Raw genomic sequence first — 288,358 nt, 5'->3', positions numbered from 1 at the left:
TTCTTCCGGTTGAAATATTAACTTAGTTGACTAACTATCAGGTGAACTGCTGAATAAAAGTATATTTGACAGACAGAGAGATACTACTTAAACTTAGCCAAATGGTTCAAGCCGGTAGAACGGAGACGAATGCGGAAAAACTGAGGAGAGGCTTTGGAGTTTCACTCAGAACTCTCTGCATTGAACTTGACTTCGAATCCTAAACAAATAAAATAAGCTTTCTTTTTTTTTTTTCTTTTTTTTTTTTGTGTGGCCGGTCAACTTGAGCAATGTAGACGTATAATGCTGCTGGCTTCGACAGGGGTTATAATACAAATATTGGAGGCGCGATAGATCCTAATGACGTGACAGCTTCTAACTTTGCGAAACGCGTACCCCACCTTTTGAAAGCAGATGATTTCCCTCATTAATCATATGCAGCGAGCAAGTTTAGGGGACAAAAGACCTAAGGGCCCCGGGTGCCAGATGGTCTAGCTACGCCACTGAGCCCAACTCCTTCAGTGTGGTCTTTTTCGCCGAAAAGCAGCCAAGATGAATAGCAAACGCACCGGCCGGCGTTAGTGGCTTAAATTAACTTGAAGCTAATCGAGCACAACCAAACTCAAGGAAAGCAGTTATCGAACCTTCCCATTCACTTGACTGCAAAATTGGTGTTCCCTCCAGTGAAACACTTCGTCTGTCGACCTCAGTCCACTGTTCTACATCCTTATAAAGAAACAACTTATCAGTTACCAAGCAGTCGTCACTTTGAATGTGATTAGAGACAGACAAGAAATCAAAACGTTTTTCCGTGATTCCTCCCCTCCAAAAAATTTAAAGCACGCGCCCGTGTGTTATGGAGTAAACGGGCTTTCAAACACGTGATGGAAAGAAACAATCTACTGAGGCTTCACCACACTCATGAACACTCAGGCAAACTTAAGAAATTTTCGGATCTTCATCAAATTACATTGCTCGCCCCGCGCCGACAGCACGTGTCCGTCAAAGCCACCAGAGACGCGGCGGGGCGCGGAGCGACCTGGACCGACTGGTTCCCGGTTTTCCCGCTTGGCGGCGTCCGTTTTGCTGGAGTCGCGAATAAAGGGGCGGTCAATTAGGTTCCAGATGAAAGTCCCTGCAATCAGTTTCTGCGAGCGAAATTAGGCTTTTGTGCTTGAAGCGATCCGGATCACTCCGCCATTAGGCAGGGACGCTAGGTACTTCCTTGTCCCCATGGAGCTGGTCACGTGACGTAAAAATCCCTCTTGGCCGCGGCCGCAGCCGCAGCCGCAAGATGAGCAAACCGGCCCAGGGAGCGGAATGTTCTTTTGTTTATTCTTTCTACTTGGCATTCTACCGGATTCGAGAACTTTCTCGTCTGATAGGGTTACGAATGTTCTACGGGCCGAACGTTTTACAGGCCGAATGTTTCAGAAACCCACGCGGTTAGAAAAAGGTGCTCCGCGTGGCAAGCCGGAACACTCCCATTCTCGCCCCATGCGTTCGATCCTGCTGTTACGCCACCATCGTCGCCCCCCTCAATTGTCATTCGTGACAATATGACAAAGTATGCTTCTATGCGCATTGTATGCTTAAACGTTTATGTTGTCTTGACCTACGTGTAACGGTTTTTTGTTTCACTTGAGCTTAACACTTTTCCTATGAAGTCCAGCTCATACGCGCATAAATTCCACCTCACGATCTGGGCATCCCAGCTTTATCACATAGATTACTGATTCTCGAAGGAGGGTCCGCGCAGGCATTCTAGGGATCCACAAAGCCCCGCCTCATCACTCAAGTCCGGTATTAAAAGATGTCATTTTTTTTTTTTCGGATTAGAAGAAACGTTTTAAAGTTTCGAGAGAGTTGTGTGCCAATAAGAGAAGTCTACTTCCCACTAGCCCTCACACTTTAAAAAAATTCCTGCGCGTCTATACTTACCCGCAAAACACTCGAAGAGTCAATCTCTGCGATCTATAGGAAATCAGGTCAACGAATGATGAGGCGTAACATCTGTTTAGACCTCAAAATGAAGTCTGTGTTGAGGCATTACGCAATGCAAGCACGGCGCTTTTTGCATTGCGCAATGCCACAGCCCAGACTTCGTCTTTAGGTTTAAACGGATGTTCCGCCTCATCGTACGCTGAGCTGATTTCGTAGATAACAGAGATTGGCTCTCTGAGTGTTTTGCGGGTAACTAAACGCGTGGGCATTTCTTAGAGATTAGTTACATGCATCTATTAAATCGTTATCATAATTAATCTATACCTTTCCCTTCAACTCACCGCGAGCGGGGTCCTCCATCGTTTCCGGCGATCCACAAGGGGTCCGCCGAACGTCAGTGGTTGAGAACGAATGACATAGATCAGGAATTGTCGCTTCCTCTTCTATTAATGGCATTAGGGAAGTTAAGGCAACTCATGCTTCTGTTATGCTGACATCCCAAGGCCGCTGCTATTTGTCACCGTCTTTACAACGCAGCGTGACACCGGAAACATCATTTATAAACAAGAGAATTCGCTCATGGAGAACTTTGAAACAATTGAATTTCCCGAATTTTATTTTTTTAATGTTTTGTTTTTACGAAGTATAAGTGGGCGTGGCGGGTATAAGCACGGGTGTCTGATACCCAATGAGCTCAGATCGGTTGCATTACGTTCTCTAACTCATTTTATCTTGCTTTTTCTTTTTGTGTGTGTGGTTGCTTTTATATTTGGCGAGCACCATTTTTCCGGGTTTGTTTCCGAGATATAAAAAAAAATGTCGCCCTCTGTACGAGTTCTGTTGCACACGACAACGCAATGTCGGTCAAAAATGATACGACGTGGGGCCACCTTTCGTAATTTTACGGTATTCAAAGAGATAGCGTTCGTTTGATTACCGCGTACCACATTTTCGAGAGAATCATAAACACGTTCTACCCCTTCGCAAAGCCCCAATAGACCGTTTTGAAGAGCCGGGCGCGCATTCCAGTAGCTGTTCCGATGCCGCCATATTTGGGCACTCACTTTGAGCATTCATTGGACACGACTACTACGTCAACGTTCGGTCTGAAGTCGGAGCCAATCACAGGCTTCAAGCGGGAATCGATGCGCAAAATATGGCGGCCGCCAGTGTTGCTTGGTGAAACTTTAAAATGAATGCGAGGCAAAAAAAAAAAAGAGAAAAGATAACCCTGAAGTAATTAGTTGGAGGGTAGTTTCATTTGAAATCGAACTTGCGTGTCGGGGTGGGTATTTTGATTTTCCAAATATATATGTGTTTCATGAAAGGTTGGCAAATTGGATTATGCGAAAACTACACAGCGCACCAAAAAGAAGGCTTGTGTAGTTTTGGTCCAAGGCCAGATGCCTATTTAGGAAAATTATTAAACTTCGGGATAATTAAGTTGTTAATTATTTTCGCGTAATTAATTTGTTTAGATATTGAGTTTAAGGGCAGGATTTTATTTCGAAACTTGCTGAGCATCATCGAAGAACTCTAAATAAAAAAAAATTGGAGAGCGATAGAAGGCACGCGCTGCACTTGAAAGCTTACTGAAAAATAGCACAACTTGAACACGATTTTAAGTTTCGGTTTTTGTTTCGAAGCGCATTTTTTGCTGGAAACGGTTCCACTCCTCGCGTCGAACGACCGCAACTGGACGACGGCAACTTGACCACCTCTCCTTTCTCTTGAAGCGGCAAAAATAAACACTGCGCGCCGTTTGAATGACAGTGACTTGCAGGAATTAGCTTTGATTCTTGCCGCCATGTCCACCGGGCGAAGGATGAATCGACCCAAAAACTGCTGTGTCACTTAGCTCCAGCTGCGTAGCACTTTCCGACTCAAATGTTTCTTGGTGTTTTTGTTTTGATTGTCTTAGAGGGGCGAAAAAGACGAGCGTTAGATGTCCACTCGCAATCGCATTCACGGAAGATTTTGAACTCATGCCGTTTACTTTTAGAGCGCAGCTCTTAGGCGCCCGTTTCCGGCTTGAGCGGCGTCGACGTCGCCGTCGGTGTAACCGCGCGTTGCATTATGGGGCGTTTCTCATAATGACGTCACACGTGACGTGACGTGTGACGCCACTCCTGACGTCATTGCGCGTTGCATGATGGGTAAATTTCCCCGCTGAATATAGCGGAAAAACTTCCCCGCTAAATTTAGCGGGAAATTTAGCGAAAATTTACTGCTAAATGGCAGGGAAGAAGGAGAGGAGCAGGGGAGGGTACGGATGAGGAGGAGGGTCATACCCTGCCTTCCGTATCTTCCCCTCCTCCTCCTCAAGAGCTGCGCTCTAATTCGGCGTTACATGGGATTGTAAACGTCTTTCATTTTTTGTTAAGCTTCCAATTATGCGTGAGTCCTCATAAGGCGATATTTCATTTAGGTGTGGCTCAACACCTTGGGAGGCTCCTTAATATCCATGAAAGGGCAGATATGGTGTATGCTTTTAAGGAGTGCAAGCGGAAATAGGACAAGAGCCGCAACTCTCTTCTCGACGTGGTACCCAGGCCGAAATCAATGCGGTAAAACTATTGTCCGAAACTATTGGACACTGCGAGACCACGGAACTTTTCGCAGATCGCAAAGTGGTGTTGCAACTTCATGCACAGACTCCCAATTGGATATTCTACAAAAATACTCCAAAAGCCGGGAGACGTCATAATTAAAATAAGAGCACCGATTTGACACAACAGAAAAAACAAAACCATTAGACGTTTCGCCTCCCTTGTGAAAGGCGAAACGGCGACACATCCGTGTTACACGCGTGTAACATGGACACATTCGTGTGTCCGTGTGCCTGCAGATGTGTCCGCAGGGACACATCCGTGTGTAACGAAAACCGCGGCCCTCTCCACGAAGCTTATACGGACATTCCTTATAAAAATAGCGTTCACTTGAGGTTGACCCTTGCATTTGCTTTGTAGCTACTGAAGATGCTTCCCGCATGGGAGGCGAAACGGCTAATGAACTTGTTTTTTTTGTGTGTTTTTTTGTGTCAAGTCGGTACTCTAATTTCAATTATGTGGATAATCTGGCCTATGTGTCCCACAACGCTCATGCCAGTGTGCAACAAATCAGTGGCGAGGCTGAACTTTCAGCGTCAAGAATGGGGAGGACTCTAAACCGAGATGGTCAGCAGCATCCTTACCACGCACAGCACCCTTACCACGCACAGCTCTGAAGCCGCAAGACATCCAAAACCGCCTGGATTGCTCTAATTGGATTTTAAATCAGGTGGAGGAGCAACCAGACTTTATCAAAAACATTCTGTGGACATACGAAGCTCACTTCTCAAGAGACGCGCAAGTAATTCTCCACAATACGCATTACTGAAGCAGTGAAATCCACGCTGGGTACAGAGGACAAAAAAGAAAACAGTATAAGTGGTCTTTCAACGTGTCGTGTGTCATAACTGGAGGAGTCCTCATTGAACCTGTCTTGAATGGGCAGATCCAGTGAGGCCTGCCCATCCGGACAGGCCTCATTGGACGTGTCCGGATTGGCAGACGTAAGCTCATTCGTACACTTCTAAGTAAACTCCCACCGTCATCCCGCCGTTTTTTTTTTTTTTTTTTTTTTTTTTTTTAAACTTGGGCTTGACTGTCGCATTGTATAAATACCACCCGCGTTCGTCTGTAAAAGTTGTTCCCGACAAGGGCCAGACACCGGCAAAACCTTTGCGGCGAAGCCAACTTGCGAAACAACCCTTTTGCCGATTCAGGTGCACGTATGTACGTTTAAGCACTTCTACAGAAAATACAACAAAGAAAGAGCGAAATTTTGATTACCCTCAGAGAAATATAACGTTATTGTGAACAATAAAATAAATAAAAATAAAATTAAAAAGTTTTTTAAGCGGGTTCAAATTATGGCAAAAGTAAGTTTTTTTCACAAAATTTAAAAGTTTATGTAAATAATTTCGTTGAAATAAATTCAACTGAAATGACACCAGTCGATAGGACATGTATAGGCCTACGTGCATATACCGTGCACTAAGCAAGATGTATAAAGAATCCTAAGATACAAGGTTCGAAATATTTCACGAAAACGTCAAAGATGCAATGTTCCGTGCACTGTTTTATTTTTGGTATAAAATATGCCATACGGCATACATTTACGTGAAAAATTACGATAAGTGTTTTCGCTTTTTACTATTTATAACAACCGACAGAACTGGGTACAAAAATAAAGCATCCTAAATGTAAAATTTCACGTTGTTTCACTTAAAGTTGGCGCAGAGACAAATCATCTTTCAAACTAAATTTTTAAAAGTGGTTTGGTTCATTGCGGAATCGGGGCTACAATATATAATTCTTTGAGGCCATTCATAATACCCACCCCGACACGCGTGTCCAATTTCAAACGAAGCCACCCTGGAGAGACATGAACGATGATTCTAACTGTGACCGTGTTTGACATTTTGTGACGGTTTTCTTGCTTTTTATGCTTTATTTTTTCTTTGCTTATCTTCGCCTACCCGTCGCGGGAAGAAGCGAGTCATTTAGAACTGTCAAATCGCACTTGGCAGAGACTTGCACTGCGAAGTAAAACGAAGCATTGTTCGATAAATAACGTGTACTACATCATGTGGGAGCTACCAGGCCTCCGACTTTTTGCGCACACTGCGTAGGGAGAACGAATAACCAGAGAAGAATGGTTTTTGTTTCGGAAACAAGCGATGTTGCCAGCTCAAAAATAAAGGAAAACGCAGAAGGAACCCGCAAAGACTGCTAAGAGCCGTTAAATTCCAGGCGTAGGGCAAAGTTGACCGTTGAATACGATATGTGTACTGCTACAACGCGCCTTGCAAGTGGGCGCATTTCGGTCTTTTGCGCATGGGAAAGGAGGTGTGAAGGCGGGAGAGGAGGTTATACTAAGCTCCGCCTCCTCGGGGGGGGGGGGGGGGGGGGCGGTCGCGGATGTAAACATTTTGGCGTCGGCAATGGCGGACGTGCTGTAGCAGCTGTGGCTGTAGTCGTGAATCCGCGTGGTTCCTGGTAAAAAAAACAAATTTTCCGCTTTTGTCTTGTGTGATTTAGAGGTTGGCTCCGATCAGGCGCTGTTCAAGGGGCAGTGTTACCTGGGGAAATGAAAACATGCTACGTCTTCCGATGTGGTGGGCGAATTCACGACGGTGTGTCGCATTTTAAATTTCTGGGAGGATTGACAGATTGAGAGCTCTTTTTGATTCAGTGGATGGTGGTGCATGGCCGTTCTTAGTTGGTGGAGCGATTTGTGTGGTTAATTCCGATAACGAACGAGACTCTAGCCTATTAAATAGGTGCGCGGTTTACTGCACCTTGCACCCTTCTTAGAGGGACAAGTGGATTCTAGCCGCACGGAACAGAGCTATAACAGGTCTGTGATGCCCTTAGATGTCCGGTGCCGCACGCGCGCTACACTGAAGAAAGCAGCGTGTTTTTTTATCCCTGTCTGTTAAGACAATAAGCTTAGAAAAAAGTGGCTTGAGCAAATACAGAGGGCTAATTGAAGTCCATCGCGGATTCCCCCCAAGCAAGTGTTCGTCTGTTTAAATAACAGGGCATAGAAAAATAAGTTTCCATGAAATTTCGCCAAAAAAATACTACAATAGTTACTTTTTGGTGTCAACGAGTCTACGACATAACTTCCGCGATACGTTCGACGCCGTCGACGCCACTCGGGTAGCTCGATCGATCTTGCTCGGACTCTCTTCCACTGATTAGCACAGCTTTTCAGACTTTTACCACTTAGGTTTATGCGAAACATACATACCCGAATACGCTAATTGACAATAGCCTTTTAGTTGCGCGAGAAACATATTACAACAAGCAGCGATCGAGCACTTTTGGGTGATGTGCTCACAGTAGCGATCGCAGAGCCGCATTTGTTCATTTGCACTCACTACATCGGCTGTCATCTGTATTTGGCTGGTTATGTTTGAGCAACTTTTTAAGTGCGAGCTACCATTCACGAAGCAACTGAACGTTTTAACATAGCTATGAACTATGGTCTTTGCTTACCTGAGCGAGCGACCTGCCGTGGCGTGCTGCTTTGGGGGCGTTGCAGCCACTGCTGTGGAAGGTCCGTCTAAAGACAGTCAATTTATAGCCGCGTAATGTGCGGTAGCCAGCACGTGGCTGCACTTTGCGGCCCCGCAAGGGGCTGCGAAGTGCAGCCACGTGCTGGCTAAAATGTCACCTATATCCGAGAGCGTTATTTTTACCGCGTAGCTACAATTCTTAAACGACGCGTGTACATTCGCTTCTATAGTAGGTTACAAGTCAAGAAGGTAGCGGTAAATGCCCCTCAAAGGGAACCATATATACCTCCGCCACCTCCGCAACCAATAGGGTCAATCGTTTCCGTGACGTCGCGGCCAACGCGCGAGGAGGGTCTTGCCTTTCTGTACGTAATTATTTGCTTTATCTTTTGACTTTGACTTAGCATTGTGGAAGCCACCAGAGGGAGATTAGAGTTTTCCCCCTCCGATGGAAACAAATACGACTTTCGGGAATCAGGTTCCCCCTCCGATGAATACAAAGATCGCTTTCTTAAAAAGTGGGATCGGATACAAGTTGACATCACTCTGTAGCCAATATCTATCCATTGAAATGGAACAAGGAGCGTTACCAGTGGACTCTTCTTTCGACTGCGGAGGGATTTGAAACCGGCATATCACACTTGTGGGAGGAGCCTCAATCCTTCACCTCAAAAGAAAGGACGGATCCTGCAAGGTGTTTTCCTTCGCCTCTTTTGAAGGCCGCGTTCTTGCCCGTGAAGAAGCAATGAATCTCCGACAGACGCAGAAAGGGTAAAACAGTCATCGCTTTGACTAGCAGACGTAAAGCAGACGATGTAAACTACGCCAACCGCGCCAACCCGCCGACGCCATTAAAGGAGCTGTGCAACAATTGTAACGTTGAAAGAATCGGCATCTCCTACTTTCGACATTGTTAATCTCGTCACAAAGGCTGTAGGAGTATTCGTCAAAAGACAATTCCCAATTCGTAGCAGGGCAACTCATAGCAGGGCAATTCGGCGTATAGGGTAATTCGTCATACGGCAATTCGTCCAAAAGCTTTTTATGTGTTTCATTTTCACAGTTTATCGAGTATATTGCTTCAAAATTATTATTTACGAACGAAGGTTCCCTTTATTTGGTATTTTGATTTGTAGCATATTTGGCTTAAATGATATACTTTCGCAGTAGACGCTGTCTATTTGTGTGGGTTCACGCCAAAACCGAGTTATAAATATGTTTCAGTAATTTTGATAGGACAACCACACAGGTGTCAGTTCACGAAAAGGGTTTTATTTGCATCGGAAACTCTGCACATACATCTTTGTTTACAAGGTTGTGCTTCTGGCGCAAGCGTTGAGAATGTTCCTGTTGTCTGTGGTTATCTGTGACTTTAACAACGCGAAGCTTAGAGACGTCAGTCATGATCTTCGCTTTGCAGGTATCTCTTCCTCGACATACCCAGTAGATGCTTTGATCAGACCTTCGGTTAACAGTACATAAAGATATTTCGCAAGCGAGCATCTCGCTGCCTCTCTCAGTCTGATAACTTCCATAGCGACTGCCAAAATAAAAGCTTATAAGGGCATATCTCGGTGGCACAAGCTCTCGTGCATTAAAGGGATACTTCAACGAAATTTGAAATATTCCCGTCGTGTTCAAAAATAGGTTGAATATGATCCACAATATCCGTAAATGATAATCGCACATTTGTATTTTGAGCCTAGTGGTTGTATTTTTCGTTATAAACGGCCCACTTTGGCAAGCGCTCGGAGAAGGCCCAGCGGAGACCACGTGGCATCCAACGCAATCGTGACGTAGGTCGTCTCGGGACGAGCAAAGCTACGGCGAGGCTGACGTCGAGAGGATGGCCTAGTCGTTGCAGCCACCGAGGCGGCTGCTTTTGTACGAATTTTGAGTGACGGGTTTATCTTCTGTAATCTTGTAGGGGGACAATAGCGACTTCTGCGACATACAAAACGCATTCTCGGGAAGAGGGGAGTTCCTCCTGCCCCTTTTCTCTCGTCGTGGCCGGAGGCGAGACAACCTCCGTCACTAGCTGTCAAGGTTCCTAGACGGGCATTACAAGCGAGGCGTTAGCGACATCCACCAGGTGCTCTTTGCTATTCGTTTAATTCGTTTTAAAATTCCTTTTCGTGACTTTTTTAACAATATTTTGGTATGTTCGATGTGATGGTGCTCCTTTGAACACATATAGACCAAAAAATGAGCGCCGAAATTTCGTTGTAGTATCCCTTTAAGAGGGGGCGCACCTCAGAGCCCCATAGAGAATACATGAGGTTTTTCACCAAATTAAAAAAATTCTCAGATAATAACGGCTGCGCGGATCTTCTTGAAAATTTCGGCTTTAAAGACATTGAGTCATTATCGAGGTACTAAGCGCAACAAATGTTTCATCATAAATTTAATTATATTCTTTAAAAAATCATGAAAATGGTCAAAATCGGCTAATTCGGCACTCTTGCGTTCGGAGCGAATTTACAAAATTATCTAAATTCAAACATACGAAGTATTGCGCTTAATATCTTCTAAATTTATTACGGAATCGAATAATATTCAAATTATTCATGTAAGTCGATTTGTTCTGTAACTACAGCAAATATAAAGAACCAAGGTGTCGGTGCTTGTTTTCGTCGTTTTTAAGGTACCTCTCTCTCCCGTGCGGTGGCGCTCGCTGTCCACGAAATGCGAAATCGTCCGTTCGGAGATCGGCCGGATCGGCACTGTGCGAGTTGTTCTTCCGCGGCCGTATTCCGCGCCCGTATCCTGTTTCATTCTGCACGCCGAGGCGTCAGTGTGCGTGTCTTGCTTTCCTGGTTCTCGCAGGGTAGGTCTCCGTGTTTTCGCAAGTGGCAAATTCACCTTGGAGCTATGGGTCGAAGACAACCGTCCTGTGGCAAGCGGACCGCGAGGTGTTCCACAACCTCGCGGTCCGTCAACGCGTTGTGCTTGTTTCTACTTTTTTTTTTCTTTTAAAAACAGGCTTTTTTTTTTTTTTTGGCGCAAAGTTTTATTTTATCGTTATCCTTCACACAAACGTCCTTCGGCCTTGGGGTCGTGGAAACCGGGGATGAAGCGTGCACAGAGTAGATCGTTGTTTTCCTCCTTTTTATTTTTCACGGACGTCCTGTGACCTCCGTACGAATCGTGGTCACCGCAATCTAACGCGGGGAAAAACGGGTCGCCTGCTCTGTAGTCACGGTATTCCTAGGGGAGGGTGATAACTCGCTGTTCTTCTGGAAATTCACATATCACCCAAAAAGGTGACATGGGTAATGATTACGGTATGTTTTTTCCGGTGTTTACTTTTGAGCGAAAATCGGTGCATGTTTTTCGGTGCTTATTTTTTAATCACCAGTGTATTATCGGTGATGACGCTAAAATGTGATGACGCTAAAAAGCGTTGATAACCAAAGAAAAATGCGATTGGACAAGAACATTTCAAATTTCCAATTCTATTCACATATCCATTACGCTCTTCTCGTGGGAGCATCTATCCTGACGAAAAATGCCTAAGTCATTGAGCTGTGAACGCATACTCAGTGTACAATCTTTCGGCCTAGAGAGGTATTGCGCACGCTCGAACGGGCTTCACAGCCCAGTAGACGAAATTGGTGGCACCCAGAAGGCGAGTTTTTGAATGGTCTGTAGTAGGCAAAAGAAACAAATAACGATCAACGCATATCAGCTCTTCAAGCGAAGAGGCGCGTTTCTAAGGTCAATGGTTCCGGACGGCACTAATGTTGTTGGCGTTGTCGTAAGATGACGTCAGTTCGTACGAACTGACGTGATCACGTGACACAAACACGTCATCTTACATGATCTCGTTACACGAAATGACGTCATCTTACGTGATCACGCTGCACGAAATGACGCCATCTTACGTGACCACGTAACACGTCATCGTGTGAGTCAACCTCTCCCCACAGCAGCGCGCTCCGCGCTTTCCGGGCCCGTGCAGTGCTGTAGTCGAAATCAAGCTCCCTATGGCAAGCGAAAGCTTCTGAAGTCTCACATTGAGAATACTCGCAAGCGACCGTCTGTGGAAGCTTCGCACGTTGAGGTTTTTGTTGAGATCGAGCCATCGTGTTCCATTAACTATAGTTGAAGTTATCGTTCAATAAAGCCCTAAAAAATATGAATGTAGTTGGTGTAGACATCAAGATCTAATCAAAAATGCGGTTTGACGTCGTTTAATTAACGTGTATATACAAGTGTAGAAAAAAATGAGTTATTTGTGCATAGATGTTTCAAAAAGTGTTTATTATTCGACATAGGACTTTGGGAGAAGGATGTGTTCAGATCTTTCTTCATGAGCGCAAATATACCTGACGCAATAAATAGTGACGATTTCATCGTCCCAGTGGTGAGCAGGTGATTTCTTGCTCGAAACAATGATGCCATTTCATAAACCAAGTTCTGTGACATATGCTTTTCCAATGTCTGGTCACTATTGTGTAAACCTTTCAGTCCAAACGAGTATACTTCTGTTTGTTTTTGTTAGCTTAGGAGGGGGGTCACAGAGCCTATCTTTTTGTCTTCCTCTAGGACAGACGTACAGAGTTATACCGCAACACGCATCTGTGGAGCACACAGAGCTATCGCTCTCCGGTTGGCGGTACAGTAGCAGGCGACACAACGCAGCTCCGTAGTCTATCGAGGGCACGGCTAGCCGTGGCCCGTAGCGCGACCGTTCAGACTAGGGAAATGGTTTTGAAGAACCGAGAAATGGTATCTTGTATACAATAATCACATGTCGTAAGTATATTCTACTTGCTAAGCCAAATAAATATTTGCAGCTTGTGAGAATATGTTTGCGTGACGATTTACCGTTCACACTCCTGACGGATGTTAGCGAATCCTTCATGTTCGTGACTCGCAGTTATCGGTACCCCCTCGGAGTGACTTCACCATATATATTTTTTTCTTGCTTGCAGGACATCATAAAAATCACAAACACGCGAGAAAAAAAAAAATCTTATGAGTACGCGTGATTTTGAGCTTCGCAGCTCTAAAGATGCCCGGTAAATGTCGTCCAGCTTGGGAAGAAACTAATCCTTTTTGTTGGAGTTTGACTATCGTATGCTGGCAGCTCGTTTCCGGTCTGTTTTGTCTATACTCTGTTTCACCGTAATTTGGCAACCCTCAGTCAGAGCTGCTGTGAGGGAATCACAGTCGCGGAGCAAAGCACGTGACAGCTACTTTTAGGAGCAGTACTATGGCACCTGCAGCGCCTCTCCGACCGGTGTGTTTAGCGTCTTATGCTGGCCATAGATCAAAAGTGGTCCCGAAGTGCAAAAAATGACGTCACAGAAGACGGAGTGTCACGCTGCTGCATCTCGCGATCCTGGCAATTCATCGTAGAAATGCTGGCGAAAACCACGAGGGAACACGAGTGTCGCTGTCGTCATGGCGTCCCAACGAAAAGCAATTATACAATTTCGACGTTTTTGTAATTCGGTAATTTAAATTACTGTATACAATTTTTAAGAAAATAAAGACATCATAACCAAATAGGAACTTCCGTGCTAAAACATGCAGTGCGAAGTGAAGACTATCTTTTTTTTTTTTTCTTGATGTCCACAAAAAAAAAGGCTATGCAGCATCGATCCTACCGGGTTTTTTTTTGTTTTTTTTTTTGCACATTATGTGATGTCCTTTAACACGAAAGTACCGACGTAAAAGCGCTGTAGAGACGATATAAAAACAAAAATTTAAGCGAATCGAGCTTTGTAGTGGAACGGAAAAAAATAAATAATTAACGACTTTTTACGGTAAACACTTCACCTCTAAGTAGAACTTCAAAAAAGTGACGGTTACGCGCTTTCATGCCCATTTCAAGAAAGTTAGGAGAACGATGTTTTGCATCTTGTGAATAGACATGTGGAACAGCATGTTTATGTTAGAGGCATTGTGTGGAATCGCTGCGCAGTACCTGCCAAAAGAAGATATTATTTGGGCACAGTCTCAACCCTTTCCGTCTGTGTGTGCTACGAATACAGCAACTCTTTTCGTAGAAGAAGTGATTAGGAAATGGCGTGCCCTTGATGATACGATTGTGATTATGAAATAAAATTTTTAATCAGCCAATAACTGCGACCTGTCCGGTCGCCTGGAACCCCGACAACAACTATCGTTCTCTGGAAAGTTCATTCTAATATTTACACGTTTTGTGGAGTTCATCGAGCGAATAAGAATGTTCCAACAATGAGCTAAACCTACACGAGTTCCCGAATCCAACACGGCGCTTTTGAATTTTAGCGCCGTAGATAGTTGTGCGAACAGTGTATACTTCTGTGCAAATATTCGTCTAAGAGTTTTGCAACGTTGGAAAGCATCAGAATGATTCAGAATCACTGCGGAGTTGATACTCGGGAAGATAAGACGGGCACTTGGGAGAAACGGACCGTGGCATTTTAGACAGGGGCACAACCGGGGGACAAACGTGCTACAATCGGGATACGGCCCATTCGTCACATGTCGATTCGTCATAGGGTAACTGGTAACAGGCCCGTTCGTCACAGCGGAACATTGGTCATAGGGTGATTCGTCACGCTGGCAGTTCGTCACACAATGACTTCAAGATTGTTAAACGTTTTTTTTTTTTTCTATCTTGTTCTTTTAGGAAAGTTACCGAAACGGGGCCACTTAATTAAATCCGTACAAGGAAAGTGAGGTTGACTACGGAAACAAAAGCATGTCCCAATGACCCCAAGTTAATGCAGCATGCAGCCTTTAGCCTGCATGTTGTCTTATCGGGGTCACCTTTCTTACAAAAGAACTTAGAGAACATAAAGTTCACAATAGAAAAAAGCCCACCGAACGCGATTCTTTTTTTTTTTTTTTTTTTGTGCCCCGTTTCAGGGTTTCTGCCGGTTGCCCTCCGATTATAAAAATATCACTCTCGATTTCAAAATGGAGGTAGTTACTACTAAGAGAGGTGGCGATATGCTTCTTCACGAAGGACATTTCTAGACTTGCATTAAGGTTTACGAAACTACATTGTATTGGGCCTGCCGGCGAAGAGGAGTTTATAAAACTAAAATAGTCACCAATCACGCCAAGACTCGTGTTCTCTTATTCAGGAGACCATACGCATGCATTTGACAACACCAAGATAAACGTGCTTGGGTTCGTCATGAGATGAAGGAAAAAGCAGGTATGTACCAAAATCTGTTCCTGGTCTTATATTCCCAAAACAAGATCACTAATGTCCTTCATTCCAGTGGAAGGCCGTCTAACACCACACCAAATACTTCTAGCTGCGGTTGCCTGTGTCAGTGACGACACTGCTTTGCAGATTCCCGCACCGCCAACACTTCGGCGCACCATCCGCAATCAAAGGCAGCGGGCGAATTTCGAGTACACGTAGTCGCCTAAGCCAGACACTTGAGCTGTCTGGCTCAGGCGACTACGTGGTTCGCGGACGGGACCTTTAAAGTGACCCCGGCACAGTTCTACTAACTGTACACGGAGCATGTCAGAGTCAACGGTATGGTAAAGCCAATGGTTTACGGCTTGCTGCCCAACAAATCTGAAGTTACCTACAAAAGGTGATCATTCAAGAGCTCTGATAAACGTATAAAACGAAACGCTCGGTGGTCCTATTTTTGGATATGTGTTCAAACACTTCAAGATATGTTCGCTCGTTTTAAGGTTTTTCGACATCGTTCTGAGTCACATGGGGGGCCAACTGCCTTGAGGTGGCTTACACGGACTTCAAGATAGCGACCATCAACGATACAGGGATGCTTTTTTCACTTATCCCAGTCGGTGTATAGGAAGGTGTGCTCCAGTGGTCACCAGAGTCGCTACAATTCAGATGAAGAGTTTGCTGTTCTGGTACGCGGCATTCTATTTATGTCTTATTGTTGTCCTCAGGTAAGCCAATTTGTTACTCTATTTCTTGTTGATTTTCAAATGGGAATGCATCCAGCATTGGCCTTCTTGCCAATCGCCGACATTTCCGAGGCCTTCAAAGAACTTCTCGAGGTTTTCCCTACCGATGCCTCACTCGTGGCGGACTACTTCGAGGACGTGTATATCGGGAGACCCCGTCGAAACGGCTTGTCGTCGGCCACCTTCCCTCCTCTGGATTGGTCAGTCAGAGAATCAACACTAGAAGATAGGCCAACAAGGACGAACAACAGCATCGAAGCGTGGCTCCGGGGACTGCACGTAAGAACTGACCTAATCCTCCGAGAACTTCGACGTTTTCTGTAGCACATTTTTGCATTTGTGGCTCAAAATTTCAGTGCGGTGCCCACTCAAAAAGCTTTCTCCACGAGTGTGTGTGTTCTGTTTTTTTTTTTAATCCTTAACAGAGATGAAGCTGGCTCAAGCAGAGAGCGGCACGACATCTTCGAGGGTGTCCAAGAAGCACGACGACAGCAACCGGCGTCTTCAAATCATTGTGAGCCGCTACAATGGTCGCAATCGTTTAGAAACCCTAGGGGTGGCCAGCTCGGAATATTGCTTTTTAATTTTTTTTTTTTATTTCGCTCAATAAATTTGTTGTTTTCTGAGTACAACGATGACTTGTTTGGATGTTCCCTCTCTTTAGTAAAATTAAATATACCGTACTAATCTTTCTTGCATGCACAGCCAGGTGAATATATGTTGGGCAAATTCAAATATCCGGTTCGCACACTGACAAACGTTCCTAGGGACAAATTCCCCTATGACGAATATTCCGCTGTGACGAACGGGCCTATTACCAGTTGGCCTATGACGAATGCGCACATGACAAACGGGCCTACACCCGCTACAATCGCATACCCTTCCAAGGTCATCGCTTGGGCGACCGCGCGCGCGCCCAAGAAACCTTTCTTTTCTTCTTTTTAGGGGTGGTGGTGGGGGGGGGGGGGGGGGGGGGGGGGGAGGGGAGTGGTGTAGGCGCTGATTGTCTTCCTCCTTTGTGGCTTTTGACAGACGCACAACGAGACTGGCAGAACAAGCGCATGATTCATTTCTTTCGATGGAGGCGTTCTGTCTGTGTATGCGAACATGATTTTTTTCCCCTTTTAGTAGTTAGTTGTTCTTGCCTCGACTCGGGTCCCAGTGGGTGCGTTGTCGTTGTATGCCCACTATTTTTTTTTTTTTTAGTTTATGGTAGTTTTTGCGCTGATGGGGTATCAAGGTAGATAAAAAGAAAAAAAAAATGAAATAACGCCTCGACAAAAAAAAAAAAAAAGTTGCTGCGATCAGGAACGTTTTTAAAGCGATTTTAGGTGCCTACAGTGTTACCATAGGTGCAGGATTGAGAGCGTAACCCACGCACTTGAAGAGAAGGGGAAGCTCTCGTCTTATTGGAACTCTCTTTTATGGGTTTCCACGTCGCGATTGTCCTTCAAAATCAACTGTCGTTTATTTCTCGCTCGTGGCTTCCAAGTACTGGAAGCCACGACTCGAGCCACAATAGTTTTACGAAATCAAGGTTTCGCTGAAATGGATAACTCTCACGTACAGTTCGACGCGTAATACCGTTGCCGTATGGACTCGCGAGAGATGCCCCCAACACGGTTGAGTATGGCGGTGCTCCAGACCTACCATCTAAATTGTGTTGCCTTACCTGTTACTATTTCGCGCCCGTTTTGAGCCATATCAAAATGAAAGCGCATGATGAAATAACAATGACACTCGTTTTCCGCTAGATGGAAATTTCACGCCAGCTCGCTGTCTTTGCTGGTACCTTGAGCGTTTCCCAACAATGCGGAGAGTTAAAAAAAAAAAAAAAAAAACACGTACGATGGCATTCTTTGCACACTCATTACTTCTACAACACCGAGCCACCTCGTATCCTTTTGTTTTTCTTTCGTGGTACTAATTTCTTTCTGCGCATTACGGCTGTTACGACGCTAAGTCTGTCTGCCCTTCGAATTTGAACTTAGGCTCAGATCAGGGACGAACCAGTTTAAATCAGGAAAATATAATTAACACTGTAGCAAAGTAAATCTATCATATCGATCGGAAATACGATTTGGCACATTCCATCTGAACACATATTGTGCACAGCGAATGCAATAGCGAGTCAGCGTGCAAAACGCCGCCACACTGAGCTACCATAACATCTCAGCGATTTTTGCATAGCACCGAGCACGGAAAAGAGAAAACAGTTATTCATTTACATAAACGAAGCAAATTTATTTAAAGCCCGGACACTCCGTACGTCCAATCTAGCTAAGGTTATCAATAGACTCGACCATGTCATTTGTCGAAACAGATAAAAGACGTTGGCAAAAATGATTAGACTGAATAAGTGAATCTAACGCACGTATTTTACCAACCGACGGTCGCGCGCCTTCAATACCCTTTCCAATTGTCACTGCGCACCTTGGACACACTTTGGGGAGCAATGCATATTTACATCGCCGCCCGAGGTCTCCATTGAACGTGTAGTGCTGACCCAAATAAAATGCTAACCTGACTCTCAATCGCTCACCGCAAAGGACGATTTCGAACAGGCGGTACTGTAGGTCACTTGAGATTAAAAAAAAAGAAAAAAAAAAAAAAACAAGCTATAGAAACGAGCGTCGTAAAAAAGGGGACCGGCATTTTTATTCCTACCTCCGAACAGAAACGAGCGCCACCCACCGCATCACACATCGCAGAGGCCGGACTTGGCCACCGCGCGTACATACCAAGCGCGCGCGAGGGAGGGAGAAACTTCCTCCGCCGGGAGAACACGGCACATTTCGGGATCTATTTCACTCAGCGGATAACGCGGGCCTTTTCACACCTCGATACTGGCGCCATCTAGAAGTTACGCGTTCAACCACGTTTCGAGCCGCGCGCCATCTGGTGGCTGAAACGGACGAATAAATAGAGGTACCGCGCCCTCTTAAGGGCAACTGCCAACGCTATGATCTCGCGCTTCTAGCTTTCGCCACGGTACAACATAAGGTGAAACGGAGTATAGATGCCCTAGCGACGAATGGCCCTATGACGAATTGCCCTACGCGACCAATTGCCCTGCTACGAATTGCCCTGTTACTAATTGCCCCGTTTCGAATTGTTCTTCGACGAACGGCCCGTAGCCCCGTCACAAAGGACAGAAAACACACCTTCTTTGAAATGTTGCGATTCCGCCGCGGAATCGCGAGGCAAAAATTAGAATATTCAATGACCTGCAGCCGCGAGCGGCGGCCATAAAAACCACGCGGTATGACGTCAATGGGGGTCTTGTAGAAAGATAGCAAGTTGTGTGAATACCTGCTCGATAAAGGTAACTTTTTTTATAAATCTTGTCGTTCCAACATAAATATAAATGCGTTAAAAACCTGGTATCACCGGCAAAACTTTTTTTATACGGAGTTTTAGTGGCGCCATCTATCCTAGGTCCACAAAACCGTCAGCTCTATCTGCTACCGCGAACAGCCGCCAGAAGCCGGAGGGGAGAGGGGACAGAGTCGGACGGGGATGGCCGGACCAACACCTCCTAGAGATAAGGCCGTAGCGCTCCGAGTGGTTACGTCACAATGCCGGAGAAGGAGGGCCATGGCGCAACGTGAAAAAATATGTGGTATCGGCGTGAAAAAAATGTGTCTTTTCAAGTGGCGCGGTGGTGTTCGTGCGCTTTATACGACATTAATATACGTTTTAAAAGCGCATTATTGTACAATTTATTATATATAAATATATTATATATATTTATACATATATATACATATAATATATATTACGTTATATATATACTTACGTTTATATTATATTATATTATATTATATATAAACGTAATATACAACACGTTACCAAGGTTGAAAGTACCAAATTTATATTTATGAGTATCCCCGTAACCGCGGGACTATGTGCAGTCCCGCAGCTCCCCTCACTTTTCGAATGAACCGGCTCCGATGCGACATCTTCCCTCATACGGGCTCCGATTCTGGTAAATTTACGTTGTGTGTGAGCTGCTGACTGTCTGAAAAGGAACGCTGAGACATTTCAGAAGGGAAGGGAACCGAAAAAAAAAAATCCAGTCATAACCGCAGGGAGCGCACACGAGCAAGAGAAGGTCGACAACGTTAAGCCTTACGTCCTACTGCCAATGCTCTCGTGGGTGGTTCTTTCAAGACTTGTTTCCTTCCCGTTGTTTTTCTGTCGTCACCGCAGTCTCGGGTAGTTCTTTTTTAGGGGCGAAGCTCCTTAGGGGCTAGCCATGTCCGTACGTCCGTCCGCCGTCGGGTGCACGTGCTCCCGTGCTCGTGTAGGGGAAAAAAAAAACGCATCTCCACGTGGTGAATGATGTTGATGGGGGCGAAGCTCTGGTGGTGCTTGTCTGCGTAGACGCTGAGCCGCAGCATGCCGAGCCTTTCGTTCGTTTTCATCCATGTCAGAAAGAGAATGTGTGGTGTGGAACGTGGTCATATACGCATTTGAGCATTTGACCGCAGCGTGACATGGGTGAAAACGGACGCAAGGCTCGGCATGCTGCGGCTCAGCGTCTACGCAGACAAGCACCACCAGAGCTTCGCCCCAATCAACATCATTCACCACGTGGAGATGCGTTTGTGTGTTTTCTTTTGATGTTACGGCATTTACGTGGATTCGCGGAACAAGTGCTGCTACGGTTTGAGTGACGTGTGTGGCAGCTAGTCAACGATGACACTGGTCGATGACCTCTCTCTCGACAGAGAGAGACTTCTTGAAGTTTGTGTTCAAATGTTTCCGTGATGGATCGTGTGGGACGTATGGATACGATCGACAGGTGAGGAACAACTTATTTACGGACTTTCTTGGTCACGTAAGACGCAAGTAAAATGCTGCGGTCGATTTTTGTTTTAAATCTCGTGATAGAATGGAATTTTGTTCTTCGTCGTTATCCTTGCACTATTGCGTCGACATTTGTAAATATGCTTGGGAGAAGGTGTTGGTTTGTAAATATGCGTGGTAATATTCTAGTTTTCACTGGAAGCTGAATAACAAGTTTGTGTGATTATACCAAGTGCGTTGTTTGTGCTTATTTGTTTATTTATACGAATGTTATTTTATTGCCTTTACCGCGTTTATACTAGAACCTTAACTGTATTAAAGGGATGCTGAACCGAAATCTGGATTCCACATACAGAGCGGCAAAAGCGTGCAACGGGATGCTACAAATACCACAACATCACTCATACAGCGATATCGCGAACGGATGACCGTATTTTTCAAAAAAAAGGAAGCGCATTTGACAGATATGTAAACGTCATGTTTCTCCGAGAAGGAGAGGGAACGGCCTCTCGTCTTCTCCGCCTTGAGAGAGCGAATCGGAGAGAGGAGGAAACGAGATATCTTGACGTCACGCGCCTCGTCGGCCTCGTTCAATCTCGACCTTTTTCTTCCAAAACTACGGCCGTCGATTCGAGATATCGCCTTCCGAGTAGTTTTGTAGGGATTGTAGCGTCCCGCCTACATCTCCTGCATTGTTTTTTCTGTTGTTGTTTTTGTTGTTTTGTTTGTTTTTTGAATATCAAATTTTGGTTTGCCATCTCTTTAAGGTGGTAGTATTATTGTATACAAAATGGGTTATATTTTGCTCTTAGGCAGCTCGAGCCCATAAAGAGAAGTAAATTAGTTCACTATAAAAAGTAAGTTTAGTACCCTTGCCACACGAAAAAGTTAATATATTTTGATTAAATAACGCGGAATTTAATCAGCTCGCCATTTTGAGTGATTACACGAGCGTCGAAAGCTGATTTGCTGACCCCATATTGTCATTCGATCGAAATTACATTAATTTTAATTCAGTGACCGCACGCGATAACATCGCTTACATGATCGTAAGTGACACTTGTCGAGCCGTGTCCGCATTCACTACGTCTACCTGATTTTTAACGGTAATCTGTTTTGCTGTGTCTAATCACTGCGTGTTTCGCCATTTTGTCGAAGTATTTCTGCATAAAAGGTGCATTCCTGCAGCAATAATTGCGTGACTCAATGTTTTCGACTCTAGAGAGAGAGCTTCACCGGAACGCCGCGCAACCCCCATTGACGTCACAGCGCACGTGACTCGGAAGATGGTGAAGGAGTTGAGAGGTGCCGAAAACCTCAATCTGACTATTTTTAAAATAAAAAACCAAGACACGCAGGCAAAAGCGGTTTTTTGTTCTTTACTTCAGAAAGGTCGAGACACCAACTCCCAAATTATTTAAGCAAAGCACTGAAATTGTTGCACAGCTCCTTTAAAGAGTATACGGAGTCTCGTCGCACACGAAAGGCGGGAACTTGCGGACGCTAACTACCATCGTTCTTGGTTGTTAGCAAACAAACCTCGGCGCGTCGGGTACCTCGCCCGTGAGTCCTTTGGCTTCGCTCCTTGATACGTGTCTGCTAGTTTTAACCGCTCGAGTTATTTGTCTGCCCTCTCTGAAAGGCGAAGTCGAGCTCGCGCGTAAAGGTAAGCCAGCTGTTGAATAGCAGACGATGTTGCAAAGGAGCAGACGACGCTCAGATAGTGGGTCGCGGCGACCCCCTATCTTTCCAATCCAGCCAATCAGAGCTCGGCTTTCTGACGTCTCCGCAAGAAGCAGACAAACTTGCCCTCCGCATTAGTCTAGAAACAGTACAGCATGCATGCACGTAGCATGGAGCTTGACCCTCCCCCCCGAAATCTCCCATTTTGCTGGGGCCTCCTCTCCCCCCTCCCCCTTATACAGCATTTTGTCATGGGCAGGGCATTTTCATGTCATGGTCATTTTCATTCATTGGCCCGGTGAAATGCTCGGGATCGACATCAAATCTCGCCTCTTTCCTTTTATCTCGCTGGCTCTGGCGAGAAAGGTGTAGAGTTATTCCTCGGTGGCGTTAGAAAGCTAACGAATGAAGTTTTCTCGACATTTGACCGTAAACTTTTATGCGGGCGAAATAGAAGTCGGGCCGGAGCGGACGAAGCCTCAACAGTGCTTTGCGTAGAAAACGTGTTGAGTCAACATGGCGGTCGTTTCCCCTTTGCTCCCTACTTCCTTTCTCGCTCCTTCGGCGCTCTCCCCCTTGCCTTCACTTTTCTCCTCTCCAGGGCCTTCGTCGCCACAGCTACTGGCTGCGGACTTTCCTCATGTAAGACTCTCCCAATATGCGGCTATGGCACAGGCGGAAAAAAAAAAAGAAGTATCCTTCCTCCCTTCGCCTTCCCCTTTTCAATTTTGTAGCTATCACCAGGTGGCGTGGGATATCATCAGGATGACCTTTGGGTGATTGGCCGAAAAGAAGAAAAAAAACTTTCAGCCTTTCCACTCTGGTGAAGAAGGAAGAGCAGCGGAGCTGTAGCTGGCTTTCCAGGCGAGCGATCTGCTCTTCTTTCGCAAGGGAATCTGAAGCGCTCGGCGCAGGGGAACTTTAGGCGATAGCGGCTTCGCGGCGGTTGCGGAACCATTCGCGCTGCTGCGCACATCGCCGCTCGTTTCGTTCTCGCTCTCCTTCCTCCGAAGAAATGTTGCCGCCATCTATGGGCGACGGCAGTAACCAGTTGTCTGGTTGCCGAAGCTGGAAAGGTTGCCGCGATCGATGAACGATGGCGGCAGGCAGACAACCGGCAAACACAACGGATGGATGGATGGATGAATACGGCTGACCTCTTTGGATCGGGCGGTAGCTTGCGCCACAACACTCTGGACAGCTACCGCCATCTATGAGCAACGGCGGCTACCAGTGTTGTATCGACATTTGTTTGGTACCGGACACGATCCTGGGGAAACTAGCCCTTAACAGCTCCGCTGTAAAACTAAAAGCATCAGCCCCCGCCTCTTCCCCGCGGCGAGGGAGTCGTAAATTTTCCTCCGGTCAAACCTAGTCGGCGTTACCCGAACATCGGGTCCACTGGGGGACAGGGTTGAGACTTCGGACCACAGCCACGCGGGAGAGAGCACCATTTTTTTCTTTGTCCCGCCAGACCAATCTAAGAAGTCCTATCAGGCAACAGCCGCGTTGGCTACTGGCACCTTCGCCGAGTTCATGCAGTCCCTCTCGCGTCCGAAAAGTCGGAATGAGGCTACCTTCACGTGTATTCGCGACTCTAGGGAAATCGACGCCGCGTAGCGGCAGCGCCGAGAGGCTCAGGAGAGGAGGCCGTTTCGACTCTGTCGTCTGCTATCGCCGCTTGGATCTCGTAACAAAGAAACATCGTTTCCGGTAATTATTTTTATGATTCCGACGTGTCATTCCTACGCTCTGACTAGAAGAAGGTTTCTCAGCCGTCGAAAAATCGCTTTACTTTCAAATGTAACACTGATTTTACGCTGATGTGCAGGAATTTGTGGTGGTCCTCATACTGAACGACGAAAACGACCTGCTTTCGTCTGCCATTTTGCCTGAGCCGCGCGCCCTCTATAGTTCGCTGGAGTCGCGAATAGAAGGCATCGCTGCATCGCGATGAATGATTGCAATATATCGGCCGACATCTACGGGTGAACTTCGAAGATAACGGTCACTCACAGTGCAACGCGCTCCGGTGCTCAAGGTGTTCCCATAGGTGGCGTAGCAGTCTAGAAGCAGCACGGCGGCCTTGTCCTGTCGTCACCGCGGCACATATATTCGACTTCATCGCAGAAACTGCGAGGAACAGAACGAAGAGAACTTTAAAAGCTGCAGGATTTGAAGCTGCATGTCACACTGCACATACATCATAGAAAAATACGCGGTGTTCGCCGCATACATGATGCCAGAATTACCTGCGGACATGTTTCAGACATGTTGCGAGCATGTTTCCTTCATCTTTGAACACGTCTAAGTACATGCTTTGCATGACCAATGCGTAGCGCAACTTCGTCTGCTTCTTTCTGCAGGGGTTGTGGGGAAGGATTAGTGGGTAGACATCAAGGCAAGCTCCTTTATTCAGGACCAATCAGAACTCACCGTCTTTCTGACGTCACCACCACCCCTGCAAAAAGAAGCAGACGAACTTGGGCTCCGTATATGACAGCACCGTCATATGAGGAAGACCCAAATGGGTACAGATTCGTCTGGCGTCGCACCAGACTCGAGCAGGAGGAGGAAAGAAGGAGGGAGAGGGGGAATAGAGAGAGAGGAGGGGGTGAGGAGGAAACTGGGAAAAGCTCCCGGGAAGTTCGTTGTGAAAAAAAAAAAAAAAGAAGGGACATACGGTTGGGGACATCTCCCGTCGATTTGTTGTGGGTACTTTGTTGTGGAAAGCAGACGATTTGAAATGCAATATCTTCTTTTCACGTGCTTCGGGCCTTCTAGCAGATTTAGAAACTCTGTTTCTGGATGTTTGACTAAACGCTGGTCGCTTACTGTTACAGGTAATTAAGGAAGGTTAATATTTAAAAAAAACATTATTCTAGCAGGTTCTTGAAAACCCGAGAAATAGGCCCAATGTGAAGAGCTCACGCTTAGTGCTCCTGTGCTTCTGAGAGTAATAATAAGTTCAGAGTTCGATCACTCAAGAAATCAACACAAAATGTTTTTGTTAGTTAAATCTTAAACGTTTATGGTTGCAGTCAAGAAACAGTTACCTGTAACAGTAAGCGACCAGCGTTTAGTCAAACATCCAGAAACAGGTTTAAATCGGGACTTAAAACAGACCAGATTTACTATGATGACTGAAACCAAACCTTTTCCCTCAAAAACAGTCTCGAAAATATATATTTTTTATTCACCGAATACAATTAGTCTGTACAATCATCGCTCTCGGCAGCGTATTTAACTGGTAAGGTGTCCAACAACAAAAAAAAGTCTTTTTTTATTTTTTTTATTTTATAAATAAATTACGCATCGCCGAACGCTTATTCTCAGCCCAGAGGTAGCGATGAGTGTCCGAACCAGGTGCCAAAGTTTCAGCCCGAACCGGTATCTTTTTTCAAAAGTTATGTGATTTTCTGAATATTTCTACTGCAAAATGGCGGCCGACGGAGCTTTCGAAGCTTTATGGCGCCAGCAGTGGCGTGCCAACTTGTTTCTGTGTGTGTGTGTGTCTTGGGGGGGGGGGGGGGGGGGCAAACCAGACCCCCCCCCCCTTCCCCGGACGAGGGGGCGGTGCCCTTGGTATCCCTTGGGCGCAGCCTTGGGTAGTAACGCGTTACTGTAACTTCGTTACTTATTTGGTAACTTGTAACTGTAGCGAGATACTTTTTTTTAAAATGTGACTTGTAACTGTAGTTCGATTCCTTTTTCTGAGGTAACGATGAAAGTAATGACGTTATTTTTGTCGCTACTTTCCATATTGTAGGAAATAGCGCAAAGGTAAACTCAGTCACACTTAAAAAACACACACACCAGAAAAAAGGTCACTCACGCCGCGCTGACTTACAACTTAGTTTGTATTTTCGTCTTCCTTCTTTTTCTTTTACCCGAAAATACAAACTGAGTTGTAAGTCAGCGCGACGCGAGTGTCCTTCTTTTTGGTGTGCGTCTTTTTTCAGTGCGAGTGAGTTTACCTTAGCGCTATTACAGCGAAGCTGTATACCTCTACCAGCCAAGGAAATTTTCGTGTCGTTGGTGTTGTAAGCAAAAAAACTCCCGCCGAACAATTGAACGCAAAACAGCATATCCCCTTCGAAACCAGGGCATACAGCTCAGTATCCGTTTCAATAAAGAAAACCACAAAACAAGCATCAAAACCACATGACGGATGATAAGGCGCGTGTGAACAATAGGGACACCCTCCCACGCGTTCCGGAAAAGATTAGGTTTGCAGCTGCTTCGAAAGGGGTTGACGTCTTTCGAAGCCCTCCTGTGAAGTGCAAACCACAGAATGAATGATAAGGAGCTCCTGAAAACAATGCGAAGCACGTGGCGCTCACTGCACACGTTCCCGGCGAAGATTAATGTTACCCAAGCTGCCGCGGCGACGGCATGCAGCTTGCGACGTGGGGAGTGACGTCACTAGCCTTTCATATATAAAAGAAGAACCTGTTTCACCTTACATCCGGACGCAGCGGATACTACGAGCTGTCTTAGCCAATCCCGTTCTGTGGACGTGGCCCGTGATACGCTTTCAGCACGTCGCTGCCCCCCCCCCCCCCCCCCCTTCTAAGGTCACGTGATACTCACACGGCCTCCGATCGGCTCCGATGGCTCGTAACATCTGCTGCGTTTAAGCGTAAGATGAAACTGAGTATAGCAACTGATTTCATTGTTGCTGCAGCACCGTGATGAATAGGCCATGCATAGTTAGGACTCCCGAGGAGCAGCGTGAATACTTTAGGAGTGGCAAAGGGAAAAGAAACGGCAGTATACGACCAGCGGCGGCGTGCTGCGACCGGCAGCGGCATTTCGCATCGTGCAGTAGGCAATTGTTGCAGGTGATACCACAGCTTCGTTGACCTTCACAGCGTGGATTGAAGCCCCAATTTTGGTTCCTACAATAGGAATATCCAACTCGCCCAAGCATCCCCATTCTAAGACGTTACTTTCCAGTTTTCTTATGAATAATATATCATTGAACGAGTGCAATCTAGCTATTCCTTGCACTTTACAAATTGTCTTTTCCGACATTTCGAGTGTCAAGTTGGCTTTGTACAAACTTGGGAATACGTTCTTTTTCGCGAGTCAAGACGAGAATATAGCCACGTGTAGATTTGATGGAAAAAGAAAAAAATCTAGTTGTATTTACGCACGCGCTTGTACTTTGTGACTGAACACTTCTTGAAGGACTATCTATGTTGCGGTTTTTCTTCTGCGCCAACCTTTTTTAATCGGGTGAATCAACTGTGAATCAGCAATACACGCGGAGGGCACTGCGCATGTTTCGTATTTTGATTAGCGCCAGTACTACGCAATGTGCATGTTTCGTATTTTGATTTGCGCCACTACTCCTGCGTGGTGTCAACAGTCGAGGCAAAATTTACTGCTGTTTTCGCGGGGTTTGTTACGTACTGTTTCAGTTCGTAGGGTACGAACTTAAATATGTCCAGCGGCTCTATGAACCCAGCGCAACCGTCAACGAGCCAGAAATGTGTTAGTGCTACCAAGGATAGGGCATGCATTTTTATTGGGTCCGCGTTCGCCCACGTGCAATTCTTTCAAGCGCGCCAGCTGGGCGCCTGTTCAGCAAGGGCAGGGACGTGTTCGCCACCAAACGAGGGAAACTTTCAGACAATACTTTCCAAAAACACCTGCTGCTAAGTTACAATACGAACTAAAAAGCGCACCTTTTAATTTTATGCAATAAAACATGGTGGAGGGGCGTTTTCTACTTTTTCCTAATTTTTGTGTTATAAAGAAGTAACAGAAAAACTTCGTTACTTTTTAAAAGTAACTGTAACTGTAACGAGTTACTCTTTTGTTGCGGTAACTGTAACGGTAACTTTACTACTTTTTTCTGAAAGTAACTGTAATTGTAACGAATTACTTTTTAAAAGTAACTTACCCAAGACTGCTTGGGCGCCACCGGCCAGTGTTTGCCCTGCCCAGTTGCGGCTGTTTTAGAAAGGGGGGGGGGGGGGGGGGGGCAAAACACATGCTTTGCACCCCCCCACTCTGAGGACTGAGGGGCAAGCACCCCCCTTGACCCCCCCCCCCCCCCCCCGGGTTGGTACGCCCATGGGCGCCAGAATAATAATAATAATAATAATAATAATAATAATAATCAATCAGTTTTATTGGGTGTCCAGGAACAACCATTTGGTCTTGGTACTGGCACACCGGACATTCAAACACTTAAAAACGAGGAGCACACTCACATTACAAGATAATAAATGAAAATTATAACCTGACAAAAAACACACAAACGTCAGAATCAGCGACACATAAAATTAGAAAGTAAATATTTATGTTGGAAGTTCATACGCTGGTGCGCCGTGAAGATGATGTGTATAATCGGGAGAGTACGTTACGCAGAAAGAAGAAAAAAGTGTTAACTGGGGACGTTTCTTGCAAATATTAATGTTCATGTAGCCCTCTTATCATTTGTAATCATCATAAAGTAATTCGAAAGTGTCGGTAAAATGTCGTTGCATGAGCTTCAAAAGTAAAACAACGTGTCGACAAATAATAATAATGATAATAATAATTTATTTACTGAAAAGAAAAAAAAACACACACAAGATAGCGTACTGGCCCACGAGAGCAGAAATGTGTCCAGGCAGTCAACAAAACACTGCATACATCATTATACAAAGTTTAAGGAAAAAACTGTGCACTAAGCAAACAATACCAACGTTTTATCCGCAGGGAATACCAGCGAGCATTTCACACCTTCTCCAACGTTTAGTTTTACCGCGCGAATGGTTGTTAAATTACATAAAGTTTCAGGCAACGCGTTAAATAATGCAGGGATGTAATATACATATTTTTTTTACCATAATTGGTTAGAACTTTCGGCAAGATAAATCTCTCTGCACGCCCTAGACTCCTTTTTTTAACTTCGTGTTTGAAATCGTTTTTGAAGTAATTACTTGTTATTGCTACATATTTATAAAATTGGTGGAAAGAGAGTATGTCTATTGCTTTCCATTTTTCTTTCAGTTCTAAGCCAATATAAACTGAACCGTATGAAACGTTATTCGCAATATGCTTTATGACCCGGCTATCAATTCCCTTTCTAAGTTTTGTACCCTGAACAATTCCCGTATATCGTCATTCCGTACCGTAAGATGGACTCTCCTATAGAGCTCTGAAAATAGACTGCTGTAATTTTACACAGCATGCACATTTTAGGTCGTATATATATACACGCAGATACTAAACGGAGCGAGTCTAGTAATATGTTCTTACTGGTGGTTCCGAAATACGTGCTCGTCAAAAAATAACCTTTGACTGAAGACTCATGTGGTCATGGTTTAGGTCTGCAGATGGACTGATCTTGCTCATGGAGGTGGAGATATATGTCTGGTTTAAATTCAATGCGTTTACGGGGGTTACGGAAACATACTAGATTAGTTTTATTGGTATTTAGAAACATTTTGTTACTCGAACCAATATATTAACAAGAAAAAAAAAAGAAAAAAAAAAAGAACTTTTGAATAAGATATTTGTTCGGGCTGAAACTTTGGCATGTGCTTCGGACCTCTAGCGCTAACCTTTGGGCTCAAAAGAAGCGTTTTCTTTCTTTTTTTGGTGGGGCAACACTCTGTGTTTTGCAGTTACCAAATGCAATTAGCGATACAATACCACCCTTGTATTATGATCACAGTAACATGCTAACAATAGCATCCCCGACAAATGGCCAACTGCCAGTCAAAGCGGGCGATTTCTTCCTCAAACGGATTAGAAATGGAACGATGGAGAAAAAAAAGCTTGTGTCTGACCCATAACCGCCCATTTCAAGAACAAAAAACGATGCCTCTGGTCTGGGACACAGATAATGTTCAGTTTCTCAGTGTCGCAAGTGATAACGACATAAAGCAAAAGAAGTTATCGAAAAAAGTATGAGTCACTTTTTCAAGTAACGTTAAATTATTTTTCCTCTCCACTAATCAAGTAATCTTAATAAACACTTATATAAATTAGATTTACGGATCCTATCTATCTATCTTTCTATCTATCTATCTATCTATCTATCTATCTATATCTATTTATATCTATCTATATCTATATCTATCTATCTATATCTATCTATATCTATCAATCTATATGTATCTAACTAAAGTATTTAATTACAAAATCCAATAAACTTCTACACCAAAGTTAACTGTGTGCGATGTTTTTTATAGTAATGTGTGCAAGACTACGCAGAAAGCAGGAAGTCGTGTATCACGGTGACAACTGACTGAAGCGAGAGTACACCCTGATTAATTAAACTAACTGTTGCAGCTGTTTCCCCTGTCTCGATTGATTGTCGTTTAATAAATGGGACATCTCTTCACGCACATGTTTTCTTTTCTTTCTTTATTAAAATGACGTTTCGCGCATACGACGTTGATGTATCGGCGCATGCAGCTTTCCAAAGTAGCCGGTCTCAAAACGAATAATTGATGGATGAGAGATCACTGAGTCGTTCAAATACAAGTCAAGAAGGTAGGAGAAGCTCCTCCCATAAGCGTGATGCGCCCGTTTCAAATCCATCCGCAGTCGAAAGAATAGTTCCCTGGAAACGCTCCTTGTTCCGCTTCAATGGATAGATAATGGCTACAGAGTGATGCCAACTTGTCTCCGAACCCCACTTTTTAAGAAAGCGACTTTTGTATTCATCGGAGGGGGAACCGAGCCCCTGAAAGTGGCCTTTGTATCCATCGGAGGGGGAACCTAACCCCACAAAGTCGTATTTGTTTACATCGGAGGGGGAAAATTCTAATCTCCCTCTCGTGGCTTCCACAACGCTAAGTCAAAGTCGAATGATAAATCATATACTCACAGGAAGACAAAACCCTCTCCCGCGTTGGCCACGACGTCACGGAGACGATGGGGCGCTATGGGATGCGGAAATGGCGGAGGGATATATGAATTCCTTTGAAGGGCATTTGTGTGTGTGCGTGTGTGTTTGCGTGCGCGCGCGCTTCTTGGAGATTAGTACCACACCATGTCGTTGCCTGATTGACTCAAAAATATATTGTGAAGTACAACACTGTTTGTGTTCATGGCTAAAGAGATTCGGAAACTCTTACTGGCGAATTTCTAACAGGTTCATTTACACGCAATTGACGAGGGCATCCATGAGCAAGCAGTATATACAGTTGCCTCTTTTAGCTAAAAAAGATAGGTACACAAACTGCATCTTGTTTCTCAAAACTAGTGAGAAAAATCTCAGGTTCAGTGACACAACAACAACAACTGAACACGAAAAAACGGCTCAAGGCACCCAGGACGATTTTCTGTAACCCACAACATATCCAAGCACCCAAAAATGCATGGCCGACTCTGGCCAAGGCATGAATCTCGGAAGACGCACGTATTTCCAAAGGACCGGAGATTGAGGTAGTCTCCAAAATCAGAGGCACAGCGTGTTACAAGGAGCTTTCATAAATATCGTGTTATTACGGCGGAAAAAGAGCTGCGGTCACGACCGTCGGTGGTGACGGTCCATCACCACGTACACATCAGATAAGCCACCAGACTTCTACCAATCGATGTGCTGGCGGACATGCCTTGGTTGTAAAAGTCCTCGTGTTGGCTCTCTGGGGAAGTGTTCCATCTCGACAATCACCTTGTCATCATCCTCGAAACACTTGCCACGCAGTGGGTTTCTCACGAGGGAAAGAAGGCAGAAATCACTGGGTGCCAGGGCTGGTCAACGCGTACGGGAGAAGAGGCAGAATTTCATAGCCTAAAAAAGCTGCGCGCGCGTCGTCGGTGCACTGGTCAGCTTCCCGCGACGCTTGAAGGCCTCCCCAACGTGTCCCGGTAACGTCTCTCAGCGGCAGTTTGACCCCCAAAAGCCACGGCCACACAGCTAATACGTCCTACAAAAGACAGTCTGCAGATACCGTCTGAGCCGTGTTCTTTCGTTGTTTGACGATCCAGCCACATTGTTGGTCACAGAAAAATTACGGACGTTTACGCACCTCAGTAACGCGAAATCGGAGCGCAGCTCCTGAGGTATTTCGATTTTGCGATTTAACGCGGTAAAGAATTTGAAAGAGCAATATACGTATTTATATCAGTCAAAGCTCGATCTACCGGGTGATTCAAGGAGACGGCAGGCTCTTTAAATCGACCGGAAAATTTGGTTTCCTAACCTATCGCGCTACGACTTTCTGCGGCAATGCCCACAGATGGTGCATTTTTTTTTTTTTTTTTGTAAAATTTGCAAAGAGCGAACTTACCTGAGGAAAAAGTAAAGAAAGAAAAAGGCTTAGCTCCTATGGAAACGCAGCGACGCCACCGGTCTGCAAACAACACGGCGCCGTTTCGCACGGGAGACAAGAGATGGCGCAAGCGGTCGCGAAGCCAACTGCCGCCAACGAACGAGCAGACGACGCCGAGAACCGGCCCTTTTGCAGGCAAGGAACTGCAGTTCCTTGCTGTTACCGCGCCTGTCTTTTTTGTTTCTGCGACTGTCGCCGCCTGCGGAACGCGCGCCGCTTTTGAGTCGAAAAGATCCTCTGCTAAAAAGGCCTGCTCTCGACGCCGTATGCTCGTTCGTTGGCGGCGTTTGTTGCGCCATCTCTTGTCTCCCGTGCGAAATGGCGCCGTGTTGTTTGCAGACCGGTGGCGTCGCTGCGTTTCCATAGGAGCAAAGCCTTTTTCTTTCTTTACTTTTTCCTCAGGTAAGTTCACTCTTTGCAAATTTTACAAAAAAAAAAAAATGCACCATCTGTGGGCAACGCTGCACAAAGTCGTAGCGCGATAGGTTAAGAAACCGAATTTTCCGGTCGATTTAAAAAGCCTGCCGTCTCCTTGAATCACCCGGTGCAATACAGAAACATTTGTAAGTATAACTCGACGTAACAAGACGTTTTCTTGAACTCTTCAGCCCAAGGAGGACAGAAGGGTAGGAGAAGGCATGACGCCAGCCGCGTAGCCTCCACAAGCCATGCTCCCTCCCTTGACGCCGCGCCTCTTTCTCATTTTCCTCCTTACTCTCCTCACTTATCCAGCCCAACGTGACCACATCATGTGACCGTAACTCGCCTTCGTCTAGGTATGGGGTACTAGTAGAATACACCCCAGTCTAGCCTCCGATCTGATAAATCCTACCGGACGGAGCGCGCGCAAGAATCCTCCTACAATCAGCCATCCATCTCGCACCTGACATGTCACGCGCACCAATCGCCAGAGAGATCTGCGGTCACGCTGGGCACAAAATCGTTTAAACTTTTTATTACTAAGCTTCACCAATATTGCAAGGTGCCCCCTCCTAGTACTTCTAACCTTCCTGGTTCAGCCTCACGCCATGCTGTCGATGACGTTGCGGTGACTTAGAGTTCCTGTATGTAGCTACCTACGGTACATAGAGTTATTATAATGTACGCTAGAGGTTCAACTGGCGCTAGTGTCTATGCGACTTCCGGGAGGCAAATTGAAGCCGACAGCAACCAGTCAACTTTTGAGGTGCTCCTGTGCATTCCTATGGAAAAACGCGCGTGAATTTTGTCTCTTCGCCGGAAAATAACATAAATAACTTTTATTATTTCGGTTGTACCGGATAGTATGTACCTTTATTAATATTGTAAAAGTGTAATTGCTTTAATTACAGCATTTTTCTTTACCATTGAACGATGTTACGCTTCGCTATATTTCAGGCCCAAACCTCTGTTCCATGGCAGGTATGTAAAAACGACCGACGATTCTGAGCTAACTAGCGATCGAAAGGAATGTAGAGTGTGTTCAAGGTTCGCTAGCATTCCGGTGCCGTTTATATATTGCTAATATGCCCGTCCTGTCACTCTATGAATATGACTCCGTCGTGGCATCTTCACGATCGGTTAAAGAACATTGGAATGTAAAAAAAGAAAGCACGTGGGCTACGAAAGGTGTGTATTTTTATTATTTCCTATGTCAGGCAGTTTTTATCGGGCACCTGTTCTTCCTATTTGTAAAGATTTGGAGCGTGTTGTTGATGATTTGAACCCAGAACATGCATCTTAATTCGCACATATTCACGGGCAGAAAAAATAAAACAGTACTTATTTATTGCAAATCGGACTATATTACGCGACTTTCAATTTATTTTGATCGCCTGCATGCGCAAGGAGTTACTTATTTAGTGTTACTGCGTAGTTTTTGCCGTCTCTCTTGGTTTTTCGCATGTCCTTCGTTCGTTTGACTCGTATATTCCCCATGGCGGAAAGCGCCGACGCCGTATTCGCGCTAACAGTGTCCGGCAGTGCACACAAATACATGTACGAAGCGGTTTTAGCACCGTTTTTTTATGCCACGAATTTCAAATAAAAACGCCGTAACTGACCACTTATTTCGTCTGCGTGACTGAGAAATGTTCCAATGTGCCTAGTACGTACGAAATATTTGTGATATTTGCTTTTGTAATCGAGCGCAGAGAGAAAATGCACTCGCTTTTTCCCATAGAAAAGCATTACCGGAACTCAATTTCCGACGGGTTGTTGACTGCTTCAATTTGCAGCAGCACACTAGCGCCAGTTGAACCTCTAGCGTACATTGTAATAACTCTATGCTACGGTAGCAGAGTTGCGCATTCAGCCTCGGCGAGTGGCCGTAGCGCCGGCTTTCTTGCAGGCCCTGGATGCTTTCCTCATCACGTGACTAAATTTGGTGAATAGCGGCGCCGCGCGCGCCGCCGCGCATGGAAAACAGGAGAGGAGGAAAACGAGGCGGAAAGCAGGGGAACATACGCTGGAGCGCGAGAAACGTCGGCGGGGCCAACGGTGGGCGGAGCGACCGTAAAGGTGGCTTTCTTGCACGGCGCCGGATGCTTTGCTCCTCATGTGATGGATCTCGGCGAATAGCGGCGTAGAGGCGCGGGGAAAACAAATGCGCAACTCTGCTCCCCCTTCGGGGGAGCATATCGAGGAACTCTACGGTGACCATATGCTCTGTTTCATACTTAAGGGAGGAGGTGGGGTATAAATATGAAATTTCTTATTTCTAAAGATATCTGAATGAAATTTACAGAATGTGTTTATAGCACAGACATAAGAGTAACTGCAAAGTTTCATGGAGCTGTGCATATTATTTCTCAAGTTACAAATATTTATCAAAATCGTCCATATGCATTCCTTATCCCAGGTCTGGAGAATTTGAAAAAGGTAGTAGCGGCGTAAAATTTGTTATGATGACCCCTGGATACATTCCCCAGGGCATAACAGAGCCCTTTTTTTAAATTTCTTTCTTGAACAATTTTAACGCAACTTTGAATTTTGTGTAGTCAATGAAACCCACATTCACCAAATTTCATTTTTTATTATAAATTTTTAGTACAGTTTTCTAAAAAAAAGGGCTCTGTTATGCCCTCACAAAGTTATTAGAGAACAGAATAAAAAAGACAGCACAAAAATCCATTCATCAGTTCCTGCGATATCGCTGGGACGAGCAGCCACGACAGTGAAAAAATCCATTCTGAGAAAACAGCACTTGAAAGTTGTACGCAGATTTTCAGCTTTAGAATGACCCTGCAGAATAGTCAGAAGTGTTCTTGCGCACTTTCTTCTTGTTCCGCCTTTCCAAATTCTCTTGATGTCGTTTGCTGGCCTTATGCAGACGTAGGGCATCTTTCTCGGAAGCTCGTTGGAGGGCTAGATGGGTCGGCTGAAGTCCCACTGCAACCGATATTTCTGCAGTTGGCTTGTAGCAGCCGGCGTTGAACCTCAACACCGCTTCATGCAGTGCAGCTTGCTGGCATAGCTCCAAGTTCGGCTTGAGCAATATCACAATGTCTAGCTTCTGCTTCGATCTCCTCACGTGTCAGGAAATGCGCCCGCAGATGGGTGCTAGAAGACGCGCTCCTACTTGTCGCGGCAGGCGGAAGACGGGCGCTGGGACCCGCGATCTCGGGAGGAACCACAACGGTCGGCATGCTCGGTACTCCAGGCGTGAGCGGGACGATGCGTTCTTCCTCGACGACAGCCGATGGCACAGAAAATCCAACACTGGAAGTGTTGACGCGATCATCATTGACGGCACGCCGTGCAGAAACTTCCAACTTCGCCATCCGCACTAACTTCATGGACCGCTTCCGCGCCCAACCAAGTGCACCGTCTTGTACTTCGAACCCCGCATCGTGTGCGACCACGAAACAGGCGGGCACGCTACACGAAACTACTCAAAGAAAGTTCGGAAAACGATCGTAAAGATGGCGAAAAACAAAGTGGAGCTGACAAAGCAAGAGCGCGTGCAGGCAGACCACTACCAAAAGCAGACGACGCAAGCGGCAACAGCAGGAGAAACGGAGGGGAGCGCTCCGCGCGCGGAGAAATCGCGTCCCAGCCAATAGCAGTCGCGCGCTCCCCCGCGCGCTCTGTCCAATCGCGTTCTTGCGATTGCGACATGGAAGAACGGCGACCACGCCGTAACCACGCGGCCGACACCATTTTGGGAGCTGTCAAAAAAAAGAGAAAGAATTCACGTTCAAAACAAGACTAAGATGGCGGCCGTCGGCCCAACGCGTCGAAAATGGCGAGCGCGCGAAGTTGGGGTTGATTTTGACGTTTGACCGTCACTTGGATGCTATTCAGGCCTCGTAAATAATTGTTTTTAAATATTTCCCCGTTGTATTTGGTGCTGATAATTACAGAGAAGGTAGTTTATGAGATATACAACCGAACAAAAAGGTTTTCTAAAAATCGACTTTTTCGCAATTTTCCGGTTTTCAAAGCCCGCGTCCCCCCTTAAGGCCTGTTCACACATGCAGCGGAGCGCTACAGGCATAGCGCTAACCTCGCGCTTAGCGCGCGCTGACGGCAGCGTTCACCAGCTTCGTATCGCACCGTAAGAACTGTTGCTCATGGCAGACGATAAGTAGCTGACGACACGTGAGGAGCGCTACATCAGCGCTTCGCTGCATGTGAGAACCGTCCTTTAGTGTGCAACGCTGTCAAAGCTTTTGGCGCGAGCATGGGGCTTGATCTCGTTGATCATTTGCACGCGCTCTCGCGCAAACAAAAGCATAGATGAAGCCACGCGCTCGTGCCAGTAGCTTTGACAGCGTTGCACAGTAAGTATGAAACGGAGCGCCTCCCCGCGGAAAGACGCCGCCTCCTCTTTTTCCGATTACGTCCTCTCCGCACGAATGGGACGGCCGGAGAAGCGTTCGCGCGCTTCGGGGAGGCCATGACAAAGCTATAGTTATTTTAATACACAGGTACCAGGTGGCACGAGCCAGCGCCTAATACGAAGTGCTGTGTGCGCCGCCGCCGCCGCCTGTTTTGCTCTCGCCGCCCTGCGCCGCCGCCGGAATCCCCAGTGCCAGCACGCCGCCGCCGCTGCCGCACAATAAACCCGGCGCGCCGCCGGTGCCGCCATCATTTTTTTTTTTTTTTTTTTGGGGGGGGGGGGGGGGGGGGGTTGGTGGTTTTTTTTTTTTTTTTTTGCTTCTGTATAAGTTTTACCTACTATATTATGCATAAGAAATGAATAGATTGTTTGGCACTCATGTTTACTCCTGTAAATATATCAATAAATGTAGAAGTTCCATAAAAAACGGAGACACGGAACGATAAAAAAAACGGACAAAACAACATGTCTCAAACACCGTTTGTAGTTTATTTGAACAACGAACGTTGTTACAGATACCTCAAAACCCTCACCACCGAAAAAGAAACACCTGCTCTTCACTAGGTCACCGAGAGCCGGACACTCAGACAAAACCCATATGATTCATGATTCAGACATATCTAATGGCCAATTCGTCTGGACCCGCACCGCACCCGTGCAGTGCAGTGTGCTCTTTCCACTTTAGCACACGAAAGACTGGCGGGGAGAGAAGGAAGCTCCCCTCTCCCCTCTAGCCTTCCGTGTACCACGAACCGCACTGCGGGCCCAGACAAATTGGCCATTAATGATTCACACCAACCAGCCACCCTGATGACCTCGCTTGGGGGCTGACCAGCCACATATGCGATAACAGGCAACTCCAGCTCTAGCACAGCCCTTACAATTCTTAGAAAACCCACAAAACAAGACCTTATAGAGACACAAAAAACTCTTCATATCACTGTTCAATGCCAAGGACGGTGTGCTTACACTATTACCAGAGGTCACAATACGCATGGTCTCCCTCAGAACTCTCCTACCATTGCTGATTGTTGGGCGAGTTGGTATTGTGCGTGAGAAAACATGATTGCGCTTTAAGACATAGACAGAGGAAGAACACCACAGAGCGCTTATTTTGAACTGATTTAGTTCAAGAGCCTCAGCGTAGATACACACTGCGTCACCGCACCACATCTCAACCAATCCGTGGCCCTGCCGCGGACCGCAGATACACTATCTCTTTTTCTGCAAAGTCAATTGAAACCAGGCATGACTGCAGGTGCAAACCATCATTTGCTTCTTCCACTGTTCTCGCTAGGCACAAAGATAAGACTGTTAGAAAGATAATTGAGGCGGACGCCATCAATAGTTTCGGCACGTGTTGTGCACGTGTTTTTTTCTGGCACCCTTGAGGACCACTCGAAAAGGAGGTTAACCTTTCTAATTTGTGCTGAGCTTTGAAAACTAAATTTACACCGGACCTCTCTGCCACTGATATAAAGTTATGAGATTCCAAGGTAGTAAGGCACACACACAACATTCTTTACAACCGGTTTTTTTCACAGGAGCCGCATTAAACGTACGTTCCTTACACCTTGAGCACAACTGTAACAATCTCATCCTGGTGTAATTGTTAAAATGGTTGTGAACGAAAATTGAGCTTGGCAGGAGGTGTTGTCGGTTTTTATCTAGAAATGCCTGACAGGAGTGGAGCAACAGCCCATTGTCAATCAAAACCTCTGAGCAGTTGATTGAAATATTGAATCCGCATCATGGGAGAAGGTGCGATGTGACAACTGTAGACATCAAGGACTTATGTTACTCTATGGATAAGTGGGAGCTGTTAATAAGGGTCAGGAGGTGGTGTGATGATAATCTAGTGAAGTTGCAGTCTGCCACTGGGATTGATGTAGATAGTTTTATTAGCATTCTGAAGGTTCATTTAGAGTCCACTGCCGTAAACTTTGATGGTTCTCTTTTTATTCAAAAACAGGGTGCGTGTATCGGGTCGTGAATTGCTCCAGTGTTGTCCGAGATTTTTTTTTTAAACGAGACTTATGTGCACGCTGGCACGGTTGTGCGGTCCTTGTTGATTGGACCGCACGACCCTGCCATCGCAACAGTCGAATTAAGTACTTATAGACCTACTGTTGCACACGGAAATGGGCATGTGCTGGAGGTACGGCAAGGAATCAGCCAAGCCTCTGTTGGCAGCTGACGGCTGTCACTTGAAAATAGTTAAGAGTGGTGTAATAGAGAATCCCGTATGTTTTGGGTTGGTGAGGCAGTTGAGTTGCAAAAAATGCGTCGTTTGGAAGCGGGCCATCACCACGATGTAATTGTTAGAGTTGTTTTCAAGGTGCTGAAGATTTAATCCGGCTCCTGTGGAAAAACCGGTTGTGAAGAATGTTGTGTGTGTGCCTTACTACCATGGAATCTCTCATAACTTTATATCAGTGGCAAATATGTTCAAAGTAAATTTAGTTTTCAAAGCTCAGCACAAATTATAAAGGTCAACCCCCTTCCCGGTGGACTTCAGGGGCGCCAGAAAAAAAACATAAGAACCCAGATGTAACTTTTCAGGTAGGAGTGGTGTACGGGACCCTCTCATTTAGTCGAAACTCGTTTCGTGGAATTTCGTATCGCAGACAACTTTTCATGGGCACACGTTTCACGGACACACGTTTTGTCGACAAGATCGTTTCATCGTGTAGGGACATCCCGTCACGCGTGTATCATATTAGTAAGGGTTGTGATGGAGTTGCCTGTTATCGCATGTGGCTGGTCAGTCATCAAGCGGGGTCGTCTGGGTGGCACGTTCATGTGACCATGAATCATTTGGATCTGTCTGAATGTCCGGGTTTCAGTGACCTACACTATAAAAAAAAAGGGTGTATTCTTACACCCTTCGTCCCATATAAGACACCCCAGAACTTTAGACGTCGACCTGACAGTACTAAGTTCCACGAGAGGCTTGATAGCCGTGTGGTACAACATATTAAAATAGCTAATGTACAACATATAAAATAGCGCAACAGAAACAAGGACAAGAAGTAAACAGGACAGGCGCTGCCGCATGCGCCGCATGAAGAAATGTACCGCTCTGTCATCGGGTGTATCGAAGCAAGTGGCGTGGTGGCTTTCCAGAATGCTTCTGGTATTCCTCTGGACAGCTTCATGGCATTACTGGAATTTTATCTGAGTAGCACGTTTGTGTCGTTCGATGACAAACTGTTTATCCAGCGCAAAGGCATTTGTATTGGGTCATGCGTCGCTCCGGTGATTTGTAACATTTTTTTGTCCGCTGTTGATCGTGAATTGAATCGTATTTTAGACGCCGACAATGTTCTTAAGGTTTTTAGATACGTGGACGATTTTCTTGTACTTTTAAAAACTAACACCCCTGTGACGCACTGTGATACAGTACAAAGTATTCTGTCAGCTTTTGAACAACATGGGAAAGGTTTAATTTTTACTCATGAGCTTCCTGACAACAATCATTTGCAGTTTTTAGATATTAACATCACCATCAACGAACGACGTGTGTGCTGGATGTATCGACCTCGCGCGCGGAAAGAGTTACTTCCTTTTGATTCAGCGCATTCAAAGACTGTTAAGAGAGCGATTGCAACTTCGTGCCTGGAGTCTGCACTGCTGAAGTCTTGTGATCATCAGGCGGATGCTAGTTTTAAATACCAAATTTCTAGACTGGAATTAGCTGGCTTCCCGTGTTCGGTCTTGGTTTCTGTGGCGGAGACCGCCTTACAAAAAATGAAGGGGTTGAAAAGAAAGGTCCCGACGAGGCAGAGAACAAAAAGACCAGAGGTCATTCCGTACATACACAAGGTTGCCCACAATTTGAAGAAAGTTGCAACCAAGTACGATGTTCCAGTTGTATTCTCTGCCCCAAAGAAGTTGGCTGGGTTGTGCGCCCGCATCTCTGATGAGGAGGCAAAAGCACCGTGTGACAAAAAACACGTCACCCCTTACGTGGACTGCACAGTGGGTGTGGTCTACGAAATCCCCCTGACTTGTGGAAAGGTATACATTGGCCAGACGGGGCGGTGCATCAATGACCGAGCACGGGAGCACGCTTTATCAGTAAAAAATAAATATGGCTCGCATTTGCCTATACATTGCAACACGTGTGGCTGTGTTCCGCGACTTCGGCAGATGCGGATACTAGGAAGAAGCCGAGAGACGGTCGCTCGAGAGCTATTGGAAGCTTTCTTTATCAAAAAAAGTGGGACGGCATGTGTCAGCGACACTTCTATTATTCTTCATTGTAATGAATTTCAGTTTTTGAATGATCGGGAGAAAATTTAATCAACTTTTACGTGGTGCTGCTTTGCTTGTCGTGTGTATATATGTGTTCGATTTTCCAGAATAAAACTAGTTGAAAGATAGCGCCTGTCCTGTTTACTTCTTGTCCTTGTTTCTGTTGCGCTATTTTATATGTTTTACTAAGATGAACCAACTAGCCCAACAACGTACCTTACTAAGCTAATGTACGTTTTGCTGACTACAAAAAATAATAATAATAATAATAAGCGGGATTTTCCTGGCCCTGCTGCGAAACCAGTGTTTTCTTTCTGTGGTCTTTGATACGTACTTTAGCTATTTAATCAGTTATATCGCTCCGTTTTCAAGCCCCTTGTAAAATGTGTGGACGTCTGTGCGCTGTGCGTCAAACTAAAGTTTTGGGGTGCGTTATATGGGACAAAAGAGTGGATGGTGATACCCTTTTTTTTAAAGAGTTCTTTTTTGGTGGTGAGGGTCTTGACGTATACATATAAGAGCGTTCCTTGTTCAAATAAACTATACCCGTTTTTTCAAGAAAAAAAGAAAGTTTTGAGCATTTTTTTATTTATTAAAGTACCCTCAGGGCCCGAAGACATTACAGAGGGGGAGAGCACATACATGAAACAAAGATGTTCGCTTACGCGACGCAAAGTCTTACGAGATTTGGTTGTCGAAGAAAAAAGCGATGATTTTGGCGCTGGAACATGTACGTCTTGATAATATACATAGTAGAATCCAGCTACATATATCTTAATTCTCCACATAAAAGTAGAAATTAGTAATGGTTCGCAAGGTGTCGGACTCTTTTTACTAGAGTTCCTGACGTGAAAATGGGTATAAAAGCTGTGTTTGAGACTTGTTGTCTTGTGCGTTATTTTTATCGTTTCGTGTCTCCCGTTACAATGGAAGTTCTTCACCAGCTCGCCTGTGTTTTTAAAGTGTTATAACGGAATGAACGGTTTTGTAGACCGCAAAACGATTTAATGAAGCCATTGTGAAATAATTTGATACAAGAGGGCTATATTCGCGTCCGTTTTCAGGCTTCTTTCATACGTATTTTATTTTGATCCACACGCCTGGCTTGTTCCTGTCACGTCGTGTTTCTAGGGGTCCTCCTTTCTCGTTTCCACGCCGGGATCCAGCATCGGGGGTCGAAGTCGAGCCCCCATCTTGTCGAGTCGGGGAGGTACTCCTTACGGGTCTTTGCCGCCAGCATATTTGCTTACACTCCCGAGCTCAAAATCCTTGCGCCCTCGCACACTTTGTTAATGTTGTCATGATCCTATATGCGTCTAGCCATCGTGGAGGGCGGCGTCGGCGTGATGCGCTTGTAATCGGAGGATCTGCCGCTGTGCAGGGCGAGTTGGTTGAAATCGACGTCAATCGCTGCAGGTTGTTCGTGAAAAAAAGAAAAAAAAAAAAAAAGAGAGCTATCGTGCGGCAGTTTGGCGGCAATGTGGTGTGCCTTGCGAGGCAAACCCGGAAATGGTGTAGGTTTGATTGTTGACGTTGGTGTTACCTGTCCGTGGAAAAGCAGGCCAAGTTTCGAGGTATAGGAAGGCCGTTCGTGTACCATACCCTGTCCCTGACGCTGTATGGAGCTGGTCGATGTTTTGCATCGTAGGAACGCTTCATGCCGTGAAGTTAAGCGGGGTTCGCGTTCGCAGCGTCGCAGTTCGCGCGGACGTCGCCGACCTTGTCGGGAAGCGGGAAAAATTCCATTGGTAGACGTGGGACAAAGTTGAACAGAAGTTCGAACGGTGATGTCTGGAGTCCGGCGTACGGCTGCTGGTTCACTTGAAAGCTGGTTGCCTGGAGAGAATCGCTCCACTGGTCGATGTCGCCGTTGACGTTCTTTCGCGCAGACATGGAAGGATTTTTCCGTTGGCGCGTTCGACAAAGCCGTTAGCTTCGGGAGCGTAAAGTACTGTTAGGGATGCTCTGAATGTGCTTGTCGGCGAAGTACCGCGAAGCCGAACGAGAGGTTTTTTTTTAGAACCCTGTCGTGTGATGACGGCTTGCGGCGTACCGAATGAGAGTACGAGTTCTATAAATCGAAGGACGTGCTCAGTCGACGTGTTAGGCACGGGGCGTGCGACAAGCGCGTGATGAGGTGGAACGCGGTGATAAAATACCTGTTGTCGTCGGTCCTCGTCTTGCGGAGGATCTTGCGCCGCGGCTGCCAGTCGGCGACATATTCTTTTACAAACGAGAGTAAACAAGACGCCGAAGTACCTGATTCTTCTAACGGACGCAATCTTCACCAGCGAAGGCAATGCATACCTCTCCAGAAAAAAAAAAATAAAATAAAAAAGTCTGTTTCTATTTATGGTATTTGCATCTTGTTTTCCAAATTCAAACGACTACTTTCTCTCTCCCCCTCACTCTCTAATTTACCCCCCTCCACCCCCCCTCCCCTCCCTCCCCTCCCTCCCCTCTTACGCGCCACGCCGCCGCCGATCCGTTGATCCCCGCGCCGTCAACGCCGTCAACACGCCGTCAACACGCCGCCAACAGGCGCTTGAGGCACTTGAGGCACTTGAGGCGTGCGCAGCGCAGCGCAGCGTGTGTGGTGTGCGCGAGGCTGGCGTGTTGGTGGTTTTTGAGAGTTGTTCAAAACAGTTTATTCTTTTTTTTGTACGAAAACTGCGTTTAAAACTCGAAATGTCCGTATCAAACGGTGACCTGGCAGCAAAGATAGAAGATCTGTAAGTAGCTGTACGCTGCTCGCGGCACAACCAACTCAAGTTGCCCGCCTTTATTCGGCACAGGAGCAGTCTTGTGCCCAACAGACTCTGTGCCGCCGACAGCTGCCGAGAACGCCGCACGAAAAGGGATAATTATCTGCCGTGGCAGGACTACTTCATGTCTTCGGCCTACCTGGCCGCTATGAGGAGCAAGGACCCCAACACGCAGGTAGGTGGTCGCTCTCGCTATGTGATGCTGCCCTTCGAAGTCCGTTGCCGCTGTACCCTTGCCGATCCCGCTTTAAAGGTGCGTAGGGTCAACTTTCCCAGCAATTTCAGTGTTGCTGGCCAGTTGATTCTTAGCTTTCCCTAGTGCGACACGAATTGCTCGAATCGCGTCTGGCTCGAGACAGGCGAGCAACTCGGTCAACTCAAAAGAAGACATTCAAAGCGGCAGCAGCCAATCAGGGACGTGATATTTTCACGTGTCACCCCGTGCCGGTGATGATAACAACTAAAAACTTTGCTCTGGTTTGAAATTGAAATTGATGTGCATTTGATTTCGCTAATACCGCAAGACCTTTGCTCTAGTCACGGTGTAGGAAGGCTCTTTAGGTGTAGAGACTCCGCTCTCCGCCGCGACCAGATAATGACACCCCGCGCGCTTGGCTTCACGGAGCCACCCCCAGATGGCGCTGTAAGTTTTAGGCCATCCTGAAAGCCATCCAGGGAAGCGGTGAGCATGGTAGAATTTGAGGATAGGTTGAGGCAAATGGACGGGGAGCAATGGGCACGAAAGGTTTTCAGCTATTTATACATGAGTAGTGTAGACACAAAATGGAGACAGCGCACTAGGAAATTAAGAGGAAAGTTTTTGGGCTATAGCGAAGATACGGAAGAGCAAGTCTCGGTTAAGAAGAAAGTTAAGGCCACAGAAAGCGATCGGTGGCTAGAGGGAATGCAGACAAAGACGGCTCTGGAAAGCTATAGATTAAACAAAAGAGTTATTGCCAAAGAAAGCATTTATGACAATTCTAGGGGAAGCTCATTGCTGTTTGAGGCAAGAACGGGTGTTCTGCGAACCAGAACATACAGAGTGAAGTACCAGGAAATTGATACAGTGTGCACTGCTTGTGGAGAGGAGGACGAGACGGCTGAGCACTTGATACTCTACTGTAAAGGGCTTCACCCTATGCCTACCGAAGACAACCTAGATTTAATAAAGTCATTGGGTTTTAGAGACAGCGAAGGGAGAGTGGATTTCAAGACTGTAGAGATTACCAAGCAAAGATTAAAGGAGCGGTGCAACAATATTCAATTGGAATGTTCTTCACTCGACACGAGCTTACTGGCACACCTGGGACTCAAGGATACTCACACGCAACGCCACTGGCCAAGAAACTCCTTTGTTGCGATGTAATTTCAAGGACAAACGCGATCATTTTCATTCAATCTCTCCTTTGCAAAATTTGATGACGTAACTCGGGGATCGCAGTACACCCAAGTGACGATATTTGAATGCGGTTCATAGATTGGACCCGAGCATTGCGTGGGCACTCGACTTGGGCTCGTGACAATTGCTAGCTCGAGAAGCATTCGGGTTGTGACCCGTGTCCAATCGCTGCAACGACGACAACAGCCGAGCCATAACAATGTCTGGAACTCAGCGCGTGTCCTGCGCTTTGCCAACCCCAGCGCGTGGCGATGATCAACATTGGCGACATATAATCGGCTCCAGATCACGTGGCCGCTTGTTCTGGCTGCGAGTTGAGGGGGTGAACGCTGCTCGTTTTTCTTAAATTTTTTTCTGGGACTTCTATTGCGTGGGGTGAAAAACGAACGCGTGTTTCATAGGTCATTAACGTTAGGGATCCGTTTTAAACGGTATTTGCGCAAAGTACAAAAATTGTTGCATCGCTCCTTTAAGTGAATGGTGGCAGAAATCGAGAGAAAACTAGGTATTTCCTTATTCACTGATGGCAAGGGGGTTTCATAGCCTCACTTTCTTTGCACTGCGGAGTGAATATAGATTTCACATTTAAATATTCTCAGCTTAAATGGTAAAACAAAATGGCTAGGTGGCGTAAGCTACCGCCCGATCCAAAGGGCTCAGCCGTATTCATCAGAGCCGTATATGTAGAGAGTTTGGCCATTCGTTGGGAAGTATAGGAGACAAATGAAGCGGCGCCATTGGCCGAAAGCGGGCTGGGCGTGTTCCAGGGCGTCTTCAGAAATTCGAATGTGACCAACCAGAAGCCGGAAATAATACCCTGGCGGTGGTCGCAAGAAACAAACCTGATAACTGCATTAAAGTAACTCTCTATGGCTGAAAATATGGTACACGTGATGTTTCAATCACACTCATTTGAAATGATGGTGGAAGAGTGCGACTATAGCGGAAAGATCGACATAATCCTTACGCCAAACGCCGAGCGCCGGGAATCTGCCGTCAGAGCGGTCACACTCTGTCCGCGCAAAACAGAGTTGAGCGGCGCATTCGTTTCTTACATCTTTCTGCATGATCATGATGAAACAACACGTGCACCCTATTTTCAACCACAGAGAGTTACTACACTTCACTCTTACGCACTTATTAAAACCATATACGAACATAGACCTTCGATGATCGATCGGCTCAGAATTGTTTCTCGCTACCACCGCTAGGGGATTCTTTTCGGCTTCTGGTTGGTCAAGAGAGCATGCCAAGCCCACTGATCTCAATGACAATTGCTGGATCGCGCTTGCCGCTCCCGCAAGTGAAGCCACCGGGCGTCACTCGCTTGGGATACGATTTGCCGTTTTTGCTAGCCTTTGCTGCGGTTTTCCAGCGTGCTGACGACACGTTTTCTACTCGTTCGTCGTCATTCGCCGAAGAAGTTTTTTGAAGACTCTGTGTATTGCTGAGACTTTCCGTTGTGAACACGTGGAAAATTTTACGAAAGTGCAGTGTCGCAGGAAAAAGGCACAACGCGTCGAAAGGAAGGGCTGGCGGCGTGTTCAAAGCATCCTTGGCACGCCGAAGTGCCGTGCCTCTGTGCCTTCGCGCGCTTGGATACCAACCAAGAACCGACGCCGTGTGAATGTGTTTAGCGAGTGCAATGTGCGTGAAGCCGTATCAAAAGGTACAACTCGTCGAAAACGTGTCGCCGGTGTCGCGGCGTGATCAAAGCTTCCTTGGCACGCCGAGTGATGCATCTTTGTGCCTTCGCACGCTTGGATACCGGTCAAGAATTGACTCCGCGCCAAAGTTCTGAACGTGTGTCGCGCGTAGATGCCTTTAGATCATTTATATATATCGGCCACGGAGTTCTGGATTGTCCAGCTGTTCCGGTGAGTTGCTATCAATAAAAGGGGGAGATCTGTACGTATTCTTATGTACTATATTAACCATGGCTATGTCCCAAATCTACTCTAATAGATTCCGTGGGAGCACGAATAGGGCAACGTTGTACGTGGAGCCAGGGGGGTTTTCGAAAGCAAAAGTACAAGACGGCGAGAATGAAAATCTTCGAAGCGCGGCCGATATGGTCGTGTGCAATCTGTTGACCAATTACAATTAGGCGAGCCGCGCTCAAACGTCAAATGCAATTAAGTATGTTGATAATAAGCCAGCACTGATCAGTGATGAGGAGCTGTTGTGCACGGTATTGTGTAAATCGTCTAAGGACGAAAAAAAGACGTACCTTCTCCCCATCTTCCGTCGCTAGTGGACGCTGGATTAAGCTCGTTCCTAAACCGCGAGGGGAAAAGACGCTGATCCAGAGGCACGAACAGCTTCACGCACATTGCACTCGCTGAACACATACACACGGCGTCGGTTCTTGGTCGGTATCCAAGCGTGCGAAGGCACAGAGACACGGCACTTCGGCGTGCCAAGGAATCTTTGAACACGCCGCCAGCCCTTCCTTTCGACGCGTTGTGCCTTTTTCCTGCGACACTGCACTTTCGTAAAATTTTCCACGTGTTCACAACGGCAAGTCTCAACATACACAGAGTCTTCAAAAAACTTCTTCGGCGAATGACGACGAACGAGTAGAAAACGTGTCGTCAGCACGCTGGAAAACCGCAGCAAAGGCTAGCAAAAACGGCAAATCGTATCCCAAGCGAGTGAAGCCCGGTGGCTTCACTTGCGCTGCAGCGAACAAGCGGGGAAGCGCGATCCAGCAGTTGTCATAGAGATCAGTGGCCAAGCCCTCTTTCCGAGTCTGCCGCACGCCTTGGCTCTGCCCGCACCTCCCATTGACCAAACTCTCTACATATACGGCTCTGGTATTCATCCATCCATCCATCCATCCGGCAGCGCACCGGGCCGCCTGTGCTAGCTGCCTGCTCGGCGTGCAGCTTGCTTTCCGGTGGCTACCTGTTCGCGTACGATATGGTATGTAGGTGCGGCCATTCAACTATCACCTCTCTCAGCACACTGAAGTTTTCATGACCCAAAAAATGGCAGACGGACAAACAAGAGTAACTCCCTAATACGAGCCGACGCGGCGGTCTACGAGTGAAAAAGAAATATCCCTCTCCTGTAGATAATTTCTAGCCCAGCTTACATTCCGTCGTTTGTTTCCTCAGTAGCGCAATAGTAACGTCGGGAAGCGTTTGTAAAATGAATAAACTCTGATTGTAGCGCAGGTAAACAATAACTTGAGTGCGAGTGAAAGAAACAAAAATGCACAAAAATAAAGAATGATTAACACAAACCTTGTTAACGGATAACAAGGAACTGAATTGCTTTAAGCACCGTTCACACGACTTTTCTATATATATATATATATATATATATATCGGGTTCGCAAATTACCGTTGATTCGACTGGACTATTAAAAAAACAAAATTTTTTTTTCAACGTGTGAGGCAGCTAGTGCGATTATTCTTTTACATTTTAAGGCAGCCTTTGAGTCCTGCTAAATTGAACTGCTGGCCGAATCGGCACGAAGTTACACATTTTGCACGCAGACATTAAAGGGATACTGAAGCGAAACTTGAAATACACCTATTATGGTCAGAAATAGGTTTAATATGATCAATGATATCCGTAAATGATAATCGCGCGTTTGTATTTGGAACGGATGGCTATATTTTTTACCCTGAGGGGCCCGATCGGGCGCGCGCTCAAAAATCGGCCATCGGAGAGCGCGATGCGTCTTGGGATATTGGGCGCATTCGTGACGTCACTTGTGCCAGACGGGAAAGGATACGGCGTGGATGTTGTGGTTACGAGCGTTGCCACTTGGTGGCGCGTTGACGATTTACGACCTGTGACAACGCGGCCGTTTGAGATGTGCAAGGGCTGCACGCACGCTGCGCCACGGCAAGTCGGCAACCACGGCATCACTGACAAAACCAGCTGTGATGAGGCCGGATTCTCAAAGCGAACTTACGTCGAAAAAGTGCGTACGACAAATTTGAGAGAAAACCCGTATTCTCGAAACGAAGTTGTCGTAACTTTTGCGCATTTTACGACAGAATCGTACGACAGCTCCGAAGTTGTCTTACGCACTTTTTACGATTAAATCAACATGGCCGACAGCGTCGCTCAGTTACTTGGTAGTTGGTAGCGACGACCAACGGACAATTATTTTTCTACATGCTCTTCTCGTGAGTCCCGACTTCAACCAGCAAGAAAAAAGGAAGGAGTACTTGAAACAGACCACGACGATCAAGAACGCAGAATCCACAAACACCGGAGAAGAGCTACAACGGCCAGGATTCTACCGACCAAGCGAGCTCGGCAGAATATAGTAGGCCTAGCAGCAACACCGACTCGGCGCACCGTTGCGCCGACGGTCCTTGGCCAAGACCCATGACCGGCTGGCCTGCTGAATGGAATATACCCGTGCGACCTTTGTGGACCCTTCCCGGATAAATAGTTTGGTCCCTGAACTAAATTTCAGAGGTCAATCTTTTCCCCTTGTCATCTCGATCTCCTTGTTTTCCGAGACAGCGGTGACGAAGGCTGTCGTCGAAAAGGGACTCTCATTGATTCTATCTCCTTGTTTGGTGTGATATAGAGCTCAAATAAACGCCATACGGATTACCTTCGCAACACGGTATGTACATTTTGTTATTAGTTTGCCATTTTCATTCTGACACGACGCTACGTCACTGTCAAGCTATAGCAGTTCGTGGGAGCTACGAGATGTCGGTCCAACCTGTCTTTGCCGAGTGTCATGTCAGTATCGAGTTGCAATCGTAAAAGATCGGTCCAGAGGCGCGCACCGAAACGTGGTCTAACAGAGCGAATCCAGCACTTCGATCAATCGCGCGTGTCCGCTCCGTCTGTGAACAGGTATTTGCGTGGCTCTTGCTGACACCCTCGTAGTTCAAACATATCTTTTTTAACGTCGGCTCGGCGCTCGCGACTCGCAGCAACTAATACCGGCCGTGCCAGAAGCTTGCTCGGGTCGTGCCGTGCAAAGAGCCGCAACGAGAACGAGCTCACTGTGGCCAACTACGCTTTGGCTTTCTCCGCCAAAGCTTTGCAAATGCGTTCAGGCCTAGGCTAATTCTGCCGGCACGCCGTACTGCCGCAGAACGGCGCTGCTCCTATGCCACAAGTGATGTCACGAGAACTTTCCCACCATCCACCAGATGTGAATTTGAAATCGTTTAATTAGATTTAAAATTAGTTCTCCTGTGTTTTACAGCGCGATATTGATATTTCCGAGGTGGTGCCTGTCCCTAGCCCATATTTATGCAGAAAGATCGGCGCTGAAATTTCGTTTCACTACCCCTTTAATGAAAGCAGCATTCTTTGAATGGTTCACTTTGTTAGTACACTTACATTTGCATGTAGCAGATTGCAGCAAAAGATTATAGTAACCACACTTGTCAAGTAAAGCAAGCCGGTTTTATTAATGGCACTTCTGATATAAGTATAATAATAATATCATCACAAACTTCAAAAGAAATCGCTGTAAAAAAACTGTAAAAAAACCGCTGTTAAAACATTGTTTAATGTATGGCACACTCTATAGCTGCTTTTGGAGTTCTTTTCCACATTACGAGTCGCATTCTCATGCGATCCGAACCCTTTTGCACGTTCGACCGAAACCGGAGAAGCGACTGCCTTCCACGAGAACGCCAGACAGAATCCGACCCTGAACTGCCTTCCACGAGAACGCCAGACAGAATCCGACCCTGAACAGATGGCCAGTCTGTTGTGGCTGCGTCTACCGCAATCCTGATCGTCTCTTTTACTAACATTTTCATGTCGTTTTTTTCCCTCTCTAAAATGTTTACGTTTCCCCAGGCTGGAGAGCAGTCGGCGCATTCATTCAAATATTTGGCTATTTCCGAATTCGGATCCTTGGTTTTTACATTTCCTTTATGTTCGGTTCACCATTGAAAAAAAAAAAATGTTGGAAACAATGGACCTTTTCCACATACCGACGGCACCAGGCGGTGGCTGCACGAACTAAAAATGGTGGAAGTGACCTACCTGCGCTACCAATCGATAATGGGAGCTACGCTACCAGTTTCTTCGCACTCTGAGCAGCGGCGCCTGCCCAATGCGACTTGAAAGAGGGGCATCCGTGGCGTCCACCCAAATGTCGTGTTTTCCTTTCCGTCGACGTTCTTTTTTTGTGTAACACAATTATATATATGCTGCAGTTACGTGTTCTACTCGCTGATATACAGCCTCCTTCAGAATTTCCTCGATGTTTCGTTTCGACTTCCGCCGCTCGGCATCGGGCGCTCGCGCGTGCGCGGAACGCTTCTCGGAAAAGGTCCATTAGAGGCGGCGTAAGCAATGGGTGATTTAGCCCACGTCCGGTAGAAGGCCGGCGACCGAACGGCCTAACCTTTTGGCGCCCTCTGGGGGCAGGCGGAGAAAACATAGGAAAGGAGGGGACGTGATGTGTTCGCCTTTCCTACGGGGCGAGGAGAGGAGTCTCCATACCTAAAGAGCCTTCCTACACCGTGGCTCTAGCGAAGCCCAGTTCCTAGGTCACCTCATAGATGGCGCCGGCATGCCAGTGCATTCTCTTGCCATAAGAGATCACAAGAACTCGGTCCTAAGCAAACGCGATATTGTACATGCCTCCAGGCGCAAGAAATTTGAAGGCTTAATCGCAGTTTGAGCAAGCTGGATCCGTGATCCAAGCGTGCTTTACCAATCTCCGTAAAGCGTGCCTTCCGTGTTGGTGCCATCCCCAGTGTTTTTTAACGCAAGAACCATTTTTTTAGCCGAATTACGCACACCACGCAACAATGTAAGTTCAAGCACAACTTTGGTGCTTTTTAACTTTTTTTTTTGTCAAAAGCTTATTGGCATATCAAAAGTTATCACTTGGGTTAGTACGTCGACTGAGTACTTTCCACCACAGGTGACAGGAGTAGTTCTGATAATAATCTTAAACGCTCAGAGAAAAAAAAAACATAAAACCGGCAATGGTTTGTGACAGGACTTTATCCGGGCGAGCATGAATGGAATCTGGGTCCTGTATAAAACTTTAGTAATTCAATCCAAGATCCTCGGTTTTAGCCAGGGAATAGCTAAAAAAACCTTAAGAAAGGTCACTGTATAAAGAAGAGACCATACTACAAAAACAGAAAAACTAAAGCACTAAAACTTGTCTTGAACACTAGGTACGAATTTCTTCTCACAAAGCCGGTCAAATTACTCCGAAAGCTCTCTTGCGGCTATTAGAACCACCAGGAGAGATAACCCGCGTTGGCCGGCAAACCGGCCCAGGTGGACTGCGTGAATGACCGGCAAACTGGCCCGAGTGGGCGGCCCGACTAACCGGGAGAACAGGATCGTGGGGACCGGCTACAACGGCATGCCCAACGGCATCAGCGACGACGTAATGCCCTGGGGAAAGACGAGCGACTCACCTGTCGACACAAAGTATCCTTTTGGTTAGTGCGGAAAATGCGGGCAGGCCCTTGCCTCAAAGTGGGGCGCTGTCGACTAGAACGAATGATGCCAGTATGGGAGCAGTCCGTACAGCTGCACGCTGGTTGAAAAGTCGTCGGGTTCTGGGAAAGCCCCTGGGGTCGACCCACGTGCGGTTGCACCGGAGTCGTTGTCACACGCGGTGCGGGAAGGGGTGGGCGGTGAAGGGCTGCGCGTAATTCGAGGAAGTGCTAATTGCATCCGGCTGATTTGTGAAAGTGTGGTGTGGTACACGCTGGAGGCGTGGAGGCATGTGTGTGGACTAATACGAAACATAATTTCATGTTTGGAGGCACGTGTGTAGAGGCTGTTTTGCGATTATGTTGTGGAGCAACCCCAGGAATCCGGGACACGCCGCTGCTCACAACTTGCGCCATCTCTTGGCAGTCACATCAGCGCCCCAGCTTAACTCAATGGGCAAAAAAAATTATATTTTTGTAACTCAGTAAAGAACCCACCGATTTTTTTGCACTCGGAGGATTATAATATTGACCTAATAGCCCGCCTATTTTAAAAAATTCAATGCCACACGACCATTATATTTTCTTCCTGAATCAATGAACCGGTTCCCATAGACCCCCATTAAAAAAAGAGACCATGACATTCACTTACCAGGAAGAAAATCTTGGCGCCACAGACACTTGAGGTGAAATACGATTATTTTATTAATCTTAGCTTTAATTTATTCCAGGAGAGCATTTTGAAATTCACGTTCAATTTTGAGTTATCGAGGTCTAAACTTCCGTGATAATCGAGAGCCTGCAATAGCGTGAAAACATGGATCGGCCAGCACGAAGTTCCCGCTCAAAACTTTTTGCCAATATTTACTATTTCAATAGATTAGATATGTATTAATGCGAAAGCATTCCCATGGAGTGAACCCGGGGAAAGACGTCACCTAAAATCCCATTGGGTGCGACGCGTCATGTGGCTCCATAGCAACGGGGTCATCTTTGCCGAGGAGCCAGCCAAACTGCTGGCGGCGCAGTGGTAAGGGGGAGGGGGTGGGGCGGGTATGCGCTGGACCGACGTCAGGCCTAATGTTAGGTACAACGTCACGCTTTGAGGTCTAACGTCGTCAACCGGTACGCGCAGATGTTTGACGTGAGGGTGGGACGCGGGTATGCACTGGCCTGACGTTAGGTCTAACATTACGCTTTGAAGTCTAACGTCGTCAACCGGTACTTTGAGGTCGTCCTAGACGTCGTCCTCAAGGCATCGTCCTTGAAGTTGTCCTTGAGGTCGTCCCAGACGTCGTCCTCTAGGCGTCGTTCTCGACGTCGTCCTAGACGTCGTCATCTAGGCGTCGTTCTCGACGTCATCCTAGACGTCGTCGTTGAGGTCGTCCTCCGCGTCCTTCTAGATGACGTCCTTGAGGTCGTCCTAGACGTCGTCCTCTAGGCGTCGTTCTCGACGTCATCCTAGACGTCGTCATCTAGGCGTCGTTCTCGACGTCATCCTAGACGTCGTCATCTAGGCGTCGTTCTCAACATCATCCTAGACGTCGTCGTTGAGGTCGTCCTCCGCGTCCTCCTAGATGACGTCCTTGAGGTCGTCCTAGACGTCGTCCTAGATGTCACCCTCGACGTCGTCCTAGAGGTCGTCCCATACGTCGTCCTGAACTTTAATACGTGTAGAAGCATTGCTATACATACCGAGCTGTGCATTTTCATGCACAGCTCGGTATGTATAGCATCACATTCCAGGAGACAATTTTTCTGTGACTTTTTTAATCGCGTCCCTTGTACAATAAGTCGGCTCTCTTCGCTGTGGCGGCTAAGTCCGAACGAGTTTTTCGGGCAGTTGCGCCTCGCTCAGGAAGCCACACAAATCGTCTGACAAGATTAATTTTTCCTCTATCACGTACCTCTGTATGCCTATTTCTATATTCCGGGAGAGCATTTTGATATCACCTATATTTATTTTTCTATAATTTTTTCAATCTGGTCTCTCGAAACAAACGTCGGCACTGTTCGCTGTGGCGACTAAGTCCGAACGAGTTTTTCGGGCAGTTGCGCCTCGCTCAGGAAGCCACACAAATCGTCTGACAAGATTAATTTTTCCTCTATCACGTACCTCTGTATGCCTATTTCTATATTCCGGGAGAGCATTTTGATATCACCTATATTTATTTTTCTATAAATTTTTCAATCTGGTCTCTCGAAACAAACGTCGGCACTGTTCGCTGTGGCGACTAAGTCCGAACGAGTTTTTCGGGCAGTTGCGCCTCGCTCAGGAAGCCACACAAATCGTCTGACAAGATTAATTATTCCCCTATCACGTACCTCTGTATGCCTATTTCTATATTCCGGGAGAGCATTTTGATATCACCTATATTTATTTTTCTATAAATTTTTCAATCTGGTCTCTCGAAACAAACGTCGGCACTGTTCGCTGTGGCGACTAAGTCCGAACGAGTTTTTCGGGCAGTTGCGCCTCGCTCAGGAAGCCACACAAATCGTCTGACAAGATTAATTTTTCCTCTATCACGTACCTCTGTATGCCTATTTCTATATTCCGGGAGAGCATTTTGATATCACCTATATTTATTTTTCTATAATTTTTTCAATCTGGTCTCTCGAAACAAACGTCGGCACTGTTCGCTGTGGCGACTAAGTCCGAACGAGTTTTTCGGGCAGTTGCGCCTCGCTCAGGAAGCCACACAAATCGTCTGACAAGATTAATTTTTCCTCTATCACGTACCTCTGTATGCCTATTTCTATATTCCGGGAGAGCATTTTGATATCACCTATATTTATTTTTCTATAAATTTTTCAATCTGGTCTCTCGAAACAAACGTCGGCACTGTTCGCTGTGGCGACTAAGTCCGAACGAGTTTTTCGGGCAGTTGCGCCTCGCTCAGGAAGCCACACAAATCGTCTGACAAGATTAATTATTCCCCTATCACGTACCTCTGTATGCCTATTTCTATATTCCGGGAGAGCATTTTGATATCACCTATATTTATTTTTCTATAAATTTTTCAATCTGGTCTCTCGAAACAAACGTCGGCACTGTTCGCTGTGGCGACTAAGTCCGAACGAGTTTTTCGGGCAGTTGCGCCTCGCTCAGGAAGCCACACAAATCGTCTGACAAGATTAATTTTTCCTCTATCACGTACCTCTGTATGCCTATTTCTATATTCCGGGAGAGCATTTTGATATCACCTATATTTATTTTTCTATAAATTTTTCAATCTGGTCTCTCGAAACAAACGTCGGCACTGTTCGCTGTGGCGACTAAGTCCGAACGAGTTTTTCGGGCAGTTGCGCCTCGCTCAGGAAGCCACACAAATCGTCTGACAAGATTAATTTTTCCTCTATCACGTACCTCTGTATGCCTATTTCTATATTCCGGGAGAGCATTTTGATATCACCTATATTTATTTTTCTATAAATTTTTCAATCTGGTCTCTCGAAACAAACGTCGGCACTGTTCGCTGTGGCGACTAAGTCCGAACGAGTTTTTCGGGCAGTTGCGCCTCGCTCAGGAAGCCACACAAATCGTCTGACAAGATTAATTATTCCCCTATCACGTACCTCTGTATGCCTATTTCTATATTCCGGGAGAGCATTTTGATATCACCTATATTTATTTTTCTATAATTTTTTCAATCTGGTCTCTCGAAACAAACGTCGGCACTGTTCGCTGTGGCGACTAAGTCCGAACGAGTTTTTCGGGCAGTTGCGCCTCGCTCAGGAAGCCACACAAATCGTCTGACAAGATTAATTTTTCCTCTATCACGTACCTCTGTATGCCTGTTTCTATATTCCGGGAGAGCATTTTGATATCACCTATATTTATTTTTCTATAAATTTTTCAATCTGGTCTCTCGAAACAAACGTCGGCACTGTTCGCTGTGGCGACTAAGTCCGAACGAGTTTTTCGGGCAGTTGCGCCTCGCTCAGGAAGCCACACAAATCGTCTGACAAGATTAATTATTCCCCTATCACGTACCTCTGTATGCCTATTTCTATATTCCGGGAGAGCATTTTGATATCACCTATATTTATTTTTCTATAAATTTTTCAATCTGGTCTCTCGAAACAAACGTCGGCACTGTTCGCTGTGGCGACTAAGTCCGAACGAGTTTTTCGGGCAGTTGCGCCTCGCTCAGGAAGCCACACAAATCGTCTGACAAGATTAATTTTTCCTCTATCACGTACCTCTGTATGCCTATTTCTATATTCCGGGAGAGCATTTTGATATCACCTATATTTATTTTTCTATAAATTTTTCAATCTGGTCTCTCGAAACAAACGTCGGCACTGTTCGCTGTGGCGACTAAGTCCGAACGAGTTTTTCGGGCAGTTGCGCCTCGCTCAGGAAGCCACACAAATCGTCTGACAAGATTAATTTTTCCTCTATCACGTACCTCTGTATGCCTATTTCTATATTCCGGGAGAGCATTTTGATATCACCTATATTTATTTTTCTATAAATTTTTCAATCTGGTCTCTCGAAACAAACGTCGGCACTGTTCGCTGTGGCGACTAAGTCCGAACGAGTTTTTCGGGCAGTTGCGCCTCGCTCAGGAAGCCACACAAATCGTCTGACAAGATTAATTATTCCCCTATCACGTACCTCTGTATGCCTATTTCTATATTCCGGGAGAGCATTTTGATATCACCTATATTTATTTTTCTATAATTTTTTCAATCTGGTCTCTCGAAACAAACGTCGGCACTGTTCGCTGTGGCGACTAAGTCCGAACGAGTTTTTCGGGCAGTTGCGCCTCGCTCAGGAAGCCACACAAATCGTCTGACAAGATTAATTTTTCCTCTATCACGTACCTCTGTATGCCTATTTCTATATTCCGGGAGAGCATTTTGATATCACCTATATTTATTTTTCTATAAATTTTTCAATCTGGTCTCTCGAAACAAACGTCGGCACTGTTCGCTGTGGCGACTAAGTCCGAACGAGTTTTTCGGGCAGTTGCGCCTCGCTCAGGAAGCCACACAAATCGTCTGACAAGATTAATTATTCCCCTATCACGTACCTCTGTATGCCTATTTCTATATTCCGGGAGAGCATTTTGATATCACCTATATTTATTTTTCTATAAATTTTTCAATCTGGTCTCTCGAAACAAACGTCGGCACTGTTCGCTGTGGCGACTAAGTCCGAACGAGTTTTTCGGGCAGTTGCGCCTCGCTCAGGAAGCCACACAAATCGTCTGACAAGATTAATTTTTCCCCTATCACGTACCTCTGTATGCCTATTTCTATATTCCGGGAGAGCATTTTGATATCACCTATATTTATTTTTCTATAATTTTTTCAATCTGGTCTCTCGAAACAAACGTCGGCACTGTTCGCTGTGGCGACTAAGTCCGAACGAGTTTTTCGGGCAGTTGCGCCTCGCTCAGGAAGCCACACAAATCGTCTGACAAGATTAATTATTCCCCTATCACGTACCTCTGTATGCCTATTTCTATATTCCGGGAGAGCATTTTGATATCACCTATATTTATTTTTCTATAAATTTTTCAATCTGGTTTCTCGCAACAAACGTCGGCACTGTTCGCTGTGGCGACTAAGTCCGAACGAGTTTTTCGGGCAGTTGCGCCTCGCTCAGGAAGCCACACAAATCGTCTGACAAGAATAATTTTTCCCCTATCACGTACCTCTGTATGCATATTTCTATATTCCGGGAGAGCATTTTGATATCACCTATATTTATTTTTCTATAATTTTTTCAATCTGGTCTCTCGAAACAAACGTCGGCACTGTTCGCTGTGGCGACTAAGTCCGAACGAGTTTTTCGGGCAGTTGCGCCTCGCTCAGGAAGCCACACAAATCGTCTGACAAGATTAATTATTCCCCTATCACGTACCTCTGTATGCCTATTTCTATATTCCGGGAGAGCATTTTGATATCACCTATATTTATTTTTCTATAAATTTTTCAATCTGGTCTCTCGAAACAAACGTCGGCACTGTTCGCTGTGGCGACTAAGTCCGAACGAGTTTTTCGGGCAGTTGCGCCTCGCTCAGGAAGCCACACAAATCGTCTGACAAGATTAATTATTCCCCTATCACGTACCTCTGTATGCATATTTCTATATTCCGGGAGAGCATTTTGATATCACCTATATTTATTTTTCTATAATTTTTTCAATCTGGTCTCTCGAAACAAACGTCGGCACTGTTCGCTGTGGCGACTAAGTCCGAACGAGTTTTTCGGGCAGTTGCGCCTCGCTCAGGAAGCCACACAAATCGTCTGACAAGATTAATTATTCCCCTATCACGTACCTCTGTATGCCTATTTCTATATTCCGGGAGAGCATTTTGATATCACCTATATTTATTTTTCTATAATTTTTTCAATCTGGTCTCTCGAAACAAACGTCGGCACTGTTCGCTGTGGCGACTAAGTCCGAACGAGTTTTTCGGGCAGTTGCGCCTCGCTCAGGAAGCCACACAAATCGTCTGACAAGATTAATTATTCCCCTATCACGTACCTCTGTATGCCTATTTCTATATTCCGGGAGAGCATTTTGATATCACCTATATTTATTTTGCTATAATTTTTTCAATCTGGTCTCTCGAAACAAACGTCGGCACTGTTCGCTGTGGCGACTAAGTCCGAACGAGTTTTTCGGGCAGTTGCGCCTCGCTCAGGAAGCCACACAAATCGTCTGACAAGATTAATTTTTCCCCTATCACGTACCTCTGTATGCCTATTTCTATATTCCGGGAGAACATTTTGATATCACCTATATTTATTTTTCTATAATTTTTTCAATCTGGTCTCTCGAAACAAACGTCGGCACTGTTCGCTGTGGCGACTAAGTCCGAACGAGTTTTTCGGGCAGTTGCGCCTCGCTCAGGAAGCCACACAAATCGTCTGACAAGATTAATTATTCCCCTATCACGTACCTCTGTATGCCTATTTCTATATTCCGGGAGAGCATTTTGATATCACCTATATTTATTTTTCTATAATTTTTTCAATCTGGTCTCTCGAAACAAACGTCGGCACTGTTCGCTGTGGCGACTAAGTCCGAACGAGTTTTTCGGGCAGTTGCGCCTCGCTCAGGAAGCCACACAAATCGTCTGACAAGATTAATTTTTCCCCTATCACGTACCTCTGTATGCCTATTTCTATATTCCGGGAGAACATTTTGATATCACCTATATTTATTTTTCTATAATTTTTTCAATCTGGTCTCTCGCAACAAACGTCGGCACTGTTCGCTGTGGCGACTAAGTCCGAACGAGTTTTTTGGTGCGCCTCGCTCAGGAAGCCACACAAATCCGCATGAGCTAGATCTGCCGTTTGAGAGGTGGTGATACTGGCTCACGCTGTACCTGAGAAATTCAGCCTGTGCAACTCAAACACGTGCCGGTACGATGCTCATTCTCATTGGTGGGGACGAACCCAGGATCCCCGGGTTTTTGTAGCCTGATCTTTCTGCTCTCCACATGCCCCGAGCTAGCATGCGCTAGCACACTCGGTTAGGGACTCTCAGAAAACCAGGACTCAAACAGGAAATGTTGCGGGTCCCTCGCCTTCGCTGAAGGTATAAAATATATGGGCGAACTAGCATATAATTATTTATTTATTTGCACCATATAGTATCTCTCTTTCTCTCCCTTGCACAATATTACCAACTGCAGAGCTTACAGATGTTTCTGTGACTATCAGACAACTTAGTCAAATTTCGACACGGGCTTAAAATCATGTGGGTTACCACAATTTCAAGGCTACTTGCAGAGTTTTTGCTGAACCTGGAAACACGACTTGCAAAAACTTGCATATTATACAGTTTGTTACAATATATGGTCAGCAGGGGAAGCTCCTACTCCGGCTCGAGCTCTCAAGTTTGGTAACGCTTCAACTTACGAAGAATGACAAGCGCGAGGTGGAGACGGAGCTTCTCCTGCTGACCTTCTCGGTGTGGTCCAACCATTCGTTGGTACCGTCTCTATCTGTACCACCTAACGACGGCTATTCATCGCGCTCGGCGTGAGTTGATATCACAAGGGCGCCAGGGTGTTTCGCGCCCCAGTAGACTTCTGGTAATGCGCTTATTTGTCCATCTCTAATGCAAAGCGTGCTTTGTGTTCCGAGTTATACCTTTATATGAACGTGCGTACAAGGGTCGTTTGATGAGTTTGGTAAAAAAGCTGGTTAAACGCTTTGTTAGAACAAAAGGTTGATGTCTTTTCTCAACATAGTCCCCATTGAGGACTATCCACTTGACCCAGCGAGTTTCTAAATTTTCTTTCTCTCAGAAAAAGAGGTTTTCTTAAAGGCTAGAAAATATGAACTGACGGAAGTAATGACATTCTCATTCGAGGAGAAGTTTTTTCGACAGAGTCAGATTTCTCAAGTTCGGGAACACGAATAAAACACACGACGCCATATCAGAAGAATGGGATGGATGAAGAATCAACTCGAAGCCCAAGTCTTCCAATTTTGCCATTGTCACAGTCAATTCGTAGGAGAGCGCGTTGTCTTGGTGAATGAACGGTCTGGTGCCAACACCTCCTAGATCACAAGGCCGTAGTGCTGATAATTTTTCGTCACAGAAGAAGGCCGATCGCGGGCGGTGATTGGATACGAGCGCTGCGTCCGTCTCTGTGATTAGACACGAGACGCTGACGCAGCCCTCGCGTCCAATCACGGCCCACGATCGGCCTTTTTCTGTGGAGAAAAATTATCAGCACTACGGCCTTCTTATCTAGGAGGTGGTGCTGGTACCCATCGCGCACACAGCTTTTTGTAAAGGGTTTTGTGCACACGTTATTTTGAGATGCCTATGGTCTCAGCAGTCTTGTGCACATTCACTCGACTGTCCTCCAATTATTATATTATGAATTTATTCAACAATATCCGTCGTGGTGACCTCAACTCGGCGTCCGGAGCGCGCTTCATCTTCAGTGAACGTTCTGCCACGTTTACTCCAATGAACCCAGAACTAAACACCCTTCAACGTTGAATAAGGGTCCCCATGAACTTCATGCAACTCGGTTTTGATACGTGGACGTTAACATTTTTAAAACAAACGTGCTTAATCATTGCACAGGGTTGTTTTTTTTTTTTTTTTCCATTGTGGCGAGCGCTACAGTGTTCGCTTCAACCGTCTGTCAAACATGAACAGCGCTTCGCTCCCGTCTGGAAGCTAGCCTGGGTTAGTTTGAAGAATGGCACTTGCCAGCCATGGTGTCATCCATTGAATAGTTCATCGTATAAATTTACCAAACTTATCAAACGACCCTTGTACTTGCGAGCTGTACAGAAAGCAAAATGACGTGGAACAAAACGGAAAAACGTTCGAATCCGGAAGCGCGCAGGGGTTCGCCATTAGTGGACTCCATAGTCTGTGACAGCTCAAGAGTGCAGTGGAAGCTCCGCTTACAGCACGAGCTTTGTGGCCTTGATAGCACAAGTGTGCACGCGCAGCCAAAGCGCGGCGGAAGGCAAGGAGCGCGCGCTGAAGGCGGAGCTTCCACTGCACTCTTGAGCTGTCACCCACCATAGTGAGCTTGTTTACAAACAGACAAATAAATAGCTGACGTGCATATTCCACCGTATCACGGCCAAAGCTATAATTGTGTCTTTTTAGCAACCACGCGCAATAAAAGCCTGGGGTAATCGCTTTGGATGACGCCTCGGCAGCTGCGCGAGCACTCGTACTGCGAGGATGCCAATCTACGCAGTCAGGGCTGCCGTCTCACGCTAGCGCAGCCTCCGTGGTTAGTCCATGTTAACGTGAGACTGCGAAGTACTACTGAAAAGGTTGTGCAAGCGCGAGCGGCTAGCCTTGACAAACTCGACTGAAGTATTCTCTGCCCGAGCGCTCGCGCAGCCACCGAGGAGTGATTCAAAGGAAACGGCTCGCGCCTTTAGCATGCATGGCTAACAATAGTCCATGCTGAGGTGAGACAAAGTTTAGCCTGAGCCAAGGTGCCCTAAGCCAGAAGACCCTCTCTAACAGGCCCCAGTGATAAGAGAAAGCCGAGCCTGAAACAGAGCACTTTTAGCATCGTTTTACCTTATGTCCGATGCACTACCGCCGGTGCGGTACAGTGTACTAGAATATTCTAGTACACTGTAGGTGCGAGGTAGGAAAACGCAGAGGATTCGGCTCGCGCTTCAATACTTCGTCTAACCTTAGCATGGGCTATTGTTGGTCGCGTGCTTCGACGACGCCTCGGCGGCTGCACGAGGACTCGTGTGGCGCGAATGCCAATCAAGGCTACCGTCTCGCGCTAGAGCAGCCTTTGGGGCCAGTCCATGCTAAGGTGAGACGAAGTATAGCTTTAACTTTGCTCGGTTTAAATTTGGCTTTTAGCGATGGAGCAATAGTCTTGAGCGTTAGCTTATCACTTTAGAATGCACATTGACTGCGGGAGAAGCAATTCCACATTGTACGTCTGCGCTAGGCGCGCCCAGAGCTGTGACCTTGAGAGGTTCCGAGGTTCGGAGCTGTCTTGAGCGTGTTATCAGTGCTATGCCCTTACTGCATTACGATGTCTCCTCTCCGGATTCGAAGATAAGATTGGCGGTGCGGGCTGAAACAGAGGGCACATTGGAAATTGGAAAAGTGATTTCGCTCGGGTCTTAGGCGCCACATGTCGTCGCGGAATGGAACTAAACCGAATGTCTCGGATTCTTGGCCATGAACGTGCGGAAGGCACGCGAAGTCGGTATCCGAGCGTAAAGGGCAGCTCCGCCGTCAATTTGAGCGTTTTTATCGAAACATATTTTCGGAAAGGGTACTAAAAATTTAGCCTATAGCAGCAGTTAAATCATTAAAAAACTGTTTACATAATTTATAATCGTTAAAATACGCTGAAACCGAAACCGAAACTAACTTGCCACTCGACTGGTCCGCCATTTTGATGTGATGTCATATATGGTATAAACACTCGCACGTGTGCAGTTTGAGCCTGGCCAGCCTGGCAGCGGGTCACTGTTTTGTGTTCGTGCCGCGGATGAAAATGGACTCATCAAGCTCGTCTGAATCGAGCAACGATGAGGATATGCGGCTAGATTTTGAGGACGATGACGATAACCCGTTTTCATACGATCCGCCGGCATCGCCTGTGGTGTGGGGAGATTGCCAAAATGCCCCCTCTACTGGTGTGAGGAGATTGCGAGAATGTCCCCACTACTACAGGACGGGTGCATCACGAGGAACGCCTTCTTTCTGCGCCCGTCCCCGCTCAACCCGAAAGATTCCCTCAGTCGCACGCTAGCGGCATAGCAATCCGGTGAGAAGTGGTCGGAGCAGATTCGGCTGTTTTTACTTGGGAGCCAGCGTTCACGTCGGACTGCCAGGACCCATCTCTTTCGTGTCGACTTGTCGGTCGGAAAACTGTGAAATGTCACATTGCTGCGTTTCTTTGTGGTGTTATTACACCCTACGGCACAACACCAATTCCCTCCAGTCGCCATTACGCGCTCTCACATAACTGTATAAACCGATAAAATAAGCAAAAACCAGACAGTCCCATCACCAACAAGCTCCAAAGCAAGCACCCTGACCAACATGTGACGTCACAGCAACGTCAGTGCCATCATGGCAGCCTCCGTGTGCCGCTCTTCCTCAGTGTTGCCAGTAGGGCGGCAGCAAGTGATTTGGGTGTGGAGGTGTAAATTTCAAAATTCATTTTCTTCTAAGAAAATTAATATTTTTCCGAGATATTTCGTTCACATGCTCAGGAAGGGCATCCAAATATGCATGGTGAAAATTTTATAGAAATCGGCGACTATAAAAATTACGGCGGAGATGCCCTGTAAGCAAAGATGAAACATAGCTCTATTTGTGCTGGCACACATGTGTGCAAGCTGCTTTTTGATTGTTACTTCGAATACGCTGCAGGCTTGCAAAAACTGTGTGCGAGCAACAGCAGATGGAGGCAGATACAGGGTGTTTGTGTAAATGCTAAAAAAATAGAAACTTCCATTGGAAATTTTTTTTTTTTTTTTAGCCCCTTGGTTGTGTTTGCAGTTTGGAGGGCCATTAACAAAAGAGATGAAATCGGTTCATTAGATAGCTATTTACCATACTATCTCGAGAGATAGACCACCTGAATTTCATAGCAAATTGAGTGAAAATAAGGGGTAAGCTAACTTTCGGTGTGCTATAAAAAAAGTTTTAGGTTTTGTCACCCTTTGAAAGTTGTGATTGCAGGAAGGGTGCGATGAAGCAAAGACAACTCTCCTTTACAGTCAGCAATGTTCGCTCATCTCCCGCTGTGGTTTAAGCAACACAGTTCTTTTTCGGGTCACTATTGGCCAGGGCCCTGCAATTACTAGAAGTGGGCTATCTTTCGGTGTTTCAGAAAAAATAGCAAATCGCGTCAAAAGTAGGGGTGGGCTATCTTTCGGGTGTGGGGCGTCTCGGGACATTACGGTAACTGAAAAGATTCAATAAACTTTTCGAATTGTTCAGTTTCTGAGAAATAACGCGGTTGGAGGATTGCTGCTCAACCTCATTATAATCCAACTGTGAGGAAATCAATGCCTGTGACGCCGGTTATTGTAATTTCTTTCTTTAGGCACAAGTAGGCCTCGTTAAATGCCTTTAATTGTAATTGAAAGAAGAAAAAAGAAGAAGAAAATACAGAAGGCCGACGTCAATGTCGGCTTGCGTATGCCAGCTCTGCTTTTATATACTCACTGGGATGTCAGGAGCATTCTTGATAAGAATGCACGATAAGCGTCAATCTTGTTTTAAACGTTTTCTATATACAAAATTATGTTAAAAAAAAAATTTACATTTTTTTTTTTTTTTTTGCGGAAAAAAAGTTGTGCAATGTTGCAAGCTCAGTTTCTGCCCAACTGTAGTGCTAGCAGTCCAGGCCGAATGCCAAAGTTTCAAATGTGTCGACCATTTTCTTATTGAAAAGTTCTGAAAATCGCCGATTAATTTTGAAATGGGAAAAACGGCAAGCTTTGAAACTTTGACATTGGGTCCTGACCGCTAGCTCTAGGTTTGGGCGGAGACCAAACATTTAAACATGTGCAGCTTCTTTTTTTTTTTATTGGTAAAAAAAAAAATCATTTTGATCATTGACGCATGGTACCTACGTCAAGTGGTGCCGGCAAGGCAATACGTGCAGCCATACACCAACACCTGTTGGATTTCCGAAACGTTTATTGCGTTACAAAGCGGCGACAGCTTTACGTCACAGCAAGTGTTCCCAGCCTTTGTATAAGGGTGCCGGATTACCCGCATTTCTGACAAAGCCTGCAGCGTTCCTGCATATTTTTTTTTCCGCACGTAAATGATTTGTTACCGAGATATATCTAACCTGCAGAGGTGGGAACTGATCAAAAAAACGCAGAATTTCCATTCAAAAGTGTAGCAGTTTAAAATGTCTTGAATTGGGTCAAATCGGTATCCACGGCCTACCATGTTTCGTTGCTGTGCACCTTTACTGAAATTCCCCTTCCCACACTTCACCCCCCCCCCCCCCCCAAAAAAAAAAAAAAAAAAAAAAAAAAAATTGGTCAAAGTATTTGGATGGGGCACGTACGTTACGAAATCATGAATGTTAATAAAAAAACAGGAAAAAAAACTATTTCAGTGCATTTCTGAATTTTTTTTTTTCATTTTGGGGTCAACGTCTGAAATAGACTCACGTTTGCTAGTCTCCCGATGTAAACCTTGCCCTCGGCAATTTCCTTTTTTTTTCCGAAAAAAAATTGTTTTGTGAAGCATGTCACATAAGTGCTCAACCTGTAGGAGCCACACATTTAAAAATATATTCAACGTCAACGAAATAAGACTCATCTCCAAAGCTTTGCGTGGGAATAGTGACGCACGTCTGTCGCATAGTTGCACCATCGTTCGAAAACTTGTCACTTCTCCCGTCTTTTCTTTCTTTTCTGTTCTGTGCTTTGTCCCTTTTCCTTATTCTTTCGCGTGTGAATTAAATTTCTCCCGTTGTTTTTGCAGTGTGTCATGCCGAAATGAACGCCCTGTTCAACCGCAACTGCTTTGACGTGCGCGGCTGCACGCTGTACACGACGCACTTCCCGTGCAACGAGTGTGCCAAGATGGTGGTGCAGTCGGGCATCGGCCAAGTTGTCTACCTGCAAGATAAGCACCCCAAAGACGCCCCTTACGTTGCATCTAGGCTCCTCTTCACCAAGGCGAAAATCCCCTTCCGGTGCGTCTATTGTGAGCGAGAGTTTTAAGGGTGTGCTACACCACATTCATGGTCATAGCCCAAGGCTCTAAGCATCCTAAAATACCAAACATTACATTCCCATGTGGCCGATTTCTCTATAAAAATCGGCGTCAAATATCAATGCGGAGACCAAGACGTCTGCTTCAGAGATTCTTGTGCGGCAGCTGCGGTGACATCAAAATGATCTAGAGATCTGATTGGCTTTAATTGAAAAGGATAGTGGGTAGACCTCAATGCTAGGTTCCTTAAAGGGCCCATGAAACGAATTTCGGGTTGGGATAAATCATTTTAGATTGGGATTTTACTAATAGCACTTCGTTCAGTGGGCCAAAGAAGAAAGTCAAAAGCCTGATTTTCTGTGCGAAAATTTGAAAACACAGCGGACTATTTCGTACCTCCTCCCCCTTCGTAAGCTCTCTGCCTTTTCACAGTGATTCATCCGCGGTCCCAAAACCGCGTCATCGGGTCCAAACGCACGTCACACGAAACTGGACCTGACTTAGTCCATTCACCCCTAAGCTGACATTGTGGTGGAAGCTACGCGCTTGCCCGACCAATCAGCCGCCTCCCTTTCATCACCTGACCTCATTCTCTGCACGTGGGTATGCGCGAAGGGGCGTGATCACGTGGCAAAAGTGTGGCTGGCCCAACGAGCACGTAGCTTCCACAGCACTGTCAGCTTCTGGGTGAACGGGTTGGGGAAAGCAACTTTTGTCTGAATTTCGAGCGACGGGCTAATCTTCTAGGGGGACAATGGCTCTGTCCGGGTACACAAACCAGATTCCGAGCAAGAGGGCCGTCCCCTCTTTTCGTCTTCCTGAACTGTTTGGTGGAATGCGGGATTTATGAGTTGAGGAGGAAAGCTAAACAGGAAAAAGTTGGAAAAGCGTTTCATGACCCCTTTAAAGGGATACTTCAACAATATTTGAAATATTCCCATTGTGTTCATAAATAGGTTGAATGTGATCCACAATATCCGTAAATGACAATCACACGTTTGTATTTTGAGCCTGGTGGCTGTATTTTTCGTTGTAAACGGCCCACTCTGGCAAGCGCTCGGAGAAGGCCCAGCGGAGACCACGTGACATCCAACGCAATCTTGACGTAGGTCGTCTCAAGACCAGCAAAGCTACGGCGAGGCTGACGTCGAGAGGATGGCCTAGAGTGCCTTCATGCTAGCGGGACTAGGGAGCCTTCATGTGCGCTTTGAAGGCACTTTAAGCGGGACATGAAGGCACCCTAGGATGGCCTAGTCGTTCCAGCCACCGAAGCGGCTGCTTTTGTACGAATTTTGAGGGACGGGTTAATCTTGTATAATCTTGTAGGGAGACAATAGCGACTTCTGCGACACACAAAAGACATTCTCGGGAAGAGGGGAGTTCCTCTTTCCCCTCTTCTTTCGTCGTGGCCGGAGACGAGACAACCTCCGTCACTAGCTGTCAAGGTTCCTTGACGAGCATTACTAACAACTTACAAGGCGTTAGCGACATCCACCAGGTGCTCTTTGCTAATCGTTTAATTCGTTTTAAAATTCCTTTTCGAGACTTTTTTAACAAGATATTGGTATGTTCGATGTGATACTGCTCCTTTGAACACATATAGACCAAAAAATGAGCGCCGAAATTTTGTTGTAGTATCCCTTTAAGTCTATTTACTATTTTTTTTTTCAATAAGACGAAATTGCAGACACCAGAAGGCGCCATAAGATGAGGACGGGGATCTGCAATGATGCGAATATTGGGGAGCGACCACCAAGCGGAAAGAAGAAGTTGGTGTACTTAAAATGAACTAACAAGATCCGCGAATTGAAGGTACGGAGGCAGGCAGAGGGTGGAACGACACCAGCGCATCGGCCAGCCTCCGGACAGGAGTGATGGTCTGTGGGGACGGCGCCCAGGCAGGTTCAGGTCGCTGCCGCAGGACACTGCCAAAAGCAAGGGCGCGATGGCTGCGCCCTGAGGGACACTAAATGTTCGTATACTGTTCTTCTCACGAGCCATGCTCATCTTGTTTCACAGTTTGCGGAATTCCGTGTCCTCATCATTTTACATCATCACCTTCACAGTTGCAATTTAATGGCAGACGCCTCCTGCACGGATTGGTCGCAAGTGCGCATGCGTCGCGCTTTCTCGTGGCGAGTTGAAAGGCGGAGAGAAGTTTTGCAGACGATCTAAGCTTTCGGCACCTCCTTACAGCTCTTATTGCAAATGTCTCTGCCTTTCAACTAGCCATGCCAATCGTCCAGGTATGAATGTAATGTCTGGTTGTATGAGGATGCTAAGAGCCCGTGCACTGAGTCGTGGTCGTAAATGGACTATTGCAGAAAGCGGTCTAGAGCCCCTTACGGCCTGTTCACCCTTGCGTTTGCTCAGGACCGAGCTCTTGTGAACTCTTACGACCCGCTTACAACGAGAGCGCACGCTGCCGCCATTGGTGAGGCGACCCCGGAACTGCATTTCGCTAGAGCTAAGGTTTTGCGGTATTTGCGAGATAAAATATAGATGCAATCTGAGAGGAACGGTCGATTATGACGTTGTTGGAAGTTTTTCTGATTAAAGAAAGAGTGATGCACTAAACAAAATGAAATGCTTTTGAACGGAACCGAAAATTTTGTCCGCCTGTCCATCAACTAGTTTCTGCAATTCCCCGCTGAATTTGGTGGGGAAGTTGACGTCATGTGACACATACGCCAGTTTAGCTTTCCCGCTAAATTTAGCTGGAAAATGGATGTCACGTGACCTACAGGCTAATTGAATATCCCGGTTAAATTTGACGGGGAAACATTTTCTCCGCTAAACTTGGCGGGAAAATTGACGTCATGTGACCTACACCCCGATCGAATTTCCCATTTAAATTTCTCGCTTAAACAGTTTCTCCGACGAATATGGCGGGAAAATTGATGCCACGTGACACGTCGCATGACGTATTACACCAATTAATTAGTTTCCCACGAAATTTAGCGGGAAAATTGGGGCTGTCACATGTCCTTAGTCCTGTTAAATTTAGAAAAATTCCTAAAAGTGGGTCTTTCACTCTCTGAAACGACTGTTTAGCGTCTTCTAAACAAATTCAAACGGTTGCTCCTCAAATACCGCGTTTCACGCATTATAGGACATTAAAAATAAAGGTTGCTGTCCATCTCTTTAAAACACCGCTAAAATGATAAACCTTTACATTTTCTATTGTTTCAAACAGGCAAGTGTCGATTGCTCTCCGAGGCGCGTCTTCAACAATGTTAGTGTTGGTCGAAGCTTGCCCACCAATATTTTGTAGAAACTTCCCATCACAGATGAATTGTGAAGAAGGTTACTATCAAGATAGGAACCTTCTTCACATTTGATTTGATCTTGATTTGATCTTGACCCAGGTAGCATAGTCACCTACAAGAAAAGAATAGCTGGGTGCCTCTTTTGCGACTAAACTCAACATTTCTTTTTTACAGGCAGCACATTCCGGAGGTGAAGAAAATAGTAATAGACTTCGAAAACTTGGCTGCCATTAGATTTCAAATGGTCCGCTACCCACTATCTTTCGAATCAGAGCCAATCAGAGCTCGGCTTTTTGATGACGTCACCACAAACCCTGCAAAAAAGAAGCAGACGGACTTGCGCTCCGCATAGCCTCCCAACGCAGGCAGCGCCATCTCACGCCGCACATGGGTGTTAGAAAAGGAGGAGGAAACACAACGGCCCCGAGGAGCGCTTCCGACAAGGTGTTGTCATTACAAGTAATCATAGTAGACTTGTAATGCATTCCTTTTTTTTTTTTTTTTATAGTCGCCGTCATTACTTTTGGAAGTAATAAAATGATTTGTGGCCGTTAGTATTTTTTTACAAGCCCCACCCTCCTCGGCTTCCGTATTTACGATTACTTATTAGTCACCATGTTTCCAGCTAAAAATACTGCGATATATTCACTTAATAAAAATCTTGAATAAAATAACTTTTACCGGGCTGTACAAAAGATGGACAGTTTATGTAGGGGTTTGTTGAGTCTCGAGTTGGGACAGTGAAGTTCCAGCTATCTACAAAAGCCTCTTATCATTGGTGCCTACAAGATAACAAAGCTCAAATAATCTCGAGTTTCTCAGTGTCGCAAGTGATAACGGCATAAAGCATACGAAGTAATCGGGAAAGTAAGAGTCTCTTTTTCAAGTAACGTTAAATTACTTTTTCTCTCCACTAATCAAGTAATCTTATTGAACACATATAAAGATTAGATATACAGATCCTATCTATCTAAAATATTTATTTACGAAATCCAATAAACTTCTCACACCAAAGTTAATTATAAGTGAATTTTTTAATATTTTTTTAGTAATGTGGTGCAAGACTACACAGAAAGCAGGAAGTCGTGTCGCGCGGTGACAACTGACTGAAACAATAGTACTCTGATTAATTAAACTAACTGTTGGAGCTGTTTCCCCTGTCTCGATTGATTGTCGTTTAATAAATGGGACATCTCTTCACGCGCATGTTTTCTTTTTTTTTTTAATGACGTTTAGCGCATACGACGTTGATGTATCGGAGCATGCAGCTTTCCAAAGTAGCCGGTCTCTTGTGTGTGTGTGTGTGTGTGTGTGTGTGTGTGTGTGTGTGTGTGTGTGTGTGTGTGTGTGTGTGTGTGCGCGTGCGTGCGTGCGTGCGTGCGTGCGTGCGTGCGTGCGTGCGCGTGTGCGTGTGCGTGTGTGTGTGTGTGTGTGTGTGTGTGTGTGTGTGCGCGTGCGCGCGCGCGCGCTTCTTGGACATTAGTACCACATTATGTCGTTGCCTGATTGACTCAAAAATATATTGTGAAGTACAACACTATGTTTGTGTTCATCGCTAAAGAGATCCGGAAACTCTTACTGGCGAATTTCTAACAGGTTCATTTACACGAAATTGATGAGGGCACCCATGATCAAGCAGCATGTACAATTGCCTCTTTTATTTATAAAAGATTGGTGCACAAACTGCATTTTGTTTCTCACAACTATAATGAGAACAACCTCAGGTTCAGTGACACAACAACAACTGAACACGAGAAAACGCTCAAGGCACCCAGAACGATTTTTTGTAACCCACAACATATCCAAGCACCCCAAAATGCATGGCGGACTCTGGCCAAGGTATGAATCTCGGAAGACGCACATATTTCCAAGAGACCGGAGCTTGTGGTCGTCTCCAAAATCAGAGGCAGAGCGTGTTACAAGGAGCTTTCATAAATATCGTGATATTACGGCTTAAAAAGAGCCGTGGTCACGAGCGTCGGTGGTGAGGGCCAATCACCGCGTACGCATCAGAGAAGCCAACAGACTTCTACCAATCGATGTGCTGGCGGATGTCCTGGTTGTAAACGTCCTTGTGTTGGCTCTGGGGAAGTGTTCCACCTCGACAATCACCTCGTCATCGTCCTCGAAACACTTGCCATGCAGTGGGTCGTTTTTCACGAGGGAAAGAATTGGCAGGAATCACTGGGTGCCAGGGCTGGTGAACACATACGGGGGAAAGGACAGTACTTCAGAGCCTAAAAAAATCCTCGAACGCGTCGTGGGTGCACTGTGGTGGTGGAGCAAACGCGCTCCATTGGTCAGCTTCCCGAGACGCTTGATGGCCTCCCCAACCTGTCCCGGTAACGTTTCCAGCAGGATATCAAAACTCGATCTAACGAAGTCGAGGGGAGCCGTGAATTACGTACTTCGTTAAATCGGGAACTTCGTAAAATTGAGAAAGTCGTTTTTCGGACATTTCGTTGGGTAAATACGAAGTCCTAACGCAGCGGCATCATGAGGACTACCATGGTATTGATTTTACGTGTCGACGCACTGAAATTTTTAACAATACACGGAAAAGTTCGCGAAGGGGTCACACTGGCGTCCTTCGATTTCAAGATTGTCGAAAGCGTGCTAGCTGGGATGTAGCGATGGGCCGAACTTTTGCCGAATCGAGCGCCGAACCTTGAATGGTAAGATAAATGACCATTTACCTCACGTGGTGATGGGTTATGTACTAGGCGCGGCTGCCAACACTTTGCTGAATAACTTGTGTAAGCGAGAGAACACCATGCTTGCTGAAGCCAAAGCAGCAAAGCGGAAACGGAAGACGTTCAGGAATTGGCGCATAACGTCTGCTATCATTTCGACTGCTGCCTAGAAATTATTGTCACAAACACTAACGGTGGCAAGTGTTTTTCTTTTCTTTTTATTGTGTGTGTGTGTGTGTGTATTTTGACCTATTTCTGTTTTTTTGTTCTCTTCAATTTGTGCCAACAGTGTATTTGGAGACATTGCTGTATATTGTTTAAAACTTCGTGTATATTGCAGGATTTTTTTTTTTTTTTTGCTTTGTTTTGGAGATGTTGATGTATTATATTTTTGTTTGAAACTTTGTTTATGAATGTGCTATCGGTTGATTTGTGGAAGCTATTCCTGAGAAATTTTATTTTTGCCACAAACCCAAGTTTTTATGTGTGTTTCAAGCCTATTTTATAGACTTGTCAAGCTTATTCCTGCAAAATAAAGGGTGAAAATTTGTACCCCCGAAAAGCAGCTGTGGTGTTTTAATAATAGATGGGAAAATCGGGGCGTCAGGGCTCTTGCTTTTAATTTTGTTATTTAATATGTTCGCAAATCGTGCGCGAGTCCTGGACTCGTTAAATGTTTGTAGACATAGGCGACGTGGAAGTGAGAATTTAAAGAATAAATACAACACACGACTTGAAACGTGCCCTACGAGCGCCAGTCTGTTTCGTGTGCGTTTCTTCAGCGTCCTTGTCTTGTTTTGCGCTTTTAACCTTTTAAATAATCATGAACCAACCAACTCAAACCAAAGTCTTAATTCTTGCGAGCTCTTCTGAGGTAAAACGTACTGTCAGTGTTCCATTATCGATAAAATCAGCGCCGAGGACGAAGAGACTATACGCATTACAAAGCCTGGCCCAGCGGGTGAAGCCAGCTTCCAGGCCGATCTCACTTCGATGACGTCACGGCCGCATCCGGAGGTTTTGAAATAGACTCGGTGGTGTTTGCCTGACCCGCTCTAAAACTCTCTACAGACAATTTTTTTTACAAGAAAACGTACGATGCATGAAGTAAACATTCCTCGAAAAGAAAGAAGGCATGTCCGCAAATAGGTTGGTCATTATGTCTGTAGCAAACGCCGCGTCTTCTGCATGATATATGGGTTTAGCCGCTGCTTTATGGACCTAACCTGTCAGGAGTACGCCATTGCAGTCCCAAGTGCTCTAATCATCACATGGCCCAATGGCGAAACCACCTTCCCCCTTTTTTTCTTTTGTTTTTTTGCGGTTTTAACGGTGTTTTTATTTTTCGAATTGCTTCTTTGCCTTGAGACGTAATAAGGCACTCAACACTCATCCGTGGTGATCAGGCAGTCAAAGAAGTCGTCAGGGTCGCTTGGGCAAGGCTGCAACGTTTCCGTTGCAAACTTTTTAGGCGCTGTATTTGCGGGCGTGAGCAGTCGCGGAACCCCGGGTGCAGGGAGCTCTATCAGGTAACCGGACAAAAGCTCACCGGATAGAAGCTCACCGGACAAAAGCTCACCCGTTTTTTTCAAAGACTCCGGACAAAAGCTCACCTTATTTTATTTATTTATTTTTTGCTATACGGGCGAAACACGGGTTGGGATAAAGTGCGGACGCGATGGGCATTGCACCATTTTGAGGAGAACTACTACGCCATCCCATGCAAAGGTGTCGACAGATAAGCCATAACAGGCAAAGAAGCAACGATTTATGACCAAAATTTAGGTCACCGAAACTGAGTGGAGCTGATAAGATCAAGCTTGCTGGACTCAAGGTATGACCCTTGTGCCTCTCCCAAGAAACTTCGTGAACCAAAGTTTTTGAACCTGAAGAGTGACCGAAGAAGCGAATTCACCCTTCGGTGCCCTCACTTTTTCATTGTGCTTATGTCGCGCTCAACGCGCACATAAAGGTTAGGCACAATGTCTCTTCATTACTAATGCGTGGGTTTTCTTGGGGTTCAGGGCAATATTTGAAGTGAATGGCTAGGAAAATCAAGTTCTTTCCGTCATTGTGCGTCGTAAATATATTTGAAATCAAGGATTATCTCAGGGTGACGTGATAGGGAAACTGAAGCAAAACTGTATTATACAAATTATTGAGTTGCGAATTTTTAAAAATATTTTGAAGGAACGGGAGTTGGGCCTTTTGGACAAGTGTAAGACAGATGACCAATTTAGAAAACTGTGCGGGATTTTGGATAAGCTGGCGTTCCCTCCACCACAGCTTGTGCCCGAAGGACTCACCTACATCAGGGAAAAGTCTACCGGTGACATCGGCGACCTGCTGGACTACTTTGATTGCACGTACGTCAACGGCCCCTTCCGTTATGCTTCTGCTCCTTCTGCGGCGGCACCCAGAGCGAAGTCTTTCCTTGGCCCGACTGTGCGCCGACGACGACCGGAGTTTCCCCCAGAACGGTGGAATATGCACGACGCCACTCTTCAGGATAAAGACTGGACGACCAACACCTGCGAAGGATGGAATACAGGGTTCCAGAAGCTTGTCGGCCATGCCCATCCAAGCGTCTGGAGGCCGATTGAATGCTTACAGCAAAATCAGGCGCTCGTTGCCACGGTATTGACACAAGCCAAGGTGAACCCCCAGAGAAGCGTTTATTGGAAGAAACATTCGAACGGTCGCCGTAAGCGTGGTTGGAGGAGAGAACAGGTTCTGAGGAAGTTTTTGACGTGAAGGAACGGCCGTGCTCAGAACGTCGATAACGTCGACTCCAGGCCCGTGTTCTCCAAGTACAGGAGTGTTCGCGCGCTTTGGGGAGGCATACACAGATACCAGGTGGCACGAGCAAGCGCCTAATACGAAGTGTTGTTTTTTCCATCTGTTTTTTCCACTGGTTTTTTCCATCACTTGCAATCAGTGTTGCCAATTTAGCGGTTTCCCCGCTAAACTTTGCGGTTTTTGGTTCTGTTTAGTGGGATAAATTATTGTTTTGCGGGAGGCGGGATTTTTAGCCGGTTTTATGAAACCTTGGCGGTTTTTTAGCGATATACAAGTTATATCGATTTAGTGCCAACTATGCACCTTTCGTATCCATAAAGACAAGGATAATAAGCCACAGTCGTCTTCGCTTACTCTCAGTAATGTTCTGGCAGGGGGGTAAAGGTGGGTGAGGAGGAGTGGCAAATCCCGTGCGCCGACACCCGGGGTCTCGAGTGAACGATCGCAAAAGAGAGCGACAGAACACGAGAGAAAGAAAGCAACGTTGCCATGGTAAACGCGAAGAGTGAAAACTCTCAGCAATATAAACAGTGATAATTTAACGTTGTAAACTAAATTCTGAGCTATTCTAACGCTTATAAAAAGCAATAAAGTCATTACGCTGCATTAACTTCCCTTCTGTCGAAATTTCAGAAATCTGGTGGTTGCGCAGTTTCGTATTCCTCAACCGCACCCAGCCGCGCCCCACCGTTAGCGTTAACGCGAGGCCGTACATCTGCGCGCTATACAAAAAGAAAGCTTCGAAAGGAACGCGAATATCTTTCCACCGGTAAATTCGTGGATTGTTGAAGTTCACGAAACTGCTCTGATGATGTAACTAGAGCACTATATAGCTCCTACGGAGCAGAGTAGCGCAATCCTTTGAACCCCATGTTTTGCCGACAACATGGCCGACAGAGCAGCTCGGCGCGAGTCACGTGGTACTCAGGGTTCCAAGATGCGGCCCGCCCTATGGGAGAATACACGGAGATCGACATAACACGGCTGATTAAAAAAATAACGGCGAGTTCACACTTTTCAAAACTAGCCTGTCGTGAAGTTAGTAAAGCGCTGAACACTCTATCAAAGTTTGAATAATATCGGATGCGTGTGCAAATTTTGAGAAGGCAATTTCCAGGGCAATGGCGTTTGAAGCAGACGATGTTTGCTCGCAGCGGAGATGGGCTTTTCGGGTTGGCCGGAGTGGGTCACGTGAATGGTGTGACGTCGCCGTGTCGTCTGCTGCATGATGCCGCTCAGGCAATTTTTTAAAAAAAGTTACGTCCTTGCATGGCACAAAACTTATCGCAAATTATTCTAAAATGTTTCATTATTATGTCAAAAATGATTGCCATTCCGTACATCCCCACAAAACTGAAGGAACAACGATTTTCTCACGTTCTCCATGCATTTCTGACCGCAGTTGGAACCTCCGGGCGTTCGCCGCTAGTCGCCGAGAGACGGCGTTCTAGATTGCGCTACCTCCGAAGGAGCTATATAGTGCTCTAGATGTAACCATGTTTGGGACCCCGAGGGTCTGCCTGCATGATCCGCCGCTTGCGGCAGCCAGAATGTATGGGAAAATGGCGGACCTTTTCCTCTAGAGTTAGTATGTATGATCTCTATGTGTTCTGGTTTGTGAGAGTAACGCCTGTGACGTCATGAAAACATTAAGGCGACGAATGTCGGAACATGCCTCCCTGTTTTGTGCGCGCACGTTTGAACAGCATGAATATTCCAATTTTCCTTTGACGTTTTTGTCACTGTTTCGTGAGATGGGCGTGGTGAAGTACGCTCAAAATTTTGAAGACTGGCTATAAACCCTATACCTAAAGACTGGCTACTGGAGGTTCCTGGTGATAGCAGACGAGCCAGGTGCCGCTATTTCAAAACAGAACTATGCGAAGAATGTGGATTTGGTCGCGCACGCTGCAACGAAGAAGCATGTTTCGGCCGCTGCACCTTTCTCCTCTGGTAGCAGACGACTCTACGAGTTGAATGGGTCTGACTAGTCACACACTGCTGAAGGATCCCTTGCCATATTCGTATGCGCTCACCGCGCTCACTCTGCAATTTCGACTTCGGATCACCCGGGTGAACTGTGGCGTGGCGTGACAGATTTCTAGTCAAAACAAAAGGAAAGCTTCCATTCAGATGGCATTGATATGATCTATACTGTTATTATACCTTTGTCAAGAATTAAAACCAAAAAAAAAATTGTCTATAAAGTCGTTTTGCGCAGTGTTTTGGATTTAGCGTGTTTTTAGGGGTTTTCGAGATTCCGACTGCGGGTTTTAAAGTTTTGAGTTGGCAACACTGCTTCCAATTCGAAACAAACTTGAGGCGTGCGCAGCGTGTGTGGCGGGTGAGGCGTGCGCGAGGCTGGCGTGTTGGTGGTTTTTGAGAGTTGTTCAAAACAATTTAATCTTTTTTTGTACGAAAACTGCGTTTAAAACTCGAAATGTCGGTATCAAACGGTGACCTGGCAGCAAAGATAGAAGATCTGTAAGTAGCTGTACGCTGCTCGCGGCAGAACCAACTCAAGTTGCCTTCTTTATTCGGCACAGGAGCAGTCTTGTGCCCAACAGACTCTGTGTCGCCGACAGCTGCCGAGAACGCCGCACGAAAAGGGACGATTATCTGCCGTGGCAGGACTACTTCATGTCTTCGGCCTACCTGGCCGCTATGAGGAGCAAGGACCCCAACACGCAGGTAGGTGGTCGTTTTCGCGATGTGATGCTTCCCTTCGAAGTCCGTTGCCGCTGTACCCTTGCTGATCCCGCTTCAAAGGGATACTACAACAAAATTTCGACGCTTATTTTATGGTCTATATGTGTTTAAAGGAGGAGTATCACATCGAACACACCAATATCTTGTTAAAAAAAGTCACGAAAAGGAATTTTAAAACGAATTAAACGATTAGCAAAGAGCACCTGGTGGATTTCGCTAACGCCTCGTTTGTAATGCCCGTCTAGAAACCTTGACAGCTAGTGACGGTGAGTGTCTCGCCTCCGGCCACGACGAGAGAAAGGGGAAGGAGGAAGTCCCCTCTTCCCGAGAATGCCTTTTGGCTGTCGCAGAAGTCGCTATTGTCCCCCTACAAGATCATAGATTAATCTTTCACTCCAAATTCGTACAAAAGCAGCCGCTTTGGTGGCTGGAACGACTAGGCCATCCTCTCGACGTCAACCTCGCCCTAGCTTTGCTCGTCCCGAGACGACCTATACGTCACGATTGCGTTGATTAAAATATCAATAACTCGTGTAACTGTGTGTCTATATATCTTAAACGCTCGGAGAGAAAAAAAGCCAAAAGAAACGGCAATGGCTCGTGACGGGACTTTATCCGGGAGAGCATAAATGAAATTTGGGTCCCGTATAAAACTTTAGTAATTCAATCCAAGATCCAAGAAAAGTCATTGTATAAAGGAGACACCATACTACAAAAATTTAAAAACTAACGCACTAAAACTTGTCTTGAACTCTAGGTACAAATTCCTTCCCACAAAGCCGGTCAAATTGCTCCGAAACCTCTCTTACGGCTATTTTAACCACCAGGAAAGATACCCGCGTTGGCCGGCGAACCGGCCCAGGTTGACTGCGTGAATGACCGGCAAACCGGCCTGAGTGGGTGGCCCGACTAACTGGCAAACTGGTCCAGGTGGGCTGCGTGATTGTCAACCAGGAGAACAGGATCGTGGGGACCGGCTACAACGGCATGCCCAACGGCATCAGCGACGACGAAATGCCCTGGGGAAAGACGAGCAACTCACCCGTCGACACGAAGTATCCCTTTGGTGAGTGTGGAAAATGCGGGCAGGCCCTTGCCTCAAAGTGGGACGCTGCCGACTAGAACGAATGATGCCAGTATGGGAGCAGTCCGAACAGCTGCACGCTGGTTGAAAAGTCGTCGGGTTCTGGGAAACCCCTGTGGGTCGATTCAGGTGCGGTTGCACCGGAGTCCTTGTCACACGTGGTGCGGGATGCAGGGGTAAAAGGTTGCGCGTAATTCGGGGAAGTTCTAATTGCATCCGGCTTGTTTGTGAACGTGTTGTGTGGTACTTGCTGGAGGCATGGAGTAATGTGTGTGAACTAATACGATACATTGTTTTATGCTTGGAGACACGTGTCTACAGGCTGTTTTGTGATTATGTTGTGGAGGACGTGCGGAAGGCACGCGAAGTCGGTATCCGAGCGTAAGCAAAGATGAAACATTGTTCTATGTGTGCTGGCACACATGTGTACAAGCTGCTTTTTGATTATGTTATTTAAAACACGCTGCAGGCTTGCAAAAACTGTGTGCGCGCAACAGCAGATGGAGGCAGATACAGGGTGTTCGTGTTAATTCTAAAAAAAAAAAAGAAACTTGCATTGGAAATTTTTTTTTTTAGCCCCTTGGTTGTGTTTGCAGTTCGGGGCCACCAAAAAAGAGATGAAATTGGTTCATTAGGTAGCTATTTACCGTAATACCTCGAGAGATAGCCCACCTCAATTCCATAGCAAATCCATTGAAAATAAGGGGTAAGCTAACTTTTGGTTTGCCATAAAAAAAGTTTGAATAACTTCTAGTTTCAGGTTTTGTGACCCTCAAATTAGTTGTGATTGCAGGAAGGGTGCGATGAAGCAAAGACAACTCTCCTTTGCAGTCAGCAATGTTCGCTCATCTCCCGCTGTGGTTTAAGGAACACAGTTTTTTTCCTGGTCACTATTGGCCAGGGCCCTGCAATTACTAGAAGTGGGCTATCTTTCGGTGTTTCAGAAAAAATAGCAAATCGCGCCAAAAGTAGGGGTGGGCTATCTTTCAAGTGTGGGGCGTCTCGGGACATTACGGTAACCGAAAAGATGCAATTAACTTTTCGAATTTTTCAGTTTGTGAGAACTAATGCAGTTGGAGAATTGCTGCTCAACCTCATTATAATCCAACTGTGAGGACATCAATGCCTGTGACGCCGGTTATTGTAATTTCTTTCTTTAGGCACAAGTAGGCCTCCTTAAACGCCTTTAATTGTAATTGAAAAAAAAAAAAAAGATAATACAGAAGGCTGACTTCAGTGTCGGCTTGCGTATGCCAGCTCTGCTTTTATATACTCACTGGGATGTCGGGAGCATTCTTGATAAGAATGCACGATAAGCGTCGATTTTGCTCTGGAACGTTCCGGAGAGGCAAAGAAAGGTAAAATTAGAAAGACCGGTTTCCCATATACAAAATGTATGTTTAAAAAAAAAAAGCTGTGCATTGTTGATAGCTCGGTTTCTTCCCAAATGTAGTGCTAGCAGTCCAGGCCAAATGCCAAAGTTTCAAATGCGTCGACCATTTTTTTGTTGAAAAGTTCTGAAAATCGCCGATAAATTTTGAAATGGGAAAAACGGCAAGCTTCGAAACTTTGACATTAGGTTTTGACCGCTAGCTCTAGGTTTGGGCGGAGACCAAACGTTTAGACATGTACAGCTTTTTTTTTTTTATTGTTCAAAAAAACATTCATTTTGATCACCGACACATGGCACCTACATACTTCAGGTGGTGCCGGCAAGGCGACACGTCCGGCCATACAACAACTCCTGTTGGATTGCCGAAACGTTTATCGCGTTACAAAGCGGCGACAGATTTACGTCACAGCAAGTGTTCCCAACCTCTGTATAAGGGTGCCGGATTACCCGCGTTTCTGACAAAGCCTGCCGCGTTCCTGCATATTTTTTTTTTTCCGCACGTAAATGGGGTGACTACACGTCCCGCGACTTGCGGGACTGTCCTGCATTGAGGGCTCGTGTCCCGTGTCCCGCAGAAAATTCCCAAATCTTCAAAATGTCCCGCATTTCATACTGTAGTAAAATTCACTCTGCAACTCACGGTGCTTTCGAACAGCGGGCACGGGGAAGCGCGGAAGTCGCTGGTAATCGTGTAAATCGCAATGGTACGCCATTTTCTATCCAAGCATTGTGGGAAGCGACCGTCGTTCTTGCAGGAGAACCGACGCGCATGCTCCGTTGTGCCTCTCCCCTTAGTAGCAAAATATTGTAAAGCAAAAAAGAAATTGCTCGCTAAAAGTATTAGTATAAAATATGGTAATTATTTAAAAATCACTGTGTCAATGCGAAAGGGTTACTGTGGATTTTTTTTAGTGAAGATAGCAACACAAGGCAAAAAGCCTGCAACTCACGACAGTCGAAAAAGAGCATAATGTTAAAAATTTGTGTAGGACCATGACTATAAAAGTAAGCGCTGACAGAAAACAATACCCCAAAAAAGATTGACTATTATTTCCATTTGATGCATTGAGTTGTGCTAGAGTCGATTTTTATGTTTTCAACTTCGACACATTCAATAACACATTTGGCAGGCATAAAAATGCATATCACTGGGAGTGAAAATTGTGACCTCATTGCTGCAAGATGTACAACAGCAGGTGTATAAACAGCACAGGTTTTTAAATCCGTTCACATAGCCTCGGTTTGTGGTGTGCATGTTAAAAAAGTTCCTCTACCACAACATCTTGGAACCCGAACAGATAGAACTGTGTTAATAAATTTCCTTACAGAGGTTGGGGGGGGGGGGGGGGTGGAGGCCTTCTGTCTTGCATTTTGCTAGCAGGAAGGTGGTCATCCTACACGTAAATGATTTAATAACGAGATTCGTCTAACCTGCAGAGGTGGGAACTGATTGGAAAAACACAGATTTTTCATTCAAAAGTTGAGCAGTTTAAAGTGTCTTGAATTGGGCCAAGTCGGTATCCACGTGCCTACCACGTTTCGTTGCTGTGCACCTTTACTAAAATCCCCCTTCCCATTCCCTCCCCCCCAAAATTTGTTTAAAGCATTTGGATGGGGCACGTACGTTACGAAATGAGTGTTAATAAAAAAAAACGGGGAAAAAAAAAAGTATTTTAGTGCATTTCTGAAAAATGCTTTGTTTTGGGGGTCAACGTCTCGAAATAGACTCACGTTTGCAAGTCTCGCGATGTAAACATTGCACTCGGCAATTTCCTTTTTTTCCGAAAAAGTTTTTGTGAAGCATGTCATAGAAGTTCTTAACCCGTAGGAGCCACACACTTAAAAAAAGTATTGAGCCTTTTTAGTTTTATGTTTATTGATTACATAAGTCAGTCTTTGTTTCTTTTTTTACCATAACATTTTATGTGGTTTGTCAGAACATGTGCGAAATAAGGCTTGTCTCCGAAGCTCTGCGTGTGACTAATGGTGCACGTCTGTCGCATAGTTGCACCATCGTTCCAAAACTTGTCACTTCTCCCGTCTTTTCTTTCTTTTGTGTTCTGTGCTTTGTCCCATTTGCTTATTATTTCGCGGGTGAATTAAATTTCTCCCGTCGTTTTTGCAGTGTGTCATGCCGAGATGAACGCCCTGTTCAACCGCAACTGCTTTGACGTGCGCGGCTGCACGCTGTACACGACGCACTTCCCGTGCAACGAGTGTGCCAAGATGGTGGTGCAGTCGGGCATCGGCCAAGTTGTCTACCTGCAAGATAAGCACCCCAAAGACGCCCCTTACGTTGCGTCTAGGCTCCTCCTCACCAAGGCGAAAATCCCCTTCCGGTGTGTCTATTGTGAGCGAAAGTTTTAAGGGGGTGCTACACCACAGTCATGGTCATAGCCCAAGGCTCTAAGCATCCTAAAATACCAAACATTACATTCACGTGTGGCCGATCTCTATAAAAATATCAAGGCGGAGAGCAAGTCGTCTTCTTCTTGTGTGGCAGCTGCGGTGACATCAAAATGATGTAGAGATCCGATTGGCTTTGATTGAAAGGATAGTGGGTAGACCTCAATGCTAGCTGCCGTAAGGTCTGCTTACTATATTTTTTTCCATTCAGACGAAATTGCAGACACCAGAAGGCGCCGTAAGATGAGGACAGGGATCTGCAATGATGCGAATATTGGGGAGTGACCGCCAAGCGGAAAGAACAAGTTTGTGTACTTAAAATGAATGAACAAGAAGATTCGCGAATAGAAGGTAAGGAGACGGGTGGAGGATGGATCGACACCAGCACGTCGGCCAGCCGAGGCACGATTCCGGACAGGCGTGGAGGTCTGTAAGGACGGCACCCAGGCAGGTTCAGGTCACTGCCGCCAGGACACTGCCAAAAGCATCGGCGCGATGGCTGCGCCCGGAAGGACACTAAATATTTGTATACTGTTCTTCTTGCGAGCCTTGCTCGTGTTGTTTCACAGTTAGCGGAATTTTGTGTCCTCATCATTTAACATCATCACCTTCACAGTTGCAATTTAATGGCAGACGCCTCCTGGGCGGATTGGTTGCAAGTGCGCATGCACCACATCTTCGCGTGGCGAGTTGAAAGGCGGAGAGAAGTTTTGCAGACGATATATGCTTTCGGCACCTCCTCACAGCTCTTATTGCAAATGTCTCTGCCTTTCAACTCGCCGTGCGAATCGTCCACGTATGAATGTAATGTCTGGTTTTTTGGGATGCGAAGAGTCCCTGCACTGAGTTGTGATCGTAAATGGACTATTGCCGAAAGCGGTCTAGAGCCCCTTACGGCCTGTTCACACTTGCGTTTGCTCAGGACCGAGCTCTTGTGAACTCTTACGACCCGCTTACAGCGAGAGTGCACGCTACCGCTATTGGTGAGGCGACCCCGGAACTGCATTTCGCCAGAGCTAAGGTTTCACGGTATTTGCGAGGTCAAATGTAGATGCTATCTGAGAGTAACAGACATTTATGACATTGTTGGAAGTTTTTCTGAGTCAAGAAAGAGTGATGCACTAAACAAAATGAAATGTTTTTGAACGGAATCGAAAATTTTGACCGCCTGTCCATCAACTAGTTTCCGCAATTCTTCGCTTAATTTGGTGGGGAAGTTGACGTCATGTGACACATGCGCCAGTTTAGTTTCCCCGCTATATTTAGCTGGAAAATGGACATCCAGTGACCTACAGACTAATGGAATTTCCCATTTAAATTTGGTGGGTAAACAGTTTCTTCGCTAAACATAGCGGGAAAATTGACATCATGTGACCTACAGACCAGTCGAATTTCCCATTTAAATTTGGCAGGTAAACAGTTTCTCAGTCAAATATGGCGGGAAAATTGATGTCACATGCCACGTTGTGTGACCTATTACACCAATTTAGTTTGCCACGAAATTTAGCGGGAAAATGGGGGCTGTCACGTGTCCTTTGTACTAAGTCCTGTTAAATTTAGAAAAAATTCCTAAAAGTGGGTTTTTTGCTCTCTGAATTGACTATTTCACGTCTTATAAACAAATACCACATTTCACGCATTATAGGACATTAAAATTAAAGGTTGCTGGCCATCTCTTTAAAACACCGCTAAAATGATAAACCTTTACATTTTCTATTGTTTCAAACAGGCAAGTGTCGATTGCTCTCCGAGGCGCGTCTTCAACAATGTTAGTATTGGTCGAAGCTTGCCCACCAATATTTCTTAGAAACTTGCCATCACAGATGAATTGTGAAGAAAGTTACTACCAAGATATATTAAGTCATTTGACCTTGATCCAGGTAGCATAGTCACCTACTAGAAAAGAATAGCTGGGTGCCTCTTTTGCGACTAAACTCAACATTTCTTTCTTACAGGCAGCACATTCCGGAGGTGAAGAAAATAGTAATAGACTTCGAAAACTTGACTGCCTACAAAGTATGACCGAAGGGGAACCCTTTCCATCACATATACAAGACAACGTGCAGTAGTTGCAAGGTTTTTATCTAACATGCGCAGGAAATCCGAATAGATTTCATCATTGCGTTTCTTTTAAAAGTATCAACAGCTTCACGTGTTCATTGCCATTTTTTACCCCATACGTTGCATGTGGTTTGTGCTAGTCCTGCCCGCGTATCACACATAGTATCTTGTGGGAATTGACGTCCAAGCTCCACGGTGTTCCAGCTCGAACTGTTTGTTTTATTTCTCGTGCAGTGAGCTCGGAAAAAGAAGAAAAATAATTTTTTATCCCTTAGAGCCGACTACTACGGGATTCCCCCCTGGCAGCACATAGATCACGAAAAAAAAAAAAAAAAAAAACAATTGCAGTTGATTCAATGGCAGCAATATAAAAAAAACAATGTGGCAAGTTATGTAACCCATGTGCGGGTTTGCAAAGTACCTAGGTACATGTAACCGGAAATCAGTTGTAGGTACTTTTGTTGTACCTAAGGTACAAACGTAGGTACTTTAATTTCTCGGTACCTGCATCTGTATCTTAGGTACATTTTCCAGTAACTCTTAACTACAAGTGAAGTTACTTTTCACAGGTACTTTGCTATTTACTTTATCAAAATGGTAGAAACTAAATCTTGAAGTATTAACACACTACCATGTGCCATGATTAATGTTGAGTTGGGTGCGACCCTGGGAGGCACTGACTTGATCGAACAGCGTTTTAGCGAACAATGCCCTTGCCGTGATGTTTCATTGAACATCATTTTAGCAAATGGCAGTGTTCATTTGAGTGAACGGTGGATTAGTGATGCCGTTCTAGCGACACCAATTTATCAAATCGCTTCGGAACCTCGTTTAGGGAAAATAGCGGCCTTTTTCCTTCATCTCAAACCGAAATCGACTTCATTGCGTGTTTGAAGCTCCTCTGACAGCTATACAAGGGAGGAGATAACTTGAAAGATGTGCGCAGTTTCTGTTGCCTGTATCCCGTCCTAGTGGTGGCTCTCTTCTGCCATAAATACAAAATATAATTGAAAAATAATTATAATTACAACTGTAAACCAATGTAACATTGTGTATATAATACAGTTTCCACTCAATAAATCTGACTCAAGTTTTGCAGTTATCAAAACTGAAAAAATTCAGGAAGAAAAAAAAAAGCTTATTTTTCTTCCAACTAACGAAAAAAAAAAAAAAGAAATATGGAGGAAGCCTAAGCTTCCTTGTTTGTGGTCGCGAAGGTTAGGTGCACATGCACTCGACTCGTGCGTTTCTTGATGCGGCCGTTGTCTTCTGGGCCCGTCGACTTCAGCACCGGCTCTGAGGGCGAGAACGTCCACGACCAACTCCTAATATTTCCGATCACATCACCCGGAGCGTGCCTACGGCTGAGCTCTCCGTGCGGCCGCAAATTGTTGATAAACGACTTACTTTCACCTCAATCTTTCGATAAAAATTTCCTCAACTGAGAGTGTTTCTATCAGAGACCCCTAAAAGAGGCAACACAAAGATTAATATACATTTTTTTTTCAGCGTGGGCAGAAAATATAGCCACAGATCTATTCGAGTTCGCTTGAAATTTCCTAAAAACTCGAGGGTTTATGGCACTGAGCGGTTGATGAATTTTTAGCATAAATTTTGTGAAGCAAGGTTAGTTCTAAGCGTTGTTTTATGTGAACTTGATTGGAAGATATGTTTTGTGACCCCCCCCCCCCCCCCCCCCCCCCTTTTTTTTACCCATTTCTGGTAGATTTCTCACACAGCTTGGTTGCATTTTTATACCTTTTATAAAAATAGGTACTGCGAGGTCATACTTTTCAAGGAATTTTATTTCTTGCATATAGCCCTTTCGTTGAAATCACTTTCACTTTGTCACAGAGGCACTTACACCTTGAGCACCTTCCTTGATTCTGGTTTGACCTTGAGGTTCTCTTTCTTCCACTTCCTTTCTGATACATTCCTTGTATGGTTGACCAAGAAGGACCTCGTGAATTTTCTTACTATCACGGTAGCAAGGGCCCTTCTGTGATCTTCGGAAGAGTCATGCTCGCATTGTAGCAGAGGGTTCCTTCACACAGCTGGGAGCGCAGCCCCCAGAAACTGCTGCACTGGCCGCCTACTCTTGAGGAGCGCGGTGACTGAAGTGCTTGCAGCTCTCTCCAGGTTTATGACAAATCCGACGAAGGACAGGCATGGGTAGGACAGACCACCACGGTCTATGTTGATGATCAGTGCCGTTGTGGGAGAGGAGGATGGCGCTGGCGCTTTCACGGTGTCAAGGCAGCCCAGGCAGGAAATTTTGTACAGCACGGCCCGGACCAGGAAGCCGGCGACAAGGCTTAGTGTGCTGGCTTGCAGTCCTGGTTGAGGTGTCCCTGAAACAGACAAAACAAAGAAAACATTGCATCACAGTAACTCTGAGAAAATGTAAAAAAAAAAAACATGGCATTTTTTTCAAGCTCTAGCGATTAGAACCACAAGCAGACGGTTACCTGGGAGCATCTCCAGAGCATGAGTGTGTGGTTGCAAAATGTCAACGAAGCCAACAGCACTTGATACCGTTGAGGAGGCTGTTAACGCAAGTTTCTTTCGGTCCCCCTGGGTCCCAATTGTATGGGTCGTGTTCCACCTTTTGGATGAATGCAGAAGCATAGTCACAAGGATCTTCTGGAGTGAAGACAAGGTGGCACGGGCATCTGTCTGGTCATTTTGACCGTTCAGTTGCTGCACGGTGGAGAACAAAGCCTTTACATCGTCGCTGGAATATTGTGACGTCGGGACGAAATGAAATCCCCTGTCTAGCAGGTGCCTTGTGCAAGCGACCATGGAAGCAGTAGTGATGCACAGTGCCTCGTAGGTTTCCTCCTAGAGAAATGCGGCCTTTGCAGGGGAGTTGTCCTTCCAAACCAAGAAGTAATCCAGAAGATCATTCTCCAGCCAGGACAGCCTGCAATGAAATAAATATATGAAATCTTAACTGTTAAAAAGAAACCACAAGTAAAATGAGTAAAAGTGCAGCATTCACCTCTCATAGTTAGAATCATAAAATGGCATCCTCATGAGGTCCTTGCTGAAGATGTGAAAGGTGCTGCTGCAGATGGTTGTGAAGGCTAAACCACTTGTAAACAAGCTCCATAAATTTGATGGTAGGAAGACAGTCCTCGAAGCCGAAGATACCAAACTGTGTTCCATACCTCTGGAGGTACCTCAGCACCGAGGTCACCTACAAAAGGATGTGCATTGTAACAAAAATAACAACCCAATTTCAAAATGATATACTGCTAAATACCTAGGTTCTGCGTACATGAGGGGACACAATGTCCAGGTCCCTTTTCACATTCATTTTTTCAGAATTGGAAGGGAAGACATGTTTTCGGGACAGTCCTCTCACCAGAGTGAAGGTGCCTGTAAAACTTTTTTTCTATATCTCATGGTGTGCACTTCCTCAGAGAAAGTTTAAAGGGCCATCTGTTAACTTGATGGTCCAAGAAGTCACCGTTTTTAAAGAAACGAATAAAAGAAAGACTATTACGGTTAGATAAGGTTAAAACAATGACAAAGAGTACATTGAAAGGTTTCCGACGCGAACGTCTTCCATCGGTGCCTGGAAGGTAAGTGTCCTCTTCCACCCTCCCGGGCAACGCCCAGAGCTCGCGGGGGTGGTCGAAGCCCCGAGGAAGCAGACACTCAGCAAACGATCGTCCTCTTCTCCTCTCTGAGCACCCTTCCTTGCCAGAGGTATAAACACAGCTGGCCCCCGTCGGAGTTGCGGTCCCCCCCTCCATGTCCACGGGGTCGGAACACATTCACAAAGAAAAATAAGGCGCACTGTTGTAGGTTATTTTAACTCGGCCATACTGGGTTTTAACTGTCCTCGGTTTCTAAAGGCCAAACTAAAAGACTACATTACACCGTATAGATTGCACACATCACATCACTTCACTTGATACAGACGTATAGTCCTTCAGGTAAGCAGGCGGCTTGCGAGACCTCCCACTTTTTTGTGGCGGTGGTTCATTGGGGTCGTCTTCTTGTTCTTCACCAGAAAAGTCGCTCGACGTTTCGCCACCTGGCCTCCACAACTTCAGCTGAGTGATGTGGGCCGTGGTCGCATAGACCCCCTTTTTTGTGCCTTTCACTTCCGACACTCTATACGTGTCGCTTGGAAGGACTTCGGTCACGAAAAGGAGACCCCTGAATCTAGCTTGTGTTTTTGTTGGGTCTCCTGTGCGCTCTGGAGGACAACGCATCACGACCAGATCTCGCAACTATTAACATTTGAGCTTTGAAATGGCTCTTGTTAAAGTATTCGCTTGACTTCTCTTGCTTGTCCGTTCTTCTTTTTCACCAGGAGAACAGGACTAGCATATGGTTAGGACGTCTCCGTTACTAACCCGCAGTCCTTCCACTCCGTAACAATTTCTCGAATTGCGTTTCGCTCTTCCAAGTTAGTGCGATAGGGCTTGCAAAGCACAGGGACACTGCCAGGTTTTTCAATGACAGTCATTTCAGTCAAATGGGTACATCCAAGCTTCTCATGAGAGAGGGCAAAACAGTCTCTGTAATTATTGAGCACTACCATCAGCGCTGACACCTCGACTTCTGCAGTGTCCTGATCAAAGTTCACTTGACTCTCTAAGATCGGTTCCTTTCGATCAGTATCGATGCGTGCCACATGCAGCTCGTCCTCGTCATCCAAGATTTTGGCATGCATAAACATCTGACCTTTCCGAAGATGTCTGTCAGTGTATGAGTCATTGACGATCGGGACGTTCACCTTTCCATCTGTCAAGTGGTGCAGACTCTCTCCTCCAAGCTTGTCACGAAGAATGATATTGGAGTCTCGTTTTCCTTTGGACTGCAGGGTGACCCAGCACACACTTTTGTTGAGAAGTGTGATCGTCTCACTCACTGTTAAGCTGTCCTTTGTTGGTAGTAGGGGCAGCTCGTTGTTGCAAAAGGGCAGGTCATCCCTATATCCAATTCGCAGCTCGTTGCCAATTCATAGATGTGCGATATGTGGGGCTGCTCCATCCACGTCCGCCCAACTAGGATGTCTACAGGTTGTACGCTGTCCGGCACGATGAGGACCTCCACCCGCTTACACACAATGTCGTCGATGGAGATGTCGATGAAAGCAGATCCAATCGACTTCACTGCATACTCGTCGGTGCTTCCGGAGCCGTACAGTCTCTTTGATGAGCAGGTAATCTGCAGCTTGCTCTTGACCGCTGCAGCGTGTCCCATGATAGATTCTGAGCTTCCTGGGTCGATCATGGCAGACACCTGTTGAACACTGCTGATGGTGGCTGTCTTCAGAAACTTTGCTGGATCATTGTTATTTGGGTTCACTACAAAGTTTCCGGTGGGTTTGGCATTTGTCCGGACATTCCTTAGCTAAATGGCCGTATTTTCCACAGCCATAGCATCTTACTGTGGCAAGGTTTCGTTCCGTGGCGTCACGCTTGGGAGACGTGGCTCCTGCTCTCCTGTCAGTGGGTGCAGCACTGGTCTTATCCACCTGGGTCGTAGCCGAATTAGGTTGGACTCCCTGCCGTGCACTAGCCCATGGTCTGGACGAGGGAGGCTTTACAAGTTGAGCTGAACTCGAAGTAACTCCTTGCGCCCTGTCAGCAGAAGACCTCTGAATTCTCGAACCGCTGACTCTTTCTAATCTTCTTAAATCCGCCAGAAGCTCATCTTCATCCTTGTGCTCTTTTGCTGTTAGTGAGATGCAAGCATCTCTTGATCTCAGTCCAATTAAGACCTGTTCTTCAGCATCTTCAAGGCTGAGATTTAATTCTTTGCACAGTAGCATTTTCTCAAGGAAATGTGCGGTGGCGGATTCACTCTTCTGTTGCGCCCGCTCCTGCATTTTTCGCCACTTTTCCACGGTACTTGTCTGGCCAACAAATGTCTTGTTGAAAGCTAACTTAAAGTCTTCCCAGCCTGTGAGTTCTTCAGTCCAAGCTTGTAACCGAAAACGAGCTGGCCCTTTCAGGTGTAACTTGGCCGTTTCTTGCTTGAAATGATCCGGCCAGCCATGCAACACGGCCATCGTGTCAACAGTCTTCAGCCAGCCGCGGGCTTCGTGACTAGACCCCTTGCCATCGAAGTAGGCAATGGCTTTTTTGAGATCGGGCATTACGTGAAATGTTTCAGGTTTTATGTCCATGAGTTCCACCAGCTTTTTGTTTTGATCTAATAAAGCTGCAATGAGTTCTTGGTTCATGTTGCCCTCAGCCATCCTCGACTTTCAGTTGTTTTTTTTCCGCGATGAACACACAATTGATCGCTATAGATGTTGAGGCAAGTAGATTTCACGAAGAAATGTCTAGACGCATTGCTAAGACTTGACCTCGACTGTACTGCTCCTCACAAAGATGGTAGCAGCGGCGTCAGTTGAAAGTCATGCGTTGCTCACCATGCCTCCCATGCCTCATTGTCGACGTCCTCCGATGTGTCGACGCTCTCCAATGACATCAGCTTCCAAAAGCACGGTTCCGATGTGAATCCCACTTCTGATTTGTTAACTTGATGGTCCAAGAAGTCACCATTTTTAAAGTAACGGATAAAAGAAAGACTTTATTATGGTTAGATAAGGCTAAAACAATGACAAAGAGTACATTGAAAGGTTTCCGACGCGAACGTCTTCCATCGGTGCGTGGAAGCTGAGTGTCTTCTTTCACCCTCCCGGGCAACGCCCAGAGCCCGCGGGGGTGGTCGAAGCTCCGAGGCAGCAGACGCTCGGCAAACGATCGTCCTCCTCTCCTGTCTGAGCACCCCTCCTTGCTTGAGGTATAAACACAGCTGGCCCCTTGTCGGAGTTGCGGTCTCTCCCTCCATGTCCACGGGGTCGGAACACATTCACAAAGAAAAATAAGGCGCACTGTTGTAGGTTATTTTAACACATCGCACATAATTTTTCTAACCTTTTTTAGCAAGGGTTAATTCGACTTCAATGTGATCCACTAAGATGCCACTTTACCTTGCTTTTGTTGGAGGTCGTAGATGCCCCTCACATACTTTGGATTGATGTGCTTCCCATTGTTATACAGAAACCTGTTTGATGCTGCGACTTGATGTTCTTCAAAATGTGACAGGGTCAAACGCAAAAAACAGCTTCCGTTCCTTGTCCAGTGGATGGCTGTGATGGTACAAACATAAACAAGAGTTTAGCGCAGTACTTAATTGACATCACTCGTGTTCCCGTTTTACGACATACCTTACAACAGGAGTGATTTTTCCTCTACTCAAAAGTCGAGAAGAACTTGCAGTTCGACGCATGATTGTCCCCTACAAGCCTCAAAACTGCAAATCCTGCATCTTCAACTGAGTGCATGATTTCCAGCCCCAGTTGATGCAGCTGTTGTCCAGTTAGAGCCTTCGTGAAGTGATACCCAACAGGGAGCCTGACAAAAAAAAAAGAAATATTTGTGTTTCCGCTGCACTGTTGGTAAAAACGTAATTATAATTAAATCTAAAACATCACAATGTCTGTATACCTCTAGTGGCTTGAAAGCTTCATGAAAAAGCATAGCAAGTGCGTGGCAACTTCGTCTTGCTGCTCATACTGGGTCTCCAGTCCCCCCAGTTGTACTAGGCCGTGGACCGAGTCTGCCTCCCTTTGGTATTCCACGCCCTGCTTAATGGACATTTCATCCATGACGAGAGAACAATGCCGTGCCTGCAGGATATGAAAGAGTTTGTAGAGGTAGCTCGAGCTAGCAGTCACTTCAGGGAGCTGAGATATTTTTACCAGCTCTGAATGAAGTTTAGCCTCTTGGTGCAGCCTTTTCTTCATCAAAGATGACACCATTTCTCCAGTACATGGTCCAACCTACCGTTTCAATGTGGACCAACTAGGCAGGCTGAGAGCTTCAGATGCTCGAACGAGTTCATAGGCACAAGGCGATTTTGAGTGCCACTGTATGCACAGTCTCCTCGGACCAATGATTTTTTTTCAACTTTAGACACCGAAGCTGCTTTTGAAGGAACAATGCCTTTGGCCTTCCTTGCTCTGCCTGGTCCTGAAATATTTGAGAAATATCGTCAAAACTTATTACTTATTCTATCTCTATAATGCCCTTGCGATAACGCACATCATGGTGGTAACTTACCAAAATGTAGTCTTTACAGTTTGTTTGGCTTTCTGTAGTCGTTGTGTCAATGCCTTCATCTCTTTCTTCATCACACGCTTTGCACTTTGAAGCTTGATGCACTTCCTCTTGAGTGTCTTCAGCTGCTTCTGTAGGGACACAAGCTTTTTGATGTGAGCACTGTTTGGCATGAAACATTGGGCATGTGTCTTGCTTCCTGGATGTTGACAGGAATGGGTGGAACTGTGAAGACCTGTGTGTTACAGTCTTGAACCTGTCGTAAAATCTGTGACGATTCACTCTCTTGTGGCTGCACTTCGCCAACAGCACTGGCAGAGAAGTCATCAAGAGGGCAATTCATTCTGAAAATGCATTAAAACTGCGCGAAAGTGCAAAACCTATGCATGCTTACTACACAAAAACTTTGAATAGATAGCATCTATAATAGATGCTATCTAAAAATAGATAGCATCTATAAAACAAGGGAGTTCCAAACGGGCGTTAGCACCAACCTTTTTCATCTTCTGTGCGCAGCGTTCTGGTTGTCATCCGATGTACACGCTTTAGAACACGTCGCATTTTTTTCTTTGTGGGATACCCTGGGAACGTTGAGGGAACCGCGTCTGTCTTTAGTCGTTTCTGCTTCAGTCCTGAACAATAGTCTTCATCCTTGAAATGAAGACCGTAGCGGTCACTTGGGAACCAGACCTCCGCTGCAGCGCCTGAAATCAAATACAACCGAAACGCCAGATACCTTACATGTTGTCTAGTGAACTACTCAAACTGAATACTGTTTACTTTTGCGACTGACAGTCTTTATCCACTCGTCTTGAATCCTTGTGGTGGGAAATTCATGGAAGCCGACTCCCACTGCCTTGCCCCGTTCTGACTTGCAGAACGGTGCTCAGCAGTAGACCATTCTGACTCTTCCCCTGTGAGCCCGTCTTACATTCTTCAATATCTGACCACCGACATGCAATTTCAACTGCCGCAAGCGTAGAAAATAACTTAGCCCAAAAGCAAGGACGAGACAAACCATGTGTAACAAGCTCGGAAAGAAGCAAGAAAGAATGCTTCCCGACAGTCTTGGGCAGTAACTAGTAACGCTTTACCGGTGACTAGTTACTTTTTTCAGTAACTTATAATTGCAACTCGTTACTATGCTTAGTGAGAAGAAGCAACGTCGTTTACAGTTACTTCTCAGATTTATGTAGACACGACCACCATTTCGCCTCGCAACTCATGAGAGAGTCCCAAGCCCTGGCGCAGGAAGGGCACAGCAAAAACTGCTGCAGAAAACGTCTGGAGCAGGGGGGAAAAAATAAAAAATATAAAGAAACTGAATTTTGGGTGACCCTGCACGGCCAAGTTAGGCCCGCCAACTGGAAGGAACGGGGACATTCGTCTCCGTACCACCCATATATGCCCACAGCGCACAGAGATGTAATAAAGTGCAGCGTCTTTAAAGCGTTTTTCTTTTCTTCGTCCCATGGAGGGAGCGAGTGCTTTTTGCAGAGGACAGTTTTCGGCGATTGTCGCCCCAAACGCCTGCAGGCTTACGGGCGTCTTCTTGCCGCCAAGCATACGTTTCCTTTTCCTCTAATTTGAATCGTCCAACTCCCAGATGCACTCTTGCGGAGTCTTGACTTCAGGCCCGATTTCTCTCCCTTCCTTTTTTTTTTTTACAACCCCATTTCCAGCCTTGCTTCCCGTCACCCACTTGTCCCTTCTCGAGTCCCGTCCCTTGAGAAAGAGTATTTGCTCGAAACATCTGTGTCAGTCTGCTTGTTTGTATGTGTTTTTTTTTAATTGAAAGACTATTTTTAGCTGGGACCAGGGGCACTTGGCATCAGTTGACTTGTGGGCTTTCCAGGTGGTCTCTCTATTTTGGGTAGTGAGATGGAGGAGCACGTTTGATCTGGTTAGGTAGTGACTGAGGAAAGGCAACAGCCGTCTGGAATTTCACACGCAGTCGTCGTTTGTACCTCGATCGGTGCTTATTTTGATGGAGGAATCTTGCCGCAACATTGCTCTCAAAGTTTTTAAGGGAAGCTTCGTGTTTCATGAAAGATTGTGCGCACACAGTAGAAAACGATTTGACCGACAAGTGGATTGGAATGGCACAAGAAAACATATACAAAGCTGATTGCAAGGTATGACATATTATTATTGACTTCACATTTGCACGATTTATATTGCTTCAGTCTAGTTTTGCCTCACAAAAAAAATTCGAAATTAGAATTGACCGATTGTAAACTGGCACCATGATTGGATATACACGAGATCTGAACGCGTGCCGTTGAGTTCATGTATAGCTTATGGTACGTGGTCGCTCTTATTTTAAAGTTCTTCGTAGACCAGCTATCTGCTATGCTAAAATTTTGAAAACTAAAGTCGCCAGTATTTTTGCCAGAGAAGAGAAATTCTTTATCATGTGGATTTAGTCGGATACTGCCTAAAATTATGATCTGAGCTATTCATGGTACAAATTGAAATAGGAAGAACCAAGTACAGTATAGACCCCTTACAACGTAACCGCTTATAGTGCAGGACCGGGTATAACGCGGCTTTTTTAAACCACCGGTTCGCCTCCCATAGAACTCCATGTAATTACATACCACTTAAAATGCAGGCGCGCAAAGGGAAATACCGGTTATAGTGCGGTTTTCGGAACAACCCGGCGACCGCGCCGACTGACCGCCGCAGAGAGCACGCTTCCCTGTGTGACACTAGATAACGGCGCGAGCCGCAAGCGGCACTCGCGGGGCAAGGAGGTTGCTTGAAGAAGCGGAGAGAGGCTTCAGTTGCCATAGCGACGGAGGGATGCACGCACGTGTCGTTCACGTGCGTGCGTCCCTTCGCTGCGTTGGAAACAACCGCAACGACAGACCAATCGCAGGTCGAGGAGAAGTGTTCGCGCGCGTTGCATGCCGGTCGCGGGCCGGCCGGCCGGCCAGCTGCTTCTATCCGCAAACATGGCGTCGGTTTTTATAGTCGATGTAGACGGCGTGGTAGAAGCTCATCGTTCCGCGTAAAAGCGCTATCCTTGACTGTGAATTTTCGTTGTGTGTACTAGAAGGGAAGATCCACCTACTTGTGCGGCGATGTTGTGGCGGCCCTCTCAAGACTGCAGAAACGCCCGTGTCGTCGTGTTTGTTTACTTCGAGACTGCAGTGGTGCTTTCTAAGCATTTGTGTTTTCGAACATCGCTTGGATTTCTTATTTGGAACATTTCACGCCTGTGCTAAAGTTGAAGGTATTACTGGCGCATACCGTATAAAGGATGTGAATTTTCACACGTTTTCATCGCCGGAGAAAAGTGATTAGGGTTAGGAATCCTCAACGCTCGCAACGTCCGTCCGCAACCCGCGACGCTGTTAAAAGGCTGCGCCAGGCAAAAGTCGCTAATTTCTTTCAAAATGTGTGACACACTTGAGAGAGAAGTGTACTAGTCTGGTGAAATAAAGACTTTCCTCAAACTAAGCTTTATTTTTCATCTAACATAAAATAAATTCTTTTCCAAATGTAAGTTGTCTGATGGCATGCATTTTGGCCTGAAAAATTGATGTTTTGGTTATAGCGCGGTACCGCTTACAGTGCGGATTTTCGCGACTCCCGCGACAAACGTTATATGCGGTCTACACTGTATGTTAATATTGATTATTAAGAAAATCTTAGTTTCTCAAAATAATCAGATTCACTACCGTGAACAACACAATGTCTTATAAGAAATCTGTACTAATTTAAAGGCATATAGAGGAACATTCCTTTTGAATGTTTTCTCATGCTTCTTTGTAAAGTAGCGACGAAGTAATGGCAATACTTTAGTGAAGTAACTGTAACGAGTTACTCTTTCAATTTTGTAACTAACTGTAACAGGGTTACATTTTTTGCCTGAGTAACACTGTTACATTTTAGCAGTAGCGTGCCCATGACTGCTCCCCGAGGCTCCGAGCAATGCTCCGAGGCGCTCCAAGGACAGCTGAGACGGATCGCCATCTCTCGGCAGGTGCGCGTTGTGGCCTTCACGGGTGGAGTGGTCGGAAGTAATAGAGTTGGTCGTGAGGACGTCAACAAGCGAGTTTCAACGGTTTTGGCGTGACATGGTAAACGGTGGAAGCTGTGGCCTCAGTGTACCAATTGGAGCGTGGGGATAAGGCACGCGAGGACTGAACTCCCATGTTGACATTGCATCGACACCAATAAAGCCCATTTATCGAACTCGTTTTTGTGTGTATCCTTAGTATAAAAAGCTTTACTTCCAATATATTCTGACAAATTTGGGGAAAATAAAGTATCTTTGAAGTAACTGTACCTGGTACCTAGGTACATGTTTTAAGTGAGTACCTAGGTACCTTTTCGTATGGTATCTTACGTGTATTTTCGAAGTAACTTTTGCAACCCTGCCCATGAGACAATTTGTTCAGGTGGCTTCTTGGTTTCCTGGAGTGCTGAACGTTGCTCTCTGTACGAAGGACGAGAAGTTGAGTCCTGAAATGCAGGCAGCGCATTCGATGTTGGGGACGGAAGAGGTGGTGCGACCGACTCCGAGCTTAGGTGAAAACGTTATATATATTCTCGTGCCGACGGGCTTGTGCCGCCAACTAACTTTGTTGTCTCCGTCGGCACCAATGTTGGACCGCCACAGTGGTCCCGCCCCCCAAAAGCCGTCGCCTGTAGGTCTACAGGCTGCAGAGGATGGAGCGATAAACAATTGTGGATCCAGAGCCTGACGGTGCTGCCGTCGTCTCGTGTTGAGAGCAGACCAGCGTAGCACAGAGCAGTGAAGGCCAAAGCCAGTGTGAGGGAGCCGCGCAGAGAGGTCGAGCATTGAGGCTGCGGACAGTGGAGAAATTCACCCAATCATGCTGAGGGTCCGGTTCAATAAGCTCGGAGGGTGCAGCCCCAGGCATGAAGGGAGATGCCGGCCGGCTGCAGGGTTGATGCAATGTCATCTCCGCAGATGAGGAACCGAGCCGAGAGCGGATGCCATGAAGAGGCCCTGGTCAGCTAGCGATGTGCTTTGTCGTGAACAGTGTGGTCGCTGTGACTTGTCACGCTCCAGTGTGGCGTGGTGTGGCACGCCCCACAGATTGTGGCAGTGCGCGACCGTGCCAGGCCAATGCCACCCCACACAGATGGACACGGCTGCCGGGGCGACACCAGGGACTGCAGCGGAAGTAGAAGCCGGCAGCAGACACAACGGGGTAAAAAAGCAGCGGCGCAGGCGCTGCTTTTTTACCCCGTTGTGTCCCCCCCCCCGTGCCCGGGCCATGAAAAAGAAACATGTTCCCCAGGATGGCAGGTGCCTGGGAGTCTATCATCATGTCCGGGTCACCAGTTTCTGGGAATTGACATCCGAGCTCCACGGTGTTGTGGCTCGAACTGCTCGTTTCATTTCTCGCACGTCACAGAGCTCGCTCAATGAGCTCAGAAAAAGAATAGTTTTTCATCCCTCAGAGCTGACTTCGACATCCCCCACCCTGTCAGTATGTAGAGTAAATTTTCCCCGGATGCAAAATAAGACTTGCTATCCTACACAGTTGTGACTGGAGGCGTAACTGTTCCTCACACACCTAATCTCTCTCAGCAGTTGCTCTCTGACTGACTGCACCGCATAGCTGAGTTGGTATGATATCCAGGTAACAATCACTTTGTTACGGGTTCGGTTCCCGTGAGGGGGTGCCCTTATGTTGGTTTTAAACGTGCCCGTGGGTCTACGTAATCTTTCTGTAACATCTGCATATAACGCTGGAGCGTGTAGAGTTTTGCACGGACTTGGGCTGATGAAACACATTGTGTTAAAAAATAAATGCGTCGAGGGAAGCTCACTTCACTGGGAACATCACCATAATCATTCCACCTCCTTTCCTTGAATTGCACCGTCCTTTTATTATCAAGGCTACACCTGCAGGTACTGTTAACCACTGATCTAAATTGGCAAAGCTGACAAGTTGGTTTATGACTTATTAAATTGAAATCCCCCACTCTGTCAGTATGTCAACACTCGCCCTGTTTGCCTTGTCTATTGTTAGCACTTTTAGTTTTATACCCACCTGTCTTTTTGATAGGGGGGTTGGACAATGCATAGCTGCTCTCCGAGCCTGGCACAAGTGAGACCACCGGAAGTTTGATGCTTGTTCCCGAAGTTGGGCGTCCGCTGGGCTGCTTCTTGCATCGAGTATGTTTGGTCTGTGCTTTCTTGTGTACGAGTGGGTTCTAGTAACCTATTTTGAATTAAATCCCAAGAATAAGCATTTGAAGGTGGGTCATATGCACACTTGATCGATAGAACCTCAATTTCCACGACGAATGGCCCAGCGTGCAGATGAACATCCAGCATGAGGCATTGGAAATGGACGGCCACCGTTATTGCTCAGTTTTTTCATATTTTACCACCTCCGACTTGAGCTCCGGAAAGGATAATTCACAAAAACTTTCAAAACTATGTTTGCATGCCCAATGTCATGTATGCAGTATTCGCGACTCCAGCGTACAGGGGGCACACTCGCTAGACAAAATGGCGGAGAACGTTGTTTTCATCGTACAGCACGCAGACCACCATAAATTTCTTGCACTGCACCACAAAACCGGTGTTACATATGAAAGCAGAGATTTCTCGACGGTAGAAACCTTCTAGTCAGTGCGTAAAAATGACTCATCGGAAGCATAAAAATAATTACTGGGAACGATGTTTGTTTCTCTGCTGCCTACGAGAACCAAGCAGTGATAACTGACAGAGTTGAAACGACCTCCACTGCGTTGCCTCTACCCTGCGTCGATGTCGCCAATAGGGTTCGAACAAAACGCGAACAATGACTGAACTTCCAGTGTAGCGTCGAAGCTTAGGTGGTGCTGGGCGAGGTTCAAAGGACAAGGACGGACACCCTCGCAGCGCTCTACCCTTCTCCCCGCAGTTTTGTTTCCAGATGCACCTCCAGGAGGCGGTCTGTCGACGGCCACGGGCTCCAGTATACGCATTTAATTTGAATCTGATGGTACGCTTAAATTCGAATTTTGCAAGGCATGCCAAATGTGTTAGTCCTTACAGTCCCACCCCATACATTGACCTGCACCTTTCTGCATTGGCGCAGGCGAATTGACCTTGCCAAACGTAGCGAAGCGACAGCGCAAGCGCAAGGAAACTGGTCAGCAGTCTGTTCTTGAGGCCCTTTTATTGCTTCCGTCCTCACTGGGGCGGCCTCTCCATGGTGCGGGCCGTGCCCACGGGGCGGTGGGCGTGCATCAGGTAGTCTGTGAACTCCTGGTAGGGGGACTTGATCAGCTCCCGCTCCCGCCACAGGTCCGGAGTCAGGTAGCTGTATGTCTGCTGGATGGCCAGGTAGGTCGCCTTGGCAAAGTTGCCCAGGGTGGCCGTCGAGCCGCGGGCCGAGGTGTAGCAGTCCTCGATGCCCGCCATGTGGAGCAGCTTCTTGGGCACTGGAGCGGACACGATGCCCGTGCCGCGAGGCGCCGGGATCAGCCGCACCAGCACGCTGCCACACTTGCCGGTCACCTGCGACCGCGTCCCTCTCTTAGAACCGCCGCTACGTCGGGTGTGCCGACACTGGTCTACTCCCACTGAGCAATAAAGTCTGGTTCGACGGGTAATGCCATCTTGCGCGGAAATTTCGAAACGACCGGACTCTTGCCCAATCGTCCGCTCAGACATCCACTTGTCCAATCGTTTGGTGGCATGACCTCCCCAATACCGCCCTCCTTGTCCACCAATCACATTGAATAACGACCAATTGAGGCACCCCCCCCCCCCCTTTTCACTAAAGTTACTGGATCCTCGGAAAGTGACACCACCCTCTCCCCTGCCACCCAGCCGGGCAGAAACGTGTATACAGACAACCAAAACCTCGCAAGGTGATTGGCTGACTGGTTTGTTGCCATGGCAATCGCCATTTTGGTCCTTTTAAATTTTCAAGAGGCGCCCTCAACCAGTCGCACAAAGATTGTGTTGTTCTACTAAAAGCGTTCCTCGCCACCTTTGGCACTGTGTATGGAATGAACATATCAGTTACACTCACCTCAACAGATCTCTTACATGCAGTGTTCCAAAATTTACTTGATCTTACTCCAGGGTAAGGGTTTTGTACCTTGGCAGTCCAAAACCTGCCCATGTCCAGCGTTTTTCAATGTGTGGTGCACGTGACAACCCGCTGGAGCAACTCTGATCAATTTGGGTAAGATTTGGACCAATCTCTTACATATTTTGGGACGAGAAAATCATTTTTCAAAGCCACCGACGCTGCGTGTGGCGGCGCTGCAAAGATGTGCTCGTTTTGTCTGGGTGTTTATAACAAAATCTCTAAGAAAAAGTACAACGTAGGCTCTAAGCAATTTCTTCAATGTGCCCGACGTTTCGAAGCCAGCTCGGCACCTTGTTCACGGGTGACTGTATATGGGCCCAAGGGTAGCAACCTGTCGTCGTTTTCTTCTCTTCTCTCTTAGCTTTGTTTTCTTCTGTTTCTGTGTGTGGCGCATTTTAGCCCGTGTATATAGCTGCTTGGAAGCGTTCCGGTGGATCGGTTCAGGTTGTTGCTTGTATTTTGTATGTGCCAAGATTCTATTAAGAGCCGCTCTCTCCAGTTTCTTTCTGTGTCGAGGATGGAGCTGCTGTCAAAGCCAATGACGTGGCCGGTCTTCTGAGCATGTTCCGCCAGCGCGCTGCCTTGGATGTCATTCTTCTTTACGTCATACTTATGTCTACGCAGACGTTCGGGAAAGTTCTTCGTTTCCCCCACATAAGAGGCGTCGCATTCGGCACAAGGAATTTGGTAAATCAGGCCTTGAGCTTTTTCTTTTGGTGGACGCCACACACAGAAACAGAAGAAGAAAACAAAGCTAAGAGAGAAGAGAAGAAAACGACGACAGGTTGCTACCTTTGGGCCCATATACAGTCACTTGTAAACAAGGAGCCGAGCTGGCTTCGAAACGTCGGGCACATTGAAGAAATTGGTTAGAGTCTACGTTGTACTTTTTCTTATTACTTACCTAACCAGGCGGAGTTCCGCCGAAATGTTTACATTTAAAACAAAATCTCTGTACACAAGAAATGTTTATACAGTATAGACCACTTACAACGTAACCGCTTATAGTGCAGGACTGGGTATAACGCGGTTTTTTTAAACCACCGGTTCGCCTCCAATAGAACTCTATGTAATTGTATACCGCTTAAAATGCAGGCGCGCGAAGGGAAATATTGGTTATAGTGCGGTTTCTGGCAGAGCCCGCAGACAACCGGAGCAGCGAGCACGCTTCCCTGTGCGACACTAGATAACGGCGCTGACGGCGCAAGCGGCACTCGCTGGGCAAGGAGGTTGCTCGAAGGAGCGGGCAGAAGCGAAGAGAGAGGTTTCCGTTGCCATAGCGACGGAGGGACGCACGTATGTGTCGTTCACGTGCGTGCGTCCCTCCGCTGCGTTGGAAACAAACCGCAGCGAAACGACAGACCAATCGCAGGTCGAGGAGAAGTGTTCGCGCGCGTTGCGTGCCGGTCGCGGGCCGGCTGCTTCTATCCGCAAACATGGCATCGGTTGTGATCGTCGTCGTAGACGGCGTTCATCTCATCGTTCCGCGTAAAAGCGCTATCCTTGACTGCGAATTTTCGTTGTGTGTCGCTATGATAACCCAGCACATACTAGAAGGGAAGATCCACCTACTCGTGCAGCGATGTCGTGGCGGCGCTCTCAAGACAGCAGAAACGCCCGTGTCGTTGTGTTTGTTTACTTCGACTACAGTGGTGATTTCTAAGCATTTGTGTCCTCGAACATCGCCCAGATTTCTTATTTGGAGCATTTCATGCGTGTGCTCAAGTTCAAGGTATTACTGGCGGGTACCGTTTGAAGGATGCAAATTTTCACGCGTTTTCATATCCGGAGAAAAGTGATTAGGGTTACCAATACTGAACGCTCGCAACGTCCGTCCGCAACCCGCGACGCTGTTAAAAGGCTGCGCCAGGCAAAAGCCGCTCATTTCTTTCAAAATGTGTGACACACGAGACAGAACTGTACTAGTCTGGTGAAATAAAGATAAAGACTTTCCTCAAACTAAGCTTTCTTTTTCATCTAACATAAAATAAATTCTTTTACAAAGGTAAGTTGTCTCATGGCATGTATTTTGGCCGGAAAAATTTATGTTTTCGTTATAGTGCGGTACCGCTTATAGTGCGGATTTTCGCGACTCCCGCGACATACATTATATGCGGTCTACACGGTATAAGTATCCTGTCACTGGGAATTTGGGCAGGCTCACCAGGAATGGGGAGTTCAAGGAGGAACAGCGTATACCATAGACCAAACTGGCGATCATACGGGGAACTTGGCACCACCTTCCGACAACCCAGTAACTATTGTTCACTACCCCGGAGCTACAGAGCAATGCGCTGTTTATAAACGAGTTAGTGTTTGTCCACACCAAGCATGAGCGAGGTGAATCATCTGCACATGCACCGACATGAATGAAACCGCTCGCCAGTGTAACCAACCAACCATCACTCGCTAGGTGGCACAAGCCGCCACCCGGTTCAGAGTTGAGCCGTATGCACAAATTCAACCGTTCGACCAGGCACCCACCTTGCAGGGGACGGTGTGGGGCTTTCCGATCTTGTTCCCCCAGTAGCCCCTGCGAACGGGGATGACGGACAGCTTAGCCAGGATGATGGCTCCACGGATGGCTGTGGCCACCTCTTTGGAGCACTTGACGCCCAGGCCCACGTGGCCGTTGAAGTCCCCAATGGCCACAAAGGCCTTAAAGCGGGTGCGCTGACCGGCACGCGTCTGCTTCTGCACCGGCATGATCTTCAGCACCTCATCCTTCAGCGAGCTGCCCAGGAAGTGGTCAATAATCTCAAACTCCTGCGGGAAAGAAGACGCAGAAGCCGCAAAGAAGTAAGCGCTGCAGAAAATTAACGGAGAAATGCAAGAAGCAAAAGTATACGGGCGAACTGGTTGGGAAACAACATGAAGTAAACTCCGAGACACGGACAAATAGAAGAACGGACAGGATGCTTTTCTCGGGGCTTAGATTTATGAAGAGAAAAACTGATCATATACTGTAAACAGTTTATAATCACTTTACCATGTTATAATTGCATACCAACTAGTACAACTTAATTCTTGCTGCAGCTTACAATGTGCCATTTCGGCAGGTGAGAGCTCCCCAGTTCTAAAAGTCGTGTCTTTGCCACCGAGTGGCGTTAACGCCTCCATAGATACGAATATCGCAGCCGAGTTTAGTCGTCTGAAAATTTCTTTAGTGGCTTGGGGAGTTTTTTCTAGTGACTTAGGGAGTGCATTATAGACTAGGTTACTATAACTACCATGTTTCAATTTTTTTTTTTTTTTTTTTTCAATTCATGAAGGGTTTTTGGTCTGAAGACCTTCAGATCGAAGAACCGCTAATGGTCCACAGACAGACGGTCGTTTCCAGCCCACTTATCGCACCCGGCTTCCAGCGAACGTCAGCATTCCATTCACAGAAGAGCTGGCCGTAGACTACGCCACACACGGTCAAATAAATGCGTGCGTGTACACTTGCACAGAAGTTAGTCGGCCCCAATGCGCGTCGGTACCTCCAGTGTGAATGAGGAATTTAGCCAGTCTAGTACCACTGCTAGCCTTGCACTCGCAATGCACCACGCGGTAGCCGTACCATTACCGCACGCCGGTACGACGCTCATACAGATAAAAAAGGGGCAGCGGTGGATATTGAATCCAGGATGCCTGGGTTTTGCCAGTGCGAGTTTTCACTCCACATGCTCCGAGCTGCGGTGCGCCAACATACAGGGAAAACAAACTCCTCACCTTGATTGGGTAGGAGAATGGGTAGATGTCTTCGAGTGACTTGATCTTGCCGTCTTTGACCAGGCGCCCCAGCTTCGTGACGGGCACCCACTCCTTCTCGCCCTCCTTGCCGCGTCCACGACCGCGTCCGCGGCCGCGACCACGACCACGGCCCCGACCACGGCCGAAACCGCCACGGAATCCGCCTCGACCACCGGCTGGAGCTGCGTCCGCCATGCTGCAAAACGCCAGGAGCACAATACGCGGTCAGATACCACCGAAATTCTACTATGTTTTCTCGATTACGAAAGGAAATATTACGTTAGACCGGTTTAAAAAGAGTTGCTTTATCGTTATTTCAAATTTATTCGAAAGGATGTACGCTATTTTGAACTTTTTAGAACGGATAAATATTAACACGTCCTCACACTTACATGATTTCAGTAGAAAGAAAGTTTCGCGCAAACTCGCGCGAGATATCGCGAGACGAAAACGGAAAAGGGCCGTTCACGCAAACTTCCGGTCACTTGGTTTCGCTTTCCAGACGCGAATCTCCCATCAGCTCTTCGCATAGAGATCCGTTTTAGAGCTAAAAGAAAGTGAATGTATTTGATTGAACAACAAGATAATAACTTGGACAACTAAAAATGCGTATTTTATAACAAAATATTATTCAACAAAGCACAAACAATATAAACATTTTCAACGTTCTACAATACGTCGGTGGTCGGTGGTTAGGTTGTGTGTATATAAGACATTGTGGAAATAAACGCAGTAGCTGAATATGAGACGTTATGTTCCCCTGTCGTTTTTCTTCGACCAAGTTTCCTTGCTTTTACCACAGTCTCGGATTTTCTACATCATGATCAGCATCCACCAGCTCGCCTGCGCACTCACTATTTTTTCTACAATACACCTGTTTGAGCTACATTGTAATATCCCTGTTACACGGGCACACTTAACCGCGGTTAACTCAGCTTTAAGTGCGGTTACGTGGCAGCACAGACGCCGCACTATACCTTCGAACAGCTATTTCAAAAGAAGTGAAGAGAGCGCGTGCACTGCTTTGATGGGTGCTCAAGATGCTCAAGCGCGCGTTCGCCAGCTCTGACTGCATCGCCGCAGAATGTTGTCGGCAAGTATTGTGCGCAAATTGTGGTTTAGCGTAACTGCAGTTAAGTGTGCAGGGTATAAGAGTAGCTGTTATTAAGGTATTAATGTAGGGCGTCAGATGAGTCTGCACAATAATATAAATTCCACCCTCAACGACTCTCGAACCGAAACTCGACAAACGAGTACTCAGTACCCACAATGCACCTCTAAATGCGTTCATTTTACGGTACAAAATGTGCACATGTGACGTCGAGGGTTCATCTTTAATTCATAAAGGTCACCTAGGGTAACCTTGATGACGTCATATTAACGGTAGATTTGCAACCCTAGACCAAACGAACAGACGTTCGGACTATTTCATGGATTTCATGCATTTCACGGGTCCGACACCGAGCGGTCCCCTTTTCGCCCTGAAACGAGGAATATCGTAAAGCCATGACTACCGCGCATGTTTCCATTCTCCCGCTCAAACGCTGGTAAGTCTCCCGTTCGCTCCCAACGCATGAGCACGGTTAGAAACGCGAGCACAACATCGTCGGACGCGTCGTCCGCCGTCAACTCCCCATCACGAAAACACCGTCTAAAATTCTCAGCATTCTACTCATCTTTAACACCCTCTGTTCGCTGGTTTGTTGGCGATCAACGCACCGATTCACCGGATCGAAGCGGCGAAACGCTGGGTTTCGATTCCGCTGGCCCCAGTTTGTTTAAAGAGCCCAGCGAGGATGCCCGTGTCATGTAAACAACCGAGAGCTTTCTCGGCGCGTCTGTTTATTTTTTTTTCCGGGCCGCCGCCAGCTACTCGCCACACTAGCTGCAGTGCACACTTTGGGCAAGACTCCGTTCTTTCGGGAACCGCGTCGCTCGCTCATCAAGCACGCTTTCTATCGAATTGCTCGATTAACTCGCGTGATCACCTCACTGTATTCACGCTGGACTTGACACCTCCACGGGTGTCACATGAGTTTCCAGGGTCGGCGTCGGTTTCAACCTATGAGCTGGGCGTGCGTGCGTTTCAAAACCGAGTGAGCGTGTAAGGCAACTATGCTCCCTTTGAATGTACCTGCTAAGCTGAAAAGGGTGTCAAACAGGGGAACGAGACGGATTGAGACTGCGACGGACATACTTTTTTTGTGACGTGCTTTCTATAATGTGCGCGTTCCAGGTTAGAATGAACTGGGCTGAGGAGGGCTCTGAAGAAACTTCATGGATCTTGTGGAGCCTGAGGTGAGAACAGAGGTTGCTTTTTCTTTGTTTTTCGCAACCGTTTCCGTGACTTCATTAGCAACTGTTGATTTGCATCAAGATGCCATCGAAGTTTTGCTCTTGCGAACTAAGGAATTTGGGCTGTTGCGGCCTTCTGTCAAATGCAGAGATAATATATTGGCATGTGGTTAGTGAAGAGCATTTGAAATTGGGTGCAAAGTGTCCTGCCTCGCAGCTCTGCTGTTGCTGTCATAGATGTATAATGTACATTGACATCATGGCTCATTGTGTTGTCAATTTAAGCACCATCATCACCGCAGCTTCTGCAAACACCGCGACCTCTTTCCTTCTTTCTATCATTCTTCCGTCATCACCGCCGTCTCGGGTAATTCTACGATTATGATTGCTGTTCTCACGTACACTGGAAAAGAAAGGAATCGTGTCGCAAATATTGTAGACAGAGTCTTGTTAGTTTCAACTTGTGCGCTATTACACCGATTCCACTGTTTACCCTGCGGTGAGAGAGACAGATATGGCAGGTGATAATGTCACGGATAGCCTTGAGAGTTGCATAAGCTGCCTAGAGTTTCCACAGAACATGTTCCCACAAAACAAACACATAGAAAAAAAAAGTGACGGAATTACGAGTTTTTAATATTTTTCGTTCACTCCGGTAAAGTGCCTGTACGCTTGCTCTTGTTGGTTCTCATGCAATCCCTGGCTCGGAAACCAACCAGAAAGAGCACCTGGAGTTTCACATTGATCCGGGACAAGTCCCTGCCGAACTTTCCAGCACCGTCCAAGCCATAAAACAGGTGAGAGGAGAGAAAGAAGCAGAGGCACAAACGACGACGAACCCTCGCAAGATCTCTAGTTCGGCCGACTTGACTCTTACATATATCATAGTCGTCGTCCTTGCAAGTCTAGAAATTTTGGGGAGTATTTTTGTTGCTATGTGTTCGTCATTGCCGAGCAAAAGGTGCAGATGAGCAATTTTGCGCATTAAACTACAGTGGAATCTCGTTAATTTGAATCCAAGGGGTACCAAAACATTCTTGGAATAATGCAAAGTTTGAATCACCAGGAGTTTCCTCGCTAGAAACACATAGCGCAGGACCCACATGTTAGTTTGAATTATCAGTGAGTTTAAATTAAGAGAGTCTGAATAAACGAGATTTCACTGCAGCTATGGTTACCGATAAGGTGAGGATGGGAGGGAGCAGCTCCAATTGTCCCACTTCCGGCACAAGCTCCCGACTTTCGATGATGCTTCGACATCTCATGCTCCTCGAGCGCGCGCATGTAGCCAAAATACAGCGGAAGGCAGGGAGAGCGTTCTGGAGGCCGACCATTCGAAAAACGTACGCTGCCATTCTCGCTCCCTAGATGACCGTAGCTGCACACGTGACGTATCGCGTCGTTCCCGACGTGCGTCTCCGGTTTGGGGGTGGCCACTGACGCAAACAAACTACGAAATTGTCGTCGCGTAATTTGCAGTTCCTCGAAGTTCGCGGTGGCCTCACGCTGCCATTTCCGCTCTCTTTCAGGCGGCGGAGAAGGTTCTTTTCCGTTGGAAGAAGTTCCCGCTGCGCCTGCCCCCTCCCGTGTTCCATCTGCCACCGGCTCTCCTGCGGGCCGAGGGTGAAGCGCGGAAGGTGAGTTCATTTCCGCATTTTTCGTTAGAAGTATGGTGCCCGGGACGTGGCCCGGACCGGCGCGTTTGGCGTCCTCTTCCGCGTACGCATCGAAAGGGGTCCCAAAGCGGCAGCAGATGGCGTAGCAGAAGCACGAGTGTCGGGCTGTCGGATGTCGCGGTCCTGGCAGTAGCTGGGCCCAGAAGTTTTGGAGAAAATTGGTAGTGAGCTTTACCTCCAAAGTCCTGTAATCCTTGGAATGCAGTATTTAAAAAGCAGTCGTTTTAATTTTTTTAGAGGACAATATACGGTCTAGTACAGTGTACGCTGCACGTTGCGTCAACATATATAAAAGCATGACTCGCGTGTTGTCGCTTCACGTGACGTCAAGTTTTCCACTCAATTTAGCGGGGAAACTGGATTTGTGTGTGCTGGTCACGTCACATAAATTTCCCTGCCAAATTTAGCGGAAAATGGAATTGACGTAGAGGTTGCGTGGCATCAATTAGCGCATAGGTCACGCTACTTCGGGTCACGTTACATCAATTTCCCCGCCAAATTTAGTGGGGAAACTGATTTGGTATATAAGTCTCATGAGCAAGTCACGTGACATCGATTTCCTTGCCAAATTTAGCGGGGAAGTGACGTGACCTAAACAGCAATTCACTTTGCCCACTAAATTTAGAGGGGAAAATGAATTGGTGAATAGGTCAAGCAACGTCGGGTTATGTGACATCAATATCCCCTGCCAAATTTTGCGGAGATACTGAATTAGTGTATAGGTCACATGATGTCAATTGGGGTCATGTGATTTGTCATCACATGACCTGCACACCAGTTCAGTTTCCCTGCTAAATTTAGCGGGAAATGCATGGACGGACGAACAGGCAAGATTATGATATTGGGGGTAGCGTTAAAAAGCATTTCACGCTTTAAGAAGCACGAGAGAATGCGAATGTCGCCGTTGTAGCGGCGGTTCAACTCCTGGCTGCCAACACCTCCACGGACTTTTAAGCCGGAAAGCGATCTGCGGCAGAACAGACGCGTGCCACATCCACCACTGCTGCTGTGATGTCGCCCGGATTGCAGCCCGCGACAATGTGACACTTCTGTGTCGTCATCGGGTGGGAATCGAGAGACCGTTTCTTAGGATGCGGTAACCACACCAGTTGGAGACACGTTCCAGGCACCACGATTATAAAACACCATGTGTCATAACAGTAAATTGTCTTGGGGCTACACTAAAGGGTGCAGGCGGCCATCCTAGCATCAGTAGCAGTGCAAACCTTCCGAAGCTTTGCATCCTAGCGTTGCTAGAGGTGTAAAGTTTCAGAAGCAAGGTGGGTGGCTCCGCGAATGACCAAGCTCGAAGACTACGATTGGGGACGTATTTGAGATGCATCAACTCTCGCCCACTTTCTTGCCTGTCAGTGTCGCCCCGGTTCATTCGAGCACCATCTCATCCCGGCTTCTTGTATTCGCCGGTATTTGCGAAAATGAAATATACCTCCCATTTCTCCCTTCAGTCGCTGACTACTGTGGCTGGTGCAGCAGATCTCTGAGTGACACAACTAGAACTTAGCTGAAAAACACAATCTCTGTAGCAAACATATGCGATAGTCAACCAGTACAAACCCTCACACTAGCAAATGGGAGTTCGAACCGAACGCCTGTCGCGTGAAGCGCTCCTATAACCTTCTATAAGCTCACAAAAAATTAAAAAGTCATATATTGTCGCGGATGAAAAAAGAAAGAATACTATATGAACATAGAACTAGAAACAAAGAGTTTAATCGGCGAACTCGTGTCGGAAACAAAACAATGAACGTCGAGAAAGCAGCGCGAGCATTGAGGTGTCGGTGTGACAGCCAGCTAGGTCGAGAGTGTCTCGGCAAGGCCACGCTGGGCTCCTTATCTGTTACACTCGTGTCTTGAACATTCAGCCTAGAATGTTTGAGTGTTGAGCATTCAGGGTAAGAGTAAACACAAATCTTCTAGAAGTATGAAGAACAAATTAATAAAAGTAATGTCCTGCACCGGGCATCGAACTCCGGACGCTTGCGTGAGAGCCACGTGCATACCATCTCGGCCATGCACGCGGCAATATGTGAACTAAAAAAGATTTCATACTTTTCTCCCGACAGACGCGCACAACTAGCCTGCGAGATGTCTTCACGATGCCGAACTTCGAGGAGGCAGACGCCGTGGCGAGAGATGCCAAGGGGAGAGCTCCGCGGCTGGACCAGACGCAGCTGCGATCCATCCGGGAGTGCGGGTGAGGGGCCATCTTAGAACACCCTGTCACTATACATTCGCATGGCAGCCGACAACCACATTCTATAGCTGCCATCTGAACTGGTGAAGTACCTAAGGTACTTATTGCCTGATGTCAGCCGTGTTGGTGCTAGGGGGAAAGAAAAAAAAAAGGTTAAATGCATCCTCATATGAGCTCTCAAAAACCGGTGAATTACAACTGGTTGGAGTCGGATGTTAGTTGGCTTTTGCTAGAGCTTCGTTTATATCACATAACCCGTAATCTAGTGTGCAAAAAGGAAGTCTAGCTTGTTTGCTTGCTGGCAAGGGGAGTGTCTGCCACGTTGGCCCGCCTGATATATTTGCCCAGTGCCACCATTTTGTAGCCATTAGGTCCGTTCGATTCACTTGAACTGGCTGTAGCAGTGCAGGAACTGGCACATTCGATTGGAGAGGTAGTTGTATGGCCGCTGCACTTGCGCATTTGATTCATACCAGTTCTAAACAAGTTCACACCCAGTTCCTCAAAACCTTGCACCGGCTGTGAAGTCAGTTCAGCGTCTGTGCGGAAGCAGCTGACGGGAACAGGCGACACCCTTGGTCCGTCTCTACTCATGGTGCCATTTCTCAGAGCTTTTGCTCAAATCATAGAGTTAATTATAATGTATGCTAGAGGTTCAGCTAGTGTGCTGTTGCAAATTGAAGCAGACAACAACCAGTCAAAAATTTACTTCCGGTAATGCATTTCTATGGAGAAAAGTGGGTGCGTTTTTTCTCTGCGCTTGATTATAAGAGAAAATATTACATATAATTATAAGGTAGTAAATAGCTTGGAAAATTTCTTAATCATGTAAGTAAAATTATTGGTCAGTTACAGTGCTTCTATCAAAAACAGCTTCATACATGTATTTATGTGCACTGTCGGACATTATTGTAAAAAGACGGCGTCGGCGCTTTTCTGCATAAACGGTTTACGTACGAAGCGATTGAAAAACATGTGGTAAACCAAAAGGGACGGCAAAAACTATGCAGGAACACTGGATCAGTAGTTCCTTGTGCATGTAGGCAATCAAAATAAAGTGAAGGCCAAGTTAATAGAGCCCTATTTGCAGTGATGTGATTGCTGCGCCCGTTGCGGCAAACTGCGCCAAAGTGCTTACCCTGCTACATTTGACCAAAATGTGAGGAATTTGCTCTAACATTGCCCATAAATTTAATTTCACTTCAATAATACTGAAAATATAATAGTTCAGGCCTAGCTACTAGGCCAGATCGTTACGATACGCTTAAGCGAGTCTTCAGAACTTTCAATTGTTGCATCAAATAACAAACTATTTGATCGCATTTCTTATGAAAAACTGACAGTACTCGGGAGTTTCACAATAGTTGTCATGTTTGTCATCTGTTCTGCTGGGGGGTTAGTTTCTCTCATTTAGTGCGCTTCTCACCGTGCACTGGTTGTACTGCAGAGAAGCGAAAACCGCAAAGTAAGCATCGCAATTTTGCGTGTTTCGCTTCGCCGCAGCGCACCTCCGAGCTAAGGGGGAAGCACCCCTCCAGAGCGAGACGCGTCACAATTCCAGAATACCAACTTTGGCTTGTATATATGATAGACTGCGAAATCCATGCGGTATCTTTTCCAGTTCGAGATTTGGCAAGGATACTTCGGTATTGCAAGAAGATTTATATGAAATCTTCTCCAGGTTTATTTTTTATGCCAACTCTTTCATTTAGTTATCCCTTTTATATAGGTATGAGTAAGTTAGAACCAAATTGTCAGGAGCAGAGGATGGAAGCTGGGAAGAACCTAATTGAGTTGGACAAGATTGTTTTTAAGTTTCATTCACACGCCATTTTTGTTACGAAGTTCTACACATAAAATGTAAGCAACGTTCATAATAAAATGACCAGTGCTTTGTTTTTTATCTGAATTATAAATTGCTGTTTTATTACAACCTCTAGAACTTGAAGGAAACATACATTTATGTGCTCAATATTATTGTACTTTTCCAGTGAAAGTCAGTACCTGAAAAAACCTTTCACAGCAGTTCATGCTGCTGTCCTTCATCACTCACCTTCTTGTCACCCTGTCTGGTGCTTCTGCACACAAACACAGCAATTGATGCTAACAAAGAGTTGCACATAAGTGAGAAGGCAATGTAGACATTGCCTTGTAGTTGGACAGGTCGACACAGTAAAGGCCCGTTCACACTCTTGCGACCGAGTACGACTGAGAGAGACGAGATCTCTTACAACTTCTTAAATGTTTCTAGAATGAGGGAACACAAGTGACATTGTGGCGCCATCTATGCGGTGACTCTGGAACTGCATTTCACAAGAGCGAAGGTTTTGCGGGATTTTCGAGGTCAAATGTGCGTAATACCCATAGAAAGGCTCGTTTATAACATTGTCAAAAGTTTTTCGAGCCAAGAAAGAAAGGATAATGTTTGAGAAATAAAAAAAAAATATGCCGGACCGCCGAGTTTACACTGCTTTCCAATAGATGGCGCCAGTGGGTTTTCTGGTTTAAGAAGTTCTAAGGAACCCAGGTTTAAGAGGTCGCAAGAGTGTGAACGGGCCTTAATCTTAACATGATGTTTGCATTGGTATGAATAAAAATTAATGTGCACTCATGCTACAAACATTTTTTTTGCTGCTCCAAAAGGTGCTTCAAAATGACTCGGACCAATCGCGTCGCTCTATTTGCAATAAATAAGTATCGCTTTATTATCTCTGCTCATGCAAATGTGCGAAGATGCTTCTTCTACATTCAAAACATCACCTGCATGCTAGAAATCTTCGAAAATAAAGAAAAGCCAGAAAACAGGTGCTCGATAAAAGCCGCCCAGCTTAGGAAATAACAAACAGAGATGATTTTCATAGCCCACATACTTTATTCTTTAAGTTTTGTATGTTTTTAATCGCTCGTAAAGATGCACGACGACATTGTTTTGATATATGTGGCAGGAGTGGCATATTAGCAATATGTAAGCGTCATTGGAATGCTGGTGAGCCTTGAACTTGCTTTACGTACCTTTCGATTGTTATCTTGCTTTGATTCGTCGCTCTTGTTTACGCACCTTCTGTGGAACGAATGTTTGGGCGTGAAATATAGCAAAGTTTAACATTGTTCACTGATGAAGAAAAATGCTGTGACTAAAGCAACTACACTTCTAAAATGAAAATAACAGGAACGATCCATGTTATTTTCTGGCGAAGAGAGAAACTGCACGCGCGTTTTCCCGTAGGAATGCACAGGAGCACCCCAAAAGTAGGCTGGTTGCTGTCTGCTTCATCTCCATCCCGGCAGTCACATAGACGCTGGCGTCAGTTGAACCTCTAGCATACATTACACTAACTCTATGGCTCAAATGTCTGCAATGTTTAACAGTAACACCGAGACGGAGGTAACATTTACTCTCAAACTAATGTACCCATGGTGGACATGGAAGCGAGATCCTAACGGAGGGTGGGAATTGGCTTCGATAGTACATTTTGAAAACGTCTTGCACACCTGGTCGTGCAGGTTACGCTTCTTGTGGTGAGTGTTGGCAGATTGCCTCACATACATTCTCCTTTCCAATGCTACGTGGTATTTGAAGAAGGCTCGAGCGCGCAAGGATCAGGCGCGAGCGGCCGGGGCGGCCGAGAGTGAGTGGACCCGCCAGCCACGTAAATCGGTTGAGAAAAAAGCCCCTGGTTTATTCCGCACATTGTTTAAATACACCATTCCAAAACCCGAAGGTGGCGCCACGATTCATAGTTGTTCTGTCGCTACACTAGCGTCCTCTACATCCCCCCTTCGGGAGCCCTATGCTTACGAAACTTAGAAGCTTAAAGGAAAGCCTTACGATGAAACCTTTGGCAGACTTTACGCACCCCAGTCCGTAAAGAGAAGCAATGCCTAAATACACAAGAGCAACGAAAATATGCTCAGTCTAGTCCTGCCCTATGCGCAGCAGAACAAAAAGAACATGCCCTACAAGTTCAGTCTTTTAGGGGTAATCACACGCCGTCCATAACGGGAGTAGCGCGGTCGTGAAGTCCCTGGAGAAGCTGGAGGTGCTCGCAGAGATGCAAGAGGTGCTCCGCCGCTGTCGCTGTCCTCTGAAGCCTGCTGCAGAGCTGCCGATTCGTCAGTTGTTTGAGGAGTTGCAGAAGATGGAGGACTGCTGCAGGGAACGAGGTGTCTGCGGTTTCGCACGAGAACACCGCTGGGCGTCTGGACGACATACGACCGTGGCCTCTGAGCAGGACTCAGAACCGTTGCCGTGGACTGGGCGTCTTGTACCCACACTTCCTCCCCGTCTTGGAGAGGGCGAAGATCCCGCGTACAGTGGCGAGAATTGAAGTCTTTCTGCTGTCTACGACGCTGGGCAGCGTCGCGCTCGTTAAAGTCCTTGACTTGAGGCCAATCCGGAACCAGGCTTGCGGCGGTGACGGGTAGGCGTGTTCGTAGAGAACGTCCCATCAGGAGCTGGGCAGGGCTGTATCCCGACACACCGGGAGTGTTCCGGTAGGCTAGCAGTGCCAGAAAGAGGTCCTCCGCTTTCCGGAACAGTTCTTTGATTGTGCGGACCATCCTCTCAGCCTCACCATTCGATTGAGGGTAGCGAGGACTACTCGTGAGGTGTGTGAATCCGTAGGATTTCGCGAAGTCCTGGAACGCTTTGCAGGCAAACTGCGGCCCGTTGTCACTGAAGAAGGTCTGTGGAATGCCGTGCCGCGCGAAAATGCTCTTGATGGCACAGATGACTGCATCCGCAGACGTCGACCGCAGCGTAATGACCTCGGGGTACCTCGAACGGTAGTCCACAACGAGAAGGAAGTCCTGGCCATCTAAGTAGAACAAGTCAGCAGCAACCCGCTCCCATGGCACTGAAGGGGTTTCCGTGGCAAGCATGGGTTCGCAACGCTGAACTCGGGTGCTTGCACACGCAGTACAGTTCTCAACGGCAGTCTTGACCTGGTTCTTGAGGTCCGGCCACCACACGGAGTCTTTGGCCAGGGCCAGACACCGGTTCACACCTTGGTGTCCGTCGTGGAGCAGGCCCACAATGTCCTTGCGCAGCAGCGAAGGCACGACGAGCCGTCCACCCATGAGCAGCAGGTCTTCGCAAATGGAGAAGTCGCCCCGGTGGTCCCAGTAACGGGTCATATTCAAGGGGAGTCTATCTCGTCTTGGCCAACCTCTAGTGCAGTAGACCCTCAGCGCGGAGCACTCGGCATCTGACGCTTGATGCCTTCTGAAGTCGTCGAGGCGCACCGCCAGAGTCGAAGGAAGGGCTGTCACGACTTGCGACACAAAGAGCTCGACACTGTCGGTGGAAGAGGCAGCTAGAGAGGGGCCTTCGGGATCCCGTGACAGCGTGTCAGCAGTGGCCAGGTACTTCCCCGGAACGTACCGTACTGAAAACTGGTACCGCAGAAGTCTGATGCGGAAACGCTGGATGCGGGGAGGCATAAGGTCGAGGTCGGCAGTGCCTAACAACCTGACGAGTGGCTGGTGATCAGTCTCCACAGTGAAGCTGAGGCCACGCAAAAACTCTTCAAAGCGCTGCACTGCCCACGAGACTCCGAGCGCTTCTTTTTCTATCTGACTGTACCGTTCTTCAGCGGCTGTCAAGGCACGCGATGCAAACGCAACCGCTCGGCGTTCCCCTGACGGTTGCTCCTGTAGGAGTACGGCGCCCAGGCCGTACGAGCTGGCATCAGCAGATACAGTCGTGGGGTACTCGGGGTTGTAGCGGGCGACGCAAGAGCTGGAGGCCACCATCTTCTTCAGCGACTCGAAGGCGGAAGCTTGGGCTGATCCCCAGGTCCATACTGTATCCTTGTTGAGGAGGAGTCTGATCGGAGCAGTCGTGGCCGACACATTCGGCAAGAATCGTCCAACGTGGTTCAGAAGGCCCAGGAGGCGTCGCACCCCATGTACATCCGTCGGAGGTCGCATATTCGTGATGGCGGAAACCTTGTCTGGGTCAGGTGCGATGCCTTTGGCACTGACGATCACCCCCAGGAACTTGACGGACGACACACCAAACTGACACTTGGAGGCGTTAAAGGTGACGCCAGACTGCTGGAGTCTCTTGAGGACGGCGTCGAGTCTAGCATCATGCTCCGGTCTGTCCCTGCCGAAAACGAGGATATCATCCACCATGTTGACGCACCCGTCGAGACCCTCGAGAATGCGCGACATCTGGCGTTGGAACACCTCTGGGGCCGAGGTGATGCCGAAGGGAAGGCGCCTGTAGCAGTAACGCCCAAAGGGCGTGATGAATGTTGTGTATTCCTGGCTGCTTTCGGAGAGACGAACTTGATGAAACCCTGACGACGCATCGAGTTTCGAGAAAACGACAGCGTTTCCCAGTAGTCCCAGGACCTGGTCGATGGTCGGCATCAGGTGTCTCTCCCGTAGAACGACCTGATTAAGCTTGGTCAGGTCCAGGGTGTAAGATAGACAGGTGGTGAAACGAGAGCCAAATGAGCGACCGAATTGTGTCCCCCTCGGTTTTCTCTCTTTTTGTGGCGCCATCTATGTGGAGTACCGCGAACTTTCACTCCGAGTGGGCGAACGCTGGCGACCGGCTAAACTGACGGAGAAGGTTTCTCGTGGATTTTCAATGGAGGACTTTCGTGCTCTCAGTTTATTTTGCGCACTCTCCCATAAAGTGCCATGCAAATTCGATTCCAATTTTTTTCTTCTCGCCGCAGCGCCATCTGTCGTAAATCGGGGGTACCCGCAAGCCACCCGCAAGCAGACGAGTACACAATCGGGTCACGGCGCTGCGGTAGGTTTCTATGGGCCGTTTCCCCACCTGTCTATCTTACACCCTGGTCAGGTCAACGCAGAGGCGATAGCCACCAGCAGCCTTGGGTACCACAACAAGTCCGGCGCACCACGCCGTAGGCGTCTCAACACGTCGGATGACGCCTTCTCTCTCCATTCTGTCGAGTTCATCTTTCACCACCCCGCGGAGAGGAATGGGGATCCTTCTGGGTACGCTTAGCGAGAAGGGCACAGCTCCGGGCTTGATGCGAATATGGTACACATCAGGCATTGTACCCAGTCCCGTGAAGAGCGGAGCCGCAGCTGCAAGCGGCGTCGGGGCAGGCGACGACGGGGCGGGCGGCGACGGTGTCGTCTTCGGCAGGTCGGCGTCGGTTATTGAATCGACAAAATTGACGACCCCTAGAGCGACGATTGCAGCGTAGCCTAGCAGAGGAGTGTCTACGCCGCCGACAACGTACAGCTTCTGGTGCACTGTCCGACCTCGCCATGCCAGGGTAGCCGGGAACGTACCGAGAAGATTGAGACGGCAGCGTCCCGGACCGACGAGTTGCTCGCCCGTGGGTTGGTCCAACGAGGCAGGACATCCCGGAAAAGAGCGGGGGACAACAGAAACGTCCGCGCCGGAATCCACCTTGAACTGTAGGGGGAGGCCGTTGACGCGTACAACGACGTACCGGCCGGACGCTTGCGACGACTCAACGGAGTGCAGCTGGATAAGGCTGAGGCGCTTCGTTCTGGAGCGGCAAACTGCTGCGAAATGTCCCTTTTTTCGGCAGTGGTTGCATGTAGCCCTCCTGGCTGGACACTCAGAACGTGAATGCGGTGCGTTGCCACAGTAGTCGCACGACGTTTTCGACCCACGAGGGTAGCTGTCCCGGCCCTGGTCCCGGCTTCGAGAAGGTTCTCGAACTTTGGAGGCAGGCGCCATCTTGGTTGACTTTCGCGACGCAGCGTCAATGTTGAGGGGACTCGGCTGCGAAGTCGTTGCTTGACGTTTCTTCTCGTTTTCAGCGTCCTCATGTTGTCGAGCCAGCAGGAGCGCTTCTTGGAGCGTCAATTTCGGGTTCCGGCAAAGTTGGTCGGACAGACGCGAGTCGTGCAGCCCGACGACGAACCGGTCTCGTACGATGCGGTCTTCCACCTCCGGTGCCGGGTAGTTGCACTTTTTGACGAGGCTACGCAACGCCGTGAAGAACGCGTCGACGGTCTCGCCCGCCAACTGCGTGCGCTTGTGGAAGCGACTTGACGCATACACCTCGTTGACGGGGTGCACGAAGTAGCCCGTGAGCTTGGCTGCGACGTCGGCGTAGGAGCGGTAGGCCTCGTCGTCCGGCATGATGGACGAAAGGACCACGCGAGCTTGGGGACCCATGCAGTATAGGAGGGTGCGCACTTTGGTTTCCTCCGAAGCGACGGACAGGCCCGATGCGAAGGAGTAATCTTCAAATTGCTGGAGCCAGGCAGGCCACAGGCTGGCTTCGTCGAACGTGAACGGCGGCGGGGCCCGTAGCGAGAAGGCAGCAGCTGACGGCAGGAGCGGCGAGACAGCGGAAGTTTCCTGGGTGTCGGGCATCTTGGCACTTCTGACACCATGAAGAAGGCTCGAGCGCGCAAGGATCAGGCGCGAGCGGCCGGGGCGGCCGAGAGTGAGTGGACCGCCAGCCACGTAAATCGGTTGAGAAAAAAGCCCCTGGTTTATTCCGCACATTGTTTAAATACACCATTCCAAAACCCGAAGGTGGCGCCACGATTCATAGTTGTTCTGTCGCTACACTAGCGTCCTCTACAGTATTCACCACGTTGATATCCTTAAAAGACACAGGAAAAGTATTGCACTCGTGATAGCCTCGCCGTCAGCAGCTCTTGGATGCAGAACGACGACTCCGATGTGTTGTGGAGGTCTGCAATTTCGTACGGCGCTTGCATGCCCTTCTAGCCGAGCAGATTACTGCATGCTTTCTCTGCTGGTGTCTGGCTGCCCACTAACGGGCCTGGTAAAAACGCAGAGAATTGGCATTGGCTCGGTAGTTCCACGTGGATCTTTCCCGAGAGTCAGAATGAAGGCTTCAGCTTTTATTTCAAAGCGACGGTCGATCACTGTTTTGGCCAAGGCGACGCTCTCGTCAGGCCTTCATCTTCGACGAAGTGTTCGCTACCGTTCACTGCCGCCTGTAACTCCAGACGCGAAATCATCCTGATGCCGTTAACTTATTGTCAAAATGCAAAACTCAAGAAACGTGAAATGAATCTACTTTTGCCAAATAAATGTAAATTCTATCGTGGCGTATGCAGTCGAAGGACATGTACGCTTATGGAGACAATAAAAGGTGGACTGTAATCGTTAGAAATGCAGATAGGAATGCATTTCATGCTGAAAATGGTTTTAGCGCACTCAAATAAAGAAACTTTTATTGAAAAGATTTTGTTTCCATACTTTAAAACTGATGAAACACGAATAATATCCTCATATTGCAAAGAAACAAATGTAGCATACCACATGGCGTGGAGAAACAAGAGCCAACAGATGCAGACGACATCCTGTGCTTCTGTTTCGGAAGCCGATCACAGTGCCAGTCCTAACACAATGGCCACACTGGTTCTGCGCCGCCGCTGCACGACTCCTGCACTTCTCTAAACTCGGGGCAGAACTAGAGTTCATACTTTTCTGGTCGAAGCAAACGGACTCATTGATTCCAGAGACACAACATAATTCTGGACCGAAGTTTTGGGAACGCTGGAAGGGAGGAAACCTTGGCAACATTTTTGCTGCAATAGGCAAAACCAGTCGCTCGACAGGGGCACTGGCATACATATTTATTGTAAACAATACAGCCTATCGATATTTAATACAAGTAGAACGATAATACTTGCATAGGCAACAAATCCCGTCTCTCAATAATGCAGTGGTTCTCACCTGTCAGGTGGACTCAATCATCTTGACCTTGACCCAATCATCTTGACCTTGATCCAATCATCTTGACCTTGACCCCCCAGGGAGTTTGAGGTTGCCAGCCGTGCATTCCCCGGCCGCCAGTACCGCTGGCGCCTCAGCCGCCTGGTGCAGAGCGGCCGCCAGTGCGCCCGGCGCCACTGGCTGCACGACGTGGCGCTCGCGCTCCGCCTGCTCGTGGTGACCGCCCGGAACCGGCTGGACTCGCACTTCCTCAGCCTTCGGGCGTCCTGGGTTGCCCTCACCCGGGCGCTCCTGCTCCTCATGGGTGAGCAGTCTCGCACCTCTCGTACGACGTCCGCCACGTCGTGGACGTTTTGCGCCGCGGTACCAAGAACACATCTCCGACCGGTACGTTTGCCGCGTCCTAAAGAAAAAGGTGCCTCGATTTCCACCCGACAACATCACGGAAGTGTCGTGCTGTTGCCGGTAGTGATCCCGGCGGCGGCGTGGCGACGGGGGTAGTACGGCAGACGCCTGTTCTGCTGCAGGTCGCTCCACAGTCCGGCGGGCCACGGAAGCTTCGGTGGCCAGGGGTTGGCGCGCGGGAGCAACGGCAACACTTGCACTCGCTTGTGCTTTTCGTCAAAACTTTTAGCACTGACCGCCGGGATTGCGACTTCTGACAACGTGACACGCCGACGTCTACGACATCGTTCGTTGCTGCTTCGAGACAGATTGCTCTCGGTGATTGGGCGGTATAGGCCGCTGGACGCGCCGGTCCAGGACGTGTTCTAGGTACCACGGTATACACTTCCCTCCGGGTGAGCCTTGGGCATAGAAGTTGTATAACGAATCTAGAGGGAAAGGTTCGCCATTTTTCTTACGCGTCCTGGCCGTCTGCAGACGGCAGGGCATAGAAGCAGGCGTCGGCGGTCCTGGCTGTTCGGATTGTCAGCGAGCCTTTGATAAACGCGAAGAAGCACCGAAGTATCGCTTCTAGTGTGGGTGCTTAGCTTTTTGTAGCTTTGGTTCCCGAGAAAATCCCCCGCATACTGTGTGCCATCAAGTCTGAAGTCGACACGTAAGTAAACAACTTTAATGCGTCGTGTCAAAACGAATACGGTTAACCTTTTGTCTGCTTTCTTTTATTGGTCTGACGATGCCTCTCTCTTTTTCATTTGTACCTTTGGAACCATTGATGTCAGCTTTTTCGATTTGCCACGCCCCGCTGCCCTTTTTAGCCTGTACGACGTGGTTACTGCAGTAATGTGATTGCTGTGCCATTTGTGCCGAATTGCTTACTCTGCTGCATTTTAGCAAAATGTGAGGAATTTGTGCCAACATTGCATTTCAGTATAATAATACTGGAAATATAATAGCTTGGGCATTGCTACACGACCGGATGTTACGATAGGCTTATGCGAGTTTTCAGAACTTTTGATTATTGTATCGAATAACATACTAGCATGGGCGTACCAACCGGGGGGCAAGGGGCGCTCGCCCCACCAGTTCTCAGAGTGGGGGGGCAAGGCATGTGTTTTGCCCCCCCCCCTAAAACAGCCGCCACAGGGCAGGGCAAACACTGGCTGGCGGCGCCCAGGGGATACCAAGGGCGCAGCCCTCCGGCTCAGAGGGGGAAGGGGGAGGGGAGGAGAGGAGAGGAGGGTCTGGTTTTCCCCCCCTCACTCAAAAACAAGTTGGTACGCCACTGCATACTAGGCATTTGACTGCATTTTGTATCAGAAATTGACAGCACTCGGAAGTTTTGCAATAATTCTCATGTTCGTGGTCTGTTCTGGCAGGTTTGTTTTATTTAGTGTGCCTTTCACCACGCACTGGTGCACTGCAGAGAAGTGACAATTGCAGAGTAGGCATTGTGATTTTGCATGTCTTGCTTCACCGCACCTCACCTGCGTGCTAAAGGGTAAAACTAAAACTCGTCCAGAGTGAGATGCGACATAATTTCTGAATGCAACTTCGGCTCGTATATACAATAGACTGCGATACCCTGGCAGTACTTTTCCAATTCGAGATTTAGCAAGGAGACTTCGGTACTGCAAGAAAATTTATATGCATTCTTCTGTAGGTTCTTTTTTATGCTAACTCTTTCGTTTAGTTATCACGTTTATATAGGGGGGTAAATTAGAACTAAATTGGCAGGAGCTGTGGATGGAAGCTTGGGAAGAACCTTAACGAGTTTGGCAGTAGTATCTTTAAGAAGGCATATTAATCGTTCACCTGTCAACTTTTGTTATGAAGTTCTACATAAAAAGAACTTTCAGCCTTTCCACTCTGGTGAAGAAGGAAGACCAGCAAAGCTGTACTATGGTGGGAAGACCTCAAGGACGACTTCTTTGGCGACCTCAAGGACGACGCCTAGAGGACGACGTCTAGGACGACTTCTAGGACGACTTCTAGGACGACCTCAAGGACAACCATAGGGACAACCATAGGGACAACGTCTAGGATGACCTTAAGGACAACCTCAGGGACGACGTCTAGAACAACCTCAAGGATGACGTTTAGGACGGCTTCTAGAACAGCCTCGAGGAGAACGTCTTGGTGACCTCAGGGACGACTTCTAGGACGACCTCGAGGACAACCTCTTGAACAACCTCAAGGACGACGTCTAAGATGATTTCAAGGACGACTTCTAGGACGACCTTGAGGACGATATCTAGGACGACGTCTAGAGAAATTCAGCCTTTCCACTCTGGTGAAAACCAAAATGCAAGGCTGGAAAGGTTGCCGCCATTTATGAGCGAGGCCGGCAAACCGGTTGTCTGGTTGCCGCCGTCGCTCATAGATGGCGGTAGCTGTCCAGAGTTTTGTGTCGACATTTGTTTGGTACCGGACACAATCCTGGGGAACCTAGCCCTTAACAGCTCCGCTGTAAAATGTAATTGATGTTCATATTCAAATGACTATTGCTTTGTTTCGTTTCTGAATTATAAATTGCAGCTTTATTACAACCTCTGAATGAAAGAGACATTAATCTAGGTGCTGAAAATGATTGTATATTTTAACATTATTTCAGTGGGATTCGGTGCCTAAAATAACAATTCACAGCAGTTCATGCCATCTTTCACCAGACCTCTTCTCGTAAATTTGTCTGTTGCTCCTCCACTCAATGAAATGCTAGTTCTGTATTTGAGGGAATCCGCCCCTGCTGCGCAATCGACGCTAACAAAGGGTAGCACGCGAGCGAGAAGGCAGTATGCATTGCCCTTTAGCTGGGCAGGCCCACACATTAACTTTAACATGATATTTGCAGCGGTACAAATGAAAACAAAGTCTGCGCTCACGCTTCGAAGGTTGTTTTTTCTGCTCCAAAATATTTGGACCAACCACATCGCTGTTACCGTCAGAATCCATTCTTTTCCCTCGTCGCAGACGCCCTGGTGGGCATGCCCTCCGTCTCGGCGAGCCTGCTGGCCTCTCGGCTCCAGGAGGAGAGGGTCAAGCACCTGGTGGCCGAGCTCACCATCGAGGCAGGTCTTCTCTCCCCTCCTGCCTTGCGTACAGTCAACACCCCCTAGCTGACAAGAAGGCAGTGATGGACTTTCTGCACCACCTGCCGGAGGCCAAGGCGGGGCATGGACCGGTCACAAGCGGGGCATCAATATTCAGCTGGCATTCGGGCTGAATCAGTCCCAGCTGAATGCTGACGCTGAACTCGCGCTCAACCTGCACCCCTTGTCGGCTTCCAGCAGAACATCCGGCACTAGGAATGCACATAAGCCTCGTCTGCTTGAAGTGTAGAGAGCCCAACGACCTTCTTCCGCTGACATTAACATTTAGTCAAACCTCTTGACTCTATGCTAAGTATAGCGAGACTGTTGCTGATTTCTTTCACAACCGTTTCAGCACTAAAGCATTGTTCCGTAAAAGGCTGTAGTTCTCGGCTCCTCAGTTGTGCAATGTGTGAGAATCGAAAATCGAGAGCCTTGGTTTCATTGGAGCCCTAAAGTATGGCGATCGCTGGCGTCGCTCCTGCTTTGCGTTGTTGCAGGCGGACACGGAGAGCCAGCTGGAGCAGTTGTGCCTGTTTGTGCGCTACCAGATCAAGAGGCAGACCTTTGAGAAGTGCCATATGGTGAGGGAGTGCCAGCCCTTCTATTTATTTTTTTTTTTATTTAAAAAATATGACCTTACAGAAGGTCATTGCAGGAGTGGAGAAGACGACGAGCGTTTCGTGCAATGAGAACTCATCTTACGGTGAAGACAGTAGTGATTGCTTGAAAATGCTCGCTACAGACGCAAAAATTGTCAAAAAGTGCAGGATCAATCGTCTTCGACGTTTTAGGAGTCGCCAAAAAGTATGCTCGTATGTGCGAATGTGCTTCATTGGTTAATTAAGTGCAAACTGGGTTGTGGCGTATAGGATGCATCCAGCACACGTTTCAAACGCACAGATTTTCTTTGCTGCAATAAGGGGGCGACATCGTGCAGGGCGCACACATTTATGTATTCCTGTATTTTTTGTCCGTAACTGCATTGAGCCTGGGTTTCTAGGGAGAAGAGAGGCTTCCTGCTGTGCCCTACGTGTACAAGACTCCCAAGGGGCAGGTCATCGACCTCCGACTCTACAACACAGGTGGGCTCTTCAGTTACTGGCCTAGCCTCGCCCGACAATAATTTCTGGCTTGCCGGTTACACGCACTGGGGCACTTCACCACAGGTTTGACTAAGAAACGGGGATTCCACAGAGGCGACTGCAGGTGTTTCCGGTGCGCTTTTTCCGAGACACTTGTGTGCATTTGCTTGCTTGCTTGACTTTCGATTCCCTGCATTGCATCGATGCAGTGTGGTTCTACCAGCACTGTAGTAAACCTTGGCATGGGTCCAAGGTGTTTTTGAGAAGTGCTGATAAGATTTTTCCCGTCCTATAAATAAACATTATTTAGTGAAAAAATCGACCCCCTCCCAAATGTTCTGCTGGTAAATGTGATAACATTAAAAAAGTGTAGCTAACAACGGCACATCATCTAAACCTGGGCTCTCCAAACGTGTTGGCTAAGAGGCTGGATTGGGGACCTGTCGCGGTCTCAAGGGCTGGAAAATAGACAAGACAAAATAAATGAAATTTAATAAATAAATATGCCGGAATAAGCATATAAATACAAAATTTTAAACTAAAGCAAAAATTTAAAGAAATGTAAGGTGGGTGAACAGATATGTATACTTTGTTTTTAAATGCAGTATGTTGCTAATTATGGCATTACAAAATACTTGTGATGCAGAGAAGTCGCCAGGCATCGATCAAAGCGCATATAAACTTTGGCGTATTAACATAGGACTAAAGAAGACTATTGAGAATGATAGACCTGGCGATGACAATATGCAAAGGTTCTGAAGGCCCTTACGCACACTTGCGTTTGACCGCAGTTTGTTTCGTAGTGTCAAGCGGACACGTTGCGTTGAGAAGAGCACTTGCTCCAAGCTTGTACACAGAGCTGCGCTGACACGCATTTGAAAGCATTCAAGCGCCAGTAACGCGCTATCGTCGCTAGCAGCTCACCAATAGTAAGCGAAATGCACGGCAACATGGCGGCGCACGGCGACAGCGTAGAAGTATTCGATCTTGAGACAGTCCCACTGGCTTCCCCGACATTCTGTCAAGCTTGTACCATCGCAGCCTCGGAAAAAGCAGTCCCCACCGCTCCCCAAAACGAAAAAGCAAGTTCTGCAAGTGGAGAACCGAATAAGCTTTACCGAATGGCGCCAGCAAACACGTGACCCATCCTCTTTTTTCTCGGCATCTGATTAGTCGAACACACCGCATCGCTTCGGAAAGTTGAGCGGGTCTCTGCTCGCTTGCGTCGTGCTACCGAGCGTCGCGAGACGGTGTGCATCGTACAGCGAGCGACTGCTCCTGGGCGCAAGGACTCCGCAACGCACTCAGATGCGTTCAAACGCGTATGTGCGTATGGGCCTTTACACAGATCATACTAGTTACACAAACATAAAACAGGGAACTATGAATAGTAATGCTGGTGATGACAATGTACAACAAATATGGAGAGAGAACCCGTGTTTTGATGCAGATTTTATCTCATTCTTTCTGACATCTTCGCTTGCGCTTTTGAAGCATGTTGCGGCGCCACTTTTTTTTTATGCACTTATATTTTTGCGTTTGTAGCAGTGGGCCGTGGTTCGGATGGAGTGCCTCTGTAGGTTGGATCTGACCCAGGGTGCGAGGTTTTGGAGACCCCTGATCTAAATGTTTCCAAGGCAGAATAGATGTTACTCATCTCTACGTGTGCAGTTAAGTCGACTTCCATTAATTCGACCTTGATGGGACATGTGAAATTAGGTCGAATTAAAAAATGCGTGCAAAATTCTGAATATCCAGCACTTTAGATCAGGTGGGCTAACATTTTTACAATGTGCCGCACCGCACAACGGTGGCAGCAACCTTTGCGCTTTCAGTGCGGCAGCGGCAACAATGACCGATGTCATTGCAACACTGCCGTGGAGCAGCGCTTGCTGCTCCGCAATAGTGTTGCAATGGTTGTATTGTGTTGAGACCCAGCCGTGTCCCGTGTCTCAGTATTTGCTCTCTTTTTCTCTCTCTTCGCAATGCAGCGTACACTTCAAAATTCGAAAACGGGTTTTTTTCGCCGACGGGCGTGGCTGATAGCGCTTGTAATTTGCCCACTGCGTAACTCGGAAAAAGAGAGGCCTGTCTTTGTGTGTTACGCACGGCCAATCGTGCTTGTAATTTGCTTACAGCCGGTTCCCTCTATGTCGAATGAACCAATATTTTATATTTCGAGATAGAAATAGCGAGTTTTTTTTTTTTTGAATAGAAATGTATGGGCTTTTGCCAGGGCCTTTGAATAGGGTCGAATTAAATGATAAGTCGATGTAACCGACGTCAAACTAACGCAAGACGACTGCAGTGTTTAAAAAAAATTTAGGAAACTTTCCTCTAGCTCGTGATTGAGATATTGTTCCATGCGGAAACTTTCGCATCTTATACTCCTCTTCTAGAAGAGCCCTTACTTCTAGGAGATAGTGCTGTGATATACAGTATTTGGCTTTCTATTTTAACCCTCTGAAGGTCTGGGTTTTTTTCCCAAAAGATCTTTCGCCTATATCATGTTTTGTTTCCAAAGGAATAGTATAAAGAAAGGGCCAATGCGCAAGCTTTTTTCTTTATTACCTAGCGGGAGCACATACAGTGCTTGCAAGTTGTTCAGGTTTAGAAGCATCAGATGGAAGTATTGATGGAGAAAAGTTGTCACCTGTCTTCCATTCGGTTTCATTTTGGCACGACCGCTTCCGCAACGTTCCGGCGGTTTGAGACTTTTAACCGGAGGTACTTGACAGGGCTTTTCCATCGGATGGTAAGCCCTTATCTCCTGAATTCAATTCTGAGAAGTATTAAAAGTCTTTATCAGAAGGGCCGATATTCTGATTGCCTCTTCTTCCAGAACAACCGACACGTGAAGTGACCATCCCGCACGTATCACGTGCGCGGAGCATCTAGTTTTGAAACTATAAATATCTTTGGAAAAGCCAAACACCGTGCGAATATAACGTTTATAGTGTGCCAGTAACATAACGAGTAGCACCAACTCCTGTGGTACACACGGTTTCGCATTTATGCGGGCACTTTCAAATGTGTAATCGCCACCGTACATGTACGCCGACGACTGTCAAAGGGTCAATGAGAAATGTCTAAGTGTCACGTGGAAACACCACCGTCACGCAATGTTGTGGTGAGGGGTTTAAGTGGTGTGCAAGTCCCCTGTGTACAGAGTGTGACGCATGTTGGCAGAGCTGCTTCGTGGAGCCATGCCCTTCCTGGTCCACACCCTGGAGAAGGAGCTACGTGGCTGGTTTCCTTCCTTCCGCGAGACCCTGCTAGCCAAGCTCAGAGGTGGGTCGACTCGTCCGGGCCTGGCCCTTTCGTCCGTCTCATTCCCAGATTTTTTTTTTTACAGCCAAGAAGCTGTCGGATGCTGACATGGAAAAGGTGAGTTTTCCCCGTGTTGGGGAATTCACCCCGTGTTGGGGAGTTGTCCCCGTGTTGGGTATTGGGTGCTGAGGTATTGAAGACAGTCCCAGTTGGTTTACACAAACGTTTTTGCTTCCTGAGGAGCTCTATGATTCTCGGGAAGTTTTGGAGAGCGCTACAGGTGGGTTTCGCTGAAGTGGCCTTTGTGCAGACCTGCGGACTTACGAAGCAGAAGAGCTACCCAACTCGTGGGTTGTTTGGAGGAATGTGCGTGGACTAGAAACGTCGTCACACTCCTTTCATATTGAATTTGGGCTAGTTAAAAAGATTACCGTAACATCCCGAGAGATAACCCACCTAAAATCGAGAGCAAATTGGATGAAAATAAAGATGGGGCTAACTTTCGGTGTGCAATCAAGAAAAGTTGAAAAAATGCTATTTGTAGATTATGTGTCCCTGCCAAACTTCTAAGGCAAGGGGCGATGAAGCAAAGATGACTGTACTTCCCAGTCAGCAATGTTCACCTGTATCCCGCCATAGCTAACTAGACGCATTTATGCCGAAGTCATCATTGATCTAAGCACTACACTAGGAGTGGGCTATCTCTCGAGGGTGGGGCATATCTCGAAATATTACGGTAGGATCGGCTTGTTCTAAGCGAAGAAAGCAATACACTCACTGGTTGTAAGTATGAAAGAAAGCATTGTCTAGGCAAAAGTAAATGGTCAGCTAGAACGATGGGGACAAGGCTTTCGTGCAAAAGTTCTGTCAAAGCTTTCATTCATGCACACGCACAAGCAGAATAGCATGTGCAGAGTGCGGTCCTTACTTTCGTGTTCTTGCCTCGGTAATACTTTTTTTTGCACCATTTTGGCTGAGACATGCTTGGTTTCTTCGGATCAAGCCGACCCAGCATAAGAAAACGAAATTGAATTGGAAAGCCCAAAGCTCAGTTTTACGTTGGTTTTTCAGTTAAGCCTTACCTCGATCCTCTGCGAGCGAAGGCAGGCATACCCTTTGCCATGCGGCGTTGACTGGCATGTGGCCGGCAACCCTTGCAGCAGGCCAAGGTGGCCGCGGAGGACGAGTACCTCCGCCGGGTCTCGGAGGCCGTCTGCCACGACGCGGGGCTGGAGAGCCTCTCCCAGGGCCTGGGGCGCCTGCTGGCCGACCAGGCCCACGCCGCCATGCTCACACAGAGGGCGCTGGACGTCGTCAGGGACCGCACCAACCACTACCTCGCTCAGGTAAAGGCGTCTGCTCAAATCATCCGCTTCTTGTTTGTTACTCTCTTGTAATGATAGACCGCGATCTCGCCGAGTGTTAGACACACGCGTGTTGCCACCATAACTTGAGTCCATGGGAAGCAGGCAATAGTTCATCATGCCGTCTCGTGCTTGGCTTGCACAGACTCGCAGCGGGGTTGTCGCACCTGCAGAAAGACTGAAGTTCCCTCTATGCATTAACAAAACTGGCTGATGAAATCCGTGTTTTAGGTTTTCCTGTTTTAGTTGACAGCAAGCAAGTATGTCTGCTCCTTGAGCAGAGGGTATGGTAGTGACATGGCACTGAGCTCTGATTGGAGGACGTAGAGGGTACCCCAATGCGACGTCGTCTGCTTGTCGTAGCAATGGTTGGCTTGCTTTTCCTATGGCTCTCAGAAATTTTCCAGTTCTTTATAAACAAGGACTCGGTCTTCGGGGAAGGGGAGAAGAAATACTTTGAAGTGTATGTTGTTTTTTGTTGACAGACAACAACTAGATGTGCTTCAAGGTAAACGGAAATCGCTGGTGAAATGTTGGCAACTCGTTGGAGAGAATAGTGCCGACAGGGCTAGAGCTTCCTTGAATACACAATCACTCCCTCTCACATTTTCAAGCGCAGAGGGGCTTGTTTTGGCGGACTTGATTGCCATATTTACTGAAAGCCCCGGAGAAATTAGCGAGAAAATTGACGTCACGTCGCCTCAACACCAATTCGATTTTTCGTTATATTTAGCGGGGAATTTAATTGGTGTTGAGATCTTGTGATGTAAATTTTCCTGCTAAATCTAGCAGAGAAACTGAATTTGTTTATGGAGGACATGACACCAAGTCATGTGACGTCATTTTCTCTGCCAAATATAGTGGGGAAACTGGATTGGTGTTGAGGTCACGTGGTGTCGATTTTTCAGCTAAATTGAGCAGGGAAACTGGGGGCAGGGGAGAGTATGGAGGAGGAGGATGGGAGGGTGTGCAGAAGGAGGAGGGAGGGTACAGAGGAGGAAAAGGAGAGGGGCATTCCCTTCCCTCCCTTTCAAGAGCTGTGCTCTAATTTCGCATTACGAAGATTTGTGAAAGTCTTTCATTTGAAAACGCAGCTCTTAGGCACCTGTTTTCGGGTTCCATTTCCATTCCCGGCTAAATTTAGCGGGAAAATAAATTGTTGTTGAGGTCACATGATATCAATTTTTCCGCTAAACCTAGCAGAGAAACTGAATTTGTTGATGGGTAACATGACACCAAGTCCATGTGATGTCATTTTCCCCACCAAATTTAGCGGGGAAGCTGAATTGGAGGAGGAGGAGGAGGAGGAGGGCATATCCTCCCCTCCACAAGAGCTCGCTTTAATGTCTCATTACAGAGATTTGTGAACATCTTTCATTTTTTTTTTTAGACAATCTTTTTCCGATTGATTCCACACGAGAATTGTGAGTGACGGTGATGTGTACTGTGAAAAGTGACCACGTCGAACTTTTGCAGGAAAAAGCACGATTGGAGGAAGACTTCCCTGTGCTGTCGCTGATTGGTCCGTGGCTGCGCAGTCACCTCTCGAAAGTGCAAGTGAGTCACTCCCGGTGTAACTGGGCTCACTTCGGTTACGTAGTCGCAGAAGAGTGTTCGTTGCAAAGGCTGATACGTCTTTCAACCGGCCACATTTTCTTGGCACGAGGGCCGCCAAAGAGGGCGCTCGGTGCCAGCTCGGCTCGGCTCACGCCAGGAACGAGTGACGCGTCGGCATTTGGCGAGGACTCGGATCCGATTGTGCGCTTCGTGGCCAAGAAATGTAGACCGCCCACGTTGGTTGGTGGAGTTTTGAAAAGGGTCTATCTGTTCTTAGTTTGCTGCTGGGGCATGCCAGATTTTGTTGGTTTTACACGTAGCGCAGAACTTGACTCTCTTTGGCCACGGTCTGGGTTATCTTGGCCCTAATTTGTCAAATAAGTGCCAAAGTTGGGCTTCGTTGCTGATAGCTTGATTGTCATCTGGCACCTTTGGGCCTACATTGCCAAACAAGTGCCAGGGTTGGGCTTCATTTCTGGTTGTTCGGTTTTCATGTGGCGACCTTGGGCCTAAATTGCCAAACAAGTGCCAGGTTTAGGCTTCAATGCCGGTTCTTTTGATTCGCACGTGGTGTCTTTTGCTTTGAGTCTTGAACCTTGACCGATCTGGGATGAGTCTAAGAAAAACCGTAGAAACGCGCAACAAGAGTATTCTGGCCTTAACCAACTCCTTGGAGAAGATGGAAGGCCCCCAGGACTGCCAGGCTCGTGCCAAGTTACGCCTGAGTCGGCACGTAAAAACCCGCAATTCGAACCTTTGGCGACGGGTGCCCCCAGGCGCAGCTGGAGCGGGAGCACGGCCTGGAGGCCCACGAGACGGCCCTGGCCCTGTGCCGGGAGCGGGGCCTGTGGCAGGCGGCCTACTTCCTGGCCCGGGACCTGTCCTTCCTGCGGGAGCAGGCCCCCGCCCTGGAGGCGGAGCTGGCACGCCTCAGGGTGCCCACCCGCTCCTTTGCGTGGCGCACCCATGTCTGGAGGCCCTCCCACTGGCAGGTGTGTGCAGGGCAGGCTTCTTATTATTTTACAAGATTAAAGCGCCCCCTAAAGTTACTGCCGCTGCACTGCAGAGCCGGTAAAACGCTAACCCGGTATATCGGGTATATTGTGTTTTCCAGTCTATAAGTCGCACCGTTGTGTGAATCACACCTTTTATACTCCATTTCGCAGTAACTTGGCAAACTGTGGAAGCTACAGTCCCCCCAACCAAATCGCACCGACGGTTCGTCGGTGCGAGGCACTTAACACCACGTCACGGGATGTCACGTGTCGTCAGCTGGTCAAGAGTCGTCTGCTGTGAAACTAACCAACTTCTCATGACCACCCACCACCGCTAAATTGCCGTCCGTTAGTGTAGTGAGTTCTTTGGGAACAGTTCATGAGGCAACGATACGCTCAATTTACCTGCCAATCTGTGGCGGGTGCTAATGCCACGGTGATGTTTTGAGCAGAAGCGGTCGATTGCCAATGGCCATGGCGTCAAAAAGGAAAAAAAAATTGGTAGCGGACATGAATGTGGCGTTGCTTTGAAACTAATAAATTCGTCAATATCTATTAGTTATTTTTTATATACCGTATTTACTCGCACAATGAACGCACTCGCGTAATGAACGCACCCCCCAAGTCGGCTCTCAAAATTTGGACTTTTTTTTCACTCGCGTAATGAACGCACCCCCAACTCGGATGTCAAAATTTTTACCCCCTCCCCCCACGCGCGCGAAATGAACCCACTTTTCTATTCTTGCAGCGAGGTTGCGAAAGCATGGGCAGCATGGGCGAACAAAACGCCTTGCAAAAGGCGTTAAAAAAATTTGCAAAGATCCAATGGAAGCAAGAAAAAAGAACATGGAGAGGAGCTCTTTTTTCTTCTTTTTTGCACAGCGCAGTCTGGATTTTAGGTTCGCGCGCCGCCGCGCGCAGGGAGGTAAGAAAGAGAAGCGCTCTAAGCGAACGAAACAGTTTGCGAAAGGCGGCAGAAAGAAAAAAAAAGAAAACACAGAACTAAGAGAAAACAAAAACAAAGAGGAGCTTTTTTTTTCTTCTTTTTTTTTTTTGCACAGCGCAGTTTGGTTACTGGGAGTCGCGCGCCGCGCGCAAGGAGGTAAGAAAGAGGAGCGGAGAAGCCCTCCAAGCAAACGAAACAGCTTGCGAAAAGCGGCAAAAAGAAAAAACAACAAAAAAAAACAACAACACGGAATTGAAAAAAAAAAAAAAAAAAAGAGGAGCCTTTTTTTTTTTTTTTTTTTTTGCATAGCGCAGTTTGGTTTTGGGGGGTCGTGCGTCGCGCGCGCTCCGCGCGCAAGGAGATAAGAAAGATAAGCGGAGGGCCTTCGCCTAAGCAAACAAAACAACTTGCTAAAGGGGCCAAAAGAAAAAAAAAAAACCAAGGAAAAGAAAACCCCCAAGGAACTAAGAAAAAAACCTTTTTTTTTTTGTTTTGCACAGCTTAGTTTGGTTACAGGGTCGGGCGCAGCGGCGCAGCGCGCAATGAGATAAGAAGTTACTTCGATTTTTCAGGATAAAAGGTCGTCCATTATGGGTTCATTATGGGAGTAAATACGGAGGCAAAAAATTTTACTTCGCGTAATGAACGCCCCCCTTCGCGTAATGAACGCCCCCCTTAACTTTGCATTGATTTTTCGGAAAAAAAGTGTGTTCATTCTGCGAGTAAATACGGTATCCTTGATAGAGACGGAATTGTGCGAGTTCAATAACTGTTAAAAGAAAAAGAAACCTAGAACTACTTTATGGTTTGGGCGGCGCTGTTATTGTGGCGGTAACAAGGTCTCCGTGCCTTTGACCATGGTGTGTTATCATGTGACTTGCTCCGACACTCTTATTGGTTTGCGGGGGACGCAGTCGCTACAGTTCGCCAAGTAATCATGAAACAGAGTATACAAATGGGTGCTTTCACCAAAAATTTGGTGTATAAGTCGTACCTTTGTATTGATTACACCTCCTAAAAATGGGTGTTTTCACAAAATGGTTGGTATGTAGATCACGCTTACATATTCGTACGGTCGGCATCGCAAAACTGCATTGATGAGCCTGCGTCGTGCATTGTGATCCCGATACGTGCCCAAGTGGGAGCCAGTGTCAACACTCTTTTCAACGAATCAATTGAAAAAAAAGTCCAAGGACACCTGAGTTGTGAACGCGAAAGCATAAATGTTGTTTTTGCACCGTCGCTTTCCTTTTCGTTGTGGGGTGAGGAGGGGGGGGGGTATGCCCAGATGCTCTGAGACCCCATAATCGGCGGGCGGAGCGGGCGCACCCAGCAGGAGGAGGGGAGAGCCTCTCAGGCAGTCATAGCCGCCTGGCAGGTGTCCGACGCACTACACGCCTCGCCCCAGCCTGCACCGCCACACCGCCCCACGAGAGTCAATGGAGCTTCATTCCTTGATGATGCACGCCAGCCAATGGGAGCTTACGCCTCAGATTTCGGTCACAGACGACATTGAGACAGGGGAGGGAGCCGTCTGGTGTGGCTTCAAAGCTGATGACGTAGGTCCGCTCCATGGGGCAGTTACTGCTTTCGTATATCCCCGGCGGCACCTCTGCACAGTTACCACACTTGAAGAAAAAAAATGCATATAAGTCGCACCTTCGTTTAAGACATGCCGACTGATTTTCGTAAAGAATAATATTACTTAAACGAGGCGGGAAAGCGCGTTACTTAGTCACTGGTGAGGTGAGAACGGCAGGGGTGAATTTCAGTGGTCCTGCCTCCAGCATGAGCTCCTTCCCTTCGACAACACTTAGGCGTCTCATGCACATCAAGCGCGCGCGCAACCAAAGAATGGCGGGAGGCGTGGAGCGTGTGCTGGGGGCTGGGCATTTGAAAGGCACCCCCTGCCGTCTTCACTTTCTCAGTGACTATAGAACATTAATTGTGGTGAACGAGGGAACACAGTCAAAGTCACGACGATGAACAGAAAGATGTCCGTCCCATTCGAGCACATACCACCTATTTTCGAATTCAGCACCAACTAGCCCAACAGTCGGCACCTTTCTAACCGCGTGTACCGTCGTGCCCGCTCATAACAAAGTCGGTTGTAACGAAATAACGGCTATAGCGAAGCGATCACAGTTTTCCATTCTTGTTCGCACTTTTTCAGTGTACTACTTGTGTTTCTTGCGAAGGAAATCTAGCTTCTTTTGCAGATATGGCGAAGAAAAAGTTTGGGATAGGTTAAAGACATATCAAATTCGGAAAGTTTACCAAGTGGCAGACCGCCGCGGCCGAGCATCCACCCAGAACGGGTGGCAGACGGCTCTGTCTCATTGTCTTCTCTCCGCTTCTTGTCTGGGAAGCGGCTTTTCGCATCGCACAGGGAGAAGCCGTCGTGGCATGCCGATAGGGTCGTTCGGAGCGCTAGCAACAACGTATCGTCGGAGAGAGCCTAGATTTAAGAGAGGGGGAGCTCCAACCGTGGCGAGCATTTGCAATTTAATGGCGGAAGCGTCTTGGGCAGATTGGTTCGAGTGCATCCGCGTTATGTTGTCACGTGGCCAGCATGGTGAGGAAACGGGGCAGAGAGGCGGGGACGTTTGCAGACAGGGAACGCTTTTTACTTTGTGCAGGCTGCGGCTCATTTCGCAAACGCGGCCTGCAAACCATGGGACTCCGATCGATCAGTTGTCCTCTCTCTCAAATCTAGGCTTTCTATACCTACGAAATACAAACTTCAGCGCGAACTTGTTGTTGTGCGCGCTTCATTATTTGCTTCGTGTTCCGTGTCGACATGGCTGGTCGGCATGGTCGCTCTCCGAACAAAAGTCCTCCGCTCAAGCACTGATTCGGCGTGTCATCGTCACTCAACGATGGCGAGTCCCGGCACCGCCTGCACCTTGACGGGGAAGAGAAAGGCAGGCTCCTCAAAACAAAAGTGTGCAGTCCTCAACAAAGCACGCATAAACATAAAGAATGTTGTCAACCTCCAGCGTAATCCGCGGCAGCCGTTGCGGCTGTCGATACGGTCCATACTTAGCTCGCAAGATCTCCCCTCAATCGGAGCTTCTTCTCGCTATTGGCGAGCCGAGGCGCGACAACCAGTGTTAGTTTTTTTTTTTTGCAGGTTACTTTTATGGTGTCAGATATAACGAAGAAGTGGATATACCGAATTGATTTCCGATTCCCCCATCCACTTCATTATAACCGGCCTCAATTACTCCTAAGTGTTCTCCCCAAACGCTCGTAATACGGCGTGCAGGTGCGTCGCGTGGGGGTGCCGCCGGCGGAGTGCCCCCCTCGGGCGACCGGAGGAGGGGAGACCCTCCTGCTGGGACCGGCATCCGAGCGTCCCACTTACGTGGTGGAGAAGCAGAGCAGCCGGCTGACCTCCACCCGCTGGGCACTCTGGCGCTGGGGAAACTTCTGCCACCGCACCTGGGCACACACCTGCAACGCCATGTTCCTGCTTGGGGTGAGTGCAGAAGGGGGGGGGGGGGACCTCTGCTTCCGGCTATGCTTTGTTTCATCGTAACTTGGCAATTGGTGAAGGCTACAACCCCGGCGAGCCAATCGGTGTCAGAGCGGGGGCGTAACAATGTGCCATTCCAGCTAGTTCACAAGCTCGCAACTGCTGCGAGGTGGTAAGCTGGGCTAGTTGGTGATCTTCGAACACGACGAAAAAAACGAGCAGTCCCGCGTTAAGCCGCAGTGAAGTCGCAGCAATAGCTGCGACACGTCACGGCAAAGTTGTCTGGCATCTGCGTCGCAATCATGCGCCGTGTGGTGCGTAAACAAAAGCATTCGGAACAAAACGGACATCTGACCATATCGTACTGAACGCTTTTGTATCTTTTTTGGTATGAAGTGCATGAAAGCGCGTCTCCCAGCGGGAGCTGTTGGCACTGACAGTGCTAAGACGATGCACACCCCACACCCTACTACACCAGCTAATGTCATTGACTACAACAACATCAACTAGAACATCATCAGTGACTACTACAACGTCAACTACAACATCAACCACGGACATCATTTCTAGTGGGTTAAAAGAGCCCATAACAGCTACTGTTGTAAAACGGTGCTCAAAGGCACGAGACAAATTAGAGGAAGACAGGACAAACGGTGCATGTTTCTCCTGCGTTCCTTTCTTTTCTCGTGTCCCTTTGAGTTCTGTTTTTTATCATGTTTTGGTACTGCTTACGACCGTGTGCCTTAAAACCTCTTAAAATCTCTATCGACACTGGTGCCATCTATTGAGTAGCCATGAAACACTTAGCATTTTGTATATTTTCTGTTTTCTTTTATTGTGCATCATCTTTTCTTTTTTTTTTTTTGCCAATGTTATAAACAACTATTTTTGGTAAGTAGTTTGTACATTTGATCTCGCAAAGGCCGCAAAGCTTGACTTTAGTGAAACACACTTCCAAGGTCACCTCATAGATGGTGCCAGCGTGCCATCGTCATCTCTCGTTATAAGAGATTGCAAGAACTCGGTCGTAAGCAAATATAGGCGGGGTGCGCTCCAGCAGAAAGGTTTCACACGCTTTCACAAGCCGATTGTCTTGCTTGTGTAAAGGAAAGTGTAAAAAATCTCCTTGGTATGTGTAGCCATTCCAATAGCAAATAGCTACTTTGCCTCACACTATATATAGATGAATTTCTGATAATTCAAACTTTTGATATTTTAAGCTAAGGTCTGTTGCTTCCTAGAGTTTGAATTAATGAGAGTCGACTGCCACCATTACGTGCTCAACAAAACTGGCAACAATGAAAGAAAAATCTGGGTAGAGGTGCACGTCAGTAGAGTCGGACGTGGAGCGAAGTTGCGTGCGACGGTCATTTAACTCGGTGGATACTGTCAGTGAGTCACGGAAAGTGACGCTAATATCTGGGTTGCTCATTGCCTGCAGGTGCTCATCCCGTGGTGCAGCCCATTGAGTTTAAGGAGCCTTTTTCTTCCTCGACCCTTCATGCCCGACTTTGAGGTCAACCAAGAAAGCGTGAGTGGTGGAGGAGTCTACGAGGGCCCATGAAACGGGGTCTGGAGAATAGACTTTTTTCAGAATTCAGTGCCATCTGTTGGCTCGAAAAGCAGTCTCACTTCCGACAAACTAATGGCGGCCATGAAACTATATCACCAGACACCGTCACTTTCACACATCGATGGCAGATGAGAATCGGTTCTTCAATCACCTCGTAATTCTGTTTTTGATTTGTTTGAGTTTCGATGGTGAGAACGTAAGAACTGACCAGTACAAAGTGGTGACTCATAAGCCCCTTCCTTAAATTTCTGTCATCAAAGGGCTTAGCCAAACTTGTGCCAAGAGATTACACTACACTCCGAAATCGTGTTGTACCGATGTCTCGAACGCACAGGTCTTGTATATCCTTCGCTTGGTAGCGTCTTCAACTTCTTCCTTCATCAGCCTCAAGCCAAACTGATGGCACCTGTGCCATCAGTTTGGCACAGGTGCCATGCACTGAAATGATGATGGTGGTTGAAGACGCCAGACTGAATTTCGAAAAGGGTCTATCCGAGGTCTATCCTAAGACAACAAAACCCACAATAACTTTGTATTGCTAGTAATTTTTAAAAAGTGATCCGCTACTTCGAGACATTATTGGTGCAAACAAGGAAGCAAAACAAGGAAGCAAAACAAGGAACTGGTGAATTAGATGAATCGAAATAAATTGTAACGAGTTAATGGCCTAGATTAGAGTATAGATCGTTCAACTCTCCGGAATTATGGAAAAACAGTTGTAACTTCGTTTCATTATACGATAGACCACAACAGACTCCACGAACCACCGCAGCCAATCCAAAGCTCAGATGGTGTCACGTGAGCTCAAGGTCTGTTGGAACGACGCGCGGAGTGTGAAGTCGCGTGTCACGCATGGAGCACTGAACTAGCTTACATGGCTCGTAGCATCCGTTGCGGTATGTCATAAGGTGAAATCCGTAAATTAGTCCGGGACTAGATGTGAAAATAAAAATATTGACAAAGTGGAAGAGACAGAAAAACATGAGGACAGACAGTGTCTTTTGAGAGGTTGTCTGCTCCTCTTCCTCCGGCACGCCCCAGTCCTGAGTTAATTTGCATCGTTGAAATGATCGACTGAAGCATAAAGTTTGTCGTAAGCTTAAGGAACCTAGACTGCAAAAGATAAGAACAATTTGTGGGTTTTAAGAAGTCTTTGGGAGAGGCCGTGTCGTAAAAGACGCCCGAAACGCTTCCAGGGGAGGCTGCAGCCTCGCAAGTCCTCGTCCACCCAGACCCTGTGTTCGAGGCTTCACTGGCTCTGGAGGCACATCTCCAAGTCCAGGACAGACTTTGAATCTCAGCCGGACTCAGGTGGGTGTCTTGAGAACACGTTCGTACCATATTTACTCGAATATAAAGTCCACCACGAATATAGGTCGGTGCCTTTATTATATTAAACTCGCCGAGAATAAAAATAAATAAATTCGAAAATAGGTTAACCTCTTTTTTCTTTTATTTTTTAAACGACAGAGAAAAGTTTGGGCAAAAGAGCCAAACAAATCTTTATTTACAGCGCTCTCACCTAAACCACAGCCTGATGCCAAAAACTTAATCATCGTCAGAACTTCCGGACATGTCATTGTCGTCGGAAGCTTCGTCATCTTCGTTGACATCCTCACCAATTTGTAGCAATACCTCACTGACACCGTTGCAAAATGGGGACAACAAGAAACGAAAGAAGGTGAAGTCGGACGAAGTGACGAACGACCAAATATAATGAAGCGTCCACCGCTGCGAGCCACCATTAGCCGCCACGAGCGACGGCAACGCCGCGAGCCGCCGTGAGCAACAAGAAGCGAAACCTCCGTATTTTCTTTTTCTGCGCACCTGCGAGGGTGAGAGGGCTAGAGGGGAGGGAAGGGGGCAAGGTCCATGGCGCGTCAGCGGTGGCCCGCCGGCTGCTGTTGTTTCGGTTGTTTTCGTCCACCGAAAGCTTTCCGAAACAAGAAACGGCACGGCGCTACGGCGACCCCTGTTCGGTGACTCGTTAGCTCCATGCACCTGGTAGGGTTGCTAAATGTATTCACGAATGTTGGTCCAAATTCTCTAGTCACATTTGTAGGTTTAACCTTAATTTTTGACAACATTTCCAGAAAAAAAAAAGGTTGACTTATATTTGAATAAATACGGCAGCATTCGTCAACTCTTGCCTGTATGCATCACCAGTACTGCTCAGTGACATTCATTTACCAGTGTGTGCAGTGGCACAAATGGATTGGAGCCACTTTAAATGCATGAGGGAAATTGGTTCTGCAAAGTCATTTACTAGAGAGGGAGGAGTTGTTGAAGGTTTAATCACCTCAAGCAAGAATGACAAGACACGAATGGTATTTTTTTCTATAACGACTCTGCCTATTTGTGAGAATCAAAAAACAGTTCTGCAGGCATTGTAGCATATATAACTCAACAAAAGAGAGAAAAACAATTTAGGAATTCGTCTTCGTTTGGCCAAATGTCGCCCCTTTCCACAACTTTCTCAATTTTGAAACTTTTTTAGAGAAAACAAAATGTTCATTCGTAATATGGGCGAGTTCATTTTGATTTATTTTAATTACAAAAATCTGTCATTGAGCAGCACCCCTTGCCTGCCTCAGCATCCTGTCTTGCAAGTCTGGCTTCTGCGGTCCGCTCTAAGCTGCACAAACACTGCTATAAAAACCATCCACGAAAGGTTGTTGACATAGTGCCGACTTAATGCCGCTGTGGTGCCGACATAATGCCAAAGTGGTTGCTTTAAGGGCTCGTTGAGGGTCGTAATTTTGTGGAGGGATGGGCAGGGTGAAGGGGCATGAGTGCTCCCTACCTTTCCCCGAGAGGACAACCCAACAAATCGTGAGTGGCTGCGCCTGCAAGGAGACGAGTTGTCGGCTGACACTGGCCAAACGCCGGCCCGCATTCCCAGGCTTTGTGGGCAAGGGCCTGAGTCGCCACCTGAACCGGGTGTGGAACTACCTGGTGAAGGGGCTGTGCGGCACCGTGCTGCTGGTGGTCCTCTTCCCGGCCCTCTGCTTGACCGTCTGCACGCTTTCCCTCGTGGCTGCCCTGTTGGCACCCCTCTGGTGAGTCCTCAAACGGTCCGGTCATCTTGGATCGCGTTCCCCGGATCATTGGCCTCGTTATGCGGAAGCTTCCAATCGGCCACGGCGGCTCGGTTGTTATTACGCTAGATATCGCAAAACGGTCCTGTCTTGCTCGTAAAAGAAAATTTCTTTTTCCAACACTTTATGCCTTTTTTTTTTAAAGTAGGTTCTTACACATTTTTTAAAATTTGGTGTGCCCATTGTTTCTTGGATCTTATTTATTTATTTATTTATTTATGAATATTGTTGACCCAGAATCGGGTCGTTACAGGAGTGATATAGTAACAAAATCGTACAGAAGAGCAACATGTGACAAAATATACAGTAATATAGTGATACTTTTGCCACTTCCCTCTAATTGTCGCGTGCCTTGCTGATGGGGCATCACGAGTGTGTGTGCGTGCCTTTGCGTGAACTGTGTGGTTGCTGAGCTGAACTCGGGCCCCGTGCCTTCCACCAACGGCAACCGGCCATGGTTGTTGTAGAACGCCAGTCTCCAGTAAAGTATAACGTTGCCGTCATGAACCTGCTTGCCTAAGACACAACATATACACTCTTCAATCAGATTCAAAAGTCTATACCAGTTACAGCGCAGCAATAACAACACAAGGCAAAAACGGCAATATACTAACTGCTTAGGAGAATGTTAACATAAAAATTAATTACAAAGAAAAAAAAAACTTTTATAGTTGCCAGAATAGCAATACATCAAATCATACATAATAAAATACTAATAATTTATTAAACAAGGTATCAGCACCAACTCAATGCTAGGGTCGAAATAACAGTTCGGCTTACAAAGATGTCAAGGGTCCACGACAGGTTGAGCAAATTATTCATAAAACCATCATCGCTATCACAATCAACTACGCTGTATCGAAAGTTGTTCCAGTCTAGGGGACGAAAGAGTACTTAATATTGTCATTCTTTGCCCTTCCTACTACCAGTTGTGCGGTGTGGCCTCTCCTGGGTGTTCTAGATTGGCAAGGGGGATAAGAACTTAAGAGAATTAATGTTAAACAAATTATTTTTTAGCATAAAAAGAAACTTTATCTTGCAGTTTTCCGCCGGCTAGAGAAGAGTGACAGATAGAGATTATCGAGCATACTTTTAACGGTGTCGGTTATCTTGTACTTGGCTAATATGACCCTCGCTGCCATTCTTTGAACTTTTTCTATTTTATCAACCTGGTATCGTCTGATAGGGTCCCATATAATTGATGCATATTAAAAAAATGGCCCTATCAGGGTTTTATACGCAAATAGTTTCGTTGCAACAAGTGCCAACTTAAGGTTGCATTTGAAATGTCACAGTTACGCCTGTTAGTAGAGGCAGCAATTTGTGGCCAAATCTAAAGCAACTTTAAGTGCGCAGTGTTTACACGAAGCGCACCTTATATTTTTGAGTAAATTGATTTGTTCGTTAATTATCGGAGTAGCCGATTAGGTTGATTGTGGTTCACCGCATTCCATTCACTGCCGAGCTGGCAGAGCAGTTGGATCTGCGTGATCGTTAAACCGGTCGTACCTTTGTCTTTCACGACCAGATCACGCTCCTGCCAGTGCCCCTGAGCAGAGGGTGGGATCAGGCGACGAAAGGGAGGGGGTGGGTTGGTCCAGCAAGCACGCGTAGCTCCCACCACCCTGCCTGCCAGCTTAGGGGTAGACGGAGTATAACAATTAATGCCACATAATACACCCGTCGGGAAAGTTGTGTAGCTTACAGATTGCTGCGACGCTTTCTTAAAAGCAAACGTTCCGGCGTAATTGTTGACGCAGGATGCCGTGCATGATGTTGCTGTTTCACTTGGTCATGGTGTTGGCGTACGACTTCGACTCGCCAAGTAAGTGCGCGCCGCCGATCGGCAACGGGCGGGACTCGCGAACCGATCGCGATCGGCCCTTTCCGCAGGCCCCGAGCGGAACCGCATCTGCGTGTTGGGTGAGGCCCTGGTGTGGCAGGGCCTGCTTCAGGGCCTCTTGCAGCCGGTGGCCGCCGCAGTGGTGGCACTGGTGCTGTGTCCGCTGGCGGCCGGATTGGTTCTGCTGGGTGAGTGATTGGCTTTGCAAGGGGGGGTGTCTTTTCACGCCGTGATGAGTAGTGAATGGAACCAGTTCTCTCTGGTCTCGAAGGTCTGCCCAGACCCCCAAAACAACCGATTGGGTGCCGGGGCACGTCTGCGAGATTTCTGTTTTGTGTAACTGAGGAATGTGTGAGCCAGTTTTTTGGGGGATCGTTTATGCATGTACGAGAGAAGGCCAGAATGAGGTGTTCTTTTAACACAGTGTGTTATTGGGGTAGCTTCTTTGAGATAACGTTATGACAGTTAATTAATTAATTACAAGAAGAGGAATTTCTCCATCCTTCTGCTGGCCAACCCGTCTCCCGACTTTATCTCTTGTGTTTAGACGCAGGTACTTTGTTTCGGGGGTTTTATTCTCTTAAATTTCAATGTTATTGTTTAGGAACTGGCTAGCATTGTCAAGAGATGAGGAATTCAGAGCATGATCTCCCGATTGAAAGCAGCTTTTAATGTGGTTGTTTCAATTATTCGAAACCGGAGATAATCAGCTTTGTTTGTTCGAAAGCTGCGTGATTAGTATATTTCCACAAAAATATGTTTAGTTGCTGGCAGACAGTATAGGGCTAACCCCTGTCCATAGCCTTTCGGTTTCATACTTGTTCCATTATCCGCCATCCCCCTTCTATAGCGACAATCAGAAGTTTGATAGGTTTAATGTTGCTTTATCTAATTATTATTATTGTTTTGAGCTGATGTAACACTGTTTATTGTGTTTCTTTGTAATCTCGAACCCCCACCTCCTCTGTAATGCTTGGACCCTGGGGGTGTAATAAATAAATAAACATGAATACATTCGGAGACACATTAAAGACCAAACCCTACGGGGGTGCATCAACGAAGCACTGGCTCACACCTCGCCAAGAAGGGGCAGGTTTCTCTTGCCGAGTGCGGGGCTGTCACCAAAAGAGGGAGTGCTTTGTCTTGCAGTGGCTCTGGTGCGCTGGGCTGCAGTCCAGTGTTGGGACGCAGTGCTGTTCCACGCGGTGGTGAAGCGGCGTGCACGGGTGCCGTTGGGAGACAGCTGGATGGTGATGCGGGTGGCGGGGCCGGGGCTGTCTCAAGACCACCTGTATCAGGTGTGGTTTGCACCTTTTTTTTTTTACAGCGGAGCTGTTAAAGGCTAGGTTTCCCAGAATCGTGTCCGGTACCAAAGAAATGTCGACTCAAACCTACACTAACCTCTGGACAGCTACCGCCATCTATAAGCGACGGCGGCAAGCACACAATCAGTCTGGTTGCTGCCGTCGCTCGTAGATGACGGTAACCTTTCCAGCTATCATAGAAAAATGGATAGTTGGGCGAGTTGGTGGGAATTCATCGTAGGAAACAGATGAGGACGAAAAAGAAAAACGTGACGAGCACAGCGCACGTCATGTGTGCACATTGTGTTTTTAAGTAATGGATGTCTGAATGCAACGACTTCGGGCCGGCTTTTTACGGTCACTCACATTGACAATGCATCAGGAAGGCCAATTTTAAATTTGAGGTTTCTTCTCCATTCCCCTCGAGCGTGTTTCCGAGGAAACCAAAGCAACAACGCATAAAATTGAACACTTTTGGAAGATGTGGGAAACCCTATTCTAAACACGATATTCTCAGTCTTGGAAAAGTGCAATATTGACTCTCCATTTAAGGTTTCCAAAGTTTCGCAAATTTAATTTCCAATCGGAATGTGAACTTGCACATGGAGCGTAGACTTGCACCGAAGTCTCACAAATTTACGCACCAAGTATGGGTTTGAAACGAAGTGCGGGAGCGACACGCGCTGGACGGGAAGAACTTGAAGAGAGGACCTCCAAGGGAGCCTTTGGAATGTCAGCTGCCCTTCGATTCCAAAGTCTTCCTAGGTGTTTTCTTTTTTAGTCTGAGGGGCTTGTCGCCCGAGGAATTTTTGACGCGACGTGTGCAAATGCCCGGCATCGTCTAAAGCCCCGGCCTGGATGCCTGCTTCTGCCAGACATGTGCAAGCAACGTGTGCTTGTGTATACACCTCTGGATGCAGGATTCTGCAGGCGCGTGCAGTGGGCATGCAGTGTGCATGCGTGCACGTGTCTGGATGCAGGCTTCTGTTTGTCAGTGCACTCATGCCTGGCACATGTGCAGGTGAGTCCGGAGCAGGCCCTGGCAGCCTTCCTGGCCAAGCTGGAGTCCGAGCAGCTGTCCCTTTACGTGCAGCAGACGGAACTCCAGATCCTCCAGCCCCTGCACACGTACACGTGAGCACCCCTGCACCTCCTCCTCTCCACGCCGGACACACCCACGAGAGAAACCTGGATTTGCGTAGTAAAAAGATCTGTTGGCCTGTTTGTCGGAGAAGCTGTACTACTCTGACGCTTGCCTCCGTATGGTTTGTTTACTACGTCCCCAAATACGGTTCCTCGATTTCCGCCCGGTGATCCCGGCGGTGTCTCAGAGCAGCGGTGGTGGATGTGCAGATCTCTAGTCAGGGTACCCGCTGCCGTGCGATCACAGCCATGTGTGGTCCCTGTTGGAGCAGAGGGGGGGGGCTTACACTTTGTTTCTCTTGCCTCGTAGCCTGTTTTGTTTGTTTGTTTGCTTTTACGGTGATGGCTGTTAGGGGCTCTTCCCACTACTGAACATTATGTCCGTTGTTGTAGTTGTTCATGTTGTAGTTGGCCACGTAGGGCATCCGTCGTTAATGTTGCCAAATCCTTGGAAAAGATTGCCCGCCGCCCCGGGAATCTAACCCAGGTTCACTGCATGCAAAGTGGAGGCGTTACTATGGAAGCACTCTATACTTAGGATTTTTGTGGTACCGGATGCCCACTTCATGTGCTCCCTAGAAGAAGAAAAATAGGAGATAACAAAATGCCATCGTAGCACTGTCAATGCCTAGAGCTTGTGCCGGGAAACGCGCTTGCACGTGCTCCGGAACAAAAAAGAAACAAAAGCGTTGGGAACAGAATGCAACGAAACAAAAGCATCAACAAAACAGACGTCTATTTCATTCAGAGTGCTTCTGTTCACGCACCCCACGTTGCGTGAACACGACACTGATGCCCAATGACTTCACCGAGACGTGTCGCAGCTATCGCCGTGACTGTACTGCGATTAACCCAGGACTGCTTCATTTTTTCCTTTACACTCCGTGCGACGCGACTGGCGCGCCGCCGCGCGGCCGGTACCGAAGGTAGGCAGTGAGAACCTCGGAGAAAACAAAACCGAAACCACGCCGCGTACTTTGGTACGCATTGAAGTCGGGGCGGTGCGGTTGCACTGGGTTCAATAGTTATGCGTCGTATCTCGTGGGGACAAAGTTTCACAGTTTTTCACCTCGCCGATGTTTTGTGGGACAGCGACAACTATGGACCCGTGCCTTACGACGCAAGAAATTTGGTCTCCCGATCATGTCTGCCACTGTGTCAGCATGGCTGACATATTCTACCCTGCCGCTTTGCACTCTGCATTTGTTTTCGTACGAGTAATGCTTAAATGTGTTAGCGCCGATGGGACGAACTGAAATGCCATCTCACACTCGCGGGTATGCAGTGCCAATTTCGTTGGAGGAATTCCCTCCAAAGAAGTTTCGTCCCCATCATACGTGTCAATGATATTTCCGGACAAGTATGGCACACAATGTGTACTTCATGAAGAAAGATTTGAACGGTAAAAAAAGTGACAAATATGAATCTAAAGAAAACAACAATGAAACTCGGAATCACGGGAGAATCGACGTTTGAGTATGGAAGTTTATGTGGTCTGCTTTCTTTCTTGATCAGCCTCCTTTTGGATGTGGAAACGCTGACACCCCGAGTTCTGTAGACAACAATTTTTTTCTTCTCGGCTTTAGAGCCACCTATCGCAAAGTGGTTCGAACTGGAAGTACCGTCCACTGGTCCCTTCCTACCTGTAAAGTGTGCACCTCCCACGATGAGTGGTATTATCTTGACAGCCTTTGACGGTCAAAACCAGTTCCCATTTAGTTACGCCGCCCAAACTAAATTTCCACCTGGTTTCGCTATGCCAACTTTTTTTGGTATAATAAGTGTTGTGTCAAGTGACGGTCATGTCAGAGTACCTGTGCATCGAAAATCAGCACCTCGCACAACAGGTTACTACACAACAGCTGACCGCAAAAGCCCTTGACGGCCAAACTGCGTGTTGGCCGACAACTTCGTTTTCTCGGCTTTGGAACCACCTTCCGTAAAGTTGTTTCAATTGGAAGTACAGTCCACTAGCCCCTTTATACCTGTAAAGTCTCCACCTCCCACGACTGGTGGTATTCTCTTGACAGCCCTTTCATAGTCAAAACCGGTTCCCATTGAGTTACGCCGCCCAAACCAAATTTCCACCTCGTTTCCCTGTGCCATCTCTTTTTGGTATAATAAGTGCTGTGTCATGTTACTGTCAAGTCCAAGCACAGCCCGCTATAACACAACATTTTGGGTCCAATATCAGAATCAGAATCAGAATCAGTTTATTTTTGTCACAGCGCTTTTACACACATGTGACAAGGGGGGCCAGGAAAAAAAGCTGCAAGTTTGCAGCTTGACGGGTTCCTGCCCCCCAAAAAACACAGGGCAGAGCGGCACTGTCATCAAAAACACACACAAAAAAACAGTGAAAATAACTGATGTAACATGATATTTAGCAATATATTAAGCATCGTCTCAATACACATTGAGATAGATAGATATAACAAACATAAGGCAAAGAATCTATTTATTACCGGCAAGTTTAAGTTTTATGGACATTTAACGAGAGTTTACCAACACTCATCTCCAGACACGAAAGAAAAACACAATAAAGATAACTTATATAAGATATCGCATAAAATAAGTGTCATTGGAAATAGGTTGCGCTTCAAAAACAGACTGAAGTAGAAAATATACCAAACATATGACAAACATTTTCACTCAATATAAGAAAGCCTCAGTTCTATGGGCATTTAATGAAGGTGAATCAACTTCTTGGGAATATAAGGTGTTCAACAGTGACGGTAATCTGTAACTCAACCTCTGGAAGCCAAAATTAGTTCTAGATGATGGGATTCTCCATGGACGCCAATGGCGTGAGGAATATAATGATACATTATTTTCAAGTTTAGCGAGGTCAAAAATTACTGTAATATGTTCTCTTAAGGCACGATGATATGTGACCGTTAATCTATTAGAGTACATGTTAGATACGTCAAGTATTTTATGCTTTGCAAATAAAGGAAGAGAACTATGGTCACGTGGGACATTTTCAATTATCCTTATTGCTTTTTTTTGCATTAACCTCAACCTGTCAAAGTTACTTTTTGTTGTTGTCCCCCATACCAGGTGGCAATAACAAAGAATTGAGTGAAAAAGGGAATTATATACTAATTTTTTTATAGTTACAGGAAATACATTTCTATATTTGTTCATTATCCCTACTACTTTACAAAGTTTTTTATGTATGTAGGATACATGGGGATTCCACGACATGTGTTCTGAGAACACAACGCCGAGGGTCTTCACGCTGTCAACGCATTCTACTATATTTGGCCCAAAGTACAAATCTCTGGACAATGTGATCCGTGATCCTGGACATTTAAAAAGGACTGCTTTTGTTTTGGACGGGTTTATTGATAGAGAATTAATGGCGACCCAGTGTGTTAACTTGCGTAAAAAATAGTTTCCTTTGGAAGTGAGTAGGTCTTCTCTTGAGTCAGAAAAAAAGATGCTGGTGTCATCTGCATACATAATCAGCCTGGCGGAAGATTCTATCTTTGTAATATCATTGACGTAAATAATAAACAACAGGGGACCTAATATGCTTCCCTGGGGAACCCCAGACGAAATACGCTGCATGTTGGATGACGAGTTTCCAATCTGAACATATTGGTGGCGATATTCTAGGTAGGACGCAAGAAGTGATAAAGGTATACCACGTATACCATAACATTTTAACTTGTCAAGAAGAGTCTGGTGGTTTATCCGATCGAACGCTTTGCTAAAGTCTATGAATATCCCTAAAGTTAAAAGTTTATTCTCAAAATTTTCTAATATTAATTCTTTCTGTACTAGTAAAGCTGTTTCTGTGGACCTATGTTTTCTAAAGCCGAATTGTGATTCCGACAACAAAGAGTATTTCCCCAGAAAATTGAAAAGTCGAGAGCACATAATTTTTTCAATGGGCTTTGAGAATATAGGAAGGATGGAAATTGGACGGTAGTTACTCAGATCATTCCTATCCCCACCTTTATAAAGAACAGAAACCTTAGCAATCTGCATCCTCTTCGGGAAGATACCGGATGATAATATAAGATTATACAAATGAGTTAAGCACGGAAGTATCAAATCCAAGACAAATTTCACAGGTCCGATTTGGAGATCCTCGCAGTCATGACTACGGCTATTTTTTATGTTCATAAATGTGGAGAAAACTTCGCCTTCATTGGTAGGATTTAAAAAAATGGTTTCATTGCAGGTGGTAAAATTACTTATGGCTGTACTGTTATAAGTACTGCTTCCCACACTGACAAAGTAGTCATTAAATTTATTGCTAAGTTCGGTACCGGATACTTCCCTATTATTAATGGTCATGCTTTCAATACCGGCCTGGTTCGGGTTCCGCATTAGGGAGTTCAAACGCTTCCACATAATTTCGGGCTGCCTGTAGGGATATTGGATATCCCGTACAGCTTTATTTCTTTATTCGTTCGAAACATAACTTTCACTCCTGCTGTCTTAATGAAACTTGGCACACTTCGTGCACAAACTTAGTGAGCATCTCACTCGCCTCCAAATATCATCGTTCCAGCAGTCCTACGTTTACAGCGACGAGCGAAATAAATTTCCCACTCAGCAATTATGGTGGCGGCCGCCTTGCTTTTCGGAAAATTGCTCCAACTCCTTTTTCGGCCACAACTAGAGAAATTAGCCCTAATAACGACTCAAACTCATTATATAAGAAGTGGAGAACAGCTAAATGCCCTTCTGCCCCAGCACTCTTGCAACGTCACCCTCAACGTATCGGCTTAAAAAGCAAAAGTTTCGTCCGTGCGCGCTTCTGCCGCCACAGCTTGGCATGCGAAAAGGCGCCGCAGGCTGCTGAACGCGCCTCGCTGTCGAACGCCAGCTCCTTTGCTAGTGGCGCTGCGCGCGTTTTTCAAAGCGCCCCCTATAGGTCCCGCACGGAGCGTATAGTTGTATTTATATATGTAATATGTCTACACTGACTCAGCAGCAGGCTAGCAGATGCAGGCGTGTAAGGGTCCTTATCTTTCTGTTTAGCCTTGCACGCTGCTGAGTGGGTAAATGAAACTGCACAAATAAAGAATTGTTATTATATTATTACAATTATTATTATCTCGATGCACGGGCGGTACGGGACGCTAAACACACCAGTCGAGGACGTGTTCCAGTACCATGGCATCGCTTTCAGTGCGAGACTAGCAGTTTTGCTATAATAACGAGCTCCGGGATTTTGGTGTCCCTGCCAAGCTTGTGTGCTCCTGCAATGCAAGCACCGCTCAGGACAATGTGCTTATGCTCGTAGCTAGGGCTTTGTTCGCACGTAAAGTCAAGTAAGCCATAGCCGACATACCTGAGCTGGTTACTGTAGGGTTTATGCGGAGCGCAGATGGGTCCGCTTGTTTTGCAGGGGTTGTGGCGACGTCGGAACGCCTGGCTCCGATTGGCTTTGATCGAAGGATAGGGGTTAGACCTCAAAGCAAACTGCCTCGAGGTCTACCCACCAATCCTCAATCGGAGCCGTTCAGAACTCGGGATTCTGACGTCACCGCAACCCCCGTTAAACAAGCAGACGAACGTGCGCTCCAGGTAGACTGGAGCTGTCGACAGAGCTGTTTTCTGTGTGCTTTTGTTTCTGGAGGAGATTCTTGTGTATGATGCGCCATCTGTGAGCATGGCCTTCTTTCTTTTTGTGTTGCTAGCTTAGAGATTTCTAGTTTGTTATAGGTAAGTGTGCCTCAATGCCTCTCTGCAGTCAGTTCGTGGAGCAGTGCTTCGGCCCGTTTGCTGCGACGCTAGCCCGCGACAGGGGGCCCTACAAGGACTTGGAGGCCGAACTGAACAACATGGTGTCTGCGCTCAAGGCAGAAGTTGACAAGTAAGCGGACGAGCTGCCGGGTGGTCCTAATGCAACGGGTCCTCGTGTATTCAAGGGCATCTCTGAGGGGGTTCTGAAGAGTCTCGGTGTACCGGGGCGAGATTCACGTGGCTCGAACGATTTACGGTGCTAGCCCCCGAAACGTGGGGTCGGGGGTTTGGTGGTAACAGGGGGCCTCGAAAAATAGAGTTTGCATCTTAGATCTAGAAGAAAAGGTCCACCATCTTCCCATCCATTTCGGCTGCCTCGGAACGGTAAAGCAAGCGGCAGCCGTCGGTGGGCCCAGATTGATGGCGAGGCTTTAATGAGTGCAAAGAAGCAGTAAACTATCACTCGCTAGGTCGGCATTTAGCCTTTTCCAGCTGAACTGTGCGAGAAAGCATCAGTGTGGAGCAGTGTTGCGGAATGGGCACCCCCATTACATTCCAATTCCATTCCGGGGAATTAGTTTTCGATAATTCAATTCCTTTCAACTCCTAGGAATGGGGCCACTGGGCCCATTCCCACTCCTGGAATGGTTGAGTCGCTTCATTCCATTCCTCTAATTCCTAAACATAAAAATCGGCACTTGACAGCTACATTGTGTTTGCCGGCATAAGCAGCATAAAGCTGACATTATCAAACGCATAGACAATTGCAAACAAAATGCTAAATGCCTCAAAAAAGCATTGATTTTACCAAGCTCAAGGTGCTGGATTGCCTGGGGTGACTCGTAACGTCCTAAGCAGTCCATCGCAAGGTGAAACAAGGTATAGAGAAACTGAAGTCAAAGGAAATGAGTGGGCACCATCTAGCTTGCTTGTAACCCTAACCGACTTGAAATTTGAATGTAAAACATTTAACATAAGAAACAAGCATCAGAACAAGGACCAAGTAAAAGGTGGACTTACACGTAAAAATGCAGTATATAAAAAAAAAAAAAAACAAGCGTCGAAGCAAAGCGCAAGAGGAGAAGAGAGAAGTGAATCTCGCTTGGTGTTGAGCAAACCCACATTTTGCACTTCAAAGGAGTGCGCGCGTATGAACGTGGAAGGCAGCACTGTTGGCCGCCTGCTAAACGACGCTCGTCGAACTATATAGACGCTTTGCAGCAGCTGTGCATGGACGCCGCCATAACTGACCTTCAGTTTTTGTTTCCTCTTATTTTGTTTATTTCACTTCATCATTACCATAGCAGGCCAGGTTATTGCCATATTAGACTCAACTGTGTCCTTTTCGAAAGCATCGGCCTTTGTAGAGGATCGTCAAGTACCGTTTCAGTTGCTCGGCATCTCTGTAAGACAAGAGAAGGTCAGCATTGGCGGCTGCAATTTGGCGCGTGTGTAAAGCGTCTATAAGAAAACAATAACTGATCATCTTTCAGCGGCGCGCGAGTCAACGAGTTATCAGAGCTCTGCGAATTGTGAGTCGCCCTGTTCCCAGATCTGAATCTGTGCGCGCGCGCATGCACTCTCCATGCCGTCGCAAAAAAAAAAAAAAAAAAAAAAAAGCAGTACAAAAAGGAGGATGAGGAGCCGTGCATGGCGGTTTCAGGCCGCTCCCTTCGTTTCTTTTGCCTGGTGCTTGGTTTCTTGTTTCGCTCTCGAGTAACACAAGTAAAGCCCGTCGTCTGTGCGTCCGCGAAAGGCGCCACCGATACCCCCCCCCCCCCCTCCCCCCTGTGCTCTTTGCTTTGACGCTTGTTTTTTGTATTGCATTTTTTTTGCGTACAGTCTGTTAGGGCTTCACACGGGCTAGCAGTTTCCCGCTGCTCATTTTATTTCTGAGCAACTGACTCGCTCACTTGCTTGGTTTACCCCCCCCCCCCCCCCCCCCCTAAAAAAAAAATAAATAAATAAAAATACAGAAATAACCGGGCCCATTCCATTCCGTGTCAAAGGCATCCAATTCCATTCCCATTCCATTTCCCTCAAGGTTGCCGCCATTCCATTCCCATTCCATTCCGTGGTCGCGAAAATGCGGAATGATTCCGGAATCATTCCAACTCCGGAGTGGCAACTCCGCAACACTGGTGTGGAGCATTCGATAACGAATAACTAAAGTTAATTGACAACTTCTTAGAATGGATGCTTGGGCAAGTTGGATATTCGTATTCATATAATGCTTACTGAAAATGAATTGTTATATCTTGACTCTCGAAGGTAATGTGCGCTAGACATTGCTATTTGTTTGTACAGAAGAGAACGAAGCCAGACATGACAAGTTTAATACGGGTAAAAGAAAAAGAAAGAAGACGAAAACACAATTTGAGTTGTAAGTCAGCGCGACGTGTCCGTCACGCTGACTTACAACGGTCACTGACTTACAAGTCAGTGACCGTTTTTCTGGTGTGCGTGCATTTTCACCGTGAGTTTACTTTTGCGCTTCTACAATATTAATTGACAAACATGCAATCGGTGACAAGTTAAGAGCCCGGTGGATGCTCCACCTGTAGCATGTGCTGGTTGCCTTCTGCCGGGCCTGGTTGCACATCCCACAGTGTGTTATCAGAGGATGTATGCTCGCACCCGAGGTGGACCGTCTACTGTGTTCTTAAACCTGTCGCCAACTGCTATTGACATGGAGTTAATATGATGATCTAGAGGGAAAGGTCCCATGCACGATAAGCCCCTATCGATGGCGACGCCTTAATATGCACAGGGAAGCTGCAAAACATCACCTGAAAGGTCTGTACCTTGTTCTTTTCTAGCTTACTTTTCATTAATACATCGGAATCACGCATCCTGTGGAACTAAATAATGTCGACAAGCGCTCGAGCAACTTCACCTCTTCTCGGCAAGTCGAGCACGCCTAACGCTTTGTCTGCTTTCTTTCTCAGCTCTTTCATCGCCCTCTTACTCACTCTTTCTCTCGGGGCTGCCGACGTTGGCGCCCAAGATTTGCTGCGTTCTGCTCCCACCTTTAAGCGCCGTTCACACACTTGTAACCGAGTAAGACCGAGAGAGACAAGACCGGTTTTTAAGTCTCTTTTGCGACGGTGGAGGACCTGCTCCGGAACAGTGCATCCGGTCTTCCGGCGTCGCAAGAGGCTTAAAAACCAGTCTTGTCTCTCTCGCTCTTACTCGGTTGCAAGTGTGTGAACGGCGCTTTACCCTCCTGACCATTGACAACTTCAGCACGTTACGGCAAGACGAACGTCCCTGACGTAAAATCTGCTTTCGTTTCTGCCCTTTCGTTGTTCTCTTCCTCACTCTTCCTCTTAATACCCGCAACGTCTACGCTCACGATTTGCCACATTCTGCTCTCATCTTCACCCCCCGCCACAACGGATGCATTTCTGAGGCCGGTGCGTCCCACTGCATCCCAGGCGCAAGCGCGAGCTCCAGCTGGGTCTTGGGGTGAGCTGCCGGCAGCGGACGCGCATGGCGGCCTCCGACCTGCAGGGGGCGCTGGCGGCGGGGGCAAACCTGGCGCAGCAGCTCCTGCCCCGCCTTTCTGCATCGTACTGGAAGGACCGGGGGCTGGAAGAGAAGGACTGGCTCGGTACGGCCCTGCCAATGAGCCACGCTCGTGGTGCCGGCACCGCATTTCCTGGCTTTCTCGTGGGTGCCGCCGAGTGCCACTAAATAAGCTACACTTCAGAGTAACGGCACTTACCCTTATTGGGGATAAAAATCACGGTTGCCAGTTATCTGAACCTTTTTTGTGAAAATCGCAGGAAACGCTTTTTCGTCCTCTACGAATGTTTAAACAGTTTGCAACAGAATGAAGCGACGTTATGTGAGCTTCCTAACATCGAATGCGATGCCGAAGAAGTCACACTTTTAAATCATGACGATCGGCAGTTGCGGCTGCTCTGCACGAAGCACCGAGATGGTGGCTCCCCCAGCATTATCGGGGTACAGGGTGCCGCTACTCCGAGCATAGCTCATTTAGTGGCTCTAGGTGTTGCTTAGCTCAGAGATGGCGCAGTTGGCAATCGTCATGGTTTAAAACTGCGACTTTTCCCAGCTTTCGATACGAAGTCGGGAGGCTTAGGTGACGTCGTCTTGCTCCGTTGCTCGCTGTTTAAAATTCCTCGAGGACAGAGAAGCATTTTTTGCGATTTCAGGCGGTAAAGCTTCGGATTACTGGCAACAACGATCTTAACACACCGGGACGACTTAAGTGTCGTTGCTCCGAAGTTTGGTTTATTTAGTGGCTCTAGCCAATACCGCCTAGAAGGGAATCGGTGGCTGAGCGGGTTAACGCGTCTCAGCTTGGAGCATGGAGCGAAAGTTTACACTGAGAACCTCCTGGGTTTGATCCCCACCCCCCGCCCGTTTTGATTTGGATGAGTTTCGTACCGGCACGCGTTCGTGTAATGACTACTGCGTGATGCACGTTAAAAACCCCGGGTGAGTGGTTGTACTGCACTTGCTAAATTTCTCATCTACAGCTAAGAGACCCGTCACCCATTGAGGCGTACCAATAAGGCTGTATAAACATACCGAAGCAAGACAATTTTTACCACCATGGAAGACAGCATCTAGCATCATCACTAGTGGATCCATGCAGCGCCACCTAGCTCGCGTCTGTGCACGCGCGTCTTGAGGTGTCCCAAGAGGGGTACAATGCCAGCGTGCAGCAAAGCCGAGGTAGATGCATCCGCCGCTTTTTCGGCATATTCTCGTCAAGCTTCATCACGTTTGCCACTTAGGGCAGGCTGGGGATCGACCAACGACGACGTAACGAGCAGGCTTCGTTTCCCGTGCGGGATTAGTTTCGTGCCTTGCTGTCTAGGTCGACAGGCATGTGGCTGCCACCAGACTTTGTATTGATACAAAAGTTTAGAGGCTGAAGCGGGAAGAGGCATTTGCTTTGACAAGCTGCGCCAGCTGTAGTAGCTTGTGATTTCACGGCGGTCTTTAAAAGGGCTTAAAATTGGGTGTTGGAGAGTGTTTAGGGAGAAAGCATTGTATGCAATCCTTTTCGCCGTACATTGCCACGTATAAGTCAACCTTTTTAGAAATGGTTATCTCACGTTAGGTATCTCATACATAAAAATCTAAAAAAAAACAGTCGAGAAATATTCGGAGCCGACCTATAAGCTGCAATATAGAGTATGTCCCAGACCTCGCTGGGGAAATTGGTTGGGATCACAACCCCCCGCAGCCCCCTATGGTCTGCGGTCTCAATAGGTGGCTCGGCACACTTTCCTTTACCGTAGAGGAGTAGGAATCAGCTTACAAAAGCTGCCAAAAATGGTTTTGACATGGGGGGGAGGGGAAGCTACATATCTGACTCGTTATTACTCGTTATCGTATTATTCTAGGATGCCAAGTTGTTCCCTCAAAGGTATCATGAGCATGACAGTTGTTTATTAGACTGGCACTAACTTAAGATCCGTCGATGTTGAGCACCGTATTGCAACAACGAGGAGGTTTAGTCCTCTCTATCCAAGCCCTGCAGTTTAGCAAGGATCTCGAGTCACGAGGAAGTGTCTGGATGCGCAGGACTGGCAGCACAGCTCTACTCTGAAGTCTTCTGCCCAGAGTTCCTGGTACCCCTGGTGGAAGGGGACGTGGCATTCAGGCTCGAGGCAAGGCCCACACAATCATCTTTTTTCCCGTTGCAGTACCAGCTCCCTGCAGTAAAGCTTAGCCTACAGAAACAACCTTGATTTTGACGGTACCTCGAATGCATCGATCAGTCTCATGAGTTTTCTGTAACCTTTCTTTATTACCCCTTATACTGAAGAGCTGCCCCTTCAAATTTAAACTGAAAAACTGTAAAAGGAGAAGTTTGTGTGCGAGGAACTAACGGAACGGGAGATGACGGGACACCGGCCACACTGGGTCTGGGGAAAGAAAGGAGCGTTTTCTGTTGCGTGAACCTCCTGCGATGAGGCACCTGGCTCTCGAGTTCTTTTCAGAGACCTGCAGACATGTCTACGGAAATGTTTTTTTTCTTTTTTGGCGACATAGTCACCGTACCTTAGAGGATATGAGGGTCTCGAATCACTCTTAATCTGTACTCAACCTGGCAAAGCAAATTAGAACAGCCTCTTGTCTAGGCACGCATTGCACATACTGTCCCCGAGGTGGGAGGCTGACATCTTTTTTCGTGCAGGCTGTGGACGTGGACCTCTTGAAGTACAGGGAGCTGTCGCAGGTGCACGCGTCGGCTGACCTGGACGTCTCGCGGGTGGTGCACTTCCCCAAAGGTCTGGTGACACTGTCCTCCCGTCGTGGCGCGTGGATCCGGGGGGGCCTTGTTTCGAACCCCCGCACTTCTTCCCGCAGGCAAGGTGCACTTTCACGCGCCGTACCTGGACTTGTCCGTCTTCAACCCGCAGTCCTCGCTGGCCAACATGGCGTCGACGAAGACCAAGAGGTGGGTTGTCCTAGCTGCAGCTGCGGCGGAGTCCGTTGCGCAGTGGAAGAGAGCGGTTAGTTTCCCGAAAGCACACGTGGTTCTTCGAATGTCCTCCGGAAGTTCTAGTCGTCGTCGACCTCCCGTGGGCATTTGTAGGACATTTGCGCCGACTAAGGGCGTCGTGCGGTGCGGTTTCTGAAAAAGGGCCCTCCTGCATGGATGATTGGGTGGATGATATTGTCTATACCCTTTGTATGGGATGGTAGCTAGCACTGCCTAGCTTAGAAACATATGCACATACCCTTTAACTTTTGCAGGGTACCCTCTTTACCAGTGTTGGCAACTTGCAGAAGGAGTATGGCTAGGGGGACCGAGATCACGGTATCGCGGAGAAATGTTTTCTGGACATGGTCACTTAATCGAGCGCAGATGGTTTTCTCGAATGTTCCGAGTATTGTGATTTGCTATAACTAATTTGCAAAAACGTAAATGTGCAGGCATTTTTCTCTTAAAAAACACTAAACCTAAGAAAAAAATAAATGTTTTTTTTTTCTACTTAGATAGCACAGGCATGTCTCAAAATAAATGTTTAATGAAAAAAATATGTTTTTTTCCCCAAGAATTATGTTACAATAAATAAATTTTTATTTGAAGGGGAAACCGAAATTTCACCCCTGTAAAATTATGATGATAGTATTCGTATGCAACTAGTTTGCGCTCTGAGGTCCAGCGAACTCGGAGGCCACACTAGTGGGGTACAAACGCTATCACCAAGGTACAATTTCGGTTTTGCCCGCAAATCGAAAATTTCAAAATTGCAATATAAATATAAGGCAAAGAAAATTTTTTTCTGTCCAATTTGTCCAGACGTGTCTGTCCTAACAAGGTAGATTTTTTTTTTTTTTTTTTTTTTTGAGGTTTAGTGTTTTTTTTAAGAGGAAGCAAATTCTTCTAAGCAAACGCTCAGAACCACAAATGAACGGGTACAATGGGGCGCACAGTAGAGGCGAACGTGGAGTCACACTGCCGTTACTAGGAGACGTGGCGTTAGCGAGCAGCTTTGCAGCATTGTTTCGTTGGGTGCACCCCCAGGGCGCCCTGGAAGCGGGAAAGCAGCGCCGGAGAGCGCCCCAGCCTGCCGCCCTCCGTGCCCCACCCGGCCAAGATCGCTCTCATCATCTTCAACAGGGAGAACGAAGACCCAATCCCGCTCGACTCGGACGCCTGCCAGCAGATTCTTAGGGTATGTGTTCGAGTCGCCCGTCGACCTATCTTGGACCGCCGTCGATAGCGCCGCAATGTGGAGTGCAAGGTTGTCTGCTTGTCCATTCGGAAGGATAATAAATAGACCTCAAGGCAGCCAGCATTGAGGTCTGCTCATTATCCCTCCATCAGAGCCAATCACAGCTCGGCGTTCTGACGTCAGTGCAACCCCTGCGAAAGAAGCAGACGACCTTGCGCTCTGCATAGCCTGGTGATAGCCGTGCTTGATTGGCAATAGCTCGGTGCTTGACTGGCAATAGCCTGGCTATAATGTTCTCCAACATGATGTGTAGTTGGGCTAGTTGGTTGGTCATGTTGAAATGGTAATAAAACAGCATAAAAAAAGACGGAGGACCAATTAAAGGAGAACACAGACACAGGGCAGCGCTGTGTCTGGGATCTCCTTTCACTGCTCCTCCGTCTTTTTTTGCGCCGTTTTAATACCATGTCAATGCGTTCTCCACTGAGCTATTTTTTTCTGGTGCCTTGGTTGGGTGTCTCAATCGACTCTTTGGCTTCATATTTTGACACTGACTCCACCCCCAAATCTGAGAGCTTCCAGCTGTTTTGGGTGAGTTTAGGTTCTGGGCCAAGCTGCTTTACCGAACTGTCCTTGCGCCGCCTTTTTTTAGCTGTTATTTTTTCGTCGTGGCCAGCGCCCAGAGGTTGGCTGCCATGTTCAGCACAGCTCTGAAATAGTGCGAAGTCGGTGCTGCACCGGTGCTAGTCGACGTTCTTAAACCTCTCGGTTGATGAGCTCCTGGAAGGGTGCCATTCGAAAAAGGTCCTTCTCCATTGCCCTCACGCGGGCAGGTACGGGCGGATAGTGATCCTAGCGCCACCGCTCCCGCGGGTGATGCGGAGGGACCGTTTTCGAACGACACTCTTTTTGCACAAACACTAAGGCAAGCTATATGTTCATCATAAAGACCAATAAAGAGCCACTTTTCACCGCAGGCAACGTTCATCCGACGTTTTACCGAATCGTCGCTTCTGCCCAGACGGGACGGGCGGATGGCGGTGCGAGCACCGCTGACAGGACGCGTCCTAGTGTCAGTGCTGACCCAGTGGCGAGCTAGTATTGCATTGTGTGTCTAAACAGGAAAAGGCAGGGCCATATGCAGCATGGCCCACTGATACAGCAAGCCCCCGTTAACTCAAAGTTATAAAAACTAAAATTTAAAAATTTTAGATATAAGCGGAGTTTCAAGACTATCGAGGTACTGAATTTTCATTGCACCGATCATGGACCGAGTCAGTGGAACCCTTCCAACAATCGTGGTAACTGACTTTGCACTTGCCCAATGAGCACGCGGTGTTGTGGGGAGAACAAAACGACCGCAGCAAAATTATCAACAAGCGATGCTCGTGAAATGAAGCAGCAAAACTGGAAAGCAAGAATTTAAAGAAAGAAAAAAAAAAGAATGAAAGAATTTGCAAAAAAAAAAAGAAAGATAAAGACCAAGAACCAGAAATAACATTGAACGTGAGGGAGTGAGAAACAGCTTCACCTAATGCCAAGGCAAGATTCGGGCCGCGGGGGTTGAAAAAAGCAAGACAGCAAATGCCTTTGAGGCCCACAGTGCTCCACACTTGCTGCGATCACAACACCTGACCTTTTTTTTTGTGCGTTGTCATGCGCGATAATGCAGAACTGTTTTGTTTTTTTTGTGTGTGTGTTTGTTTTAGGATTGCTGTTTCTTTGTCAACCAATGTTTGGGCCATCATTGTTTGCTGTGCCCTGCCCTTCTCTCTTTAAATTTTTGTTTACAAGATTTTTTTTAGATATCTGAGGTCCCTCCTGAAATCTGTTCGAGGTAAGCGAAGAGTGAATGCATTGTGCCTACAAGGGTGTTCTTTCCACAACAAGGGTAATCTTTCGACTTCACCAATATTTCGAGATAGCCGAGTTCCAGTCCACGAGGAATTATTGTATAGTGTGAAGTCAGCACCGCGTCTGTAGCGCCAAGATAACGCTGCATCATATCTGCGAACAGGCCTCAAACGGCTCGGGTAGATGTGGCATCCGTGCCACAAGCCCGTACCATGGGCTCGTCTGCCATCGTCCACCCCCTCGCAGGCGGTGTGCTGCGGCGGCGGCAACGCGGACGCGGTGGGGAGCAGCGGCGCGAGCAGCAGCAGTCCCTCGGTCAGCCTACAGATGGCGCCTTCTGCCGAGGACATCAGCCTCGAACCTAGGGGTCAGCGTGCCACCTACACCCACAGCGGGCCTTACAGCACCTGCGTCTGAGACCGGCCACCAGGGACAGGTCACTCGTGCAAGCCGACTGTGGGCGCCTGGCAACATTGGCCGTACGACCTTGAGATTAACCACCGGAGGTTGCCTTGACCACCCGACTTCAGTCGCCGGCCAACAAGGTGCTACGGAGACATGAGAACACCGGTCTGGGGATCGAACCAAGGAGGCAAAGAGAATCGATGGTCGTTTGCGAGCTCTGCGGGCAACATTGAGCCATTTGGAGGGACACCGCATTTACCTCGGTCGGCTTAAGGCCGGTTCCCGCGTGCATCTCGGCCCCGAGGTAACACAAAATCGGCCCTTCGTCGGTGCTACGATCGGCACCAATCCAGCGCCGAGCTATTGCTGCGTTCTGTTTGTGAGTGGAAAAAGACGGGGACACGTGCGGCGGAGTGCCGATACCACGTCGATACATGACGCGTCTCGTTAATGGGGACACCCCTTTTCCCCGAACAGTCGTCCATAACGGGAGTCATCTATAACAACGAGACGAAAATGTGTGTTTTTAGACATTTTGTCCCCGAAAATCGTGTCTATATAGTAACGGGGTATCCGTATTAATGAGATCCATATTAACTAGACGTAGCTGTATGGCGCAAAGGCAGCGCCGTCTTTAAAGTGCTCATTTAGTGCTGCGCTCTATGTGCGAACAGGCCTCTGGAGCTGCGACCCGCGATCGCTGCAGATACGGTTGCATTCGCGTTGCAGCTCTTCCGACAAGTCACGTGGCAGCTTTCTTCGCAATCTCACCTCATCCGAGCAGACCGAATCTAGTGTAACGTCCAGAGGTTCTCGCACTCCTTCGTCGCGAAGGACGCGACGTACGTGGTTGTGGTCGACGTCTAAGCTCGCGGGACGCCTTGGGGCCGCAACGTATCGCGTCGCACGAAGCAAAGTGCATGTCGTGGTAGTGCAAGCTCGTTGCTTGGACGTAGGTCAACGAGTCTCAAAGATGTACCGCTTAGTGCGCTTTCCGTGTGTGAAATTACCAGTAGGCACGTGACGTCCCGTACCGAACGTTGGCGGTCGGTTTTGTCGGTATGCCACGTAAATGTAGTCGTAGTCCCCGACATTTCCTGTAGGTTTTCGCATTTTTATCTTTCTTAGCGAGGCCTCGGGGTGCCCAGCATTGGCCGTCTGCTGAGTGCTCTGGCGTTAACCTCTCGATGCTGCCATTCTGTCAATGGGGTCCAGAGCTTTTGAGTGTTTGTCTAGATCTTTTTAATGTCTATAAACTGTGCTCACACAAGCAGTATTGTTTTTTTAATGGCTTTGGGACGGACCAGCACGGCGTTGTTTTGTGCCCCGTCCCTTCGAGACCAATTGTGACATTCTTGAAGGAAAAAAAAAGCTTGCCCATGAGTGTGTAAGTTGTTTAGGCATGCTGAATGTTGCCCCGTTTTTAGTACCTGTTGATTGAAAGACCTTCGAATCTCGTGCCATACTGCGGACGTTCAACGAGTCTTTGGGGTGAATCCTTGTTCGACTGAGTTTTTGGTGGTGATGTTGAGCGTTTTTTTGCGCTCAATAACACCAGTTTGTCGAATATGGTTGTCTTGGGTGGGGGGCCCTTCCTGGACTTTAATGGGCTGCTTTGTTGCACAGCCTGCTTCGGAAGAAATGGACAAAGTGGACGGGCGTGTTAATGTTATGCAAAAGTCTTCTAATTGTAGTTTACTGCATGCACTGGAAGGTTTACTATTTACGTTTTTTGGGAGGTTAGACTACAGCATAGCAAGGCATGGTGAGGCACATGGTCCTCCCATGCTCGAAATCTTTTGCGAGCATTTTTGATTCTCTAAATGTGGAAAATTCAGGTTTGGTTGTACTAACTATAAGTGGCGATATTTCGACGAACAAAGGCAAACAATTTGAGTATTACGAATCGGCACAAGACGACACGAACGAGGGTGCTTTCCAGGATTGTCCCGTGAACTTTGTTTGTTGCTTATGAACTGGTTTTATGAATTTGTTAGTAATGGTGAAGCCCAAATCTTCCACTGCTCTAATGCCAGCTTGTAACTGCTCTACCAATGGCTGGCCTCCCTGACGAGCACCTTGTCTGGGAAAGTTTAAAAGTGTGTGTGAGGGTAACCAAGTATAGTGCGCCTGCATACCTAACTAGTAACTGCTGATGTAACAATTGCACTTGGTATAACAGGTGTAATAATACTAAATGAGTTTTGTTGTGCTTTTAACAGAGTAAGCTTGAGAGCTTACTGAAATGCTGTGTTAAGTGTTAGCATCTACTATCTAGAGCTTTCTTTTCTCGTAAAAAATTCCAACTAATATGTGTGAAGTTAGGTCATTTTTGGGGCACATATTTGGACAGTCCAACTAATTGATTGTCATCTTAGATGTTTTAACTTTTTACTATGTGTATTTATTTTCGAGAGAAGTGACGCAGGACCCTGCAAACATTTAGAGCTGAACGAACTGGGAGAGGAAAATCTCTAACTTGCTCTCGACGTGCAAAGATAGACGGAAGGCTTCAATTGTAGCAGCCTTTTTTTCTGTAGCCTCGGTCTTTGGCATCTCGGTCATCTTTTTTCACTTTGCCACGCTAAGCACGCACTTTCAACAACTTTTATGAACCTTCAGTTAATCGGAGACAAAGTTGAGAGAGTCCACCACCCACGTAGCGTGGGAAACGGAAACGGCACCTTTCATTTTCTGGAGAGCGAACACTCGCACATATCACATCGCTTTGAGGTAGTGATTGCTGCATTCTGAAGTTGCTGCGTTCCAGCGTCATGTTGCGTAGCATGCTTGGGTTTAAAGGTTGACTAGCACAATGCAGGCGCATGGTCCCTTTTGAGCTAGCTCCTATTTCTACAATTGCCTCCGACGAAAAAGAAACGACAACAAAACTATCAGTCTGAAAAAAAATGCAGGTGAGCTGGTAAACTAGCTCCATAATGAAAAACTCGAGACCGGGAACAGAAAACAAAAATTTGACAAGCACACACATCGTCTTCATAGAAAAAAAAACAAAAAAAACGGACAAGTGCACACATTATCATATTACCAATCTGTTTTTTAGTAATGAGGTGTGTAAGCGGTGAAAAAAGTCTGTAACTATAAAAAACTTTCAAACAGCACGAATAGATTGAGGAAATTTTCGGAGAGTTTTGAAACTGTGGCAGACTCCCGAAAATGCACTCGACGCACTAACACGTTTTACAGTAAAACAAGGGAGTTTGTCGGTGACAGGTTTTCACCCGCTTCGTCCGAAGCCAACGTGTACTAAGCCAACGTCTTGGCTTCGGAAGTTTTTAACATGCACAGTCACATACTCCGTTCAAACCGCATCCGACCTCGGGACTTCGTCGGTCGGTTCGACGAGTCCGGCGTCGAACAATGCACACTGTAGTGTCTTTTCTTTTGTACGGCGTGTGAACGTCCTGCACCTAGCAATATACACGTGCTCGTGCACACTAACCCGGGTCCCCTAACAACATCTCGCGATCTTGTGTCGGTGTGCGTACAATCCCCCCTTTTTTTTTTACCATAAATGTATATAATTTTTTCTATGCTGTGGATTAAACAGTGTCTTTGCAATATGTCTGGCCTCTTGTCGTTTCATTCTTTCTGGGGGGAAGGAAGCCTCTTTGACCTGTAGTTCGTTGCAGGTTAAGGAAAAGCAGAACAAACCCCTCCCACAAAGCTCTTTGCTCAACATGGTTGGTGGTTTTTGTCTTTCCACTTACGTCCTCTTCAGCGTTTGCTTTGCTGAAGTGGAAAGACTTGAGGGCTGCGTGGGGTTCCACTTGTCCCACTTTTTTTTTCAACTTGCAGCGGACTACAGTGGGGTTCGATATGAATGACCGTAGAACCAGCGTGCACTTTGTACAATCGGCATTTCGTGCAGTGTGAGTCGCCATATTTTGGCCATGCTAGTACCTTCACAGCAAGTCTAACTTGCGGTTCTTTGGCTTGAGGGTGATGCAGAAATTATGTGCACAAACGTATCGGTACCCATCTTGCACAGTTTTTTTTTCTGAACACTAGTCTGTCGTGGAATCTTGTATGGCCGGATTCTTGGCTGGTTTGAAAACGACTTAACAACTTGCCACATCGTTCACTGCCACTCGTGTATCCAACAGAGTAGGTCCGTGTGCGCACGCAGTGTTGTCGTCGGTCGTCGACGCAGACGGGCGTCTGGCTCGTTCATTATGGCTGACACTCGTGCGTCCTTCCTTCAACTTCCGAAATCGTTGCAACACACTTTGCTTTGAAAACACTTTCTCCATGCTGCCCACAAATTATCTGCTCCAGTCACACCCTCGGACTACAAGAAACTAATTGCTGCATGCCGTGCGGTGCAAATTGCAAGTGGGGCAACCACTGTTTCTCGCACCGCAGTCACAACTGAACTGATTTAAGCCTGCATAGCTGTGACTGGAGAGATAGCTACCTCGAACGAAAAGCGCTGTTAAGACAAAGCAGCCAACAGATTTTTCAAGATGATCGGAGTGGAGCTAATTTTTTAATCGCCTATATGTCTGGTGCAAGGTGATGGTGAGTTGAATTTTTTTTTTTTTAAAGCCCTCATAAGATTGGAATAGATATAAAATAGGGATTGTTTTCATTTTCATTTTAACGACTTTTTGAAGAGAGGCAAACTTTAGGTCTTGCTTTCTAAAGCAATGGAAGTTTTCACATTTTAATGCAAGGACTTCGATAGCTAGGGCAAGTATGACGTAAGCAATGACATACCAAAAATTTGCACTTTTAGGGAGGAGCAAATTATCATAATTTTATTGAAGTATTCTGTCGAATACTCTCTTCTTCAGACTTCGGTGTTCCCTTTTTTTTTTAATCCCACTTATCTCATTGACCCAAGAGAGTGTGTAAGGCTGATGCCTTAGCTTCGCCGCACAACGTATCAGCTGTGCGGTGAAGCCAACTCTGCACTTCGATCGGGTGAGATTTTTTAACATCAATATTTCATATGAAGTCAATTCAGCTCGAAGAAAATATTTGATCTTACTTTCTATTTTTAAACTGTGCGGGTGAACATTTTGTTGCAGTACAACAATCGCACGCGATACTGTTATTTCTTTCTGTGTCCTCGACTTGGACTTTTGAATTGCCGGTGTCCGTGAGATGAATGTGTTGACTTCACCGCACGGCATATATGTGAAGTGAAACACACCTCGCGCTCAGAACGTGTGTGAGATTTATTTTAGTTCAAATTTACGAAATCAACGAAGCATAAACAATTTTTAGTTTTCTCACTTTATACTTTGTTGCAGCCCGTGCTCGGAATAATGCGTTGACTTCACCGCACAACACTTTTGTTATGTGGTGAAGCAAACCTTGCGCTCGGAACGGGCTTAACTTTTTTAATACCGATTCTCTACGAAATCATTGAAGCTTAAACAAACATTTTTTTCACTCAATTTTTGAGTGTTTTGCGGTTATTTACTCTGTTGCACTACAGCAATGGTACGCGCACGCTCAAGTTTACCTTTTTGCTACCGTGTCGTACGTTCTGAGGAAAAGCTGAATTCCCACGTCGACCCGCTTGGAATGTATGCGTTGGCTAAGTTTCCTAGTGTCGACTTCCTTAATTCTTTGTTCCTTGTACAATTTAGGAATCCTACAACAAAGTACACGCGCCGCAAGAGCAAAAAAGAAAAAGAAAAGGGGGGGGGGGGGGGGGGGGAAGAAACGAACAATATGTTTTGTGCATGAATACCCCGATGTGTCCGATTGAACTCAAGCATCGCCCCAGTTCCGTGTGGCTGGCTCCGTGCCCAAGACCCGTGGAAAGCCGCAAAACAGGAATTGAAACTTTTGTTTTATTGTTTCCAATCGGCTTCGGAGCTTCCGTTTACTACTGCCGGACCCGCAAAGGCCGCAAAGCGCTCAGGTTGACGGCCTCGGGGTACCACGTGATCTCGCTGCGTTCCCTCGATCACTTTATTGCCATTCGCTAAGCGTCTGGAGTCGGCTTATGACGTCATAAAATGGTCACGCTCGAGGTGATTTTTATGATAGCAAAATTAAATCTTAGAATAAAAATTACTGCACGTAAGTAGAACAATAAATTTTATTTTTTCTTATAGAACCGCTAACTTTTTGGGCATAATTACTGCTAAAGAAAACCCGTGCTTTGTGTTGTGACTTCATATCTTGTTAAGCGCAGACGTGTTTTGCAGTGCGCGAAAGGAAGGGAGCGCAGCTTACTGTCACGTGACTGCGAGCGGTTTTTCGTTCTTGCTTGTGTTTCGTTTGTTTACTAGTCCGTTGTCAAGGGCCAACATGGAAACCTCCCGAGAACGCGAACGCTGAGCCCAAACAGGCCGACTTTTATTCGTCGCATCGCGAGGTACGAGAACGGGCCACCGTTGGCGACCGATATGCCGTCCGCATCTGCTCGCATCAACTTTTCCGAGTGACCCAGTCAAGTTGCCCCAAGTTTGCCAATATGGCGACGGCCGAAGAGCGGTGACAATGGTAGGATCGGAATTTGAGCGTGTTTACGCTTTTCAAGACCCGCGGAGGAAATGAAACGTCAACAGTGCAGCGAGAAACCGTTTTGCGGTTAACCGGCGAGCTTGAGTAAACAGCGCGTCAACGAACGACCAGTACGATCTCTTCAAATTTGTGATGTGAGGCGCGTCGAGAGCGTCTGTACAGGCCATGGAAGAAACTACGGTTCGAAGATGTGTTCGCATGTTTTCTTTTGAACATCGCTGTGGCGCGTGCTCGGGCCGTGCTCGGTGGACACGGAACTGTGTCGGTCGTGGCGTGCCGATCCTACGATGGGCTTTGCTATACGCCCTATTGTCTAGCGTCCTGCAGAACTGCACTGCACAAAATGGTAAGCTTTGCGCGGCTTTTGCCCGTGGAGTCCTCAACCGTGCGTTATCTAATGTTTGCTCGCTTTAGTGGACTGCTACAGTGCCGTCGAAAGCCCCGCAAAATTTTTAAAATGAGGGAAGCTTGAACGTAGTAAATGCACCCCGGGACTGGGAAAAAGAAAAGACGGACAAACATTTCATTTACTCTTGATTTATTTCGACCAGAAGAGTCGGGAGAAGAGCAGAAAGGCCGAAGGCCCATACCATGCAGTTAATATACAAACACCCATGAAAAGAAAAAAGAAAATCCAGCAAAAGGCAACATGATACTTGGACAAAGACAAGTTAAAAGAAATACATAGCAACAAGGTAATCGCTCAAAGGCTTTGTGAGTGAATGTCAGAGATGGCGAGTCACTATGGCAGGAGTCCTTCACTTCGTGTCAAACACATACAGGTCTCAAACGCCGCTGAATCGATTTGACACAAGTTGGTGTTTATATAGCCTTTCATGTTTGTATGGGTTCCAATTGAAGGCTATGTAAACACCAACTTTTTTTGTCAAATAAATTCAGTTGTGTTTGAGACCTCTGTGTGCTTGTACCTTCCTTTCTTTTTCCTAGTCTCGGGGTGTTTTTACTATGTTTAATTACCACAGGCACGTTTGCGCCCCAACCTTCTGTTCACAAAAGCTTTGCATTTTAAATATCTTTTCTACAGCATGGTAACATGATTTGCCCTGATAGCAACTATTCAACTACTGCAAACTGTCTGACAAAGGTTCGGCTGCATTTTCGTCACGGCAAACAAATTACAGCCACTTGCATAGTTACTTTCAAGCAGTTGAGCAGTTTCGGCAACATCAAAAGTAGCCGTGTCCGCCTATTGGAAATTATATTTTAGATTGACATCATGTAGATTGTGTAAAGAAAAGATACAGTGTCATTACAGGGCAGTTACAGTAGTATCGTTCCTAGACTTGATGTTGGCATGTTCACCAGCGCTTCCAGTTGCCAAGAGGGTGTCCTTCCGTGACTCTGTGAAGCTTGCTCTAATGCATACTACTTGGACCAGCCCTATCGCTATGCGTGTCATTGCCAAAAGAACTTCCAATCCCATCACAAGGCACTAAGTACTTAACTGTAAGCATAAGGCGGGACGAGTAGATAATGTCCAGTCTTGTAAGTATGTAGGAACAGCAGGGGGACTATGTTTGACAAATGTTTTGTTTCTTCTAAAAAGAAACGGAAGTGAGAATAACTTACCCAATTGGTTAAAGGCTCAAATGACGAAAGAGGGAACTTTCATCTTTTGAGCCTCTAACCAATCAGACGCAATATCCTTACTTCTGTTTCTTTTTAGGAGAATCGAAACATTTGTCGAACAAAGCCAACCTGGACATTAGATTATTTTAATGGCAGTACAAATGGCTCGGGAGATTTCACTTCATTGCCCTGCAAGCCTGCAAAAAGCGCCATACTTGTGGAGTGTTGAGCCAATACCAAACTAAAATATTTGCTATTGAATATGAACCGGAACAAACCCACCCTCTGGTTTGGCTGGTTACCAGTAGTTCGTTGTAACATGGTTCGACGTGACGAAATGTGACTCGTACCTGTTTTTGCGGGTGGCGGCGCAATGTCAGTTTTGACATGCACGGCAGTGGGGCCAGCAGCACAGTGTTGCCTAACTAAACTGCACGAATGTAAAAACAACTCTATTATAGTTAAAAAAAAAAAAATTTAATGGCTTGATGTAGGCATTCATACTTCGTTTCCCTTTAGGGTGGGCCGCAGTAGACGCTGTGAGCCATCAAAGCGAAGCCATTCCAATACCTCATGAGCCGTTAGCACGTTCACAGCGCTGGGTTGGCCGGAATAGCTTGTAATGTTCACCGCTGCTCATCGCAAGGAGAAACGACGTATAGCCTTCTATGCTAAGAAGCTAAACAGCTATTCTTTGTTTATTATTGGTTTTTGTTGCTGCAAATAAGTGCTCCTCGAAGAAAAAGAAGGCAAACAAAAACCGAAAGAAAATTGACGGGCTGTCTGTGGGCTCGTGTTTGTTCTGCAGTGGCAGAAACTTGAGGTGCCGCCGGGAAGGCTCGAGAGGCAAAGTAAATTGACAAGCGCGACATGGGGCACCGGTACACTAATTTCCTGGAGCTCTGGACAGTGCTTAAATATCAGTCTCTTATCTTTTTAAAAGAAAAAAAGATATATATATATATATATTTTTTTTTTTCTTTTTTCAATGCAGCATGCCATTTTTTTTTAACTGCTTTTCAACTATTCTTGTTGTCATTCTCATCTTCAACTCGGACATTACAACGGGCAGTTTGTGAGTGTGGTGCCTGCCGCCTGATTGACCTCGTACAGTACTTTTGTACCATTTCCAAGCTCCTGTACGGTCACATAGTTTACAGGAAAAAAAAAAAAATATTAGAGGGTAAAGATTACAAAATTAAATTAAGCCTATACTTGTTCTGCAGTTCCTTTCCCCAGGCAGGGGCTTTAATGCTTTATTTTTAGTATATTTTTTTTAATGCAGATGACACGGAGTTGAATGCACTTTTTATTTGCGACTGGGAGCTACGGAGTTTCCTTTCTGTTCAGCACAGGAAATGCACAGGCGGCCCCTAGGTTAGAGTCGTGAACCGGTTTGTGCTTGGTGGAACCGGTACGTAAACCGATATTTCACATGCCTTACTGAACCGGAACAAAATGCACAGCTACTGAATCCGAACCCCAACCAAATCGGTTTAATGGCTGGTTTGATACCCTGTATGTTTGGGATCGGTTCTGGTTATGTGGATATTGCGAGTCCCTGCATGGGATTTCCGTTTAAATGGCATGTCTCTCTCGCAACTTTCACACGTCCAAGTGCCATGATGGCTAAAAGCTAGAGTTACTCAGATGACTCGATTTGCTGGGTTGGTCCATGGTATTCCCATCATTTTTTCACTGCAAACCACCCGCCGGAGAGAATGGTTTCCGTTTCGACAAGCACGAGATGATGCGACGTCATGCGACGCTCGTGTGAAGAATGGAATGCCTTTGCTTGAAGGCGTCTAAAGTGGTTGATTATACCCAATCAATTGTGCCGCAAGTGCTTCGATTGGCTGCGGTGACAAGTCACAATTTTTGGCCCGTGTCACATGCCAGATGAGAACGTTCACATACCTAGTGGTGTACTGTGACTGCAGGCAACGCGCCACCATTCCTGAGTGCGCTCCGATCGATCTCTGGTGGCAACGCACCTGTGATGACACACCACATCTGCAGCAACGCTGCCATTTTTGGCTCCAACATGTCCAATCATGTGCCTCATTGGCAGCACTTGCCAAGCCAATAGAATTTCGTCCAGTGCTTTGAAGACACCACTGTGGTGGCACCGTCCGGCGGCAATATGACGGATTACCGGTTAAAGGGTTTCTTTTGGGCCGATTTGTTGAGAAACATTTTGGCATTCGTTGCCGTGATTGAGGATGCACCCCCAACAATCAAAAAAGCGAAATCATCGAAAGGAACGGTGACAAACTTACTCGAGAAATAATAGAAGCCTACTGAAGGACAAACGCGTCGGCATGCCCTCTGTCAGTCTTCCCGAATTAGAAATTAATTTCCTGACTGGCACGTGTTAAAGACCGGCGCTGGCCCAGTGCAGTATTATCTATCCAAAATGATGCTGAGATTGTATGTGTGCGTGTTCTTTCTTTCCTTGGGCACTCCGCTTATTTGGCTTTCGCCCATGCGTTTATAAACAGGGAATGAGCAAAATAAGCTTTCGGTTGCTAGTCAGCACCACATACCGTCTGGTCTTTACTTTGTTTGTGTCTTGTGCCGTTTCGCCTCGAAACGAATAGTTTGTGAACCCCGTCCTCCGCTCGCAGAGCACCAGTGGGCCCCCCGCTTCGTCAAGCACCCGGTGGGCGGCTACGTGTCCCTGGGACAGCGCAGGGGCCTGCACTGTGACGCGGTGGGCTCCCCCGCTCCCCGCCTGCGCCTGCTCAGGGACGGCCAGCCCCTGACCAACTGGACCGGGACGACCCGCCTGCTGCACGTGCTCAGCCACGTGGAGCTCTCCCACGCGGGGCTCTACCAGTGCGTGGCCAACAACTCCGCCGGATCCGTGCTCAGCCGCGCCGCCAAGCTGCGTGTCGCGCGTGAGTGTCCCCGCACGCATTTCCGAGCACGTCCAGTGTTCTAAGGTTTCAAGAATCTCCCGACGCAACAACACGAAACTCTTAAAGGGAAACCAGAACAATTCTGTATATGAGAAAAAAAGGAACGCTTAAACCGTCTTCGTTTGGCCCCCAGGATCGCAAACATCAAAATTATATTTAGGATCAACGCAACCAGTGGCCACAACGGCGCTTTCGAAATAGCGCCGAAGCCCCTCCTTCCCGGCGCGTTCAGTGAGAGGAGGGAATCGTGGCGTATTATACAAAATTCTCAATGCTTCAGCACCCTTTTTTTTTTTTTTTTGCATAAATTTAATTTTTTGACACGCGTGTCTTGACTAGTCTGTTTAGCAAAACATTATATTTTTTTTTAGGGGCCCTTTAAGGCTTGTTCACGCAGTTGCGACTTCTTACGACCGTATGCCTTAAAACCTCTTAAAATCTTTTAGGAAACGAGAGGGCACCCCAACACCCTCTGTTCGGCGGCCGTACATCCCTTTCCGTGTCGGTATATTCCCTGTATTTTTTCCGCATCATTCTTTCTTCCTTGGCTCGAAAACAAGTTTGACAATGTTATAAACGACCGTTTCTTGTAGAATGTACTACATACACTCAATCTTACAAGTACCGCAGAACCTCGTTGTGAATTGCAGTTTCAGGGTCTTGTCATGGATGGCACCGTAAGAGGCTGCAAGAATTCAGTCGTAGGCAGACGCAGGCGTGCGAACGGGCCTTTATATCATCTGGTTTCACAAGTGCAACAAGTGACTCTGTTTGCTCGTGCACGCGTGCAGACCTGACAGCGAGCGAGCCCGTGTCCAAGACGGTGACGGTGCAAGTGCGCCGGGGCAGCCCCGTGGTGCTGGACCCGCCGCGGGCGGAGAGCGTGCCAGCGGCCACCGCCACCTGGATGCGGCTGAGCGGCGACGCGTCCGGAAGCGAACCTCTGGAAGGCATCCAGTACGCCACCACTCAGGTAGGTAGGGTGCCGGTCGCTTGGGTGGCTTACCGCAAAATCCTGCACGAACGCCCACCCACTTTGAAGGGAGAGACGGTGGAAACGAGTCGGGTGGGCCATCTTTGGAAAGTAGACGGCGTGCCCAGCTGTGCGCCTCCGTTGCGCAGTAGCCAAGTCTAACGCTGCACCGGAGCCTCTTGATAACGCCTCTTATTTTTTGCGCATAAGCTCACGCTACGTATATCCTGGCATAGCCGAGCTAAGCCACCGCAATTTTTTGCGTCCTTTTCATTGGGTGCAAATCTGCAGGGGGCTGCATTTAGAGTCTGAGTCAACTCTCACTGTGACGTGGGAGGGGATGTATGGAGGACGACATGCCGGTCAGCACGAACAACAGATTGCAGGTTTGCTTGTTTTTGTCCTTAGAGTTGAAAGGTGGCCATCAAAATCGATAGTACAAAAAAAAAAGGGCTCGCTTGGGGCACTAGCTTAGCCGGTAAAATTCGGCGCTTTTTAATGCGTTTCCTCAGTAGAACATGAGAAAGTGCCGTGGCTATGTTCAATATGTTTGACACATTGCTCCTATGTTTCTTTTTCTACCCATTTAAAGAGTCGCTGGTGAAATTAATCTTTTGTTAAGGCAAATCTTTGTCGTCTGTTGGAAAAGCAATGACATTCTGGGGGACTTTGTGGCACTTTCCTTGGTAGTGACTGTTTTGCCCTCCCCCAATGTCATGTACACAAATAGGGAAATTTTCTTGAGGTGTTAAGGGAGGAGGTGGGGAATAAATATTAACTTTCTTATTTCTAGAGATATCTGAACGAAATTTACAGGGTGTGTTTATAGCACAGACATAAGAGTAACTGCAAAGTTTCATGGAGCTGTGCATATTATTTCTCAATTTACAAATATTTATCAAAATCGTCCATATGCATTCCTTATCCCAGGTCTGGAGAATTTGAAAAAGGTAGTAGCGGCGTAAAATTTGTTATGATGACCCCTGGATAGGTTCCCCAGGGCATAACAGAGCCCTTTTTTTAAATTTCTTTGTTGAAAAATTTTAACGCTACTTTGAATTTTGGGTAGACAACGAAACCCACATTCATCAAATTTAATTTTTTTATTATAAATTTTTAGCACAGTTTTCTAAAAAAATGGCTCTGTTATGCCCTCACAAAGTTATTAGAGAACAGAATAAAAAAGACAGCACCAAAATCCATTCATCAGTTCCTGAGATATCGCTGGGACGAGCAGCCACGGCAGTGAAAAGATCTATTCTGAGAAAACAGCACTCGAAAGTCACACAGATTTTCAGCTTTAGAATGACCCTGCAGAGTAGTCAGAAGTGTTCTTGCACACTTTCTTCGTGTTCCGCCTTTCCAACTTCTGTTGATGTCGTTTGCTGGCCTTGTGCAGACGTAGGGCATCTTTCTCGGCAGCTCGTTGGAGGGCTAGATGGGCCGGCTGAAGTCCCACTGCAACCGATATTTCTGCAGTTGCCTTGTAGCAGCCGGCGTTGAACCTCAACACCGCTTCATGCAGTGCAGTTTGCTGGCATAGCTCCAAGTACGGCTTGAACGGTATCACGATGTCTAGCTTCTGCTTCGATTTCCTCACGTGTAAGGAAATGCGTCCGCAGATGGGTGCTGGAAGACGCGCTCCCACTTGTCGCGGCAGGCGGAAGACGGGCGCTGGGACCCGCGATCTCGGGAGGAAACACAACGGTCGGCACGCTCGGTACTCCAGGCGTGAGAGGGGCAATGCATTCTTCTTGACGACAGCCGATGGCACAGAAAATCCATCACTGGAAGTGTTGACGCGATTATCATTAACGGCACGCCGTGCAGAAACTTCCAACTTCGCCATCCGCACTAACTTCATGGACCACTTCCGCGCGCCAAACGCACGCACCGTCTTGTACTTCGAACCCCGCATCGTGTGTGACCACGAAACAGACGGGCACGCTACACGAAACTACTCAAAGGAAGTTTGGAAAAGGATTGTAAAGATGGCGAAAAACGAAGCGGAGCCGACAAAGCAAGAGCGCGTGCAAGGAGACCACTACCAAAAGCAGACGACGCGAGCGGCAACAGCAGGAGAAACGGAGGAGGAGGACAGCGCTCCGCGCGCGGAGAAATCGCGTCCCAGCCAATAGCAGTCGCGCGCTCCCCCGCACGCTCCTCGAGCGCGCGCTCTGTCCAATCGCGTTCTTGCGATTGCGACATGGAAGAACGGCGACCACGCCGTTACCACGCGGCTGACGCCATTTTGGGAGCTGGCAAAAAAAAAGAGAAAGAATTCACGTTCAAAACAAGACTAAGATGGCGGCCGTCGGCCTAACGCGTCGAAAATGGCCAGCGCGCGAAGTTCGGGTTGATTTCGACGTTTGACTGTCACTTGGAAGCTACCCAGGCCTCGTAAATAATTGTTTATAAATATTTCCCCGTTGTATTTGGTGCTGATAATTACAGAGAAGGTAGTTTATGATATATACAACCGAAAAATAAGGTTTTCTAAAAATCAACTTTTTCGCGATTTTTCGGTTTTCAAAGCCCGCGTCCCCCCTTAAAACACCTATTGTACTTTGTTTCGCTCAATGTGCGAGTGAAGCCGAAGCTACAAACACATTTCTCCGTCCAGTGCTTGCGATGCATGAGCATGCACACCTAGCAGCTCTTGCCAGGTTCACACTCAAGTGAAATGAAATAAGAAGCTCCCCTGGGCAAAGCCAGCTTGGCTCACTAGTGAATTCCCTGCAGGACAACCGCCTGGTGATCCTGGAGGCACGGTTTGAGGACCAGGGCCGTTACCAGGTGGAGCTGACCAACCCCCATACGGGAGAGTTCCTCCTGGGACCCCTCCTTGAGCTCGAAGTGGAAGGAGGTGAGCTCACTCTACCTGCTATACGCTGCCGCACTTCTGAGGGGTGTCAGTGTGTACTGCGCTTGATATCCCAAACAGACTCACCATTTTAAAATATCAGCGAGGATTATTCCAAACTTGATTGGCTCCAATAAGGTTGACTTCAGCCAGGTGTGTTCAGTTTCACGGCGCGCGAAAGAACGACTGACAAAGCATGGCTCAAACGTAAGAAAACAAATTAACAAGTCTGTTGGTGCAAGTAGGTGATTGAAAGAATAAACGCTTAGAGCAAGGGACAATGCCAGCACATCTGTCGCATAATGAAAGATGTGCTTGTGTCATTTTTTGTCTTACACATTTATTCTTTTTGTTCACAAGCGTAAGAGGGTAGGTCTAAATGCCGTTGCTAAGGGCCGATTCTTGCACATCTCGCGAAAGTGTCCTCTTGCAGGGTAAACAATTAAACTCAATTTTGGGATTTTTAGAAAGTCGTGTGTGTAGGACAGGTCAACAGACTGGTTGCCCGGTTGAATAAAGCCTTCCCTGTCACTCGTGACGGGCGTCATTACATCCTAAGGTAGGATGGCCTCCTTGCCCGACCAGGCTCTGAAGCTTCTGCATCGCCGTTGCGCCACGGAGCAACGACGATCGGTCTTCTGACAACCGCAGTTTCTGTTCCGTTCGCTCGGCTCGAGCGACCTCCCAAACGTCCTTCTTTGGTCCTTCCCGCAGAGAGCGTCGAGGAGGACGGGCCCCACAAGCTGTCGATCGTGGTTCCCCCTTCGGAAAGCGAGTTCAACAACCTTGGAAACGGCTATGACAACACCCTCGAGTGCATCGCCGCCGGCAGGTGAGCTCCGTCACGGCAGCGACGCGTCTCGGATTGCCTATTCATTTGTGGTTTCTCGGTTTCGGCCCGACGACGTAAATGGTCGTGTCGTGTTGCTGCCTTCCGCAATCCTGGTGGCGGCAGGGGGGGCGGGTGGAGGTGGATGCAGTGGAGACCCATTCTGCCGCGGGTTGTTCTGGAGCTTTGCAGTTTACAGAAATTGAAGCAGCCACAAGATAAAAAAAATCTGCACACGCTTTTTTTTTTTGCAATATTTTTATTATTATTTGTTGGGATTGTGACATCTGACTGCATGCGACATGCCAGCCTCCGTGACTGTGATGTCATTGGTTGCCACTTTGAGCCACTTTTGACGTGTGGGCGACGTAGGATGCTAAGCACACCACTCTGAGACGCGTTTCAAAATCGAATTGGGGGCTTTACGCGCCGAACCGACGAAGGGCACCTGGCACGCCGCAGCAGGGGACCGAGGATTAATCTCGACCACCCAAGAATCTTTTGTCGCGCAACCGGCCAAAATCACGGGCCTTTTCCGCTATGGTCCTCTGTCGGACTGCAAGCACCCTGGGCCGGGATTCGAACCCGCCACCTGGGGATGCCTACTATAACAGGATACCTTGCTTGGCTGGTTGGTTGAATGACATAATGAGAAACAGCACAAAAGGGACAGGACACAAAGTAGAAGGTCAGCGTATGTCCTGTGTCCTTCTTCTACTTTGTGTCCTGTCCCTTTTGCGCTGTTTCTCATTATGATGCCTGCTACGTGGGCAGCCGACCGATCGACCAACTGCGAGGTCTTCATGTGCGCGTGTTTTCCGCAGCCCCTTGGAGGAGGTGCGGGTGTCCTGGTTGAAGGGGGGTCAGCCCCTGAGGGGCCTGCCCCACGCACTGACCCACTGGAACCGCACCCTGACCCTGCTGAACGTGGGGCCCGAGCACGAGGGCACCTACACGTGCCGGGCGTCCCTGGGAGAAGACGCACTGGAGGCCCACGCCAATGTCACCGTGGCAGGTACGAAGGGAAAGTTTGTCTTACGGCGATAGCTGTTGTGGGCTTTTTTCACCGGTGGAAGTGACGTCCGCTGTTGTCGTTGTAGTAATGCGTAAGGTGTCCGTCATCCTTGAGGAAGATCACCCGCCAGCCACAGTGGAATCGAACCCGGGTCCACGCTGTGCGAAATGGAGGCATTACCACGAAGCTACGCTGCAGCATTAACAACGCGCTCTATACTTGGGTTTTTTTAGTGGTACCCGATGCTCGCTGCACGCGCTCTCTGGAAAGGTGCCAAGAAATGGCCGATAACAAAATGGGGTCGTAGCTTCGTCGATGCCAAGAACTCGTGCCGCGAGACGAGCTTTTATCTCGACCTCCGCGGCTTTCAATCTCGGCTCGTTTCCGGAAGCGTCTTTCGGAAGGCCCCAACTACGGTGGCTCCCTCCTGTGGGTCGCAGTGCCCCCCCGGCTGGTCCAGGCGGTGTCGGAAGAGACTGCGGCCGAGCTTGGCCAGCACCTGCAGCTCCCCTGCCTGGCCGAGGGCCGTCCCCCTCCCGCCGTGGAGTGGCTGCGCAACGCCCGGCCGCTGGACGTCGCGGCGGGTGGACGCCTGCACGTGCTGAGCAACGGGTCGCTGGACATCGATGCGCTGTCCATGGAGGACGCCGGCGTGCTTCAGTGTGTGGCCCACAACCCGCTGGGGGAGGCACGGGCCGCCACCTGGCTGCACGTCAAGAGTGAGTGGACGCCGTAAACCGGAGGGGAAGGGGGGGGGGGGTAAAAAAGGGGCAGAATACGTGCCACAAAATTATAAGTGCAGCGGACGAGAGGTTAGGAGGGTTAGTCTTGCCGTGACGAGTTGAAGTTCGAGCGCTCGTCTTTAATTATTTTGATACGACGTGCGATGCCGGCGTCTTTTTGGCAAGGTGAGCTAGAAAAGAGCTTGGCACGGACCTTGCAGGTGATGTTTTGGCTGCCTCTTTTCGTATGTTAAGGTGTCGCCAGCAATGTCGGCCTATTGGGATTGCCCACTGGGACCACTGGGCATCTATGCCCCACTGTTCTGTTACGACCGGAAACAGGTCTTTTGCATCTAGTTCGGTGGTTCTCGAGCATGGATGCGCGGGTGACCCCTTGCAGACTCACCAAGGTGGTGGGAAGGGTGGAGGAGGATGTAAAATATAACAACTAATTGCTGCTTGAAGATGGCATCTTTTACTGTTATAGATAAGAGAAGGGATAAGCATCAAGTAAAAGGATGAATGGATGGACGGTAACAGCTGCACCCTTTATGACAGGAGGTAGCTTACACCACCTAACCAAAGTCAGCAAAAAAAAAAATATTTTTTTTTTGCAAGAGCTTTTTGTTGATCCCGAAAATGGTCTGTGGAACCCTATTTGAGAACCACTGCTCTAGATTATATCAACTCTATGCCATAGATAGGTTCCATAGATAGATGCTATAGATGGGTGCCATGTATAGACGGTATAGTTGCACACGATAGATAGACGATATAGACGAACGCCATAAATGGATGCCATAGGTGGATGCCATGCATGTATGCCAAAGATGGACATCATAGATGGATGCCATAAATAGATGCCATAGATGGGTTTCATAAAAGATGCCGTAGATGCACGCAATAGATGGACACTTTAAATGGACGCCATAAGTGGATGCCATGCATGTATGCCAAAGATGGACATCATAGATGGACACCATCGATGGGTGCCATGAGTAGACACCATAGATGGAGGGGTCTACCATAGATGGATGCTGTAATAGACATCATAAATGGATGCCAGAGGTGGTTGTCATAGATGGATGCTATAAATCAATGCCATGAGCTGACATTATAGGCAGACCCCATGGATGGGCACCTTGAGTAGACATCATAGGGGGACACTGTGCATAGATGCCATAGATAGACGAGCTTGATTCGCATTTGTCTGATTGAAAAAAAGGACGTTTGCAGAATGGTAAAGGGTAGTGTTGTGCGAATATTACAATTTCAAATAGTACTGTCGAATAATATGCAATGCGATACTTGCTTCGAGATGAACTGCGGTATTCATATTTTTCGAAGCATTCATTACGCATCATATGCACGTTGCTTGTCCGAGTGCACCAGCGGTTGGGAACAAGCACCCTCAACGGAGCTAACCCGCAGCAATGAACATTTCAAAAAGTACAAATATCGCAGTCGCGTGCATAGGAGAAAAGCACCCTTTTAAAGTGGGATGGTGTATGCAGGTGCCTGGTGTATTTAAAAAAAAGAAACTAAAATTTTGTGAATGTTGAATGTGCATTGCAGTAAAATTTTCAAAATTAAACTGGCTATTATGCAAGAGTATACATCTAATACAAGCAATAATTTTTAAAAAAAATTTTTTTATTAAAATTGAGATTGAAGAAAGGATATTTGCATATACCAAGATTTATAAATCTTCTCGATGAGGTACAGCGGGACATCTCTATGGGTTTAATTTTATGTTAAATCCATTGTTTCCTTGCCATACCAATGCAGGCATTGGGCTTTCTGAGCCCACAGCATATATACCGTATATACGCATGTAACGGCCGCAGGTATTTTTTTATGATTTCGGGCGAGAACTAGGGGGGCAACCATTACATGGAGAAGGCCAGAAAAGGTTTTTGGAAATCCTTTTTTTTTCGTCAAAAGCCAAAAGTCGGGAAACAGGCTCTGCTTGCCTCTGAAAGCGTGCTTTGTTGTGTTGGTCCTCCTTAGTTCATCTTCTTGGGAGCATCACCTTGTCGTCGACTTCGAACTTTCGCCCGGACGCTCTTTTGCTGTTGCCTTGAGCAAAGGCAACTACTTTGAGTTTAAAGCCGGCCGTGTAACTCGCATACTTGCTTGTCGAGAAGCCTGAAGTGGATGATAGCGGGAAACCAGAAGGCACTCTCAAACACAAAGAGATGCACTGCGTCTGATTCGAGATTGTTCTAGATAAGACGAGACGTGCAAACAGACAGGACAGAGTGCCTCGATGTTGTTGGCTCCCGCAGCCGGGTAAACGCCACCTGCCAACAGATGCTTGGAAAAACGAAAAAAAAAACATTCTTGAGTTTTTGCGTTACAGCTGGCACTTCTAGCCATTCTAAAAATCGTAGGTGCAGCCTATACACGGGTAATTTTTAAATGCTGTTTTTTCAGCTTTTTTTTTTGTTGAAAGTTAGGGATGCGGCTATTACGCATGTGCAGCCATTACACGCATATACAGTCGAATCTCGTTAATTCAAACTCAAGGGGGGCCAAAAATTTCTTTGAATAAAGCAAAGTTTGAGTTATCAGGAGTTTCCTTCCATAGAGACGCATAGGATGGGACCTGCATGTTAGTTCGACTGTATATGGTATATATAGTTAGATGAAAATTAACTTAGAAATAGACAAGCAGAAGCTTGGAAGCAAGCATCATGAGTTCAGCTGGGTTTTCATTTAAGCTTAGTGCAACAGTAGGGAAAGGCTTGAAAAAAAACTTTGATATTCAATTCCAAAATATTCGTCTAAAACCATTTTTCGCTTTGAACTCAAAATCCACTATTTGCACACGGCTAGCAACAAAAAACACTAAACACTTGTAAATTTTAGGGAGAGCACTTCAAAATAGATGCAGTTCCCAAGTAGCACATTTGGCTGGACGTAAGTTGACCAGCCAACTTTATTTCATTCTGTTTCTCTGAAGGGAAGAAATCTAATGCCTAAAATTCTCACCCCCTTTTTTTTTTCTCAATGGACTTTAAGGCATTTCTGACACTTTACTCGAGCGTCACCATTCCTGCTGAGCAAAGCTCTTCGAATGTGGTAGACCCTCATCAATTCGAACTTGCATAGGTTTGCAACTTTGTCGTTAAGTGGAACTCCGCAAAATTTTTGTTTCATTTGCCACATCTCTAAAGAGCGGTCTTCCTGCATTTCAACGAATTGAGCCTTCAACAAGTGATTCAGTTTGGCTCGTTTATTCGAAGCAGACTTTACGCCCTACCGACCTGAATGAAATTATTCATAACTCCAGCAAAACGAACGGCACCTAGCGGGAAAACCCTGAACTGGCGGGAACAGGTCCCTTTGCGATATCTGCTCGTCTCTTCTGGCTTCTGTGTTTCCACGTTGTCTGTGGTTTGCGGGACAGTACAGTTCTACCGACGACCGTGTCGTAACCGTAGCATCGCCTTGTGACCCAGGTTGCTCTGCATGCGACCTACGTGACCGCATGAGTCAGACATTCTGTGTTTATCAATGTTCATCAGCACCGTAGAAGGACAGTGGGCAGTCCTTTCCTCGTTTCCTCGAAGAAAGTCAAGCACATCGCCGTAGGTTTGAAACGTGTAAGATAAAATGCGGGGGAACCAATTTTGAGTCCAGTGCCTACTTGCTGCTGCCCCAGCGTTGTGCGTTGAGCTGGCACATGGCATGCCACGACCTGGATTCGACCGCCATATTTGCCCGATAGTGGCGTCCCCTATAAGTCGCTGGAGTCGTAAATAGGGAACTGGATAGAGTGTAGACTCTGCATTGGTAAGGGAGTACTCGATCCAGCTCTTCTGCACTCGAAAGATCGCAGTCTGGCTTATTGGGACACGGATCCCTCGGACTGGGGTCCTACAGTCCACGGGCTGCGGAAAGCAGAAGCCTCATTGGCTCACGTGGGTTTTAGTTTGTGTCGTATTCGAAGGCAAAAGAAATGAAGGTTGTGTCCTACATTACACCTGCTCTTCGTTTCAGTCTCCCCTCCCGCATTCCTCCGCCCTCCCGAGAACGTGACGGTGCTGGACGGCATGGACGCCCAACTTCCCTGCGCGGTGGTGGGAGCCCCACTGCCAAACACCAGCTGGGCGTACAACGGTCAGCCTCTTCTACATCCCCCGTCTACGGGTCAAAAATGTTTATACAGACATGCTCGGCACAATATTATTGATAGACCCTTTTCAAACTTGTCGAGCAACATTAGTCGTTGGCATGTTTTTGCGCACGACGCGTGCGACGGGATTCGAGTTTTCGCTGAACGGCGACAGGCTCGCACACGACGCACGCTCGAGCGCATGAATATATGGCGACGGACTTGAACGACTGACGCAGCTGCCACTGGGTGGCGCACGACCTTTGGGAAGGGTCTATCAGCATAAGCTACCGATCAAGCGCCCACACTAAATATTTGGAGTTGGATCTCGGAAAATCGCTCTGTAGGTCCGAGCGCAAAAACGCGGAAGGGGCACGTGATGGGGGGGGTGAGCTTCGCCACCTTGCACCGGGGCGCCCGGAGAAGCGGCGGACGCGGAGGAACATGTCGTCGTGTCGATACGTCCTCCGCTTATTTTTCTTACATTTCAGGACTAGCGACTGGGCGCTTGCTATGACGCGGGTGCACGCTCATTATTTTATTTTACCCCATACCCGTCGTACGCCAGCGTGCGAGGTGCCTGAATTTGCTTGGTGGCCGGATAATACGGCACTCAATTCCAATTTTCCGCCGCTAGCAGAAGAGAGTTGGCGTACGCCGAGACAGGTGACTCGTGAGCTTTTGTAGCGTAAGCTACACTGGCTGAGGCTGAGCAGTTTCGCGTGGCCCTCATAATGAGCCATGCTCATTATGCGAGCCGTGCTGATTATGCGAAGCACGTGGCGGCGGAGGCGGAGCTCGGCATAATGAGCATGGCTCATTATGACAGTCACGCGAAGCTGCCGCTGCGCCCGCCTCGCCGGTCTGCGCATTCCAGAGGAGTTGCATCATAGCCGCAGCAGACGCACTGGCGCTGCCACGTGCCCAGCTGTGCGCCTCTGTTGCGGAGTAGCCAAGTCTAGCACTGCACCGGAGCCGCATGATAGCGCCTCATTTTGTGCGCATAAGCTCACGCTACGTATATCCCGGCATAGCCGAGCTAAGCCACCGCAATTTTTTCTGACTAAGGCGAGGTGGTGAATTAAGCTGTCGACAAGGTGAAGGCTTGACTAGTGAGGGCTCATGGATGTGTGCGTCCTGCTTGTGCCGGTTCGCGGACGTTGCAGATCTACACCCTGTTCTCAACGAGGGCCGCACCCAGATCCTGGACAGTGGGACGTTGGTGATAGCATCGGTGGTCACTGGCGACAGCGGCAAGTACAGCTGCACCCGGGCCAACTCGGCCGGCGCGACCCAGGCCGAGGCCTACCTCACGGTCCTGGGTGAGTGCGCATTCTTCTCTTTTGTGCCGGTGCAACGTTCACTGCAAGGGCTACAGTTAAACGGTTGATAAAAATGGAGCACCAATTTGGGAAAGAAAGGCCGAAAATTGAATTGCTTCATTGCGCTTAAAAACAGAACATGCAGACTTCCTAGTTATATCGGTTGGCATTCTCTCGTATAGGTCGTTCCAACACAACTGCTTCTGACCAGTACTGCTCTAAGCGTTTTTGTGTGTGGCGCGTGCCAGGCTGTAGAGAAATGTGAATGTTGGAACGGTGGATAATGATACTACTGGTTGGAGCTGAGCTGGATGGTTCATATCCTTGGGTGTGGCCAGCTGAACACTTATAAACTATTTTTTATGACATTTAGTCTTTGTATAACCTAACTATTTATATAAGTTATAAAGTAGTTATGTTACCACCCAAGGGTGCATAATGAGGCACACGTCCCAGATATGTCTTGTTGGTATGCCTCACTCACTTTCCGTGAATTGTGTAGGAATGTAACGGAGAGCCGAACATGGCAAACAATAGCTGCAAACCAGTTTAGAATTTCAATCCAGATGTGTCCGAGGGAGGCACGCTTCCAATCTGGCCACAGCTGCACAGCCCGTTAGCGATTTAGCATGGTTCGCCTCAGTACTGGTAACATGTTGGCCGAGCGAGGCAACAGTTTCACATCCAGAAGATTGACTCGGGAAGTGTAGTGTTGACCTGTGATCGGAAAGGGTCCTGCTTGGGGACTCGTGCCATGGGGAAAGCTTGCAGGTGTGGTGCGCCCTTTCTTCCGCAGTGCGGACTCAGATCGTCAAGCCCCCCGTGGACACGAGGGTGATCCTGGGATCGACGGCGGAGCTCCAGTGCCGCATCTCCCACGACCCAAGCGTTCCTTACGAGGTATGCTCTCTGCGATCCACTACGTCCTTCGACGTTTCTCGTTTCAGCTTCCACCAGCCGTTAATTTCCGCCCGTTCTTCGATGGACCTGTGGCGAAACGTGTGGCGCCCTATGTGGCACCGAAGAGAATAGTGGGAACTGCTTGTATGTAACAGGCTGTAGCAGACGAGCGGCTGGAGGTAGTCACCCAACTTCGCTACCTTCTCTCTCTCTTCAGTTTGTGCCACAGTGTAGGTGCTGCAGGAGCAAGGTGGGGTGGAGTGTACAGGACGTTCCCATGGCTCAATGCACGCTTCACGTGCGGCCTGTCACAATTTTTGCAACTGGTCTGTCGAGGGGCACAACACCAGACTGAAACTTTCTATGTTGGAATTGCATGAGGCCAGAGTTGCCAGCAGTCACGGCAGGCTTTAATGCAGTGTGGTGTGCTGGGGGCTGAGTAGTATCCTGTTCTCTTTGTCTGTCATGTCTGTTAACAATTACTTTGTTGGGTTCGCGCAGACTGGTGCAGCCTGTACGATGGAGCAGGGTTTATTAATCTAGGACCAAGGAGTGTTTTGTGCTGCAGGTTGTCTATCAAGGCAGTTACCAGCACTCTGTGTTAGGCTATTGCAGACAAACTGATGCAGCTCTTACAAGCTAGCGGAGTTTGTCAGTCAATCAAGGGCCGAGAAGTAGTATCTCGTACGGCCCGTCCTTCGAGGCAACGCTGGGTGACGAGGGTTCTGTTGCCGGTGACTCGCAGGTGAGCTGGTTTTTCGGTGAGCAGCAACTGGGTGCCCTGAGCAGGGTGAGGCTGTCCCCGGACGGGACCCTGCGCATCGACCAGGCACGGAACACCGACATTGGCACCTACACCTGCATGGTGACCTCGCCCGGAGGAAACGACACCCGCTCTGCACGCCTAGAGGTCATCGGTACGCCGACGCCATCTTTTCTAACGCGAAATGTGTTGTGAAACTACGAAACTTCACGACAAAAAATTTTGCGAAAACATTTCGTCATTTAAAAATTTATTACATAACTTCGCCCGATAGATTTAGCGAGACAACCTGAGTAGTGAAGCCTTCTAGTGGCAGTCTCGAAAGCTCTAGTATTTTTGCTCTAACGGCGTTGATTGGAGAACAAGATCGCCTAACGTCGAGTGCGCTTGACTCCGGGAATCGAAGACGACGTATGTAGACTGCCGCGATCAGCCAAGTTCCTCGCTTTCTGCTTTGCACTTTCTAAGTGCTCGGACGTTTTCGCGTGCAGAGCTGCCGCACCCTCCAGGCAACGTGAGAGCTTCGGTGCAAGACACCATGCCCAAGACGGTGAACGTGAGCTGGTCACCTGCCTTCGATGGGCACAGCCCCATCACCCACTACGTCCTGCAGATGAGGGCGCTGCCTACGGGTGAGGATACCAGTGTGCCTGGATTACGTCGGGGTCGCACGGTTTACGGGCCGCGTTTGCGGTACAAGCTCCGAGGAGCAGACGAGAGCGTCGATCGTCTGCAAGTGTCTCCGCCTTTCCGCCCGCTCCCTTCCCCGCTGTGCGACGACGCCACGCATGCGTACTTGCGACCCCTTGGTGCAAGAGGTGTCCGCCGTCAAATTGCAAACTCTCTCCGTTGTTTGAGTTGCTGCTTCTCTTACAACCCCTTCCCCTGACAAATGGCGAGCGCTCGGCGCACGCTTGCTGGGCGGATCCCTGTGCCCCTTGCAAGATGCAAGCGATCTCTTCGGCTGCTGCTCGTTGATCTGGAGCCGGCGGGGCACTCGCCGAAAGTCTCCAACTGGTCCGCCGGAAAGTGGCGGAGCGTGTCGAGCTATCCAGAGAAGTTCTCACCGCCGCCTTTTTCGGAGGAGCTTTATTTGTAGTCCCTCGCAATACTTGAGTCTCGATATTTCAATTAGCGGTGTCGTTGTGATTGTGTCAGTAGCCCTTGACGTTAGAAAGTTACGGGAATATCGGAGGGATGCAGAGCTGTTACGAGCTTCAATGGGAGCCGTTCGAAAATCGGTGAAGCGATACAAGTGGATGACACCGGTGGGTTTTCTCGTCATAAGTGGTCACGATGCAGTCAATCACACCCGGACCCAATTGTGTGAAAAAGTCTTTAAGAATACCCTTAGCGCCAACACGAACCGAGTGTTTTGTGTTTGTTCCCCCATCGTGTGACTGCTTAGGGCTTGAGGTGTTGATGTTCACCAGCTTGCCTGTAACCGTGACATCCGCCCGCCAGTTTTTGTTTGCAACCATTATTTTACAAGGCTATCACTCCACGGTAAGCGAGTGTTGTCTGCCAGTGGAGTAGCTATCCACAAATTACTTTATCTTAAGAGATTAGCCTTGGAAGGAAAGAACTAGCATGAGGTAACTTCAACGATGCCGAGACTGGCAATCAGTGCAGTTGTCTCTGTTACAAACTGTTTGAAGTTGCTGACTTTAGCAGATGTACTCTTGGAGACTTGTGGGGTTGACTGTTGAAAGGGCACTAAATCACAATTGTCGTTATCTTTGTTGTTTCCTTTTAATCTTAATGTTGGGTCTTGAGATGTTAAGCCTTTTTGTTTCCTCTACTTTCCCACCCTTTCCCCTTACTTAATTTCATTTGTTGCACCTTTTTCTACACTGATCTGAACTAACCATTTTTCCTTTCTCTTCTTCTCCTTTTGAACAGAGGACCTGTTCTGGTGTAAGTAGCATCTTCTGACATTAGCTGTTGTGAATGTCTTTTGCCTGCAATCTCTCCTCCTGCTTTAGTATGAATACCGCTGTGTGTGCAAGCGAGAGTTATCGTACAACTCATGGTTGCGCTGTATCGCAGCATGTGACATATATGCTTGTATAGTAGGTGCACATTGAAAATGTTACAGTGGCCCCCTGCATTTGCGGTTGTTTATGGTGAAACCTTGCCATTGCCTGTTTCAGGACAAATGTGCATTTTGCTTTCTGATAGTAAGGTATATCTGTATCTAGCCTGGTACCAAGTGTTGTCGTACGGATGCTAAACGCACGCTACCTTCGGGAGAAGTGCGTAATGTGTGCGCCAATGTGCTGTGGGAAGGCAGCAGTACGGGGGGGCCCGCATGCTCTCAGGAGGAAAGCGTAATGTGCACGTTAATGTGCTGTGGGAAGGCATCAGTATGGGGCGCCCCGCATGCTTTCATGATTAGGTGAACTTCCTCCCAGCGAAAGGTGCTGGTCCAGCGATTACTTTCTGGAAAATGGGACACCCAAATTTAGTGATCTTGCGTGGCTTCTTGCTTCCCCGCATTGCACGGTTGCGCTTTCCTGTAGAGCTCGGGTGTGCTGCAAGAAAATGCTCGGCTTCTAGAGCCTCTTAATGCTTCGATGAGTCCCAAAGGATTTGCCTTGTCCCAATAATTGATAAGCTGTAATTTTTTTTTTTATTATTCATCCAGACAAGTTGTTTAGAACAACCTCTCTGTCTTGCGATTTTTTTTTTTTTTTTTTTGCGGTTGTTCTTGTTTCTTTGGCAGATATTCAAGGAGGCAATTGGCTCAATGAACCTCTTCTTTTTTTTTTTAGTTTCTCTAGATATGCTAAGTTGTATTTGAGGGATCTTTTGTTCTAGCGAGTTCTGCTTGGTGGACTTGGCCATGGCTTTGACCCCCTCGATTGCCCTCCATTGTGCTTATACACATTTTTACGGGCGCACGGAAGGAGACAAGTGTTTTGGTGTTTCAACGGGCGTGCGAGACCCCTAACCTTTTGCCACCCGATTGTCGTAGTGTCAGTGGACTCCCTGGCTCCCTGGATCACGGCACGATCCAACATCTCGGCCCAGGCGACGTCGGTCCTTGTCCCACAACTTAAACCGTCCGTGAGTTTCTCTTTGTGTCCCACTCTCGGTTGGAGAGGCGCTGTCTGTTGCACACTTCGGGGCCGTGCTCCCAGAATAGCAGTTACGTCACCTAGCCAGCGTTTTTTGTAAGAGTTAACCTCTATGTAATATCCAAAATGTTAAGGCCATACCTTTTAATGGTATTACCGTTGAAAACTTTTATCCACGTAACGGAAGCGCCTCTTCGTAACTGGTTGCATGCACCTTGCGGCCAACGGATGGACAGAAGAGGAATAGGACAGTACTTATCATTCAATTTGACGTATGCGACATGTCGATAGCCTCTGCTCGGTCATCTTCACCTTACCAACATCCATGTTGAAGCTTGGAAAAGGTGTCAAAATAAGGCAGAGATAAAGAGGCCTTGACGACACAATGCCCAACGTCTAGCCCGTTTGTCCCCGTTGTTTTTCCGGCGCTTTTTCTGAACTTCAAGTTCGTACAAGGTGTGTCTAAGGTGGCACTTCACCAGCCACGACCGCGTTGACCGTCTACCACCACCCCGCATTCCAGGTGAGCTACCAGTTCCGGGTCAGCGCGGTGAACGGCGTCGGGGAGGGCGCCGCGGGCACTCCCACGGAGCCCGTGTCGGTGCCCCCCGAGCCCCCCGGGGGACCTCCCCAGGGGGTGGTGGGGGCGTCCCCCTCGCCCACCTCGGTGATGCTCCAGTGGCAGCCCCCGCTGGAAGGGGAGCGCAACGGCCGGCTGCTGGGCTACGCGGTGGAGTACCGGCTGGCGGGCTACCCCAGCAGCCCCTGGGCCGGCGTGAACGTCACCGCCACCCGGGCCACCCTGGAGGACCTGATAGTGTGGCAGACGTACGCCCTGCGGGTGGCTGCCTTCAACGAGAAGGGGCTGGGGGTGTTCTCGGAACCGATCCACGTGCGCACCCGGGAGGGAGGTGGGTGGCGACGTGGGCCGAGAGGCACCGGCGACTTCGAGGGATTGTTGTGCCACCGTTTCGTTTGGCAAGGATTTCCTGTGGGAGGGGTTCTCTGTGGGTGGTGTTTTATCTGGCAGGAGTTCCCTAAGGTTGGCATTCCCTATGATAGGGATTCCCTATGGGAGGGATTCTCTATAGGGGGCTTTTTCTACGGAACGGATTCCTTAGGGGGGAATTTCCTCTGACAAGGGCTCCTTATGGGTGGCATTCCTTGCTGCAGGAATTCTCTGTTGTACCGCAGGGATTTCCTACAGGAGGACATTTCGTATGGCAGGAATTTCCTTTGGGGGGGGGAAGGGGGGGCATTTTCTTTGACAGAGATTCTCTATAGGAGATTCCTATGGGTGGCATTCCTTATGGCTGAGATTCTACTTATTGGGGTGCTTTTTCAGTGCAGGGGTTCCCTACTGGTGGCATCCCCTATGGCAGGGGTTTCCTACTACCGGTGGTACAGTTGAACCCTGATTTAACGAAACGCGATTTAACAAACAAATTCAAATATCCTGCACAACCTATGTTCCAGGTCTCCCTTCCTCGATTTTATGAAATTCCCGATTTAACGAAATAATTAGCGGGTCCCGGTGACTTCATTAAATCGAGGTTCAACTGTATTTTCGAGAGCAAGGATTCCCTACGGGTAGCTTTTCCTATGGCAGAGATTCCTTACAAGTGGCACGCGAGATTAGGAGAGTTATTTCCGTTAAGCTTAGACTCTCCATATTCAGAGGTTGCTCAAATTCGGGTTTTCTTTTTTTTTTTTTTTGGGAAGGGGGGGGGGGGGGGGGGGGAAGGTTTTTCATGATTTCTGTTCTTTGTCTTCGGTACATACTGTTGAGACCGGTTATAACGAAGTCAACGGGAATCGGAAATCACTTCGCTATATTCGCTATTTCGTTATAACCGACTTCGGTTATAACGAAGTGCAAAAGGTAATGGGAAATCGTGATCGCTTCACTGTAGCCGCTATTTCGTTATAACCGACTTCGTTATAACCGGTCTCGACAGTACTGAAAACACGGAACCCCCCCTCTGGGTACAGAGCAGCACCATCTAACCCTGGAGGTCTGCCTTCCCCGCAGTGCCCCAGGCGGCCCCCTCGGGACTGCGTGCGGATGCGCTCAACTCGACGGCGGTGCAAGTGCGCTGGCGTCCCCCGGACCCGCAGCTGGTGAATGGGCTGAACCAAGGTTACCGGGTGGAGGCCTGGCCCCGGGGCAGCGCCGTGGGGGTGGGCTCCCCCGAGGCCTCTCTGGTGGTGGCACCGCTGGGGGGAGCCCCCCTGCAGGAGCACGCCGCGGTGGTCGCCGGGCTGCGCAAGTACCATTCCTACAACCTGACGGTGCTCTGCTTCACCAGCCCGGGAAACGGCCCCCGCAGTGCCCCCGTGCTGGTCACCACCAAGCAGGACGGTGAGGCATTCCTCATAGCTTATGGTGGACAGTGCTAATCGTTTGTCGTATTTTTTTAAATTTTTTTTTGTTTCTTATAGTTTGCTATTACAACAATAGCTGTTACGGGCTTTTCCCACTGCTGGAAATGACGTCCATTGTTGATATTAAACTTGTTGACGTTGTAGTAGCAGTTTCAGTAGTACAGTGGACTCCCATTAAACGAAACTCGCTTAAACGGAAAATTCGGATAAACGGAACTCTAAAGGTTGTTTCGGTTGGTTTCCTATGTATTTAATGATAAATTCTTCGGGTAATCGGAACCCCCCTTTTTGCTTACTTCGGTTAAACGGGACCGAAACCGAAACTACCCATGGTGACCGCGGACATCGGAAATAGCTACAGCAGTCTCACAACCATGGAGTACGCAATAGCCAAGACTGAGGACACTTTAAAGGGAAAGGGGTTGTGTTAGAACAAAATTTATACAAATATTATTATAAAAAAAAAAAAGTTGTTAGGCTAGGTGACGCGAGGTGCCGCTCGTTACAAAGGGTACGGTACAGCCATTCATCCATCCATCCAAGCCATTATATTAAGGCAATCCAATCCAGTCTTTCTACCGCCATTAGGGTTAGCGCCTCGTCTGTTGCGCGTCACGTTTACCATCGAGTACGCAAACCAGCGTCCGCTTGCCGTGTTGTGATGGAAGCGGTAAAAAAGCGGCCGCACCAAGCGATCTCGCTTGCTACGAAAATGAAGATCCTTCAAGAGCTGGATCGTGGTGACCTCTCGAAGACGGAGATCGCAAGGAAGTTCGATATCCCGAAGTCTACACTCTCAAGGATATCAAAGGACAAAGAAAAGATTCAAGACGCTGTAAAGCGCGGAAGCTTTGCCACCGACCGAAGGAGGATGCGAAAGACGCCTTTTGAGGAAATAGAGAACGTCCTTTTTCTCTGGTTTAAGCGCGCGCGAAGTGCTAATTTCCCGATCAGCGGCCCCATCCTCGAAGAAAAGGCTGGAGAGATTGCTTCTCAGTTGGGAATAGATAACTTCAAAATGAGCGACGGTTGGCTCAGCCGTTTTAAAAAGCGCCACGGCCTAGTCTTTAAGACTATTTCTGGGGAAGGTGCAGCAGTCAACAGAAACCTTTGTAGCAACTGGCAGCAGGGGCGGTTGCAGGAAATTCTGCAAACCTTTGAAGCACGAGATGTGTACAACGCCGACGAGCTGGGACTGTTCTACACGGCGCTCCCGACCAAGACTCTCACCTTCAAAGGGGAAACTTGTACTGGGGGTAAGCGGAGTAAAGAGCGCATCACAGTGCTGGTTGGTGCCAATATGGACGGCAGTGATAAGTTGAGGCTGGTGGTAGTGGGAAAAGCGCAAAACCCTCGTTGTTTCAAGGGTGTGGTACTGCAAAGTCGAAGAAAGCAGCAAAGAAAAGCAGAGCGTGGAAAACTACGAGGACAAAAGCAGCAGCAGGACAACGTATCCAGTGGGCGCCACTCCTCTGTGTGTAGTAAAGGCATCCGGGAGCTGCCCGTCACTTATTATGCAAACAGAAAAGCGTGGATGACGCAAACGATTTTCGAAACCTGGCTGCGAGAACAGGATGCGAGATTTACCCGTGAGGGCAGGAAAGTCGTCTTTATTGTAGACAACTGCCCCGCCCATGGTGAAGTGGATGGGCTTAAGTCCATCATCCTTGAGTTCATGCCACCGAACGCAACTGCAGTAATCCAGCCAATGGACCGAGGCGTTATTCAGAACCTGAAAGTCTACTACCGCCGCCAGCTACTCCACCGAATGCTTCTTTGTGCAGACAGTGGGAAAGATTATAGTGTGAACTTGCTTTCCGCACTTCACATGCTGACCTATGCCTGGGAGCAAGTTAAAGTCTCAACCGTGCAAAGATGCTTTCACCACGCTGGCTTCGCAAGACAAGAAGTCATTCCAGAGGAGGAAGGGGATACTGCTGATGCTGATGCGGCTGATGCTGACATCCTTTTCGGTCAGCTGGTATCTTCCACTTCTTTCACACGACAAGATTATGAAACGTTAGATGCAAACGTCACCACGTGTCGTGAAGAGAGCATTGAAGAGCTGGTAGCTGAAGTTCAAGGTGAGGAGGCCTCAAGCTCCAGTGAAGATGACGTGGAATGCAATGACCCCGGTCCTGCTGCAGTGCCAGACTGCACAGCGAGGGAGGCTGTTGCTCTCTTGCAGCGCTACTTTGAATCTGAAGGCTGTGCGGAATTTCTGCGCAACCTCCAAGGCATGCACACCTACTTCGTCAAAAAGCGATTACAAAATGCAAAACAAACTACCATTACCTCTTTTTTCTAGTCAGCTACATTAGCTGGACATCATGCTTGTGAAATAAAGTCATATTTCACTCATTTTATGTGCTTTGCTTTAATGAAACTTCTGATAAACGGAACAAATTTTTCTGTCCCTTCGAGTTCCGTTTAAGAGGAGTCCACTGTAGTCGTTGTTTATGGTGTAGGGTGTCCGTCGTCAGTGTTGCCAAATTCTCGAAAACTATCGCCTGCCGCCTCGCGGGAATCAACCATGGGTTCACTGCATGCGAAGCTAAGGAGTTACCACAGAGCTATGCCACAGTGTTAGCAACTCCCTTTATACTTGGGTTTGTGCAGTACCCAGCACCCACTGCACACACTCTCTGGAAAATGCAATAAAAATAGCCGATAACAAAGTGTTTTGGCATCTGATCTGAACCGCTAGAGCTACATTTGGGGGAAGACTGAGCATTTGCCTACATGTAGTTTATGTTTGTTTTAGTGGCATAGCCGCGTAGTGTTTCAAGCTTGCCACTCATGTCGTGTTGAACACCAAGGAACAGATTGCCACCGCCTGACACCTTCCAAGCACCTGAAACACTCTTTCGTCTAATCTGACGAACACAAAGCTGATAAAATGGTGTGCTGTCATAAAAAACACCACAATATAGGACTAGGAGCAAGTACCCGACACCCCATCTTGCTAGCGCTGCCGCTCAAGGAAACTATGCCAGCGCCACACGGTGGCATCCACTTCAAAGGCCTTGCAGAGAGCAGCACGCCACATTTGCACTTTTAGAACACCGTAATTGTGGGGTCGTGGGTTCGATCACCGTCAGGACGCGTTTAGCATTTCATTCTTTCTTCTCGATTTACCTCTCTTTTGTACATATCGTCCTCTCAAGTATGTGTTACACATTTCAATTGTTAGCTTCTCATTGTTGAACCGTCCCCACAGTCATCTCGTCTTGTAAATGCGTCGTGGATGATACGTCGTGACCTTGACGTCTTTGATGAGAGTTCTAAGGCTGCACTTGGGTAGTCCGTTCAGATGTCCATTGTTGCAAGTTGAAGTTGTACCTCCGTTTTCGTTTGTGGTAGACTGCCGTCTCTTTGCCACAAATGTAAAGAGGTCATGGGTTCGGGAAATTCAATTAGTGACATACACAGTATAGAACTGAAAACGAGGAAGTGTGTGAATGTGTTTAGCTTTGGTTAGCTATGTTTAAGAGGATGCATTTGTCCTTTCATTAGAGTTCGGGTTATACTTGTCTAGGCCGCTAACGCGTAACATTACACCCTCCGGTGCAGTTCCTGGCCCCGTTGGTTCCCTGAAGTTTGATGACATCCTGGACGTCTCTGTGAAAGTCCTGTGGACACCTCCCGAGGACACCAACGGGATCCTCCTGGGTAAGGCGACCTCTTTTCTTTACCGTTTTCTTAGAATGCTCGAGACTGGGTGAAGAAACTTGAAGCAACCAAAAGAATGGGAAAAGGATGGCAGAAACTACATCCCTCTCAAGGTTGCCAGACAACTACCATACGTACGAAACATTTTAGTTTCATACCACGCCCCCAGAAAGCATGCTGGTAATAAAACACCTAATACCACATACCTCCAAGCTGGCCATTCATTTTTAAATGCGAGGCATTTCTCGACGACCCCGACCCCCTTCAGATTTTGTTTGGCGGACGGTCGGTCTCTTAGATGGTTTGTACGGTTCTAGCCCGAATCGCCTGTCCGTCACCATGTGTGAGAGGGAATACTCGTCATTACTGACATCTCGCGAGTCCCCTTGGTAGTCCGAGTTCATAGAACATGGTGGAATGCACCGCAGACTACAGGGGTTGAAATGAATACGTCACGACAGCCGTCGTGCAGCTGTGCAGTCCTCCACCACCTCGAAATGCGAGATTGTATCACGCAAAAGTCACTGCGTGGCGGCGCTCATAGTCACGCCAGCCCAGCGCCAGCTTGTGGCTGCGCTGAGGAACCTGACGTCGCGATTGCGACGAAGTTCCCACAACGGACACCAGGCTTCAATGGCCGATTTCAAAGTACTCGCTAGAATCGGATGCTTGAAGCGAAAAATATAGCCATCCGCTCAAAATACGGACGTGCGATTGTCATTTACGGATATCATAGGTCATATTTCACCCATTTCGGAAAGGCTTCCGTAGATTTTGATTTTCGTTTCTGTGCCCCTGTAAGCCTGCCAATAAAAGAGAGCGGAAGGTTTCAAACTACACTTTAAAAGTTTTACGTGGAAAGAATATTTGGGTAAGAAATATTTTTTGTACGGCACGGGCATGGGCCCCGGGTAACTGCCGCATTATTTATTTTTGTACATTTGTAATGAATCCCAGACTAGCCAAAAAGTTTACAGGTCCGGGTGCATTTGTGCAGAGTGTTTTGTGTTTATTTTGGATTAAATCGATCGATTGAGTGACTGACCGACTCGTGTTCCAGGGTACACTCTGCGGTACTGGACCAAGGAAGACCCGGCGTCGGCCCTCCTCCGCAACCTCACCGCCGACGTGACGGAAACCTTGGTGAAGGGGCTACGCCCGGTCACCTGGTACACCTTTGAGGTGTTTTCCTGGACGGTGGTCGGTGCCGGTGCCAGCACGGAAGCCACCATCAAGTCGGGTATCCCGCCCGGTGAGCCTCTGACGCTTCCCCGCAAGGCCGAGCTCCGGTCCAAATCTCGCAATGCGTCGGCTTCACATGGGGGTCGAATCTCATAGATAACGAGTAGTCCACTGATAACGGATTCGTTTGTGATTACAGCAGTTATCTAATCATTTGTTGTTTCTTCTTTGGTGTTGTACTAATCTTAAGACAGCATAATCCGGATTGAAGTTTGGGTTCAAGTACTTGTAGGAAAGCGGCAGTTTATTGAAATTGGCCTGTAAACATTCTCATAGGTGGATTGGGGTATTAAAGGATTGTCATGGGCTTCTTTTTAATTAGGTGGGTAGGTGAATTGGAATTGCCGTAGGTCTCTTTTTTCATTAGGTGGATTAGGTTGGCCTAGGTCTCTTTTTTTTATGTAGGTTGGAGGTCTAGGATTGTGACAGGTTTTTTTTTTAAAGGGAAGATAGGGCACTTCTACATTTGAGAAAAAACGCTTGAATTGCGTTCATTTGGCCTTTAGATTAACAGATATCAAAATTGTATTTCAATGTGATGCGCCGGAGAGCCATACAAGCAATTTCAAAATAGGACTGAAGCCCCGCCTCCCTAGCCTTGGGCAGCCAAAAGAGCCGTCGATGACGTCACGGACAGCGACCGTCTTTCGCGTTTTTCTTGCGTTTACAAATACTTACGCAGCAAATGGTTTGGGTATTCGGGTTCACGGGGTAAAAATACACTAGAATTCACTTCTAATTTTTTCCAAGAAGCTCCGTAGCTTCCCTTTAAGTTAGGTTTAGGTGAATTAGTGGATTAGGAATTGCTGTATTTACTCGAACATAATTTGACCACGAATATAGGTTGATACCTTTATATTAAACTTGCCTAGAACAGGGGTGGAACGGCTGCGCCATTTGCGCCATTTTGCTCCAGAAGCATTTGTCTGCGCCATCCTGCGCCATTTTGCGAAAACTGCGCCACAGCCAATACCTCGCGTCATTGTGCTCCAAATCGCACAACGTGCGCCAAATAAATTATATTTTGTCTTGGTTTCGGTTTTTATCGACTATTGGCAACAATGAGCGCGTTTAGCTTGGTCGGCCTTGCAATTTTTTGTTTCGTTTATTTTCCCTGTGTACACCGAGTCGCAAGCGCGCGAAAAACTCGGGAGTCGGATTTCAAGCGCTGCATCACCTGCGACTGGATTCTTATTCTTCTATCATAAGCGGTTCAGCAAGTCGGCTGAGATGAGGTCGAGTCGTTAAGCGTCAGATTGCCTGAGGCTCTGCGGCCCAGGTTGCGGACGTCAACCAGTCAAAAACACATTAGCAAAAGATTCCTTTTAGTGCTTCATCGTTACAAGTTGGAACCGCATTCCTGCAGGATAAATCGTGATTCGATTGAACTGAAACGCGGCCCGATTCGAAACCTTGCCGGCCAGCAGCTCTCACCCGAGCGATAGATCTGCTCGGCATACTTTAATCTTGCTCTGGCTCATCGCTTCTAATACGATAACTCCACTAATCGTAGTCTGCTTCGATATTGAGTTGTACAATTGGATAAACTCAAAATTTGTTGCCCTGTTCCTCCGTGCAACTGCACTTACGTTGCTTACGCAAGTCACGTGGTTCGCACATATATACACTATGTCGAGCATGTTGGGGTTGTGCTATAAGCAGTGCTGGTTTGCATTTTGAGCCAGCTGAAAGCCACTCAGAAAATATCAAGGACACTATCTTCCGAAACATATGGTACTTGCTTTTTGGTTCTCACTAAGGCCAAGTTTTCGCATCTGTTACACTGTTATCCCATCTACATAGGTTCCTAACCACTCGTGCTCATCCGTGCTGCTAAGCACAGTTGAAATTGCTCTCGTGCTTGTCTATGACGCAGGCTGAAGTGCAATGAAATCTTATCTGAGCTGTTCCTAGCCTGCTCCAGAATGTAGTTTTAGCTGCTCCCAACATCTCCGAAACAGCTGTTTCAGCTGCTCCCGTGGCTGCTCCCAAGTACATTTCATGAGTTCCACCCCTGCTAGAATAAAAAATAAAAAAAATTTAAATTCTTAATCATCTTTTTTTTTATTTTTTTAAAGAACAGGGGAAAGTTTGAGCAAATGAAAGAAACAAACCTCTATTTACAGTGCTCTCAGTTGAATCGCAGTGCAATGCCAAAAGGCTAATCGTCACAACTACATGTCATCGTCGTTGGAAGCTTTGTCAGCTTTGTCGACATCCGCATAAATTCTCAACAATGCCTCACTGACAGCATTACAAAATGGTGGCCACAAGAAACAAAAGAAGGTGAAGCGACGGAAGACCAAATACAGAAATGCAAGCAATGCCGCAAGCAATGCCACAAGCCGCTGTGAGCAACAAGCAGCGACGAAAGTAACCTCCGTATTTAGTTTAGCTGTGCGTCCGCGAGGGAGAGAAGGTTGGAGTGGAGGGGGCAAGGTGCGTGGCGTTGAGCGACGCTGGTTGCGGACAGGCGCGAACCCCGACGCCTGAGAGATGGGCACGAACGGCGGCCGTGGATGCCCATTCGTGCCCATCTCTGTTTTGACATTTCCAGAAAAAAAAAAAAAAGGTCGGCTCATTTTTGAATCAATTCGGTAATCAGGGGAAGTAAGTAACTCGAGTGAAGCTACTACCTACCTTAAGATACTGAGCATCTCCTGGTTCCACGATAAGCGCTCTCCCCTCAATTTTGTAACCTTCGGAAAATGCACAAAGGACACGTCTTCACATATTGTTGACCTAAGGAGAACCCATCCCCCAGTTTTGCGCGATTATCTTCATATTTTGAGTGGGCGCTTTCTCAGGATTTTACGGTGCTTTCTCACGTGGTCATTTTTCTTCGTAGTTCATGGTTTGTCCGTTTCTGTCTCTTGTCTCAGGGTTTTTCCGAGATAGAAGTCCTCTGCCCACTTCGTCGCTTCTTTGTCAGCCAGCTGTCGTAAGCGCCTAGTGCCACAAGTTGCTACAGCCTTGCCGTACCTGCTTGAGCAAGCGCTTCAGCCGACAGTTCGACAAGTGAAAGGTGTTGACTTCCTTTGAAATGTCTTCCCAGTGTTGCCCAGCCAGCCCCGGCGTCTGGCGGTGTCCAACATCGGCCCTTTCTCGGTGGTGCTCCAGTTCACTCCTGGCTTTGACGGCAACACCTCCATCACCCGCTGGACCGTGGAGGCCCAGACGCGGCGCTCGGAAAACTGGATCCCCGTCTACGAGGCACGTGGTCCTTTGTTGGTCTATGCAGCGTATGGATCGAGCACAGGCATGCAGGAGACATTTTGTGCACTCTGGTCTTTGTCAGCGTAATAAAGCAAAAAAAATATTTTATTTCTTTTTTTTTAAGAGGGGGTTTGCTGGTTCGTGACATGTTCTACCTTCCAAACTTAAAGAAAATGCTAACAAAAGAAAAATATATATATATTTCTGCAAAAAACATTGATTTTTGGAAATGCCATATTTACATCAACCGACGTTTAAAGAGTATTCCCAGAAAGTTTAATTTATTTATACTACGTAGTTATTTTTGTGTAAATTATTTTCGGTTCAGAAAGGGTAGAGGTTCGAGCAGTTTGAATGCAATTTTCTCCATTCCACCTTTCTGGCGTAATCTAAGGAAAACTATCGTTTAGTAACGGGACAAAAGGAAAGGCTCATTTATTGTTTTCTTAATTGGAATTGAATGGGCAATGTAACTATGGTATTCTCTTTTCACTTTGTAAATGTCTTTTATAAAATATGTCAAGGGGGCACTGACACCTCAAAGGTTGTCTTTTTTCTGTTGTCTAAAACGATGCAATTTGTAGCCATGGCCACACAAAAAAATGCCACAGTGCAAAAAAAAAAAAAAAAAAAAACTTTATCACACATTTGTGTGTTTTTTTTTTTTTGGCGCTCTCTCCCTCTTCTTACCTCCTCGCTTCCTTTTATTTGTGACGTAATGGATTATGAAATTTAGAAGCTTTGTAAGCGACATTTCTATAATATGTAATAACGGCATTCGTAAAACTTGTTTTTAAATACGACTGAACGCACTACTGTCAAGACAAGTTATAACGAAGTCAACAAGAATTGGAAATCACTTCGCTATATCCGCTATTTCGTTATAACTGACTTCTGTTAACGAAGTGCAAAAGGGAGTGGGAACTCGTGATCGCTTCGCTGTAGCCGCTATTTCGTTATAACCGACTTCGTTATAACCGGTCTCGACAGCATGCCCATTCTTTTGAAATAGTAAAAATCAAAGTCCGGAACTTCTGTCACCTCCTGACTTTTTATCCTTGCTCGTAAAAAGTGGCAGCGCTCAGCACCTGTAGCAGTGAGGATGATCAGGGAATTGAGAAATTGGACCAGGTTCTCTATGCTTGGTAGACTTACATTTAGCATTGGACATTTTGCTTCGTGTGATGTGACCTGATGCGGCAAGTTCGTCGGAATGACAGCACAGCTCTACCGAGGTACCGTTTGAACCCCCAACGCTCTAGAGACGTTTGGGCTGACATCAGAATCCTCGTCGACAAAGTGTCGAGAACAAATAAAGGACTTCCATCCGAAACCCTCGAGTAGTCCTTCAGGAATTGCAGCCAGCCAGGCCGCCTTCTCTGACCGATCCTTCGGGAACTTGTGCAGTACATTTCTGTTGGTTACTCTGCCGCGGGGTAGTCTTACACGCAGCACTGGTGCGACATAGCACCTCACGTTACTCACAAAAATTTAACTGCACGTCCTGTTCGACATTGCACCATTTCAAAGAATTTGAAATCGCTGCAAGGGCCCTAAAAGAACTTCAAACTCGAAAGTGAAGTGTTGTCTGCTTACAGTGATACGCGGCAGGCACGGAGAAGCGCGGTTGATCGCGGGTGAACACGACACTTCCGGTTGTGGGACAAGAGAGAAACTCAAGTTACAGGGCGACTCAATCTTTGACGCCATTGCACTGGCGCGGATCGTGTGGGAACTTTAAAATCGGCTTTTGAAATTGTTTTTTTACTTCACAAATACTGAGTTCCCAAGCTTTGAATTTTGGGGGTAATGTCCAGGCATCGTTTTCAATCCTTTTGGACCATTAAAAAAAAAAAAACTGATTTTTACCTCTCAGTGTTTTTTCAAAAATTTTGTCAACAATATAAAAGACAAAAAAATTTATTTGATTTCTCAGCGCGATCTTAGCATAAATTAAATTACTTTTTGGAAATTTCCGTTTTCACAGTTGCACTCTCCAGGTATTCTGCTGCGTATCTAGTGAAGAAAAATGTGGGATATTCCATTACTTCTCTAACGATAGTCTTCCTAAACAATGTCAGTGTGTTCCTGATAAAAACGATTATAATTTCTTTCACAATTCGTGTACACAGAGGAAACTTTGCACTACACTCTGCCTCGCAACTGCAGGTACTGTAGATTTCATTCCTATTAAACCAAAGGTTCAAAAGCTGACCCTTTTGGGTAGTGTCCTTAAGGGGGGACACTACCCAGAAAAAACAATTTCTGCAAAAAAAAGTTGATTTTGAAAAATGTCATATTTACATCCACCAACATCTAGAGAATATTCCTAGAAAGTTTCATTAGTTTACACTGCGTAGTTAATTTTTTATAAATTATTTTCGGTCCTCCGATGCTAAAGAAAAGGTAGAGGTTGGAGCACTTTGAACGCAATTTTCTCCATTCCACTTTTTGGCATAAATTTCACTTTAGGAAAACTATCTTTTTGTTATTACACAACTTGGAATCATTTTTATGAGTTTTTCTGGGGTGAAATTTTAAGGGGAAGATAACTATAAGCTTGTATTTTTTATTTTTGTCATTTTTCATGCTCAAGAACTAAAAGTTTGGACAAAGGATGGAAAGCTAAAAAACTGTACTTGTGTTTACGTGGCTTTTTTGTCATGAAAGATGGTATAACATAGAAATATAGCTCCATAGTTATCTACTTTGAACTGTCCTAATGCAATGTAACACATGAAAAGAACAAATTTATAAGTAATTTCAAAACGATAGTTTTCCTAAGCAGACACGCCCACTTTCGTCTTTGAACGTTTGCAATTTTTTTTGTACTTCACCCAAGTTAACAAAAATTGGCAGAAATGTTCTCAACATCAACAGAAACATGCAGTGTAAATATAATTTAAATCCGACAAGTGGTTAAAAAATTTACTGTTTTGGGTAGTGTCCCCCCTTAAAAGGATGGTGAACCGATATTTCGATTTTGAAAAAACAATGCTGGAGATGTAGGCGAGACTATAATCCCTACAACACTACTAGTAAGGCGATATCTCGATTGGACGGCCGTATTTTTGGAAAAAGAAGTCGAGATTGAACCAGGCTGACGAGGCGCGTGACGTCAAAATACCTAGTTTCCTCCTCTCTTGGCTTCGCTCCCTCAAGGCTTCGAGGCGGAGAAGATGCGAGGCCGTTCCCTCTTTTTCTCGGAGAAACATGACGTCAACATTCCTGCCAAATGCGCCTCTTTTTTTTTTATAAATACGGTCATCCGTTCGAGATATCGCAGTATGACTGATGTTTTGGTGTTCGTAGCATCCCGTTGCACGCTTTTGCCGCATGTTTTGGGGAATCCAGATTTCGGTTCAGCATCCCTTTAAATGACCCCCCCTCCCACAGACGAGCGCACCGGACGCCCGCACCCTGTCGGTGTCCCCCCTGGTGCCCTTCACGGAGTACCGGCTGCGCCTTCTGGCGACCAACGTAGTGGGACCCAGCCCCCCGAGCGAGCCCTCCCAGTGGTTCCAGACCATCCAGGCGCCCCCCGCCCACCCGCCCCGCAATGTGACAGTGCGGGCGGTGAACGCCCATGCCCTGAGGGTGCGCTGGACGCCCCTGCCCCAGGTCGACTGGTATGGGGTGCCCAGGGGCTACAACGTCTCCTTCAGGACCTCCGGTGGGTGCAGCATCAGACCTCTCCTTTCTAAATTCGTGGCGTTTGTGGGGCCAGCTCCTGAGGCTGGTTCGTACGTTTGCATTTGAGCTAGTGAGCTCGATTGCATTGGGTTCCCTTGTAACTGCTTACGACTGCGGATATTTTAAAGTTGTTCGAATTGTAGCAAGGCCAATCTGTTTTTGTGTACCTGCATCTAAGCTACGGTTGTTTCTGGGCCCGAAAAAAAGCAGATTAATAGTGTTGTGCGAATATTCGACTTTTGGAATAGTAGTTTCGAATAATATGCTATTCGATATTCTCTTTGAGGTGAACTGCTATATTCAAACTTTTCGAGATGTTAGCCCTGTTGAGTGTGCTTTTCACCGAGCACCTGTGCACTGCGGGTAAGCAATAACCGCACTTCACAAGTGCACAGGCGTGGGTATTGCTTCCCCACTGTGCACAGGTGCTCGGTGAGCAGCACACTCAACGGGGTTTAAAGGCCGACGACGAGTTTGCGTGTTGCACTTTTCCTTCGCTTACTCCTGTCCTTCCCTCTACCCTGTCCACCGTTGCCTGTTTCTTCCTCTCCCATGGCGAGGAGGATTTTTTGCCTTGCAGAATCTTCAGTCTGGTCGTCGGCCTTTAAGCACTGCGAATATGCAAAAAAATGTCAAAGGGGGACACTACCCAGAATATCTTGATTGCGATATCTTGACAGCAGGCAATCATTAACGTGCTTGTTTTGTTTGGTCTTGTTTTCTTTGCTGTCAAATTTGAAATAGTAGAAAGAATAGTTGCACGTAGCTAGCAGATTTATAGATACACTCGATTGGGACAGCTGTGACAAATATTCGTTCAGATGTCACGGTTCATAAGTAAATTTATATTAATATTATCTGAGCTCAGAAGTGAACATGTGGAGGGTTGGAAACAACCTTGATGAGTTCAACTGAATTTTCGTTTAAGCGTGGTGCACGGTAGTGAAAGACTCGGAGCAGCGATGGAAGTGCTGCGCCAAATTGTGCCATGAACGGAAGCCTGCTACATCTTGCGCCAAAGTGGCATTTTTGCTAACAATTGTGTCATCTGCACCTAAATGGGCAAAAAAAAATTGTTATTGGACATATTGGAGAAGTAGGGGGAAAGAAAAATGGTATAAATTTGTATTTCACAGTCTCTACTCAATGTGTAGTTTGTTGGATCTTAGGTGAAAGTACAGCCAAAGGCTCGAACAGATACGACCACAAACACATATTAAAAGTGCAAGTCACGTTACATTCGCTGCACTTCATTTGTTTAGTCGGCGAAAGACCACGCACAGGAATATGGGCGAATGCCACGATGTCGCGCTTAGACGTTGCTTGGTCCCATTGGCTCGTAGCTGCGGCTGCGCTTTGAATTAAGGTGAAACGAAGCGTTGAGATTGCTCGTCAACCACGCTGGCAAATTGATCGCCGATATCCTTTAAATTTCCAGGCGATGCCGGCGACGTGAGGAGTCAATAGTTGTGAGAAAACATTGCCAAATTGCAGGATAATGACTACTGTGATAAGAAGAAACCCCAGGGCCTTCTGCTCCGACGAGATCACTTAATTATCACGTTGGCCCCATGCCTCCGTACTGTCTCTCACCAGCGGGCGCGTGTCGACTTTCACCGTTTTGCACCGGGGTGCTAGGTGCAGCGGCTGACGTGGATGAGCGCCTTTGTTAGCGCGATAGGCTGAGTAATCATGCACAGTACTATTCCAGGTCTACTTTATTTATTTTTTGTCTTGGTGGTAGTTTGATCTCTGATTTTATTTAAAGATCTGTGCCAATAAGAAGACTGCAGGTTTATGTTTGAATAAATGGTAGTCAGGGTTGTTCCCGTGCAGCTGTCAATCGAAAGAGCAGCGAACTTTGACTTCGCTCTGGTTCCCAACGCCGCTGAGGAGCAGTGTCACTTGTACGAGTGTAGGGGTTCATAATATTTGGGGGTGGTTGTTTTGGAAGTCTATAGTGTTAGTCTTGAGTTTGGCGGGTTCACAAAACTCGGGGGACGCATTTTTGTTGATAGACGGGCTGGTTTTTGCGGGCGTTTTACAGGACTAATATATACAGGTGAAATACATTACCTGCTGTAAAAGTGTGATAGGAGAGAAGCTTTATCCTAACTGAAGTGTTGCTCTATGATTCATTTTTCATCAGTTTTTGGTGCCCATTATAAATGGAACCTTCTCTGACTAGAGCCTTATTTCTAAAAGGAATGCTCTGTGTTCTTTCGGTGCACTATCTAGTCTTATTTCAAAAGGTAATAAGTAGTGTGCTCCAGTATGAAAAACTAACCCCCAGTCATTATCAAAGATGAACTCATTTAGCGATGCAATCACTCTTTCATTTTCAAGTGATGTGCTAACAGATGTTGGCATCTGCTCCGAAAGGATCGGTGACTGCTCCAAATCAATGTTTTGCCCACTGCAAAACCTGCCACAAGAGGTCAAATGCCGCTTCCATCACTGCTCGGACAATCTATTCGATTCGAGAATATTCGGCCAAAAACACTCTTTGTTTGGAATGTACTTAAAACTCAAAATCTGCCATTCACGCGTGCCCACCTGAAATTAATAAAATAAAACAAACATGCGCCTCTGCAGACGAAGGGGACTTCCGGTGGACGGTGGTGGAGGACCACAACGCCAACAGCCTGGTGCTGGACGACCTGCAGGCCTTCACCCCCTACGAGGTCTTCATGCAGGCCTTCAACGACGTGGGCACCAGCGGCCCCAGCGACACCTCTAAGGAGCGCACCAGGGAAGCCGTGCCCAGTGCCGGCCCCTCCCAGGTTGGTTCCCCAGACAAGACCTTTTAACACTGCCTAGGAGATGAGGCCCCTGACCTTCCCCCTCTGACGTTGTCACTAATGAATCCACGTAGCGCCGTGTAGCCCTCGTCTACGTCTTGCGACAAGTGCGGCGTAAACACTCGTCTGCCGCAAGGCAGCACACTCGTCGAGCTGGATCCGCCGAAGACGACGCATCATGCGCAAGCCTCGTCTTTTAGGTAGTGTTGCTCCACTGCATACACAGCCTTTCCATGTTCTCAACACAGCAAGGGCCTCCGCGGCCCCTCCGAAAGCTCACTGTATCTTGCTCTAATTGGAGAGCCGAAAATTGCTTTTGGGTCGCCCGAAGCGAGTATATTTGTCTCTTGCTCATTCATTTGCGCGTGCCAAGGAAAAACGCCAAAGTAAAAACACGCCTTGAACAGTGTCTGCGGACCGCCGTTTTGTACGATGCATTAGTGGTATGACCGTGCCTTTTGTTGCGTCCCGTCAGGTGTCCGCCAAGGCGACGTCCTCCACGACGGTGGTGGTGACGTGGGGCCCCGTGCCGCGTGCGCACCGCGGCGGCATCCTGGAGGGCTACCGGGTGGTGTACCGGGCAGCCAAGGAGGCTGAGCCCACCCGCAAGCACATCGAGAGCAACGCCACCTTCACCACGACGCTCACTGAGCTCCGGAAGCACACCTCCTACACCGTGCAGGTGAGGGAAGCTGCGGAAAGTGGGCCCCGGGCGTATGTCGGCAGTTCGACTTTGGTCGCCACGAGATGCGAATGGACCTTTTCCGAGAAGCGTTCTGCGCACGCGCGAGCGCCCGATGCCAAGCGGTGGAAATCGGCACGAAAGAATCGAGGAAATTCGGAATGAGGCTGTAAATCGACGAGTAGAACACGTAATTGCAGCATATATATAATTGTGTTACACAAAAAAAGAAAGTGGACGGAAAGAAAAACACGACGTTTGGGTGGACGCTACGGATTTCCCTCTTTAAAGTCGCGTTGGGCACGCGACGCTGCTCAGAGAGCGAAGCAACTGGTAGCGTAGCTCTCATTATCGATTGGTAGCGCAGGTAGGTCACTCCCTCGATTTTTAGTTTGTGCAGCCACCGCCTGGTGCCGTCGGTATGTGGAAAAGGTCCATTGCCTCTCACGGAAGGAGCGAGGGTGGCATTCCTAGACGGTTCATCCGCTAACGTGACCAAAGAACGCAGTTTGGCTGCTATGAAGTGTTATTTTCAGATGCGTAAGATGAAAAACCACTGCATAGTGTCTGCTAATAGACCAGGGAAAGCATTGATCGTCTGCTATGAACCGAGCGCCGTGGCGAAGTGAGATCGTACACAGTCTGAAATTTTGATCGTCCGGTAAAAGAACGCTAATTGGTAGTATTGTGCGAATATTCAAATTTTTTAGTAGCAATTTAGAATAATACGCTATTCCAGGGGGGGGCCAGGCTGACGAGGCCTAAGAGCCGCAAACAAAACCACGAAACTTTCAAGAGCCGCGGGGGGAAGGGGGGACAAACTTTTGTTTAGAGCAGTGGTTCTCACATGGGGGTCCGCGGACTCTAAAGGGTCCGCGAAAGCATTCTGGGGGTCCGCGAAGCCTTGCCTCATCGGGTGGTTCCCGTTTCGACCCATTCCCAAAACAACCTTCCCGTTTGTACCTTCCCGTTTTGACCCGTCTCGAAACGACCTTCCCGTTTCATCCTTTCCCGTTTCGACCCGTCTCAAAACGACCTTCCCGTTTCAACCTTTCCCATTTTGCCCTTTCCCGAAACAACCTTCCCGCTTCGGCCATCGTTCGGTTAGTTTGTATTGTTCGTTAACAGTTGATTAGGTTCAAGTGTCCAGTGTCTGTTCTCCTTGCTCACATCACTTCTCCCTCTCCCGAAACAACCTCAGAGACATGGCACCGTAAGATAAACGCTATGTCAGGGAGGGCTCACCCGACCATTTTTCAACTTCATCGACCTGCAAACGGGATGACCCTTGAGAAGGACATAGCTGCAGCAGCTTGCAAATGGTGGTGCGGTGCGGGCCAGGTGACCGCCGCGAACTATCACAATTGGAGTGCCGCCTTTCTGATGGCGCGATTTTCCTTCTCGACTTCCTCAACCAAGGCGACAGCATTTTTTTGTTTATGATTTTTGGCTGTGTACGCGACGGTTCTGTGTTTGAACTTGTAAAAAAAATAAGTCGCAATCGTATGCCCGTCAGCCTGTCTGAGTTATCACTTTTAAAAAGTATCCCGTTCACTATAAAGAAGTTTTAGAATAACGTACGTAAGCGCATTGGGTAACCTAAAAGTAGCGTCGCGATATAAAAAGCTTAGGCAACGCTAATTTTTGCTTACTCAAAGTGCTTGCCTGCGTTACTCTAAGACTTCATTAGGTGCTTTCGTAGACCGCGTTTCCTTTTTCGCTAAGCCCTCCGCAACGAAGAAGCCGCTACTGCGCCTGCGCGCCGGTGGCCTTGACTGTAGAGTTCTGGGTATCGTAGCGGGTTGCGAAGGAGCGTCGCGTGACTTCGAAAATGGTCTACGAAAGCTCCCTGTTTTGTACAGAGCGCGAAACCGTTAGAGCGAACAAGTGATTGTTGGTTTTAGCTGTTTGTTTACAAAAAAAAAATCAGAAGACTGCCATCAATATTACTAGTGTGCTTGAAAGTGCTTATCTGGGCCACTAACCTAAGCGGTAAAATGTGATACCTTGTAATACCATTTCGAAGTAAAATTCGAAAAATCGCCAATTCGTGCTCGTGGTAACGTAGTCGCGCAGTGTACATAGTCCATTTCGTAATTACACATTTTGGGGACCATCTTGAAAGAAACATTTTAAGTGGCTCAAATAGAAATATATTTCCTCGAAGCTTGTCTGAAAGTATGGCATATTTTAATAATACGTTTACAAGCAAAAATATTTCACAACATAACTGAATCGCTCGCCTGCACCTTTGTATTAATTGCATTGACATGTTTTCGGGACATATTCTTAAGCAGAAAAACTGCGCCAACCAGGATTAGAACGTTGGACACTTTTTGCGAAGAGGTTGAGATGCGCGGGGTTTTATACCAATTAACGGGTTCAAACGGGACGAATTCAAACGTAAAATATGTCTTGGCTACGGGTTCAAATATGAAGGGCGTTTCGGGAACGGGTTGAAACGGGACAGGTTCAAACGGGAAGGTTGTTCCGGGAATGGGTCGAAACGGGACGGGTTGAAACGGGAAGGTCGTTTCGGGAATGGGTCAAAACGGGACGGGTTCAAACGGGAATGGGTTGTTTCGGGCTACACCCGCCTCATCAGTCAAGCCCGGCAATAAAAGTTGTCTTTTCTTCCAATCGAGAAGGAATTTTTTGATTTACGGGCTAGTTTTCTCGCCTGTATGTCAATAAGAGAAGTTTATTTCACAGTAGCCCTTAGCTACTGATTGGGAATCGATGTACACCAATGCTGCTGAGTTACCTGTTTTGGTCTGGCCAACGGTTCATGGCGGGGCACGTCTTTGGCACAGGTGCTGGCACTGACTCGAGTTGGAGATGGTGCCCTGAGCCTGCCCCCTGTGACCGTCACCACCTTCGAAGACGGTGAGTCTGATCCCTCCTTCATAGAAAGGGCACGCATTGCAGCTGTCCACCAACTCTTTGCTTGCATTCCATGCTTTATCTCTGGTTTGTTTTAAACTATCGTGTGATCATTACTGTATTCTGAAACAGAGCCACTGGCTTTACATTGAACTCGTCAACTTCAGGCCCAAATGCCCCTGAAAATGTTGTGAGAAAAAAAATACAGGAAGATCCATTGGTGGATTCTTAGGGAATGCCTTAGCATGACCCTTTGAAAGGCTACACATGTCCCCCTTTGGGAAATGCTAATGCTGACCCCTTCACTTTTCTCTTTTGGCTTTCTCTTTTGGTTCCTCTATCTTTTGCTGCCTCTTTTTGGCCTCGTTACGGGGTCAGTGTTAGCTTTTCCCAAGGGTCATGCTAACGGATTCCCTTAAAATCCACGGATGAACCTTCCTGTAATTTGTTTCACCCCTCTTCAGCACTCTGCCTGTCAGAGTATCTTGATGCCCTTGGTTACAGCCATTTGTATTACTCGTGGAAAGAACCACATCCATACCACGAGTTCAGATGAATTTTCGTTTAAGCATGGTGCACAATAGTCAAAGACTTTTAAGAAACTATTCAGTATTCGATTAGAAAATATTCAACCAAAACCACTGTTCTCTTTGAATGCACTTATGACTCAAAATCTACTATTCGCACATAACTACATAACTACTCGTGTCCCATTATCACCCCACATTGGCCTCTGGTATGTGGTGTGGGGCGAGACTTCTGAAACTTTCTGATATCAGGGAACGCCCGTCTTTATCGGGCGATGTCCATCGGCACCAATGCGTTAAAGCGGTCGAGAAGCCTTCTGACCTTGTAAACAATGATGCGCATACTATGGAGGGTTTGACTCATATTACGCACTGATGGGGAGTCTTGAAGCCCTGTTTAAGGACGGTGGAGAGCAAGGAAATTCGGAAGCTCGGGGCAGCCCACGAGGAAACTTTTTATGGGAACCCCCCGGCTCCTAGGAACACCGTTTGTGAACTCGTCACGTAGAGAATTCAGCGCCGCAGCCTCGCCGTCTAGGTGCGGAGAGCCGAGTATGGCCAGTCTTGATAGCCGGCGTGGAAACCCGTGCGCAGTGCCCGGACCGCCGTCCAACGTGTCCTTCCCGGACGTGACGACGACGACGGCCCGCATCATCTGGGACGTGCCCCGCGAGCCCAACGGGGAGATCCTGGGCTACCGCATCGCCTTCTGGCTGCACCACAGCGGCGGCGGCAGCAGCGAGGGCGAGGCGCGCGTCTCCCGGGAGGTTCCCGCCACGGACCGCACCCTCAAGGCCTTCGACCTGGAGGTGAGGCCGCACCGCCGCGTGTCCGGGAGGGGAAGCCCGCCTTGCGGGGATTGTTGCAAGTGACTCGTGGTCCTTCGAGCTTCGATTCGGAGCAGGGTTGCGCAACGACTTGTTTTGCGTCGCGTAACTTCACGTTTCGGGAAGTAGATCCCACTCTTTGCAAAGGCTTTGCATGTGTGTGACCTTTGTGAAGCGTAGGATGTGAAGGTTTCGGCTTTAGTCACAGGCAAGGTGTAGAACAGTGGGGAGGGGCTTTGGCCGTCCCGACCCCGGCACTTTAACGTCTCGTGCATCTCGAGCGCTTGCGCACGGCCAAAGCACGGCGGAAAGCGTGGAGTGCGTGCTGGAGGCTTGGTGTCAAAAGAACCGCTCTGCTGTTTTCATTCTTTCAGTGGTTGTAACGAACAGCAGGAAACTGTACGATCGGTTCGATATAGCAAGTAGTTCGATATAGCAAAAACCATTTAGAACAAACATCCACGATGCGTTTGTTGTAAGGCGAGTGCTTCTCTTTCTCTCTCTTCGCTTCGTTTCCATGACCTTGTAACAAAATGGTGAAAAGGTTTTTTTTTTTTTTTTTCATGCATGCAGAGTTTGTTTTTTTAGCTTATCTGCCTTTTTGAATCACTTCTCTTCGTGGGCAAGCACTTTGGGATGAAGTTTCTCTTTTCTGTGCGTGCATGCAGTGTTTTTTTTTTTTAGCTTGCTTCCCTTCTGAATTGCTTCTCTTTGCCAATTTTGTTTGCAGCTTGAGCTTTCAAAAATTTTTTTCTTTCCACCTCTTTTTTTTTTTTTTTTTTGGAAGGGGGGGGGGGGGGGACAGGCTAAAAGACGTTTGTTTGTGCATTTTTGGAAGCCTTCCGGGGGAGGGGAGGGGAGGGAGAGTTTGATGTAGCCAATATGTTGTTCATTATAAAAACTACTTTTTACATGCATTTTTATTTAAATTTTTTGTGAGTTCGATATTGACAATAATTCGCTGTACGTGGATTCGTTCTAAACGGATTTCAGAGCCGATGTCATTCTGTAGTTTACTCCCCTCTGTAAAGCCGTAAACTTTTAGGTTTAGGGCTTTTAGAAATTCTAAAATTTTAAGCTTTTACTCCCCTCTAGGTTTTAAAGATCCCTAATAGTTTTTTAAAATCCTCGGGGGCGTTTTTTATCGATAAGTTTGTAGAGAAAAGTGCAGAGCGACATACGATACCTTGTAGTCGCAACCTGGCATGCTTTTATGGGCGGTAGGCGCTATTTGGCGTCATGTACTCGTGGTTCTGCATAGCACCAGATACTTTGAGACTTTTTGCGGCCTTTGCCTCAGTCATTTGACTCGTCCTTCTTGCACTCACCGTAAGATACCGGGAGAGTGCTTACCTCACTCTCACTGAAAACTGGGTTAATTTAGACGCAGGCACTTGTCGAGTCTAATTGGGCGCGTAACGTATAACTCGCAGGATTTTAAAGTTTGGGAAATGCTAACAATGGGTGCTTGAACGAAGTGGGTGCTGTTGCGGTATTTTACAGTAGTCTTTGCGGAAGGGTCACATTTGGGTAAATTGGTTTTTGTTCTGGCTCATTACACCAGTGGTTCTCAAATAGGGGTCTGCAGGCCCTTTGGGGTCCTGGAGGCTGTCTTGCGGTGCCGAAGCTCTTGACCATTGGTCAAGCCGAGGAATAAAACTTCCTTTTACTAATGCTGGCTGTTCCGAAGAGTCCTTGAGACCATACCATGTGCTCCGAGCGAGTTGGGTCGACCGTTCTTCGTTGTTGAGCTTCAAAATCAGTTTACACACATTTTGTTTTCTTTATTTATTCATTCATTTCATTCGTTTATTTCATCTTAAGGGCTTGTTAAGGGCATTATACCTGGGTGGGGGGGTGGTATGGGATTATACAGAAGATGTCAAATACAAACATGATGCGCTCAAGGTGTTACGAATTATCTTGAGTAAATTGGGCGTAGGAAAAAAAAGATCAGCATCGTTCCAAGCGCGTAGTACGTGCCGGCCGAGATGCCAGACACTTCTTTTATTCTCGCTAGGGTGACCATATTCGTCAAGGTAGAAAACGGGACGTCCTAGCCTAAGGGGTGGGGGCATCGTAAAGATTGAGATTGGGAGGGAGAAAAAAATTTAATGCAATAACTGCTATTTTAAAACATGAACAAACTACATGAGTGCTATGTTCAGTAACTAAAAAAAAAAAAAATATTTCTACACACGCGATAGAAAAAGTGTTTGTGGGCAGCTCTCTAAATTTTACTCTGGGTAAATATTTTAAAGTTAAGGTACCTACGGTTATTTTTGTAAAATATGCTTGTAACGAGTAGGCATAGTTTCGGTCTACTTCAACTCGCTTTAGGCAAATTTCGAAACCATGCACTCTTGCGAAAACGGGACATGATTCTTTATTGGGAGAAAAAGACGGGACGGCAGAAGCGGACCTCAAAAACGGTATGTCTGGTCACCCTAATTCTCGCGCTGCCAGAGCATAGCGTCGATAGCACCATCATCAAACGAGGCACACTTGAGGAATTCATACAAAATCGAAATGTTGCCCTTTTGTCATTGAAATCGCTCAATCCCTCCCTCCCCTCCCCGATCCAGAAAAGCAGTTCCCAAAACATCAGTGGTTGGGAACCACTGCCTCACACCGAACTGCACGCCGAAACCACTCCAGTCTTGACGCCCCTGTGCCTTCTCTCGCAGCCCCAGTCCTACTATGCGTTTGCGGTGAGTGCGCGCACCAAGGAAGGCTGGGGCCTGGAGGCCCGTGCCCTGGTGCTGACCACGGCCAGCCGGGAGAAGCCCCAGGCCCCCTCCCGGCCCCTGGTGAGCCCGTCCCAGGTCCAGGCACGGCACCTCACCCTCAGCTGGACCCCCGGGAGGGACGGCTTTGCACCCCTGCGCTGCTACCTGCTCCAGAAGGTGCGTGTCAGGTTCGGGTCCTCCTCTTTGCTGGACAGGGATGACGGCTACAGAAACACAAGGACAGCGAAGGGAACACTTGCGACGGGACACAACAGCCGTTGTCCCGTCGCAAGTGTTCCTTTCAGTTTCCTCGTTTTCCCGACGCATTAAACTATTACCAACTCAACACTCTCGTCCTGTTGACTGGTTCTGGGATTTCTCGTGGGCCGGCCTGGTAAGATGCCCAGCCAGCCCCTGTGCAGTTGCAGAAGCTTTTCCGTAACCAGAGAGTCAAGACGTTGGATAGAGTCTGGCCCGCTTCAAGACTGTCGCATGCACATAATAGCGTGTCCCTGTACACTCTCCTCCTATAAGTTTGTCGGGGAGCGCAGAGGCAGTGTTGCCGATGGCTATGGAAGAAACTAGTGAGTTTGGCCAATATCAAAGGGATGGGCATTAACGTGTCCCGTTAATATCTGATAAACTAGGAGAGACACAGGACATGTTACGAATGAGCTGGGCACATGACGTGTTTGTGCACAACGTCGTGTGACGTCACAAAGTCACGTTATGTCACATGACTCCCTGACCTCGCAGCATTTACCCTTGCCCCAAAAGTTCAACACTCGAACTTTGTAGGCCAAATGTTTGAGATAGCGAGTGTACTAGATGAGGAGCCCAGCATGGGCCTTACCGACACACCTCGACGCTTGTTTTTTCTCTTGTGTCTGGCACAAGTTCGCTGATTAAAGCCGTATTTTCAGTTTTACACTCGTCGATCCTTTCCCATCTGCGACAATATGGTTCCTTGACTTGACACCCAACTTTACTGGATCTGTTAATGTTGTTGACACCAACATCACGTAACACTACAACTTTGCACCCTGCCGTGAGTTGCATGATGCTGGCGTCGTCACATGACCCGGCATGGCGGGACTTGCGTCCCGGGGTCACACGGCCACGTAACCCTGGACCCAAAGTGGAGTCCCACGAAATTCAGCAGAACGTTAGCCCGCTAAATTTGTCACTTTCGCATCACTTCCGGCAACACGACGGCTATGCAAATCCTGTCTGCGTCTGTTCTAATACGTCGTGCAATTAAAATGGTGGGCCTTTTTTGGCCGTGCAGATCGAGGCCGGGGGACCGTGGAAGGAGCTTCCACAAAAGATTGACCCCGGCGCCACGACGTACACGGTTGCCGACTTGAGGCCCGCCACGCGCTACCTGTTCCGCCTGAGGGCGGTCAACGACCTGGGGTTCAGCCCCTGGAGCGAGGAGTCCAACGAAACCTGGACCCTGCCCGCCGGTCAGTCTGCATCCACTCTTGCGCTCGCCCGAAGGCCCGCTTGCGTCTGCTTACGACCAAGTTCTCCTGATCTTTTATGGCGAGAAAATACGCTGGCGCCATCTATGGGGTATTTTTGAGATCGAATGTGCATACTATCTACGAGAAATGGTAGTTTATGACCTTGACTAGAATGTTTTGAGCCGAGAAACGATAGAGGATGCTCGCGAAAAATGGGAAATATTCTAAAACTGAGAGTGTTCCATGGCCACCCAATAGATGGTGCCAGCGTACTTCCTTGTAAGAGGTCTTAGGGCGCATGGTCGTAAGCAGTCAAAGTTGCGTGAACCAGCGAACGCTGTGACACATTCCTTTTTTTTAGATGTCTCAGGAAAAGGGACGTGCCGCTGTATTGGGTTGCGTATTTAGGAGCGAAAAAGGCCACGCGCAATTGTAATTTCGGGATTTACGGGATTATTAGGGTGCATGAATCGAGTTCGCGCCATAGAAACGCAGTCTTAAGGCGAGACACTGGTTCTAAAATGGACTATTTTATTTTTGCAGCTATACTAATGAAAATCACTGTGCATATGTGTTCCGTCTTCCTCAATTCAAATATGAAATCAGTTTCAAAATATCTCAATTAGTTTTCAAGTTAAAAAAATAGTGTTGCCTAATTTGGTTAATTTCTTACGGGTCGTTAAGGCCATTTCGAACAAAAATATTTTTTTTTATTGATGTAGATGCATAGCTAAAGGTCTGCCATGCATTATAAAGCTATTTATATTTTCACAAAATTACATTATAATACAAAAATGTACTAATTATGCTAATTATGACACTAATGAGGTCGCATTATTTATCATAAAATTTTCGTTGTCATTATAAACTGCAAAAAAATAGCTTTACTCCACAGTCCAGTCCTTTCTGCATAAAACGGTATAAAAAGTTTCAAAATGCTACGATAAAAACCTCATGAAAACCCCCGTAAGGCTAAGCACGTTGCCAAAAAACATGAAGATGAGAAAATCAAAGTTAAAGTTTTGACATTGAACATAGAAAATTGTGTGAACAATGATAAATAATAATTGCCACCAAGGTGTAGTGTAAGTCTTCATGAACAACTTGACATAAAAGATGATGTAATCCATTTATGGGAACATTAGGAAAAAAATATGAAAGAAGTAAAGAACGAGTGAAATGTTGATAAAATCACATTTTCCTGTTTCGACGCTGACTACAATAAATTATGTGAAAACCCTTATGCAATAATAGTTATCAAGATGTAGTGTAGTGCATTCTGAACAAATCATTTTAAAAATTGCAATAATTTGTTTTTGAGAAAATTGCAAAAATGGTGAAAAATTACTGATACAGGCTAAAAATTGCTTCTCAAGTGATGAGCCGACAACTTTGGACAACGGGAGAGGCGAGCAAGAGCTTCAAGCTCCAAACGTAATTTTGTTTGGCCCTGAAAAGGGCCTTTGTTCCACATGGCACTGGAAAAAGCCATTACAGCTGTCCTGGGCTGTAATCTCGTGATGCTCCTGCCTGGTGTCGCTTGGAGAACCTTTCCTTGACGCTACTGCTGCTCTGGTGCACCGCGTTTGCTTTACGTAAACGGAGGCTGTCCTTTTCGATGCTTCGGCGGACAAGGCAGTCACCGGTGGCGTAGCCCAGGCCTGCAGCAATGGACTCGTTGGTCGCTCTCCTTCCCTGGTTGTAGACAGCAACAGCTTCAGCCGCAGCCCTCTTCACGCTGTCCAGGGAGGCATTCGCATTCTTTGAAGTCTGCGTCCAGATCACCGAATGCAGGCTCTCACTGGCATTCTGCGTCTTCCCCTCACTACACCGTGCCAACAGGTCTTCATTGCTGAGCCTTTCAAACACTGGCTCCAGTGCAGCCCGAACACAATCCGGAAGAGGATTCTTGTGCGGCGGCGGAGGCTCACTGTTTGCCAAGGCCCTGTTGTACTTGCACCAGGACTCCGCTCCCTCGGGGCACTTGCTGTGGTCTGGGGCGCCGTCTGTGGAGGTCATGTGCAGGAGTGTGGCTTCCACCGCCCTCTTCATCCCTGGAACGTCATGGCTGTTGCTCCTGAGAGCATAGCCGTAATAGTTAGTGATCTTCTTGATCTTTTCCTGTGTCAGCTTTCCTCTTCCACCAAGTGACTCGCCTTGTGCCTTCTTCTTCTCAACAACGTTGCGCAAGGCAGCTCCCATCCGCCTGTGGACGTGGTTCACGCAGTCCTTCTTCTCTATCTTGATGAAGCCGTAAACCTTCGCTTCAGACAAGGCATGGAATGTCCGGCTGTCCCCATCCGAAAGGACGGTGGTGTAGCGGAGACCATGCTTGGTCAGAGACCTCTGGAACATTGTGAGCGCAGCCTCCACCTCCATACGGCCAGCATTGCAGTCAATGTTCCTCTGGCAGTCGTGGGTTGCGTACCAGTCGCTGTAGCCATCGTCCTCGGGCTCCGGTCCCAAGGCACATCCAAGGCAGAAGTTGGAGTACACAACATGGTCGATGACGAGTTCAGAGTACAACTCCACAATGCAGCCTACACCAATGTGGGAGCTGCGTCCTCGGGTCATCCATGATCCGTCGAAGATGACATCGATGTTGCCAATGGGGTTCATAAAGCCTGTGTAGAGCCCCTTGACGACAGCAACACTGGCGGCTTCACTGTCGGTTGCTGCATTCTCACATGCCCGCACAAGCGTTTTCAGGTGTCCCTGGTACGTCTTGTGGTGCAGGCCCCGATGAGAAATGTTCATGGAGGCACAGAAGTCTGCCAAGGCTGTCACTCCTTTGCCAATGGATTGGATCCCCTTCATGGCCCTCATGTTCACTTCAAAGGGAGTGATCTTTGCTGCTCCAGCAACCCTGGGAGAGGAGAACTGCTTCTTCTGGAAGTCGCAAGTGCTGCAGACGAGCACAAGCTTGACGGCCAAGCCGTACTCCTTGTCCGCGGCCTTGCTGAGCGTGAGAGATCCCACACCGCAGCTTCCACACCTCGCGTGCGCGAAGAGGTCAATGAGGACTTTCATGTCGACGATGACAAACTGGGTCCCGGCATCGCTTGTTTGGCATGATCCGTTGACTTCAAGCAGATCGAACTTCCGCTGGGTCGCCGACTTCTCCGATAAAACGCGCTTGCTTTGCTCCGATCGCTCGGCGCGCTGCGCTTGCTCGGCCGTAGAGTAGTAGGTAGAGTCGACGCGAGTGGTGCCGGCAAAACTTGAGCCATCCGGACCAGAGCTTGAGGCCGCAGCATCGTCAACGGGAAGGCTAGCCGATGGTCCCGGCAGATCCAATGCGTTCGGCAGTGGCGCAGATCGTAGCGGCGCACTTGCAGGTGATGTCTTCCGCTTGTTCCACGCACGTCGCGTCTTCCTCCCGAACGTCCGCCGCGTACTCTCCTTCAATCGAGAGTCCCCCGGCATCTCGATCGCTCGAAATAAAACTCCCGCAACTTCGTAGCGAGAAACCAACGATGTCCGACGCGAACGCGCGAACGTAAACGATTTCGAAACAACGTGCACTCAGCCGCGGAACGAACAAAGCGACGGGGCAAAACGAAGCAGACGACGCTTCTCCACGCTCCCCTTGCGCTGCTGGAGGCGCGCGCGCGCCAAGAGGAGGAAAGGAGCAAAAGTGGAAAGGGGCGCGTCTTGGCCTATGACAGGCGCGCGCGGCACGACATACCCGTGACGTACGCGCGCGGGCCAATGAGCAATCGTTATTCCGGTCGTGAAAACCCGCGGAATGCGGACGCTCTCCAAGGTTGTCGCGATAGTGAGTGGGATGAGGACGTAGGGAAGAGAACCAGCTCCCCAACAAGACCAAGATGGCCGCGATCCGACGATCGGTCGTGAAGCGACGCGGGCGCGCAGTTTGACTATTTTTTTGCGTTGGATTCGCGATTTGAGCGTCGCGGAGGCATCGTATTTATCGTTTTTTTTATACTTAGACGTCGAATAGGACATTGAAACTTCGCAGGCAGGTACTTCAGACTATATTCTATCCAAACATGTGATTTTTGAAAAACCCCAAATTTCGCGATTTTTTACCATTTTAAGACCCGCGTCTCGCCTTAAGATCCACCTTTGTGCCCCTTTAAGATTCCTGCCCTCGGCGACCCGACCGGTCCCTTGGCACGGTAGGAGCGCAGGCACGGAGTGACAGAAAAGCGAGCAAATTATAGTCAGTCATAGGCTGCTGGCGTGCCTATGACTGACTAAAATTTGCTCGCACCTCGCTCTAAGTCGGGCCGGTGAAGCGTGGTTGTAATCGGCCAAGCTGTTGCATTGTGTCCCGAGTGCGACACAGTTGACGGGAACAAGCAATTGCCGGTTTTCTTTTTTCTTGGGATCGAAGGGCCCAGTGTACAGAATCCAACATAGTCCAAACGTGCAGTCGTCAATCTCTCATGTTTTTGTTACGGGTAGTGTCGCAACCACCAGACCAACGGACTACGCTCGTGTCCAAGACCAAATGTGGTTGTAAAGCTTTGTGTTCATCACTAACCTGGATCGATAAACTTTGAAAAAAGCATTTGTGCCGCATCGGTGCCAACTGTGTTAACTGTTGTACCGTGCGGAGCTTCTAAATTTGTAAGAGGAAGGACAGCTTTTTGGGGTCCCGCTTGGAGTTTGCGAATGTCCCGGATGGGTTCTTTTTTCTCGCAGCTCCCGAAGTAGCACCGACCGGTGTCGTGGTGACTCCGTACACCACCACGTCCATCACTGTCGTCTGGAAGGTGAGTGTTCGTCACCTCTCGCTGCCCTAGAGCACCGGAGACGTCTTATTATGAGGTGGCGAAGCAACCCAATGCAGTTGAATTTCGTTATTTCAAACTTTCTTAGTTCAAACTAACATGCAGGTCCCATCCTATGGGACTCTATGGGAGGAAACTCCCGGTAATTCAAACTTTGCTTTATTCAAACAAATTTTTGGTCCCCCTGAAGTACAAATCAACGAGATTCCAATGTACAGTAAAATCTCGTTGATATGCTCCCGGTTCATACGTTCACGAGTGAGAGCACGGGAAACATTTTATGGAGTTGCGCTGTTTTGTTTTCGGTTCATACATTCCCGGATAACAGAATTTCCCGGAAAGTATGCTCAACATTCTGCCGAATGTCAATCGAATGACGTATACGTTTCTTGGTAATCAACGTTGCACTCGCGTATGCGGAGCTCTCGCTTATTCGGTGCGGCCGTCCTCAAAAGCATACAACACGGCGCTCTTGCGGAGCGGTCTGCTTCTTGATAACGCTGCCGCTGTCTCTATTGTTCTCTGCAACTTCCGAGAGCCGTCTGAGTGCACAAGGGCATTTTGATTGGAATTACAAAACACACAGTGCAGTTTTACTGTCTTAGCTCAATATTCGATTAGTCAGAGTATATTTCGCATGAAATAAGAGCAAAGAATTCCAAGTACCGTATTTATTCGAATATAGGTCGACCTTTTTTTTCCGGAAATGTTGTCAAAAATTAAGGGTCGACCTATAATCGTGACCAAAGAATTTCGACCTAACTCACAACCAAAATTTGAAACCCTACCGAGGGTATGGAGCTATCAATCACCTAGCCGGCGTCCCGGTAGAGCCGCGCGGCTTCTTGTTTCAAAAAGCTTTTGATGCACAAAAACAACCGAACAGCAGCAGCTGACAGGCCGTGGCCGCCGACTACGGCTCTCGCGCACATACCTCGGGCGTCGAGTTTCGCCATCACGCCTGTAGCGTTCCCCTCGCTGAGCAAGGGGGAGGCGAGGGAGAGGAACGCGATGCGCCATGCACTTTGCACTTTGCCCTCCTATGCGCTCCATTCCTCTCTCCCTTGCAAACGCGCAAACAAAAAAAAAAAAAAAAAAATTGGAGGTTTTTTAGTTTTTTTTTTTCGGGGGGTCGCGTGTTGCTCACGAGGCTGGCAGCGTTGCTCGCGTCTTTGTGTTTGATCTTTCGTCGCTCGCCCATCTCCACCTTTCGTTTCTTCTTGTCGTCATTCCTTTTACAACGCTGTCAGTGAAGTATTGTTGCCAATTTGCGAGGATGTCTACCAAGCTGACGAAGCTTTTTTGACATCGCCCTGTGATTTAGCTGAGAGTGCTGTAAATAAAGGTTTGTTTCTTTTGCCCTTACTTTCCCCTGTTCCTTAAAAAGAAAAAAAGGTCAACCTATATTTGAATTTTTTTTTTTTTTATTCTCGGTGGGCTCAATAAATAGGGGTCGACCTATTTTCGTGGTCGACCTATTTTCGGGTAAATATGGTACATACTTTACACATCTCGATTGAAACTCTGGCGGCTTGGGCGAGAACCTCGGCACTCTTCGCCGGCGTTCTCGGCTGTTTGCAGTTGAGGCACATCCACACTGAGCAAAAAATCATGAGCCATTTTACTCTGTGAAGGTGTATGACCAGCGAAGCTGTTTAGCACACGACAGACGTGACACAAAATTTTGAGCAAAGGTACAAACACATTTATTGTCTTGATCAATGGCCATCGTGGCGAAAGGATACGCACACACATTTATTGGATGCGTTCTCCGCCCCGCGACGTTCGTCGTCTTGTCTGGTTTGCCGTATGCGCTTGGCGTTTTGTGCACGATCTTCGTCGGTGGTGTTTGCCGCCCACCTCCGCCGCTGACAGTCTCGGTGCCGTTCCCGCTGTGCTCTTCGTAGGCACGTTGCTCTTCGGGAGTCCGGACTATACGCGGTCTCTCCACTACGACGAGAGAAGAGAAGTGAAATAGACCTATTGCTATATTACCCAAGCATCAAGGACAATGCAGGAAATGGTGTTCCACGCGCCGCACGTGCCGGCATCTGGAGCAGTAACTGCTCTGAAGCAAAAGCCTTAAACAAATGGCATGTTGCATGGGCGTTCGTCAACGCTTTATTTTGGTTACTTACTTCGAATCTTTTATACGGGGAAGGCATGCGTATGCAGTGCCTGTGGCTGTCCAAGCGTAGTGTTTTTGGTCACGCACAAGAAAAGTTCCTGGAATACGTTCACCGTAATATCCCGAGGGACGTCTCACCCTCGAACAATAATTCGCCCTCTATGTTTAGCATGATTTGCTATTTCTTCTTGAACACCGAAAGATGGCCCACCCCTATTAATTTTAGCATTTGGATCAACGACAGCCTCGACGCAAACTGGGTTAGTTAGCTATGGCGGGACATAACTGAACATTGCCATCTGAGAACTACGGTCGTCTTTGCTTCGTTGCCCCTCTGGTAAAGGACGCACGACCTAGAAATATAATTTTTTAAACTTATCTCAATTGCACACTGAAAGTTCGCTCTTTATTTTTGCCCGATTAGCTCATGGTTTTAGGTAGGCTTTCTCCCGGGACATTACAGTAGTATGGCGTCGAAGCGGCCCACGTTGAAGAACCTACCGAGCACTGCCCTCTCTCGCAGGGCATTGCGGAGGAGGCTTGGAACGGAGACCTGGCCCACCCGAGCTACCGGGTGGAGGCTTGCCCCGTGGGGGCAGGACCCCAGGAGTGCCGCAGCCGCTCCCTGGAGGGTGCCGGCGGGGGGCCCCTGACCCTGGAGGGCCTGCAGAGGGACCGCATCTACGAGGTGCGCGTGGTGGCCACCAACGGGCAGGGGGACGGCCCCACCAGCCGCCCGGTGTCCGTCTACGTCGGGGAGGCCGGTCAGTGCGCTTTCTCTTCTTTTTCTCGTTTCATGGCGAAATCCGTCGTTGGCAGCGTTTCGCAGCGTGTCCGGTGTGCGCATGGTGTGGCCCGCTAGACTTGGTGGCAAATCGCGGCGTTAATTGACGGCTGAGAGTTTGTGAAGCTCGTTGGCGTGTGTGCAGGGATTGCAGCGTTTATAACTTGATTGCTCGTGGACAGTTTTCATTTGTTTAATGACGCGTGCACCAAGTGCATGCGCTAGGTGCATGCATCCTCGCCGGGCGGCGCCACAGTGCATGCGGGAAGTGAGCGGGAGCAGGAAAAAAAAAAGGGGGGACTCACGGAGGGACGTCACGGCAGATCAGTGGGTCTGTCGAGTGCAGGACCGGCAAAGTTGTCTGAACCGACCGTCGCTAGCATGTAGAACACGGAACTTTGTGACATCCCAACTAAGCCACATGTGTGCAGATTCAGTTGTGGTTGCGATGGTATTTTAATTTGGCTAGCACGACATTGGATGTTTGAGTTTCTCTATAGCTTGATGTAGGTGAATTGTTGACACACGTTTCCTCGTACGTGCGGTGTATGCTTTTGCATAGATATGTGGTCGTTTCTTGCCATTGTTTCATTGTGCAGGTTGAGTGTCGTATACAGTATAGACCACTTGCAACGTAACCGCTTATAGTGCAGGACCGGGTATAACGCGGTTTTTTTAAACCACCGGTTCGCCTCCCATAGAACTCCATGTAATTACATACCGCTTAAAATGCAGGCGCGCGAAGGGCAATACCGGTTATAGTGCGGTTTCTGGCACAGCCCGCCGACCGCGCTGACGACCGGAGCAGCGAGCACGCTTCCCTGTGCGACACTACATAACGGCGCTGACGGCGCGAGCCGCAAGCGTTGCACAAGCGGCACTCGGGGGGCAAGGAGGTTGCTCGAAGAAGCGGGAGAAGCGAAGAGAGAGGCTTCCTTGAAAACATCCGAAACAACCGCAACGACAGACCAATCGAAGGTCGAGAAGTGTTCGCGCGCGTCGCATGCCGGTCGCGGGCCGGCTGCTTCTCCGCAAACATGGCATCGGTTGTGATCAACGTTGTGATCGTCGTCTTAGACGGCGTTTATCTCATCGTTCCGCGTAAAAGCGCTATCCTTTACTGTGAATTTTCGCTGTGTCTCGCTATGATAATCCAGCACGTACTAGAAAGGAAGATCCACCTACTCGAGCGGCGATGTCGTGGCGGCGCTCTCAAGACGGCAGAAACGCCCGTGTCGTCGTGTTTGTTTACTTCGACTACAGTGATGATTTCTAAGCATTTGTGTGCTCGAACATCGCCCGGATTTCTTATTTGGCGCGTTTCATGCGTGCGCTCAAGTTCAAGGTATTACTGGCGCGTACCGTATGAAGGATGCGAATTTTCACGCGTTTTCATCTCCGGAGAAAAGTGATTAGGGTTAGCAATCCTGAACGCTCGCAACGTCCGTCCGCAACCCGCGACGCCGCTAAAAGGCTGCGCCAGGCAAAAGCCGCTCATTTCTTTCAAAATGTGTGACACACTTGAGAGAGAAGTGCACTAGTCTGGTGAAATAAAGACTTTCCTCAAACTAAGCTTTATTTTCCATCTCACATAAAATAAATTGTTTTACAAAGGTAAGTTGTCTCATGGCATGTATTTTGGCCTGAAAAATTTATGTTTTGGTTATAACGCGGTACCGCTTATAGTGCGGATTTTCGCGACTCCCGCGACATACGTTATATGCGGTCTACACTGTATGTACGCCCAAAGGCCGTAGTAATACAGCAAAGAGGGCGCAAGGCAGCTTTTCTGCAATGTGTTGCCATTGGCTCTGTTTTGTACCGGGCGCACGAGGTCACAAACGTCTTGCACTGCAGTTCCGACGGGATATCCGCGCCAAGTCCGCCTTGACGCCCCGAGTCCGACGGAAGTGGCCGTGTCTTGGGCGCCCCCGCCCGAGGATGAGCGCAACGGCGAGCTGCTGGGCTACAAGGTGGGCCTTCTTTTGCGCTTCTTTTTAATGCAGAAGGGGTTTCAGCAGTAGCGAGGTTGTAGCCATAGCCATGGCTGTTCTGTGTTGTATTCGGCTAAATTTAATGGGCTAGCGAGTTGCCAAATTGGGCAGGATGCCATTATGAGTCGCATGGTCTCATGGCCGGTACTGCTGCGTGTCATGTGGGCCCGCGACATGGGTCGGTCCACGGCTAGTCAGGTGATGTCGCGGCATCATGTGACTCGGGGTGCGAAGCTGAGGTATTGCCGTCATCGGTATCATTAGGTCGAGTAACATTCAGTATCAAGTCGTGCTGCAACGTTATATCGTGACATTGCGTCACAAGATGCAACGTCGTACCGCGTCATCACACTACCCGCATCTGCGTACATTTTGCTCACGCATTCTGCGTATGGCTTGTTTAGACAACAGATCAAACGATTGCCTGCTTTTTTTTTAGAGCGCAGCTCTTAGGGGCCCGTTTCCAGCCTGAGCGGCGTCGCCGTCGGCGTTGGCGTAACCTCGAGGTCACGTGACCCCCTGAGGTCACGTGACCCCCAGAAGTCACGTGACCCCCTTGAGGTCTCGTGACCCCCTAAGGTCACGTGACCCCCAGAAGTCACGTGACCCCCCTAAGGTGATGTGACCCTTTCAGGTCACGTGACCCCCGAGGTCACGTGACCCTTTGAGGTCACGTGACCCCCAGAAGTCACGTGACCCCCTGAGGTCACGTGACCCCCAGAAGTCACGTGACCCCCAGAAGTCACGTGACCCCCTGAAGTTACGTGACCCCCTTGAGGTCACGTGACCCCCCGAGGTCACGTGACCCCCTTGAGGTCACGTGACCCCCTGAGGTCACGTGATCCCCTTGAGGTCACGTGACCTCAAGGAGTCACCTATCCCTCAGTACGCTTCCATCTTCCTCCTCAAGAGCTACGCTCTAACCGGCGTTACAGGGAATTGTAAACGGCTTTCATTTTTTTTAGAGCGCAGCTCTTAGGGGCCCGTTTCCGGCTTGAGCGGCGTCGCCGTCGCCGTCGCCGTCGGCGTAACCGCGCGGTGCATCATGGGAAATGTCCCATAATGCACCGCGCGAGCCCCCCACCGGGGTCACGTGACCTCGTGGGGGGTCACGTGACCCCCCGAAGTCACGTGACTCCCCTGAGGTCACGTGACCCCCTCCTCGAGGTCCCGTGACCCCCGCCGATGTCGCGTGACCCCCCGATGACGTCATCGTCACTGATGACGTCACCGGCATCCACATCGTCATCGTCACTGATGACGTCATCGGCATCCACATCGTCATCGTCATCATCACTGATGTCGTCATCGGCATCCACATCGTCATCGTCATCATCACTGATGACGTCACCGGTATCCACATCGTCATCGTCATCATCACTGATGACGTCACCGGCATCCGCATCGTCATCGCCATCATCACTGATGACGTCACCGGCATCCACATCGTCATCGTCATCATCACTGATGACGTCACCGGCATCCACATCGTCATCGTCATCATCATTGATGACGTCACCGGCATCCACATCGTCATCGTCATCATCACTGATGACGTCACCGGCATCCATATTGTCATCGTCATCATCACTGATGACGTCATCGGCATCCACATCGTCATCGTCATCATCACTGATAACGTCAGAGGCATCCACATCGTCATCGTCATCATCACTGATGACGTCACCAGCATCCACATCGTCATCGTCATCATCACTGATGACGTCACCGGCATCCACATCGTCATCGTCATCATCACTAATGACGTCACCGGCATCCGCATCGTCATCGTCATCATCACTGATGACGTTACCGACATCCGCATCGTCATCGTCATCGTCATCATCACTGATGACGTCACCGACAATCGCATCGTCATCGTCATCATCACTGGTGAAGTCATCAGTGACGTCACTAATGACGTCATCGGTACCCGCATCGTCATCGTCACTGATGACGTCATCAGTGACGTCAGTGATGACATCATCGGCATTGGGGGTCACGTGACCCCCCCTGGTTAGTTTAACCCCCCCCCCCCCAGTGCCCTTCCCTTCTCCTCCTCAAGAGCTGCGCACCAATTCGGCGTTACAGGGAGTTGTAAGCGGCTTTCATTTTTTAGCTTCATTTTATTAATTGTCCGTTCTTCCCGCCCCTCTGTCTGTGTCTTTAAATGCTGCCCTCGTGGTGCAGATCTTCTACAAGGCGGAAGGAGACACGGAGGAAGCGATGGAGGCGGTTCCGGCCACGCCGGCCGCGTACACGCTGACAGACCTGCGTCGCTTCACCCGCTACTCCGTGCAGCTGCTGGCCTTCAATCCGGCCGGCGACGGCCCACGCTCGCAGGTTTTGCAAGTGCAGACCCTGGCAGACCGTGAGTGGCGCGCAATCTTATTTGCATCGGCATCGAGGCTTTCTTTTTCATTGTTGTGCCGAGCAAGTCCGTTTGCTCCTTGTGCAGAGGGTACAGCGATTGGGGTGCCGAGCTCCGATCAAAGCATACGAAGAGTACATAAACATAGCGTCGTCTGCTAGTCGTAATGGTGGCCGCTGGACAAGCTTCAGTGATTAAAGAAGTCGCTGTCGAGACGTTTCCTACCTGCTGCAGGGAATATTATAGGTGGTGGTAGGGGCTTGTCGCACCCGTGATCACACCTTTTTGCACCTTCTTTCTCAAGCATAGAGACATGGTTTTGTTGACTTGTTCGCTGTATTAAGTTTTGTTGTTTTTTTTTTTAAAGATTTTTTGACAGTCTGTTGAAGCCATGTTATCTGCTCTTGTGAGCTTTGTTGCAGTCACATAGTGGTTTTTGTTTTGTGGTAACATTGGTATCTGTTGCATTTGAGTCAAAGTTAACTTCAAAAGGCATTTTTTTCTGCACTTTGTTTGAGAATAGAGGGCAAAGTAACTTGTTTGATTCACCAGAAGTTTTTCAATGCAAACTTCTCCATTACTTTTTATTGACTGGGTACCTAGAAGCTTTAATTTTGAGCAACTCCGAAGCTCTATTGTAATGAGGTTTACTGCCACGAAGCTCGTGTTTAGGTGTCAGAAAAAGAAACGTAATGCGCAACAACCGGGCTGCATAACACTTCATTTTGAAGATGTTCATACCATTCCTAGAACTCTGCTTTGGACACAGAATTCCGGTAGTCTGTCAAAAAAAATGGGAGGTTCGATAAAAGCGAGCTTGCTCGATAGCTGGTTTCTGTAGAGCGCACGAAATGGAGACGACCGGTGCGCTTCCAGGGCCCGGCGTGCCCGGACCTCTGGACTTCTCGGACATCACGATGAACTCGCTCAACGTGAGCTGGAGTCCTCCAGAAGAGCCCAACGGAGTCATCACGGGCTACCTGGTGAACTACGAGACCGCCGACCTGGACATCGGTGAGAAAGGATTTTTGTGACCAGGATACGTCTGGTCCTCATTTTCATGTGCCTTTTTTGCCTCGTTGTCCTCGTTGTCATGTGCAGATATTTTAGATTTCAAGTACCAGTCGAATAGTATTTGGTATTTGATTCGGTTTGTGGTTCGATTTGAATTGTTGATTTGCATTCCATTTACTGTATTTCAAATTTCTAAATAATATCGTTCAAAATTCCTGTAAGGCACAATATTAATCGATTGTTGCAGCAGTATGATGCATTGGCACCTACCTGAAAATGCATAGTGGCCACTGAACGGCTGCGCTCTGCTGTCGTGCAGCCATGCCTACTGGCAAAAAATTTCTGTAGCGCCGTATAAATACAGCCCAAGTGGCCACCAGGGTGAGGCAGAGTCGATGAGGTTGACGAGTTATAGGCATCGACGAAAAAGGGCTAATCCATGGGGTCGGCGTGTCCTGGAGCCATTGAGCTGTTGTCGAGGGACGTGCCTGGTAACACTGTTGACGCGTTCTTCTGCGGTGTAAGGCCCACGAAGAGACAATAACTCGTTCCACGGGTCGAATTCGTCAGCACGCAGGAAAGCAGGAGCTGAAATTACATGGTGGTCTTTGAACGGTTGCGCTCTGCTGTCATGTGGCCATGCCTACTCCGATGATCGCCACACATGGCTGCAAATCGGGGAAAAAATGTTTTCTCTTTTGCAATTACGCAGCAAAATAGCAGTATTTCGAGGGAAAGTGGCATGTTTTCTTTCTCTTGTGCCAAGATAAACGGTATAAAAGGTATGAGTTGCAAATTTTTGTTAAAATTGTTTTTAAGGGTTTGGCAGTGTGCATCCATTCATTCGAAGGGACGACGCCATTTTCCGCAGAGTCTGGCAGGCAGGTGCGCCAGAAGGTGTCGCACACATTCCTGGCGGTGCGAGCACTGTGCGAGATGACCACGTACCGGTTCAGCGTGCAAGCCGAGACATCCCAGGGCTACGGCCCGGAGAGCCAGCGCAACGTGACCACGGGGCCCCAGGAGGGCTCGCCCCTGGCCCCGCTGGAACTGGCGCTGCAGCGCAACGCCGGCGGCGCCACCCTCTCCTGGAAGGAAGGGCCCCAGGGGTCGGCCCCCATCACGGGCTACTTGCTGGAGGCACGGCCCTCCCACTCGGGTATGTGCTCGGAGCCACCGACTGTACCGGTCAATGGCCCAGCAGACGGCTGACTGAACGTAATTAGGCCTAGCTCGTAGGCCTAACCGCATCTGGTTAGACCTAGCCGGATAGAGGCCTGACCGTGACATACGTGTCTGTAGCGGATTCCCGCGTGTATTTTGCACCGCGAAACTTGAGTCTGCTGAGTTTGTGATTTGCGGTATTCATTCTCGTAAGACCCAAGTTCTCGGCGGGTTTCCGCGGGTTCGTCGCGCGGTAAAACGCGAATCTGCTGCGTCGGCAAACTTCAGTATCCTTTCCGGTGACACAGGAATTCGTAGCGAATTCCCGCGTGTTCATCTCGTCGTGAGACGCGAATTTGCGGTGTCCGCGATCTGGAGTATCAGTTCCCTCGTCACGTGGTTTGTAGTGGGTGCCCCAGTGTTTATCATTAATTTTTTGTAAAGTTTTGCTGTGGCATCCCCAAAGATAGCCCACCCCATGTTTTTCACCATTTATCTCTTCATTTTGGGCGGGCATTCTTTTGGAACTTTGCGGTAGGTAAGTGGTGTTGACTGACATATCGTCAGAAACTGACACTTTCAAACTAGAAACGCATTCGAAAGGTCTTTTGAGAAAAATGTATCGAGCCAAAACTTGCTGTCTTACACAACCACTATGGCTCACGAGTCACTCGTGACTAAATTGTTATGAAGTTTGTGTTTGAAGAGAATACAGTATAACCTCGTTATAGCACACATTCAGTTATAACATACCGATTTGTGAAGTTTTGGCTGATCTTCCTATTTAGGCCGTTGAGCCAACTTTGCTTACTACAGATTTTGTTATAACTGATATTCGGATATAATAGAGTTGTCGTGCTATGTCAGTGGAGGAGATTGATAGATCTGCTTGCTACATGCAAATATGTCGAGACTGGTTCTAACGAAGTGGGTTATAACGAAGTAGCGGCTACAGCGAAGCGATCACGATTTCCCATTCCCTTTTGCACTTCGTTAACTGAAGTTCGTTATAATGAAATAGCGGATATAGCGAAGTGATTTCCGATTTTTGTTGATTTCGTTATAACCGGTCTCGACAATACTGTTTTTTTTAGTTTCAAATTTGACAAAGAAAAAAAACAAAAAAACATCAAAACGAGCACAAATGATGAGCACAGGATGTCAAAACATCGATGCCTAACGTACCCGTTTGTTATAAGGAGGTTCGACTGACGAGGTTTGTATTTTTGAGACGTCAGTATAACACGATGCATGAATTATGTATGACGGCTGCATGTCCAATCAATCTTTTGGCCCAAGTTTAATTCTAACACCTTTTGACGGCGGAAATTTAATCGAGCCTTTTAAGGGTCGCCGCCTCGTTCTGATCAGTTCTTACGTTCTCACCATCGAAACTGAAAAAAAACCAAGACAGAATTACGAGGCGATCTATAGAACCAATTCTGCCCCTGACGCGCGAAAGCGAAGGCGCCCGACGAAATGAAGTTTCACGACTGCTATTGGTTTTTCAGAGGTGAAGCTGCTCTTCGAGTCCCCCAGATGGCGCTAAATTTTGAAAAGGGTCTATATGGAGATGAAGTGTAGGCCAGCACGCTGGCAGAGAGCGTCTGTCGCAGCTCCCCTGGAGCCGGTTGTTGCTTCCTTCCCGCAGACGAGGACAAAGAGTGGCAGACGATTGCGGAGCTGGAAGGCGGGCCCCGCACCTCCTACACCGTGAGCTTCCAGAACCTGCTGCCGTCGACGGATTACGTGCTGCGCCTGCTCGCACGCAACCGGCTGGGCATCAGTCCACCCGCCTACGCGCCAGAACACGTCCTGACACCCAGTGAGTGACTGTCGAACTTTCTTGTGCGCCCGGGTGGAGCAGGAACCCATTCTGCAGTCATCGTTGCGTTTGTCTCGCCCGAAAGTTTTCCTCGGCTCGCGTTTTAACTCTTTCCGTACTGCGGCCATTGGCCTTTGATCGTCCGTGATCAACGGATTCTACGCACGGCCAAAATGTTAATTTGATGCGGAGGAACGTTTTACAAAAGCTCGTGAATAGCCGAGAAACGCTACTTTCGATTCCGTTTTGTCCTTTTTCGGAGCTTGTGAGCTATCGAAAATAAATCTCTGCGCGAGGAGGGCACTTGTCAAACATGGCGTCCGGCCGACATTGGGTGCCGCCACAAAGATAGCTTCGGTCGCACGATTTAACCGCTTTTGCTGCTTGTTTTTCGAAGGACAGCTGTGGTGAGGGCTGTGGATGTCATTGGATCATTTGACTTGAGCTCTTACGGCGACGTTTTAAGGGGGGACGCGGGCTTTGAAAACCGGAAAATCGCGAAAAAGTCGATTTTTAGAAAACCTTATTTTTCGGTTGTATATCTCATAAACTACCTTCTCTGTAATTATCAGCACCAAATACAATGGGGAAATATTTAAAAACAATTATTTACGAGGCCTGAATAGCATCCAAGTGACGGTCAAACGTCAAAATCAACCCCAACTTCGCGCGCTCGCCATTTTCAAAGCGTTGGACCGACGGCCGCCATCTTAGTCTTGTTTTGAACGTGAATTCTTTCTCTTTTTTTTGCCAGCTCCCAAAATGGCGTCGGCCGCGTGGTTACGGCACTGTCGCCGTTCTTCCATGTCGCAATCGCAAGAACGCGATTGGACAGAGCGCGCGCTCGAGGAGCGTGCGGGGGAGCGCGCGACTGCTATTGGCTGGGACGCGATTTCTCCGCGCGCGGAGCGCTCTCCTCCTCCGTTTCTCCTGCTGTTGCCGCTCGCGTCGTCTGCTTTTGGTAGTGGTCTGCTTGCACGCGCTCTTTTAGTCAGTTCCACTTCGTTTTTCGCCATCTTTACGATCGTTTTCCGAACTTTCTTTGAGTAGTTTCGTGTAGCGTGCCCGTCTGTTTCGTGGTCGCACACGATGCGGGGTTCGAAGTACAAGACGGTGCGCGCGTTTGGCGCGCGGAAGCGGTCCATGAAGTTAGTGCGGATGGCGAACTAGGAAGTTTCTGCACGGCGTGCCGTCAATGATGATCGCGTCAACACCTCCAGTGATGGATTTTCTGTGCCATCGGCTGTCGTCGAGGAAGAACGCATCGCCCCGCTCACGCCTGGAGTGCCGAGCATGCCGACCGTTGTGGTTCCTCCCGAGATCGCGGGTCCCAGCGCCCGTCTTCCGCCTGCCGCGACAAGTAGGAGCGCGTCTTCTAGCACCCATCTGCGGACGCATTTCCTGACACGTGAGGAGATCGAAGCAGAAGCTAGACATTGTGATATTGCTCAAGCCGAACTTGGAGCTATGCCAGCAAATTGCACTGCATGAAGCGGTGTTTAGGTTCAACGCCGGCTGCTACAAGGCAACTGCAGAAATATCGGTTGCAGTGGGACTTCAGCCGACCCATCTAGCCCTCCAACGAGCTGCCGGGAAAGATGCCCTACGTCTGCACAAGGCCAGCAAACGACATCAAGAGAATTTGGAAAGGCGGAACAAGAAGAAAGTGCACAAGAACACTTCTGACTATTCTGCAGGGTCATTCTAAAGCTGAAAATCTGGGTGCAACCTTCAAGTGCTGTTTTCTCAGAATGGATTTTTTCACTGTCGTGGCTGCTTGTCCCAGCGATATCTCAGGAACTGATGAATGGATTTTTGTGCTGTCTTTTTTATTCTGTTCTCTAATAACTTTGTGAGGGCATAACAGAGCCCTTTTTTTAGAAAACTGCGCTAAAAATTTATAATAAAAAAATTAAATTTGGTGAATGTGGGTTTCATGACTACACAAAAATTCAAAGTTGCGTTAAAATTTTTCAACAAAGAAATTTAATAAAAGGGCTCTGTTATGCCCTGAGGAATGTATCCAGGGGTAATCATAACAAATTTTACGCCGCTACTACCTTTTTCAAATTCTCCAGACCTGGGATAAGGAATGCATATGGACGATTTTGATAAATATTTGTAACTTGAGAAATAATATGCACAGCTCCATGAAACTTTGCAGTTACTCTTATGTCTGTGCTATAAACACACCCTGTAAATTTCGTTCAGATATCTCTAGAAATAAGAAAGTTCATATTTATTCCCCACCTCCTCCCTTAATCTCCGAGGTGCAGAATGTCGATAAGCACTCGGCGGAGAGTGTCGTTCTAGCTTTCTAGGCTGTTGTGAGCTGCGGCACACATTTCATATGTGTCGCGAGCAATAAAAGCACCAGCAGAGTAGAAGTTAGAGCAGTGCAATGACAGAAAAATGTTTTGTGCAAGAAAAAAAAAAGCCTTCCTGAGAACATGCACCCCCTCGGGCAAGGGCTTCTCTGAATGGTACGATGCCGCGGGAGCTCTTTCCAACGGATTAAAAAAAAAGACAGTATCAGCTAGACTTCTCTAACTTACAGAAGTGATAGTGGTGTGTACGGGGCACACTTTGTATATTTAGAACTTTTAAATATCATACTTATTAAATATAGCCACCAATGTTGCGACTTTCTGTAATAATTTCAAGTTTAGCTTTTAAATTTGATGGAACTTTATTTGGACATTAATAAAACCTTTTTTCTTCTAATGAGTGGCTTATCGCCTACATTTTTATGTTTTGTGTTTAGCCATATGCTAAATAGTTCTGAAAAAAAAAAAAAAAATTTCTCTTCAGAAAATTGCCACATTTTCCCGTGTTACGGAAAGAGTTACCGTAGAATACCGTGCATCCACCCATTCCACATTAAGCACCCATTCCCAAATTTGTAAGATCTGAGAAAATAAGCGCAGTAAATTTACATGTAAAATTGATGACCGGACAAGCGCCCTTTCCCCATTTTTTTGCGATTATCTCCAAAGTTTGAGTGGGCGCTTGCCCGGTATTTTACGGTAAGTATAAACCGCACGTAAGCGATTTGGCAAGAGACGAGACAAGTGACGGCGCAGACTGCATGAAAGCGACGGGAGCAAGCGACCAAGGCGACGAGCGACGTTTTCTAGAAATCCAAAAACCGAGCAACGCGACGAGCGACGGTAAGAAATCTCCGTTGCTCGTCTCGTCGCTCGCTAAATCGCTTACATGCGGGTCAGCGTTTCATGTGGGGGGCCCACTTCTGCAGGGTGTTTCTCTACATTATTTAGGCATAAAAAATATTATAAATTAACCAATGAAGAATTAAAACCTCCCACAAAGATGTCTTTAGAGTGGTGCATTTCTTATATCCAAATTTCATGAATGTGAGTTTCAAGGGAAAATATTTAAGCCTAAAAAATTTTGTTTTACAGCGATAGTTGTTATGGGGCTCTTCCCCCATTGGAAATGACGTCCGTTTTGATGTTGTAGTTGATGTTATAGTTGTAGTAATTGATATTGTAGAAGTAGTTGTCATTAATGTTTTACCGCATTTACTCGCAGAAGGCACTTTTTTCGCCAAAAATTTAAAGATATTTGGGTGGGAGGTTTTCTGGTGGTTTCATCTTAAGCTACATTCGCACGCATTCTCGCACTAAAGCGATGCCATATGAAGTCATGCGCTCACGCAACTAGCCTGCACGACGTTGGAGTGCTGCTGAAACTATGCCATCCTTGGGAACGTTGCACAAAAATGTTGACGCCATGTAAAGTTTGTTTCTGTGAATGCACTTGCTGAGAGCGTCTGTCGCGGCCTACGCAGGCAAACTGTTCCTGGAGTACAAGCAGCGGATGCCCTTCTACCGGGAGCCGTGGTTCCTGGTGGTGCTGGCGGCAGGCTCCATGGTTGCCATCATCCTGGTGGTGGCCGTGCTATGCGTCAAGAGCAAGACACACCGCTACAAGCAGGTGCGCACAGAGTTCCATTGTTCTTAGCCGACACTAGGAGTTTTTTTTTGCTTTGCCATGTGGGTTTAGGTGTGTTGTACAATGTGTGCAATGGGTTCTTTGCTTTCGGTGGACTTGGCATAGAAGACATCTGTGAGGATATGTGCGCTTTGGTGGAATGATTGTGCGAGATGTTGAATAATGTTGGAGAAGGACACAGAGACGTGCTTTATCTTTTTGGCTGAAACACCCTTGGGGCGTCCATGACTGCGCCTGTGGTGGAAGAAGCGAAAGTATGTACAGTAAAACCTCGTTATAACAAAGTTGAAGGAGCGATCATAATTATTTCGTTATAACCATTAGTTTGTTATAGCCAATGTCCATTTCTTCCCTATTAGCAAGCAAGGGGAATTATGATTGCTTTGTTATATCCATTAGTTTGTGATATCCCATTTTGTTATAGCGAGGTTTTACTGTATGCGAGCTGTTTTGTAGAGGTGCGGAGAACACGGGAACGAAACCTGGGTGGTGGCTGTGTGGAGGCGAGGGGGTGAGGGGGCGTGTCAGCGCGGCGCGACCTTGTGGGTATTTCGCAACAGCAGCTACCGGCGAGGTTGTGGGGGAGAAAGGAAGAGCGTTGCCGGAGCAAGATGGGGGAAGAGAAAAAGAAGCGAGAAAAGAGCATTGTGGTGTGTGAGGAACGACTGGGAAAGGGAGAGCAGTGCCCCTGGTGTTGGGGGGGGTTGTGCATTTGTACATGAGCATTCATTTTGCCGGGAACACGCACGAACAGCTACTGCCGTAAAAATCTTTGAATTAAGAAATTTTTATAATAAATGCTAATAAATCATGGGTTCTCAAACTGGGTTCTGCAGAACACAATGGGGTTCCCCCAGATTTTCTCAACCATCCCTGCCCCTAAGCTTTCGCAGGCCTGAGCCAAACATTGATGCACAACTATGAGCCAAACATTTGCGAGTGTGCATTACTGTTTACAAGGCCTTTTTAGGCTCCTGCACTGCTTTGTTGCATCAATGCCAAGGCTCATAGGTGTTGGGAAAGCTTGAGAACTCCCGGACTAGCTTGTCACCATACGGTCGCTGACAGCGTGGTACTCCAGCTGCGTGCTGCGCGTACCCCTCTTCCTGGGAGATGCCGATAGGCCGTTCGTTCTTAAGAACCCCCTGACGTCGAGTAAAGGCCACTTTGTGCGGATGCCAGTTTTTTTTTTTTATAAAGAAGGCTCACTCCGGTGACAGTTTCACGTTCCGTACCCCCCCTGCTCCCCAGGAGATGCAGCAGAGCCTGCAGAGCGAGGACCACCTGAGCCTCGAGGACGCGGGCTTCGGCAGCCCCGAGCCCAGCGTGGGAGCCAAGCGCAGCCTGACGCGGGCATCCCTGCGCAAGCCCCTGCGGTCCCCTCCCCGGCCATCCCCGGCCAGCGTGACCTACTCGGACGAGGACGACACCAAGGGCTACGACGACCACTGCGACTCCAGCAGCCTCACCGAGAAGCCCTCCGAGATGAGTTCTTCGGACTCCCAGGTGGGTGCCGCCGCGACCCCCGTTTCGTTGTGGTGCCGGGAACGCGTCCGTCCCTTCGCCGCGTCCTCATTTCCAGTCTCTCGATGCCCACCCGGCAACGCCGCTCCCGCGTCGAGCTGTCGCCCGCCGATTTCGCCCCGCCATGTTGCGGTGCCTCGAATGCGTCCCCAGCTGGCGCGTTAACCGCATCCCCAAATATGGTCCCTCAATATGCGTTGCCGCGTCACGCTCGTGTCACATAGTTGCCTGCTGCTATCCTGGTGGCGGCACGGCAGCGAAGGTAGATGCGGCGGACACCTTCGTTCTGCCCTGGGTCGCTCTCTCACTTGACGGTTTACAGAAGCTAGGCAATGGGGCTGCGCAATGACAGCGACACTTGCGCTCGCTCGCTCGTCTATTACGGCATCGGGTGTACTGGGCGAGCGTCATGTTGTTGAGAAGGAACGGAGAATGTGCACATTGATCGCGGGTGGCTTTGGTGCCGGGAGACCAGGGATGTCCTTACCCTTTTGCCGATAATGGTCATGGCTGAGGTGCGGCACGTTCATCGCAATTGCGCCGGGGGTCGTGTGATCGCTCTCGTTGCCACCCGTTCTTTCTCGGCGCTCTAAACTTCTGTGCTCAAGAATGGGGCGGCCGAAGCGTACACCGGAGCAGGCAGCGTAAATGCGCCTGCGAGAGGGAACTTCGTCGACTTGTGGACGCCGACAACCTCACCACGGGTGTTAGGATGAAATGCATTCGAATTCGAGATCAATCTGCACGCGAACGTGAAGCGCCTGTGGAAGGGAACGTTGCCGAGCGAAGAATGGACACGCCGGTGCGACCGAGCACTTTGTGCACCGCATCTGCAAGAACGTCGTTGGTGCTAGCCGTTTTGTGTGCAACAGGTTGTGCTTTACGCGCTACACCGCGCAACGCAACATGCCACCAGAATTTTTAGTCAACCATGACGCAGTATCGTCGAAATGTCGCACCAGCTGACGCCGTCCATTCGCATTGCGTTGCCCAATCATCCGCGCAAAGTTTTTGCCAGGACTTCAACTGATTGCCAGGATCAGGACGTAATGTTTGCCACTTTTGGACCACTTTGTCGTGTGGGCAGTGTGGGGTGCTAGACACGCCTGTCAAAGATTTGTTCGAGGCTATCCAGTTCGGAACATTTGGAGTGTGCAGAACTTTGAATAAAGGTGTGATTCTAAGAAATTGGCAGTACTTTGGTCACACCTCACAAAATCATTCTACAGAATTCACGTTTTTGAGCTAGCAATCTCGGTGCTGTCATTTGTCTACCGAGACCCGCGCCGCGACTTTCAACAAAAACACCGTTCGTCGTTGCCACGGTTGCATGTGACACATGTCACACATTGCAACCACACGTGTCACATTGTCGCACGGCCGGACTGGAAGAGCGCTCTCTTTCTCTTCTTACGGCCTTTGCAATTGGGGCAATCGCCACCTCCCGCCGCAATTCGCGGGGGGCGCTGTCACCTCACTCCTGGGCTACCCTTTGCCGTTTGCACGGAGCGCGGCTGACAGTGTATTTCAGCGCTGTCGCAACTTACGGCCGAGATTTTTATAGCCTTTGACACCTGATCCTTACGTTTAGACCCTCAGCCCCTCTCTAATGCGCTTCTGATGAGCCCAAAACGGTGAAATAAAACTATACTCGTCTTTACCTCCAGGACTTCTGTTGCAAATCAAGAACAGGAGGAGACGGACCCCTTCTACGTGGAGGATCTTTAAATAATAAATAATTCGTACACTCTCGTGAAATGTAAGAAGCAGGCCCAATCTATCGCCGTGGTCTTCATCATTGTTTCATAGGCCGCACATGAAGTCGGTCAGCTGCTCTAGAGGAGGGTGTAGTAGTCTATACAATTGTCGCATAGTGCGTATTACAGCCTAAAGTGCTTCCTCGAGGGCTTGTGCGCATATCCAGCTGATTTTTCGTCACAGGGGAACGCAGTTTGCTGACGACACTGCCTGTTGGTAGAGTGACTTAAATCGAAGCGAAGTTCAATAAACGGGTGCCAAAACAACAACCCACGAAGCTCTAAAGGACCCTCCGAGTGGGGTGAAGTGGGGTGAGGTGGTTGCGCCCCTGGCGGCAAGCAAGTGAACTACATACGGAGAAAAAATACCATTGACTCCCGGGCGATTGCAAAGGCCGTAAGAAGAGAAAGAGAGCGCGCGCTTCCAGTCCGGCCGTGCATTGTCGTCACATTCTGTAAACTTCCGTTGCGTACAATCCAACTGTGAAATGACCCCGTACCTACTAGATTATTCTACTAACATGCTGTTCCCAGGTTCCTAAGCACCGAAAGGTGGTACAAACCATCGGTCGCGCGCACTGCGGCGTCGGACCGTGGAAGAGGGTGTCGGCAATCGTGCTATCATCTGCTACCGACACGCTCTTCCTGGCCTTGCTTGCTACGGTTAGATAAGTGCCAGCTACCAGAAAGGGTCAGCAGAGGATTTCCATATAAACCTATTGCCTTAGAACTTGTATATGAGGTGTCTGAAGGTTAACTCTGAAGGCAAAGAAACTTGCTTCAGACCTGCTTCCTCGATTCTCACCTACCCGGCGTCGCCCCGTTGCAGGGGTCCGAGAGCGAGAGCGACACCAAGGGAGATCCGCACTCGTTCGTGAACCACTACGCCAACGTCAACGACACGCTCCGGCAGTCGTGGAAGCGCCAGCGTGTCGCCAAGCCGCCCAGCTACACGGACTCGGAGCAGGACAGCGCCACGGCCATGTGTCTCAATGGGGGACGCGTCGTGCTGCACAACATGGCCGGATCCCGGGCTCCCCTGCCCGGCTTCTCGTCTTTCGTCTGAGACCGCTCGGCGCACTTACCTGCCAAAGTTAGCACGGGGGTCGTCGACCCCGTAACCGTTTCGTTCACCTCATTTTTCTCCCTCGAAACCGTCGGCAGATTTCGTGGGGACTTTCTTTACGTCGGACCGCGTGCCATTTGGGGCGAAAAGTTTTTGACTCCATCACTCATTGTCAGTAGGGTAGGATTGCGGATCTTAGCATTGCGGATCGAGTGTGTTCAACGTTGTTGTTGCTGCAGCACGCCGTTGCAGTTTTGGTTTCGGCCGGCAGTTATGGAAAGGAACCGTCGCGGCGTGCGTGATGGAGTTTCGTTGGCAGCATCCTGCCTTTTTTTGAGCCGTCGAACGACGTAGAGTTACGGCTCCTGTGTGCAATCACTGCCGTGCTTGTGACGGACGGGTCCAATATTGTCGCATCAAAGCGTGCTGTTGCTGCTTTGGTTTCAGCCAGAAGTTGCAGAAAGGAACGAACCTTTGCATCCGTAGCGGGGAATTTCGCTAGCGACATGCTGCCTTTTACGTACTGTCGAGCGGCGTAGAGAGGTAGTTGCGACGTAGGGTCACTGCTGTGTGCATACGTGTGTGTTGCACACTTGTGCGACGGTGATTGTTGCAGCGTATATCCGTCGGCGTGCACGACAGGCGTATGTTTGACGGCTTGTACGCAGTGCAGCATAGTTAGCCCGAATGCGACTTCGATCTTCTGCTGCATCTGACGTGCAAAGGTTAGTGGCAACGACAAATTCGAGCCCGTAAATTTGTGCCTTATGTACGCACATTCCATTGACCCAAAGTATTGACGGCTGGTTCTTAGCCGTGTGAGAAAACTTGCAAAGACACGCGATCGCTCGTTTTGGCTTACTATATTGTGCTCACTACTGTCGTCCACACTGTTAAGCCACGGCGATCGTTTCGAAGTGCAGCTTATCAGAGACACGGTTCACAACCCTGACTGGAGAAAAGCATAAAATGGGCAGCAAGGTGCGACTCTGCAAGTTCCAGAGTTGTAGAAATGTGCAATCTGTCGACCTCATGTGCGTTAACCGCTTCAAAGTGCAGCTCTGTTTGTAATCAATGGCATTTTGCCCATAGAAAGTAGGAGTTGTCCCTAATGGTCTCTGTGATTAATCTTTTAGGATTTTAAGCCCAACGGTCCGGTTGGGTTGTCGGCTACTATCCTTAGGAGCGAAAGTGCAAGCTAAGTAGAGCTAGCGAGAACAATAGCCGGCACCATTGAACCACCCGCTTCTATAATCGGAATTCTAAAAATGTTACAGGTCACACCAAAGATAAAGGATGAAGTTGGGCCCATGCCTTACACGGGGTATCATCCGAGATTGCATTCGGCTAGTGCAGGAACTTAACATTTGTTGTGGAGAGTCCTTATCGAACGTTCACTGCCATGTGTCAGGATGATCTGTGTGGACGCAAAGGATGTGACAGCGAGGAATTTGGTTTCCTATGCCATGAAAATGCTCTTCACTGGAGACAGCTTCATTTGTAAAGTTGCTCGTTCTTTTTGCATTGTTTGGCTTTTGCGAAAAGTTTTCTCACAACGAAAGACCTTTTTAATGAAACGACGACATATCGTCACTGCATCCCCGTTTAGTATTGGTGTATTAAGCTTGCCCCAAAACTTGACTGTAAAGAAAAGTTGTGGCAAGCTTCTTACATTGATGCAGGCATTTTAAGCACTGACGAGGTTCATATTTTAATGCAGCCTTTCCAAAAATTGATATTTTTTTTCAACAGAAGGTTTCTGCAGAAACTTATGTTGCAAATTTGTGCATTGCGTGCCCTGTCACTTGCTCAGTCTTTGCCTCCTTGCGTCGTCCTACTCTTGGGGAGAATACGTGAAATGCATCTGTGACAGAGTTTTTCCAGCGTACCTTAGCTACCGTCTTTTGCATTAACTGCATCAGTGCCATGCCCATCCGTCCAGGGACCCCCCGGGGTTCACGTTCCATCCATTGCATTCACGACCACCTCAACAAAGTACCAGTGAGAAAGAAACGTTTACACGCTGTGTCACTTTTGACAAGCGCTCTTTTTTATAAAGGGTCCATTCTTTTTAGAGTAGCCTTCATCTCACGAGCGTCATTCCACGCAGAGCATTGTGCTGCCACATTTCTTGTGGACTGCCGCAGGATTTTATTGTATTACCACATTGCGTTCATGTGCTTTCCTGCTTGATCTTGAAAAAAATAGTTTGTAGCTAGTGCATCGGATCTGTTTGTCCAATCTTTGTTTAGTTTTAAGCAGCTAAACTTTTTCGGGCTGCTGTTGTACATATTGAGCTTTATATATTTATAAAATGAGGTCTTTTTTTTTTTGCGTGTGTTTTTAGCTCAGTGTGTCTTTCCTGATTGTGTAGATTTGGTGGGAGACTGTTCATAAAGGGCTTGCCTACTTCTACAAAGTGTCGTGTTCTGTGTGCTTTCGATTGCTTTGGTTTACATGAAAATGCATGGGTGGAACATTGAACATGCCATTTGCAGATGGCATGCTGGAACCAGAATGCTGTTTTGGGTAACCACCCTGTGCCACCTGTGCATCAAAGCATCAACAAAATACGCTGGCGAAGAAGAGTTGATGCAGGAGTTGGTCGCATTGCAACAGCCAATCCATAGCATATGGGCTGCTGGCATCTGGCTACACAGCAAAGTGCTGTCTGCCATGTTTGCCTCCAGGGCTGCGCCCCTGCCGGGATCATGGCGAACTGCAGCGTCCCTTTGTTGTGCCATTACCAGGCAGGAATCGAGAACAAAATGGAGGCATGGTAAATGCACCGTTTGGAGACTCCTTCAGCCGCCTCGGTGGCTCCGAGGTGAGAGCGCCGGCCTACGGATCCCCAGATGGCGGGTTCGAATCCCGACCGAGGTGCCCGCAATATGACGGAGGCTTATTGCGGAAAAGGCGCCGTGGAACCGAGCTTTCGGTTGCACGTCAAAAGATCCCCAGGTGGTCCAAATTAATCCTCAGTCCTCCGCAGGGGCGTGCCAGATGCCCGTTGTAGGTTTGGCACGTAAAACCCCCAAATTTTTGGAGACTCCTTCAAGGCTTCATATTCGTTGCATGCTACTGGAGGAACCCGGTTTTGTCGCAGAAAGGAAGAACATGCCAAACTTGGTCCTAGGTTCCGTTTTCTTTGTGGCAACACCGGGCTCCCATCTACTGCCTAGGTAGCGCAAGCTACCTGCCGTTGTAAAGGGTACAACCATTAGCATCCATTTATCCAGCCGGCAACACTAGTTTTCGAGATTTCAGTGATGTGCTCGCTTCACCAAACTGCGCAGCAATCGCATCAGATCACGTGACCTGTACTCGGGTTTAGTTTCCCTTGTCTGAAAATATGGTGCACATGATGTTTCAATCACGGTCATTCAGAATCGTGGAAGAGCGCGACTAGCGGAACGGTCGACATAATTTGAACGCCAAGCGCCGAGGGCCGGGAATCTGCCATCCGAGCGGTCACTCTGTCCGAGCAAAACCGAGTTGAGCGGCACATTCGTTTCTTGCATCTTTCTGCATGACCATGATCGAAACATCACGTGCACCCTATTTGTGACCATGAAGGGTTACTACACTTCACTCTTACCTGCTTATTAAAACCATATACCTATGATTTAAACAGTTTCTCGCTACTACTGCTAGGGGCTTTGTTTTGGCTTCTGGTTGGCCAAGAGAACATGTCAAGCCCTCTTTTTGCGTCTGGTGCACGCCCTGGCTCTGCTTGCGCCTCCCATTGACCAAACTCTACACCGCTCTGATCCATCCAGCACCTATCCATCCAACCAATTTAACATGGGGGCTGAACAGCTTGTAGTTGTTTCCTACAGGTTACGAGTAGGGGTGTCGCGAACTTTTGTCGAACCGGATTTTTAGGTCGAACTTTCGGGGTTCGAGCCTTCGAAACTTTTCACCAGATTCAACCGGTTCGACTTTGTGGACAGTTTGGCCAGGCCTTGGTACAAGCATGTCTAGGTTTGGAGAATTTGTTTTTTGTGCAAAGGGTTATTTTCTTTTATGAACACTTGCAATTAAAAGAAACCAATTCTAATCACTGAAGAAGTTAATAACTTAATTTTTTGTACTGCATTAACTGAAATACCCATTCAGCGGCGCTCTTAATTCATCCCTTAGCCGTCACCATCCAATCCAAAGCCAACTAGCCAGCCTGTCGCGTATGCGCACATGAGTCAAACCTCAATACAAGATTCGTCGAAATTTCCACTAAAAGTTCGCAAAAGTCGAACCTGGTCGAACTCGAAAATCTGCCGGTTCGCGACACCCCTAGTTACGAGTGTGATGGTGTAAAATGAATGCTGTGGAAGCTGACGCCAGCAAATCGAAACGTGTCAAATACTGTCCTGGGGCCCTACCTAATCTGGACACTTGGCGAGAAAGTTGGCGAGAAATCCGGCGGCTATGATTGGCCGGCGCCAAGGTCAAGTGCCAATCGCGGCCGCCAGATTTCTCGCCAACTGTCCAGGCCTCCTAATCTGGACACTTGGCGAGAAAGACGGCGAGAAATCTGACGGCTATGATTGGCCGGCGCCAAGGTCAAGTGCGGCGTCGGCCAATCAGAGCCGCCAGATTTCTCTCCTACTTTTTCGCCAAGTGTCCAGATTAGGGCCCAGAATAGGGCCCTTGCTCACGTCTTGCTCGACTGCCAGTGCACGTGACCCTTGAGAGCACGGGAAAATTTGAATGCTTGTGTTGCATAACTCGTTCATTTGACGTTTTCTCAATACCTATTTCAAATTTAAAAATTGCGGTGGCTCGGCTATGCCAGGATATACGTAGCGTGAGCTTATGCGCACAAAATAAGAGGCGCTATCAAGCGGCTACTGCGCAACGTAGGCGCACAGCTGGGCACGCGGCGGCGCCAGTGCGTCTTCCGCGGCTATGACGTCCCTCTGGAATGCTCAGACCGGCGAGGCGTGCGCGGTGGCGGCGGAGCTCGCGGCGGCGACGGCTCCGGCGCGCCAGCTGTGCGCCGTGCGACGCCACCGCTCGCGCTTGCTCAGACCGGCGAGGCGCGCGCGGTGGCGGCGGAGGCCGCGGCGGCTCCGGCCAACGCCTTTGCTCCGGCGCGCCAGCTGTGCGACGTGTGACGTCACTACTCCTCGCACTTGCGCAGCACGGTTCATTATGCGAGCCACGCGAAACTGCTCAACCTCGGCCAGTGTAGCTCACGCTACAAAACAATAAATGGCATACCGGGAAGAGTAAAGAGCACGAGTCAGCTCGTGCTCCGTTCGTGCAGACCTGCAGTGGGGTTTCCGCGAGTGCAGAAAGACTACAGTTCTCACGCTTCATGTCGGCAGCGGCTGCGTAACGTCGTCTTGCTGTTGAGATCGGCCTCTTTACCGGAGTTGCTCTTGAATCGCAATAGTTTATCGGAATAGTTCCAATCATGGTGGGAACTTCGCAAAAATGGCTCCATTATTATTTCTTCGTTATTCTCAAGTATAGGGGGTATTCACTGGACGCCATAGTTGAGGGCGCTGTTTAAAGCGCATGCTCAGAACGAGCTCACATTAATACGCTCATAGGCGTGCGCAGGATTTGTCATTAGGGGGGGCGAGATTTCCCCAAAGCGCCCCCGCCGCCACCCCCCCCCCCCCCCTTTTTTTCTATCAACGCACTCCCACTGATGTCCTTCCGCTCATATTGTAGTGCTGAGACGAGATATGGTTATGAAACGTTTATTTCAACAATATTGAATTGTAACGTATACAAAATATTATTAAGCAGTAGGTTTCACTTTCTTGTGAAACGTCCGCAAAGAAAGCCAGTCCTTGCGCAGCTAAGGCGTCAGTGACACAACGCGCTTACAAAGAATTTTTATTCTTTCTAAACCAGGGATTAAGATACGACACATATGCCATCTTTAACAGCTCATAATATTTAAAAATATTGCCTCAACGTGACTCTGCTAGTATGGAAAATAAGTATACATACAGGGCAAACGCATGGGTGCACCTACGCATGGCGAAAGCTGTCATATGGCGTCTGCAACGTTCATGCAGAGGACGAAAAACGCCACCCAATACACAACGTAATAGCAACGCTTAAAAGCACGATAATATACCGCAGATTAAAAATACGAGAAACAGCAGGTTACAATATTTAGTAATTATTGAAGATAAACGCTATGACATGCCTTTTTTTTTTTGAGCATCCAAATGTACAGTTGATAATCTTACTTTCTGGCGCTTGATAGAAACATGTAATAGAAACAACAAGATAACACGCACGCACTATGTCATGCTCAGCAAACATTATACAAACTAATGGATATGTTATGTGGTAGTAAAAAGTGAAAGCCGTTTACAACTCCCTGTAACACCGAATTAGAGCGCAGCTCTTGAGGAGGAGGAGGGAAGGGTACTGGGGGTGAAGTGACCTGGGGGGGGTCACGTGACGATGCCGATGATGTCATCAGTGCCGTCACTGATGACGTCATCCGTGATGATGACGATGCCGGTGACGTCATCAGTGACGTCACTGATGACGTCATCAGTGATGATGACGATGCGGATGCCGGTGAGGTCATCAGTGACGTCACTGATGACGTCATCATTGACGATGACGATGCGGACTCCGATGACGTCATCAGCGATGATGACGATGCGGATGCCGGTGACGTCACTGATGACGTAATCTATGATGATGACGATGCGGATGCCGGTGACGTCATCAGTGACGTCACTGATGACGTCATCAGTGACGTCACTGATGACGTCATCAGTGATGATGACGATGCGGATGCCGGTGAGGTCGTCAGTGACGTCACTGATGACGTCATCAGTGATGATGACGATGCGGATGCCGGTGAAGTCATCGTCACTGATGACGATGACGTCATCAGTGACGTCATCCCTCCTCCAGAGGTCACGTGACCCTGGGGGAGGGGTCACGTGACCTCTGGAGGTCACGTGACCTTGGGGGCCACGTGACCTTGGAATGACCTTGGGGGTCGCGTGACCTTGGGGTGACCTTGGTTACGCCGACGCCGCTCAAGCCGGGAACGGGCCCCTAAGAGCTGCGCTCTAAAATATTTTATGACTAGATTACTAAAAATGTGTAGGACGTGGGAGATATAGTACTTTTCACCAATCCTGAAAAGTCTAAAGCAAAATTCTACGCGATTTTGTCGCGAACTGTTCGATAACTGACTGCGTCGCGGCGTATTTTTATGATTGTTTTTTTTTTCGTTGCGCGCACTAGAGGGAGGGAACTTTGGCGTCGGTGTTTTATGCCGTCGAAAAAGAAACCATGGGCCTCCTGCGCTGCCCAGAGGGTGCTGCGAATGGGACTTGTTAGGACTTGTTTTGGGTAGTACAAATTTCAGCGTCTCAAACTGTCACTCATGCAGAAGCGTGCCTGCTCTGGTGCGGAGCGCGAGATCACGATGAAACTACAAAGACAGAACAAAAATTCGAACGCCGTCAAAGCTAAGACGCTGAGAGCGTGAGCCAAGAGATGCCGTTTCACGCGTTCCGAAGTAGACATCAGAAAGAAAAGAAAAATTAAAGCGTCGCGACACAGGTGTTGTGACGTCACCACCCAGAGATAAGAGACGCGTGCCCTAGCGGTGGTATCATGAATTTGTCACTTTCGATTCTCTTGCAAACGTTGAGTTTGGCCGATTTCTGGCGTCCAAAGGTGTTTTTTCGTTCTTTAGCACCACATAGAATTGAAAAAGCTCGACCAACGTGCCATAAGAGTGCTATGCTAAATCAGGTGAGCTTGTACTACTCAAAATGAGGGCGCTACAGTTTGTTCAAAGCTTCAGCGCAGGAGGCCTATACCGCCGGCGCCGTCGCGCCTCGAGTCGGGCCAACTTTGCGCCCCCCCCCCCCCCCCCCAGATGATTAGAGGGGCCGGCCGCCCCCTGCCCCCCCCCCCCCCCCCCCCCCCCCCTGTGCGCACGCCTATGAATACGCTGCTAAGACCGGCAATCTTGATGGTGCAGAATGCACGTTGCAAAAGAACTGCGGAAGCTAGCCGTCAGCACGCGCTCGGCATTTGCGCACACAGCTATGGCCGCCAGTGAATACTCCCTGTCGAAGGGGGGGAAACATGGAGATTTCTGCGGGTGCAGCATTATTGAAATTTTCCACCTTTTCGTCCCGTGAATGTCAGAACGTCCGCAAAAACATTGCTCTATCGAAGTTCAATTCAAGCTTTTACAGGGAAGCTGTTTGTGGCTAGGGTTCCGTGGATTTTTCGCGTGCATGACCAAAAGCTCTACGCTCGCACCGCCGCACGCGCACGCCTTCCCCGTATAAAATATTCAATACCCCCCCCCCCCCCCCCCCCCTCCACCAAAAAAGAAAAGCGTTGATGAACACGCATACAAGATGCCATTTGTTTTAGGCTTTTGCTCTAGAACAGTTATTGCTGCAGACGCCAGCACGTGCGGCGCGTGAAACACCATTCCCTGCATTCTCCTTGATGCTTGGTTCAGTAGGTCTATTCAGTAGATTAGTTATCAATAGGCACCATTTTCAAGATCAATAGACTTTCAGGTAGATGGGTAAAGGTTTCTCAAAGATTCGCCGCTGTGCGACCCGCATCGTCCATGTCTACGCCCGCACCGCCCTCTCTTTGTCGTCGTTCCAAGCGCCTGCGTGCGTAGTTTCTTTTGCTTCCGCTCTCCCGGTGCGGCGGTCCCGTCACGCGTGTCTAGTTTCCTCCGGCACCTCGGGGCGAGTCTGTGTGTCATGTACACGGTGTAAGATACACTCTTTAGGTAAGGACACAGCGAGGCTGAATGCGCGGCGCGAGGAATCAGATAGCGTTCGTTCGACGGGCATCTGAAAGGCTGCATCATTCCGTTGCCATGACACCGCGGTACACCGTGGTCTTTCTTCACGTGCGACAACCTCGCTGGAGCTCTGTGCGTGTGGACTCTGGAGCATGAGGCGGCGCGAGCCTTCTTGTGCACTGATGCCTGCCTCCTGCGTCTTATACCCCTGTCAGACGGGCTAGTTTAGTGTCACTACAAGCGAGTGCACTTCAACCCGTCGAAACACACTCCAAGTGTGTTGGTGCTACACGGGAAAACTTAGTGTCACTCCAAAATGATGGCAATAACGATGGGTAAGTAATGGGCACGCAACATATTACAGTGCATACGCATTTTTTTATAAATAACTTCGTCGTCTTATTAGAAACACGTTACCACACATTGTTGCGCTAAGTCACGAGTTTTAATCCAAATTTAAATCCAATTTGATCATTACGATCAGCCATTACAAGCCAGTGATACACGTCCGCACGCCGGTACGATACTCTGTTTCACCTTATGATGTACCGCAGAAAAGGCTAGAAGCGCGAGCTCCTCGCTCTAGGGCAAATCAAGACGGCACAAGCTCTCGTGCGTTAAGAGTTGCTGCCAACGCTATGAGCTCGCGCATCTAGCCTTGTCTGCGGTACACCATAAGGTGAAACGGAGTATAGATCGAAACGAGCAGAAGTAGGGATTGAACCCAGGATTCCTGGGTTCTGCAGCGCGAGTTTTCGCTCCGCGTGCTCCGAGCTAGTGTGCGCGAGCCCACTCGGCCACTCGCCACTCGCCGCAACGAAACATCATGGAGTGTGTGGAGGACGAGCTGGATTGCGATATCTGCGATGTTGGACAGTGGAAGCGCGTGGTTCTCCGTGAGAGCCCAACGCCTTTCAGATAAGAGGCGGCTGGACCTGGATGCCGACGCACAGGCAAGAATTTCAAGTGACATCGACCACCAGCTGCAGGCCAATGCCTTCACCATAGCCGCTCTCATGACCGACAACCTACCCGTGATCAGTCGAGAACGGTGGACTTTCCAGAGGAACGAACGGTGGTTCGAAGACACCTTGCCCCATTTGGCCGAGTTCTATTTCAAGCAAGCCTTTCGCGTCTCTCCTGCCACCTTTAGATTCCTGGTGGAGTCTTGCTGGTGCCTCTTGGCCGTCGCTGGCCGTCGCGCAGGGGCCAAGGCTGGAAACCAGATTAGCCGCTTGTTTTTCTACAATACACTACTTTCCTGCGAACAGGAAACAGGTGCGCATCTAATATTACTCCTATCAAAATAATACTAAGTTTACCGCAGCGTTAATTTCCTCTATTATTTTAACTCCTTGAACACTGCTATCGAGATTACACACTTGGTCTACCGGAGCGAGCGTAGTGTGCTCCCCGAACTCACTTCATTGGTAGTGTGTTCTTCGGGCAGGGCTGGGGATTGAGCTCAGGATCACTGGGTTCTGCAGCGCGAGTTTTCCCTCGACGTACTCCGATCTGGTGGGCGCTAGCCCACTCGGCCACCGATACCCCTTAATAAAACATGTTAAAAAAATGTTAACGTTTGCAATTCTTCGTAATGCCGAATTCGAGCACCGCTCTGGAGGAGGAGGGAGGAAGGGTGCGAAGGGGAGGGTATGCCAGCTGCTCCCCCTCCGTACCCTCCCATCCTCCTCTCCTGTTCCCATCCCACTTAGCCTAAACATTTCGCTGAATTCCCCGCTAAATTTAGCCGGGAAATATTCCCGCTGAATTGACGTGTGACGTCACATGACACGTCATCTGAAATTTTAATTGTGACGTCAAGTGACGTCACAGGGGTAAAATTTTTCCTCTAAATTTAACGAAAAAATTTTCCGCCAAACTTAGCAAAATCTTTGACCGCAAAATTTAGCGGGAAAATTTTACCCTCGTGACGTCACACGTGACGACACACGTGACGTCACGTGTGACGTCATTTTGGGAAACAGCCATTAATGCAACGCGCGGTTACGCCGACGCCGCTCAACCCAGAAACCGGTTCCTAGGAGCTGTGCTCTAAAACAACGTTACATTAATGAACAATTTTTATGCAAATTGGATGATTCTGATCGATCATCGCAAGCGAAGATAAAGAACGAAGCACATCCAACTTTGGCGTTCCGCTTCGTTCCACGGAAGTCTACGAAAAGGCCCTGACACTGTCTAATCAGATCGTAATTATCGTGTTGTCTGCAATAGTTACATGCTGAAACGAAAGTAGGTTCTATCGTTCTCTGCTAACCAAGATAGCCATGAATGACTGACTTTGTCGTCGTCTTTTACCAATTCAGCGCTCCGCTAATCTTGATTCAGATCAGCCTAAACTCCAAGTCCACCCCACTATTTTTTTTTTTTGCAATGCCACTCTTCTACATGTCCTGTCTTTCACGAATTTCTTTTTCTTTATAAAATAAAACTTACGCCACGCTTTTGGTTTCTATGTTGTTATTTTTTACTGTTGAAACACTCCTATTGATGCCACGCACTCGATCGAGCGAAGTGAGTTCGTCAAACTCACTTGAAGCCAAGTGTGTTCCTCAGGAAGGAGCCGTGTGGCACACTACAGGAATGACACTAAGGGCGAAGTGCACTCGCTTGTAGTGACACTAAACTCGCCCGTCTGACAGGGGTAACACCGTGCCCGTACGTGCCCATAGAGTGCCTTCATACACACGCGCGCTTTTGCTTGAGTGGTGACATCTCAGCCATTTTTCCGCCCAATCCTTTTTTTATGCATTTTGGAGCGCGCGCAACCCGGTGTCACTCAGCTCGAGCGCGTAGCTTTGGCTAATGCATAGACGCCATTTTACCGCCCAAGTCACGCACGAGTGCGCGAGAGAGTCACGTGCTGGCAGATTCAGGGCAACAATGGATGTCTTCACCATGAGACAGACACGTGCCCACCAGGGTTGCCAGATAGATCCCAGCTGATATAGCCAAATGGCTAGTCAGTGTAGCCCAAAAGTAGCCAAAAGCAAAATATTTGCATAGCCCAAAAGTAGCCGAAATTTCGATATTGTGTTTACAAGCAGAAGGCGAAAGCTCTGCTTCTGAATATGTTTAGGCGAGAGATATAGCATACAAAATCAAAGTATTACAATATAGAGAAAATAGTTTTATTTCAAGTAATAAAACTAAAAGCTCGGTTGGACACATTTGGACAGTCTCATGCTATGGACAATATTATTAGGAAGCACTTGTCCCACTGAACCGAGCGAAATATTCTTCTGAAGGCTTAAAATCTTTGCACCACTCTTTTCTCCCAAAGAAAAAAAATACTTTCCACGAAGGATTCTCTCCAGTGCTTCTTGAGACATCCTGTCGCAAAGGTCTGTTTCTTTCAGAGACACCTGACTGAAGACACGCTCCACAGCGACATTTGACATTGCAAGGGTCATAAGAGATGACGACTTGCAACAACAGTGGAAACGTTCTTGCTCCTGCACTGTTTTTCGCAGCCTGAACGTTCATGCAAAATGTCATTATGCACTCATCACAACAACTCTTTACGTTCGTCTGGAGGGGCCTGTACTCTGATTCCATGTTTGAGACAGATGACATCTGTATAAAAGGTGAAAATGCTTTCTGAAAAACACTGAAATCAAACTGGGAAATGCTGCTCAGCTGCAATAAGCCGTAAATCGCTGAAGAGCTGCATGTTTGATGGAAGTCGTTTCAAGACGCTTTTGATGCATGCTATTAAAAACTTGCGGCATTTCTCGAGGAGTAGAGTCTTGTCAGTCGAAGCCGTAAACGGTGACGAGGCCTCGTGATAGGTGCTTCCGTACATCTGACCCAGAAAGTGCCCAGAAATAAACGTCGATATTGTGTCCACCATGAATTACCATTTCCCTCAAATTTGTGCGACCTTCAGGTTTTAGGTTTTACGACCCCAAGTGCGTACAACAAAGCCTCCCCGTGTTTCGTCTTCACGCAACCGCCCCCCCCCCCCCCCCCCTTTCTCGGGGTTCTGCCTGGGCCAGTATTCAGAGGGGGAAGAGACAATTTCGCGACAATCGCGCAAAAAGTTGACATAGCCCAAAAATAGTCACACGTAGCCACATAGCCAACCGCAAAATTTCGACGCCAAATCTATCAATAGGTAGCCCACTTTGGCTATTAATAGCCCAATCTGGTAACCCTGGTGTCCACGGGTCGACGAGTCATCTGCCGGCGCCGCTTGAAACCATAGTGAGAGAGAGAAAGAGAGAGAGTGAAAAGCGAAATTTATCGGCACGTCGCGAGGAGCGCGCTGTCCATTCACTGGACGCCATATTTGTGGCTGCTGTTTAGAGCGCATGCTCAGAACGAGCTCACATCAATAGGCTGCTAAGACCGGCACTCTTGATGGTGCGGAATGCACGTTGCAAAAGAACTGTGGAAGCCCGCCATCAGCACGCGCTCAGCATCCGCGCCCACAGCTATGGCCGCTAGTGAATCTTACACCGTGGTCATGTGCTAAACAGCTTCCCATCCACCTTCACAGGGTAGAATGGCTCATATTTTTAAGGCGCAGCTCTTAGGGGCCCGTTTCCGGCTTGAGCGGCGTCGCCGCCGCCGTCGGCTTAACCGCGAGGTCACGTGCCCCCCCCGAGGTCACGTGACCTCAAGGAGTCACCTTTGCCTCAGTACGCTTCCATCCTCCTCCTCAAGAGCTACGCTCTAACCGGCGTTACAGGGAATTGTAAACGGCTTTCCTTTTTTTTTTCTCCCGGAAAAGGGCGCCACTGAGGGTGGTGTACTAAGCGTTACACTCTTTGCCGTGAAGAATAATAGTTTGGCTAAGGTTATACCACCATCTGTATCCTATTCAATGTATGTGGATGATGTGCAGATATTTTTTTTTTTGTAGCAATTTTTACAATAGTTTTTTTTTTAAAGGCGCCGAGAAATTGAGGGAGAGGAGGAGACGACTGCGCGCGGGTGCGTGAGAACGATGAGCTCTGGTTCGAATGATCAGTGGGTAGACCTAATCTCCACTGCACTCGTGGAACGCGTTCGGGTGCAAAAGCCGGACGCTGTCGTTCCGCGTTCTAACGCGGTCGAGGAGTGCGGTGGACCAGGCAGAGGCATTTAGCGAGTCTACCCATCCTTCTGACGTCCTTGCGCGCTTTCGTTTTCTCCTCTCCCTCGGCGCATGTAGACGAATACAAGTGGGGCAACTTGCCGCCGCCACGAATAAACGCCTCTCGAAAGACTCTGTTGACAGCTGTGGAATCCCTGTACAATGGCGGACTAAAACCGCAACACCACAGCACAGTTAATGTGTTGAGTTGGGTTAGAAGACGAAAACACACCTACAACACAAGGTGACGAGCGCAGTGACGTTGCACTTTCGACGCTGTCTGATTGGCTCGTCGGCTCGTAGTGTTGACCGAGCTCCGACGTTCGCTGTCTTACCGAATGACTTGCACGTTCCTTGATGTCAGTTGTTCCGCCATTGTACAGCGATTCCGACCTTCCGGGCAAGCTTGTTGAAGCTACGTCCACGCGCACGCTGCACGTGCTTGCGCGCATGTGGCACCAGTCAGCCGTCGACTCCTTTGTGCTAGATTGTCAAGGCTCTACTCCGTTTCACCTTATGTGGTACCGCAGCGAAGGCTAGAAGCGCGAGCTTATAGCGTTGGCAGCTGCCTTTGGTGCACGAGAGCTTGTGCCACCGAGATGTGCCCTAGAGCAAGGAGCTCGCGCTTGTACACTTTCCTGCGGTACAACACAAGGTGAAACAGAGTATAGAGCCTAGCATTCGCAGTGCTCCAATTCTATCAAAGCACATGATGCCGAAGGGCGTGTTATCTCTCGACTCCGCTCTCAACGATAAAAAGAGCCCCCCTTATCAACGTGTACGCGACCGCCGATTACGAACATTCGAACATTTTATTTTCAGACTCGTCATCGCGCGCTCTTTACGCGTTCTCTATGTTCCCATATGATTGGCGTGACCTTCTTAGCGTTCAGATGCGCCAAAAACACATTTTAGAATGCGTTTTTGGAGCATTAAGTGGTGGACGAAAGCATTGACGTAATTTCTTCCATCAGTTCGTTGTTGTGAGCTGTCTGGCTTGGGCCGAAGGCGAGCATTCCAAGGATTTACTTGACCCTCAAATGCGTAGTTTCACAGAAGCTTATAAGTCTCACCTAGTGCCACTAATACCCCTGTTACACGGGCACACTTAACCGCGGTTAACTGAGCTTTAACTGCGGTTACGTGGCAGCACAGATGCCGCACTATACTCTCGGACAGCTATATTAAAAGAAGTGAAGAGAGCGCGTGCACTGCTTTGATGGGAGCTCAAGATGCTCAAGCGCACGTTCGCCCATAGCTCTGACTGTATCGCCGCAGAATGTTGTCGGCAAGTATTGTGCGCTAATTGTGGTTTAGCGTAACTGCAGTTAAGTGTGCCCGTGTAACAGGGGTATAAATAAGCTACGCTTCAGAGTAACGACACTTGGCCATATTGTGGCTTAAAATCATGGTTGCCAGTTATCTGAAATCACAGGAAATGCTTTTCCGCCCTCCACAAATGTTTAAACCGTTCGCGACAGAGCAAAGCAATATTACATGACCTTCCTAACACCGAATCTAATGCTGAGGAAGTCGCACTTTTGAATCATGACGATCGGCCGTTGCGTCTGTTCTGCATGCGAGCCAAAATGGCGGCGCCCACAACAATGTCGGGGAACGGAGTGCCGATACTCTAAGCGCAGCTTATCGCAGCTTATTTAGTGGCTCTAGTCTCACCGAAGCTGACATCTCCTCAACAGGTTGCAATGTAAACCTCCAAATTAGTCATTTTGTTCGAAGAAAAAAAAATTTACAACACATTGGCGGATTGGCGTCATGTAGTTTGCGGTGATGAGCGCAAAAAGCAGGTTTGACAGGGCGCGTTCGAATGAGACGATAAATTGCCAAGCACTCTCACAGCAGCGCGGGGATGCAACACGGTGGACGTTACGCTGTGGCTATGTAGCGCGAACACCTTTCCAAAAATCGCTGTCTGCTGGGCTTTGGAACGCCTTCCGAGCACGTTGCTCCACTGTGCAGTATATTATTAGACTCGGCGTGTGCGTGCGTCTACAGCGCAGTGACTCGGCGTTTTTCGACGGGGCGATAAGCACCGGAAAAATACGCTGCAGTCAACGACAGCCCACGGTATAGTTGCTATATGACCAGCAACGTTACTAAAACACTCAGTTGGGAAACTCCCATAGAGACGGCTTTGAAAAAGTGGCCCTAAACTGTCTCCGAGTACCGAGCTAATGACGAACACAACGCCACCATTTCTCCCGCAGCGGCCACTCGAGGAACTGCACGTGACTTCTATTTTGGCTGTAAAAACAGGTACAGCGGTAGAGGTTACAGGGGTGCCACCCCAGTCTCCCCGGCGGACGCGCCGCGTTGAGCTAGATAGATAGAAAAATCGTTTTTATTAGAAAGAAAGTCACGTGGCTGAAGCCGATAGCCTTCCAGGAAAGGGAAATTAAGGGGTAACTAGGTCAGAGGAACTTTCTGATTCCTGTCGTCGCAATGAAGTCTAGTAGGCTCTTGACTAGACCTCTATTGCGATCGCTCTCTTCAAAGTTAAAGACTGGTTGGCACCAGTCCCTAAAGTCCTTGATTTTGTTTTGCTTGATGTGCCTTGCTCTTGCCCTCTCCCATGTTGGGCAGTCCCAAATGAGGTGTTCTAGTCCTGCTGGTCCAGTAAACCCACAGGATGTGCATTCACTAGATTTAATAATTCCTTTCCTGTGCAGAGTTTCAGGCGTATTTGCAGCTTCCGAGATGATTCTTCTCAGACATACTCTTTGCCATCTGCTGAGTCTCATATTCGGAAGGGCGGGGGGTATTGGCCTTTTGGCCTTAGAGCTCTTTGGAAGCTCTTTGTAGCTTCCAAAGCTGTTCAGAAAATTTTATTCCACAAAAATGCACGCTCGCTGCACGCAACAAACATATTCAACGGTCTCGCGGGGGACTGGTCTGTAGTATCAACTAGAGTCTAAGGCCCATTAAACAGTAAAAAGTTGATCGTGACGCGACCCCTCACCACACAAAGGTAGCGGCACGACCACCGGCGGAGGAACTCTTGTTCGCCAAGGGAGAACCGCTGGTCGTCCAGGTAGGCGGTGAGTTCTTTTCGGATGTCCCACAACAGCGGCCACAACGCGCGGCGTCGTTGTCGCTGGGCCGTCGCGACACAACGGTTTCGCCACAGCACCCACTCACATATTGCCACTAGTAGCAGCGCAAAGGCGCCCCGCGGGCGACGGCCTTGTGTGACGTATACGTCCACCCCGAGACCTCGAAACGAGCGCTGTATTACGCGCCATAGGTCCCTCGCCGGTACACACTCTCTCACGACGTGCGCGTTTGTTTCTATTGCACCACAATTGACGCACTGTGCGTCCCGTACCACTCCCCAGCGGAAAAGCCTGTCTTTTGTTGGGAGGACACCCCAACCCTTTAACCATTGAAAGTCGCGCACGTGGTCCGGCAGCGTGGACGACGTCAGTGCCAGCCACGGGTACGGCTGCACCGTGCCCGGCGGCGGCGGGGGTTGGTCTGCCACCACTAAGCGTTCAACAAGCCTAGACGCCGGGGCCTCGAGTATCTCCTCTCGTGACACGTGGACGCTGAGCTTGTCGAAGAGATCCGCGGTAGACCTGTAAAATGCAGGGGTCGTCTCCGCTCGGGGCCGAAGAGGGCTCGGAAGAGAGTCTCCCAAAAGACGGTTATTGGCGCCGAGGAAGTAGAGCGTGAGTGGCCGTGCTGGGTTGTCGTGGTCGTCAAGGATTGCCAGGATTGTCTTCAGGGCCAGTAGGGGCGCTGCCAGCTCGATGCACGGAAAGCTCCACCCTCCTTCACAGCGGGGGAGGCATAAGCGGGAGCGCCTCACGAGTTCTGTGCGGTTGTTCCAGAAGAAGGTAAACAACGCCGAGCGCACTTGGAGGATGAAGGGGCGCGGCGGGAGGGCTACGCGGGCCACATGCCACAACCTTCCGCAGAAAACCGTCTGAACAAGGTACCGCCGCACAGCCATGGGGAAGTCGTAATGGCCAGCCTCAGCGGCCTTCTCTATGATCTCTTGACGCAGGTTGGACCAGGTCTCCGGAGCCACGCCGGAGGCGTCGTACGAGATTCCAAGAATGGTAAGGGACTGGGCTCGCGGCAGAGATGGCGGGCACGTGGGGGGAGCCCCGATACAGAGAGATTTGCTTTTTTCAGGGTTCAACCGTGCGCCGGAGAGGCACGCGTACTCGTCGAAGAGTCGGAGGGCCTTCACCAGGCTGTCTTCGTCGCGCAGGTAGAGGGTCACGTCGTCCGCATACGCCGAGACGCGAAGCTCACTGGACCCAGGTAGAGCAAGTCCGCTTATGCTGGGGTGCCTGTCGACTCCAACCAGGAAGGGCTCTAAGCTGAGGACGAAAAGTACCGGGGACAGCGGGCACCCCTGCCGAACTCCTCGCGTTACCGGAAAGCGTGCCACTAAGGAGCCATTCAGGAACAAGTCACTCCGCAAGTCACTGTACAAGGCTGCGAACAGCTGGGCACTCTCGGAGGAGAAGCCAAACCCGTCGAGAACACCGAGCAGGTATTGGTGCTCGACGCGGTCGAACGCCTTGGCTTGGTCCAACGACACGAGAAGCCCGTTCGCCCGTCGGGAGCGTGTGGACTCCAGGATGTCGCGAGTGAGAGTCGTCAAAGTATGTATGCTGCGGCCCGACACCGAGCACGTCTGTCGGGGGTTTACCAGCTCCGGTAGGAAAGTTTGCAGACGCGAGGCTAGGGTCGCCGCGAGGAGCTTGTAGTCACTGTTTAACAACGTTATCGGGCGCCATGCCCCGGGGTCGGCATGGTCACCACCCTCCTTGGGGATGAGTACGATCCGTCCCAGCCGAAAGGATGGCGGTAGGAGGAGGTCTTCAAAGTAGACCCGCACGACAGCGGTAAAGAAGTTACCGAGAATGTGCCAGAACGTGCGGTAGAACTCCGCTGGGAGACCGTCCGGTCCTGGTGCGGAGCCGTTCTTCATCCGCTTCAAAACGTTCCACAGCTCGGTCGCGGACGGGGGCCGCCGCAGGCCCGCGTCATCCTCGGCGGAGATCTTGGGGAGGCCGCTGAGGAGAGGGTGCGAGGACACCGAATAGCGATCAACCGGCGCGTCCGACTGGGCCAGCGATCGGAAGTGGGCTGCGAAGCGACCATTGTCAAGGTGGCCGGGCGACCCCGATGCGGAGGGCGTCTGCTGTCTTTCAAAGGCTTGTAGGCTTGTGCGATGGGTGTAGCGCAGTACCTCCGGGTGGACCGACGGGCTCCCCTGAGCCTGCAAGACAGTATAGCCGCGGTGGAGTCCCACCGAAGGTATCGTTCGTAGCGTCTCTGCAGCTGGTCGAGGTACGCCCTCATGAAGGGGGTCAAGGCGCCCCCTCGGCGGACGATACGGATTCGGAGGATAGTGTCTTGTAGAAGCCCTCGATGCCGTTCGCGGAGGTGCCGTCCCATCAGAGTGCTGAAGCTTTGCCATTGACCTTTTAGGCGGTCCCAAGACGCCGGCTCTGGGCGCACGCCCACTAGCGACTCCTTGACCAGGTTGCCTAGCGTGCGGCGCGTGGTCTCGTCGTGGAGGATCCTGGAATCCAGACGCCACGGTCGTGGGGAGCGTGCGACGGCAGAGTCGAAGCAGAACTTGATAAGTAGCGGACGGTGATCGGAAATCTCTTCTGGGCACGACGGGAAGTCCACCGCAGTACAGGTCTGTAGCGCGGCAGATAGCGTGCGAGGCAAGTACAGCCGGTCTATGCGACTTCCCGAAGCCCCTCTGTTCCACGTCGACTGGTGGGTGGATCCATGCAGTAAGGACCATCCGTCTACGAGGTCGAAGTGCCTCACAAGCTGCCGAAGTTCACGGGCGGACCAGGTTGAGCGACCCTGACCAGGACCCCGAACGTCGGCGTTAGAGTCCAGAACGCAATTGAAGTCGCCGACCAAAAAGCACGGGCCTGCGTCGAGTAGATGCACGTCCAGGCTGCGGAAGTACTCGTGCTGGAAGGTCGATACAATTGGTGCGTAGACAGTGACGAGGCGAAATTTTCGTTCACCGAAGAAAAAGTCCAAACGAAGAGTCCTTCCCTCCGTATCAAAAAGATAAGTGGCACTGCGCAGCAGACTGCGATTGCAGACAACCACGCCCGCGCCCGTCGCGCGGCGCGGCGCGTAAGAAAAAAAAGCAGTCACAGAAAACCGGGATTCGAAATCCGCAACGTCACGGAAGCGGGCAAAGTTGGTGTCTTGTAAGCACAGAAGATCGCAGTTCTGCATCCTCGCGAAATGCATCACTTCAGTTTGCTTCGCTGGGTTTCGAAAGCCCCGCACATTCAGGGATAATATGCGAAATGTGGCCAGTATAAAGTAAAAAGGGGGATAGGGACGCCGGCGTGTTGCTTAAAACGTGGAGTTGTCGGACGATGCTGGAGGGGGGTCCCGACGCGGGGGGGGAGGACTTTCGCGGTTTCTTGGGGCACGTGGCTCGTGGGCCCCCACTGTCAGTTGAGCGGGAACCGCTGCTCCTGAGGGGACGCTTGGAGTCCTCGTGCGTTAGTCGGTTCGAGTCGGACTCCGGTGTTTCAGTTGTGGTCGTATCCATACTGTCGGTCGGTGTCTCTGCGGGGCCACCTGGAGCGGGGTTCTCGTCAATGACGAGGTGGTCGCTGTCGCTGGACACCTCGCCATCACCCGACGCTTGGCTCCACGCTGCATAGGTGGTGTCGCCGACAATAACCGCGGCGCTTCGGGCAGAGTCCGTCGCTTCGGCTGAAGTCACCCCCGAGCCGGTCGGGCTTGGCTCAGGTGGGGCGGGTGGGAGTGGCGACGGAAGAGGCGGTGGTGCGGCCGCGGCTGCGGCGTCAGGTGATGACGAAGGGGCGACGGTGGAGACGGTTGGTACGGCCGGAGCTTCGGGGGCGGTGGGACGGGTCGCGTTTCCTGGGTCCAGGGCCGGGAAATCGGTGGCGTAGTTTCCGGTGACCATGGAGGAGTAGCTTCTCTTGGCCGTGCAGTCCACAGTCGCGTGGGTTCCACCGCTGCGTCCACAGTTGGCATTGCAGCCCTCGGTTGGGTGCCCGAAGACACCGCAGCGGTCGCAGTAGCCCGTCGTACACTGTGCCCGGACGTGGCCCTCCTGCCTGCAGCGTCGGCATACGCGCTTCAGGCCGCGGTAGTCAAAAGTAGCACGATGTCCGGCGACGCGCAGGAAGTTGGGCAGGGGGTTAGCCTCCTTCATCTCCATGCGGATGAAGCGGGTTCCTGTTTTCACAGTCGCCGTTCGGTGGTAGGTTGCGTAGAAGACGTCGATGACTTTGCCGTACGGGGCCAGGGCTTGGACGAGCTGGTCGTTGCGCACAAACGTCGGCAGGAAGAGGCAAGTCACATTCGTCACCTGCGGACCCGTCGGCGCGATGGGGACTGACTGGTTGGCGATGGAGACGCTGCCGGCCTCACGAAGCTTGAGGGCGGCTGCACGGGTGTTGACGACGACTTGGAAGTTTGTACCTCCTAGGTGCTGCGCCGAGAAAATTTCGGGCAGCCCCACAATGGCGGATATCCCATCAATGAGATCGTCCGCCGATGTGCCTACTGGCACGACAACGTCGAAAGCGTGCGCTTTCGGCGGGGGTACTAAACTCCAATAAATTTCATGCAAAAAGAGTCTTTTCCGTTTGTTTTTACAGAAAAACAGGCTTTCAAAAAGCTCGAGGTGACCACAGTACAAACAAATGATAAAAAGTGGCGCTGTTGTCGCATTTAGCTCGGTCTCGGTGGACGCCAGCGGCCCAGGTTTCGACGGCGAGTTTCCCAACTGAGTGTTTTAGTAACGTTGATGACCAGTGTGACCACTGATCTCTATGACTCTATGACAATTGCTGGATCGCGCTTCCCCGCTTGTTCGCTGCAGCGCAAGTGAAGCCACCGGGCTTCACTCGCTTGGGATACGATTTGCCGTTTTTGCTAGCCTTTGCTGCGGTTTTCCAGCGTGCTGACGACACGTTTTCTACTCGTTCGTCGTCATTCGCCGAAGAAGTTTTTTGAAGACTCTGTGTATTGTTGAGACTTGCCGTTGTGAACACGTGGAAAAGTTTACGAAAGTGCAGTGTCGCAGGAAAAAGGCACAACGCGTCGAAAGGAAGGGCTGGCGGCGTGTTCAAAGCATCCTTGGCACGCCGAAGTGCCGTGTCTCTGTGCCTTCGCACGCTTGGATACCGACCAAGAACCGACGCCGTGTGTATGTGTTCAGCGAGTGCAACGTGCGTGAAGCTGTTCGTGCCTCTGGATCAGCGTCTTTTCCCCTCGCGGTTTAGGAACGAGCTTAATCCAGCGTCCGCTAGCGACGGAAGATGGGGAAAAGGTACGTCTTTTTTTCGTCCTTAGACGATTTACACAATACCGTGCACAACAGCTCCTCATCACTGATCAGTGCTGGCTTATTATCAACCTACGCGACTCGCCTAATTGTAATTGGTCAACAGATTGCACACGACCATATCGGCCGCGCTTCAAAGATTTTCATTCTCGCCGTCTTGTACTTTTGCTTTCGAAAACCCCCCTGGCTCCACGTACAACGTTGCCCTATTCGTGCTCCCACGGAATCTATTAGAGTAGATTTGGGACATAGCCATGGTTAATATAGTACATAAGAATACGTACAGATCTCCCCCTTTTATTGATAGCAACTCACCGGAACAGCTGGACGATCCAGAACTCCGTGGCCGATATATATAAATGATCTAAAGGCATCTACGCGCGACACACGTTCAGAACTTTGGCGCGGCGTCAATTCTTGACCGGTATCCAAGCGTGCGAAGGCACAAAGATGCATCACTCGGCGTGCCAAGGAAGCTTTGATCACGCCGCGACACCGGCGACACGTTTTCGACGAGTTGTACCTTTTGATACGGCTTCACGCACATTGCACTCGCTAAACACATTCACACGGCGTCGGTTCTTGGTCGGTATCCAAGCGCGCGAAGGCACAGAGACACGGCACTTCGGCGTGCCAAGGATGCTTTGAACACGCCGCCAGCCCTTCCTTTCGACGCGTTGTGCCTTTTTCCTGCGACACTGCACTTTCGTAAAATTTTCCACGTGTTCACAACGGAAAGTCTCAACAATATACAGAGTCTTCAAAAAACTTCTTCGGCGAATGACGACGAACGAGTAGAAAACGTGTCGTCAGCACGCTGGAAAACCGCAGCAAAGGCTAGCAAAAACGGCAAATCGTATCCCAAGCGAGTGACGCCCGGTGGCTTCACTTGCGGGAGCGGCAAGCGCGATCCAGCAATTGTCATTGAGATCAGTGAGTGTGACGGCTGTCATGGATGGATGGATGGATGGATGATGGATGGACCAGAGCCGTATATGTAGAGAGTTTGGTCAATGGGAGGCGCGGGCAGAGCCAGGGCGTGCGGCAGACTCGGAAAGAGGGCTTGGCATGCTCTCTTGACCAACCAGAAGCCGAAAAGAATCCCCTAGCGGTGGTAGCGAGAAACAGTTCTGAGCCGATCGATCATCGAAGGTCTATGTTCGTATAGGGTTTAAATAAGTGCGTAAGAGTGAAGTGTAGTAACTCTTTGTGGTTGAAAATAGGGTTCACGTGTTGTTTCATCATGATCATGCAGAAAGATGTAAGAAACGAATGCGCCGCTCAACTCTGTTTTGCGCGGAAAGAGTGTGACAGCTCTGATGGGCAGATTCCCGGCGCTCGGCGTTTGGCGTAAGGATTATGTCGATCTTTCTGCTAGTCGCACTCTTCCACCATCATTTTAGATGAGTGTGAATGAAACATCACGTGTACCATATTTTCAGCCATCAAGAGTTACTCCAATGCAGTTATCAGGTTTGTTTCTCGCGACCACCGCCAGGGTATTATTTCCGGCTTCTGGTTGGTCACATTCGAATTTCTGAAGACGCCCTGGAACACGCCCAGCCCGCTTTCGGCCAATGGCGCCGCTTCATTTGTCTCCTATACTTCCCAACGAATGGCCAAACTCTCTACATATACGGCTCTGGGATGGACTAATCCAGCTGAGTGCTTCGAATCGGGCGGTAGCTTACGCCACCTAGTCATACGAGGAAGAAAGACGCTTTCAGACGGTGTCTGAAGACTCTCTTTTGCATGGTGTATTATCGGCGTGGTTGCGGCTTGAGGAGGCGGACGCAGGGCACGAATTGGGCACGAGCGTTACGTCAACGTTCGGTTGGCACTCGGGTCCTCGCCGATTGGAGACGAGTCTCAGCCGAGTGCTGACGCGACACTCGGGTCCAATCCGTGCACCGCGCTCGCCTCTTTGGGTGACGTCACCTCAAGGACCGGAGGGGAAAAATAGTTTTGCTCCTCGCGGAACGGTATTGATGCGTCGAATCATGTGTCTACGTGTTGAATTAAGTAATCCGGTGAATTACGATGTGGGTGCACCTCGGATGTGCTTTATGCGTTACTTTATCGGGACGTACAAGCTTTGAACGACATCGTGTCTTCCCTTAACGACCAAATTTGTTGACAACTATATACTTTGAACTGTGTCGCTTCGAACTGTTGACCCTCGGCTCCGAAACTCCGCTCTCTGCGTTACGTGAGCGATACGACGGACCAGTCGACTTTTGTGTTTTTCCCTTCTCAAATGCACGATCCGTCTCGGGCCGCAGGAGGTAAAAGCCACGCCAGAATACTCAATCTGGGAGCTGCCTTGTTGCACACGTGGTATTTCGACTGCTATCGACTTGTGTGATCTATAGGCGGTCATATTGAACGCGTGATTTCTACGTTTATTTATAACGCCGTTCCGCATTATACACTCTGTTTCATGTCGAAGCCGCGATCCGACGGGGTCAGTCAAGCCCTGCCAAACGTGCGACGTCACGCTTCTCGTCGTTTGTACGTTTGCCACCACCGACCCCATTCACTTGGAAGTGCAGATAAAATCATTATTATTATTTGCCTGAACATTTGTTAAACGCACCAACAAACATCGCTGAAATAGTAACCTAGGTTATTTTATTTAAAAGTTTGGTCCTCACCATGTTTTTTTTTCTTTTTTTTTTAAATCAAAGTTTCTACTGGCAACAATGAAAAAATGACGTCAGGGAAAGGCGGGGGTTTTCTCTTTGGGGCTATAGACTTTGTTTCCAACTGATTACGAGCAGTTTCATGGTGTCAAAGGAATGCCAAAAAATGGTCCGAGTACCCCTCTAAAGGTATACGTTTGTGCTGGCCGTGTGAACGGAGTATAGCTTTGCAGCCGAGGCACCGAACAACAGAGGAACCTGCTCCGTTTATTGTTTCTTTTTGGTTTTGTCTCGTATATTTGGAGATAGATCTTTCGCGCAGTTATTCAATATTTTTCTGTATAACTACCGATATCTAAAGCGTGTAAACGATAAAATGTCGAAGTAATGAACTTCACTTCTGATGCAACGATGGCGCTATGCCGTGAGACCATCAACACGTAAGTACACAACTCTTTCCTAAGACGAAAGGAGGAACCTGCACAATTGATTTTGCTCTTTGGACAATTATCGAAACAATCGGTTCTTGTGCGTATTGTAATCCTACATTAAATATTTGTAGTTTTGTGTATTTTACGAAGGTGCAGTATACCACGCGGAGCGGTGTGGACTTTCCTACATTTAGTATTTAATTTAGCTGTAATTGCTGTGATGTGCACGGCAGTTTGCCTGTGTCCACGCAGTGGGTCCTGTTTTCTATGAGGTCTTTCGTCTGGCGGAACAGTTCACAGAAATAATTCGGAGGCCTCTTTCAGATATTCACTTGTTTTCATGGATCAATACACCCTTTTTTACAAAGAAACGCACAACCGTAAATACTAATAAAGAAAAATCTTGGTTAACATTAAAGACGTTATCACAGTGTATGACGATGTTAAACCGTCCCAAGTTGAACATATATTACCACAACAGCAACATCACTAAGTATACGCTTTATGTCCCAGAGCTCTCGGACGTAATGGTATATGAAATTCGGTTTTTACGCGTGATTGTAGACCTTAGGAGGACTAAAATTGAATGGTTTTCACGGCAAGTTTTATAAACACTCAAACAAAAAAGACCAGCTTTAGTGTCGGCAATTCGTGCTGTAAAATTTTAAATTGAGCACTCAGAGAACGTTCATCTTACGATCAATAAAAAAAACACATCGGACTGTCGTCGTGCACGGCCAGAAATTTGAGACTCGTAACACGAGCCTCGACAGACGAGGGTGTTTACACTTCCATCAACGTCTCTTGGTGGAGGTTTTCGAACCGCCGGGCTCGAAGAAGCACACGGTACTTTGCGTCGAAGGCTGGTTTCAAGAGCAGAACTCAGGCCCTAGAATTGTTCCGATGCTTGTTTCCCACACTGGACGTTCCAGATGTGCGGCGCAGCTTGCGGTACTGGCAGGCGTCCACGGCCGGCCGCGTGCTGAGGTACCATACCCGAAACAAGTAAGGCGTGGCCAGGGTCGGCAGAAAGGCGATGAGCACGGCGAAGGCAAAGGACAGGTCAAAGTGCACGCTCTGCTCCGGGCCCTCATGCACGACGTGGACGATGAGACGCAGGATGTTAAGGGGCAGAAGGCAGACGGCATACACAGTGACCATCATTAGGACTGTGTTCTGCGTGCGCCGCTCTTTGGACCAGTCAACGGCGTCCTCTGGCGATTCTTTGCAGACTGTGGACGACGCCCTCGAAGACTTGCTGCGGGCCGTTTCCCTGGTGGCAACCGGGAAGACGGTGGCCGAGCGAGTGCTGTGTACCGACTCCGGGACCATGGACGATGCCACCGAACAGACGGATGCTTCTTCGCCATTGCTTTCGCGCCGGTTAGTCGCACTCAGCGCGAGGGACTCGGACGTCTGCGTCTTGATCTCGACCGAAACCTTGACGTGCAGATAAAGAACCAGCGCCACGGGCAGCGCGTACAGGACGATGAACAGACCGCGGATGTACTCCTCGATGTTGTCCGTCAGGTTGATGGCGCAGATGCCCGTCCCTTCGAACTGGTGTCCCAGGTACTGCTCCAGGTCGATGAACTTGGTGTACGCGGCGTACGGGAGGGTGAGGATGCCCGCCACCAGGCACACTCCCGCCAGGCACAGGAGCGGCGGTATCCGTCGCTTGAGCGGGTTCATGGCGTACCGATAGCGGTCGCAGGCGATAGCCACGAGCGTCAGGAGGGTCAGGTAGAAAGGGAAGTCTTGGACGATGGGTGACGCGAAGCAGAGGAAGCTTCCGAGCACCCAGTTGTGGAGGAATAGGGTCACCAGCGAGATGGGCATTACCACGAGCAGCTTGAAGATATCGTTGAGGGCGTTGGCGAAAAGGTATGCGCACAGGGATTCCCTGGGACGCTTTTCCCGGTAGAAGTGTAGCACCATCCAGACGTTGGCGATGAGGGACGACACGAAGAGGGAGCCGTACAGGACCAAGAAAAGGGGGTACGAAGAGCGGAACGTTTTCCGCAGTTGGGGCTTGTTGAACTCCGACGTGTCGTTGCTGAACTTGAGCATGAAGTGCATGATGTAACCGAGGTACTTGTCTGGGATCCGGTGGATGTTAAGGTCGCCCGAGCCACCGCCACTTCGGTTGGCCATGGCTCTTCCCAGCTACGGGGACGCGTCCAGGGTAAACGACCTGCGCGAAGATAAATCAACGTGAGTACGTATACATCGCCGTGAACAGAAATACCAAGTTCTAAAGCGTCAATGAATGATCAAAAAAAAAAAAATGCAGACATTTCGAAAAACGGCATATTGAGCGTATAGTGGCAACACGTACAGTACATGCAATGCGCGACACTGTTAGCGCGAACACAACTTCGGTGTTTTTTTGTCATTTTATTTCGAAAGGACACTGGCGGGCTTCAGAATTAACCACTTAGGTTAGTACGATAGCTGAGTACTTTCAACCACTATAGTAGTTTTTTATGACAGAATCTTCAAACTGGGGGAGAAACAGGGAAAACCTTTGACGGCCTCTTCGTCATGGATTGTACGTGGTTATATTGAGCCAAGCACTATCCTTGGAATTTTTATTTTTTTCCCGATAGAATATATTTTTTTCTTAAACGATAAATTTACTATGGAAGCGTCAAGTGGTCATTTGAACAAAATCAAAATGCAGATACCTCTTGAATGTGATTCGACGGTCACTTTGAGTTATTTTCTGGACTCGGTCACGCGTCTTCAAGGACAAAGCCGTTTCGGTCCCCAGGTCACACTCGGTATAACATAAATATGTTAATCACACTCATGTTATATTAAGTAGCAATCCTTCCTTATCGTCGGATGTCTCAGAAAATGCACCTGTTTCCGTTCATAGTACGATTATGTCATAATCTCCAATGCATTTTTTACAGCGGAGCTGTTAAGGGCTAGGTTCCCCAGGATCGTGTCCGTGTGGACACAAACCTACCTGGACAGCTACCGCCATCTATAAGCGACGGCGGCAAGCACACAACCAGTATGGTTTCCGCCGTCGCTCGTAGATGGCGCCAACCTTTCCAGCTATAATAGAAGAACGGATAGTTGGGCGCGTTGGTGGGAATTCATCGTAGGAAACAGCTCGAAAAATAGACGACGACGAAGAAGAAGCACACAGTGTATCGAGTACAGCTCGCTGGTCTTCCTTCTTCACGAGAGTGGAAAGGCTGAACATTTTTTAATATTAAAAGTAAGGTTGACTCTATAGAACTAACGGAAATAAATTTCCAAAATATATGAGGCAACGCTAACGCGTGCTTTAAATATATACGTATTGAGGCACCCTAGAAAACGGCATTGCCACTATACATGTGGCAACGTCATAAATGTCACGTAGTCAGCCGAGGTTTTACGAAAATCAAATAAGGCATCTCACTTGTTTGACCCCAACGTTACTACTCAGTTGGGAAACTGCCATAGAGCCTGTCTCTAAAAAAGCGACACCGATCCGTACTCGAGAACCGAGCTAATGGCGATCGCAACGCCGCCATTTCTCCCACAGCGGCCACTCGAGGAACTACACGTGACTTCTATTTTGGCCTTAATCGGCCATTTTGGCGCCGAAACAGACACAGTGGAAGGGGTTTCAGGGTGCCACCCTTGTCTCCCAAGCGGACGCGCCGCGAACTACTACCGAAGTTAGGATGCGCCTAGGCCGGGACGCGCTACCTGAAGTCGCCGCTGACGTATGGTCGTATAAAAACAATATTAATTTTGCCACAAAACCTTGCAAACTAAAGATTTGAGAAAACATCACGCGCCCTTCATTTCGTACTAAACTCCAATAAAAGTTACTGCAAAAAGAGTTTTTTCCGTTGGTTTTTACGGAAAATCTTGCTTTCTAAAAGCTCTAGGTGACCACAGTACAGACAAATGGTAAAGAGTGGCGCTGTTGTCGTATTTAGCTCGGTCTCGGTGGACGCCAGCGGCCCAGGCTTTCAACGGTGAGTTTCCCAACTGAGGGTTCTAGTACCGTTTTTTGACACTGATGTTTCGAACTGAGGGCTTCAACTATTTAGTTTGTGTGGGAAGAGAGTTGGTTATTTGATATCATATTAATTTACCATAATAATAATTAAAAAAAAAAAAAACAGCACACAAGATAGAACGGGGCTTGTTCCTCCGCTTCGTTCCAGTTTTGACGCAATGTTGGTTTTCTGTATAGCTCCGACGGGAACGGCCCTTAAATGCCTCCGGGCGAACGAACAGCAAGAAAAGAGGTATTTTCTGCTTGTTGTTACGCTTCGATGGCCCTTGCGTAAGTTTATAAGCTGGGATAGTTGGCAAACATAAGTCGCGGTTAGAAACAGCGTGCACAGAGATGACCAAACCCGCGTTACACAAGCGCTTGTGTTTCGTGCGCATTCCTCTCTCTTGTTTTTGTTATCGGTTTTCACCGAAGTTCCAGGAACCACTCATTTGCGGGGAACCGTCAAAGTGTAGCTATGCGGCTGATCCTATAGTTCAGAGAAGCGGGAGCTCAGAATACGCGAAATTATGGTTGGGGCAACTTCAGAGTCCTGTTTCTTTGGTTAGCACGCCAAAACCACTAGGTTTAAAAAAAAAATATATATATATATAAGAAAAAGAAAACGGATAGTTTATTTTATCAACTTCCCAAACAAACGATCATTGGCTAAAAAAGATCGCCCAGGAACGTTGTTATCGCCGCGCCAGCTACGTGGCGCCAGTCTGCAATGCCATCTGGGCTGTCTCTCGAGGAACGCTTGCTTCCCATCGTCACTCGACTCGGGGCGCGCACCGACAAAACCGCGCGGAATGAAACAAATGTGGCGAAACAAATTTCTCTGAACGCTCACTGCTGGTGCGTGCTAAGTTTAACCCGAAATAAATAAGCGCCACGACGGCGTTCGAGCTATTTGGGCCCGGGACGAACCCGGAATGGGTGGAAGGCAGCCCTCCTGACGGCCTTGAAAACTTCGTACGGAACGCCGGGTGTTTTCTTGGGTCGGAAGCTTGATATGGAATCGCCGATAACAAGCGAGCCGTCCCTGGCAGCGTGGTTTAGAAGATGTCCTCAGGGTTTCTCAACGTTCCATAGATGTCCTATGGACGCGTGCATAGGACATTTGTGCAATGGTATCACGCATGGTTCTGCAGACGTCCTCAGGATGTCGTAATGTAGAATGAATGCATCCTACACATTCACCGGACATCTCTACCCTGATAGCACACATGGTTACGCAGACGTCCTCAGGATGTGCTAATGTAATATGGACGTAGGTGCTAGAGACGCTCATAGGACATTTGTGCCCTAGTTGCCCACATGGTTCTCCAGAAGTCCTGAGTATGTCTTAGCGTTTCATAGATGTGTTGCAGACATTCATAAGAGACATGTGCCCTGGAAGAACGTATGGTTCTGCAGACGTCCTCGGGATGTTCTAACGTTCCATAGATGTCTTACAAATGCTATAGGCCACCCAGTGTCCTGGTACCACACATCGTTTAGCGGGCGTCCTCGGGATGCACATAGGACAACTCTGCATATAACAGCTGCGCCCTGACGACAATGTGCATAGGACAACTCTCTCCTGGCAGCACACACAGTTCTAAGGACGCCCTCAAAATATCTTAACATTCCATAGATGTTCCATGAATGTTTATGTGAGATCCGTGCTCTGGCAGAACACGTGGCTCTGCAGATGTCCTCAAGATGTCATGATGTTTCACAGATGTCCTTGGGATGTTCAGAGAACATCCCTCGGAATCCTCGCTAATATTTTATCCGGAGAACAAGTTCGCCTTGAACGCGTGCTTCCTGCGTTATTATGGCCATCATTAAGAGGACCTTGAACCACATAAATTCTAAAAAGTCGACAAATTATGCGCGTGTGCTACCCGATTCTATTCAAAAAGTAAATAAAAGATCTATCGAATGAAAGAACCAGTGTCAGGGTTGGCACTATCGTCTTGCTCTGGCGTGGCTCGACACATTCATTTTCCCAATGGCAGAAATTCACCCGCCGAGAACTAGCAAAGTATGTCGGTCAAGACCGCGCCCATTAGAAACAGCCTCTCGCGGTTTCAGTTATGAAATAATGTCTTTTTTTTTATTCTGAAGCTTGTTATTCTCACGAAAAAAGACCCCACATTATCTCAGTTACTTACTTTAACGAAGATTTTTTTATTTATTGTCATTTATTTGTCTAAATTCCTTTTTACATACAATGCCAGTTGGTGTAGGAACTTGGAGAATTATATAAAACACGCGTAGCAAAAAAAAAAAAAAAAAAAAACGATATTGTTGGTTTTGGTTTTGGTCACGTAATCGGCCACACAGCCGAACTGAAATATGTCGTACACAGAGCTTTGGTGATTGATAGCGAGAGCGTAGATGGTAATATAGGGAGCCACGAAAAAGGAAAATTATGTGTGCTGGAGACAGGTTATTTTAGTTTGTCTGGCGGGCTCGGAAACACGCGACTGGAGTCACAAATGCAACACTACATTTACGTTTCTCAAGTGAACGGGGTTACAAAGAAAAGAATATAACACATACTTTTTATAGCTTTTTATTTAAGTTAAGTAGCTTTTTTTTCATCTGCCGAAAATTTAAATAATATATATAGGGTTTAAAATTTAAATAATATATATTTGTCCAAAACTAATCGGCGTTGGATTTTTTAAAATTCTTTTCTTTTTGTTTTTCTTGGGGTGATTTATCTTACTAAGATAATTTGTCATAGAAAATAACGATCTCTATATCTCTTAATAGGTCCCGTGGGAAATTTTCAGATGATGCATTGCTGCTCCTAACGCGCAAAAACAAAAAAAAAAAAAAAAAAACAATCATAATTTAGCGAAATATTGTCACGGGTGCCAAATGATAAATATTTTCGCACGGTGTTCTAGCATCAAAAGCACGCTATTATAAGAAAATGTGATGATTAAAAATATTTTTTTTTTTATTGTGCAGAACGTATTTTGGATTGCAAGAATCCCCCAAAACACACACACAAAAAAGGTCGCGCGTATATTTTGTTTTTGTTTGTATATTCACGGGTAAAAAATTATACCACATTTAACGTTTACGGTTATTAAAAAACAAAAAAAAAAACCCAAAAATCATTTGCAGAGATGTTTATACAATATTATTTTTTTGTTTGAATATCAACTTTACATTACAATGGTTACTTATGTTAATTTTCAACATATCTAATAGTTTATGTTTTATTCTTGATCCTTATGCTAATTAACTTTTTGAGGTTATGTATTGCTTATTACATGATCTCAATCGCGCGAGCAGCTATGGCAATTCAAATTTGGCACATTTGTAGGTTTGGGACTTTTTAATTGACACAGTGTTTCATATAACAACACAGTTGGTAAGTTTGGGCTTATTAAATAACAAGATTTCGTACAAAGAGATTATATAATTCAATTAATCATGCTGTTTAATATAACGAAAATTTTGTAAAAGTTATTTCAACTTTAGATAAACCGTTTGCCCCAGATATTCTTTTAAATTCACAAACGATCACGACCAGCAAAACTTCCGAATTCGCCATCGCTTTTTTTTTTTATCTCGACAAATAAACTAGTAAAAAAAAAAAAAAAAAAAGAACGTTTTGAGTTGTTTTAGTTGTTAAAACGTCAAATACTCTAGCTTTTTTTTTTTTTTTTTGGGGGGGGGGGCATGATTTGAATTGAAATTTTTCATAAGACATTTGGTAATACGTACCATTATAATGGACTCTTAAGTTGAATGGCTTTAAGGTATCGATATGGCGGGAACAATGGTACAAAAATGGTGAGAAGGCACGGGAAATAAATACTATTTTTGATTTTTAAAAGAGTTCTCTATTGTTAAATGTGAGCTTCCATTAGACATTTGGTAAGACGCACAAGTAATACGCACTAAGAAATGAAATGATTTAGAGCAGTGGTATCAATACGGCGGGAACAATTCGACAAAGATTCTGAGATGACAGAAGAAATAAAGAATAGGTTTAACCCTTGAAAAGGTTCCTGCGAGTCGAGGTTCTGCAATCCGGGCTGGGGTATCTTGGTGTATCAAATTCCGCGTCCCCATTAACCGAAACGTTCACATTAACCGGAAAAGAATCGAACCATCATCACTAAGATCGATTAGAGATGCGAGCTTGAAGACCTTGCCTTACAGGTAGGACTCCTTGTTTTCGGGGTATATTTCTCTAAAAATTCGGAGAGTGTTCATTTTTTGCTGAAATTAGGGGTTGATCGGAGTTTATTTTTTGTCAGATTCCCAATTTGAAATAAGGAGTTTATTTTACTGTGTTCTTGTGTTAAAAAAAATCCCAAACAAAACGAATGAAACCCGTTCTTCCGAAGGAACCTCGACGTGCTAAAAGGCAAACACCTTTTGTCAGTAGTTTTTAAAGGAAACTGAAGTGGCATCTCCTGACGACCACCGACCCCGTCTTTTCATCTTTTTTTTGTTTATTCGTTGTGACTTTGAAATTCGGAGTTTTTCGGGTGAATCCGAATTGACGGACAATATACCGGCAAGTGTTTTGCGGCATTAAACGACATCACGGAACCCTAGTTATAGGTAATGGCCTACATCCCCTTCGCCTTTCTGCGGCCGTCTAAGTCGAGGAATAAGCTTCGACGAGAACGCGGACGAGAAGATGCGAAGAAGCCCCCAACCACACTCGGCCAATGTTGCGGCCAACCCCTCCGACGATCGGTTCCAATCTCGAGGACAAGCGAGGCACAGCAAGACTGGCCGCAATAGCCAGAGCCGTCCTCATCGCCCTGATCGTCAAAGTACTCGTTAGCCCGCACCGATCGAAGGATCCGCTCTTCAAAGCCCTCAATGACCCTTCGGGCAGTTCCGCTGGATTGCTGCTGTCGTGACGTCAGCGAGGATTATCGTTTGCTTCCAAGCACCCTGGATTATTATTATTGTTATTTTTACGACCAGTTTTTTTCTTCTTTTTTTATGTTTATTTGCGCGAGTTATACTTTGTTCGCCGATCCGATGGAGCTAATCGAGCAGCCCCAGAAATGAATTGTCGGCACACGTCGTCCTTCTGTATTCGCTATGGCCGGCTGAAACGATGGAGTTTTTTGCGCGGCTTGACTTTGTCGTATATGGAAAGCGTTGGCATGCTGTCGGACTTACATAAATGCGAAACTGAGTATGGTCCCCATCCTTCTCTTAGCAAGCGCCGTTTAATTGAATGGGGGGGTTAGCGAGTCGGAAATCTGTTCTCCAAATGACGTAACAAATGGCGGTTGTTTCGTAAAAAGAAAAAGAAAGGAGTATTTGTTTTCGTTACTCTAATCCTCGACGAAATGCATTAGCATTTAGTGCGGAGGTTCCGACTCGGCGAAGGATGTAAATTCCAGCCTCGCAACGGTCCGCATACTCTGGTGGTTCGGAAAGTCGCTCTGTTCACCCGGGCGTTCCCAAACTTTAGTGTTATGTACCCCAACCGCTCACATTTCCACGGAGTTGCAGCCTCCCGCGCGATGCGTATTTCATTTGCGCAAATTAAAAAAAAAATCTTTTTAGGATCGTGTCCGTCAGCAAACAAATGTCGACACAAAACTCTGGACAGCTACCGCCATCTACGAGCGACGGCGGCAACCTTTCGAGCCTTTCCACTCTGGCTTGCCGACTTTCGGCCGGCCATTACTTCATTCCCACCAAAGTGGAAGACCAAGCTTCGTTGGTCTTCCTTCTTCACCAAAGTGGAAAAGCTGAAAGTTTTTTTTTTTTTCTCAAGAGTATTTGGTATTTTGGCGTGGGATGAGAATGCCATGTAAAGATGAGCGTCGCTTCATGGTTACGCCGTGGCTTCGCGTGGCTTCGCCGTGGGAAGCGTGGCTTCGTGGTCAGAAGCACTCGAAATTACCGCGGAGAGCACATCAGTGCCCGTGCCACCGTGTGAAACGAACCAAACGGGAAAAATTGCAGGCCCACGAAAAAGTCGCTGCACGACGCGTGTGCCAGAGGTGACGAACGCTGGCAACTAGCTACTTTCGCTCGCTGAATTATGGGCGCTGTCAGCAGGTCGAGCGCGCTGAAATACGGCGGCGTGGCCGAGCATGTCGGCCTCTGGCGTAACTTGCGCTCTTGTTTGGCGCGACGCCGCGAAATTGTGAGCAATGAGTGATGGAAACGCGAGGGCCAACAGCCGAACCCGACGCCGCCGGTGGGTATCACTGCACGCTATATTCCGAAACTGTTAAGTGGAAGCGCAGTCGACGCTACAAATCGATGGCGGCCAATTGAGCAACGCTCAAAGTTCATCGTCACGGTTGTTGTCTTTGTTCGTCTGCTATCTCGGGTTAAATCATAGCCTGCTGTATACTGACAATTATAAGTCTGGCAGACTGCCACGAGAAGCGGCCGCCGAGATAGAAAAGATGGAGCGGCAGACCACGGATGAGAGGAGAGCCACGTGACTAGCGCCCCGCTGCGGCGAGACGCCGAAACACACTTCTTCTGAGCGAACAAGTGTGTTTCGGCTCCTCGCCGCTGCAAAAGCTGTGCGCTGACATCCAGGTTCCCCGTGAAATGGCTCTTTGATGTTCTGTGCTACCAGATCCTCGCGCTCTAAATCTGCGACAGGGCACTGAATGACTCCTTCGTCGCACTGTCAGGCCTTGTGAGTATAGAAGAGGCCATGGTTGCGCCAACGCTGTGTGGCGACGCTAAGGAGCACGCGTTCGCTTCGCTTTGGTCGAACTTGGCGTGAAACGCAGCATAAAACAAAATCTCTGAATGGCGGCGAAACATGCACCGTCACGGCTCACGGCTTCCAGGCCCAGATATGCATCGTCTAGATTTGGATTCCCCGTAAACAGTCAACTTTTTGGCAGAACTTAAACTTCAAAGCGAGATTGGTCTGATGCCCACAATCGCTTCCGCGTCTGAGAAACAATTGCAAGAGGGTTTTGGAACGAAATCGTCTGTCAATAGGCGCTCCCTGTGCACTTTTAAACGACGAGCAATAAGGTGCGACGAGAGCCAGAAACCACGAAGCCTCGAGTCCACACAGCGATAGGTTACATTTGTTTGACCTGGAGGGACCCTCGACATTTGGAATATCCGAACCACGAGAACCGAGCAAATGGACAACACGCACAAAAGATGTGCGTCATTAATTATTTTTACTGTATATGAGCCCCCCCCCCCCCCCCCCCCCCCCCCGTGGCCCTTTCTTGGTCGCGTTGGTCTTACCACGCGACGTGCGTCACGTCACGTGACGTCACGATGTTACGTAGCGTCGCGGCACCACGTGACGTAACAGCGTCGCATTATGCCATGGTGGTGACTTAAAAATGTCAGGTGACGTCATGGTGTTACGCGGCGTCACAGTATCGCGTGATGCCACATCGTCACGCGGCGTGACGTCGCGATTTCCCCGCTAAATTTAGAGGGAAAATGTCTCCGCCGAATTCAGATAAAGCATATTAAAAAAAAAAAAAAAAAAAAACACCAAGGGCTATGGCAGCATTACTGCATTTGACAAAACGCCCGAATCAAGCAATCCTTTTTCTTTCTCTGTGACCCTGATTTTTTGCGAGGCTGAAGGTTATTTTTACATGTTCTCGAAGGAATCTGTTCGTCGTCCGTTCACCGTATCCAAAGGCCACTCTGTATCACGTGCGTCGTCGCCACTTCAATATCGGCCACGCTAACGCCATACCACCCCGTTTTATGTAGACAGCATTTTCGGGGATGAATTGACTGAACACGTGCATTTTTGTCTCGTTATTATGGACTTTGTGTGTGTGTGTGTGTGTGTGTGTGTGTGTCTGTGTGTGTTTGTGTGTATATGCGTATGCGTGTGCGTGTGTGTGTGTGTGCGTGTTGATATTAATGAGACATGCTTGACTTTATGCATGATTTCCACGGTAGACCATCTTCAACGCTGATAATGGCCGCGCCGATAAATATATAAATAACGCCGTTTTGCTTTTAGCTTCGCCGCCGGCGCAATAGCTGCGAGAGTGAATGGAGAGGTATGTTGCAACCTGTCGGGCGATAGACTCGCTTTAAGGGCGAACTGAACGCCTCGGCGCCCGCTTCGAGTAGCGGGCGATCAATTATCCGAGGTTAACTTTTCTACCTTCCCGTTGCGTCCTTTTTTTATTCTTTTATCTCAGTAACTTTCCTCGGTATAAACTGACGACGAGAGGGCGCGGTAGATTGATCTGTATCATGCGCCGAGAACGGGAATGTCTAGATGGAGTCTCAATTTCTTACTTTATCGAAAATCAACTGGAGTGATCACTTGCGCTCCCGGGTTCGGCCCCTGGACCTCTTCTCTCGCCTTGGGAACCTCGTCCCTGGGCGGAATACACAAAACCCGGACACCAATGCTCGGTGCGTGAGCTCGTGAAATTAATGTTACGTGAGAAAGCTAGCGCACGTAAGTTTTCTTCCGCTTCAGAAGGATGTCGACCGCGTGTCAAAACTGGTCTTATTAGCTTTCATCGCGTCTCGGTTGTTTGCAAGGCCAGCCTCACACGGGGCTCAGTACGGACAACATCCAGATGTCTAACGTTCGTCACGCGGTATACCGAATAATTTTCCCTATATGCGTACGGCTCAACGTAATTCGAAAGCTCCGATAAACGCCGAGGCTACGTTCTCTACCCTTATCTCCGCAAGCATTAAAGATGAAAAAAATCCTCTCATCGGGACACTCCCTGGCGAAAAATAGCACGCGAGTTAAGTGTGGCTATATGTACTTTTAGACAGCGGGAAATCAGGCTGCTTCATAAGGTCTCACCCGTTAAAAAGAACAACAACAAAAACAACTTTACACGCAGTACACTAGGGCCACCAACCCGAAGTATTACCTGCGCCACGTAGCACTCGTTAACTTTTCCACATATGCGCGCGGCTCAAGTAATCCGAAAGCTCCGCTAAATGCCCGAGGCACCGGTCGTTTCCCTCATCATCGTCAGCCTCAAGAAGAATCAAGACACCTCTCATTAGCGCAATCTTTCGCTGAAGGTAGCGTACGAGTTGGGAGGGACTAGCGAATGACTCATGGACGGTCAGGGTCACTCACGGATGGTTACCGGCGTCTTTCCACCTCGACGACAGAGCAGTCGGTCGGCGTGGTCCCACGACGGTAGCTTCACGGCGGCCGCTCGCCCGAGTGTGTCTTTCGCCGGGGATCGATTGAAGCGTGCCTTGTGCGCATGCGCGTTGGATGAGGCGGGGAGAGCGCGGAGATGGGGGATGGGGAGAAGATGGGCGTCTCTGGTTGCTCTCGCGCCTCTATCGCGGGCTCCTGCCTGGAACGATGCTACCGCGTGCGGGCGGGCGGATTCCGAGCGGAGACCCTGTTGTTGACAGACGGAGAAGGGCTTCGGCTCGCTGCTTTTTTCCGCACGCTGCGACGGTCGCTCGGCGGGCCCGCTTGAGGAGGCCGTCGCACGGCGACGTATGTCGCGCTCGCGACTGGATTGTTAGCCGTCTCGGCTTTTGAATAATTCACAGACGGCGGCGGGAATGCGGCCGCGGTCGCTGAGTGTCTGTTTTTGTCGAGGGATTCGTCTGGTGCCGGCGCGTGGGATGTGTGTGCCCAACGATCTACATGGGTGGTTTCTGGCGGGGGCCTTCGGCGTTGGAGTGTTTCTTCGAAAGTTGTCTCTGTGGCTAATTTGTAAGCCGCGCTTTCACACTGCTGATACGTCTGCTGCGAGCAGAGCGTGTCTTTTGGTACGACAGAACTTGTTTTCGTCTGCGTTGTTTGTGTGCGTTGTTGTTTTATTCTTTATGTTGGTGTTTTTGTTTTGTCGCGTATTTTATGTTGTGTTTTTTATCGCAGCGTCTGAATCGTTTCGTGAAGGGAACGAGAGCTAGCTTGTTAAGCTGCTTTACGTTGGTGTTGTTATTATTATTATTAAATAATAATAATAATAGTAATAATAATAATAATAATAATAATAATAATAATAATAATTTTACTAACTTTTTTCAGCACTTGATTTTCTCTTTGACTCTTCAAAAGCAGGCCCTAGTAAACAAATCTTATATTGTTAAAAAAACGTCTTTAACAATTAAAGCATATGATTCAATAAGATCGTATAAGAGCATACAACAACGTTATAAGAACATATAAGAGCAATATAATATTATATAAGCAGTTATACGCAACTGCTAAGCTTTTTATACCTTCTTATATTGTTCTTGAGCGGTTCCGTTTGGACTCAGGCAACGAGGTGCAGTTGTATTTTTTATTTTGCTTCACATTTTTATATCTTGTGCCGCATGTTCCAAGAAGAACAATCCTTTTCATTTTAATGTCCTGACATGTTTAGTTTCTGAGAAAAAAAAAAAAAAAAAAAAACTCAAAGAAGCAGGAAAGAACGACGAGGTTTTGACGATTGTCGTGTGTGGCGTTTTGAATCACTCTCAATCTCAAAATATTCAAAAGAGAGCGTCTATATATTTTTTTGTGTGTGATATATATGAAAGTAGGTAAAACGACATTATAACTACTATTTATTATTCGTCGCTTCAATCTTTGTAAAAATCCCCAAACATGCCTCCGCGAACAAGTGTGACCTAAATTGCGGATCTGTTCTTTAGTCGACTATGTTTAGTTTTGTTTTTAAAATAATACCACGTGTAGAACCTTTTATTGCCTTTCAGATTAAGCGAAGTTTGTGCCTTTCTCAAGTACAAGTACTGAGACTTTTTGTTTTGTTTTGTTTTGTTTTGTTATTCTGGTCTTCTCCACGATCGATCGCAGAAAACGAACTTTCCGTTCCACTTGCTCTTTATCGCTGCACCGTTGGTTAGTTTGCGTGCTGTAAAAGTTGAGGAAGGTCAGTGGATCGACTTGATGGAGGTCAACGATGAAAGCGTTGCGGGCAGCCGGCGTAGACTTTCCATTTTCCCGGGCGGGGCAGGATGAGAAGTTCTCCCGGGGGGGGGGGGTGCTTTTCCGCGCAATTTTTTTTACACCGGCAATTATGAGTAGTTTATTTTAGGGGATACATTTTACAGCGTGTGTATATCGCCATGTGTTTGTCGCTGTGTGCGTTATTTTGTTTACATGCCACTACTAGAAGCTCGTTACATGGCACATAAACAGCGTCTCGGTAAGGATCATGGCCCAGGGGAGGGGCTCTGCCCCCCCCCCCCCCCCCCGGATCTCACAAGGGGGGGGGCACGAGCCCCGATGCCCCCCCCCCCCCCCCCCCCCCGTAGTCTACGCCTATGGTTGCGAGTACAAGCCAGTGTACGAGTGCATGCCATCAATTCGATGGTACAGACTCCAGAGCCATACTGGGCCCAAGACAACTATCGAGTTTTGAAAAATTTTAAAACGCTCGCAGAAATTAGGATTCCTAGCAGATGACACACCCGATCGCATTGCTGAAGGTTGAGACACCGAGGTCGTTGAATCATCGGATACCCTCCAGGCTGAAGATGCTTGCCGTCTAGAGAATTCGAACTGGTGAGTGTACCAAGTACAAGTAAACGTCGAACATAAAGTACGTGTTTTGTCTAGAACATGAGTAGAACTTGTTTACTAGGTTCACTGACTCTCCTTCTTCTACCTTTACAACAACATTAAGCGATGAAAAGCAAATAAAAGAATCCTTGTCTGCTTGGATTGCTCGCGGAGGTGCGGAGAATAACAAAAATATGAAAAAAATATTACACGCGGTCGCGGTAAGCTCGACTCCCATGACTTCCGGCGATGCCTCCCCCGTTCTGACCGCCCCGACATCTTGCGGTACATTGTTACGTCACAAGTCACTGGCGGGCACTTTGAATTCGCCTTCGTATTTCTATATTTGTTTTTATAAAAAAAAACACTGCGCATCTGTAAAGTGAAGCAATTTTTTGGTGATGTCCTGACACCGATTCAATGCCTTGCATGAAAAAGAAAATCTTTTTTTGGGCGTGTCAAAGGTTTTTTAAGATTTGATGGCCATATATCTCGCAAGACTAGCTGCGCTTTGCTCACGTTGAGTTTGGTGTGTCGGATGACGAAATAATTTTGTAATCCGGAAACTGTCGTAACCCTCTATCGCTCTTTAACAAGGTCTCAACTAGAATATGCGTCACCTGTGTGGAATGAAGGTTGTAGGACGACACGCTTAGGGCTAGAACGACTGCAAAACAATTTTTAGAGCGCAGCACTTAAGCGCCCGTTCCCGGCTTGAGCGGCGTCGGCGTCGCCTTTGCCGTCGCCGTCGGCGTAACCGCGCGGTGCATTATGGGTAAATTTTCCCGAAGGAACCCGAGGTCCTCCTGAAGAACCTCAGGTTCCTTCGGGAGGACCTCGGGAGAACCTCGGGTTCCTTCGGGAGGACCTCGGGAGGACCTCAGGAGAACCTCGGGTTCCTTCGGGGGGACCTCGGGAGGACCTCGGGAAAACCTCGGGTACATTCGGTGACCTCGGGGAGGGGGGTCACGTGACCCCCCCGAGGGCACGTGACTCCCCGAGGTCCCATGACCCACCAAGGTCACGTGACCCCACCAGGTCACATGACCCCCCCCCCCCCCCCCCCCCGAGGTCGCATGACCTTTTCCCCCGAGAACACGTGACCCTCAGTACCCTTCCCTCCTCCTCCTCAAGAGCTGCGCTCTAATTCGGCGTTACAGGGAGTTGTAAACGGCTTTCATTTTTTAATCTATATATAGATATCGCTATCTGCGCAAGGAAACGCATACATCCAAAAACTAGGGTAATGAGCGGCCTAAATGTGAACAGCCTTTATCAGCGTCGGGAAAAGGCAGATCTTGTATTTCTTTTTCAGAGACTTCATGGCATTGCCGACTGTTCTGACCGATTGTCCCAGATATTTTTCAGAGCACATACAGCAACTTGTCTGACAACGACCTTTTTTGCTCACTGACCTAATTTCCTAATTTGCCCGTGCCATTTTCTTTTTGGCAGTCCCGTAGAATCCTCCTATTTCTAATGCTGCACCTGAATACCCTCGTCTTATTTGATCATTTTACTCCTGAGTTGAGGTTAGTGATAAAACATAAATCTCTATGAAATCTTACGCGCATGTAGTCGTGAAGTGCAATTTGTTCAATATGTATGCGTGTGACATGTGGGTGTGGCAGTACTAAGACTGAGTGGTCCTTCCTGGACACCAAATAAAAGCAATTCTCGGTTCTTGATAACATAATAGCGTCCATAATAACATGTATGGTGCACGCTTTAAATCCTAAACTCAGACACTACGCTCGTGAATTATTGCAGTTAAATATATGCTTCAAGTCTGAAAGGTGACATGGACTGCCGCCATTAAGAGCAACCTTTTTGGTGAGATGGTCAGCGCAGAAATTGAAACACATGTGCGATAAACTAACCGAAACCTGATTTTGCTTTTGTCGCGCAGCAATAGAAAATCTGTTGTTTTTCTTTTATTACCAAAACCACATTTGCCTTGTACTACGTGCAGTAAGAGCCTTTGCTTAATTTTTTTTTTAAACAGCGTGGAATTTGTTTTTTGGGTTTTTTTTTAGTATTGTATAATTTGCGGTTGATTTTTCACACGTGTTTCGACCTTAACTTCCAAACAACACATGGCGCGATTCCTCTTCGTTTTTTTTTTCTTCTCTTTTCATAGGAAAGTTGTAATATATATTTTTGATGAAATATTCAAGTTTACCATATTGTATTCTATGTAGCGAATGTTTCGTATTTGGTATATATAAAAAAACAGAAATTACATACTTCTATTTTTTTTTCGTACCCGCTCATGCGATTTGAAGTCGAGGCCGAAATCGATTGGCTTATGTAAGAGCCGCTCAGAACTGGACAAAAAGCGCTTCTCTTTTTAAACCCGAAACCCGAAGCATTATCGAACCCTGCTGTATAGATAAGAAGATTCAATTTGCTCTTCAAACATATGTCTGCCAACACCGCATTGTGTTCATATCCATTCAGTATAAAAAAATACAAAAATAAAGAACGAGTTTGCTTCATCTCTATGCTAAAGCTGAGGGGCCAGGTGGATATATATATATATATATTTTTTTTTTTTTTTTTTGCAAGTTACGCAAGAGTGTAGCTCGTAACTTCTCTACTAAATATAACGGAAAATGGAATTGATGTACAACAATTCGGGTTTTCCCGCTAAGTTTAGCGGGAAAGCATGTGGTAACACTTTTTGACATTGTCAACTTTCTGTGACATTCCGTTGAATAACACAAAGGTGTCAAGGAAATATCGACATTTTAATTGATTTCGGTTCTATGGCACCCAGGCGATTATATACAGTCCTCGGGAAGTTTGCATTCTTTTGTCAAGAAAAGCAGAAATTGATAACTTTGTGAATGTGACCTGTAGGTTTCAAAACAGAAAATGTGCAAAGTCAATTAATAAAAAAACAAACAATTTTTTACGTGATTAAAAGTTTAATTATCGCTTATTGATATTTTATGACCGTCGTGTAAGATATTCTCCGGGGAATATTGCCACGTTTGTATGTTGTTCAGCTGTTGTTGGACATCCGCTAGGCATTGATGTCCTAGAAAGTTCTGGATGGTTTCAGTAATTGTTTGGAACATTTCTTTAATATTATTATTATTATTATTGTTATCATTATGAAACCCTATAACCATACACACATTTTACGTAAAATTAGGAAAAATTACCCCCAAAGCTGAAGAGCTGTAGGCACCGACAACTTAAAAAACGCCGGGCATTTGCAACTGTAGTAAAATGGTGGATTGCTGGGCTGTTTGCGCATTGTTCATACGCGGCGGGAAGTAGTTTTTACAAGATTTTGTTGTCGGAGGAAAAAGCGATGCTTTTGGCGTTTGGAACGTGTACGTCTTGATAAGATAGCACATATATAATCTAGAATTCACTTACATAAATCTTAATTCTCCACATAAAAGAGGGAAATTAGTAATGCTCCGCGAGGAGTCGGACCTTTTTTTTTTACTATGGTTCTTCAGGTCAAAACGGGCGTAGAAGACAACACCTGCGCTTTCCACTTTTCCCTCGCTTCCTCCTCTGCTCCCTTCAACACCGCTTACCGTTGCCTGTTTCTTCCTCCCCCATGGTTCTGTCTTGCAGAATATCGAGTCTGATCGTCGGCCTTTAAGTTGGCAGAGCCTCTGTTCCACATTAAGTCCGATCCGCGGCTGACGGTACGCCATCCGATGGCACCAATCAATTGTATACTTGACAGTGCATCGTCACGCGGGGCTTGACTTCTTTGTGCCTTTGATATATCACCATCTAAACTAATCACGCACGAAAAAAAAAAAATATGGATCATGGGGCATTCACTGCGCGTGACTATACACGGTTTAGCCGGGGATTGCAATCGTACAAAGACGACGTGTGTAGCGTGATGGTACATGTTTGGTTTTGCTTTATTCGCTTCGTCGGATCGCGTGTTCACCGTGGACCTCCATCGGACGTGGAATAAAACGAAATATAAAAAAAGTAAAAAAAAATAATCGTAGGACGGGGTCTAATTATGTTCACGCCATTTGGCTCGTGATCCTGTCCATATAGTTGGTGATTGATCGGCATAATGAAAACACCGTCAGTGAACATCGTTGCTGGATTTTTGAAGCAGAAATGCGCACTCCCCGCGTTGTGGGGGGCAATCGTGGAGACGGCCGGAATCGGAAGCAGTGCGGCAAAGTGGTCAAGACCGCTCGATTTCTTTCCTATACGACGTGCTTTGTTCTGTCCCTTTGTTCCGCGACTTCCTGTTGGCCAGCTGAACCGAAGCACCCTTCTCCGCGTTCGGTGGTGCCGCCCCTTTGCCGCCTCTGGTAGTGTTTATAACTTGCGTGGGGATTGGTGGCCGAGTGTGTTAGAGGGTCCGTGCAGCGATAATGGGTAATCTTTCTCATTTTGCTCGATGTTACTGGCACTAGTGGGACTCGCTGAGTGCACTCGCGCGCAGCGCCACTGTCCAAGAAGATTCTTTGTCGCTGCGTAGTTTCAAGGATAATAGCGAATGTTTTCTTTTAATCTCTCCTTCGCTTTGAAAAACGACGACGACGACGAGCTGTGGCGAGGCTGTTCTTTGAAAGCTCTCGCAGTATTTTCCAGATTCTTCGCTGGTACAATATTGTTGTCCACATTGGAGTTATCATTTAACGCTACTAGTCATCTAAGTGTCATTACCTCTAACCCGAGCCAGACACTGGTCCTGGAGTAGGAGGTTGCGCTAAACATTCAACCGTGCTCTTGACAGAAGACATGTATCAAGAGAACAAGGCTTTGACAACACTGAACCTTCAACTGTCACTGTGGCAGAAGAGATGCAGATAGGAGACAACAACAAAGCTTATACAGCTACTTCAAACGACGAGCCATACATGACAGCAGGTTCTCAGAAACGCCATCGACCGGGCACGAATTCTTCGAGTAATAACACCATCATCACGTCCAGATCCTCTCTGGCCTGCATTAGACATGGGGATATCCGCACTACAAGATCCTACGCAACAACTGGAAAACCTGAACAGCATTCTCTTGACAAATTTCTTCGAGAACATTGCTCCATCCTGGGTCCTGGAGATTAAAACAAACAAGAAGTAGAATTTGGTTGCAATCTGCATTCTACTGCAACACTGCTGAAAATTACGGAACTCCTTGGAAAACCGGTCTACGTCTTTGAGCCACGCAACGACAACTCTACAGTGGGAGTTATTCGTAACATTGACCCAGTGATCACAATGCCACAGTTTAGCGATCAGCTCAAACGCAACGCGACAATTGGTCAAATACAACGCCTTGGAGCAACACGCACTGTACGTATTACATTTGGCTCACCGCCGTTACCAAATGATGTACTTGATGGATACGTTAGGCACAGAGTGGACGCCTTCACACATAGGCAGGTACAATGCAACAAATGAGGGCACATCGGTCATGTCCTTGCGGCTTGTACGCGCAGAGAGGTTTGTACGCGGTGTAAATATCACCAACGGGAGAAATGCGACACAACTAGAGCGCATTGTATCAGCTGAGGAGAAGTACGTGAGTCTTTATTTCCATAATGTCCAAAACGAAAGCAAAATTATACTCCAGGACCACAGGCACAGTCAGATAACTTAGGAAGCAGATCCGCGCGTTACTCAGAACCCAATAAACCAACAAAAAGGGTGCCACACGAACATGAGAAATCAGCTGAACCCACATTAGACAAGTACTATCAGAAAGGGACGCGACACCTAAAGCTTGCGTAAGATAAGCAGACAGTAATGAAAGAAACTCTGACCACAAACTCGGATGCCTCCGAGATTAATATAGCAGCTCCAAGCTGCTAGAGTTCATCATTTTAAGTGCCTGATGTAACTGTGTCTGCCGAGTAAAAAGAAACCAAATACGCTGATGCTCTAAAGGCAGCATACACCAAGATCGCACATGCATATAAAAGGATCGTTCTTAGCAGAGCAAGAAAATATACCTCAAAGTCAAAAACAAAAGGAGCCCTTCAGAACCAAATGAACCAAATCTCCCTGACTGAAAAAAAAAAAAAAGAAATTCCCGAAACGTTTACCTAGAGTGCCACTATCTTTCTCTGTCAATTCTCCTCACCCGTTGAGTAAGGTGGGTTAAAAATGAAACGCGGGGCAAAATTCGACAGTTTGTGTTTAGCGCCATCCAGTTCCTAAACAAGCGATCACTGTAGTCTCAAACTTCACTGAGAGGTGCCGTGGCCTATCATCTACTTTGCGTTTATACAAAATTAGAGATATCGCCAAAAATGTTCCAGAGAAAAAAATTGCGAAGTTTAGTAGTAAACATATAATTAAAACAGCTGAAACGAACACAATAAAGAATGGACACAGACACAGCGCAGTGTGTCCCTTCTTCTACTTCTCCTTGTGTTCGTTTGTGCTGTTTTAATTATGTTTACTATGCAGCACCGACTAGCCCACCTCCAAACATTACTGCGAAGTTGAGGTTGACGAATTTACTCCCCGCCAAAAAGACGCAAAATTCAGCGCGACGTTTTCTCTTCAAGACGTGTACCCTTTTTGGCACCGACTAGTTTGCCGAGGTAAGATTTAATTTTATTGGTATGCTTTATTAGCATCATGCAGACCAAAGTTCAACGATCTGTGGATGTTTCTTTTAAACGAAATACTTATTTACGTTTTATGACGCACATGTCAATAACGTACGATGTGCTCCTGAGCCATATTCTTTTTTTCCTGATGTCTATAGGACGGTCCGAACGTATAAAAACAACAGCAACAACAATGGCTTCATGGCGCGAAATTAACACGAAGAAAGCTCTTGAAAGCGTCAAGCAGCGCCGTCACTCCCTTTGCACTTTTGCCGCACTTTTTGGCGTAGGATGCGCTTAAAAGGTCTTCTATTTTGCCCCACGGAGTGGGTCAAAACGGGACATCATGTGACTTTCAGATATTGTAATTTTGTTTCACGCTTCATTTGCTCTAGTTAAGTAATATTTACTGAGCATAGAGTCAAGACA

At 47.8% G+C, this 288,358-nt stretch overlaps 7 protein-coding genes across 7 annotated transcripts; 5 read left to right on the top strand and 2 right to left on the bottom strand.

The window, feature by feature from the left end:
* The first annotated feature begins 67,287 nt into the window (after positions 1–67,287).
* LOC120849065 (deoxycytidylate deaminase) lies at positions 67,288–71,218 on the top strand. Its single transcript, XM_040221166.3, has 2 exons — positions 67,288–67,496; positions 70,960–71,218. Exons 1-2 carry the CDS (start codon positions 67,297–67,299, stop codon positions 71,135–71,137), a joined length of 378 nt encoding a protein of 125 aa, XP_040077100.2. The 5' UTR covers positions 67,288–67,296; the 3' UTR covers positions 71,138–71,218.
* Positions 71,219–78,593: 7,375 nt separating this feature from the next.
* Positions 78,594–86,269, top strand: LOC115326488 (deoxycytidylate deaminase). The gene is made up of 5 exons (XM_029987354.4): positions 78,594–78,761; positions 78,824–78,968; positions 79,917–80,052; positions 83,589–83,802; positions 85,825–86,269. Exons 1-5 carry the CDS (start codon positions 78,718–78,720, stop codon positions 85,889–85,891), a joined length of 606 nt encoding a protein of 201 aa, XP_029843214.2. The 5' UTR covers positions 78,594–78,717; the 3' UTR covers positions 85,892–86,269.
* Positions 86,270–101,161: 14,892 nt separating this feature from the next.
* LOC8028632 (40S ribosomal protein S2) lies at positions 101,162–106,228 on the bottom strand. Its single transcript, XM_029987357.4, has 3 exons — positions 105,819–106,228; positions 104,589–104,870; positions 101,162–101,521 (listed from the first exon to the last, which is right to left on the bottom strand). The coding sequence occupies exons 1-3, from the start codon at positions 106,032–106,034 to the stop codon at positions 101,195–101,197; spliced, it is 825 nt and encodes a 274-aa protein (XP_029843217.1). The 5' UTR covers positions 106,035–106,228; the 3' UTR covers positions 101,162–101,194.
* A 982-nt stretch (positions 106,229–107,210) lies between these two features.
* LOC8028631 lies at positions 107,211–166,070 on the top strand. The gene is made up of 29 exons (XM_029987358.4): positions 107,211–107,386; positions 108,076–108,137; positions 108,854–108,931; positions 109,664–109,771; positions 111,895–112,025; positions 121,791–122,014; positions 125,083–125,180; positions 125,702–125,785; positions 126,205–126,286; positions 129,476–129,577; positions 129,642–129,673; positions 130,717–130,902; positions 132,397–132,477; positions 133,254–133,469; positions 137,687–137,899; positions 139,338–139,427; positions 140,666–140,780; positions 142,372–142,528; positions 144,328–144,392; positions 144,461–144,598; positions 145,560–145,708; positions 146,736–146,848; positions 152,571–152,693; positions 156,001–156,176; positions 158,129–158,214; positions 158,745–158,838; positions 158,918–159,008; positions 160,083–160,233; positions 162,334–166,070. Exons 2-29 carry the CDS (start codon positions 108,117–108,119, stop codon positions 162,502–162,504), a joined length of 3,375 nt encoding a protein of 1,124 aa, XP_029843218.2. The 5' UTR covers positions 107,211–107,386; positions 108,076–108,116; the 3' UTR covers positions 162,505–166,070.
* An 8,237-nt stretch (positions 166,071–174,307) lies between these two features.
* LOC8028626 (protein sidekick) lies at positions 174,308–242,997 on the top strand. The gene is made up of 34 exons (XM_040221167.3): positions 174,308–174,483; positions 177,226–177,349; positions 178,061–178,178; positions 179,000–179,190; positions 179,631–179,909; positions 183,918–184,037; positions 185,199–185,354; positions 186,151–186,254; positions 187,000–187,171; positions 187,509–187,649; positions 188,920–188,934; positions 189,995–190,086; positions 190,621–191,008; positions 192,130–192,459; positions 196,056–196,154; positions 197,215–197,406; positions 200,452–200,609; positions 204,009–204,285; positions 206,901–207,088; positions 207,582–207,788; positions 210,602–210,674; positions 211,793–212,007; positions 214,713–214,931; positions 216,043–216,220; positions 220,892–220,962; positions 223,632–223,872; positions 225,750–225,865; positions 228,077–228,257; positions 229,134–229,271; positions 230,143–230,430; positions 232,087–232,260; positions 236,072–236,217; positions 237,487–237,741; positions 240,346–242,997. The coding sequence occupies exons 1-34, from the start codon at positions 174,418–174,420 to the stop codon at positions 240,580–240,582; spliced, it is 5,949 nt and encodes a 1,982-aa protein (XP_040077101.1). The 5' UTR covers positions 174,308–174,417; the 3' UTR covers positions 240,583–242,997.
* On the top strand, positions 193,927–194,843 carry LOC121048470 (tigger transposable element-derived protein 6). The gene has a single exon (XM_040504837.2). It carries the CDS (start codon positions 194,017–194,019, stop codon positions 194,788–194,790), a length of 774 nt encoding a protein of 257 aa, XP_040360771.1. The 5' UTR covers positions 193,927–194,016; the 3' UTR covers positions 194,791–194,843.
* A 23,478-nt stretch (positions 242,998–266,475) lies between the features above and the next one.
* LOC8028628 (prolactin-releasing peptide receptor) lies at positions 266,476–279,249 on the bottom strand. The gene is made up of 2 exons (XM_029987361.3): positions 278,968–279,249; positions 266,476–268,082 (listed from the first exon to the last, which is right to left on the bottom strand). The coding sequence occupies exon 2, from the start codon at positions 268,040–268,042 to the stop codon at positions 266,771–266,773; it is 1,272 nt and encodes a 423-aa protein (XP_029843221.1). The 5' UTR covers positions 268,043–268,082; positions 278,968–279,249; the 3' UTR covers positions 266,476–266,770.
* Positions 279,250–288,358: the final 9,109 nt, after the last annotated feature.

This window comes from Ixodes scapularis, unplaced genomic scaffold, assembly GCF_016920785.2.
Source record: "Ixodes scapularis isolate PalLabHiFi unplaced genomic scaffold, ASM1692078v2 PGA_scaffold6__148_contigs__length_123643588, whole genome shotgun sequence".
Taxonomy (NCBI): Eukaryota; Metazoa; Arthropoda; class Arachnida; order Ixodida; family Ixodidae; genus Ixodes; species Ixodes scapularis.
This window is presented reverse-complemented; position numbering and strand designations above follow the sequence as displayed.

Coding starts and splice junctions, on each gene's coding strand:
- LOC120849065 (XM_040221166.3), top strand. CDS start 67,297: ATGAACGCCCTGTTCAACCGCAACTGCTTTGACGTGCGCGGCTGCACG. Junction 67,497..70,959: donor AAGGCGAAAATCCCCTTCCG/GTGCGTCTATTG, acceptor TCTTTTTTACAG/GCAGCACATTCCGGAGGTGA.
- LOC8028628 (XM_029987361.3), bottom strand. CDS start 268,042: ATGGCCAACCGAAGTGGCGGTGGCTCGGGCGACCTTAACATCCACCGG.
- LOC8028626 (XM_040221167.3), top strand. CDS start 174,418: ATGCGGCTGAGCGGCGACGCGTCCGGAAGCGAACCTCTGGAAGGCATC. Junction 216,221..220,891: donor AACCTGGACCCTGCCCGCCG/GTCAGTCTGCAT, acceptor TTTTTCTCGCAG/CTCCCGAAGTAGCACCGACC. Junction 225,866..228,076: donor GCGAGCTGCTGGGCTACAAG/GTGGGCCTTCTT, acceptor CTCGTGGTGCAG/ATCTTCTACAAGGCGGAAGG.
- LOC121048470 (XM_040504837.2), top strand. CDS start 194,017: ATGACGCAAACGATTTTCGAAACCTGGCTGCGAGAACAGGATGCGAGA.
- LOC115326488 (XM_029987354.4), top strand. CDS start 78,718: ATGTCGGTATCAAACGGTGACCTGGCAGCAAAGATAGAAGATCT. Junction 80,053..83,588: donor CGACACGAAGTATCCCTTTG/GTGAGTGTGGAA, acceptor TCGTTTTTGCAG/TGTGTCATGCCGAGATGAAC. Junction 83,803..85,824: donor AAGGCGAAAATCCCCTTCCG/GTGTGTCTATTG, acceptor TCTTTCTTACAG/GCAGCACATTCCGGAGGTGA.
- LOC8028632 (XM_029987357.4), bottom strand. CDS start 106,034: ATGGCGGACGCAGCTCCAGCCGGTGGTCGAGGCGGATTCCGTGGCGGT. Junction 104,871..105,818: donor CATTCTCCTACCCAATCAAG/GTGAGGAGTTTG, acceptor TCTTTCCCGCAG/GAGTTTGAGATTATTGACCA. Junction 101,522..104,588: donor CCCACACCGTCCCCTGCAAG/GTGGGTGCCTGG, acceptor ACGCGGTCGCAG/GTGACCGGCAAGTGTGGCAG.
- LOC8028631 (XM_029987358.4), top strand. CDS start 108,117: ATGGATCTTGTGGAGCCTGAG. Junction 125,786..126,204: donor CCTTTGAGAAGTGCCATATG/GTGAGGGAGTGC, acceptor CTGGGTTTCTAG/GGAGAAGAGAGGCTTCCTGC. Junction 129,578..129,641: donor CCTGCTAGCCAAGCTCAGAG/GTGGGTCGACTC, acceptor TTTTTTTTACAG/CCAAGAAGCTGTCGGATGCT.